Here is a 288358-nt window from a genome sequence, read left to right on the forward strand (position 1 = left end):
ATATAGGAATAATAATGTATAAATCCTGTTATGAAGCACTATTCTGGTGTGATCCTAAGCAAAGTAGAATGGATATTTAGGAATATCACAGGGTAAATATTCACAGGTATTTCAAAAGACATGCTTTTAACAGCTGACACTCATTAAAAATATACATCTGTATATTTCCATTTCGAAAAAGATAAAAGTATCAGATAAGGTATTGATTTAATGTTCACTCAAATTATTTGTTAACAGAATCACAGAATACCAAGTTGGAATGGATCTTCAAGAATCGTCTGGTCCAATCTTTCTTGGTAACAGCATGGTACAATCTTGGTCTAGACAAGATGGCCCAGCACTCTGTCCAGCTAAATCTTCAAGGTGTCCAATATGGAGGAGTCTACCACTTCCCTGGAGAGATTATTACAAGGGCTGATGATTTTCTCTGAGAAAACTTTTCCCCTTGTGTCCAATCAGGATCTCCCCAGAGTTAACTCGTGCCCATCACCCCTAATCTCCTTCATATGACTCCTCCTAAAAAGGAAGCCTCCATCTTCTTTGTAGCCACCTTTTAAATAGTGGAACATGGTGCCAAAGCCTTCTTTAAGTTTTCGTCCTTCAGGGGTGAGCATATCCAGATAGATCTCACAGCCCTTCCTCGTATGTCAGGCTTCCCAGACCTTGGATCATCTCTGGACCCCCTGCATTCTGTTCACATCATTTTTGTATAGAGGAGACCAAAACTGAAGAGAGTGTTCCAGGTGTGGCCTGACAAGCATTGAGTAGAGTGGGATGATGCCTTCCCCTCTGCCAGTGATGTCCCTGTTGATGCATCCTGCTGACTTTCCTTGCTGCAGCAACAAATTGGATTTCTTGCACTTATTTTCCAAAGTTTGTTAGGTACTAAGTTGATGTTTTCAAGACATAAAACTTCCTCTCTGTCATATAATCAGATCTTTATCTCCTCCTCTTCCTCCCAGCTTATAATGGGGAGTCATAGCCTCTTGTTTATAAGACCATCAAGGCAATTACATGACAAAACTTGCAGCCACTAGTAATCATACTCTTGGTAAAATTTAAAACATTCAACCATATGTAGAATTGACTTTAATTAAATCTTGTCAAAGGAATAAATTTTCAAAGCACAAACCCCACAGCATGCAAGGCAATACAATCATGCTTTCCTAAACAAAGGCACTTCATGTCAAATTAATTTCTTTCTAAATAAATTAATAACTGTCTCTTCTGTACCCGATGATACATCTCAAACTATGCATATGGGAAATACAAACAGAAAAACACAAAGAAATAAAAACAAAAACAACAAACAAGCACAAACAAAAGCAAACAAACAAAAACCAACAAAAAGCCCCCCAAGAAAATAAAGAGAGAGGATGAGACTATTTTCGTAAAATTTTTTTATTAGAAAAAACAAACAAAACTCCCATTGTGCCAAGGTGGATATACTATCAAGAGGCTAATGAGACATAAACTCTTTCTCTATGAAATCTGTTTCCCAGCTGGTTGTCATGACACTAGACCATCTGAAAAGCAACTAAAAATCTTTATTAAAAGCATCAGATAACTAATGTGAAGAGAATTGGAGTCTCAGTTCATTCCCTAATGGACTTATTTCTCTCAATATGCAGAAACTATGTGAAAAATCAGGTGGAATTCAAAAGCATTCATCCAAAAGCACATCTCATACTATCCTAAACTTTAAAAAGTTCCTCTTCTACCATCAGTAGCTTACTATGTTTGATTTTATTCATTTGAGACGTATCAAACCCAAAACCAGAGTGTTTATTACATATATAAATATTTATGTCATGATTCACACAAACTCCCCAATTTCTTCTTTATGCTGCTCTTTTATACTGTACATAAGACATTAAAAAAAAATCAAGCCCCAAAGCTGTCCAAGCTAAAGGCAAAGAACTATAAAACACAAGTAGGGTGGAGACCTTCTATGTCCCAGGTGTGTTATGCAGTTCTCTGTTTTAGGAAGAGAGACAAGAAACAGGGAAGGAAAATATGTTTCACTTTGGGAAACACAGGAAGCCCATAGAACTCTACAGCAACTATCAGAAGCAGCCCATAAATCCCTGGAAAATTATTGTCTTCTCTGCACAGATTTCTTCCTGTATACAGTCACTCCTTTCCTTACAACTACTATATGCTTGTTTACATAGCTAAAATTAATGTTAATGAAGACCATTTGTTCATGTTCTCAATGACTAAAAAGAAATGTAAGATTTGTGTTAACCTGCACAACCTCAGTTGTTCTTTCCCTTTACATTTCCCTTCTTTACACTGAGTGAGGCAGGTGTTTTTTTAGGCAAAAAAGACTCGTGAGTGTGTATGTAGAGTTTGTAACACACTGTATACCTACACAGATTCTGAATTGAAATGGAGAAAATAGATAAGTTCTTTTTCTAATTTTTGACTACTTTTCTTTACAATTTACTAGTCTTCCATCTGTGGCCAGGAGGCTCTTAACTTAAAGAGAGATATGGTTCTGGTTCCAGGATAAGTAAGACAACCCAACCCAGTTTCAAGGAGTTTCTGTTGTGATGAAGAACATCATTCCCAGAGAATGACAGAGAATTCCTGTAAGAGAAGCTGGAGCTCTACATGAACTTCAGGAACAAATTCAATCTTGTTTTCCTTGTGTCCATTTAAACCTAAGTCCCATGACAAAGTTCCAGTGCAATAAATTTTGTTACTATAAATGTTGTCTTTCTTCACTATTGTTCCATTTAATTACTAAACCTTTTCTGGAAAATGCAGCTGAGGATGGAAAGGCCAATTTCTAAAGGTGCATAATTGAATGAATGCAAGGCAATGAAAATACATATGAAAGAAACTACAGAATAAAGTTTGAGAGCTTTCTCCTTTACAAATGTTAGAAGTTCAAAAAGCCTCTTAACAGATGTCAGTTTTTAGAAAGGCACCAGTATATATACAAGAAATACTAAAAAATTCACAGAAATCTAATGTAAATTATTAAATTAAAAATAAGTAGATGAAAGTATAAATTTTCCTTGTTTCTGCTCTAAAGCTTCAAAACATTCAATTTCATTGTAAAACTCAAGTTGTCTGATAAAGATGTATTGCATTACATGTGATGAGGGGCTGAGCAGCTGTATCGTTCACAGATAGACAAGAAAACATCTAATCACCATCTAGAAAAGATTTATCAGCATCTTAAAAATACCTAAAGGCATAGAAGACAATCAGGACTGCAAGTCTTCATCCAAGGTGGATCAACATCTTTCTTCATAACAGACCCATAGGAAAAATAAAAACATACTAAAAACATCCCAGTTTTTTCTTTATAACACACACACACACACAAATCAAACACCCCACCACCAACATCCTTTTGTAAACTATATTTAATTCAAATAGGTGTAAAAATAGCTGCTATTCATCACCTCAAATGCAATGGATAAGAGCAGGATCCAATACTGGAAGTGAGGTCTGTGGGCCTGCTGAGCATCAATTTGCAGGGCTAATAAGGATTTATCAGTGAACTTGTAAAATATCTTAAAGAAATGTGCTTTGACTTTTTAACAGATAGATCCTGCTTTTCCCACAAAATATGTACCATATATAATTTATTTTTTCAAAAAATTTAGCTGTATTTCTTTCATCCTATATTCTCCCTACTTAATTTTAGTTACTCCCTGTGCTGGTGAAGCAGCAAAAATATTCTTAGGTCAAAAAAATACTGAGAAAAATATTCACTTTCACTGAAAATAATATTGAACCATAGGTTATTTCCAGCCTACAAGAAGCTGATAAAAAATACTGTATTAGGAAGATAGCAGGATATAAGCAACAATCCTAAAATTGAAAGTGCTAAAAAAGTCTGGTACCAAGTTAACCACCTGCTACCTTGTAAGCAAAAAATGAGCATTTTTAAAACCCAGCTTGTTATTCAACTAATGTAAATTAGTGGCTTGGACGAGGAAATATATTCCAATTAGAAATTGTCACATGGGATTTTACAACCACTCTTTAATTTTTTTTCAATATTACTCATAAACAATAGATTAAAAAAAAAGGATCAAGCATTTTTCAAGAAAGCACATATCCACAGCTATTGCTACCTAATCTTTTCTATGGAAATAAGGAGCAAAGTTGGCCAACGCTGAAAGTTATGTTCAGTCAATAATGAAGCCAAGCAATTCACACATACTCAGCAAATCGTCAAGTTATGCTTCCCACAGAAAACACAATCCACCAAATTTACAGACTTCAGTTAAAATGGGGCAAAAAGGGACCTGAAAACTTATCTAAGCTGACAACTCTCAAATGTTTCTTTTGTTTAAGTTATTCAGTGGCAGGAAATCTCCAAAGTTCCCAGGAGATTTATTCCAGCATTACATTACAGTTCCAGTTCAAATATTTTTTTCTAAATGTATAAACTGATTTTTTTCTTGCTGCAACTCAAACAGATTACTTCTAATCTACCCTGAATCTGTAGAAAAGGTAACCTCCCCTTCTTTGCAACAAAACTGTGTAACTGTGGGCAGTAACTGCATCCCCATTCACAGCCTCAGTCATTCCTGGGCATTTCATATTGCCTTAACCACCTCCTGTTCATCTTTCCTGAAGTCCACTCCTACCCAGAAGAGAACCACTCTTGGGAAAGGCTGTTGAGGAACAGACAGTGCAGTTATATCTCTTTGCAGATCCATACCTGTAGTTTGTTGTTCCCATCAGTTTACAGTACCTTGTGTTTTCTTGAAGAGCTTTGTCTTATTTTGGAATCATGTCTTCAATCTTTTAAGACTTGTTGTATTCTAATCTGTACTTCAAAATAATTTCATTATCCCCCAGCTTCAGGTAGTCTGAAACAACAATAATTGAAGTGATTAATAAATGAACTTAACAGTACAAGATCTAGATGTCTTACATTTCCATTAAAAAAAAGAAAAACAACAAACCTAAACCTACAAAGCAAAACAAAAAGAAATAAACAAAAAAACCACACACACACAAAAAAAGCCCACCATGAAATTTCTCTCTCTGTATATTTGTACAAACCCTTTTTCACCCATACTATAGTACTTTCCTCAAGAACATCTCAACAACTTTTTTTGTAAGTAAAATGGGTGAAACAGTGCCAAAAGCTTTTCTGGAGTTAAGATGTATCATCTCTACAATTTATTTCTGTAGAAAGGCCTCTTACCATCCAGAATTACTGAGGAAATTGAAGATAAGTGCCCGTTTATAATCCCTTTTTCCTTTTCCCTTTCCTACTTCTGCAGACTTGCACACTAAATTTGTCTGATTTGAGTCTTCTGGCATTTCATAAACCTTTCAGACATTATCAATGAGAACACTCCTGAAATTACCTCAGACAGTGATTTACAAATACTCAAATGAAAGAGTTTTCCCAGGGATTAATTATTTTTTAGGGTCAAAATGAGAAATTACACTTAAAGGAAAAAAACACCCAGCCAGCATAAGCTCCCATTCCATATCTCTACATTCCAGGACAGATGGGCTTAGTGTCCACTTTATGATGGTCAGGCACTGGTCATAACAGCATGTCAGGACCATGGTGGCTCATAGAGAGCTCTCCACTTGTAATTTGGATTACACAGGAATGAAATGGAATACAGGAAAAACTCAGGGGAAAAAAATTGTATTAAACAAAATGTCATATTCATAAAATCATTTATTTTTCTATTCCAAAAATGCTGGTAGTACAGAGTAAGCACATTTTTAAACCATGATGTTTAATTTTCAACACTTCATTTTCAGTTCATCTCAGTCACTGACTTTTCTTAACAAAACAAATTATTCCATGATCACAGCTGATGCCAATTTAAACCTGTTTACCTACCGGGATGCATGCCTGTTGTAACTGTATTTTTCTAAAACTCTTGGGTTTGGTTTTCTAAAAGGGTTGCCTTCCTAGTATTCCTGCTGCCTGTTCTGGAGAGCACTCCACAGAAAGGGACCTTAGGTTCTGGTTAAGGTGAACGTGAGCCGCAGTGCCCTGGCACCGAGAGCCATCAGGAACGAGCTGGCCAGCATTGCCATTCCTTTCCTGGGCATCAGGGACCCACTGGCCAGCATGCCCCCTGTCCTGGGACATCAGTGACAGCATGCGCCAAAGGCCATTCCCTTTCCTGGGACATCAGGGACAGCATGGCCAGCTGGGCACGGAGTGGATTGTCCGCTCGGCTCTGCACTGGGTCAGCCTCACCTCCAGTGCTGGGGCAGCTCTGGGTGCCACATATTAACTATTAAGCTACTAACTACTAACTACTGCAGAGTGTCCAAGGTAGGGCCATGAGGATGGGAAAGGCCCTGAAGGGAACTGTGTGAGGTGGCTGGAGGTCACTATGGGCTCTAGGAGACTGAGGGCGGACTCACGCATACAGCTTCCTTGGGAGGAAGGGAGGGCAGGCACTGATCGTCTCCCCCTCTCTGTTGTGACAGAGGACAAAGCACCCCTGAGGGAATGGCTCTAAGCTGTGGTCAGGGAGGATTAGATTAATATCAGAAAATAGTCTTCACCCAAAGGGGGTGGGCATTGGAACCGGCGCCCCAGGGCATGGTTCCAGCCCCAAGCCTACAAGATTTAAAACATTCAGTGAAGGCTTCAGAAGTTAAACTTGCTGATCCTTGTGTGTCCCTCAGTATACTTCTGTTATTTGTATGATCCAGAATGCATGCTGCAGGCCTCTGCAGAAGACAAATCCTTTGCGTTATCTTTCTCCGTCCACAGCTTTCACATTATTTTATACTTTATGATTTTTTTTTTCTGCTGAATTCTAAAATCAGATCATCTTGCCCTCCATAACTAAAAGAAACTCAAGAGGTGATCTTCAATAAAATATCTTTAAGAGCCACCTTTAGAATATTCTTATCTAAAAAAGAATAAAATATCTAAAAAGCCACCTTTAGAATATTCTTATAATGGATATGTGTAGTTTAATAGTTTTCTGAACCATCCTTAGGCTTTTCTACCTAAATCACTAAGTGTCATTTAATAGGAAAGGTCTTCCTGGCACAAAACTTGAAGACAGTGAAAAAGGGAAATACTACATCCTGGCAGTGATTTTTCCTTGCCCAAGATTTCACCTTCAGTATCAGGAAACACAGAGAGAAAGAAAAGGCTTGGACACCTGAGGACTTGTCAGCTCAAAATCTTCAAACTAAATTTAATCTGCTCCTTCTGTGAGTTAATAACATGAGCTGTGGGAAATACCAGGAACAAGGTTTTGCAGACAAGAGGTAACCCTGGGATGACACAGCAGTGAGTTAGCACAGCAAGACAAGACATTCAGCAGCTTCTTTTAGTGAGTACAAGATTCAGCAATGCAAGACAGAGGGTTAGAAAATCAGCCCACAGCTCACAAATGTTTTCAGGATATCATGTGCAGAAGTGTGCCCATCAGATTTGTGTTCACAGGAAATAGCATTTCTACTTCATTATTCCAGAAATGGCAACTCAACAGAAATGTATCTGAATAATCAAAATAGGGACTGACCAAGTTTTCAAGCTTAAAAACAACAACAAAATTGAAAAAAAAAAAAAATCACAATTAAGTAGTGAAACGCAGGACTTGTGCTGCCTACAAAATGAAGTACTTAGAGATTATCACTGCTCATTGGACCTCACTCCTTATCATTGCACCTTCTTATCAAAATATCTCAATTAAAAATTATCTTATGCCTTTTAACTGTATAAGTAAATAGCTTTTTTACACTAAGAAAATTGTTCCTGACTTTTACCTCATAAGGGCTTGTCTTCACCTAACAGTTCTTTAGCAGAAATTTGGAATGTCAGCTTTACAGTGGAGTCACCACACTGCTCTACTGTCTCCTGCAAATACTCCTGATGCCTTTAGGTGCTTTTATGAAATACATTTTTTCTCTAAAAGTGAAGGAAGGTAGACATGATGAGAGAAGGTATGGGCACACAAGGAAATAAAAAAACAAACCTCCATTTTTAAGCCCTGAGGATGAGATGGCAGACATGAATTTGTTCCCACCCAAATGAGGGGGCCACACACAGACTGGCACTAAGAATCACACCTCACCCCTGCAAAACGCTAAATCCTGACAAACCCCCCCCATTATTTGGAATGTTTCTGCTTTAAAACAAAGCCAAAAACATACTAGGGATCATGAAAACAGCTCATCAGTGTGTGATCAGTGTGATCAGACAGCGTGCTCACACTGCTCCCTGGTTGTGCTTGGTTTGCTGCTCTGGAGCCAGGCACAGTCTGATGGAGAGCTGCTGCACACTAACTGGATACTGGGTTCCATGGCTTCCCTTTCTGGAAACTAATTTCTCTTTCAAAGAAGCCTCAGCCAAGGAATGGTACCAAAATCTGCTTTCTGGGTCATAAGTAATACTGCTGAATTTTCTTACAGAGAAGCTGTAAGAAAATTGACTAATGACACAGAACAAAACCTGAGTGTTGCATTCAAAACTGACAAAGCTTCAAATCCAAATCTATCTCTGACATGTCTTTGTTCTGACTAGGTCTGAAGGCTTTAATAATTTACTCATGTAAAATGGCTTTATTAATATTTAAGTTCAAAGATGGGTAGGCATGTAGAAAATAACATTAAAACCACAGGGTATTTTATTTTATTTCCCCTTTAGTCATGTTTTACAGCTGTAAATACCAATGGAGATGTATTTCATTCTGTATTTATATTCTGCCTGGCAAAATGGAGAAAACCTAAGTGACATATTCTACATGCTATATCATGCAAACCTATACATAGCTAGTTACTCTTAAAATGTGTCTGCTCAAATCCATGTGCAGGCAGAGACACAGGATTGACATCTCCTTACCACATCTATAATAACTCTCTCTGTATGCAAAATCAACAGAAATTCTACAAATTCCTTAACATTTGAAATGAGATTTATTTATTCTTCAGTTTAATTATAATCCAGGGAATTTCCTCAAGAGGAAATTTAAAATCAGAAACGTTCATAGGAACTGATTAGTGATTCTTTCACTGCTTTCCATTTCTTTGTTCAGACAGACACACAACTCCCCGTCACAGGCATTCTTTTTGCACCAGCATCTGCAGGACTGGCTTTCAATCACAGAGAGAGCCAGGCAACAGAGTCAGGTATTTGGATTTTTTCCAATGTCTAATTCAGAAACCAGCATAGCTGTCCTCTTCCCTGAGTGATGAAGGCACTGAACTTAAATGCACCTGTTAGCTGAACTCGCTCAGGTGGACTAATTGGCAAAGATAACTGTCATACTATGTTAGCAATTCATTATTTCTGCAGACTGGCTGGTAACAGGTTCAAGCTTTTCTTGGGGGAAGAATTACATTTTTTTCATAAAATACAAGGAAGGAAGACAAATTCTGGAGAATAAAAATCTTTTACTGTATTTAATCCTTAAACCAAGACTGAATCATTATATTTTTTTATTATGCAACATCTTAAAATGAAAAGGAAGTATTTAGGATGAAATGGGAATAACCATCCAAATTAGCCTTAACTTTTGGGGGAAATAAAAAGCTGAGAGTAGAGGCTGAAGCAAAAGCATGCAATTGTCTTTACTTTTTGACATTTAGTGAGCTCTGTGTCACAGTATCAGCACAGGCTTCTCCCCAGTGCCTGCATACAGCTCGGGGATTGGCTGAGCCCAAACAGACAATTTTTGTGCAGTCATCCTGTTCTGGGGGTGTCAGAGAATCCAGCTGGAGGGATATATCTGTGCCATGCCAGTTGGCCTCAGACCAAAAAGCAGCCCCTCTATCATTTCATTTATCAGCCTGGCTGTAGCTGTTAGTTTATAGAGGAAAGCACATGGGAAAATGTGATAAATAATGGGATTCCTCCATGTTTCTTCCTTGGGATGCAGAAAAGGTTTGATGTCCTTAACAGAGGTGAACAAAGTCAGAATCAGACCTAACAGAAGGCTCTTTGGGAAATCAGCATCATCAAATCATGTGCTTTATATGTTGAACCACAGGACACAACTGAATTTTTCCTTTCAGATTGTCACATCCCACCTGCTTTATCTCAAAAGCCCTTTGTCTTTCTGCTTACTTCATCTCAGGAAATAGTTATGAAATTTTACTTAATCTTTAATCAGCTGAGCATTACCTTGAAAGTTTCTTTCCCCAAATAGTCTGACAAATCCAAAGAAATTTAATTGTTTATACCACTGGTGAAGGTATGGAGGGGATGGAGTGTTTCTTCTGGGCCACTGAACTAACAGAGGCACAAAGGCAATTTGCTGTATTCAATAAAGATGGCAAGACATTACCATAGCAGGAATCCTGTAAAGCTACAAAAAACACATATAAATGTAGATGAACTCATCTAGCCATGAGTGAGGTATGAAATTAATGGTCATAACTGCAAAGTAAGGCAGGAGCTGGCATGTGAAGGGGAAGGTTGCCACACCACAGTCCGGCAGGATTGGTCTCTGCTCCGGTAGTCGCTGGGCACATGGAGTTGTCCTGCTGCCACTTGTGGATGTGCAGACTGTGTGACAAAGTCTGCAACTACCGAAAGAAATAAGAGCTCTGCAAAAATGTGTAGGAGCTGTATCACCAGCCCAGGACTTAATGACTTGTGAATGACCCCAGCATTTTCTCAGCACTGTAAAAGAACAGGCAATAAAGAGCAGACTTGTCAAGAGCCAGTTAAACCTGGAGATTCATTTTCAGATATAAAGGCTTTTATGTCAAGGTCATCAGCTCAAATCCAGCTAATAGAGGGTCCTCCATCTACAGCAGTTCTTGTAGGCAGTCATGGGAGGTGAGGGTTCCCCAGTTACTACTGAGGAAATACCCAACACTGACATTCTCAAACTGAAACACACTTTGCCATCCTCTTGCAACTCCCTGAGCTTCAAGGATGACACAACAACACATCCCCTTGCATATAAATGGAGACTGTTTTACACAGCTGGGAGATCTTATATGTATATATATACTCCATTTGTCTTAGAAACAAAATATGTGCAAGCTTATGTAAAGCCCATCCCAGGCATCAGTAACTTGGGAGCTGTTCAACCTGCAAGGGCAGAGCTCCATCACAGAAGCCCACAAGGAAATAGATATTCAAACAAAGCAAATACAGAGGTGTGGGCACTCTTGCAGAAGATGAGAACTACACAGCCTTAAGCTGCACGTGAAATTCATCCTAGACTGCAGAAAGGCCCTTTTATTAACCTGCATATTGAAATGTTTAACAATGTCTGGAATTTTCCTCCAAATGTTTTAGCCTCTATATGCAATGCTCAGTCAAATCTTATGGGTGGATAAAGAGACAACTGCAACTAAACCAATGTACAGTAATCCAGAAGGGTGCAGTAAGTCACAGAAGAAAACTGACCCAAAATGATGGCGATTCTTTTTGTCTATTTTATTATGTACATACACTAATAGAAGGTATATATCTCTACTTAAGAAGCACAACAATATTCTTGGACAACAAACTAAAATATCCCTAAAAGTTATAAATAGAAATTATTGAAAAAAAATTTGGAATGGGAAAAGGGAGTAATTTATAATTATATTTATGTAATATATTTATTATTTAAATTAAGATTTTTAAGTATATATATGTCATTATGTTGAAATTTTAGAAAAGATGGCCAATGGAACCACCACTGCTGATTGTCTGAAGATAGATGCAAAACACAGAGCCACAATAATTTAAGTCTTTGATAGTTCTACTTAATATAATTTTCATTAATTATAAATGAAATAATACCTGACTCTCTAGTCACTGCTGAATCATCTGACAGCAAAACCAAAACAAAGGCTTTTAAAAATACCAGCCAGAAGTGAAGCTGCTTCTCTGTCATCCTTCTCAAAGTGATACAGATGTTTAAGTATGCATGCAGCTGCCACTTTACACATTTTACTATAAGTAACTCTGGGAATCTGCACAAATCTATAAACATAATGTGGTTCTATGTGCTACAGACATTCTTACTTCAGCTCTGTCTCTTCATCATCTCTCCTCTCTAGATATATTGCTCTGGAATGAAAAAAAAAAAACATAACCTAAAGAGAAGGGAAAGCCTAGTGTCTTAAATTTCTCAGTTTATACAGAAGATTTTTTTATCAAAAAAGCTAAAAATTAGTCTAAAAAGATAAAAAGATAATAAAAATACACAAGATAATAAAAATACACAAGGCCTCAGAAGGCCTGTTTTATATATTTATTTATTCATGCTCTTACACTACACAAAAAATATGAATGAAGAAGTGTTCTAATGTCTCGAGCACTGATAAAAACAAGAATAAAAATTCAACTTCTTTAAATCTTGTTTAGTCAGCAGACATTTGGCTAAGAAATCACTTAATGCCCAATGATAAATTTACTAAATGTCTGCTAGAATAAAAAAATGTAAGAATTTAAAAACCAATCCATATTGAAAAACATGAAAGTTCTCAACAGCTCAGACAGTTATTTTAATATTTTCACTTTTTAACTTTCATGTAACAAAACAATTAATGATCAGTAACACATTTTTAAAAATTATTTAGATAGAAAATCAATGTTATGATATCTTGCCTAGAAAATGCTACCACTATTGTTTTCTCATTTCCTACTCTTTCCTTTAAAATTGTAATTTTCCTGTTTTAAAGCCCAGTCATAGAGATCATACTAAATAGAGATACTTCTTTACTTCCCAATTTTCTTACTTACTTTGCTTTTCATTTCCCCTTGCTATGACTGAGAGATATAACAAGAAACTGAGTTTATGAAAAACAGGCCTTTTTAATTCAAAATATGGAAAGTTTTAACTTCTGTATATTTTTACAGGATTATCGTACACCTCATTTTGCAACTCAGTTTTGAATATTTTTCTCTGTCTTGGCATTATTGGCTGACTGTTAAATCCAAATTAGCATGAACAAAGTATGTCTTTAATTTCTACTTTGAGCTGCACAGAAGTGCTTGGCTGTACAAATTTCAAGGATGTTCCATACAGGAGCCTCCAAGTGTAGTGCTACAGATGCAGTGAAAAGCTGTAAACAAACTAGCCAGGAAGAAAGTCAAAGAGCATCATCTTATGGCCTTGGTATCAAATTCTCTTAACACTGGAGCAGAAGGAATGAACAACATAAGCCATTTTAGTCAAATAATTTGGATTATAATATGCCATGCTGCATAAATATTTCTATTTCTCAGATTTGGCAGAATCCCAAAGTCAAAAGTCACATATTTAAAGAGTGTCAATACTACACTCTTTGAATTTATGTTAAAGATTACCTGACTGTATTTGGAAGTACTTCCAATTTGCAGTACAGCATGCTGCAAGAAGTGAAACCATCTGCTTGTGAAAACAAGTATACACCTATCTTGTATTCTATATGACAAGAACAAACCACTCCTATTTTTCTCCATTTAATCTTCTTTCCAGCATTTTCCCCTGGCTCATTTCTTCTTTCTCCTTGTACTCTCACACCTTCAGCTTTTATAAATTCAGTTTTCAAGTCCATCTATTAGATGGCTACTCAGCTGTCCACTTCTTTGCCTTTTACCTCATCATTTGTTTATAAATCTGGGAACTGATCTCCCACACACCAAAACAACAGGCAGCCTGAGCACTTTCTTTAGCAGGGAGTCTCTGTTGCTCACCCCTCTGTTGCATCCTTTCTTTGGAAGAGAAGGTATCAGACTCAGCAAGAAGATTTAATTCAGCAGAGAACACTACAAAAAAAAAAAAAAATGGACCCACGAGAAATTACTGGACTGGAATTGAAGAAATAGCCCTTGACAAAAGCAGCCAAAATGGTTATTAGAATAGGCCATAGTCCAGTTTTTAGGTAAATTTACAGTCCCACAACAATTAAAACTCCCAATCCTAGGCTACAGCATCTCCTAGGCTAAAGTCTGAAATTTTTGGATAACCCTAAATCACAGATCAAAATATATTTTAAGCCACCTCTATCATAGAGCCTAAACTTACAGCAATGTTTCTCACAATGGGTGGCCGAGTGCTGGGATGTGATTCATCTAAAGGTTATGGAATCAATGTTTCTGGAAATATCCATATCTCGGCTGGAACAGGCTCAAAATAACCTGATCCATTTTTGGGGATGGCTCTACTTTGAGCAGTGGGTTGAACAAGATGACCCCAAAGGCATTGTCCAACCTAAATTATAATGCTTTCATAACTGAGAGGTGCTTAAGGAAGTGACCATAAGCATGCCTTTATTCATACCTGCTTCTGCTTGGAGACAGGGCAAGGACCACTGAATATTGCAAAGCTGTGCACTCTAAACATCCATCTCCTAAAATGGATGGAGGACTACATTTACTGCATCTGCCAAGAAGCAGGACAGTGCATAAAGTGGGAGGTTGGAGCGTGGAAGTGTCTTCCTGGAACAGCAACAATCCCAAACCAGAACACTCAAACAACTGTTTTTATCACAGATGGCTTTAGCCCCTGGGGGCTGCAGGGATTTGTAGCCTTTCTGTCTGAGATGGAACACACAAAATCTGAAGAGCTCAAAGCAAGTTAAATAATAGAATAGCATAAATGTTAAGGTTGGAAATGACCTCTAAGATCCTCAGGTCCAACCATCAACACAGCACCACCACCACATCATACATCAGGAAATGGTTCTTCACTGAGAGAGAGATTGGGCACTGGAATTGTCTGCCCAGGGAGGTGGTGGAGGCACCATCTCTGGACATGTTTCAAAAAAGACTGGATGTGTCACTCAGTGCCATGGTTTAGTTGATGAGGAGGTGTTAGGTCATAGGTTGGACTTCATGATCTCAAAGGTCTTTTCTAATCCAGTTCACTCTGTGATACTGTGATCCATGTCTTCCAGTGCCAGATCCATATATTTTTCCAGCACTGCCAGGGATGGTGACTCCACTACTTCTCTGGGCAGAAATATCCACTGCTTTATAACCCTTTCAGTGAAGAAATTTTTGCTAATACCTAATCTAAACCTCCCTTGTCACAACTTGATGCCACTTCCTCTTGTCCTGCCTCTCGCACCCTCTTGGAGAAGAGCCCTACCTCCACCATACTACACCTTCTTTTCAGAGAGTTGTAGAGAGCAATAAGGTCTCCCCTGAGTCTCTTTTCTTCAGGCTAAACACTCCCAGCTCCCTCTGCTGCTCCTCACACAAATCCTCTCATCAAACTATGAAGGTAATTGCATGAAGACTTCATTTCATACAAGATAAAAATCAACTTTATGGTGTCAACAGCTGAAGCTCTCTGAGCTGCAGTAGTCTGAGCATTTAGCTATTGAAACCAATATATTGAGCACTCTAAGAGCACAGTTTGATCTACTCACTTTAAAGTACCTATAGGATGGTCAAATATACATGGGAAAAGTATCTCTTCTAATGAGTTTTGGACTACCATTTGTAAAGTTTCACTTGTAGAAGCCTGTATTCAGTCATTCCTTGAGAAAAAAGATGGTGAAAAAAAGTCTGGTGGCTCTGAAATGCCCCCTTAGGAATTAGATTATCAAAGCCTGTTTATTGAGATATCTTTTGTGATTATGATTTATTCTGACAGTTTTGAATTGGAAGGTGCAGTTGACTGAAATGAGCTAATTCAATTTATAAATGCAGACTGCATCAAAAACATAGCGTTTTTCAGGTCCAGAATGAATTTTATTTTATCTTAATTAGCAGAATATGTAAAGCAAATGTGGGGAAACAGTTTTTAATTTACAGTAAAAAAGTAAAAACAAGTATTTTTTAAGGTCAGTCTTTAGAACAAGAAATAGACAGTTTGGCAATGTTGTTCATTATTCAATACATACGATTCTATATCATGCAAATTCTCTGGAATTAGATTAAAAAGCTCAGTTCATTTTCAACTGCTTAAGCAGCAGGGAAAAAAAAGCTAAACTAAGGTCAGTGCATATGACATGGGCATGAATTATTTTTTTACACTTTAATATTGATATTTAGGGAAATATTAATCCTCATGGCAAGAGCCAGTCTGGGGGATTATTTCTCAGCAAGTGGCAAAAATCTTGCACAGAAAAGAAACATTAAATCCTCTTAAATACTAGTAAATGACATTGTTTATGGGATGATCCCCTGCTTCCCTGACAGAAGAGTCTTTGAAAGGAGAGAACATAAGCATTCAGAGTTAACAAATCAGGCTGTACATGCAGAACATGCAGAAGATTTATATTCTCTGTGATGGGAAGAAGAAGAACATATTTCATATATACTAATTTGTAAATTATACCTAGCCCTTGGCATTACTGCAGTAATAGATTTAACCTCCATCAACAGATCTGTGACCAGAAGGAGACCTACCCACAGTGATAGAAATAATGCAGATCTGTGACCAGAAGGAGACCTACCCACACTGATAGAAATAAAGCAGATACTGGCTAGAAACAGCAGTTTATGTCCTAGAAGCAGCATTGATTTAGAGAATACTGTTCTCATGACACACAGTCTGGAGTTCTGCATCCGCCTCTGGGTTCCCAGCACAGGAAGGACCTGGACCTGTCAGAAGTCAGAAGAGGCCACCAAGATGATTTGAGGGATGGAGCACCTCTGCTATGAGGAAATACTGAGAGAATTAGGATTGTTCAGCCTGGAGAAGAGAAGGCTTCAGAGTGACCTGGGTTCACCTTCCAGCACCTGAAGGGAGCCTACAAGAAAGATGGTAGAGAGACTCTTTACAAGAGCCTGTAGTTACAGGACAGAGGGGAATGGCTTCAAACTGAAATAGAGTAGGTTTAGATTAGATATCAGGAAGGTCTCACCACCCTCACATCTTTACTGTGAGGGTAGTGAGACACTAGAAGAGGTTGCCCAAAAAAGTCATACATGCCCCATCCCTAGAAGTGTTCAAGGCCAGGCTGGATGGGGCTCTGGGAAACCTGGTCTAGTGGAAGCTGTTCCTGTCCAAGGTAGGGGAGCTGGAGCTAGGTCATGTTTATGGTCCCTTCCAAACCAAACCATTCCATGAATCTATGACATCAAACTTTAAACTGCTTTCCTATTTCACTATAACCTATATAGGGGAATAACACTAAAATGGGCTTAATTCCTTAAAGTCATGGGAATTTGAATGGCACTCTGCTTAAGCCAGATTCTTTGACTGTTGAAAGGGTTTCTTTAGTAACATTTTTTTTAAAATTTCAGCTCAAACAGCATCACAAATACAAAAAGTGAAATCAACATGGATATGTTGAGTGTGCCTCCATCCCAGGAAGAAGAGACCTGTTCCCTTCCACCAACCTGGTGTAGGTAGTACACAGTATTAAATAGTAAAAGAGATTTCCCAAAATATATAAAAATACAAATAGAATAACTATGATGAAAAATTAGGTCTTTGAAGAGGATTAAGAAATGGCAGTGAGCCTGAAATTGCCACAGTGCGGCACCATGATTTCAAAACATGCTACATGGAAACTTGGAGCCTTGCCCTTCCTCCACTGAGCTGAAACACATTTATTGGTTTGGTTCACCTTGTCCAGATGCTGCTGGATTTGAGGAGAACTCAAGCTGAGATTCACAAGGAAAATGGAGTAAATACAAAAGTCTGCACTATATAAAAATATTCAGCTATGTCTACAAGAGTTCACACTGAAAACCACACTTTGTTACCAATGGCTTTGTGACCTCCTTTGAAGTTGTCCTTGTGACTTGGTTATGGCAGTTTGGGCCTGGAGGCAAACTGGAAGTCTCTAGCCAAGGACAGGATAAACCACAACTGTTCTCCAGCATTCTGACTTTGACTTCAGCAGATTTTTTTCATTATAAATCTTTTTTTCATTCAAGACAACAGCAAGAATGAATTTCATGCATTTGTGTGCATACAACTCCCTGACAAAGGAAATGGCTTGCCCCTGAAGCTCTTACCTTTCCCAATCACATAGAAACTGAGATAGCAATTTTTTTTTTCTTAAATAAAAAGACAAGCAATGACAATTGCTGCTAAAAATTACTGTAGGAAGATGATAACCACGAGAAGAAGAAAGCATTCCTATTATCATGGCATTTCATAGGAGAAATAACAAACTCAGAAGTAATACAGATCAAAAATCATTCTATTTTGTATGCCATTATTGTCAAGAAATGCAAGTTTCACAGCATTTCCCCACAGTCAGAGGCTATTACAAGGTTGCTAAATTATAAAAACCCTCTAGAATTCCCACCACCTCCCTCTACCCTAATGAAAACACATACCATGACTTCCAGGGCAAGAGGTAAGGTTGCACTACTTCCCTCAGGGACTCTGTGAGGGAAGCTGAAGCAGTGCCAGAGTGAACAGAGCAGAAGAAAGCTAATTTTGCACATTCTGGGACTTTGCAATGCCAATAATATGCTCTTCTAAATATACATTTCAAAAATGCACCTGGGTCCACTTTAAAGCACAATAAAAGCCAGGCAGCAGCCACACCTGAATGAAGCTAGAATGTGACTTACAGAGCCCTGAGAAAAAGCATCCAGAGCTGACACACTTTGCAAAAAGGTGACTCTTGGAAAGAGGAGGCAGAGCAGCTTGTTGGGGCTCTGTAGCATCTCTTTGTAACTATGGGGTTTGTTTGCACTGTTTGGTGCTCACAGTTTTCAGAATTCCTATTTTTTCATGCACAATGCAGTCTGTGGCCATTGCAGGAGTGTGCATGTTTGTCATCATGTCTGCTGAACACAATAATGTGTGTCAGTCTCCTTCAATTGTCATCTTCAGGTAGGTTCAGGTCAAACAACACAAACATTTCACATTTTTTTGTAGGAAGACAAAAAATGTACTCTGAGACCACCAAAAATAAGGAGCTTTCATTATCAAACTCTTTTGGCAGTTGTAAGCCATTAGTTTTGCCCTATTTTTTAGTTTTGACATTATACTAAAAAAAACCCCAAACCAAACTTAAAAACAATCCCACCACCCCTAAAAAAACCCAAACCAACCACATACCTGGGAAGGTGCATGAACTGGCAGTCATAGATTGTTGCCAGCCCCAAGATCACAGCCAGCCTTCTCCTCAGGCAAGGAAACAGTGATGTATAAACAGGTGGCAGAACAGGTTTAACCATCTGGGGACATTCAACAACATTATTCTGGAGCATGCTTTTACAGTAGTTGTGGATTTCTTGTTTAGTAATCATCTTTCCCATTTTGTTTAGTATCCTTCCTTTTAAAATTAAAGTCAGAAATAAATTTATCAAATCTACTTCTGAAACAGGTAAATCTATGGAATAATTCCAGGGTCCAATATTTATTAATTTATTCCCACATTATCAGGGAGTTTAGTTTTATCCATTGAAATTTTTCAAAGAAGAAAGATGGAAAAAAGCCATGCAATGGGCACATGAGACAAGAGGAGAGCCCCTATTCTGCCATTCTAAGGACTCCTTCCGAATTATATCTTTAATGATATGTGTATAAACTATAATAAAGAACTATTTTAATGCCAGGTTACCAAGTACAATGCAGTTTTCAGTTTGCACAAGCTGTCACAGAATGATGCCATGATTCGCAATGTAAATTTTTTACTCACAGAATGTTCAGCATGAAATATTTAAGATTCCTGGAAAGTTAACATTTTGAGAAAACACCTCATGTTTTCTCATTTTTCTGTAATTATTCCTGTATTTTAGAAATTTATTATAATTTTTGAAACTTAAGATTTCTGCTTTTTCTTCTCCAGCTGATTCAGCTCTGAGGATCAACCTTTGCTACAGTTACCAGGTAGGGTGGAACTCATTTCATTCTAGAACAGTACAAAACTTCCCCAGGAGGTTCTGAAAGCAAATGCTCCAAAAATAAAAACACACAACAGCATCAAGGCTTTGTGCTTAACAGAACAAAATTCCATTTGGGCAGCCAGGTAAGGAGAGACCACAATTATAACCCTTTTGTATTTTTTATATCCCTGTACTGTAGTTATCAATGTGATATGCTAAGCTTCCTTATATCTGTAGCACAGGCAAGTTTGTAAGAAGATAGAATTCGAGAATGTTATTTTATTTTTTAAAAAATTGTGAGAAAATCAAATATTTAGCAATATTCTAAATATTATGTCAACTTAAAAATAAAAAAAGCTCACTACTGCCTATAGAGTCCTTAAAACCAGTGTTTTCAGAAATTTGCAGGTTACTTATTAACAGAAATTACTGAATATTCATTTGAAAATAAATTGAAATGAATTGCAAATGGGAACTAACTTGCTACAATATTAAATAAGTATTTTGTCAAGCCTGTCCTAATCAAAAATTTAAAGATGAAATGTAAATTACTACAATAAAAATACTTAGATATTACAGTATTTCTCATCCACAGTTCTAAAACTGTGGATGAAAAATAAGTAAGTAAGTAAGTATTTGAAAACATGTTTTTTAACAGCTTCAATTTATCAGGCAACTTACTAGAACCAAGACCTTGAATTTAATTCACTTGAGTCTAAATAATGCCTATACATATATGCTATCATATATTAGATATATCTATATATATATAGATATATATAGATATATATATAATGTGTGTTTATAATTGATCCACAAAATTGAATGTAGTCATTTTACCAGGGCACCCATATTATTGCTACTAATGATACAAATCAGAACAGCATTAGACAAGCCAAAGGGAGACAAACACCAACTGCTTTTCCCTCCAAGCTCTCATCTCCTCTGATCCTGCATTTTAAACACCAGCTCCTCTGTCACTTTTTGAATACTGCCAAAGAAAATTTCTTTAGCAGTATTTTTTATGAAAATAATTTGCTTGAATCCAAAAAAACTCATAATAATCACACTGACTGGTTTTACTGAAGTGCTTTTCATCAGAAAGGGACATTTTACTTTATTTTCAGGAGGCTGATTCAGATTTGGTTAAGCACATACGAAATGGACAATACAATTTCTTTCTGGCCACAGAATAAACTTCCAAAAGCAGAATCCTCATGCTTTTCTTTTTTATTGCTCTTTAATCCTTCTTAGGTTTTTAAAAGCATAAAGATTATTTTTAAGGTACTATGAAGATGTTCCTAGCCTCAGAAATGAACAAATTGTTCACACAAGTAACAAAGATCCATCACAAAATTAGTTAGAGGTTAAAACACAGACCAAGATCCATTATCTCTTTGCTAGGTCTGTCTTATCAGTGCCAGTGCTCAGTCACCCTCTCTGAGAAAAGTGTCTCCTGATGTTCAGGTGGGCAATCCTGTGTTTCTGTTTGTGTCTCTTGGCTCCTGTTCTGCCAGTGGGCACCACTAAAAAGAATCTGGCTCCATCTTCTTTGGGCTGTTTGTCAGGTAGGTATGGACCCTTCACTGCCCCCTCTCCACCGTGTCCTTACCCCCCTGGCACTGGAGAGCCTGTAGCTGGACACAGAGCTTTGGGTGTTGTTCATCAGTGCTCTGTCCAGGGGATGGTCACATCCCTCATCCCACCAGCAGCACTCCTGAGTGCAGCCAGGGGGACTTTTGTCCCTTTTTTGTTCGCTGCCTTTGGTGCTGGCTCATGTTCAATCTGGGATCCATGAAGCCTCCAAAGTCCTTTGTTTTCCAGATGGTCACCTTTCCTGCTGGCACACAGGACATGCCAACAATTTCCAGCTCTCATTTCTAGGATTTTCTACTTAAAGAGAAAAGTGGGGGCTTCCCTGTACATGGTTGTCACCGACATGTTTTATGAAAAATCCTTTCCTTAGGATTTCTCCCCTCCTGAGAAACTGAGAGGCCTCAGGAACAAACTGTAAACAATTCTTATCTGCTGCTGTGGAATGCAACAGAGGGAATCTGTGATTGGCCTCGTCAGGCTGTTTCCAATTAAGAGCCAATGACAGTTCACCTGTCCGGCCGGTCTCGGTCTAGGAGAAGAACTTTGTTTTCACATTCCTATTCTATTCTTAGCTTAGCATTGTAGTGAAATCCTTTCCTCTATTCTTTTAGTATAGTTTTAATATATTATCTATCATATAATAATAAATCAAGCCTTCTGATACATGGAGTCAACTTTCTCATCTCTTCCCTCATCCTGGGACCCCTGTGAATGAGACAACACATGGTGTCTTTTGAATTTTGCAAACAGGCATTTAAATTCTTAAGAAAGGCAAAGGAGAGAAAATGACAACACAACTCTGCAGCAAACTGTAAATCCTAAATAATTCAACAGGCAAAGACAGTTGATGAAAAAAATTGACCACTTCAGATAAAACCCACCTCTTATTCCTGGTAATGTTTGCTGATATAACATTGGGCATTACCCCAACTCAGTTTTACCCTAAAGAGGATGTCCCTTTGATATTTACCCCAGTGTAAATCATTGTAATGTTGATGCTGACACAAGGGCTGGACCAGGGGATGCGTGGGAGGCTCTGCTGCTGAGGGAGATGGGTCTGATGCTGTGCTGCCAGCCAGCTCACACTGCAGCCAGCTTGGGTTCAGCCTGCTGGACTCCTCTCACAGAAACCCAGCAGCACTTTTAATTCCTTTAGAAGGCATGACATTACCCACAAGATTCACATACTGAATGTCACCGAAAAAAACGTTTTCTAGAAAGATTCCTTCTCTTTTCTTTGAAACAATCTTCATGTGTCTTGCCTGTGTACTCTTCTCTCCAAGGCTCCTGCCTTGCTGGGCAGGCATGCATACACAAACTAGATGAGTTTTAAAAGTTTTACCCAACATGTTTGTAATTATTACAGCTCTCTCCTGTTAACACACAGCTCTCTTAACAGCAATAGACACCAATGTTATAACCAGGTGTGCAAAGCAAAGAGGCCATACCTTCTCTCTCCCAGATGCCAGGATAGTGCTGCTAGCCCCTGCCTCTGCTCCTGTCTCAGGAGCAGGGGAAAGGCAGCATTCCTCCTCTGTCAGGAGTCAGAGCAGGTGAATCATTCCATCTCTCCTTGCAATTACATCTTTCCTCTCCTTTCTCTTGTCTACTTAACCTCTGGAGCAATGATTGCTTTTGTGACTTTGAAGACACGTTACACTGTGTCTGGATCTCAGTATAGGAACTGGAAGGGGCCATGAGGACTTTCAATATTCCTCCCTTTTCAATTTCTTGGGGTTGGCTTACAATGCTTACTGCCACTTTAAGGCCACTTTCCTGTTACAGGTAGGATTTTTTTTTTCCCAGGACATTTCTATTGGGTGACTGCAGAATCACAGCCATGAAGAACAGAATAGGATTCAGCCTTAAGGGACAATAAAACCTTTTCTAAATAGCTCTCCTATATGGGGGCCTCCATGGTCAGCCAAAGTGGCTTTAATGTGATGCTACAGGAATTCTGCAGTATTAAATAAAGGGTTATTTCTACTAAATATGAATTAATGCATTTCTTGAAGTTATGATGGTAATAATATTTTTCAATATCTTAGCTCATGTCTCAAAGTAAACTTTATATTCTTGAACTCTCTCAGTTATAAAACTGCAATAACACATCCCAGTTTTAGTGAGCAGTGAAATCTCTAAATGGAAACAATTATGTAAATAAATCACACAAGCACAGGTAATATAATCTGAAAGCACAATGAGGCTTTTTTCAGCTGATAAAAATAATAGGAAGTGGACAAAATAATTCAAAAAGTAGCCTTGAAAACTGTCCATATAAATTAATATAGGAGAGATACTGAAGAATGAACAGCTTCTAGCTGACATTACATGTGAGTGACAGTACCTGGTAAGGTAGAATGGTATCTGTGTGCCTTAATATACATCTGTGTGCAGAAGGGCACTGAGTCTAAGATGAGGATAAATCAGTTAAGTTCTAAAGGAAAGAATTTGGGAGATCAGCTCACCTGACAAGATGTTACTCCATGCATTTACTGCAGAAATTTTTAAATTAGTTTTACTAAAGATTGGTCATCTGAGAGAAAATACCAATAAAAATAGTAAAAGGTTAAAGAAATCACTTTAAAAAAATATTTATTCAAGGGGTTAATTATATCTATTTTTTAAAAAAAGTCTGAATAAACCAAAGCCTTTGACATGTTGATAGTTCCACACTTACCTCTAAAAATAAAATATTTTCAGTCCTCTGTTTGCTCAATTTTTGCCCAAATATCAAAACACCTCATAGTCTTCTTTTGCAGAACTTTTATCTGCCTAAGCTTCTCACTGTAAGACAGCTATGAATCAGTTCTAAGTTCTCTGTAATTTTTTTTGTATTTGTAAAGACTTAAATTACTAATCCACCAACTCAGCAATGTTAGATGAAAATTACCTTCTTATCCTACTCTACTATCCTTGTCCAGCACCCAAGGATCTAGCTTACCTTTACCACTACAGCAGAAAAAACTAGGAACAATTAATCTAGTGAAAAACTGGACATTTTATGTGAAAAAGCATGTTATTAAAAAACTTGAAAAATTAAAGATTTCTAAATATATTTCATATTTATTATAACCATAGCAAATATATATTCTAACTAGGTAGAAGAAAACACTGCTGCCTTGCTTGACTTCATTGTATGAAACACAGCCCTGGAAACAAGAACTTACAGCCAAATGATTCTTTCTTCAACTTATTCATGGAAGACTGAGTTTGTCTAACACCCACTTTGTCTCCTTTCAAGCTGCTGTTCTAAGACACTTGTGGCTGTCCCAGATATTTGCTGGCTGACAGAATTAGTGCCCTCAAGGGAAGATGAACAATTTCAATTTTACAACCATTTTTGGCTGAAGCACCAGACCAGGGTACTGCCATTTTTCAGAAACAAGACCTTTGGTTTTAAATCATTCACATAACCACTGGCTTAGCTCCAGGATTTTCTTTTCTTCACCTAGTTTGATTTTTGAGAAAGAAGGGATCACCAAGAGGATCCTCTGGATATTCCTTTTGTAAGATTCCTGAAGTTGTGTGATTAGTTCCAGCGTAAGATTCTTTTTCTTACTACAGATGGCAACTTGAGCACTTCATTTGCACTGCACTTAAGACAGATGTTGAATGCAAGAGTAAATCAGGTTCTTTCTGCATACTTTACCATTGGGTTCACTTCAGAGGGAATAGACTTTCACTTCTTACTTCTTCAAGAGAATTATTACTTAGATATGTCTGTGTCTGGTCCTCTTTACAAAAATATCAGGGATAGTTTTGAGGCAGACTCAATAGTAGTTGGGAATGGTGTCAGATGTCTGGGGGATTTTATTATTATGCATGTATTGAGCATTCAAAACATAAACAGTGCAAAATTTGCTATCTCATTCATGGTAAAGTCGTGCTGACCTTTTACTAAACAGCAGTGTGCTTAGTGGCTATTAAATCCATTTTAAGTCCTGAGTCTCAGATAAAGTCACTGTGTCTTATCATTTTAATGGGCCCTTTCCCACCCTGATTGTACTGAGGGTTGTCCCACTCTGCTCCTCCTGACTTTGTGTATCAGCCAAGCACACTTGCTGCTGTCACTAGTAATTACTAATAAGAAGTAAATGGTACATGATTAGTGCACATCTCTGATTGAAACTTTTTCCTCCTGCAAAGAATCCTCAGGACTGACATCCCTTCTCTGTCATCGTGGTACAGACACCAGCAGACAATGTATTTGTGCATAAACCAGTGGAATGGACCTTCAGGCTCTGCTGGGACTTCCTGCCACAGCCACACAAAGGCAGTTAATAAGTCCCTGCAAGCCTGTCTTACATGGTAGGACTGAAAGAAAGTTTGAAGCAGCACAGGCTCATTTACATTTACATGTAGCTTACACTTCATTTTAAAAAAGGTCCAATTCTCTTAAACCTTTTTGAACTGGTAATTCTAAACTGTTGACAACAAAAGTAATTGCTATATGTAGATTAACCCCAACTGTTTGTAGAGTTCAACTCCATTTCCAGCTCTGTTTTCCACAACGTAAGCATTCCAGCAGATCTGCATTTCATTGCACAGATGGTATCTCAAAAAACCACCAACAAAAACTATTCATTGTTAATATGTTTCTGGTGCCAAGACACACAGAAGGTTTATATGCCACTATGGAAAGGTAAGACTGAAGTAAAGCTGTTTCTCAAGTAATAAAATCATCTTTTATTTCATCTTCTCTTTCACAAGGGTAGCTGTTACCCTGGATCTCACTAGGTGTTCCATGGACAATATAAAGGAACTTTCTTTCCAGAAGCATCAGCACTTCTGACTAGTTTGTTAAACCAAACACGTTTCTCATGACCATTCTTGACTTCCCTAACAACCTGTCCAAATTCATGTAAATCACAGCCCCAGCAATCTGATGAGAAATGTAGCTGCTAGCTCTGTATTCAGAGAGCTGAGCCAGCTTATTCCCTGTATGGGGCATAGCCCTGTGCCTGGGGACAGGCAGGCTCTAGTCTCACATATTAAAAGCTCTGGTTTTAAACACAATCCTGTCAAGACAGCACATGCTTTTCTAAATCTAATCCTCATCCAAGTCTGGAATCGAGTGCCACCCGCTCAATGCAGCACTCTTATCTATTGGGACAGGAGACTTGTCCCAGTAAGTCCGAAAAGATTTTGTGAATGCAAATAAACTTTTGTTTCAACCAAGACTGGGGAGAGGTCTAAAAGAGTGCTAAGTCATGGAAATCTCTTGCCAGGACAGCATCCATGAGTACGGATATTCACTACACAGCAATCCTCTTTGTTAACATTGGCAGCCCCACTAGAAGTTTTTGAAGGTGCTTTAGAATCAAAGAAGCACAAAGCCAAACTACCCATTGTGTCGAGGTGTCAGGCAGAAGGAACACAAAGGATGCAGTGTCATTTCAAGATGACAGCTGTGGCCAGCTGGATATTCCTGAAGCCACTTCCTCCTCAGCCCCAGCTGTCCAGGCATTGCTGGCAGCCTCTCAGCATGCAACCCAGCACCTCCTTTCTATTTCACCAAACCAATTAAGCCAATTAACTTGTAATTGCTGTTGTCCTCGCACAGCACGAATATGGCAACTATTCCATAGTGCTCAGCAAGTCCCTGGGGATTTCTTTTTTAGTTTCAGTGTGATTTGCTGTTTCTGTCTTGATCTGCCTGTGACAAGATCCATCAGCACATTGACCACGTGATGTCTCCTTACTGTGTGAGGAGTGCACATCGGATATGTAGCACCATTCTCCCCTTGGCAAGTGAGTGTGATCCTCTGTGCCCACAGCAGAGGGCCACTTACAGCACCATAATAAAATAAAAAAAATACAAAACCAGAAAACTTTTGTAGCCCAGGCAAATTCAGAGTGCAGGGACAAGACATGGTTGCATAGTATCACAGATGTTATAGTCATATCATAGAAGATGCCATTGGCCTTTCTTAGCTGCTCTCATCTCTAACAACAGCTGTTCTCATCTCGTGTCAGAATCCAAATCTTCCTTGCGATATTTTTTTATGCTGTACACATTTAAGAAAAAAAATCAGTAGAAGTAGGTTCCCATACAGCAGCAGTGTGACTATTTCAGAACCTACCTTGTCAGCTTAAAGCTATTATTTCTCTCATTCCCATCAGCTGGTCTGAATTCTGCAAGTGACGTTGATAGGATCATTTTTCATTCAACAAGAAAAATTCAGCAGTAAGAAGCCAAATGCTGAACTGTGACTTTTTTTACACAAAAAATTTATTTGCTACCTGGAAGAGGTAGTTCAGTCCCAAACACCATGCTGAAATTGCAGGGGGCAGCTGGGTCAAAGCAGTGTTTGTGGATGTTTAATCCACACTCATTTTCTCAGTTTGCTGTGACTCTTTCCAACCTGGCAGACAAGGAAAAAAAAAAAAGAGAAAAAAAAATTAAATGGCATTCCCACCCTCTCTACCTCCATAATCTAATCTAATGTTTATGGATTTTGTGGCTGCAGAAAGGGATATTCAATACAGGTACCATTTGTTTTCTTTGCAAGTATTTAACTTTTGAATCCTGTATTTATCACAGTGTGTGGACATGCACAGATAGATAAACCATTGAACTCCACATAGGAATATATACATAAATCACCACTTTCCACAATTAGCAAGTTCATTTTGGCCTGAAAAATGTTCTGAATCATTAACTAAATCTTTTTCAATACATTCCAGCTATACTGTTCTGACTGTACTGGGGCTGAAATAGAGCAATGCATTAAAACCTGCAGAACTTCTCCATTATAAAGCAAGAATTAGAATTAATTTTAGAACACTTCATTAATTACTTATCCAGATTTTGTGCCCACTCTACTGGACAATCCTTTAAAAAAAGGAATAAGATGTGGGAGCAGAGGAAGTTTTAGTGAATGAAAGCAGATATTTTTTAGCCCAAATCATACATTGCACCTTTCTGAAAACAAAATTAATTTCAGTGATTAAATAATGACTCAAAAAGCAGATAGCTCCATTTATTTAGAACAGCACACAGTTCTGATTACTCACTAGAACTGAAGTTCATAGAACAGCAATACAGACCTGGGAAACACAAGATACAGTCCTAAAATTCAGTTTTTTCCTGCTCTAGCCTGTAATCTCTCTTCCTGGGGTCCTGGACACCCATTGTTGGCTGCAGAGCTCTGGGCCTTGCTGTGCTCATGTCCTCAGCCCCAGCTGCAGCAGCCCTTCAGTAAAGAGGGTCTGATAAGAAAGATGGGGACAGACTTTACTTTAATAGAGTCTGTAGTGGCAGGACAAGGGTAATGGTTTTAAACTGAAGGAGGGTAGGTATAGATCAGGAATAAGGAATAAGTTTTTCACAGTGAGGGGGGCGAGACACTGGCACAGGTTGTCCAGAGAGATGGTGGCTGCCCCATCCCTGGAAGTGTTCAAGGTCAGGTTGGACAGGGCTCTGAGTGACCTGCCCCAGTTGAAGATGTCCTTGCTTACTGCAGAAGGCTTGGTCTAGGTGACCTTCTAAAGCTCCTTCCAACCCAAACTATTCAATGATCCTATCAGCCTGACCCATCTGTTCAGGACAAACACTAAACCCACTGAGACACTCAGCTGTGCAGAGGAGCCTCCCCCAGGGGCACTGCAGGCTTCTGGAGGGCAGTGCAGGTCTCTGAGCACTCCTCAGGAACTCTGACTGGTGCTTATTGATCACCCTTTCTATAGTAAATGTGTACATATGTACATGTGCAAAACACAGAATAGAGACTTTCAATCAATTAAATATCTGCTGTATACCCAAGAGCCATAAAACTCCTACATTGCTCATATCCTGTGGACAGTTTTCAGGGTTTTTTTGACCTCCCCTCCACTAAAAGGTTCACAGTATATCTTCATTAACACTTGTTCAGAACATGGACATGCACAAGAATTCCCTTGGAGAGGCATAACTACAGTATAGTCTGTGGGGTGGGAAATACACCCCCAAACTCACAAAACCCCTCAGTTATTCTGTAGGTGCTGAATCTTTTTACAGGTCACCAGGCCACATGAGAGGAGAATCCAGCTCCACCTGCAGATCCCAGGCTGCAGTTAGAAGAGAGCAGTGCCTTTTTTTCTATTTGCTTTGTGAAAACTAAAACAGAGAATGGGAACAATCCTTCATTCAAAATCATATCTTTATTCCAACATGAAGAGAAAAGCAAACTGGAAAATACCAACAATTTTCCTAATTCTTCCCTTCACATTAGGAAAGCAAGTAATTAATCCTTCACATTCCCTCCATTTTTTTGTTTTGAAGAGTACATAGAATATAAATTCTTCATGTAAAATACAAAATAAATTGGTTTATTTAACAATTTAGAAGAAAAAAATTTTAAATCTACAAATTCATAAATATACCCAAAATCAGGACACTGAATTTCTGGTCTATTTCAAATAATTTTGTAGAGCTAAGCATAAGAGAAGTTCGAAAGGGAAAAAAAGCCCTACCAAAATGCAATACTGTTGTTTATATCATTGATGATATCACACTTAAATAATTCTGAAAATTTAATGTAGCTATAAAAGCAGCCAAAATGATTTTTTCAGTGAAGTAGTTTAGAAATAAAGATTATATTCATCTTTAAACTGTGTTGAAATCTTGTTTTAAAGAGTTATCAAAAAACACCTTTCAATGACATTTTTATTTCAATAAATTTGTATTTCCTGAACCAGATACAAGTGTGGTTCATCTAGTTGGCTTTATCCAGCATCTGTCTGGGTTTTAATAAAACTTCTATTTGGCCATCTTAAAATTCCTATTTTCACAGACAGTTCCTCTCTGTTGCTTTCTTTTATAACTTGATTCTTCAAATTCTGACACCAGAGGTTTAATGTATGAGGGGATTTTTCTTTTTTGCTTGACTGTCAAAAGTATTAATCTTCTAACTAAACCATATCTTCCATGTTACTGGTACTTCAAACTGTGAGTGTATCTTTGTTTAACCCGTTATTTTATAAATATAATTGTATTAGGTTCAGTTACAAAAAAGCCCCAGAATAGTTTATTTATATTTTTCAAAGTATTTGTTTTGCATTTTTTTCATGGGAATAATAAAACAAATATGAAGCCAGTCTCCTTAAGAGAGCAACACTTCTATGGGCAATAATACAACAGGTGTTAATTCACTACACTTTTATTAGTTGAAGCTAGGTAAGACCTAAGTAAAAGAAGATTGATTTTCTCCTTGAATCCTCACCGATCATTTCTCTTCATTAGACATTCAAGTTCCCCTGTGATGAGGGGCATAAAACTAAGACAGATTTGCAGATGGAAAGATCATTATATTCTTTCAATATAATCCCTGCTCAAGACCCCATCACAAAGTAATAAGGACTTTTCTTTCAGGGACATGATGGAGGTATTTTTGTGACAGCACTTAGGAGGTTTGACAGCCCAGCTTCTGCTTGTCTACAGTAAGCTTTTAAAGCATTTCATTTAAAGGAATGCAGTTATTTTTCAGGTTTCCTGAAAGACACAGGAAAAATGAGAGCAATCTGAACATGCTTAGATCATAAGAAATAATTGGATTGAGTATGAGCTATCAACTTAAGCACAAGGTAGATATGCAAAGATTACAAGGAAGCACAACTAATGAGATGAGATTGCAAAATAGTCATAGCTGCCTTGTGTTCCCAGCCCAGGTAGAGTGACTGGATTTAAAACCAGACAAGCAGTTTCAAAGTAATTAAATGCTCCTGCTCTCAGCTGCAAGGTTGCCTCTCCAAACCCACAACATTTTTTACCAGCATCCAGCAAACTGCTAATAAGAAAGAGGAGTGAAACAGCTGGGGGCTGCAGAATCGTGTTGCCATGGAAACCACTGCAGGTGCGTGGTCCAAGGAATAGTAAACCTCAGATTTTTAGAGTTTATAAAAAAAAAAATAAGGAAGAAATGAAAAGAAGACAGAGATAAATAAATAAAACAAACCAAGGACATTGCAAACACTTTTGAGAGAAGGACAGACTAGTATTGTTAAATGGGACCTGTCAGAGAGAACAGCGCAGGGGACAAAGGGACTGAGCTGAAAGATATCTCAGTGCATAAGTATGCCAGAAAAAGGAAGAAGAAATCAGAACTAAACAAAAGAAAATACAGACACCAGAGGGCACTGAAACAGAAATAAAATCTATTACAGGTCATTGCATTTAGAAAAACCAACAGAAGAAAAGAACAGTTCAGAAATTGATGTGGGAATCAGGACCCCTTGGATTGCCTGACATAGTTCTGGTTCTCTTATGCCAAAAATCATTTGTACATCAAGTCTCCCACTTTTATAACTCATGCACCAACCTTTCCCAAAATAACAGCTCATTCATTTATATACAGCACATAGCAAATCTGATGGATCTGATTTTCAAAGGTATTTAGAGTCCCAGTACTGTAGCTGGTGGGTATTGCTCAGCTCCTGAGCACTTAATTCACATTCAAGTCACTGGAACTGATGTTCCTCATGTTCACCTTGCCTGTCTGAGGACTACTGGCACCCTAAAGTCCCCCTACAGTGATGTGCAGCTCGAGGATTTACTGAACCAACCAAGATTTTAATTTGTTTCTCTCTCTCAAGTGACTCTGTAGGACACGTTATCAATACCATTTTTATTAAGATTGCATTTATCTATGCAGCTTCCTATTTGTAGAGTTTATGAGCAAAAGGAGGAATGCTGACTGGAGATGCCATCCTGCATTTACCACTTAGGGGACAAGCAGACAGAAGGTGAAATCACAGTGCAAAAATGACAATTTAAGTCATAAGGCCTGTGCTCCCTCAAACACAGGACAGAATAGAGGATGTCAAAACTCAAACAGGAAAATACTTTGGCCAGACTTGAACAAAGACAGTAGGGGGGGAAATAAACAAAAAACAAAAAACCAAACAAACAAAACCAAAAACAAACAACAAAAACAAAACAAAAAACCCCCAAAAAAACCCAAAAACCCGTCCAACAACAACAACAAAAAGAACAACAAAAAACCCCAAACTCACAACTGTAAAACCCCAGAATGAACCAAAACAAAAACAAATAAAACCCAAACAAAACCAATCCACAGATGTATTAGGCAGCATACTTGGTTTTCATACATGAATTCACTTACTCATCAGTTTAAAAACATGCAAAGTCCTCTCCCCCAAAGCTTCAATGAAGTGATTTATCTCAAAAGAGACATCACATTAAAAAAAAATTAGAAAAAAAAGGTTTTTTCAGATAACACATGAAATTCTAAAGATACAAAATTTGGAGCTATGACAGAAATGGTTTAAATATATCATCCTAAGAGCTGAAAATATAACCAGCCATTCCTGAAACACAAACTAAGACCTGATTGTCTGCAGGGATGAAGCATGAAGCATAAGCTGCTAGAAATAAGATGGTCTTTTGAGTCATGTTCAAATAAAGAAGAAACAACTCAAAGAAAAATTAAGGTAAGCAAAGGAAATTGAGGAAAATGTTGCTAAAGGCATAAAAACAAATAGAAACTACTCCTTCATGGAAGCAGAAAGCCTGACAAGAGTGTCTCTTGGGCTACTAGATGATCAAGGTGTAAAAAAAGTGTTTGGAACAGATATAGCCTCAGCAGAAAAATCTAAACAAGGTTTTTATGACTGTGCTTATCAGGAAAGAATCCCAGTATCACAGAACATGCTGAGCTTGGAGGGACCAACAAGGATCACTGAAGTCTAACTCCTGGCTCTGCACAAGTCACACCATGTTCCTGAGAGCATTGTCCAAGAGCTCCTTGAGCTCTGTCAGGCTGGTGCTGAGACCACTTCCCTGAGGAGCCTGTTCCACTCTGGGTGAAGGACCTTTTCCTGATGTCCAGCCTAAACCTCCCTTGACACAGACTCATGCCAAGAAATCAACAGAGACGTAGGTTTTAAGGAGAAATAGACCAATAAGGTCAGTCTTTGTATTGCCCTGACTGCATAACAAACTGCTAAAAATAATGCATTTAAAAGATATACAGATAAATACCAAGTAACTGAATACATGTCAGGAACATGCCAAACAACCTCCAAATCATTAATGGTTTCCTGCAAGAGCTCAAGGAAGGTAAGATACATTCCAGAGGAAAAAAAGTACTTACCTTTACACAAAAAGAAATGAATATACATCAGTCACTAGGGAATTGAAGATCAAACCTTGATATCTAAAAGAGGAAAAAAATTGAAACAATTTTTTTATAGCTAGAGCACTATATTAACGGGAGAATAAATTTAAAAATGGATTTTCTAAAGCACATGATGCCACAATAATGAAATTTATTTCTCTGACAGGGTGAGATGCATTGACTTTGGCTTGACTAGGAGCCCACTAAAGCTGCTCCAGCCAGGAGCTTTCTCCAGCACAGACTTCCCATGAGGTCACAGCCTCTTGCAGACATCTATCTGTTCTCATGTGGGTCCACTATGAGCTGCAGATGGGTCTCTGCTTCCCCTGGACCTCCCTGGACTGCAGGGGCACAGCTGCCTCACCATGGGCTGCACCAGGGGCTGCAGGGGAATCTCTGCTGTCACCTGGAACATCTCCTGCCCCTCCTTCTGCACTGACCTTGGGGTCTGTGTGCTTGCCCTGCTCATGTACTCTCCCTCCTCTCTCCTCTGGCCACAATTTCTTCTGCACAATAACTTCTTTTCTCTTAACTCTGTTATCCCAGAGGTGTTACCACCACTGCTGATGGGCTCAGCCTCAGCAGGGAGGAGTGAATCTTGGAGCTGGGTGACAGTGGCTCTGCTGGACATGGGGCTGCTTCTCAAAGCCACCCCTGTGGTCCCTCCCAGACAGCAGTAACTTGCCACACAAGCCCAATACACAGGACTATCAGGCTAGGGGGAAGAAGTTTAACTTATGTATCTTGTCTTCAGTAAAATTTCTGGAATTCAATATTTACATAGGAAAATTAGGGATGTATGGTTTAGGAAAAGATAATATTAACTGTCTGCACAACCAAGTGACAATAATGAGAGAACAACATGTTCATAGCATAGTTACTAATAGTTACTTTTAGCCTGGAATGGTGGGAGATGAAACAGGAGATCTGTCATATGTTTTGAATTATATTCTGAATTTTCTTAGTGATACGGTTGAAAGCAAAACCAATTTTTGGATGCTGAAAACACCTTAAAGATTCTCAAGGACATGGTTAAAGCCCCTTATCAAAGAAATGCCATGAAATTTAACCAAAAAAGTGGTACACCTGAGAAAGAAGAATCAAAGTAGTAAATATAAAAATGAGATTGTTTACACAGCAGAACCACTGCAGAAACATAGCTGAGGCTACAATAAACCGCAAATAAAATGAGTTGAGAGCATGAGGACAGAGCAAAAGTAATTCTCTAATGAAGGTAGAGAAGTATTTCATGAAGGTCATGAAAAGTAGCTGTTCCATTCTGCAAAGTATTGACAAGACCATAACTATAGTACAGTAATTCAAATAAAATTTGGCAACTCAAGGAGAAACCAAAAAAGATGTTTTAAAAGTAACATGAAGAAAAAATAATCAAAGAATTATATTAATTGAAACTAAAGACAGTGTTTTAAAAAGCCTTTCAAAATTTAAATTTCATAATAATGAAGGAGGCACAATGAGGTATTCCCCAATATGCAAACAGTTAATTTGAGAAAGGGATGTTTTTCCATTACAGTTTAAGGAAAATTAAACAAAACAAAGCTTTTCAACATGATGTCAGTTAAGTACTAGGAGTAATTAAACATGGAAAGTACCTAGCACAGCTTCTAATTTGACCTCTATTATTGTCACTCCACTGCTCAAAACAGAGTGGCAGGGTAAATACCCACAGTGCAGAGCCCAGCTCCTGTCTGTTTAACCTGGGCTGACTTTCTTGGTGATGAAGATGTTTGACCTGGTTTCTCTTGGGGTAATGACTGGGATGAAAAAGGATCTGCAGGGAATTTATTTGTACTATGTATTTGCAATTGCTTGCTTACAAGAGGCTGGGAATGCTATTTTTAAAATGACAAACTTTAAGGGCAAATTAGCTATTTGCTAAATGCCTCAGACTTTGAGTTCTGATGTTAACATTGAAAATAGTACAGCAGCAGAGTGGTAGTAGATAGAGCATGCCACTTCTTCCTGACTTACCAAGGGCATTTTTTTTTCAAGGTTTTTCATTCTAGGTAGCAGATTTCATTACCTTAACTACACATTTTGCACTATTATGTCAAATAAAATACCAGAATATCCATGAAAACATGAATTTGAAGTGAGAGAAAATAATATCTCAAAGTCGAGGTTAAGGAAGAGGCTCAATTAGAAAAGACAGATGCATCTTACTGCTCAGCACAGAGATCATACTCAAGGATAAAGTGATACTTGAAAAAACTTAGGCTGAGATAGAATTTTTTAAAGGTATTAAATTTTGAAAAAAAAAAAAAAACAAAAAAAACAAAACCACAAAAGATATCCCAAACAAACAAACCCCCAAGACTTGGTACTACAAATTGGGCTAGGGTTTCCAGAGATGTGATTAATATGGGGTGGGAAGGTAGGACAGCTTAAAAGGAATGGAAATGCACACACCTGAAACAGTGTAAAATCCCAGGGAACCCCCTGCCCACAGAACAAGGGACTTCACATTCTGTAGTGCAGAAATGTGAGAGGATGACCATGTGGACTTGTATGTTCAATAATGAGGTTTTTTAAGAAGTATATAAATTTATTTCCAGTAAGGGATAAGCTTTTCTATTGGGTACATATAAGACAAGAATTGGGAAGGGGGAAAAAAAAAAGGCTATCTTGGCTTAATAATCTTTTAAAGGACTTTACAATGTTTTACAACGGGGCACAAGATGACACAGGATGTCCTTTCTGTTCGCATCTTGGTAAACCAACCAGGTTAGAAGCTGCCTAATCAAAACATTGTGGGGCAAAACTTGGAAGGACATTAGCCAAGAAGCCACATCAGCAGCCCTAAAGAAGAAACTAAACATAAGGCATGGGCTGATCCTCTGTCCAATAAATCCAAGACTGGTCCAGCTGAAAAAGTTCAGAGGAGAAATCTTTTGTCAGTCAACCTACTCCTGCCTAGGACCATTCAGGCCTGCAGCTTCAAACTCACAGGGATCACCAGGTCTAGGAGGGAAAGAAAACATCACACCAGTGTTTTGTTAAACTCAGCCTAGCCCCAGGAAGAGCTGACACTACATCCACCCTTTTACAAGCAAGAGCTTTCACCAATCTTTTTGCTGGCAGGCTACAGGCAGTAGGTTGGACAAGCCCTGCTCCTTCCAACAGGTTAATAAGAAGCACCATCTGGAGTTAGTTCCAGGCCAGACAAATCATTGCTAAATCAAAGCAGAGACCTAACACATCTGTGTAACATCATCTGGTTATTGGCAGATAGATTATTTCACAGTACCCTCCCGAGCCGAGCCATAAACTACTCACAAACAGGCTTTAGGATACAAGCCATGAATTCAGAGCCCTGGGGTCTGAAAATCCTCTCATTTTATTCTAAACATCTGTAAAAGAGATTTTTGATGTTAGACACAGGGATGTCTATGGAATTTACACAACACAGATTCTAATGCACTTTCAGCAGCAAAAATTAAAAGAGCTTTAGCTAAGTATTCCAGGAGTGAAACAATGGCATATATTGGCCTTTAAAATCCTCTTAGCCAAATGAGCATTAATTAAAAATCCTAGAAGCTCATAAAAAATAACAAGTTGTGGTAAGCAATCTGGAGAATAAAACTGAAATAAAAATAGCTACTTGAATATTTGAAAAATCTTAAAGAAAGGAAAAATCCAAGCTTCTCTGCAAGAAATGCCAACAGGAAAGTAAGGCTACATTCATTCATTTGATTTTCTATCACTAATGTCTGGAATAGCTCTAGAAAGAGGAAATATCTTCATTTGTTCAATAGAAAGATGAGCCAAAGGACCTGTTCTTTCTTCTGGTGAATCTCTGGAAGAAGTATCCCTAACCTGACTGAGCCTACTGGCTGCTCTAAAAGAGAGGAACAGGCTGGCCAAGCCACAAAGTTTCTAGGCACCTCTGGAAAACCACCTTCTTCTCACTCATGAACTCTACAAATAGGAAGCTGAATACATAAGTAGTATCCAATTTATAAAATTACACTGGTAATGTAATTTTAGTAGTCTTAATAAAAATTTCATTTGTAAGGTAGAGAGTCATTGGAAAGAGAGGACAATTGAAATTCAGTTGGCTCAGTCTGTCTTGAAGTTACATATCCTCTTTGCTGGTCTCTATAATTAAATTATGTCACCAACATGTTTTATGAAAAATCCTTTCCTTAGGATTTTTCCTCCTGAGAAGCTGAGAGGCCTCAGGAAAAAAAAAAGTAAACAATGATCATCTGCTGCTGTGGAATGCAACAGGTGGATCTGTGATTGGTCTCATCTGGTTGTTTCTAATTAATGGCCAATCCCAGTCCAGCTGTCCAGACTGTTTCGGTCAGAGACAAACCTTTATTATTCATTCTTTATCTATTCTTAGCTAGCCTTCTGATGAAAGAAGGCTTTCTTCTATTATTTTAGTATAGTTTTAATATAATATATATAATAAAATAATAAATCTAGCCTTCTGAAACATGGAGTCAAGCTTCTCATCTCTTCCCTCATCCTGGGGGACACTGAGATGTTGATTCTCTTCCCTCATCCTGGGACCCCTGTGAACATTGTCACAAATGGTGACCCCAAGGAAAATTACTTATTATCAGAGGGTGTTTCAAAAGGTGACTACCAAAAAGAAATCAATAAAATTACTGTCACAGTTTTGATAAACAGAGTAGTGTCACAGATTTGATACACAGATGTTTCCCTATTTCTGGTTGCTAAATATTTTGGTAATGCTAGAAGCTGTGACTGTACAGCACTGGGGCCACAGCAGTTGTAGCAACTGCTAAAATTCTCCAGGCCAATAAGGAAAAATCTTGACATACTGCAAGAGAAGAAGCAAACACAAATCCCTCCTCATCTGCCCCACAGTTCACTTTTAATAGTTCAGTGCAAACCACGTGCAGAGAATGGAGAATTTCATCCTGCAAGGCCAATGTCTCAAAGTTACAATGTACACAGCAATGCAAAGTGACCCACAGCTCTTTGGAGCTGGAAAAGCTGCCAGCTCCAAGCACTCAAAGCTAACACCCATGACATCAAACACCCCCAAAAAGCTCTTTTCTACAGCAGTACTAAATGCTAGCCCTTAATCGAGGAGAGAGCTCTCAGGCCTAGGGTTAAGCCAAACTCATCAGTAAAGCAGGGCTTTGAGAGGTTGGCTGTCAACCACCCCTTCCCATGCATGGCTGTGTGACACTTCTCAGTAATTCTCAGTGGCAGCTCTGTATACACCAGAGGTTGTGTTGTTCAGGCTTATCCTAGGGATGCCAGGAATTATTCCACTCTTTTCCCCACAGTTACAGTATTCCTCTGGTTAAGTCTTTGTAGGTATGAAATTTGATCTGATGGAGCATACAGCTGTTTTGTGATAACAAAGTCCAGCTTGCTGATTTCTGTTCACCTGCAGATGCAATCCTTAATTTTTGAGCTGTGGTCAAAACCAGAAGCTGAAACTATCAGCTGCAATAAGTAATAGGGTAATGAAAATAGATCTTCCCAGCTAATTTTAGTTGATGGTACCAATTGGTTTTCTCTCAGAACATATTTCATCCATGGGACAATAGATCAGAGCAGAAAGAACATTTTCTCAGTGCTGTCAGTGGAAATTCTCAACAGCATAGAACAAAATTAAAACCATGCTGAAAATCTCAAATGCCACAAAGTGCGTGAAAAAAAATGAAATATGCAGAACATTGCCAGTGCCTTCAGCCACAGCAATACCAGGGAATTTAACACAGAGAGACAATTCTGCTCCAGGTTTTATTCCACTGTAGATAGTCCTGAAGACCTTGAGGCTTTTCCAATAGCTTTAGATACATTGAGATGAGAACCTGAGTGAGCAAGGAAAGACTTTCAAAAGTGCTCCCGCATTTCAGGCTTGAAATTTAAGAGATGGAGCTGCATCTGCTCACACTTTGCTTTGTGTCTAAGGCACTGCTCTTTGATAAAGCTACAACGAAGACACTGGCATAAATATGACTTGTGCTCTCTTCCCTTACTTTTCTGACTTTCCAGAGATGGAAAACCCAGCTTTTAAAGTCAATAATAATTCACTACATTTAAAGCAGAATACAGAGAAGTTATCAAAATGCCAACTATTTTTAGAGGTCTCATGTAGGCAACTGGAAAGTATTTTAGTGATATTTCATGGAATTAGTTATAAATGTGTTCAAATGCTGCTGCAGCTAGTGAAATGCTAAGTGCAAAAGATATTTTCTTTACCCTATATTTTTTCAATGCTGACAGTTTTATACATAAATATGATTATGGAATGGTAAGAAAACCAGTCCTCTGGCTTCAGAAGGTTGATGGCTGGTACTTCAGCAAACTAACCTTATGAGTCAAAACCAAGTCTCTCCTTCTGTTTTTGCTCCTAAAATAATGTTTGCTATATTGTGAAATCTGAAGAAAGATCGTGTTTTTCACATCCTCCTGAAAACCACTGAGAAAAGTTCCAAAATAACTTCCTGCCCTTTTCTAAACAGAGATGTTCTTAAAGCTGTCATTGATAGTCCTTTATTTCCTCTGAAAGAAATAGAGAGCCAGATTGCCCAGATCCAGGGCATAAACAGAGTGCTGACATTTAACCAGAGGCAGCATATCCTTCCTAGTCAGTATATTTTTCCCTGATAATTGGCACATAAGACCAAACCTCAGTCTAAACTAAGAATCCTTGGATAAGGGTGGTGAAAGAAACAAATCCAATTTGGTGAACAAAACCAAAAAGGTATCTTCAATCTGGTAAGGTTCATATTGGCACAGCCAAGAAAATGCTGAGCAGAATCTGTGCAAAGATCATTTTGTTACAATTCCTTCACTGTTTGTTTTCTCTAAGCACATCCTTTGTAACACTTAATGTAAATATTCTGTTGCATGTAGGTGCAGAGCTTTCACAGTCTGGGGTGTCCTGGGAATATTACCATAATTAACACTGCCATCTAAAAGCAAAATAACCTGAAGGAATCAACAAGTAATTAAAAAACCTAGAGCTCTAATTACAAATGGTAGCTTGTAGTCATCTTCATTCATTTTCCTTTGCTCATTGCTCATTTCTATGAGGAAAATGCAATACTGTCATTCCTCTCCAGACCAAGACCCTCAGACTCCTGAATGTTGTAGATGTTTTAGAAAATCCCACAGTTAAACAGAGCTGCTTGGTGTGGTCATTCCAGGTGTTTCTCCATCATTATGCTTAATAAAAGAGCAACCACAGGACCTAAACATTTACCGAGGTGTTTTGCTCCTATGGAGACCTATCAAATAATTGAAGAGATATAGCTTATACAGGGATATAATGCTAACAATAACTCAAAACTTATAACTTTAAATATCCTGAATCATGAACCATCTCAAAGTGGACTTACTTCATATGGAAGCAGTATCTCACAATCACTTGTGTTTTTTCATCCACTTATGTCCAGAAATTTTGAACAGTCTAAGTAAGTGCCAAAGACTGAAAAATATCACATCTTAGGAACATTTTTGTTACAGAAGAGGGGAGTAATGTTATAGCTCCAAAGTCCAAAATCACCAAGGACTGGTTTCACTCTGCTTTTCTCTGCAATGTCTTTATCAGAAATAACAGAATCACAGAATCATTTGGGTTGGAAAAGACCTCCAAAATCATCAAGTCCAACCTTTGACTGATCATAACCAGGGCAGCTAGACCATAGCCCTAAGTGCCACATTCAGTCATTTCTTGAACACTCTCAGGGATGGTAACTCCACCACCTCCCTGGGCAGCCCATTCCAAAGCTTAACCACCCTTTCAGTGAAGAGATTTTTCCTGATGTCAAACCTGAATCTCCCCTGCAGCAGCTGGAGTCCATGCTCTCTTGCCCTGGTGCTTGTTGACTGGGAGAAAAGACCAACCCCCACCTGGCTACAACCTCCTTCCAGGCAGCTGTAGGGAGTTCAAATAGTTTTCTCCCCTGAGCCTCCTTTTGTCCAGGTTGAACACCCCCAGATCCCTCAGCCACTGCTCATAGGACTCGCTCTCTCTAGATGTTGTGGTGTGGGTTCAGTTTCCATTTGTATTGTTTTTCCCATTGATGTTGCTCTCCCCATTTTGCATCCCTAAGCCTATGTTGATGGTTCAGCCCTGGTTTCCCCCTCTCCCTGAGTTGGTTCCCCCCTGTTCTGGGAAAGCTGCCAAGCCCTTGTCTCCACCCCCGTTCCCTTAGCAACCACCCCACTTGTTACATTTTCCCCTCCTCCCGGGCCCTGTCCATCTCCCGGGGCCCTGCCCATTTCTCCAGAAACTTCTCCCTTCCTCAGAAAGTGATTTGGCAGGTGTCTCGAGCCTCTCCCTCGCTTTTATATCATTAGTTCTTGTCCATGTCAGTTATATTCAATTCCCCTCCTCAGTTTCCCCCATTGGTTCTTGTACCTATGTTACACCCCCTTCATATACCGCTGTTGCCCTTTGTTCCTTGCCTTTTCCCGCCTGGATTCCCTGGAAACAATGAGACATTAAAACTCTGGATTGCACCAGGCGTGTTAAGACCCTCTTTTCTCTCTGGCTTCTCCGCTTTTGCCGCTCCCCAAATACTGCTGCTTCTGCCGAAGGCGCTGCCCAGACGTCCCTGACGGCTCCGGGTAGTGCCCTTAGCTGCTAGCTGCTGCTGTGCTCCCACCTAGCCGCGGCCGCCTCCCCCCCCCCGCTCTCGGGAGAGTGAAGTGCACTCGACGCAGCAGCGCGGCATCTAGACCTGTCAACACTTCATTGTCCTTCTGTGGACATGTTCCAGCACCTCAACATCTTTCTGGAGGGTCCAGAACTGGACACAGGACTTGTGGTGTGACCTCACCAGTGCAACACTTAAATCATCACTTTACAAAAGAGTCATTAAGTGGCTAATTAAATGGAAAAGGTCACAAAAGAAACATTCCAGGACTGGACCTTAAATTGTACTTCCATTTCCTTTTCAAGATTATATGGGAAACTGAATGTATTTACATACATATTACTGAAATTTACATTCAGATACACACACACTCTTGAAATTTGCATTTGTGTCCTTGTTCCTCTCTAGCCAGAGCCAGTGCAGATGGTACTATCGGAATAATTAAAATCACCCCTCTGTTTCATTCACAGCTTGTGTGCTTTATTGTTCTCCCATTTAGACTAAACTCCTTCTGCTTATTTGTTTTCAAACATTACTTTTTTATTTTAAACAGCGTATATCTGTTTTGCTCATTAGAATAATTATTTTATATGCACATTAGGCAGATAAGGATTGTCAAGGAACAAGGCTGTGTGAATGTTTGTGTACCTGGATTATAAAGGACGTTTGACTATAAATCAGAGCTCTATGTGGAGCTGGTTTTCCTGTAACTGTGCCCTGAAAGCATGGGAAGCCTAGGAGGGTAGTCTAAAAAGACATTCAGAGACATTCAGTGTGTCAGCACAGCATGGCAGAAGATGCTGATGTCAGAGAGAGAGGAACACATGTTGAGCAGACAATTCCACTTCAGTGGCAATCACATTCTTTATGTTAAATTTTATTTATGATGAATTTTCTCTTTCTTCATTCCCCTGCACCACCAGGGATGAGGAGGGAAAGTAAATCAGGAGTGAAAGTCAGCATGGGAAAACAGGAGAGGTAGGTGGAAGATCTTTTAATATTTGGTTTCTATTTCCCATTACCCTGTTCTGGTCAGATTACCAATAACTTAATCTGATTTCCCTGAGGGCAGTCTGTTTTCCTTGTGATGGTCAATGCAGGGTGATCTCTCTCTGCCCTTATCTTGATCCAAGAGCCGTTTCATATTTTCTTTCCCCTGCACAGCTGAGGAGGGCATTGACAGAACAGCTTTGGTGGCACCTGTCACCCAACCAGGATCAACCCACAGCATACACCAAAAATTTCTACTAACTGTCATGTATCCAGTACTGAGAAGTGGTTCAGGAAGCTGAGATGTGGAAATGGCATGGCTGTGCAACAGGGAAACTGTCAGGTTCTCTTCCATCTGCTCCCAGTCAGCCTCATAGAGCAGAATCTCTATTTTTAGGTAGAAATGCTGACCAGGTTGTCAGATCCAGCTATGATTGAGCTGGATGTAATGTCAGACTTTATCTTCCGTTTGCACAGCTTAGTGTATCCCATGGAGGTTCCATCAACATGATAAAATACCCTGCTTTGTTCAACAGCAGAGTCATTAGTATGAGCACCAAGCCATCCCCTTTGTTAGCCAATCTCAAAGCAAGTGAAGAAAAATGACAGATGAAATTTATCACTATAAGAAGAAATCAAAGTAAGTAAGATTTTAATGTTTCTGAATGTCATGGTAGACAGAAAGGCTTTGAGAGGGATTTATATTTGATGAAGTTTTAGCTGTCATAATTATCTACTGAAAGTTGTAGTTAAACCCCAACTTTGCTAAGCACTATGGGAAGATGAGGCTCTGTCCTTTTATTGCTAATATCTTCCTCAGCTATAATGGTATGCTCATTCTCTCTGCAAACTCAATACTCCATCTCCACCCAGTACAATAGAGCATTGCAAAGGACAAACATGAAAGCTAAGGGCACCGAGCTCTTGTGGAGAACAGAACATGACAGCAGATGTTTTAGCCAAGTTAAAAGAAAGAGCCTATTTCTGACCATCCAGAGGACCTTTATACTGCTTTCATCATGTGCCACGTCTTCAGCAAAATAAGCAGGCTGTTTGGGAGTGCAGGCAATTGCCAAAGAGAATTCAGATTAACTATTTTCTGTGTCTACAAAAGGGGACTGATTATAAAGGCATCAAAGTGCTGTTGCATCAAGGGTATAGGAATTTATCAGAACATTCCAGCAGATCCTCGGATCAGAGGGGTGGTGATGGAGACAAGTTTTTGAGAACTACAGCTTGATGAAAAAACTGTTGAAAGTCTTCATGAAACATATTGTCTGGGTGATCAACTCCCATTGAGTCACAAGGTTCAGAGTGGACACCCTTGCCAAACTTAGCCCCACATGCCACCAATGGTTAGGTCTGAAGTATTTAACCACACTTAAACTTAATAGCACTTAATCAATAGCTTAATTTAAACAATTTAATGAAAGATTCTTGTAGAATATACCATAGCACAATGGCAACTCACTTATAGACCTAATTCACTTATGAATCTAATGTACTTAAGAATTTAAGAAACATTCATAAGACTTTAATGTGTTCATACTGGAACACGCAGACATAAAGGCGTATGTACAAGGCACATGTATCCCTGTGAAAATACCCCATAATTTCAGGGAAGTACTCACATTGGATGCCTTTGGATCTTCTCAGAGGGTGAAGGTTGATCCTTGAGGAGTGGGGATATCAGCCCAGGCTCTGTCAGCTTCTGGCAGCAGTCCTCCAAGAGTTGTCTGACCCACAGTGGTGTCTCACTCAGAGGGAAATGTTGTCACAGCCCACTGCGGTCTGGGACAGCTCAGTGGGTCTCACTTGGGACCACTGTTCATAGGTCACAAGAGGGTGGATTTTAGTCATAGCAATTTCCCATCCTGACCACAATTCAGGTCAGTAACTTCCTTTGAAAGTTCAACTACAAAATTGTTGTTCCAGTGGGGTTGTTATTTAGGCAGGAAAAACAAGTTTCTGTTCATTAAAACCAGGAGCTCATCAGACAGTGTAAGTTCCTGGGAGCAGAAAGTGCTTCTGAGAAGCTCAAGGGAAGCTCAGCCAGCTGCTGCTCATCAAGGCTGAGGCCTGATGAGCATTTCTGAGATCACAGTGTGGCCCAAGGAGGAGAGGGCAGTGTTACCACCACAGATGTATAAGAGAAACATAATCATAAATGAACTGTAACAAACATAGCAATTTCAGATTACTGCTACCACTGTGGAAAGGGAGCTCAGTGTCAAACGAAATAATCCTCTGCAAACACTACCTCAGGTGCTCAGTAGTAGCTAAATAATCAAATTGAGAAACATTTGTATACCCCAGAACTTTTGGTGTGTCTGCAACCTTTGATACAAGGCACAGCTCTGCTCCTGCCTTCCATGTCTCAATAAATACATTAAAAATACAAAAAATTATTGTGTTTTTGCAAGTGTAGGAATTCCTACCCCTATGATGCAGGTACCCATATTCATAGAATAGTTTGGGTTGGATGGGACCTTTGAAGGTCATCAATGAGCAGAGACATTTTCAGCTGGAAATCAGAGCCCCATCCAACCTGACCCTGAATGTTTCCATGGATGGGACAGCTACCACCTCTCTGGGCAACCTGTGCCAGTATTTCTTCATTGTCATTATAAAAATCTTCTTTCCTATATCTAATTTAAATCAACCCTCTTCTACATTATCATCCTCTATCCTATCACAATGGACCCTACTAAAAACTTTATCCACATATTTTTTACAAGCCCCTGTAAGTACTGGAAGGTGCTATGAGGTGTCCCTGGAGCCTTCTCCAGGCTGAACAACCCCAGCTCTCTCAGCCTGTCTTCATGGGAGAGGTGCTCCAGCCTCCTGATCATTTTTGTGGCTTCCTCAGGAATCTCCAACAGGTCCATGTCTTTCCTGTGCTGGGGGTGGCCATACTCTGGTACCAGATGGCCATTCTCAAAGCATCTTCTCACTGTGCAGAACGTCACAGACAGTAAATCACAACTACTATCATTATACAAGGAAAATATCTGAATCATATGTGCCACCCTACTCATTGAATTGCACTTTTATTTTGTTAGCAAATTGCAACATTTGTTTATAAATAGAAGTGTCTACTCTGCCTGTATTACAGTGTCAAACTGGCTATACTTAGTATTTCCAGCAGAAAAAGAAACTCTGAGTTATGATCTTTCTTCCCTAATCTCTGGTTCTAATTATTCAAAAGCAAGGTGATATATTTTGCTGCTTTGCTCTGTCTCCCAAGCAGCTAAAAGCTCCTTAAAGATCCAAACACTATCAGTGTCTTTCAGACAAAAGAGGATTAATTGCCCTAGGAAGCACTGCTCTTGGAGACACAACTCAACTCGTTATTCACTTGCTTTTGGGAGCAGAAATATCTCCAGAACATGGAATTGTTTGAGGTAAAAAAGAAAAAGAAAATCCGCTTATGCTGTATTATGAACAAATCCCAATTGCAAAGCAAATAAACTGACAGAACTGAACTGTTCAGTGCTCAGTATAACAATAACCTGGCTGAAAGTACTACCAAGGCGAGTTTCTTAACCTTTAAAAAGAACTAAAGAAAACAAAAACCAAAATCCAAACCTAACTCAATAGCACCTGCTAAAGTATCCTACTCAATCCCAGAGTATTAAATATTATTCTACAATACAGAAGATACTAAAAGGCTGACACTGGGATACAGGTTCTTGTTATGTGTCTCTTTTTTTTTTTTCCTTAAATTTTCTTTGAAACATAAACTATATAGGTGGATAATTTTAGATATATATACTATAGTAATACTTTTTCTTACAGGTAAAAGTTCTGAATACACGAATAAATCAGAAATAATCCAGGCTGCCAGGAAAGTATTGATCATGGATTTGTAATGCCAGCAAACAAGAAAATGGACAGGAGGATCAGTAACACTCATTAGAGGTTTATCTACAGCTCAGTTTTAGAGTGACACTAAATACGAACTCCTCATGATCCTGAATAAGAATGGTCAGAAAATCTAGCACTGCATTTACCAACCTGAGAACAAAACCTCCAGACCAAAATGCTCCTCTGTAAAGCATTGAAATATCTTCTACAGAATAACTCAAGGTTTTTTCTCTGGAGGTGTACATGTTGCACATCTACTGATTACCACTTATATTACCTTTTTTAATTTTTTCCTTTCTTTCCTCTGCAAGTCCAATATACTGCTTTACTAGTCTGGGGCTCTTGGGACTGCCAACATAAGAGAACAGAATTAAGGCAATATAGCTGAATGATGGAAATTGGAATTTGGAATGTATGCTAATACATGGATGATATAACCTGCAATAAACACTGAAGTACAGCTGGGACTAGCAAACACAAAAGATAAGTTAGCAATCTGAAGAATTAAAGCATTGTTAAAAGTCTCATTACAAATCCTGTGCAATGGGGAAGTTAGGCTGACATCTGAGCCATTTTCACAGTCAGTAAAAGCTGGTAAAACAAAGCAGAGCCCAAGAGGACAAACAAAAAACTTTTCAACATGGGAACAGCCAACACAGTCATCCTTGGGGGTTTTCCAGACCCAGCTGAATGTAGGCTGGAGCAACCTACTCTAGCCATACAGGCATCCTGCTGTAAGCAGGAGGCTACAATAGATCACCCTAGAGATTGCTTCCAATGTTTTATGTCCTATGGATCTTATAACAAACAATGTTTCTGTAAATTGTTACATCAAAATTATAACACAAGATTAGGCAAAAAATTACAGACTAATTTTAAGAGTGTCTGTACACACGAACCCATCAAACCCTTCAGGTAATGCAGTGTAATAGACAGTGCCCTTGTTAAAAAACCTTTGAAAACAAAAAAAAAATTGTTCTTAGTAAGACAGAAAAGCATTTGGAATCAGTGCCTCGTAAAGTTATGGAGCTTATTCTGTGAGATATTTGAGAACACCTAAAAGTCACTGCTCACAGTCAGCATGGCTTCATGAGAGCAAAGTCCTGCTTATCCAACCCAATCTCCTTCTATGACAAAGTAACCCACCTTAAAAGGAGGAGCATTGTCATTTTTTTGGATTTCAGGGAAGTTTTTGATCCTCGTTCTCCTACAGGAGATATCTCTACAGGATCCTTCTGGACAAAATGTCCAGCACACAGCTGAATAAACACATCATGGGATGGGTGAGTAACTGGCTCATGTGTCAGTCACAAAGGGTGACAGTGAATGAAGTGACATGAGACTTGCCACCTATCACTAGTGGAGTTCCACAGGGCTCCATCCTCAGCCCTGAGCTCTTCAACATCTTCATAAATGACCTGGATGAAGGACTGGAAGGGGTACTGAGCAGGTTCACGGATTATACAAAACTGGGAGGAGCTGCTGGCTCCCTTGAAGGCAGAGACTTTGACAAATCAAGAGGGATGGGCAATCAGCAACCATCTGTTCAGCAAGAAAAATTGATGGATTCTTGCACAGGCCAACCCTGGATGGACAGACAGACTGGGGAATGAGAGGCTGGACAGCAGTGCCACAGAAAGGGACCTGGTGGTCCTGGTGGATGACAAGTTCAAACTGAGCCAGCAGTGCCCTGGCAGCCAGGAGGGCCATCCCTGTCCTGGGGACATCAGGGACAGCATGGCCAGCTGGGCAAGGGAGGGGATTGTCCTGCTCTGCTCTGCACTGGGGCAGCCTCACCTCCAGTGCTGGGGGCAGCTCTGGGTGCCACAAGGTAAGAAAGATGTTAAACTACTGCAGAGTGTCCAAGGGAGGCAACAAAGAGGTGAAGGGCCTTGAGGGGAACCTGTGTGAGGAGTGACTGAGGTCACTTGGTCTCTGGAGGAGACTGAGGGCAGACCTCACTGCAGTTACAGCTTCCTTGGGAGGGGAAGGGGAGGGGCAGGCACTGATCTCTGCTCTGTGGGGACAGTGACAGCACCTGAGGGAATGGCCTGAAGCTGTGTCAGGGGAGGATTAGATTGGATATTAGGAAAAGGTTTATCACCCAGGGGGTGGTTGGGCACTGGAATAGGCTCCCCAGGGCAGTGGCCACAGCAACAACCTGATGGAGCTCAAGGAACATTTTGACACTGCTCTCAGGCCCACGGTCCTGTGCAGAGTCAGGAGCTGGACTCAAAGATGCTTCTGGGTCCCTTCCAACTCAGCATATTCTGTGATTCTGCAAATATACACATTTATGCAATTTTTCATAACTCAGGAAAAATGTAACTAAATACTTGAAAGTACATTCACAATGGTATCAACAAATGTTCAGGATTTAAAATGGGGCTTCCCAAATGGTGGAGAAAAATCTCTCTTAGACTTTAGCTTGTCCTCATGAATAAACATCACTAAGAAGAGACAGGAATTTCAGAAAAGGGGCTGAAGAAAGAAAATATTTATCTGCCTAAAAGGCTGAAAGAGATAGTACATTAAATGCAAAATATTTTCTTTATTGCAAACAAAAGCTGTGATAACAACATTGCACAATACTGAATTTTAAGGTTTTGAAATTCTCAAAAATCACTCTTGTGACTTTTTTGCTCTATATATATCTTTATATTTTTACATTAGTTTTACATTATGACAAGAGGAAATTACTTACAGAAATTAAGACAAATTGTGTATAGCCTGCCACCTTACTAAAGTTTCATTTATATGTAACTGAGTGTAAGCATTTAACATTCATCTGAAAGGACAATCAGATTCATTGCTTTGCTAATCATACAACAGAATGATACAGTCTGCACCAATAGTTTTTTAAACAATTAGAAGTATATGGGAATTTACTGTGTGCTGCATGTTTTCTACAAAATGTAGGTAATAACTCACTTTGTTACTTCACTAGAGCAACAATTTCTCCCTTTGTGTAAGATCTCCAGCAAAAATGCAGACAAATGCAAAAATCCAACATTTTCAGATCCAGTGCTGAGCAGCCTGGAGGGCAGTAGTGAAAGTCCTGAGTGCAGGATGGGTCCCTCGATGAGCCATCAGGAGAGAGCCAGCCTCTGCACTGAACCCTGCTTCCTTGAGCTGCTGTGCAATTTCCTCCACATCCCAGCCCCCCTGCCCCTGGTTAGCCAGGAGGTGGTCAATAAGGCGTGGGCAGAAGGCAGTGGACATGCACTTCACCACCAGCTTGGCATTGAGGAGCAAGGAGAGTATTTCAGCATCACAAGAGGAATCATCAACCTACAAAGAAAGAGAAATTCAAAGTAATTAAAAATTAATTACCAGATACAGCCATCAGCCAGAACATGTCACGATGGTTCTGACTGCACAGTGTGACCTTCAAAGTGAGAGGAGTATTCCCCACAGACAACCTACAGGGATACAGGCTTTGCAAATGTCAGAATATGTAAAGGTATGTCTTTAACACTCTACCACATTAATATAAATATCTGACCTGCACAAAGTTAAGGATTAAGAATGCTTAACAGCCTGGGATTACACCACCAGCTTTATAGACTTTTGACAGGTTTTCAGTCCCAGTGCAGCACAGATCACACTATTTAGTTCCATATCAAGAATGACACTCTGAGGAAGGTCAGAGCAGAGTATATTAGATTTTGGTCACTTAATATTAATATACTACATTACATTTCACATGTTAATATGACAGGCAACATTCACAGACTCAATCAGCACTCACAGCAAGGATGAGATTTTCAAAAGAATGTAACATATTGAAAGATGTGAAACAGAGCTGCTACCTCTGAGAGACATCCTGGATGCCACAAAAAATGTGGTTACTTCATAAATGAGAACATAATACTCTCTTGAGAATCTTGTCTGTCTAGATTTACAAATAACACTATATAATACTTTAAATTCTACTTCAGTTTATTTTGATATGTCCTTCCTGGGTTCTTTGAAATACAGCACTCTGTTAATTTACCACTTAATGAAGCACAATTGAAAAACTACATAAACCAAAAGGGACCCTGCCCAGAGGGACCCTGACAAGCTTGAGAGGCGGCCCTGAGCAATCTTCATGAAATTCAACAAGTCCTAGTGCATGGACCTGCATCTGGTTGGTGCAATCCCAAGCACAAATACAGGCTGAGCAGAGGATGGATTGAGTGCTGCCCTGAGAAGCACTTGGGGATGTTGGTGGACAAGAATTCCAACATGACCCATCCATGTGCTCTCACATCCCAGAAAGCCAATCAATCATATCCTAAGCTGCATCCCAAGCAGTGTGGGCAGCAGGGCATGGGAGGGGATTCTGTCCCTTTGCCCTCCCAACCTGAAGTGCTGCATTCAGCTCTGAGATCCCCAACATAAAGACATGGACATTTTGAAAAGAGGGCAGAGGAGGCCACCAGCATGATCAGATGAGCACCTCTCCTATGAGGACAGAGCAAGATGCTAAGTCTGGAAACATTAAAGCCCTGGAGACACCTCATAGCACCTTCTAGTACCTAAAAGGGGCTACCAGAGAGCTGGAGAGGGACTTTTTACAAGGGCAGGGGGTGACTGGACAAGGAGGAATGATGAAACTGTAAAAGGGCATGTTTGGATTAGGTATTAGCAATAAATTTTTTACTGTGAGGGTGGTGAGGCACTAACACAGATTGTGCAGAGAAGCTACAGGTGTCCCATTCCTGAGAGTGTTTCAAGGTCAGGCTGGATGGGGCTTTGAGCTACCTGGTCTAGTGGAAAGTGTCCCTGTTCATGGAAGGGGGACTGGAACAAGATAATCTCTAAGTTCCCTTCCAACCCAAATCACTCTGTGATTCTGTGACAAAAACAGGACCCGAGGAGAGCTAGACAATAGTTTTCAATTAGTGCACCTTATCAGTTACAAATAAACTAATCAAATTGTGATACATTTACAAAACCACCTCCTAATTTAAAAGGAAAAACAAAATTTCCTGATTACTTTGTGCTTAATTTTCCATAAAAATCATGTGCCAACGTACACGATTGGTACCAGGCTACCAGCAAGTAATAAGCACCCTATGATAAGTTATTTAGCACCCTTGAAGAGCAATTCAGCTGCTACACAGGATATGACTACTGCACAAAGGGAGATTGGCAGTGGCACTTTACAGTTGTAATCGAGCCATTTTTAATCTAATTAGCACAGAAGGTCCAGTCTACAAAACAGTTCTAAAAACTGTAGGGATGTCCAGCCTTTAGGCTATTCAATCTTAGCCTTCAATTACTTAGTAACTGCCAAAAATTAACAACAGAAATGTTTTCCTGTTGAAGACAGGCTGATCATTAAATAAAATGGGTCAACAAACAGCTGAACATGAGCCAGAGTGTGCCCAGGTGGCCATGAAGGCCAGTGGCATCCTGGCCTGGATCAGCAATAGAGCAGCCAGAAGGACCAGGGCAGAGATGGTCCCCTGCACTCGGCACTGCTGAGGCTGCACCTCAAATCCTGTGTCCAGTTCTGGGCCTCACACTTGCAAGAAAGACACAGGTGCTGGAGCATGTCCAGAGAAGGACAATGGGCTGGGAAGGTCTGGAGACTGAGTCATATGAGGAGCTGCTGAGGGATCTGGGGGTGCTTATCTTGGAGAAAAGAGGGTTCAGGGGAAATCTGAATTTCCCCTGAATTCAGGGGAATTATTGTTCTCTACAACTTCCCGAAAGGAAGTTACAGTCAGATTGGGGTCAGCCTGTTCTCCTAATGAACATGGCATAGGACAGGAGGAAGCATCCTCAGGACATGCCAGGGGAGGTTTACATTGGATATTAGCAAAACATTTCTGTATGGAAAGAGTTGTCCAGCATTGGAACAGGCTGCCCAGGGAAGTGGTTGAGACTTGGTTTAGAGAGGAGTTTGCAGTGCTGACTTAGCAGCTGGACTTGGTGAGACTTCACAGGTATTCTCTAACCTAAACAATTCTGATGCCAAAATTTCTAGTGTTGGCATCTTGCAGCACACTATGCAGCACACTAAGCTATTACCCACACAGCTGCCATCTCTTCTGAAATGGGACTGAAGGGATATTCTCTCCCACCTTGAAGCTCTGTGTGGTCCGTTCTTGAATTTCTATTTTATGTTCATAAAATCAAACAGTGATTTTGTTCATAAAATCAAACAGTGAAGCCCTGTGTAACTTTACACAGGGCTTCACTGTTTGATTTTATGAACATAAAATACAAATAGGAATTACAGTAGTGAGAGCAGATGCAATGTTTAATTTAATTTTTTTTAGACTACTATTCAGTTAAAGAAAAGTATTATAGATTAGCGTGATTTTATATACCAGAAATGTACAAAATTGAGAGAGCCAAATCTGAAAGAAGACTGTTCCTAGCATAAACCATTAAACACCTGAGCTATACTTCAAGGATGAAGATACCCATGCAACCCACAAGCAGAGAAACCTGTCTGCACTCACAAAGAAGAGATCAGTGTGGTTTCACATGTAACAAAACAGCTCACAAAAAGGCTCTTGGGTTCTGCCCCACAGCTCATCCTTAGGCCCAAACAGATCAGTAGGTTTAAACTGATTAACATTCCCTATTTTCTGACTTGGAAACTGTCTGAAAACCTAGTAAAAAAGGGGAAACTTTTGTAATTTAGTTGTCTTCAGGCAACTGGATGGAGACACATGATGGCAACCAGACCCTGTGAATGCACTTTGTGCAGTTAAGGGCCCTGTCTGTTCCACCATTCTTTGGTAAATCATGTAGAGTCTGGCAGGTGTGGGAAGAACACAGTGACATCAAGGTTTAATGAGAGCTGCATTTAAAAATAGACAGCAAAGAAAGCTTAACTGACTATTTACCAGTTTTGCAGCTCCAGACCATGCCAATTTTTGGGGTATTAATTGCACATATAGAGACATTTCTAGTCATTAGTTTAGTCAATGAATTGATACATGTTTACAAACCTTAACTGAGACACCTAATACACTGAACAGCTCTGTTTAAATAGAACTGTAAGATTTTTTTAAATTAAATCAATGTAAATGTAGCTTAAGACTACATTTATTTAAAATTAATTTTAAACCAGAACAACAAGCATTAAAGTAAAAAAAAAAAACTACTAAAACAATATAAAAGGCAAACACAGAAAGCATATCTTTTTAAAGAAACACACCACCGAGAGTATAAGTTTTTTATGCAGGAAATTGCTCAGCAAAACTATAACTCTTCAATCTAAAAAAGAGACAGCTTCAAGGACATGGGGCAGATAGCAACATCACCAAAATTATAAAGGGATTAATTAAAAACATGATCTTATTAAGTAAAAAATATGAAGCATCAAATTAACCTAGTGGGATCAGATTACGAGAAAATAAAAAAAAGAGTTTTTTTCACTGTTGAATTCTCTGTCAAATGATACTTCAAGATGGAAAACCTCATCCAAGTTTAGGGAGAAATTGAACAAAACCAAGAAAGAAAACCACTGGCAATTACTTAGCAGATACATACAGCTGAAAATAACCAAAAGTTTGGAAAGTATTATTTCAGAGAAAGAGCCTTTACATCTGCCCCATTCTTACTCCTCACTAGACTTGTAATTCTTCTATCTGTTTGAGCCAGGATGCTGTTCCAGATGGCATTTTGATCCTCAAAATGTAACATTTTAAAAAATATTAATGGAAATCAACATCCAGAATTATTTTTGCTTGCCATACATGCCAAGTATTAGCCTACAGTAGATACAGACTTCTAAACACACTACATTTTCATTTTAAAAATCTTTCTTTTTAAGTCTGTAAGACAGTAAAACCCAGCAAGAAAAAACAACCTCCTTGCTATCTCAGTTTTAAAAAGCTCTTTTTTCTGGGCAGACAGCTCAGTCAAGATCTTACTAATGAATCACTTCTGATCTGCCTGCAGATGCACAGCCCTTGCTATCCCAAGGCCCTAACTAGGCCATAAAACTAAGACTACTGCTAATCCCAGAATCACTGTTGCAGTGATATGGAATGCAGCTGACTGCAGTTTAAGGAGGTCTCAGAGGTGCAAGTTATCTTCTGCACAAATTAACACCCAACCACCTTCCATATTGTGCGAATAAACCATGACCCACAATAATGACAGAATCAGAGTGTATATGTAAGAGAAACATCATTATGCCTATCTAGAACTCCATGCTAAGGTTGATAAATTTTTCATTACAGTAAAATCTGTAAGGTTAAAATGGGAATAACTTTCATTTTTCATATCCATCTCTGCTTCTGCAGAATTTGACAGTGTAGATTTAGCATGATACCCACACACAATGTCCATGGTTACAAGTAAAAGATCTAATAGGGATAATTACATTAAGGAGAACTGACTTTTTTCCCTGGGATTTCCTATTTGGATACTGGCTAATATCTGCTTTCAAGCACTGAAGTGTAGGTAATCAAGTGGTACCTCTGCTCTTATGAGAGCACTTAAAAGAACAGCATCCAAGTGTGGGGCCTCCAGCACAAGACATGGACTTGCTGGAAGGGGTCCAGAGAAGTGATGAAGACAATCTTAGGAGCACCTCTCCTATGAAAACTAGCTGACAGAGTTGGGCTTTTCAGCCTGGAGCAGAAAAAGGCTTTGGGCAGACCACACAACAGCCTTTCAGTACAATAGAGCTGGAGAGGGATGTTTCACAAGAGCATGGAGTGATAAGACAAGAGGAAATACCCAATCTAAACCAATTATCTGACTTTAAATGGTTCAGACTGGATACTAGGAAAAAATTCTTCACTGTGAGGGTGGAACAGGTTGCCCAGAAAAGTTGTAGATGTCCCAACCCTGGGAGTGGAAGGCCAGGATAGCTTTGAGCAGCCTGGTCTAGTGGAAGGTGTCCCTGCCCACGCAGGGTTTGGAACTGGATGATCCAATTCCCCATCAGCCCTGTTTGTGCAGGCATCCAGAGGCTCTGGCAATACCAACAGGCAAAAAATTTCACCCATAAATTCTGCATCAGAAAATCCACAAGTTATGAAAGGGAAGGGCTGCTGATGACCTAACAGCAGTAAAAATCTGAAACCACTGTTTCCCAGAGAATTCCCTTCTCCAATACTATTCAAGATGAAAAGGCTTTTCTTTTTATTCCTTCCTGGAGTATAGATCTATAGAACAAATAAGGGGAGAAGAAACCAGTGGCATAAAAAGTCCTGGAAAAATAAACCGGAGAAAGATATTTCATCAGAATCACCATTAGCTTATAATTTAACCATTTTTTTTAGAGATTAAGGCCCATTAAGTGAATAGCCATAAATGGGATCCACTAGAAAACACTAGAAATTCCATTATTCCACAAAAAATGTGTGATTTTTCCTATTAAATTTTTCAGTAAAACATGATATGAAGGTAGATTCAGTACTTCATCATTGAAATTATAACATGCAAATAAAGCTGGAGTATTTTTTCAGAGAACAGCTTTTTTCTTGTTCCATTTTCTATTAAAGTATTGATTGAACAAGTATTTGCATTGCTTATATTAACCCCCACTTGTTAGCTGTTTTAACATTATAGGTACCAACAGAACCTATAATGTATTATAGGTAGTGTATAATGTATTATAGTGTAACTTACCTAAGAATTAACTTCCTCTCTCAGATGTTTAAAAAACAGTTTTCATCTCTGAAAGTGCACAGTGCACAGACAACACTGAAATCCCTCTCAAAAACAATCTGGCTTTTAAGGGCTCTACTGGCAGTAATAAGGTTATTTAGGTAAACTGTTATTTTAAATTACTCACACAGCATACAACATAGGGGAAGAACAGTTATTTTGTTACTCAGAGAAGACCAGTGGCAGTTCATTTAAAGATACACAATAAAAAGAGGGGTCTGCAATTTCAAAAAAGCTTACGCAAAAACATGGTTGGTTTATTACAGGCAAAAGCTGCACAATTTCTAGTATCAGCACTTCAGCATCATCCTTAACTGTAAACATCCATAAAGCTGTCAGCAGCAGACAACAAATGGCGAACTAATACATCCTATCAGCAAGCAAGTGCTGTATTTTTCTCCCAGCCATGTTTGTGAGCTGTGTTAGCACTGGATCAGGGAATCAATAGCCATGATTCCCCTCTGCCAGATGTTATTTGTCTGTTTCCTGTTTAATGTAAGCAGAAATGGCCTTCCTATGAAAAATTAATTTAGAATTTGACAAAAAGCATTAACTGTCTGAATATTTTTTTTTAAAAAGCAGAAAGTATGCCCAGAAAATGATATTGAATAAACAACTTTGGCATAGCTAAGTAATATATGCTCTTTCAGTACAACAGCAAATAATGAAATCACAAGAGATGCATATAAAACAAGGAGTAAGAGGTACTTTTTATACAATATAGGAACAGCTTTTACATTTAGCACAGCACTCTTCTGTACTAGCTGCTTTTCTAACACTGTCACATTCCAGGTACTGGCAAAGCTCTATGCCTGATGTAATAAAGTCAACAGGTAAATCTTCATTGACTTAAAGTAAAACATTAGACCAAAGCTAACTGCTTCAAAAATTCTAGGTTATTCAGCACTCTTATAGAACTATATGCTCTGATTAATACTGGATTTAGAAGGAAAAATTAGAAACAACTTATCAAGCTGCCTCCTGTAAAAGAAAGCCAAAAAAACCCCAACATTATTTTGGACATGCACAGCTATACAAAGTGCTTTATACTAGCAAGAAGCTAATAAGCCAACTTATTACCTCCTGGCCCTAAAACTCCAATATAATGTAATCAGCCTAGAGTAGAGCTGGAGCACACTAGAAAGAAATGGCCAGTTTCAAGAGCAATACAATTAGTAACCATTCAGCAAGTGCTACTGCACAGCATTATGCTTTAAAAATAGTTTAATAAAATGTATTTGGACACTTATTCCTGCTGACAAGCTTCAGAATTAGTCAAAGAAGTCAATTTTAAAAGGCTAACAAAAACACAGAGATGAGAAAGTACATGCATATATCAGACTATCAGATCTGTGCTTGCTTTTCAATGAGATCATCTTGTTTAAAAGTTACCAAAAAGCCTTGCTTTATAGAAATAAAATCTAAAATTGCATGTGGTAAAAGAAAACAATCAATGTATTATTGCTTTGGTGGTTAATATTTATACAACTGTTTTGTAAAAAACTCAGAAAATTTGTGGTTAGGAGACTACATTTCATCTTTTTAGGTGTTCCTTCTTATTTGCCGAAAAGCAAACATACAGGGAAAAGACTGTTATGTTATGTGATATAGCAACTGACAAATATGCACTAATGTCTTCCAGTTCTTGTCCAAAAAAAAGGCAATATTTAGATTTCTTCTTCAGAAACTTTGGCATCAAGTCTGTTTAGAATGGCAGGAAAGTCCCCAAACATACCATCACGACAAAACCAGTGACATAACAGCTCTCCAAGTGTATATAAACAGATGCCACATTTGTCAGAAACCAGCTGAGTCATCTGACATACTATTATCACTTAAAAAACCCCAAAGTGAGGGAATATGAACGCAGAGGTAACAATCTACTTCCTATATCAGAACAGTTTCAGTTCCACCACACTGACATAAAACAGCATACCAAGCATTTAAAGGAAGTGCTATGAGGTTTAATCACCTCAAGTATGTACAGAAGCTCTCACCAGCCCTGTGTTATTGCTCACTGTGGACACAATAGCTGTGCAAAACCTTAACAATGGTAAGTGTCTCAGCAGTCTCTGCTTACTACACCAAGATAAAAGAGCTAACTTATTACCTCAGCCTCTGAAAGGTGGTTCATTAAACTGTTCATACCTTAGCAACAGCTGTTATCTGCTCCAGTGCCACAGCATGAAGGTCTTGGTCTTTGCTTTCTACCAGCAGTTTCAGGGATGGCAGCAGGAGGGACTGGTTAAGCAGCAGCAAACATAATTCTTTTATACACTGAAATAAAAAGTAAATTCTCTCAGCGTGATCTCTGAAGATACTAACATCATCATTCACAATAAAATTTATGAAAATTTTATGTCAAATACAAAATGAAAACCACACTTCCACAACAAATGAACTCCCAGTTGGAAACACATCCTTGGAAACTAGAAAGAACAGATTTTAAAAATGTGGAATGCTGGTTAAAGTGCAACATTTGTTAGATTAAGACAAGGCAGGTACTGAATCACCATTACAACCAGGAGTTTTACTGAAAAACAACAGCAGTCCCACAGCTCTCTGTGGGACTAACATCTTTGTGTTTACTGAAAAACTGCAAAACACAGGAAGAAACACTGACAGACCTGTGACAATTCTGTAACTCAATTATGCAATCAGAAAAGTAGAACAATATAAAGAGGAAATAACAGTGCATACCAGAGTTGAATAATGTTTCTGTTGCAAAAACCTTCAAAAATTTATACAATACTTTATACACAATTAAGACTTAGCAAATTAAGTTTCTGCCATACATCTAGTTTCCTATATTTGATAGTACACCATACATTTAGCATCACACAACTTCAAGACAAAACTGGCCATAAAATACCTTCTAAAATAAGAATAAAAAAATCCCTCAACAAATCTATTGTGCACTTCCAAAACTTTATCTTGTCCCTTAGTTAAACAACCAAACAACATGTCCTACATGTGAGCTGTTTTATTTTCCTCAATGTTGTAGTGATTTGTCCATTTATACAAAAAGTATTCCAACCCACAAATTATATAATAAATCAAATTATAACTTCCCTTTCCCTTTTTCTCATTTCTGAGAATTTAGGTTGCTTGTCACAACCATTTCCCCACAAGGCCCATCAGAGATGTCCCATTTTCCAAGGTACTTTACACTAGGGACTCTGGATATTGTATGGTAGTTACATTGAGAATGGTATTCATCTCTTAAGAGATGCTCTCTGTTTCACTCTAACAATTTGAGAGCAATTGTCAAAGGAGCTCATCAGCTAAATATTAAGCTAAGAGAATGCAAGTAATGTATTTTTTATGTCTTGAACTTTAATGACAACTGTAACAATTTAATGACCAAGATGATCCACACATTTAGTAGCATAGTTTCAGCAGCTGTGAGGCTAAAAGCTTAATTATTATTTGAAGATGAGGAGACATTAAATACCCCAAATGTAATGTACTGCACAGATACATGGCTTTGCTTGGGACAGGGAGCTCTCTGGCTGTACTTGCTCAGTCTTTTCTAAATTTACACCTTCAAGAAAAACAGCCTAGAAGGATATATTCCATCACACTAAGCTCTGAGTCACTAAGGCAAGCCTTGTTCTCTTATTCAGCCTTGTTCCATTTAACTCATATTTAGTACTGCTACTGATTGTTGATGCTTAGAATTACACAATATACAGAACTGGAAGGGACCCACAAGCATCACCAAAGTCCAGCTCCTGGCCCTGCACAGGACCAGCCCCCAGAGTCACAACTCATGCCTGAGAGCATTGTCCAAACGCTTCATAAACTCTGTCACTCTTGGTGCTGTCACCACTTCCCTGGGGAGCCTGTTCCAGTGCCCAACACCCCTGGGAAAGAACATTTTCCTCATATCCAACCTAAGCCTCCCCTGACACAGCTTCAGGCCAGTCCTGTCACAGTCACCACAGAGCAGAGATCAGTGCCTGCCCCTCCCCTCCCAAGGAAGTTGTAACTGCAGTGAGGTCTGTCCTCACTCTCCTCCAGGCTGGACAGACCAAATGACCTCAGTCACTCCTCTTATGGGTTCCCCTCAAGGCCCTTCACCATCCTCATGGCCCTCCCTTGGACTCTCTCTAGTACTTTAATGTCTTGGATTGTGGCACCCAAAACTGCCCCAGTGCAGAGCAGAGCAGGACAATCCCCTCCCTTGCCCAGCTGGCCATGCTGTCCCTGATGTCCCCAGGACAGGGATGGCCCTCCTGGCTGCCAGGGCACTGCTGGCTCAGTTTGAACTTGTCATCCACCAGGACCACCAGGTCCCTTTCTGTGGCACTGCTGTCCAGCCTCTCATTCCCCAGTCTGTCTGTCCATCCAGGGCTGCCCCATCCCAGGTGCAGAATCCAGCACTTTCCCTGGTTAAATTCCACACAGTTGGTGATTGCCCATCCCTGTGATTTTTCCAGGTCTCTCTGCAGGGCCTCTTTATCCTTGAGGAAGTCAACAGCTCCTCCCAGTTTAGTGGAATGGGCATGCTTGTTGTGAATGATAAGATGTGGATCAAGGAATTAGAAGACTAAATAAATACATTAAGCTTTGTCTGAGCATTCAAATGCTTATTAAACTTCGGGTAATTTCATATTCCACTGGGTTTCTTTTAAGCTGCATACCTGCCATTCCAGCAAGCTTACTGAATGAAAAGTCATGGATTCACTATACACTTCCTTTCTTGAAAATGTGTATTTGCAGCCATATTCAGAAAAATAAATTTCGAGAGTCATAAAATACATAATCTGAGCAAAACAGCAATTTTACCATGCTTGGTAACATTTCCCTCTCAAAACCAGCTGGACAAGTGGAATAACTTTCTGCCTGATGGTAGCATGTCTAGCAGACATACTCAGTCTTAACTACCATGCCCAAGTACAGAAGAAGCCATAATCTCTTCTGAAGAAGAAATACACATTCCAATAACTGCATTTCTTTTTCCACAGGAAGGGACTGGACAGCTTGCCAGCCATGGAAGGCTGTCCAAATAGTACAAGTATCAACTTGTATCACTGCCACTAATGACTACAGGGCTGCTCTGGACAGGAATTGAAAACCCAAGCCCAGGAAGGAAGGCATCACCCACAGCACTTCTCAGAGCAACATAAGTGGGTTTCTGTTCTGCAGTGAGCACTTGAAAACATTCAAGTATCTGCTGCTGCCTGTCATGAGAGGCACTGCTTAGAGGGGGTTTGATATTATCTGTGACAAGGTCAAGGGAAGGCCCAGTTCAGAATCTGAATTACCATGATTTAGTTGAAACTTTTGTATGACAACTTTTGTCTTCTCTCTAGTTATGCAGCTATCAGTGGCTCACTGTGAATCAGCAAGGCCAATGACATATGGGATATTTGAGTCGTTTTGGGTCCAGTATTCAGTATTTTCATGGATGGCTTGAAGGGCCAGACAATGAGTACAAACAGCATTATGTCTGGAGAGGCTAAAAACAGACTGAAAAGCAGCATTTAAATTCAAAATTATCTGAAGAAAATTAGCAGACACAACTGTGTATGGACAAAATCACAAATCTAAAATCATATATAAACCCCAGGAAAAACTAGCTACAAAGATTAGAAAAAAAGGAGACCAACTGTCTGCTGTATTATTCTAGGAGTTAAGTATCTCAGCCTCTAGGACTCCAGGGTGATTACAGATAAGGGACTAGATGCATTCTCCCATGTTAACTGACACAGGACCCACAGACTGAGAGAAGAACATGAGATATTCAGAGGAGTCGCGTTTTTAACAATTAGCATTGATGGGAAAAGGATTTATCCCTTTCTAAAGGGATTCATCAGGCAGTGCAGATGTTGGACAGTCCAAGCATGTGTCTTCCAGGCAAATAAAACAATGCTTTTTTCCACTAAAAGGAATGGAGGTATCTATCCATGGAATAATGCAAATTAAAACCCTAAACAAACAAACAACCCCAACAAAATACCACCCTGCAAAGCACAGACACACATACAACGATTAAAGCTATGCAACTAACCAAAAGACATTTAAAAAGTACTGGGCTTGAAAAACTAGATAAACTAGTAGGAATGAAATGAAATGAAATGAGTGGAATGAAAAAAAGAGTTAAATCCTTCATGACTATATCCAAAGATAGTTTTTCTAACTTCTAGACCACATGAATTGAAGTTACATGCATTTTCCATTTCAATCTTTGACCTTGACAAGGTTGTAATGGGGGAGAACTTGAATGACAAATGTTTTTCATGATAATAACTGGTTTCAGTTTTTAGAATTCCATCATTTCAGATTTATCATCTCAATCAGTCTATTTACTGAAATGTCAAATCATCTAAACAGGTTAATTGTCAGTGATCACATTTTCATCTTATTCAGCCACATACCTGCAAACTGGTCATTTGAGCACCTAAGTACTGTAGCCATACATACAAATAAATTACTTAAATTCATACATGCCATTCCCCCCCTTCCCAAGCAGTGACTTACAGGAATACAGCCTGTGTTTGTAGGCAACTGTACAGCTACACATTTTAGTGCAACTCCTTGTCACTGCACAGCATTCCAGCCATAAAAAGGTATTTTACATCAGTAAGGCTGTTTCAACCTTGATGATTGGAAAAACTTCTTATCTGTACCTGTATAGTCATACCTACATGATGAACTCTTTCAACATCCTGTACCATTAAAAAAAACAAAGGAAGGCATCTCCAACCAAAGCTGTCTACCAATATCAAAACTCTGTTTAACAGTGGCTTGCCATGGAGATCATGGACAAGTTTACTCAACTAAGAGAAATGCAAACCATGACCCTGATGAGCAGAACTGACTGCTGTATGACAGTGACATTCACAGGGATTTTTCTCCCTTGGTCACTGAGGTGAGGCAGAACATTCTACTTTGACAAAGTTCAGCTACTCCTATGCACACTAAGATTGTGAGTTTACAAGCTGTAATGCATCATTTCAGCACCTTACAAAGAAAAGCTACATATACCAGTCCCAGGGACCTGCCTTCCACCAAAGAATTTTGGTGGGATTAATAAATTGATAAACGTACTTATCATTTCAGCTTACTGCCACCTTCTGGGATCACATTTTACAAAGATTTCTGAACTTGATTCAGATCAGTGTGTTGGACTAGGAAAAAAAACGAACAACAAACAAAAACCCACACACCCACCTGTCTGTATTTTAAAAAGAATGTGTTGTTTTTATTCTGCTTCTCTTCCTAACATCAGCTGTTTTCTATTACAGACAGTGACTGCATAAAGATAATTATATGAGATTAATCAGCCTACTAAAAATACACATGACTACTCTGAAATTGTGTGAAGTTTATTAAGAACTTCTCCAGTCTGTCTTCATTAATATACAGTGTTTACATACAATACACTTCAATAATTTTCTACTTAGGAGATGTTTCTATTGAAGTATGCATATACAGTTAGGGAAGACAAGTTAGAATATCATAGTTACTACTTAGCAATTACTTGTGTAAGGTTTTTTTCAATCACTGTTTTTCAGGCATTCCTCACTAAATCTTTAAGGATTTATTAGTAAGAGAATTACTGATAATTTAAGTAACAGTTTTTGCAACACTGATTTAAATGATAATAGATTATTAAAGCCTTTCTACAAATACATTACAGTATAATTTATACTGGAACAGACTTAAAAAGATCAGCTAATCCAACCAGCCTCCAACTTGAAGCAAGTCCAACAATATCAAACTGCCTGTGCCAGATCCAGACAAGACCTAAATACCTACAAAGATAAATTTTCCCTGTCTTTTCTAGGAATCCACCCGTTCCATGTTTCACTACTTTAAAGATGAAAAAGGTTGTCCTTGGGTGCAATGAGAGTTTTTGATGGTGTAACACATCTCTATTGCCTCTTGTCCTATAACTGAGCATGTCTGAAAAGAGACTGACTCTAAGACTGCTTAAAAGACATGATCTCCTGTAGTCATCTCTTCCCAAGACACACTGAATCCAGTTCTCAGCCTCGCTGTTAACTCTCCATTGGACTTGATCCACTACAGCAACATCTTACCTGTAGCTGGGACCTTAAAACAGGACTCACAAACATGATACCCAAAGTTAAAACTTACCTTGACAGGGAGCATGTGCTTTGTTTCATACAGGGATCGGCAGATTTTCAAAATTTCATTTCCTGTCTTCTCCTTTTCCTCAGGTGGGCACCTCTGCAGCATAAAAGCCCCCAGTTTCACCCAGGGATTATCATCTGTGCATGATCTGCCCAGTAAAAAAAGAGATGCATATGAAATATAAATATACATATACCATTTTCTGTAGGTTGTTTCTCATGTGTGACTTAAAAGCACAGCTTCATGAAAGAAAGATGAAAGTTTTGAGATGAGTCACTGTCCATAATGCCATCACTCTTTCAATACAAAAAAGAAATTTAAATTACATGGAATTATGACATGCTTATTGCAAACCCTGAGGAATCAGACACCAGATAAAGACTGATCAAATTGGAATGGCACAGGATCTTCTCCTGGCTTTACACCAACTGATTTCCCAAGCAGAGTAGTATCAGGGAGGGGTGACAGGAATCAGCATTCCTAATTTTGTTTGCTTTGATCACACTGTAATAGCTTCTGTTTCTCAAATATCTGTCTCTTGCTTCTGAGGGGAAAATATATAGCCAGATTCACATTCAGGTCCAATGAGTATAAACAAAAGTAACTTTTCTCCACAGCCTATCCAAAAAGGGTAAGGAAGTGAAGTTACATGCATCTGAACTCTGCTAGTAGATATGGACACAGTTTCATTATTTTTACATATTTATAATATTCTTTTAATTTCTCACAGAATTTCATGCTATGTGACCATTACAGAATCAGACATAAACAGATGGCAGACAGTAGATACAAGTATATTTCATCATGCAGGAGAGCAAATGCAGTGTTTAGTGTGAAGTTTTTTTCTGTTGCTGCAACATATTTACATTTTTTCACCTATAGCCACTATTTGGTAGATCATGGAGATAGTTTGGATAATTTTGTTAGGAACAGGTGTACTGGCTAGAAGTGGATGTAGTGACAAAATGGGAAACAGACCACTTTTAACTGATAGCACAAAGAACAACACTGGAACACACCTACACTGCCATTTTTCTAATGTAAATTAAGTTGATGCATTTCAATTCTCACCCACAGTGGGCTAAAAGCATGCACAATTACAGCTTATACAACGATTGTATTAAGCCACAATAACACAAACTCTGTGTTCATCTGTGCATAAACTTAAGAAGGTACAAGAGGCATTTTAAAAATCACCCCATCAATTTCTCTGGTCAGTAATCAGCATCCCAAAGACATGGTAAACTTTCCACTTCAGCTTAAAAAAAACCCAAGAACAAAAAAACCAATTCACAGCAGGACCAAAAGCGGCAGTTTAGCATTATTATTTAGTGAAAATTAAGATACTCATTTAGTACATGTGACAAGAAGCAGTAAAGTGCTGTCAAAGTGCTGCTTTTCAAAGTTATTTTTTGCAGCAATTGTTAAAGCAACACATTAATATAATTGTAAATGGAGTCTGTTAAGAGAGTCTGTTGGATTGGCATACCAAGTGTCTGACAGCTCTGCAGAGGACAACTACCAATATCTACAGCTTCAGAGATAAAAGCTCTCTCCTGCTCATCGTCCACTTCCAAAAGTAAATGCTGTACTCAAGTAAAGGCAGCCCCGCACGCAGCTGCCATTACAGTCCAACACAAAAACCAGACAGACAAGCTAGGAGTGGGAAACTCTGAATGCAAATTAAATAGAAGTCACTGTCTTTCTTCCTTCTGACAACTTAATTGAGCCTTTCCATCAGTCACAGTCACTGAGCACAGAGCTGTCAGAAGTCTGGCTGGGAACAGCAGAGCTCCTCCTCTCCGCTCCTCGCCATGTGATGGGTCAAACCCCAAGATGCCAGATTATTCAACAAACACAACATGAGGCATTGAACCTGTGAGTCTCCAGTCAGGGCAGGAGAAGGAAAAAATCCCTTCAACTCCATTTTTGCCACTAGTTAAAGGGATAGCTCCTGCTCTGTGATCCATTTCTTGCTTAGAGGCACAGAGTCAAAATGAATTTCCATTTCTATAGCTGCTGCTCCCAGAGCACATTAAGAAAATCTCTAGGAATTTTCCATTAGAAGAAGGAAACAAAAATCAAACTACAAAACACAAAACTAAATGGAAAGATACAAGGACATGAAGGCTTGCTATATGCAAATTTATTTAAGTAAAATATCAGATTATGCAGTTTACATATATAAAGCTTTCCTCATCACAATTCCTTATAACTATGTGAAATACTCCTGTGCCCTATTAACAACTATCAGCTATCTCTAATTAAAACTAAAATTAAGTTACCATAATCTGATGATACCTACAGGAAAAATTCAGTTTTCTTCTCTCCTGAATTTTACTTCAGTAACTGTGATTGTAAAAAATTACTTCTCATTATGAAAAAAGCAATTACTTCAAAACCACAGCAGAAACACCAGAAATTTTTTTCCCTAAGCCAAAAGAGGAAAAACCATGATTAAGACTAAAAAAGTGAACTAAAGTACTGAGTCTCTAACACTGGGGTTACTTCAGTTCCAAAACACCTTATCAATATTTATATTAAATATAAAAAATGCCTTTTGAATGTAAGCAGCAAATTCCAAAGGACCGCAGAGCTTCAGGTACTGTCAATAATGTTTTTTAAGAAACACCTTTATGAAATGTTTAAAATGACATCTGACTATGAGCCATCTGGGTGGAGAAGCATGCATGCATAACAAGGGTATGAAAATAAAATTTTAAGAAGTGTACAGCTTTGAATGCTGACTGAAACAACCAAGCTCCCACCTGTTTTCTCACAGTAAACACAGCATATTATGACAAGAAGAGAATCATACTCGTGATAATAAGTATTATTTTAACTGGAGTGTTTCAGAATACAAGAACTCAAAAAAAAACCATTAAGTATGGACTGAATAACATAGAGGTGACAAAAATTAAAATCCTACCAAAAACCCCCTCAAACCTTAGTTCTTTTATTTCTCCTTCCTTTTAAACCTTTACAGAAAGTAAATTGTGTTTTCCAGCTTTATATTCAATTCTAAGTATTAGATATTTACTGCTAGATTGAAAACCAAAATCCTAAGTATTCACACATGACTCACACTAAAATTCCCCAGTTCCTGTAAGGATTGTTACATTGGCTGGAAACAATAAGCAATAATGACCCTCCTTCTGAAGGAGAGAAGGTAAAAAAGAGTAAACAAAAATGTTAATACATATAGTTTTAAATTCTTGATGCTTTTCCTCTTTGCTCAAAAATTTGTTAATACAACTTGCTTTAAAATGAAATTGTTGAAAATACCACTAACAAAACAGTTCCTGTTCTTTACTCCCAATCATCCTAAAGACAGGCTTTTCAGGAACACATATACACATACATAATAAACCCCTAGGCTGCTAAGCATAGCTGAATGCTGTTAATGTGGAATTATGGAACAGGGGAGAAGAGGGAAGAATTGTGACTGAGTAATAGCCCAGCAGCCATAAGAACTACTTTAGACTCTAAAAGAGCTATGATTCAGGTGACCTAAGTATTTCCTGAAATTTTCCCTTCCAAGGTGGATGAAGTTGAAGAGGTATCCCCACTCTGAAATTTGATCCACAGTTAGCTGTGACTACACCTTTTTTTTTTTTTCTTTTCTCCTTTCTAGTCTTTACTTTAGGAAGTCAGACTGAAGGAACATAACACCAAGAGGTAGACACAATTATCTAATTTTTTTATGTCCTCTGTAACAGAACAATAGACAGGAACTGCCCATATACAGGAAGGGCTTTCCTTTCACAAACTCTTTCGTCTTTCTGTTCAACACAAAGAAAAGGGATTTTGCCAACTGCAGCAGTATTTCACTTGAGCTTTTGTTCTTTAAGTCTTGTTTTTTGGTTAAAGGCAGCGTGTAGATTATAAAACAATTGACAGCTCCCACACACTGAGGCATCCAATTTTCAATTACAATCAAAACTGAAACTTAAAATGTAAGTTAAAACATGAATTTGTGACAGATCCCACAGCAGTCTTCGTAATTTTTAATGTACTGAAAACAATTTTTGGCTTGTAAAACTGTCACTAAAGAATTTAGGTTAATGCTTATCCAGAAATTCCAAACAAAGTGCAAGATTGAACGTGAAAAACCTTTACAGATTACCTTGAACCCACCAGTTCTCTACATGTACCTAAGATAGTTACTTTTCAGAAAAAGATGAGCCTTAACTTCTCTGAAAAATCAATGCACATAAACACTGTGGGTGAATGTAGTCCCAAAGTTAAAAAAGGTTGTAAGCAATACCCCTAAGTAATCCAAAATAAATACCACTTAATGATTCTAACCTAACTACTGTCAAACATGGTTAGCCAAAAAATGTATTAATATTACTGCTCTCTGAAAGATATGTGATCCTTGCCTCCACATGAGTTTATTTGACTACTTATATCTCTGAAGTGATTAGTTAAAAAATTAGTTTAAAAATTTAGCTGCTGTATTCTATACTTCCAAATTAATTCAGAAAGTCACAGGAAAATCCCAAAGAACTGATAAAATATTTTACTGCCTATAGTCTGGATGTTCCAAATTACTACTTCCAGTTAATATCCACTTTGACAGGTGCAATTCTGAAGTCTTAGAATTATTTTAATTTTAAATTGGTTTGGATGCTTTATTCAGAGACAGAAGTAACAGGTCTAGACAAGAGAAGTGCTATTTCATGGTACCATTACCCTCCCAGGCCTCCTGCAGACTGTCTGCCACATCCATCTGAACATCATCACTTTTCAGAGGCCTTTCTGCAAAGTTTAACTTTGAATATAAAGAACAGTCAGAACTTTCTGGGGTTTTGTTTATAGACTCTGTTGATACTGCTAAAAACAAGAGCAAAACACGTAGCTTGAAATTATAAGTAGATAAAACACTCTCCTGCGCTACAGTTCAGGCAATAAAATGTTTTTCTGCCTTCCTCCATGACAGAGACCACATATGTATATATACAGGTTTTACAAGAAACTGATTGATTCAACTCTGCTTTAAATAAACCATTTATTCCTCCCAGTATGACCCTTTCCAAAGGACACACTCCTACCAGCCAGGTTGGAATTATTGGACTGAAAACAACATGACATCAAGCAAGACTTTGAACTCTTTTCTTAACCGGCTCTTTGAAGAAACACTCACCCATTGCTCCTGTCCATCGGTGGCCAAGCCTGAAGCAGCAGGACCAAGTGCTGAAACTCAGACAGACTCTGACTGGACTCCAGAAGTCCCAGGAAGAGATGGTATCTTTTTTCTTCATTTTCAGTATCTGTTATCTCTACCTGAAGGAGACAAAAAAAATCCAAACTAACTAACGACACCAGATTATTTTTTTACCCCCAGAAATCAACGATTCAAAAGCAATTGACGAAATATCTGTGAAGAACAACACGGTTCCAAAATAATGCAGGAAACACAGTGAACATAATTTTCCCAGAAACCCATTTTCTTATCTCTCATTTTCAACTACATGCAAATAAAATGGGAGAACACAGAAGATGTGGAATGACTTAGGTGGACATTCCTAGAACAATGTAATCTCACACAAGAACATTCTTTGATTAGTTCTGAGGATCAGATCTCTGTCTTCTTCAAACAAACAAAAATTCCTTAAATTTCTTTTTCACAATGTACAGACGTATACACACACATTTTCAAAGAATGGCTATGCCCAGTGCTTTCCTAATATGCACTACTCCCCCTCACCCATGAAAATTCAATAGTTTGATCTGAATTTACAGCACCTCATCTTTTCTCACCTAGAAAAGAGCCTTGAAAGATGCTTCTCAATTAATCTCCCCAGCAAAGAATGCTTGCTAACAAGTAATACAGTATTTCTCTGCACAGGTGTTTGAACTTAAAAAAACCCAAACCACTGCCCTATCAGCTCCCAGACAATTCTGTCTTGGGATAAGTGCCTATCTCTGTTGCAAACCTGCAGCTTTTGCCTGGACGTGAATTCACTCCAGCTGATGACAGGTTCTTTTAAAGATAATTACTGCCTGCAGTTTCATGGTAAAAATGTGCAAGGTAAAAGGTCTGACTGTGGAGGGAAGTTTGCTGCAAATGAGAACCAACTTGCTACTAAATAAGAAAAAACTGCTGTTTAAAAGTTTGGATATCACACCAGGAGGGCTCTCACAAATGGAATAGCAATTCCCTGCCTACCTGACAGACACAAGTTTTTAGAGTTTAACAATTATTTGTTACAATAACAAAGTAGCTCCCTCTGTATTATTAACACATTCTAACGCTGAACTTTTCTTCCGGAGTCCAGAAACTTTCAGAATATCAAACACTTCAGTTTCATCTCATAATTCTGCTGAAGATACACAGCATTAAATGTTAACTTTTCTGTTTCAGCCCAAGTAGTTCTAAGACATCAAACATGGACAAAGTCTCCCTTAGTTCTACAGCTACTCTGAAAGATTAAAGATTGCATCCCAATCTCTTCAAAGTGGCTCTGATACATCAAGGGCAAATTTTCAAAAAAGGCTGGAAAACAAACATTACTGATGCATTTATTGAGTTGCCTACATAATCTGTGACTTTAAAATATTTAGTGTTGAAAAATTGTTTGCTTCTGTCTCCAGAGTATATCTGAAAGCACCATACATTTCAGACAGTGAAAAATGTTCCCTAGATCTGTCCACCTGAAATATTTTTCTTTACTGCAAATGTCACATAGCAGACATCAGTTACCCACTTGTAATATATATACTTGATAATATATAATATTATAATACTAGGTATTGAAATGACAAGGTTGAAAAGAGAAAGGAGATAAACAAGAAAGGAAAAAGAGGACAGAAGGTGTTAATCTCTAAGGTTCCAAAAAATTTACCATCTTAGCAAGTTAAGTACTAGCTAGACAACAGAAGCTCTCACACTGCTTACCCATCCCCAAATCTCCTTCTCAGAAAACTAGCTCTTTATATACTGAAACCAAGTACAAACCATTCTGGATGGCCCACTGAGTACATTTTACTGTATCTTCACAAACAGCACATTACTTCAAAACACAGACTAAATTTTAAGATCTAATGATAACCATAAAAATGGCAATAAATGGCAAAGGCAATATCAATACATGAGAAAAGCTGTCAGAAAAAGACCCCTACTAGAAGCAGAGAGTAGATCAGACATCCTGCTCAACATGAACTGAATTCCAGTAATTCTGCCTAATAATGCATCTTTACAGACTTTGGTTTACATTTTTTTATGAGCATAATTAATCTAGTGCCATAATTTTGTGTTTTGGACAACTGGATCTTTCCAACATGATTGCTCATGACAGAACACAAGCTAATTCAATAGAAATCAATCAGAAGAATTTCCTTTCTATTCTCAAACAAGAGAGCAATTCTGCAGCATTTCTCTCTACAATGGCCATTTTTTCAAGTCACCTATGTTTCTCAATAAGAGTAATAAAAATTAAGTGAACTTTCTATGGTGTTAATGATTTGAGGTTTTTAAGAAGACTAGAGAAAATTCACTCTTTATAAGACATTTTAGATGCATGTCACTTCTCTTTAACATGAAATAAGATATTTCAGTGATAGTTCCTTGCCAGAAGGAAGCAGTACCTTAAAACAGCACATAGGAATGAGGTTTTTATTTATATTTACTATGTGTGTGTATGTATATACATACATATTTCTAGACAGACAGATGGATCTGTATAAAACACACAGAGAGAACTTAAATTTGGCTCTCTGAATCAGAGGGAGAGCACAGTGAGGAAGCAGACACCTCCCTCAGCAGAAACAGAGCATGCTCTGTGTAAAAAGGTAGAAATTTCAGCTTCACAAAGTGAAAGCTAGCTGAGATGAGTTGCTGTGGTTAGTCAAGCCTCTTGTTTTGTTGTAGTAACAGATTTTTAAAAATCCACTTTTAATTGAACACTCTCTTTTGTAGCAATTTTGGATAATCTATTCAGATGACTCAATGTTGTAACACAGGGTACTGGAACAATACCACTCTGCTTCCCCTTCTTTTTTTAAAAAACAAAACCCCAAAACATCTTTCCAAACCACTCTGAGGTTAATTATGCCAAGATAACCCACCATGAATTGCTCAGAGCCCTCTTAACACAAGTGCCTGTAAAGAACCTGTCAATAAACAGAATAATGAGGCCCATAGCCAGGCATGAACTTCAGATGACCCCAAAGAAATATGAAAACAAGAGGGAAAAAAAAATCAAACAAACCGCAAACCAACAAAAGCAAGGAAAAGGAAAGAAGGGTTTTCAGTTTTAACAACAGATATGCTCAATTCTGACTTGATTGTCCTTAGTTTCAGGCAATCTCATTGGCAGAAGAACACAGCTGGCATCATGTTTCTCATTAAAAGGCTGCACAAATATTTACCACAATGGGAAAGTCAATTAGGGGAATTAATTGTAGAAATTATACTCATGATAGATTATAAAACAAAATACAAATTAAGTAAAGCCAAACCTTATGTTAAACTGTTAAAACACACAATTTCATTACTGAGAGACTACAGATGTTCAGAATCAAGAATATACAAACATCTGCATATGTTAATGGTTCCTTCAAAGAATCATACAGGAAATTCCCAAAGCAAAATATTGGCTACACCAACAGCATGAGCTTGTCATAGCCTACGAGAGATTCAGTGTTGAATCAAAAACTCTGTGCACTTAAAATTTCTCATCAAATAAATCCAACTTTTCTGGCTTATGATCAAATCTTTGGGACTCACCTTAAATCTTATAAGACTCTTTCCTCACAGATTAGATCCTACTAGATGCTCAAAATGTTGAGGGCACTCATTTTATCGACTTTCAATGCACAAAGTTTTGACTCATGTTGTTCTACAGATTTGTTACTGCTTCATACTCATCACCTGTGGTATGGATGAAGGAGTTCAAATATGAAAAGCTGCCTCACAAGTTAGTTATGTAGCTTCTGGAAACCTAAGGTTTTACAAAAACTGTAAGATGATGCATTTGAAGAGTGATAAAGTTTAATAAAACTGTGGAAATCATACGTGACTGAAAAAAAAATCCTTTGGCACAGCAGAGGAGTGAGATAATGCACCAAACTAAAACACTGCAGAATCAGTGGTTTAGTTTGGTACATTATCTCACTCCTGAAATCAAATTAGTTTAAAACCAGTATTTACAGCAACTCTGGAATGCTGCTGCATCTGAACTGTGTCCTTAAGTTACAGATATCCACTAATGTAATGGTCTCCTGATCTAACAAGACAGATGCATCTGATAGACTTGTAAATGCTTTATTGCTAAAGCTATGTAATTTGACAATCTGGTGCTGACTGACTTGGTTGATGAGTGTGCCTTTTGTTTGAAAAAAAAAATGGAAATGCCAATAAAAAGATCCAGTCAGTTCAACTCTCTCCTTCCTCTGAGATAACAGAAAAATGCTATTTTTGTATGAGAATGGTGAGCAGGAAAACTAATGCAGACAGACTCCGACCTTCTTCTGCCCACTGGTATCTATTCTGCAAATTCAATTTTTACTCTGTGTCAGTGTGACAGAGCCACAGCTTTCATCAACAGATTTTGCTGACTACAAAGGAGATAAATTATAAGGATGTTTATAAATGAAATCAGAAAAATATTTTCACTATAATTGCTTGTTTATTGAGAAAAGCTATATCCATGCTTAAAAGCAACTTCCTGTCCTCAAGGCAGAAAAATTTGCTGTTACCAAGGAACGCAACCAAAAACTTACTGTTTTACATGATTATAAAATTAATTTTATTACATCTACCAGATGGTAAATGTAAGTATTTCAAAATGTGTTCATGTTCAACACTGCAGCATAAATTTGAATTAAAATGACATTGAAAATAGAAACACTAAGCAGGCATTTGACTGCTAGTCCCTTATTGCTGCAATAGTCAATTGTTCTGCAATTTCTCAGAACTTCCTTGTGAAACACTGATTTTATGTATCTCCCCACCCCGCTGGACAAGCTGTAGAGAATTTATCTGTGCTGCATCTCAAAATAATAGGCAGATGTGACATCAAAGATTTTATTCAGATTTGAGATAGGGAATACTGATGCTAAAATTTCCTTCCACTCATTAGACAGGTCTTAACGTGGTTTATAAACAGCAACTAAAAGGACTGGTAGCAATTTGACTGCATTTCTGTAACTGCTATCTTGATGTGCTGTTCATGGCTCAAAAATTCAACAGCCTTGCCCCAAAGAGTTCACAATCTAATCAACTAAATCAGCAAAGAAAATACTGTCCTTCCTACACAACAGGCCAGTAGGGTTTGGGCACTGAAGAAAGTAGTCCTTCCACTTTGCACATCAGGCTGTAATCTCTCATTCCCTGCTCTGCTGCTACCTATGGAGCTACTGAAAGTTTGCACAAATATAAGTTACTGAAACCTACCTCCAGTATGAGGCTGCAAAGTTAAATGCTTTTTACAAAGGACATATAAAATTACAAGTTAAATAGACATTTTAAACTCAGTTATTCCCAATATGAACACAAACGTCAAAAATCAGTCAAAAAAACCCCAAAACCAAACACAATCTGCAACACTATACAATTCTTCCTGAAATTGCACAGCTATTGATTCTGCACATGTAAGATTAGGAGCTTTTAAATGCTACTATTTATTTCATTCTCTTCAAACTGTTTCAAGATGTTAAAAATCCTACCAGCTTTGATGTTAGACACATTATATACTTGTAAAACAAAGCAAAACCAAAAGCACGTATTAAACATCTTATTCAAGATCTTCACAAGCCAAAGCCACAGAAAACCCTTTTTAAAGGCAAAACCACAAGTGCTATACTCTGCAACACACACCAGCATCCCATTATTTCTTCATTAGGGTTTCTTTAAAAAAATAATCCAAAATAATCAACTTGTAAATTGTGATTGAGGGGAAAATCCTCCAGGACACAACAGAGTCAGGCAGGGGAGACTAATATCAGGCTTGGAAAAACAAACCACCATATCATTCAGCCACTGGTCCACCAGCATATGGGCAAGGGCAAACAGGATAGAGAAAGTCAAGGGCAAAGGAACCTGTCAGCTTTAAACAGCCTGTTTTCATCTTACTTTTTCCATCTACCCTAGTTCACATTTTGGTAATTCTACTTTCAACACATTTTGGTAAATGGAAGTTTATATGGTAATAAGTCACAGCTAAGAGATGTCAACTTTTAAAAAAACAGTTCCACTGGACTCCTGTATAAGAGCAGGATTTAGCTCCAGCTTAATGAAAAAACACAACAGCTAAAACATGATCCAGTTTGTTGTAGATTAAATTCCCTTGCTTGAAAGCAGCTTTTTTGAAGCTATGCTAATGGAGTTTTTCCCAGTTAAAGCAAAACTAGTTTTATTAAGGAATAGTTACTTAAAAACAACAAAACCAACCAACAAAAAGAAAAAAAAAAAAAAAAACCAAAAACCAAAAAACAAAAAAAACACCCCACAAACAAGCAAAAAACAAACAAACAAAAAAACATGACCCAAAAAACCAAAAATCCCCAACCACATTCCAGCGATTGTGTCAGGGAAGTTTAGGCTGGGTATTAGGAAAAGGTTCTCCACCAAGAGGGTGGCTGGAAGAGGCTCCCCAGAGAAGTGGGCACAGCATGAGCCTGACAGAGCTCAGGAAGTGTTTGGACAGTGCTCTCAGGCACAGGGTGTGACTCCTGGGGTGTCCCAGGCAGGGCCAGGACCTGGACTCATTGATCAGGGGCTGCCCTGACCTAGACTGAAAGCCATAAACACCTTCTGACAGACCAGAAGGAAGTTTCTGCTATCAAAACTACACTCTTAGAGCAATCAATTCAAAATTAAAACTGAAGTCAAGGGTTTTGCATGAACACACTCACTGTTCACAACCTGTGCCTTATATCCCAGAGGAGGAAGAACTTTGAAGTCAGGTGTTCTTGCACTTTCCTGAGAGCTGGGCTTCACATCTTAAAACTATTGCTGAATCCTGAGCATATATGCAAGCCTGCTGCATGCAGAAACTAAAGAGATGCATATAATAGAACGGGTAAAATCCTGCTCAAATTAAAGCCAGTGTACAAGATATGCAAGTTATGAGATTCAAGTCAAAAAAAAACAAATCAACAAGAAGCCTACTGGTGATGAATCAAACTAAGGCTCAGCCACATGTTGAGTTCTTATGTAAAAACCTAAGAATTTTTTCTTCTGAAGTGATTTATATATTGTTTAATTCCTTATCTGCTTCATATGCAGCTCACTAAGAAGTGCATATAGATTCAATAAACACAAATGTGTTGCCTAATGCATAAAAATGAATAACTCGTGCAGAAAATAAAATCCATTCATTTGTATTCTGCAGGAGACTATGTCCTAATCTGCAAGTACATTTCAGCACAGAGAAAACCTCTGAGGACTGTACATAGATATTGGTAGGGAGAATAACGGCAAATAATGAAAAAAAAAAGGATGCATTTGAAAGATTCCAACAGCTAGCTAGATGGAACTGAAAGAGACAGGGCTAGCATACTTTATTTAAATTGTATATTGATAAGGTGTGTGTTAATATGTAAAAATTTGGAGACATGTATAGTTAAAACTAACACCTGTGCAACATGACATGTTAAGTAATCTTCTGTGTATGCACCAACTACTGCTCACTGTTTTGTAATTCAGAATTTATGTATTATAAAAATACTCTAACAGAGCAGACAACAACATTAGAAGATACAGCCCAGAAATGAAAAGATTTTAATATTTACATGTCTTTTAAGCTGTTAACTCAGCATCAGCCATTTTCTTCATACCATACACAAGTGGTTTTTAATTTACCCTTCTAATCATCACTACCATCAAGCAGCAGTGCATCCACAAGCTCACAGTATTCACCCCCATGTATAACTGCTGTCTTGATAACCAAAGTCTGCAATTCTTGCTAATAAAGAAAAATTCTTTTAAAAGCTGTTTACACACAGGTGAAATGTTTTCAAAATCAGTACTTCCAAAGCATCTTCCTGTAAACAGGCAGGACTAGAATAGTCAAAGATATATTTCTAAAAAGAAAGGCTCCAACTAAACTAAGATACTGTCTTACAGGAACAGAAAGTTGTTGATGTCAACTCCAATTATTTCAGTATTACTCTTTCCAGTTAAAAAAAAATGAAAAATTCCTTCATTGTTTATCCATATTTATGATCTAGGCCAGGAGCAATTAAAATACCAGGTGGATGGTTATCATAAAATTATTTAGGCTGTAAAAACTGAAATAAGTGAGTAGCTCTGTTGCAGCCATAAAAATGATCAGAATAGGGCAGGCAGCACCTGTCATACCAAATGGCATTACAGAAGCACTGCAGTTGGTGGTTTTCTTTTTGATTTGGTGTAGCTGATGCAGTCACAGTCTTGATAGCTGGGTTCCTCAGTAACAATAGCAGCAATGTAGAAAAAGAACCCCTCATTCTCTCAATCAACATGAACTATCACAAATTCCTATAAAGAATTATTTTAAGAATATCTGAGCGAGGTCCCTCAGATAACACAGAGTTTGCAGATCTCTAAATAAGAATTGTCAACTAGCACAATGGTTGATGGAGTAAGAAAAGCATTTGTAAAAAAGGACAGCATCTACTGTCACAGTTATTAATAAAACATACTCATTTAAGATACTAACACCAACACTACTAATGCCTAAAGAAAACCATTTTTACAATTTACTTATATTTTCAAAGGGCTTAAAACAACTTTTCTGACTAGAAACACCAAAGAGCATAATTTACTAAGAGGAAAAAACCCCAAAAATGTAAACAAAAAAAACCAGTGTACAACCAAATAGTAAAGGAAAAAAGTAGAATTTCTCATGGGTTTATGGCTGCTTCCTTATTTACATAAACTATGTTTTGGGGAGACTGAAAGCATGGAACAGACAAAAATGTAGACAAATGATTGTCAAGGCTAGTTTATGTCAAAAAAAACCTCCAACAGACTCAAAGAAAAAAAAGTCTACATAAGTAAATGACTCTATGATGGCAAATAAAATGTAACAATGGTAACACTACTGCATTTTAAAATATGCTAAATTAGTCTAATCAAGTCAAAACAGTAACCTGGGCCTCACTGAATCAAATCCAGAGACCTCTGGTTGATGTATAGATGAAGTCAAGAGAGCAATCAAGGTGCTGGGATGCATAACCATGGAGTGTTAATTTCCACAAGGACAGCATATTCACTTCCCCAAGTACCTTTCTCAGGAGGTGACTACATATCACAGTGGGCTCTGAGGTAGAGGAGAAGATACTTACAGAGGGAAAAAGCTGTGGAGGAGGTGGTGTGACTGGAATTAGTTACTGAGAGTAAACAACAGAATAAGGGAAAAAGTGTAGTGAATAGAGAATTTGATTTTCTGAATTTTAATATCCTAAAAAACCACAAAACTTAACAAATCACCTAAAAATGTTAAGTCATAGAATCACAGAATGCTTTGGGTTGGAAGGGTTGACCTTAGAAATCATCCAGTTCCAACACCCCTGCCATGGGCAGGGACACCTTCCACTAGACCAGGTTGCTCAAAGCCCCTTCCAAGCTGGCGTTGAAATACTCCCAGGGATGGGACATCCACAACTTCTACAGACAACCTGTTCCAGCGCCTCACCACCCTCACAGTAAAGATTTTTTTTCTACCACCTAGTTTAAACCTACTCTCTTCCAGTTGGAAGCCATTTCCCCTTGTTCTGTCACTTCAGACTCTTGTAAGAAGTCCTTCTCCATCTATTTTGGTGGCTCCTTCCAGGTGCTGGAAGGCCATATTTAGGTCATCCCAAAGCTTTCTCTTTTCCAGGCTGAGCAATCCCAACTCTCTCAGCCTTTCCTCACAAGAGAGGTGCTCCCTCCCTCAAATTATCTTGGTGGCCTCCTCTGGACTCACTCCAATAGGTTAACAGCCTTCTGCTCAGAGACTCCAGGGCTGGCACTGCAGGTGGGTCTCACCAGGGGGAGAATCCCCTCCCTCCCCTGCTGCCCACACTGCTTCGGATGCAGCCCAGGGCACATTTGGCTTTCTGGGCTGCAAGTGCCCATGGGTCCAACCCCTCACCTACAGCACCCCCAAGTCCTTCTTGGCCAGGCTGCTCTGGATCTGTTCATTCCCCAGCCTGGACTGACACCAGTCAGTGTTTCCCCAGTCCAGGCGCAGCATCAGCACTTGCTCTTGTAAAACCCATGAGATTCCCATGGGCCCACTTTTTGAGCTTGTCCAGGTCCCTCTGGATGGCACCCCTCCTTCAGAAAGTTCCAGCGTGTTTTGTGCCCAATGATGCACGGTGTGTCCTAAATGCTAAAAATTTAGCAAGGGATACCCAAGGCTGAATCAGTTTATCCACTGATTTCTTTGAAACATAGTAACAGAAGTCTGATTATATGGCTAATAAGCTCCTAATTTTTCTGAAACTGGGATCAAAACTGAGTATACACTGTTTGAACCATTCTGCTTTTAAACCTTCGTTGCAAAAGACCTATGAGAGAAAGTGAATGATCCCCCAACAATCCACTCCAGAGCATTCTTATCTTCCTCTGAAGGAACTACTACTGGTCACAGAGCACTGCAGTGCCCAGGGCTCAATTCAAAACTTGCATGCACTCACACTATGCTGCTTTTCTCTCCACTTGTCTTATCTGCTATACTTGTGTAGCTAATGGAAAATATTTCATTTGCATCTAAAAGTATTTAATTAATCATACACGCTACAATTTATGTTCCCTGAAAAAAAAATTCACATGTTTTCATATGGATAAATTGCATCTTCAAGGAATGGAAATTAGTGTTTTAAAATATTAATTAAAACTTAAATTAAATTTCTTAAGCTTAATTTTTATGCATTACCAGCAGAGAAACAATGTCTCTAGAATTATAAACAAAATCATAACAAATTTACTCAAAGTTGATAGGAACATAAATCTTTCTTCTAATTAAGCATTTTTCACAAATAAAAGATGGCTGAGGATAAAAGAGATACAGCTCCTTCACTTGTTTTGCCAGATCAAGCTAAATACAGGTCATTGTTACCTGATAAATGGCTTCAACAAAATTACTTCCCATGTTTAAATCTCTGACATGAGAAGAGGAAATGGGAAAAGGCTGAAAATTACTGGACATTGACATTCCCATTGAAACCGTTCTCAAGGAACTGCTACGAAGAAACACCATTTTTCATTAACACAATTTTCATTAACAGGGAAAAGATGAACAAAGCAGCAATGGAGTCTTGACAGTCACCCCAAGTTCTCAAAGTCAATGCATACATTACTAAGGTTGCTGAGACACAAGTTTGCATATGCCATGCATCAACCGCCATATAGGCAGGAAGGAAGGAAAATGTTTTGTGCACATCCCACACACACAACATCACTTAATCTGTCAATTTTTCAAAGCTAGACTTCAGGGAAAAAAAAAAAAGAGAAGTGCCCAAAGTTACAATTTTAAATCCTTAATAGACATTCCTTCCAATTTTCACAGACATTTAGCCCTCAGCAGCTCTCTATACCCCAAGATCATGAAAAAACCATAATACAACAATAGGAGGGGGAAGGCTAAATGAGATTACCTTTTCTAAATGACAAAGCTATTTGCATTGAAGTGGCATGCAAGCAGTAATTACATTTTGCATTTGCATAATAATGAAACAATCCTTTTAAGAAAAGGTGTGTCTTGCAGAAGCTTCACAATGAATAACTTTGTATATGAAAGTAAGCCTTAGTTTATTTCCAGAAGCTTTTTAGTGCCCCTGTAACTTCCTGGGGCAATCCCCAACTCATTTCTGTAACCTATGCCTTGTAACTGGTCACTGAGCTAACTACACACACACACACAACCTGTTAGCTGACAGCTCAGGCTTGTTAGACACTACTGAGTCATTACAGACTACATTTTTATGTTATTTGAAAAGAAATGGATTTCCCATCTTAGATGAATAAAGATAAATTTTGATACTAACATTCTAAATGATGTCTTTCTTCCCCCTCCAACATTTTTAATATAGAAAACGTCAGTATTTTGACCCATATTTTTCACGCACCAATTAACTAGAAAATTACAGAACCTGAAGAGCTCAGATAAAATTCATCAAGGGGATTAAAACAAGGCATGCCTCCTCCTCTTCCAAAGTGTGGGATGCTACTGGAATGTGAATTAAAGACTCTCAAGCCTTTGAAAAATGAGGACCCCTGAATTTTTAATTTTGTTAACTAATCATTAGAGAACTGGAAATCGCTGTGTTTCTGAATGTTTGATAGGTAGCTGCTTCCATAAAGTACATTTTTAATTTTGTAGGAGCTGGCCTGTTTCCCAGCACATTGATTTGTGGGACCACTACTTACAGCACCTAGAGCATAATTAAATATTAAGTCCCTCCTTGATGTATGCAAACCCTGTCTAAGAGGATTAGTAGACACACTGAGGGTGGCTTTCACACGTTTTCTGGTAATTGAACACTGCAATATCATCAGAATTATCTTTATTAAATAGAAATCCACATTCATACTTTAGAATATCTGCTGTCCCTTTTTGTGCCAAGGACTGGTATAGGAAAAGAGGGATTCTCTAAAAGCATGTAAGAAATGCCATGCAAATAATAATACAACAATCTGGAAGCAAGATAATGAATGCATTTTCGACCTAGTTGCAATCTAAAGTTCATTAAAAAGCCCTGAAAACCAACAACCTTCAAATACATTCCTGTAAAATCTAAAACCAGCATTCAATCCACAGCCCCTTCCCTCCCCACTATTTTAGATGTGATTTTTTTTTTTTTTTAATTATTTTGCTGATGAGAAAGGATGATCAAATTGATAAAGGTGTAGTGATACTAGAGAAAGCAATGCCTACGGACAATGCAGGCAGACTGACATAGTCTGAAAGATGAGATTCCTCCTGTCTGCTTCTTCATCCAGGATTACTCAGCAATCTGATTAAACTTTCAAGTTGTCCTTCAATACTCCCTCCTGTCAAACAGGGTTGCCTTTAAAGGTCTTTGTACCTGAAGTGTAAACTTGCATGACAAAATTGTGTCTTAACCATAACGCTCTGCCAAAGCTCATACAGAAATCTCTCCTCTTTTCAGCAGCCATGCAAGCACTGACTTCTGCAGTGTTCTTGTTCCACTAACACACCTGAAGGACTGGGAAATGTATAGTTTTCAATTTGTTATTTTATGATTATATTTTCCTGGTTTGTTAATTCACAAAATACACAAACTTAGTAAGACCTTAAACAAGGCCATCACTTGCTTTTCTAGTACCAGTTTGTAGACTAGCATTTGACATCAGCTGCCTAAAAGAGGAAAAAAATCCAAAATAAATACATCTAAGACCACTTATTTATTTTCTTGGACATTTGTGAAGAACTTTGAATTTCAGTGACAGGTATCTAAAGAACAAACCAACATGACTTCTGTCTAAATAACATGTTAGTTACCTAGTACAAAATCTTTGAAGAAAATAAATGGTTCTTATCAACCACACTGAGCTTGAGCTGACATGAAAATCAGAATAACTTTTAATATATGCCAATAGAACTCTTATAATTGCACTCTGTAGCAGAAATTGGGGTGCATAAACAATGATTTTTATGTACGTACATTTAAGCACTGCTTTCACTATTGTTAAGGATGAAAGCAATTTCTACAGAGAAATTAGTATTATGGTGCTGTGTACATATTTTCATACAGTTATCTCTGAAAGGTTTGAGCTTATCTAGTGCATTTTTCAAGCTTTATTGCATGTCTTCTTGTACTACTTGCTTACTCATCAGCAAAAGTGTGAAGCACTAAAGTGATCAGCAACTCTGTGATGAGCAGATGAACTGTTGCTCAGCCAGTACAAACTTTTTTCCTGACAAAAAGAAAACCAGGTTTTCCGGCTTGAAATTAGGAGTATTCTAAAAATCCCTTCAGGAAACTGAAAGTAACTGATTATATGGAGAGGCCTGAACAGGCTGGAAAACCGAGCCAGCAAAATTTGCACAAGGTTTAACAGCTGTGCTGCACCTGGAACAGCACAGGTGGGGACTGCACAGCTGTGGCTGTCTCAGCTCTGCTGAGGGAGCCCTGGGGGTTCTGGTGGGCAGTGAGCTGCCCATATGAGCCAGCAGCGTATGAAATGCATTCAATTAAGTCCTATAATTTGGTTTTGTAACCAAATAGATTTGCAAAGTTATACATCCCCACTTACAAGATTATAGGAGAAAATAAAATTCTGATAAATATTTAAAGTAAAATCACAAGTGTAATGAGTCTCATAAGGCTTCTGTCAAATACAGTTTCTTTTCCTGTCTTCTACAAACAAGGCTGAAAGCTATTATCTGCCTGTATCTTTTTTTCTTAAGGCATACTCTAGTTGAATTTTTTATAATTGGAAATGATTCTGAATTGGAAAGCAGGTCACAGGCAACACAAATACTGACAAAGGATTGAAATGAAGATGAAGAATCCAATCACAGACACCTGAATAGTAGCTGAGGAGTTAAATGCTGGTATTACTGTAAATACAAGAGAAAAAGTAATTTCCAAAGAAACCAAGAGATAAGTACTTTCTTTTCCTTTTAAGATTTTTATTAGGATTGTTCCCTTGGATGAATTTAGCACAGCAAGTCAAAACTGAGATATTGCTTTTGTTTTATATGAATATAAAGTGGGTTTGTTCATAGATTTTTTTGGGAACTATTAGAAAAATTCTATTTTTGATCTGTAAGGTCTTGGCATGGGGGGAGGCACTTAGAAAATGAACAAAAAGTAACTCTGCTTCTGAACAATTCTACTTGCAGCAAGAGCTATTCACATGATTTCAAAACTGCTGCACATTCATAGAATAACATTTAAAAGCTCAAGAAAAAAGTCAGTGGCCAGTAATTATCATTATAATTCTGAGTAAAATGTGACACCAAGTGGAAGATAAAGAGGGAAGGTAAAACTGACAGAAAAAAAATGGTGAGAAAAGAAAGAAGGTACAAAAACATCAAAGTCAAAGTCAATGTTTGTCATGGAGGAAGATCACTAGCATTCCATCAAGTTCAGTATTACGTACTCCTGATCCTAAACAAAAATTAGAGAAGTCCTTTACCTTTATGTAACTTCATCTTTCAAAGAATCGGAATGTATCAGAAACTTCATTTAAAAAGGAAAGTAGGATTAGTTTCCAGACAACAGGATGCATCACAACCATACACTGCAGACCAGCGTTTCATTATTTAATCCTCACACACAAAACAGTTTAATGCTGTAATTTGCAGCCATCAGTATTAATACCTTTGTTTCAGGCCAGCAGGCTCTGAGCACAGCCTGTGTCCTGAAGTACACAAGCAGCTGGCTATCCTCATCACTGAGATGGAAGGCTTGCTCTAGAATTTGCAACACCCTGATGCGAGGCTTCACTGGTAGGGAGTCATCACCACAGAAAGGTCTCAACCACTCCAGAAGGTCATCTGAAGAAACTATTTTCTCCCTGTAATTAAATAATACTGTGTTAAACAGTTTCAGGTAATAATCCTAATGAAAATACTACATGCATTTTTAAAACTTAACAAGCACATTCAGGATGTAAGAAATGCCTAACTCCAGGAAATGGAAGATCTGACCTCTGCGAGGCTGCAGGGAAACCAGCCCTTGTAAATCAGAAGCCCAAAGCTGTGTGGTAGAAGAACTTTTTCTGGACTTCAAACAACCATGTAATACCATAGGAATCCATCTGTAGACTTACATATTCTCCTATAAACTACCCTGGTGCCATACAGTGGTGCTGGGTTTCAGCATCTGGAAGTCCAAGCCTTTTCATGGGGTCTGGGCCTGACTGATGCCTGTAGTACCACACCATCTGACTTTATGGAAAACCAGCTTGAATGCTTGCATTTTTACTATGAGACATCTTTTAATGCTTATTCATACTGTCACCCTGCACTCTTTTTCTTCTTTTAAAACCCCTTTCTTTCCATTCCACGCACACAAATTATTTTCTCCCATTCACACCTCTAGCCCTATTTTTTTTTCTGCACCATCTCTAGGCAGCTTGATCATTCTAAGTTCTTAGCATGATAATGACTGCAATATGCCCTAAATCCTTAGAAAGAAAAAAAGAGAGATGTTAAAGCCTTCTTAGTTTCAGGGTCCAACTTGTTAATTATAAAAACTCTTAAGTATGTCATTTGATTCAGAAAGTGAATTCTATCAAATCCATTCTAACTGTGTGGAAGCATTCACAGTTCACAGATCATCATGAACTGACCAAGAAGTTCACAGCTAGAGACAGAATCATCTGTGCTGTCCCTTGGAGGCTATAAACTAACAGGTACTAAATCAGCAAATGCTGTTTTAACTTTCAGTAATGTTTTAAATTCAAGAAAACTTTTTTCTTAAAAAAAAAAAAAAAAAAAAAAAAGAAACCAAGCAAGAGGCTCCTGGTGGAGTGTGATTTGTAACTAATGTTCCCTTATTTGTCTTAATAAGACAATTGAGAAAGTAATATGAGACAGAAAATACCAAGGTAACCCGTCCTGCAGCTATGAAATAATAAACCTTGACATCTGAGGTTTTCATATTACAAGGATTTCAGTTTTACTTAGGCTTCATATTGTCTGAATGATGCTCTTAGCTCAGAACTACAGCTGAATTAGACATGCCTTTGCTGAACAGGTGACATTCAAACTGTAAATTAAAAGTCTGGGAATTAAAGGGACTTACTGGAATATTTCAAGAGTTTGTAGAGCTTGCACTTGAGGCTTACATATGTTTTCCTGAGGAAAACATTTCTGTTTGGAAAATTGAGTAGCTGAGTTTTAAGGTAATAAATAAATAAATATTTAAAGGAATATAAACAATCTCTCGCAATCATAATTACTTCCACTCCAGCTTACTGTTTCAGCAGTTCAATGTTGATGAAGTACACAAAAAAAAGACTCCAGAAAGTGTATCTCAGAATAAAATAGCACTGACTCATTCTTTATACCTTAGAATACTGCAAATTATGTTTACTGCAAATTTTTACATCAACTCAGTCTACTTCAGTATCCAACATTCAACTCATTTAATTTCATTGCAGAAGCCTCAAAAAATAGTGTAACTGTTTTTCTGTGGCTACCAGAAAGTATGGGATCTTATTATCATTATTATACATGAATTCTGCATTTGTACATCTGGGGGAAAAACAGCTGATTTTTTTTTTTTTATTTTGTTTCTTCCTTTTCTTTACAGGAAGTGAAATGGAAAATGTCAGTGAGACATACAGGCCATTGTGTGATGTGAAGTAAGGACATTCCCAAAAGAGGAGAAAAAATGTGGTGAAGCATCATATAGCATTTGGGAAATTATTTCTGCACTATACTTTACAAATATAGACAAACTTAGATATCTAAATTACAATATCTGACAGTGAATCATTATAATTTGCAATTTATCAACTAAATTGAAACAAAAGCAGTGACATGCTCCTGGCAGATATACAATCTGCAGTAGTCACAGCTGAAAAACCATCTTCTCATTTCACTATAACACACAGTTATCTAAATTTTACGTTCAGTGCTTTCTTCCAAATGATCAAGTAAAGGTTTTTATCAGGGTTCAGATTTCTAACACGAAAAATGGTAGCCCGTTCCAGAATAAAGTCTGAGAAAATTAAGTGCAAACCCATTATATATATATCCATGAAGAAAAATCATCCATATTCAGTATTGTACCTTCAAAGATTTCAGGAGAAGCATCTTTCAAAGTCTTACCCAAAGAATCCATACAGGAAGCTCTTACCCTTTCTCAACGCTTGCATGCACTGCAGAAATTATACCTTCAAGGATTCCAAGTGGATCTTTCTCTGTTGTAGATGAGTCATCATTTCCACTGTTAAGGGAAGACAAAGTTACAATTAAAATGGTCCCTAATACTGGATCTTGTTTTCTGCACTTGAGGATTTACATGAATTGTTCAATAATTATAAGAATGTTCCATTTTCGCTTCTTAACTAGTAGCTTTATTTTTATATCAGAGTAATGCAAAAAGCAACAACTAAGAGTGGGGAAAAAATACTAAAACTCTTAAATGAAACTTGAAAGGAAAAGCATAGTTAAAGTTTAGTGCTTCTAACACAGATTAATTAGGTCAGCAGAATATTCACTTGTAATCTCACTACCTCAAAGACCAATATGAACTAAACAGACCTTAAGTTATACATAAATGTCACCATCCTTTCCGTCCAAATCCTCTTGCAGCATCTCTGTTGGCTTAAATTAGCTCAGCTGTAACCTGACTCAGTAGTATCCTATCTGCTGATTTCTCTGGGGTCAAACCACCATGGAACAGCAGCCTCTGTGCATGTGTGGAATAGAAAAATGTCCACCAACCCCATCAGATGTTTCAGTTAAAACACAGTTTTCTTTTGGAGGTTAAAAGGTTGTGAAATTGGGTGAAAACAGAAACAAACAAACATACAACCCAAAGCTACTCTGGTAGGAGAGCAAGCTTTGCTCCTAACTCAATGAAAGTGACATTTTCAGCTAAGATTTTCCATTATTCAGACTCAGTGCTGAGACAGGGAAAGATTTTGCACTGGTACAACACACAGTGTCTCCCCACAGAAACCACCTGAGCAGCAATGATGCCTGGATGAACTGGAAAAACAACAGCTCTGCCTGGCTTAGCTGCATTCAAGAAAGAGAAAAAAAGGCAAATAGTTCCCAGGTTATCTGACTGGAGATGATTTGGAAAACCCAGGGAAAAGGGTGTTTTCTCCATAGTCCATCACCATACCAAAGCTCTTCTGATACTAAAAATGTCAGCCTCTTCCTAGATCTGCTTTTACCAATAACAAACACATGCCCAGACTACTCTGACTATTCTATCTAAAGCCAAAATACTACACAGCTGATAGTAATGTGCAAAAATAACTATGATAATCCAAAATATTTTTTGTCAAGAGTTAGAGAATATTTACCGTTTTGTCATTTATTACATCAGAAAGATGACAGTGATTGTATCATATGGCATAGAGACCTAAATCATTATAACCTTTAATGTCTTCCTGCATTCAGAATTTTCATCTTTCCTATTTTTATCTTATTAAGTGGTCAGCACTCCAGTGAACAACACTGGATTAAAAATCAATATAACTCTATTCAGAACAGATACAAGATGATTTGTTGCATGATGAAAATTCAGCATGCTCATTTTATAATATTATACTGCACTCCTAAAGTCTGAAATAGGAGTAGAAGGCAAATAACACTGGTCTTTTTCTCAAAAGATACTGTACATATGAATGATAAAAATGCTGTTCTTAGTACCAGTATTAGCATATGGTAGCTAAATAACTTTTTTATGAGTGAAGCGTGAATCTCAATATTTTTCTGAACATCTTCAGAATATCTGGAAACAATCAAATCATAATTTATAGTACAGAATATATAGAAATATTCAGGGTTTTAAACTCTCAGAAACATCATATGTCTCCAAAAGATAAAAGAGATTACCAAAACACACAAAAAATTCATTCTCAGAAGGAAAAAAGAAAAAAAGTATTTTCACAGAAAGGAGATGTAACAAAACTGAACACTCAGTTTAGGAAAAAAAAAATACACCCTTAGGGCAGAAGTGTGGAAATGGTAAAAAGCAGACCAGTATTCAAATAATTATTTTATGCAACTGGCTACATGCATTAGGAGATGGTTTCAATTTCCTTTAAAACATAAAAAGCTAAACAAATTTATTATATGTTCCTAGAGTGAAAACAGATATAAGGCACTTAATTAACTCTCTTTTTATAAGCCACTTTCTAGTGATTTGTTTACAGGCCAGATTTAAATTTTCCATTTTTTGTGCCCTTTTTTCAATTAAGTTCACAATAAAAACACATCTACAATGGGCATTAACGTGGCATATGAAAAGGAAACCTGAATACTTGGAAAGCTTGCACACTAAGAAGAGAATGAGTATTGAAACAGGAACAAACAGGACATTTGCAGCCCTTCAATACTTAAAGGGGATTTTAAGAAAAATGGTGACAGATGTGAGAGTGAATTCAGACTACATATAAGGAAGGAATTTTTTACAGTGAGGCTGGTGAGACACTGGCACAGGTTGTCCAGAGAGGTGCTGGATGCCCCTTTGCTGGAAACATTCAAGGCCAGATTGGATGGGCTCTGAGTGACCTGATCTAGGTGAAGATGTTTCTGCTCATTGTAGGGGGTGTTGCACAAGATAACCTTTAAAGATTCCTTCTAACCCAAACTATTATGGGATTGTAGAGTGTACAGAAAGTGAGTTTTTACTGCTCTACTTGCACTTACTTATGTTTAGTGTACATGAACAACTACCATATCACAGGAAACTGACCAGCAAACCTTGTATTTTGGGTATCCTCAATTTATTGATCAGTTCTGGACAGTCCTAACCCTTGCTCTTCAAAAAAACTTCATCTTTTTAATCAGGAATGAAATTTGTTAGCTCCTGTCACAAGCAGGCTCTGAGCTCCTCAAAAATACCCTGAAACAAAACAAAACCCCTCCAAAAAAACCAAACAAACCCAAACCAAACCAAAATGGGTCAAAAGAAATGTATCTGCAAAAGCTAATGGGCATTTCTGAAAACAAAAAAAAAATCACTGTTTCTGACAATACATCTGTGAAGCTGATTTTCCAGAACAGATGTATGAACTTTTACAGGAAGCTTCAGGTTTGTCAGACACAGACAGGCATCTTTTACTAAGCACAAGGAAAGGAGAAAAAATGTTAATCTAAACAGTAAGCTACAGTTATCTAGAATAAGAAAATATTTAAAAAATCTACAAAGACTGAAAGCTAGCCATTTTTTAAGCTTAATACTGCCTTTACTGCCTAATGGTTAGGGAACTAAAAAGAGATGACAGCTCTTGAGACAAATAATCCTGTCAAGTTTCCACAGATTACTGCCTTGTTCTTTTCTTAATAATTAATGATTAAAAATAAGCAGCTACTAACAGAAACAAATATAATTAATGAAGGATTACTCTTCCACATAGATTATATGCTATTTTATGCCTGTTTCAAACAACAGAACATGATTTAATGTTCACCTCACAACTCCTAGGTATGAGCATGCTGTAATTACACTGATAAAGGCTTATTTTGATTTCAGTGTCAGAAAAAGTGATGCATATTTAATCACATTCCTCAAACAGAATAAAGTACAAAGAACACTTGGAAGAATAAATTAACTTAATCTAAATTTTTTAACCTAATTACTGTATTCATTGAAAATACTCCAGCTTTATTTTCCTCCTTCTGATTGTGCTTTGTCATATTTAAATATGAGGAAAATAAGAAAATAACATACTAATGGTGTTATCATTCAAAGCTGGGGATAAATTTCTTAATGGTAAACCATCATTTCCATTTAACATACCACTAAATCATTATACACAAGTTACAAAATTGCTCTGTATTACCCCTGCTCAAATGAGATGAGGCAATAAAAAACCTGATTTTTTTCCCCCCTGTTAATGTAGCAACTCTAACAAAGTTGGATTTACATTCTTCAGAAAACAGTGGACATTTAACAAGGAACTCAAAATTTCAGCAAACCTTTCCTGCTCATTGCTTGGTGAATACTTTCAAAATTTCATGAAACACTATATCCCTGTGTACATCTAAGAGAAGAACTCTAGGAGCAGCAGGTGAAGGAGACCATAGGGTCTTCAAGAGACAAAATGTCTTTCCTGAGTGACCAACCACAGCCATGCCTGCAGTCATGGATCAAGGAACACTTCCTATCCACTGTGCCACTGATCTTAGGCAAGGAATTAAACTGAGTCTTAGGTAAGACTAATCAGGAGACCATAGCTGCTACAATATTTTGTTTTGTTTTCCATAGGTTCATGGATTCTACTGAAGAGGCAACTGATTTTTATTTATAGTAGCTGTTTCTACAGGCAAACAAGGAAGTGTACAATACATAAATCATGTAAACTATGAAAATATGCTCTGCTGGAGAGCTTTTACACATACCAATGCAAGAGTTTCTGTTTTGAATTTTGTGTGCCAAAACTAGAGTTAAGGGAGACAAAAGTAGTTGAAAAAACTGGAGGACAATACTGCTCTTAAAATTGCAATTTAATGATTTACAAATTCACAAATTACAAGATCCCAGGTTAGGCAAAAAACTATATTATATTTAAAAAAAAAATTCTGTTTCTGAGAAGGCATCAAAGTTGTTAAGCCTGTCATATCATATGCTGCTATAAAATGAAGCCAAAAAGTAACTTCAGCTTTCATGAAGACATTACTTTCTAGAAGGTTCTTCTGTAAGAATGACTATATATGCTAATAACAAAAGATATTTTACTGTGTTTGAAGGGCGGTTGTAGTTAATGCAACTGAAAGAAAGGATGTGTATTTTCAGTCCCAGAAGTGGTGAACTGTTGCCTAATTTTCAAGCAAATCACTGACACTACCATAATTTGTCACATCCATCCAGGCCTCCATCACTTGTGTTTGCAATACCTTAATGGCATTCCTTGTCACCAGAGCTATAGAAAAATCCAAGTTCAGTGTCACAGCCTTCCAACTGCTGCTCTGAAGGTTAATTGTCAAAGAAGGAATTTTCCAACAAAATCTATTTCAAAAGTACCGTATAAAATAACCACACTGTGTAACATATCAAAGCTCCAGTAAATAAACCTAAAAAAGGTATTTCCTTGAAATGTTGCATTTATCAAGTAAAAGTTTGCTTTTCCAGCTACACAGGCAAGACTGCTTCTTTAATTGTAGAAATGCAAGTATTTAAAATGTTGTCATTTGTGCTGCATCTTGAAAGTGAACATCTAAACATAAGATAGAGATTAATCCAATTTTATTCATAACAACAGGAATACCAGCAAGCTTAAGAGATGTTAAGTAACAGCCTTTCTTGTCATTCATCCCTATATTTAGATTATATGTAGTACTTTATAATATTAACCCTTTCTGAATTTCATCATAGGGAGGATATTATCTCAACTATTTTCTATTTTAGCTGATGCTAGGTTTTCCCTTCACGCTCTTTATCATTGTAGTAGACAATGTCCCATTGTTCAGAATGATATACAATTTTCTTTCTCGTCTTTTCCCAAAAATGCAGAAGAGTAGGAGTGGAACATTTCTACTGATCACATAAGGACACAACACACACCAAGCCATCTTAATTGAAACTTCCAACTCATTTGCCCACCTTTGCCACTACAGTTTTCTCTGTGAGACAGTCATTCCCCTCTTTCCAGTCAAGTGCTGCATAGGAGTTGCTGGAGACAGTCACTGTCCCAGAACTTTAAATCAACTCGCAGCCATCCCAGCCTTGCAATGCATATAAAGAACAAGAAATTCAGTTCACAGAGAAGTGTTGATAAGAAGCAGAGTAGAAAGGAGAATTTTGATAGGTTTCTCATACTCTGCATGTTAATAAGACTCATTATATCCAAAATAACTAGACTTTGTGAGCTTTGTATCCAGATACATCATACTGCTAGTCAGGAACAGCAGGACAGTTATTATCTAAAGCTAAATTATTCTTCTTCAAAGGGACAAACCCAGACAAGAAAGACTATTACTTATGTTGCTGTGCAAAAGCTCTATCATCACTGAGGATGCCATGAACACCCTTAAACTGAGTGACAGGAGAAATCAATTTTCTGCCAAAGAGGACTGGAAACAATTTGACAGGCTGCCTTCTTTTCATCTGTGGCACTTCAATCTGCTGTAATATATGCATGCATGCTGAAGAAAAAGTAGAGCCATAGCAAACTTTCCACACTAGACTTCTTTTCCAATTCTTGGTGTATGCATTTAGATCATCCTGCCCATATAATTTTTCTGTATTCAGAACAACAGGATAAATTCTCAAAGTTTTATCTCTCTAAACTGGTCTTACAAGGGCTAAACAGTGTTTACCAGACATCTAACAGCAGATTACTCTTTCATACTTGTTGCATCTCTTTGAAACAGAAATACTTCAGGAGAGTTTTGCATGAAGAGTTAAATGAAAAGTATCTGTCCAATTTAAAACGGATGATATAAAATTATCCTCCCTGTTTCCCTGAGCTCCCTTAAAAAATGAGGGGGAATAAAATATTTTCAATGAACCAAACAAACCTGCACAAAAAAAAAAAAAAAACAAAACAGCTCCCAGAAATGGCTCAGCAAGTTTTTCCAAAGATGGAAACTGTATGACTTCTGGTAGGACACACTGTTGTGGCAGAAGCTATTACTAGGCCTCTGCTGCCCAAATGCCTGCATGAGTTACTATTTCCAATAAACATGCCTTTTAAGTCTGTTTAAGAGGAAAGAATTTTGTGCTATTGTAAATGTTACAAAAATTCCCAAGGGCGCACACAGATTATGGAACAATGCTGTAAAGCCAATGCTTTTAACTAAAAAGTGCCTGTAAGCTCTGTCTGTCTTTGTTCAAATTGCTCAGGCTTCCCCAACTCATAAAAATATAATATGAAATTATTGGTAAACAAAAACATAATCAAAAAACTTTCCTGTTACTGCAAAATCCAGACATTAAAAGCAAACAATTATTCACTGAAAATAAACAAAACAAACAACCAGAAACCACAACAAACCAACACACCAACTCAACCATTGGAAAAAAACCTTCCAAAAATCCAGAAGAAAGATTTTTGTGCTTAATTAAGAAAGTGTGCTTACCTTAATATACCTACAATTTTTTTGATAGCACATTGGACAATATCCTGAGGAGAAAGGCCTAGATCTCCAACAGCCACTTGTAACAACTGCTGCACCATGTCCAGGGGCTGACCATCGATACACATGGCTACTGCTTGCTCATGGATTTTTTCTTTTTGTGACCTTGACAGATCATATAAATAGCCATACTTCTGTAGTGTATCCTGTGAACAGACAGTTGTTGGAACACTAATCAGTGTACTCCTTATTTACAGAGCTGTATCAGTCATCCTTTCTGCTAGGAATTAAAATATCCTGAGAAAAAAAAAAGATTGATGGAACGGAATGTTCAAAACCCAGGTCAACAAAAGCAAAGGTAGAAAATATTAATAAAATATGACAGAAGATTGATGCCTATCACTTCTAGTCATGGTAATACTCAAAGCAAGCACTTGATCAGTAATCATTACCTGTTTGCTGCTTTTCAAATAAGTGATAAAACTGTGAGTGAGTGTTTCCAGATGAGCAAGAGATTGTTGCAAATGATTCAGTGTTTCTTCATAAGCAGCAGATGGATTTTCAGAATCTTTCATGTCATTATCTGAAGTTTTTTTTCTTGATTTCTCACAAAGATGTTTGACTGCCTTAACAGCCTTCTTAGTCACTTCTATCCTGGCTTCAACTGGCAACTGAAAAAGATTGCTCAATTATTTATTCATTCATTACCTATACACTACTATTTGTATTACAGCAGTGCCAAGAGGTCAGGTGGCTCCACAACAGAGCATAAAACTAAATGAAGTATTTAATGGGAAACAACTTTGTTTCTGACTTGTCTTTATTAAAATGATCAGTATTCCTTTACTTTATTCCGCTGTCCTTTTTACTGACTCATGTTCATTTTAAACCATATGAACTTCTTTTCCTAATTATTTTAATTATTTTAGTAGACTGCCACCTTATAATCTTCTGAGAGATGTCTGAGAATTGTTTTACAAGACCGATAACTCAACTAAGATTAGTTTTGTCAGGTTGAGACCACTGTTTAAAATATAAGACATAACCATAAGCAAAAACCCCATAAGGACTGAGAATTTTATATCAATCTATTTATAGCCCAAGTTATACAAAATACTTTTAAAGACCTGTACAACCAGCTGTATTTAGGCATTGAACCGAAACAAAGTCTGACTTTCCTGTTTGGGGAAAGACACAGCTTGGGCTCAAAGTCCAAAACAAAGTGTGAAGTATGATTTCAGACATTCATGTATGATTTGCTCATTTGTAACTTCAAGTACAGTTTTAACAATGCCTGCAATATTCTTTCTAATGGGTGGGAGCATCCTCTGCCTGAACTCTAAACCCGAAGCACTGGGTACTTTAAACATCAGGTGTTTTAGTTACTGCAATACTGAACAAAGACATAAACAATTTTAACTTTCAAGTTGAAATACACAAGGAATAGAATAAAAATGCTTAAATCTGTATGACAGTGAATAGGAAATAAGATGAATTATCATAAAAGAGGGCAAATAAACTGCTACAGCATTATTCATACAAAGTCCAAGAGATGTTTACAGCATGAATTTAACTAGCTACTTCTAAAGCCACAAAAAGTTTGATAAGGATTATTGAATGGAAAGTTTTACCGTTTACAGACTTCCCCTTTCCTCCCCTAGATAAAAAGTCACTAGTGAAAGATCTATATTTAGTCCTGGTTTTTTGTGCTATTACTGTGAATCACACTTATGGTCTACTGGATATTTTAAGGATGAAAGCAAAATGAGTGGACATTATTGTTAGAGCTAAGAAAGTTTGCCAGTTTGAACACAATACAAAGGGAATTTCACCATACAGTTTCAAATGCAACAGAGTTCCATTCCCACTCAAATTAACTGAGTTTGTTACTGTGAACAAGGCCTCAATATCAGGTTTTACTTTAAGCAAGGAAAAATTCATAGCCTCCACATCACATTAAGATCTAACAAACACAGCTGGATTTATATATCCATTTTATAAACACGATAAAAGAAGAAAACAGCTACATATTTCATTTTTTTCTCTTCCATTCTAACATTCAAAATGCAATTAAGAGCAATGCAAAAAGCAAACAATTTAAGTATTCCATCTAACTTATATCCTAGAGAACAGTGTCAATATTGAGAAGGGATATGCCAGTTAAGAAGTCATGTTGCCATAAGCACCTGCAGAATAAAGCATTCAGAATAAAAAAAAGAACAAAGTAAGAAAATACAAGGCTTTTTCACAAGCCCTGCTGTAATTTTGCATTCACATCTGCAAAATGCCAAAATGCAGCACTATGAACATATAATTTCCCTGGTTATTTTATTCTGAACTATGAATAGCTCTCCTCCATACTTCTAGTCAGCTTCAGTAATGAGATTTGGTATTAGAACCAGTGATAAAAATGTAGCTTAGGGGTTAGTTCAAGCTTTGTTTGTATGCAAAATGAAGTTTTATATTTAAAAAGCTTTTACAGTTTAAGAAGATTTTAAAATCTATAGACTATAATGCATAATAAAAAAATCCTAAAAATCTCTTTTTAAACCAAAGAACATCACATACTATTTCACCTCAACAGATTTTACTCCTCAGGGTAAAAGCTCATCTCATGAGCCTGTTCTCCTCAGAGTATATAAGTACTTCTTTATAAAGTATAGTATGAGCATCATTTACTAGTATGTGAAGATGTTGACCCTGCTACTCTTGTTGCCAGTGATTAACATGCAAGTGTGAGATTATGGCAACAGCTCCACTTCTTTTAATAGCACAGGAACCTGGGATCCCAGCAACACTGAAACACAGAATGGGTGGAAGGGGCCAGCAAAGGGCATCTGCTTAAACAGAGCCACCTAGAGCCAGTGGCCAAGGACCAGGTTCAGGTGGCTCTTGAATATCTCCAATGTGGAACAACCCCTCTGTGCAACTTGTGCCAGTGTTCACTCACCCTCATAATGAAAAATGGGTTTTGATGTTCAGATGAACAGCTGGGTGCAGTTCCTGTATCTGCTGCCAAATCACAGAATCACAGAATGGCCTGGGTTGGAAGGGACCTTAGAGACCACCTAGTTCCAGCCCCCTTGCCTTGGGCAGGGACACCTTCCACTAGACAAGATTGCTCAAAGCCCCATCCAACCCAGCCTTGAACACTTCCAGGGATGGGGCATCCACAGCTTCTTTGGGGAGCCATTTTTTCTAATGTCTAATCTAAACCTACTCTCCAGTTTGAAGCCATTCCCTCTTGTCCTGCCTCCATCATGCTCTTGTCTGTCTCCATCTTTCCTGTGGGTTCCCTTCAGGTACTGGAAGGCCACAATTAGGTCACCCCAAAGCCTTCTCTTTTCCAGGCTAAACAATCCAAATTCTCTTGGTCTTTCCCCACAGGAGAGGTGCTCCATCCCTCTCATCTCACCCAACTCTCTGCTACCACTGAGCATGACATTAGATGGCACAGAACACACCTTTGGCCAGCCCAAGTCAGCTGACCTGGCTGTGTCCCTTAACCACTCTCTGCAAACCTGCAGCCTACTCAGGGCTGAGATGTTGAGATAAAAATTAAACCTTGACACCGTACAAGCAGTGCTCAGCAAGTCAAAATCCTAGTGTGGTTTCAGTCACAAATCCAAAGCACAGCCCCACTGAGGCTGCTGTGATGAAAGCTAATTTCATTGGTAACAGACCCTGTAAAATTCATCTGGAAAAAGTTTAAATGGAAGTTTAAGGAAACAGTTAAAGAAAAGGTATTAGTGAAGTTTCCTATTAGTGAAGTTTCCTATTCCATTCTCAAAGCAGATTTAATTAAAATAACTATATAAAGGAAAGGCACAAGAAAGTACCTTGCACTGATACTTGAAAAAGAAGTACTGTCAATATCCAAGAACAAAACAAGGTCAGGCAAGGCAAATCAACTGAACTGGAGCACAGTGATAAAATGAAGCCAAGTAATTCAAAAAGTAACATCTGAAGGCAGTCACGCTCTGTAAGAACATTTCTTATACACCTTCAGGCAATGTCATGCCCTGTCTTTTCCTTAGTGTTTTATACAGCATTAAATCAATCAGCCAGACAAAAGATAGTGAACAGTATTCTGGATTTTTTTCTTTTGACTGAGCTTTTTTTGTACAGTTATTTTAAACAGCATTTAGTGTCTTTAAAGTCAAGAAAATGATGCAGGTTAACGTTCAGTTGAAACAGGTTCTCATTCCACACCTCTTTGGCATGTGGTCAAAATGCGGACATTGTATTCCTGCTTGAGGAAGCAAAAAGGAAAAGAAAATGGTCAAAAGAGTACTACTGACTCAGAGAAAATAAGTCAGCCTTTCAACTGAAATCACTAAGTTGCAGGAAAATTTCTTTTAAATCTTTTAAATCAGAATTTGGGCAAGAAGTTATAAAAGATGGAATGTTAAACAAAAAACATCAGCTGTAATCTGATGGAAGTCTGCAAGAGAGTACCCATGTAAGGAAAATTTCAGCTTCTCCTTCTCTATAGAAAACCAGACTGATGATACCACTTCTTTTTATTCTGCTTTTCCCATCTAAAGCTGTAGCCTTCTCTTCTTCTAATCAACATATTGTGCCAAGCTCCATTTGTAGTGTGTGTTCAATAATGAAAACACAGTGATTTAAAAATATTGTTTTCAGCTGTGTTTTTGTTGTGCTAGGCTTTTTTTCCAGAGTACAGTTTATCAAAAAAACCATTAGGGCAATGACCTATGAGCTCTACAACAGATGGTTCTTTGAAGACATAACCAACTCTCTAGCACAATGAACAAAATGCTGGCAATGAAGGAATTAAAAAAAATCCCCAAACTATCTAAAAAGCTTCACAAAAATCACAGAAACATGAACAAATGGGAAATTATCACAGTAAAAAGTTGATATGATCATTGCTATAATTAACAAACTATGACATCAGTATTATTTAAAAGCAAACAGCGTCTGGGGAAAAAGATGATAGATTGAAAATGCATGCAAAAATATAAGCAGTCATTTCAATGAATATTTGGAATGTCTCCTGTTTAGGAAGAAATCAGTTCCATACACACAAATAGTCTATTAAAATTACAGAGACTGAATGATTTATTGTTTAGTCAGAAAGATTTAAATAGCTAAACAGAGTTAAAAGCATATCTGAGTAGAAGTGCCACAAGCAAGAACCTTCTCAACTGCTTGCAGCAGTGAGCTTCTGTGGTCCAGGGACCAGCCCTTCAGTGTGTGAGGAAGGCACTGACAAAGCCTTAAGGTCTTTGCCTGTTTCATTTACCACAAACACAAAAAAATTTGCATCAATTTGTACTTCTTCAACTACATTAACCATGTTAATTTAGGTCTATGGTTTACTGAAGTCCCACTATGATGCATCTCTGCTCACACAGTTCCCACCACACAATGTGACCATTTAATGATCCCTTAAGGCCTGGGAACTGAATATCATCTTCCAGGTGGTAACTCATTTCTACTGATTGCAAGAAACATGAGAGAAAAGAATCTTTGGCCTCTTAGAGCTCGAAGTACCTAAAACTGTGTCACATCCCGAACTACAGTCAGTATAACAATGTTATTTGCCCTTTCATAACTGCAAACTCCTCGTCCATTTCTCCAAATTTAGATATTCTCTCAATCCCTTTGCCCAGTCAAGCACTGCTCATTCAGTCCCTGCTGGCCCAATTCATGAGAAAGCTAAAACATAGTTTGTGGAAAGGGACAGGTGAATAGAAGGGTCCCTGTCAAAGCTCATCACATTCCTGTCTTTGTCAGGAAGAACAAGGAGTTGCAAAAGCCACCACTAAACCCCTGTGTTTTCATTCCCTTTTGCATAATTACACATTCGGCTCCCAGGTTTTCTGCCATATCCAAGTGACACACAAGCAGAAGCAGCTGCCTATTGTTTTACTGGTCCTCCACTGCCTTTCCTTACTTCTACTGAAATACTGGAACAGCAGAGATATTTTGATGTCTGTTTCCAAAGTTCCAGCAAGGTGACAATAGCAATGCTACCTCTGATGTTGAGCTCATGTAGCCTACAGTGCTATGTAACCAATGTCCCATTACCTTTTAGCACTTGAGACATTTCTTGATTGTTTCTGACCAAAAGGGGTTTTTCCATGGAGATACTGTTCCACAAGAATACCAGTGGAGTGCATCTCATCATCTCCCTGGAATATTCTCTCTCTCTTCTTTCCCACCTTCCCCTTCTGACATTTTGAAGGAGTGAGAGAGATCCAACATTTGTTTTTAGGACTTTTTTGCCAGTTCACCTCTCAGCACTCCTAAAAAACTCACTTCACTATCTCACTGTAAGCTTCCTCTCAGGTTTCCTCTATGAGAGAGAGAAAGCTCAATTGCATCAGTGACAATACAGATTATTTCATGATAATTACCATAATTTTTTGCATTTTGACTAAGTATCAGTATTCCATGAAATACTTAAATATGCATCTGTTGTGGGAATAGGAAACTGATATAGTAAAGTATTTGGCCACAAAACTAGACTGGGAAGAAGTGCTGAATTAGAGATTAAAAGAGTGAGCACATGACCAGGGCAGCCACAAAAGACGTAAAATTTAAGTAACAGGTGCAAACCAAAAGGCTGCTTTTATGTATGAAGCATCTTCCAGGTGAAAGGTAGAGGAAAGAGATGTCAGAGATAATTTTCCAGGGTCTACAATGATAAAATTTCTCATTGTACAATTCTACTTGAGAACTGAACAGGATCCTGAGGCAAAACTAGTTGCAAGCTGTCAATCCCACACCCAGTGCATGGCACATTAGATGATTTGACCAACTGTTTCAAGCATTTCCTTGAGCATCTTTCATGGCCAAAAAGCTAACAGGTTTCTACTACAAAATTCTGCCTGACCACAAACCACAATCATCTTGCCTTTTGTGTTTCTTTCATGCTATTCCTTCTCTCTACTCTCAAGAGGGTAGAGAAATGTATTAGAATCATGAACAGAAACAAAGGAAAATAATCAAGGTGTTTCAAAACAGACACACAGTGGAGGATATCCACTCTCCCCCTGCACCATTCATCTGGAATAAAGGCAGAATAACCTCGAAATACTCAAGAAACATTAACAGCAAGAGTTTCAAGTAGTCAGCTGCAATGACCATATGTAAAGACAGCACTTCCTTCTCATTCGACAAGCCATGCCCTTGATACCTCAGGGTCAAGTTCAGGGTCAAATCTTGCAATTAAGAACTCAAGATGAGTCTGAATCATTGCTCATAAGCATGAAAAAGTACCTTTATGAGATAAAAAGGATCAAAACACCTAAGCCAAGACAACAGTTCTGCTACAAAGGCTTCAGAAACAGCCAAGGGACCCAGAGAAAACATGCTGGTCTACTCAGATCACAGCATAAATTCTCTCCTTAAAAAGTTTCTTATTAACCCAGCTAGCAATATTTTTCACCAAATTCTGATACAGACAGAGGTTAGATGGGTTCTAGTAAACCTATACTAATATTGTGGGAACTTTAAAAGTGTTCAAAGACAGAACAAACTGAAATTCACCTCATTACACATGGCGTATAAATACCTCAGAAAAACTGTCACAAACCAAAATAAAGAAGATAGACACAAAAAGAACCCTGGATACTTTACTGGCTTTTCATTTCAGATAACATTAGTAAAGACATGTCTAGATCTTTTAATAAGGTAAAATCTAAGAAATCTCATTTCTCTTTTGTGCTTCACAGTAAAGATATATAAGAAAGCATGGGTAAAACTTCATGCTAGAAATATCCTTGAAAGTAGGTTTCACTGGGCAAAAAGAAACTCCACATCTGGTAATATCTGTTCAACATATGAAAGTGCATTCTTTCAAAACCAGGCTTTCAGCCAGATGAGATTACAACAGTTTAAAATTTACATTATTACAATGCATAGAAACCACATGCTTTGGGCCAGAATACTTTCTCTGTGGAACATCTTATTCTGAATGCAAAAGCCTGGTACTAAGCACAAGCCTGTGGCACAATGAATTTTAGGATGAGCACAAGTAAATAAATACAACCACACCAGTGTCTGGTGGACTGAGAATGTAACAGGGCACAGACAACCCAGGAGGCTCCTGTAATGCACTGATGACAAGGTCCTTCTCCAAGTCATACAGGAACCAAACAGGAGAGGTGCCATGCTGGAACTTGTTTTCACCAACAGAGAAGGACTGGAGGGGAATGTGACAATCAAGATCAGCCTGGGCTGCAGTAGCCATGAAGATCCTTAGTGCAATGAGGAGGGTGCACAGAAAGTTCACTGCTCTAGACTTCATGGATTTGCCATGGGATAAAGCAAAGAGGGACTCAAAAAGGCTGGCTGATATTGAAGGATAACCTCCTTCAAGCGCAGGAACAACGTATCCCAAAGAAGAAATAGTCAGGCTTTTAAAAATGCTATGACGCCTGCAGGGATTCACAAGGAGCTCTTGGAAAAACTTAAAACACCAAAAAGAAAGCCTAGAGAGGGTGGAAACAAGAACAGCAACTGTCCCAGCAGCCAGCAACCAGGTCAGGAAAGCTAAAGCACTGTTCAAACTAAATCTTGCCAGGAACACCAAGGGCTACAAGAAAAGCTTCTGTAGGTATACTGGTGAGAGAAGAAACACTAGGGAAAATGTGGGTCCTCTCTGGAAGGAAATAAAAGTGGGGTTACCTGAGACATGGAGAAAAGAGTCATTCAATAACAATTTTGCATCAGTCTTCACCAGCAAGTGCTTCAGTCATGCTACCCAAGTTGCAAAAAGCAAATGAAGGGACTGGCAGAGTGAAGAATAACTCCCTGCAGAAAAAGCTCATGCTCAAGACCATCTAAGGAACCTGAAGGTGCGCGGGTCCTGGGTCCTTATGAGAAGCTTCTGTGGGTTCTGAGGGAGTTGGTGCATGAATTTGCTAGGCCACTGTCCATTCATCTGAGAAGTTGTGGCAGTCTGGAGAAATTCCCACTGACTGTAGAAGGGGAAATAACAGTCCTCATTTTTAAGAAAGGATGACCTAGGGAATTGCAGGCTGATTAGTTTCATCTTGGTGACTGGCAAGATCATGGTGCAAATCCTCCTGGAAACTATGGTAAGGCACAAAAAAAGCAGAGGTGGCTGGTGACAGCCAACACACCTTCAGTAAGGGCATATCATGTCTGACAAATCTGGTAGTCTTCTCTGACAGGGTTACAGAACTGGTGGATGAAGAAAGAGGAGCTGCAACTGGTGTCCTTTACCTGGACTGGTGCAAAGCATTTGACACTGCTTGGCATGACACACAAACTGGAGAGATGGCTGTGACAGATGGACCACTTGGTGAATAAAGAATTGACTTGGTTGGCTGCATACAAGGAGTTGCATTAAGGATTCAATGTCCAAATGGAGAGCACTGCCAAGTGTCAGTCCTCAAGGGCTGGTATTGGGACTGGAACTGTTTAACATCTATGTCAAAGACAGGGACAGTAGGACTGAGCCCAGAGGAGGCCACAAAGATGTGCAGAGGGATGGAACAACTCTCCTGTGAAGATAGGCTGAGAACTTGGGCTGTTCAGTAAGGAAAGGAAAAGCCTCTGGGAAGACATTAGAACAGCCCTCAACACTTAAAGGAGGCTGCAGGAGAGCTTTCCAAAGGGCCTGTAGTGATGGAATAAGGGGGATGGCTTTACTGAAAGAGGGCAGGCTTTTATTAGATAGATAGACAGACAGACGGACAGAAGAGATGAGAAATCCTCCATGGCAGGGAGGTTGGAACTTGATGATCTTTAAGGTCTCTTTTAACCCAAACCACTCAATGACTCCATGAAATACACAATATCTTATTCTCAGTTGAATGAGCACAAATGGACTTTTGGGTTCCATCAAAACTCTGACATCCACAGATCTAACTCCCCTAAGTGAATAAAAATCCCTTCTTTTAATACTGGCTGTCATAAAAAGATAAGGTAGGCAGAGCAAGGTTTACAAATTTATCTTTAAATACTGCAAAATGAAAATTGTAACATCTCCTGGGACTTTCTTCTTGATACTATATTGAACTCATATACTATGTGCTTCACTTGAGGAATAAAATTCTTTAAAAATATCTCCTTACCTTTGTGACAGCTTTGGGAGAAAAAGTAATTTCATCAATGAAAGTAGCAATATCATCTGGATCAAGTCTATCAAAGTATTTGGAACACATATCATATGCATGTAGCCACTCATCCATGGTTTCTGGTATTTTTTTAATGAGATGGTGATCACCGTTCCAAAAAAGTTTTTGCAACCACACAGCATAAACAGAACTTGGTGACAGCATGCTGCCATCTTTTTTAGGAATTTTGGGAGCCAGTTTGGAAATAGATAAGATATTTTGACTTGTAAGAATGGGTTCCAATGTTTCCAGAGGGTTTTCATTTTCATCTGTTAGCTTTTTGTAATTAAGACCTAGTGACAGAAGGAGAAAGAGGTAAAAGTTATTCATAATTAAATCTACCCACATTCCACAATTACATGTGAAATAATGAATGCACTAGCATGTCCAGAACTAAAGATTCTAGCCCATCCCCTTTACAAACATAAATACTGACAGAAATATTTTTTGATGTCCTGGTGCATGAGAAATTTCTCAATCCATGGAACATATTTTAACATATGTTAACGTGTGTTGGATAATATATTGCTCCAACAAGGGGGAATGGGTTCAAACTGAAAGAGGGTAGATTCAGATTAGATACATGGAAGAGATCCTTCACTGTGAGGGTGGTGAGTCACTGGAACAGGCTGCCCAGAGAAGCTGTGGATGCTCCGCCCTGGAAGTGTCTACGGCCAGGCTGGGTGGGGCACTGAGCAACCTGGTCTAGTGGAAGGTGTCCCTGCCCATGGCAGAGGATTTGGAACTGACTGATCTCTAAGGTCCCTTCCAACCCCAATCATTCTGTAATTCTATGACACAACCCAAAAAAAAAAGCAGATTCTCAAAGCAGAAAGAGCATATATATAGTATATGGAATCACGCTAAAACTTAAATGTAAATCCCAGAAAACCTCATGCAAGTCAAGGCATAAGTCTTCATTAATTTAAAATGCATTCTGATCATGTAAAAGCTGGTACTTACCACTTACGAAAAATTGCAAGGCACTAACTACAAGTAAACTAAATAAGGTCAGCTAGATATAGGACATGTAGATCCATTTACATCAATATTTATATAATCAAGAGTCATGTTACTACTCTGCTTCCCAGAGGAAGAACATTCTTTCAATTAATTTACCAACAAGAGAAGTATTTCTAGAAATGATACTATTTTATTTTCTTTGCATACAATTTCTAAAGTAACTGACTTCTATTGCCATGTTCTTATTCAAATACTTTGGGCCTGCAACCTCTGTAAACACTTAGCTGTTGTCCCTTGACTCCTATCTCTAAACTATGCTGAACACTGAGAATTTTGATTAAGCGTGTAGTACAAAGATTTAAATTTTTACCACAGAAACTGACTAATTTATGTCTGACATATGTTCCAAGGACATTTTTTTTTTAATAAACAGCTTTGAAGGCAAACAATTTCATGGCAGAATTTTCTTTGGCAAGCATCACATAACTCGATTGTTGAATAACATCAAGAAGAACTGAGGGTTATCCCTCCTCTCAAAAAAAATTATGGACTTTTTTCTTCCTGCAATACATGAATTCATATGCAACGTCTCTTCAAACTCTGCAGCACAGTTAGTGTCCAATACACATTAGGTTCCAATATTGATCAATTAATTCATCCTCACAGGGGGTAATGCCATATAGTGTGTATTTTTCATTCTGAAACTGGATTTGGGAGTTGTACAACTAAAATTTAAGACAGCATCCAACTAACAAGCAAATTGAAAGTAGTATTTCAAGTTTCAGAATGCTTAGCAGCAGCATATTTTACAGTAATTCTATGAAAATGTAGGGCTACAAAGTATGCTGTAATTCTGGGAAAGGAAAAGGTAACATCAAGGGTAAAACATAACAAAAAATTATCCGCTTTCAGACAAACACAAACAAAATGCATAAAGTCCCTAATATATTCTGTAATTCAGTCTCTGAAAGGTAAACTTTCTTAAGCCCTTTTAGAATATTCATGTTAAATTTGTAGTGTTAAAAATTATACTCTAGGAACTTGATATTTTTCATTTAAAATTTCACTATGAAATATCAAATAATTTTAAGTTGCATCACTAACAGAAACCTGCTCTTGTTTTTTCTTGCTGTGATCAAATAAATTTCCAGTAAAACAAAGAGAAAGAACTATATTAATTGTATTCATCTCCTTTGCTCACAGAAAAGGAAATTACCAGGAAGACAAACTAGCTGAGCACAATCATGCCAATACTTACATAATAAAGTAATAAATACAGTTATGAAGAAAACAAACAGGTACTCTCTTACCTGGTGCAACTGCCTTGAACTTTTTCAGGAGTCGGATGTGAGTTTCAGGTTTAACAGCATGGTTCACCACTTCTGAGCAGCCGCAGTTTTCCAGGAGTGTAAAATAGTAAAGCAAGCGCTGGTGATCTTGGCCTTCAATACTTGGGTAAACATATTTAGCCATGTGTTCATGAAAGGTTTCAGGACTGGTTTTCAAAGTCTCAAAGAGACCAAGGCTTTGTGCTCTTTGTTCTATTTCCAGTGTCGATAACCTGTGTTTAGAAATAACTTCTGCTTAAAGGCCTGGATGGGCCATGAAAGACTCTTACAGCTGCACACCTGGGAGACAGGACAATCCTTCCCTCTCTTTAGGGTCTCACTCACAAACATTTAGATAACTGTACACTCTATAAACAAAAGCTAAGCAAATCTTGTATTTCCCAATCTTGTTACCTTGGACATGCAGATCAAGGGTTATGAATACTGAAGTGGAATTCAAAGCAGGACATCAGATCTGTGAGTATAGCTATATGTAAAAGGAAAATACACCCAGGATATGTGTAAAGGAAGACATTTATTAACCAAACTAACCAGCCACTTGTAGCTGAATGATGTTCAAAGATTCTATTGCCCAGTTAGAAGCTTTCTCAATCCATTACATTCTGTTCTGTAGCTGATAAGCACCTGTGCAAATCTTGAGAGATATTATCACTGAAAATTGGCTCTTTCCCAGCAATTAATCTATTTGGCACTATTATTTATGCTTAGGACAGTTTACCAAGACTTTGACAGTTTAACAAGTTGCTTCTCAAACTGTCATCCACGAAAGCTTATGAAAATATCAGTAAAGCCTTGGATTGACCTCAGTCAGTCTCACTGCTTCAGGAAATTCTTTCTTGAATCTTTTGAAAAGAATACATTAGCTCTTTCACAGTATGAATTCAGACACCTCCAGCTGACTACATAAAAGATAATCACTCTTTTTTTCCCCTCAGCTGGGAGAAAAATGGGGGCATATCATCTTAAGTTTATCTTTCTCAACTCAGAGTTTTTACTAAATCTGAGGAAAGAAATAACCTGCAGACAATTCCTACCTTGAGTCTCCCCAGAGTCCAATCACATGGCACATTAGATAGTACATTTAATTTCGAAATCTGATGTCTTCTTATACCATTTGATTTTCCTCTACTTTAAAACTGATTAAATTAGAATTTCATTTCCCTCCCCAAATACACATGCTAGTTAAGTTAGTGTTTCTCTTTAATACCCGACTAAAATGTCTCTGTTTTATTCTTATAGATGATTTTGTTACAGCAAACACCACAAACACAACCTTCTCAGTTTAAAAATTAACTGATTTCTTAGGGAGAATAAGATATTTTTTTAGTTATTTTTACATCTGTGACCTACCCCAAGATGGTTAAAATTGCAAGCATTCTTTTAATTCTACAGATTCTTCTTATCTGGTAATTTTTCTATAACATTAATGAAAACAAGGATGAAATTAATAGAAATAAAGTACCATTCACTCTTCATATTGGGGAAAGCACACTTGAACCTGATGTATTTCAAGACTGTGATATGACTATTTTTTTGTGTCCATATCCAAAGTTCAAATTAAAAGCTAGTTCTGCACTAAATTATATGAACAGGATTGGCAGATGTTTGCAGTGTTTTTAGGGCAGGGCTGATTGCAGATAGAAGGAGTTTATAGTGTTGTTCAGATTCTGGAACAAGATGTTCTGTGATAGACAAAAGTTCTTGTGGCTGAAATCATAAATTGCATTTTACAGAGTTTTGATAATCAAATGTGATCAGATTCCTCAAAAGAAATAACTAAATTTCCTCTTAATTTTTACAAAATGTCATTCTGAACATTTTTCAGACTCATATTCCACAAAAAAGTCATAATTCTTTGTCACCAAGTAATCAAAAAAATAGTTAATACAAACTATGTTAAGTCAAACTACGAAGCTCTTTTGAGCTTCTCCTTATGTAAAGTGGCTCACAGAAATACTGCATATTTGGGTAAAGAGATTAAGTCTTAGAATAAACTTAATTTCAGTTCAGAATGTATGCATAATGAAACATCTATTATTAATGCCATAATCCCAAGGCTCAAATATAATGTAATGGTCATTTGATGTCAATCAATTTTAAAATGAGGTTATGATACAAAAATATGCTCAGCAGCATATTATGCCATTATATATCAACTTTCTTTGAATTTCACTAGAGAAAATATGGTTACTTTGTTCTTCTGTGATTTCAGAATTCTATGAATACTAACTCAAGGAGGACAAGAACAAAGAAAACAATAGAAAACTGTTGCAAAACATCTTAGGTAATATTTGAGTCTCAGAGAAGGCAGCTGGCTCTTTCACACTCAGCCCAGTGTTGCCATGTTTACATCCTGACTGTCTGTTTTGTTTAAAGCAGTAAATAATTTAGCAGCATCAAAATTTATAGAATATGACTTCTCTGTTTTCTGGAGGAAGTGAAGAAAATTTCAGAACATTATTTCATGTTCTCCAGACAATTCACTGGTCTTTGTTTTTTATCCCTTATATTTTATAAAATGTTTCAGTGCTTTTTAATTAATAGTTAATGTTAAGAGACATACCAACACTGCTGCAAGCTACAGTGCTTTAATAATGTAACACTTGAAACAAACCAAAATAATTTTATCATATCTGTCAGAACAGTAGGTAAAAGCTGCTGCATTACACAGGCAGTTCTACATCACTGTCATCTGCATGTGTTCCATCAAATGGGTTTATTCCTCTTTCAGGAGGCAAAAACTGCCTGACATGATGTAAGAGGTTAAAATAAATAAACAAATTTAAAAATAAAGGCCCTGAAGCCACTGTGGAATAGAGATTATAAGTGCCCCTTCTCTTATGGCAGTGCCAGGTTTGGTTTGCCATAATCTTTTAGGCTAGAACAGTTTCAGTAAAACATTGTTAAAAGAAAAAGCCTTCTTCTATCAAAAAATGAAACTGATATGAACAGATGCACAATGTGAATAAGGATATTTCCTCTATTATGGAGAACAGAGGTCAATAAAGAGCAAAAAAAAAAAAAGACAAGAGAAACCATCAGGTTTCAGGATACATTACAGGGACTGTAAGAGTAACTACAGGATAAGTTGCTGTAGGAAGAGAGAATGAAATATTCCAAGTTGTGCAAAGCTGAACTCTGAAACAAAGTCCTGGAATACTCTGGAAAACAGTAAGACACACATGGACTTTTAACCTTGCCTGCAACAGCAGTTCTCACAGCTGGCTACAGAAGCATTCACTGGAAAAGACAAAAATTCCCATACTATCCCAACACAAGACAAATGAACACACAACCCAAACTCCATCCCCAATATAATTCAATTCTGTCATGCATTAGCATTTATTTCTGTGTAACAGAATTGTATGTGTATTTGCAGAGGAGACAACTTACCCACTGTCAGTGAACAAAAATTCCAGGTGGGTCACGTAAACTTCCCAAAGTGGAACACTGTATCGCTGAGCCAAAGAAATAGCAATTTTATAGACATTTTCTTCAAGTGTCCTGGTAGAGGATAAAATGACAGAAAATAAGGAAAAGTTATGTTAAGCCCTATGAGATGCAATATGAAAAAAAATACTTATGTTAGAAAACTCACTATGTCTTTTTCATAAAACAAGAACATACAGAATTTTTAAAATAAAAATACATTAAGTGTGTCTTTCTGCATTTACTTATATTTGGTTTCCCATTTGGGGAAAAAAAAATAGAAGAAAAAAAACCTACGATATTTCAAAGACAGGAACCTACTCCACAAACACTAGCTCTCAATGGCAATTTCTAATCAACCCTGTGCTAAAGCAAAAATCTGTTTTCATTCAATTTCAATTACATACAAAGTGATGAAGGATGTAACTTGTCACAGTTAGCATTTATTTGATTTAGTTGCAGCACCTATGGTTTTTAGCACAATTGGTATGTAAATCCTCAAAGCTCTTCCTAGTAGTTCACAGACAAAACCACTGCTAGTATTTGTAGATTAAAAGGTGTGAAGATGTCCAGCTCACTCTGTCCTAAAATATTAAAAACTGCTTTTCTGTTAGTACATAAACTCTTTAATAAAACAATAGATGGAGAATATGGGAAAATATTACAGCCTAAAGTTAACTTCATACTTATCTTTACTAATGCAGTATTAGTATGGTTCAAATAGAGATGAATGGTTCTTGTTTCTAGGCTGGCATAGAAGCAATAGTGTTAAGGGTAATCCTGGGATTTTTGGGTTTTGGTTTCAGTTTGGTTGGGTTGGGTATTTTCTCCTCAGGATAATTCCAAGAAAAACGCAATCTGTGTGAAATGACTTTCTCACAGGACTGTAATGAACAACTTCTTTAAAATGTACTTAATGTGAATCCTTGTAGAGGCTCTGCCTGAGCAGGGAGGTTGAGAAAGAGGCCTCCAGAGGCCCCTTCCAAGCTCAGCCATTCTGTGATTCAGTGGAAGAGGAAGATGGTATGAATGCTTTAGTTGCAAAATAATTCAGTCAATCATACAAATCAGGAGTGGCTCCTGCAACTAGTGGGATCCTTCCCTCCTGGAACTTCATAAGCTATACCGCAATCCTCTCTTCCTAAGAGTGGCATGCAGCAGCAGCCTAAGGCAGTGGTGGTTTAGGGAAATTACACCATATAACTGAAGAACAGTACAAGCAATTTATTCATTGTCAAGGTAATGACAGAAGCAAGCAGCTGCTGCACAATGAAAAGCTGAAAAAAATGTCCATTACCTTGCAAAGAATCTTTTAACTTTCTTTTACACACCCCTTTTCATGCCCAGCCCAGACTGTTGGTCTGAGCCCAAGGACTGCCAAAGGAATCCTCACTGAAGGTGAGCACAGGCACACTTTGGATGCATTTTAGTGTTGCTTCCCCAAGAGTGGTGCAAACTCAATAAACAACAGCCTCCAAATACAGAAGATAAAACAGACAACTACTGGTTACCTAGTTTTAGCAAATTGCTCCTTCTAGTACAAAGCTCTTTTGTAAATAAGATGCAATCTTTTCCAGGTGTTGCTCCTTCAAACAGCACGTCATAAAAGATTAAAAAACATGAGGCACTTAATTAAAAAATAAGAACAAATATGCTACACAATTACATTGAATTTGTGCACCTTTTCCATTAGAAAATGCAGATTAAGACTCCACTGAGAAGATTAAAGCAAGGAAGCTGCAAGCTGAACAAGTAATTAACTGGATCTTTGCAACTGCCCAATCTGGAAGCACCACTCTCATCACTTACTAAGCCTTACTTGTTCTAACTCTTTCATATTGTGTTTTTACCTCTACTTACTGTACGGAAATTTCTCTTCATATTTACTTTATTTTACAAGAGACAGTTTCTATGAACTCTTGGGTGACAATAGAAGTAACCCTGCTGTAATCAAAGTAAGCATCTGTAGTAAGAGTAGACTACTTGTGCTGTAGGTAGCCATCTAGATGTAACCTGCTGACACACTAGACAGATGAGCTTAGTAACAATATATATACAGCAGGCAATTCCAATGGAAACATTAAAAGATGACTAAAAGCTGTTTTTATGAATGCAGTGACAAAGTCTGTGCAGGTACAGATTTCACAGATATAAAGCATCAGCTTAGTGTCCAAAACCAGACCTTATACAACCACTCTTATTTGGTGTATCAATTCCATTTAGTAGCAAATTTATATTGGAATTGTAGCTATGAGCAGCTAGACATGCAGAAAACTGAAAATATTTAAACATGCTCTTCAAAAGCTTTACGCAGATATCAGCAGAAAATCTGAGATTATATTTAAAGCTTCTTATTGCAGAGAACTCTTCCTCTGACAGTCTGTCAACTAGGCAGCTGTCACTGTCCCTAAAATATAAGTCATATTCATTACTTGTTTACAGCTTGAAGTACCTGCATGCAGATATTAATTAAAGGTATTTTTAAAATGTAAAGTACTGTCCTATACCTTTCTTTTTTTCTAGTCTGGATTTTGAAAGGTGAGATAAAAGCATGTTAAATATCAGAACATATGTGGTGAAGTACTTCCAAATTACTACAGGGAGAAATACAGTGATATACAGCAGTTCTAACTAAATCATTAAGAATAAAATACAGTTTAACAACTTTTTTTTTTTTTTTCTCAACTATAGTCCATTCCAAACTTTGATGCATGGACATACCCTAATAGATTGCTAGGGCAGGTTTACAGGAAATGAAAGGAAGAGACCAAACCTTCACCTATGATCTGCTTTCATTAATCCCTGATTAACTTTAATATTAGCAGTTAGTAAATGAAGAGTTATGGATTCAATTACAAATCCATTTATTTGAGCAACATTTCATTTAAGCAGAGCAGTTACACAGAAAAAGCTCCAATTGTAGCAGCATTACAGCATAAATCTTAAAAGAAAGTAAATTATCTCTCTAAAGGTCAGCACTACTTTCAATTTACTCTCCTAATTTAAAGCTTAAAGCTATTCTATTCTGAAACAGAGAAAGCAAACCTAACACACATTTACTTACTCTGCCAGTCCTAGTATTGTTTCTCTCTTGTACTGTGCATCTGCTGTAAATCTCTGCACGTCCACCCCTTTGCCAAGTCCTTGCAGAGTCTGAGCCTGAGTGAAGTCCAGCAGTCGTTCATTGTAGTAATGCAGCTGATTGATCAAACTGGTGATTTCCTCAGGCCAGTCTGCCTGGGCATACTGAGTAACATGCTTTGTGACCATCTGAATCAACTCTTTTGGATCAGCCTGCAAAAATAACAGACAACAAACTAAAAAAAAATCCCTGTTAATTCTGAACAAAAAAATATCAATATATAATTGATCCCTAGTGTTCAGTACTAGGAGATTTGTTTCTATTTCTGAGAAATTTTCAGAATTTAAAATTTTCTGTAAGGCCCATGTACTCTCATATTATAATTTATCCCTTTGGAATGTTTTAGACTACTCCATATGATGCAAGTAGTTTAAAAAACCCCAAACTTACCTCACCAAATGTTTCACTATGACTGAATTTATTTGTTTTTAAATTCCTCATTTTCATTTACATTGAAATTAGGCAACTGATTGATCAAACACTGAAGTAAAAGTTACTGAATTTCAGATACACTTCTTATACAGGATTGAAGAGAGGAATAGCTTTTAAGTGTTGAGAACTAATACTTTCAAAGAAGTATTGCAGGATCCACAAATTACTTGAAGAATTGCCTACACCCTGAATCTTCAAAGACTAAAACACTGATAATCTATGGATTACAGCAACCTCACTTTTCAAAATACCTTAATCACAAATAAAACTTACTTTTCTATGTTAGAAATTACACACCAAGTGCATCTCTTACAAACCATTAACTTCTGTAGTCAAAAATCCTCATAGCAAAGCAACAATTTAGAACACGAAGCATGAAAAATGAATGCATGTACTGTGGAGTGTTCCAATGTATCTCAATCTCTATCTGGACAGTGGCTCTGTCCAGGCACCTCCATTTGAACAGAGCTCTGTGTAACATCTAAACTCTTGGCTTACTCAATACCGTGATTTCTCTCTTCCATGAAAAATGAGGGCAGCAGCTCAAGGCCAAAAAATGCCCTGTGACTTCTGTGTGGCATCCACTGAGGAAGGAGTACCTCCAAAAGAGCCACAAAAAAATACCTTAGGATGCCAGTGTAGATGAAGTATTTCCTAAGAGAAACAACTGATGTAACTGCTGTGATCTCAAAAATGTTGAGTGCACCCAAGCAATATACTTCAGTTCTTTACTACAGAATTATTCTGCTACATTAGAAGACAAACTTCTGAACATTGACTAGAGTGCACAGCTGGGTAAAACATGCACCAAAAGCTTAAACCTTGAGGCGTGCTTTATTTTTTCTGTGACTTGCTGGTCATTCAAAATTGATTTTTTTCCAAGTATCTTAATTGACAGGCTGTTCATCAAGTCACATTAAATGCTACAGGGCATCCTTTTTCCTCTCCACTCTACACTTCTGAAGCCTTCCAAACATTGTAAACTCATTGGTTTTATAAACAACTGCAGCACTTCTCTCAAGGCTGCTTAGGAGATTCGTACCAGAATAATAAAACTTCACAAAAAGAGACAGGCAAGCAGAGCAGTGCCTCTACAACACAATTATATCAGCTGGAAACCCATCCACAGCTTATTATGTACCCTGGTATCTCATTCTATGTGATACACTAGAAAACAGAGCATGGAGACAGGGTAAGTCAGAGCAAGACAGGGAAACATGTTTAACATAACTGCCTAAAACCTCCAGTCCACTGAGAAAGGCAGGTTCCTCTGACAACCTATGGGAATAAATCTGTTATCTTTTGTTAGCTTTCCCCTCTCTCCATTAAGGCCCCATTTGTTATATTTCTGTAAAAGCACCTGTGTGTAATCTTCCATGCTGCCTGTTTATAGTCCCAAGGACCTTATTTGGAAATAATGTCTAGGGGTCTATTGGCCTTATTAATGTCAAATTTAGAATAAAAGAATCTTACACTATGTGAATACCCATGTATATATAAACCCACATTATATACAGCAAAATAAAGTGGAAACTCTTTAATCTAGAAGATACAAATTATACTTTTAGATTAAGATAAATCAATTGAAGTTTTTTTACTGCAACTATTTCCAAAGATTGTCTTATTCTGTTCACAACCAGCAATCTTTCAATCTAGTGTTATCCTCTTATCTCTTTAAAAACCTATGGCTCAAACTATCACAGTATATGAATCCAAAATTAGAGAAATCCCACACTCTTCTGTTTGGTATCAAGATGCATTGAATTTGTATTTCTTAATTTTAAGTATTCATTTTTTAACATCTTCACACTTTTAATAATACATATCTTTTAGAAGAAAAAGAAAACTATTTCTACATCGATTAGATACCTAATTCAATTAGACATGATGCTTGTTATAATGAACAGTAAGAGAAAAATCACTACAGCTGCATCACCAGTTTCCAAAAAATGTTTTAACAAATTTTAATTAAAAAAAAAAAAAAACAAAACAGCTAGCTAGTAACAGTATCTGGCCATGAAGAAAATCAGCAAAATCAGTCAAGAATCTTACTGTAACATTCAGAGTTTTTCAATTCTTGGACATTCTTCAAATTGTAACAGACAGCAATTTACGTAAATACAAATTAATTTTGACAAGTAAGACCAATAAGATGCCATATTCAACTTGTTCCCTTTATACCATCACCTGTCAGAAACCCCAACAACAACCCCCAAAGAGCTACTACACAATGCTGTTGGTTTTTCAGAGTCCTTTGGCCAGCTAGAAATTGTGCTTAGGTGTCCAACTCCCCAATTTGCCAGATAATCTCCAGTACCTCTAGAGAGATGCTTATAAAAAGCTCTCTCTCCCGTGATCATGCAAGAAGGGCATTTTACATGCATACATTGTAAATACAGGGTAAGTTTCCAAAGAAGCCATAAGTACTGGCATAAATGTATTAACACCCTTAACTCAGAAGCCTCCCTAGCATTTCCAGGGGAAATCCCTCAGGAAGCCCCTGCCAATGCATTTCACTCAGCTCTTGGGCTAACACTGTATTTGTGCTGACAGAGGCCTTACTTAGGAATTAAGAAAAAAAAAAAAAAACAAACAGAAAGAAAAGAAAAAGCACACATCACTTCAGCATAAAGCTAATTTAATCTCATGCTCTTAGATGTGATTTACTCAACACAGATCATGTTTCTATCCCTACTGCCCCACTGGTCATTACCAATAAGCCTCAGCAGGGATTCAGGTTCCACCTGAGTAAATGTTTTAAAGGAGTTCTTTTTTGATCACCCTCTGGAAGTGGAATCAGTGAAGCCCCTCAGTATGTGTGCCACTGTGATAGCTTAAAAGCAACACTGGTTTTACAGGGAAATTGGAGATTTTCATCTTGGAACGTCTTGATTCTTTTGCCTGAATTAATCTTCAATTTTTGGGGCTTTTGTCCCTGGCAAGTTGGTATGCCTTTTTCCTCTTCCAATCTACATAAGACTTAATTCAGTCATATGCATCAGAAAAAAATAAACAAACAAACAAAAAAAAAGAATGTATGAGCTATTATGCTGCTCCTTTCCTGCTCAGGAAGTGGCAATAATTTTACAACTATGGTAATACTAATAAGAAAAAGAATAATAAAATAACAAAATAAAAAATGAAATGCTCTACTGTGAACACTTTATCACTGATATAATAATAGATCACTGTAAGGCTATTTGGCTTGCTTACTTCTTTTAAGACCAAGAATCCATCCAATTGTTCTTTAATAATATATTATTCTTTTGAGTCTGTTTTTAATGTAAATAAGCTACAGACTGCAATACAGAAATGATCAGAAAAACTGCTTAGATCAGAGGCCAATCCATTCATAATAACCTAAAAGACAAAACTGACACTGTGGACCTCTGTGGATTGAGGTTGCAAAGCATTTCCATCACCTTTTGAGCTGCAATCTTTTGGCAATGGGCAAAAGCTGCCACTGCAGTCAGCCACAGAAATCCAAAGGGGAAGGCAGAGGACAGGCTCCCTTGTGCCCAGATCCCTGTAACATCAGGTTTGTTTTACACCATTTTAAGTAATCCTAAGAAAGGTATCATGCTCCAGAGGGAGACATACACCAAACAAAATCCTCATGGTTAGCAAAACAGGGACATGACAGCACATGAGCAAGGGCATCCAGGGAGCAGGGTGTAACATTGCTGCTGCAGACACAGTTGCACTTTACCCCTTTCCCTGCCTCTGCAGTTGCTGCCCATCACCAGTGCAGCTGGGTACCAAACCACACCTCTAGAATGTTTTCCTATTTCAGAAAGGAGAGCTCTCCCTAATCCTTGTAGCAATTGCCACAGTCCTTGCAGCAAGAGATTCAATGTGCTACAAGTTTGATGGAGGAGAAGACAAGAAAAAAAAAATGAAGTGAAGCACGTAAGACAATAATTTTCCTCACATACTGAAGAGGAAAAAAGATTTACAGGAACAAAACAGTTCACCCAAGAAGTAAAATCCTGAGTGTGCCTGTTCACTGAAGAAATACACTCCATCTCTCCACAGGACAGCTTTTCATTAATTAAATTAATGACACCTGTCTTCAACTTAGACTTTTGTAATGCTGTGAATCAAAAGTACTTTAACTTAGATACAGCACCACATGAATTTGGGGTAGCCAACCTTCCATATCACAGCTGTCTCACATCTGATCTGCCCAAAGCAAAAGATAAAACATGGCTAAAATGGAAGACCAGAACATCTCAGAAATAAACCTTTACTGTCATATCACTCAACTGTGAGGATACCTCAACCTTATTGTACTTCCACTGCTGCAGCTACATGTATTGTGTGACAACAGTTTTGGTCAGGATCAGCTTTCATGGCCATTTTTTAAAAGGGTACAGGAAGCAGCAGATCTCATCACTCACTAGTGAAATCACACAAAGTCAATATAAAAGAATACCCAGAAGAATACCTTCTGTAAGCTACAAGATGCATCAGGATCAAGTTGTACAAACTTACTTAAAAAATTAAGTAGGGAATCTATTGCTCTTCTCATCTCTATTGTTAAACCTGTAAGTCTTACAAATTCAGACATTAAAACAATATTCCGTTTCAGATTTATAATCTTAAATAATCTATCAGAAGTTTTTGTAACATACTCTAGTGTCTCAGCTGTAATTAAGTTCAAAGCCTGAACATACTCTTAAAAAATGCTTCTGACCACAGTATGGTACATGGTACTGCAAACAAGGTATTTCCTACTGTACTAAAAAATTTATATACCCGGATTATGTAGATACAGGAAGGCAGCTGTGAATTTAAATTCCCTAGCCTCCCTTCCTTCCTTTACCAGAGATTTCATGCAGATGTATCTTTTTTTTTCCTGAATGTTTTAAAGTTTCATTCCAGATGTATGACTATATATATTAAAAAAAAATCAGTTCTGGATCACAGCACTACTGCAGGAATAAAAAAAAGAAAATTAAAAATTTGCAAGAGGCTGCTGCTCCATAATAAAACAAAAGTAACTGGAAATGTTGTCCAGGAAGTTGTTTCTACAGTTATGTTAAGTGACTTGTGTTTGAAGAGTTGAACAAATTTCTGAAGTGCTGTTTTCATAGAACTGCAGAATGGTTTGGATTGGAAGGGATGTTAGAGATCCTCTTGTTCCAAGACCCCTGCCATGGGCAAGGACAGCTGAAACTAAACCAGATTGCTCAGAGCCCTTTGGAAGTCTTCAAAGCCCTCAAACTGGCTTTGAAGACTTCCAAGGATGAGGCATCCACACCTTTTCTAGGCAACCTGTTTCAGTGCCTCACCACCTTCACACTGAAAAATTTCTTCCTCATACCTAACCTAAATCTACCCTCTTTTCAGTTTAAGCCCAATCTAAACCTTCTCTCTTTCAGTTTAAACATGATCTCCTTTGTCTGGTCACTACATGCCCTTGTAACAAGTCCCTCTCCAGATCTCTTGTAGCCTCTTCAGGTACTGGAAGGTGCTATGAGATCTCTCCTACGAGGTCTCTCCTGGTCCTTCTCTTCTCCAGGTTGATCAACCTCAATCCTTTCAGATTTTCCTTTTAAGAGAGGCGCTCCAGCCCTCTGAGCATCTCTGTGACCTCCTCTGGACCTGCTTCAACAGGTCCATGTCCATTTTGAGGTTCTGGCCATAGGGCTGGACACAGCACTGCAGGAAGGGTTCCACAAGAGTGAATGGGCAGAACCCCCTCCTCGCCCTGCTGCCCACACTGCTTTTGGTGCAGCCCAGGACACAACTGGCATTCTCAGCTGCGAGTGCATGTCACTGGCTGATGCCTCCTCAGAGAAACACTTTTTTGCTTTGATTTCTATCAGCTATTCCAACAGGAATGAGGAATAATTTCTCCCAAGAGTAAACGTTTTCATAGGTTTTTTCCTACCTTGTGCTCTCTTACAGATTTTCTGATTGATAAGTCAGGTTGAGGTAGAAAAATCGCATAATTTCATCTGACAGCTCTTTTAGTGAAAATAACACATGATATATAAAAGGTTAAAGTGTCAACTGAAAGAACATTTCCTAAAATAGAAAATTACTACATAGTTTTGAGTGAAGTGCCTGCTGAATTCATAGCATATAATTCATTTCCCATTTGCAGTCAGCATTACTCTCAGTAAATAAGTGCCATGTTTTTGGTAATAATCCTAACCTTCTGTCTATCTCCCTTTTGTCTAAAAAACAAATCACTGTGCTTTCTTTTTGAATAAATGATGTAACTGGCTATTCTTTCAGAATATGTCTTTAATCTTAATCTTTGGGACAAGCATAAACTCTTACTGCAAAACTTAACTGCAGTATTATGCAATTTCAGTTTAAGGACAATATGGTTTCTTTTTAATCTGTACAGTTATTTAACTTAATACATGCAAATATTTATATACCTTATTAATTTAAAGATTTAAAACTAGATACCCCATGAGCTACAAAACCACATCTTCCCTGACAGCTACTAAAATGCCAGAAGTCAAATATTTTTCATCCTGATCCAAGAGCACTGCTAGTACTTCTGAGAAGTGCAGGTTTCTCAGTGACCACATTACATTATTGGGATATACATTTTTATTAGTAGTCTCCTCAGCTAAATACAGAGGCCAATCTAGCATTTAGCCTCAATTCTCCAAGATGTAAAAAACACCAATCCAAACCAACCAACCAACCAACAAATCCCACCACCAAGGAGACAGACAACTAAAAAACAAAGGGATGGAGCAGCCTACTCTCCCTCAAAGGAAATTCACAAGAAGGAAAAGCATTAGCACTCATCCCAGCTATCTCCCTCACATGAAAAATCACTACTATGTCTCCAGAGAAACGTGGGCAAGCTAAAACTCAACCCTTTGCTGAAATGAAAGGCTAGTTTGAAGATCCTCTTTTAGAAAAATAAATTTCTGAAGAGCTGTCTAAAGAACAACACTTACTCTGTTTTCAGAAGTAGAATTTGACAGAATAGCTCATATAACCCTTGAGAAACAGAAATAAGCAAGTCTGTAAACATCTCATTTCATAAGTACACTTTATCTTGAAGAAATGAAACAGGGGAATGGGGGCTCACCTAACAACTATTTAACAATAGGTATTTTCTGAGTCACCCAAATATTATTTGGTCCCAACTAAGAACGGCAATACTTTGTCATGTTGTGTTCTTAACAAAGAAAGATGACGATCTGTGAAACACTGGCTGATCTGTATCAAACACATCGGCAACCAAAAGAATCTGCTTGTCACAATCTGGCTGCAATGTCCCTAATTGCTGGATTAGTTTTTCAGGGATCATACCAGAAGATGTTCAAAACTAACCATATTTGCTGGTAGTTCAGGAGAGCTTACTTGAGCTTTAAGCCTTTGGACACACCAGAGTTTAGTGAGTTCTCCATTTTTGTTAGCTTAGATATTCACTCATTTTGAAAATGTGTGATTATGTCTTGAGACATCACTGAAAAATAAGCAAGTCAATGAGGAAAACTCAAAATATGACAAGCTAGAAAGGAAATTTTAAGTGCTAAAAAAGCGTTAGGAATGTGCTTTATAAAGAATGGTAAAGCTGATAGAAAAAGTTCTGAAAAGTGCTCAAAATCAGGAAACCAGCTGGAGCAGTGGCAGGATCCCATGGAGAAAAGGTGTGGAAGGAGCAGTCATGGGTAAGTCCACAGCAGTAGGAATCATGAGATCTTTGGGTCAGCCCTCACTGCTGAAGGTGGGGGGAGAGGAGCCCCAAGAGTTAAATGAACCTGGAAGTTCAGTTATGTGCTTGCATATCATGACCAGCTGGCATTCATCCCTCAGTTCTGCAGGAACACAAATGTGAAATTATGTTAAATGGCAGGCCAAGGTGCATCAACATTAAAAATAACATGCCAGAGTGCAAGTTCCATCTAAAAAAAAAAAAAAAAAAGGATGTAAAAGGGATCTTCATAGGGATTGTAGCCCAGCAAGAAAAATGTCCATCCCTAGTAAGATGGCAGACTATATAACAAATATTAAGACCAATGGGCATTAAGAGATTGGTGGGAAAAGATCAGCATGGTCTCTGTTCACTGGCTGGAGGGCTATAAGGGTATCAAAGAGCACACAGACAAACAAAATCAAATACACAGAAATCTTGCTAAATACTTTCACAAGTTTTCACACCGAAGTCCAACCAGAAACCTGAAGTTCTTAATGGATTGGAAGAATTGTCCTTTCATTAACTGAAATCTGGTGAAACAAGAGATAGAGGCTTGGAGATCACTTTTCAGAGAGGAAAGAGTCAACAGCAGCCCTGCAGAGGCAGATTTTGAGACCACTTTTATTCAGAATCCATTACTGATGATCTAGAGAAAGATTCTGATGCTACTAGGGTCTTTGAATTCTCCCCAAATCAGTTGTTAGTCTGCCTGGTAGTCCCATTCATGGTGCCTTCTGCCACTGTCCTCCTTTTCCCTGGTTCTCCTCTCCATGAGAGACTCTACATATACAAAGGAAGACCGATGGGAGAGTGAATAGTGCAACACAAATTCAAGGAATTATACACTCATCTCTCCCAGGTTTGCTTTTCTAACTATCAGGTATGCACTGGACTTGGAAACAGAAGCATAAATCAAATTCAATAGATTCACCCGCCAAATGTTAATGAGTGTCAGTACCTGAATATGTACAAACATGTTATTAACACATTATTAACAAGTTATTAACATGTTAGTAGTGTAGGATATAAAACAATAAGAAGTATTAGGCATAACCAGCAGCATGAAAGAGAAGTGGAGCAACCCAAAGAGCAGCAAAGAAACTTGAACTTCATGCAGAGCATACAAGAGAAATTTCCAACAGTGAAACAACAGGGAAAAATCACACTGACAAATGAAACTTGCTCGTTTGCAGCATCACAAGCAAAACAGAAAGAGGGGCGAAGATGAGGGCTTGAATCAGGACTTAAAATACCCCAAGTTTTAAGTCCATCATAGGCCAAAAATAAAGAGCACTACCATTTTACCATTTACAACAGCCCTAGTGCTAGCCACTGCATTTATGAATGGAGAGCTGAATGTCCAGACAAAATGAAACAAGACTGCCTGACACAGTTTGTCAGTTTTGCATGTGAGTTATGCACACGATGTAAAACACTATGTACATAAACCCAAGTTGAGATTAAAAATGTATATATTATCTCTTGTAAACTGAAGTCATAATTTAGGAATGTGACAGAATATGCAAAACAATAGACAACTGTTTCATGAGCATTCCAATAAGAGATTACCTCATGTGTAGAGACTTAACCTTTAGCTGCACCAGAATGCTAGGTTAAAGGCATTAAGACCTCATCCAGTATGGGTAATAGGTCTGTTATCAGCTGCATCAGATCTGCCTCCCTCCCTTTTTCCTGTATGCAACCTTCTTATATAATATCTATTTCCATTTCAAATAAATTCTTTATTTTCAACAGCCTATATTTGGAATATTACACAAAGCCATAGCATACAGACCGTGGCTGGGAGCTTTACTTCTCTGGAATAATAAAATCATATTTATAATTTATACAAACCTTACACAAACAAGCAACAAAACCTTGGGAGCCAGGTGAAGCTGGCAGAATTAAATCCTGGCAGACCAACAGAGATTTTTACATATTCTGTTCCAAGTTCAAAGCACTCCTCTTTTGATCAAATTTTGCCTCATAGAGATGTTGATAGAGGCTTTTCAAAGCAGCAAGCAACAGAAAAGGGAAGCAGATTAAGTGCACAGAGCACAAGTTCACTGCATTAATGTACCCTGTCATATAGTGGCTAAATAGATATCAAGCTAAATATTTATCAGGCTATTTAACTCAGTGGGACTGAACTCCCAGCTTCTTCACCAATTCTAGGCCACAACAAGAGAAGCATCACTAAGGAGAATCTCTGAGCTTACCAGTTCAAAATATTGTCAGTTGCAATGCACAAAAGGACAGGTATCAAACTCACCTTCTTGAATGAAAAGTAACATATAAGGGAAGAAAATAAAAAACTAAGAATTTTCTGCTAACAGCATATCTCCTCATCTGCTATTATGTGCAAATTCCTGTTCCTCTCTTCAACTCAGCAGTATTTGTTGTACCTGCTGTTTGATGATCCAATAAAAATGATGCCCCCTCAGCTGAGGTCAGTAAAATAATACTCTTCAAAACAACAGAAACACCTTAGCAACAGAGTATTAGCATGAGGACAGGAAGGTAGTGTATTAATTAACCTCAGGATAATTAAGCACTTTCACTCCCTTCTAGAGTAAACAATTTATTTTGGTCAAATATCAGATCACCAGGATAGGACAAATGAGGAGGTAAGCTGCTAACAAGAATTACCCAGCAAATTCCTTGGTCAGTTGTACAGCTTTTCTTCTTGTTCATCAAGACTGGGAATTAGTGAGAGGTGAATCAGAGTGGCAGTGGGACAACAGCCTGGATGCTGTGCAAGCAAGGTTCAGCAACAGCTGAAACAGGCACGTCAAAAGTACCTGCTTCTATTTCTTGTTTTACCTCTGTGACATTCCTTCACTGAATTCTCTTGGAATTAGTAACAATGAATTATAAATTAGTATTTGCCTATGTTGGTTTTTTTACTGGCATCCTGGCAAGTTTTGGTGGGGTTTTTTCCTGTTTTTTTGGTGTGCTCTTCACTCAATCTTCTTACACAATTGTTTTCAAAAGCTATTGTTTAGGGGTAGCTTAAACATAGAACCTACTATTTCTAGCATGCAACTTACAATCCAGTATTTATCACAGTCCCATACAGTGTTTTACCAAGATGGAGCAAAAGATTAGCCAAAGATCACATCACAGTTAAGAGATAAATTGCATGGTGTTATCAATAAGACTTTGCTTTTTAAATGGCAATGGGAGTACAAATAGTTCAATCTAACATCTCTGTCCTCATTCTTGTAACTTGCACTTTCCAAAGGCTTCTTAGATTTTCCTGTAAAATAAGACTTTAAAAAAGCTAAAGTAAGAAAAAAAACCACAAAAACCCACAAACTTTCTTTCATTGAAGTTATCTTGCAGCAGGAAGATTTACAGGCTCAAATAAAGCTTTTTAACAAACATGAATTAATTCTTCACAACCAACATATTTTTCAAGCCCCACAGTTGTGGGCTATGTTTTCCTTGAGCATCTAACCAGAAGAGAGTAAAATGAACATCTCAGCAGGAACATGAAAGGATTCCTAATTGCAGAATTGGGCAAGTATCAAAACAGGCTTTCTGCTGTAAATCAGGAGTCATTCTTAACACAGAAAAACCCAATTCTCTCATGCCACAGTGGTGATTACTTCCTTTTCAGAAAACTTGTGACCAGAAGAGTTCTTTTAGCTACGGTTGAGAGACAGGCTGAAAACCAAACAGTCCAGAGAGCTTCTTCACAGGAGGAAATAAATGGTGTAAATTCAGAAAGGCTCTCTTGGGGCAAACAAGGGGTTTTATGGAGGTACCTCAGTAAGAATGGCAACTGGTGCCTTATCAAACTTTTGTACCTTACTTCTTCCATTCAGTACATATTTCACCATGAAACTGCTTTAACCACTGGCAAGAGAAAACGGGCAAAGTAGTGCCATTCCAAAAAAAGATACTTGTCAAAGGAAATAAAAAAATTCCTCAATGAATGAGGATGAATTTTCAAAACACCATATGTAAACTGAAACACAATCCAAAACACTCAAGGTGAGGCTATGGAAACTTTCTGAAAAGCACTGTTTCTGTTGAAATGGATTTCACTTTTCATGGCAAGTACTATATTGCCTTGTACACGGTATTGCAAGGTAACAGCATAAGCTATACTCATTACTGCTCAGTGCTTATAAGCTACTTTGAAGACTGATAGTGCTGTTACCTAAAAATGACACTTGATATTGTGCTTCAAAAACTCCTCCACAAATTGTGAAGTACTTGTTTGTTTACTGCACTGTAGAAGAATAATTATGTGTAACACAACAGGCTGCTCACAGTGTAAGTCAGATCAGCTCCTTAACAGGCTTAACTCATGTACTGGCTTTTTAGAATAGCTTTTATGCTGAACATTAATGAATGTGGCTTTAAAAAGAAAAAAGTACTAACCCTGTAGAGAGGGTGGCATTTGTCCTTGAAACATGGTGCCAAACGAGCATAGATCTGCAGGCTATAGTAATAACTTGCCAGCTGGAGAGATAACGCAGAATGTAATTGCTTTTCAAAGCATTTGTTGGCATCTACCACCTAGAAGAAACAGAGAATTAATTTACATGAAAGAATTAGCAAGCATACAACATTAAGTGTACAAACTTTCTAAAAAGCTACTTGCTGTCATTTAGAAATAGCTCTATGTTTTTCTGGCACAGAAGTAAATCAGTAACCTCCATACATAAAGATAATTCTACATTATGGTGGGGTTTTTCCCCTTGCACAAACAACTAACCAAAACATTTTTCCAACTACACTACTGCTGCTTCTATACCACAAGGTTATTATCCACATTTCTCAGTTACATTAGAATTGTCAGTCTGGTGGCCCAACTCCTATTTTAAGTAAGAAAATGAGTCTTTTCATCAGTGCCATGCTCAGTGGACAGTCCAATGGCATTTGTTCACTTTCCTTTACATGCACCCACCCAGTCCGTAAAACTGGGTATTAAATGAATTTGAATGTTTAAGATTTTAAAATCTTAAGGAAATGAAATTTGCTAATGGAATTCTGCTATGAATAGTCTTTCCTGGCAAAAACACACAAAGTCCCTATCAACATACCTGTGGCAGTGCAAGCAGATAGGCAAGAGATAAGGCTGCATCCTTTGGTAAAGCATCACTTGCCAGTTGTAGCAGAACTGCAACAGAGATGGAGCAGACAAAGTTTGTATTTCTGACCCACCTGGCCTTGAGAGCTAGCAAATGAAATGTTTGCAGGGCAACTATATTTTATTAGACACTAGCTTGAAGCAATCCAGACATACTTAATTAAACACTTATCAGCACAATCCAGGAAGAGATAACATATAATTAAACTGCAGCACAGCTTTACCTTAATGTCCAGGCAAAGTGTTTGATGCATTAACCAAAGAATGAGATTATGCAGCAACAGATGCTAAACAAAACCACCTGTACTGATTCCCAAGAAGTAAATATTTTTCTTGGAAAATGAAGGAAGTAATGTAATGTTCTAAGGGTTTGAAGATACCAAGAAGAGGAATGGTACAAAAAGTCTTCTCTTCAAGCCTGAGCTCAAATTCCCTTATCGCTGAAAATAACAAATCATATTAAGAACTTCTGCCTTAATTAAAAATAAAAACAAAAACCAGAAGTATCATAAGAAACACCACAAAAAGGTTCTGCCACATACTGAAAACAATATCATTACTACAGCAATTGTAATAAATTCATTAAAGGATAAGCATTCTGATTATAAACTCATATACTTCTGGTAAAACTGACACAAATCACCTGCTTTTCTTGCATTATGGATCCCAAACTTGGGGGGAGGGGTTGTTTCCATTACTACAGATTACATTATTACTAATGTTATTAATAACAATATTATTTCAATAGGAAGAAGCTATCTTCCAGCAACTTAGCTCTTTGTTTATTTCAAGGAAGTCTCAAACACCTGTTTGTTAATTCCCACATTACATAAACTCCTCTGCAGGGCATGCTGGTAAAAACTCAATTACTTTGCAAAACCTCCCACAGTTAATTCTTTGTTCCAAAGAATGACTTATAAAAGGCTTGAATGACCAATTACAATTTTAAGATTATCATTAATTTGCCATCAGCCTCAAGTGGATTTACATGCTGGCTGTCAGCCAGATACAAGCACTAAATTTCTATGTGACAAGTCACCACAGAAGCTGCAACATAAGCCTGTCTGACAGCACCTATCCTTTACCCTTGAAATGGCTTTCACTGTGCTTCAGACAGCTTCTTGCTGCTGACAATTGTTTCTGCTACACTCTAAATAACCTGTATGCTGTCCAAGCAAAGACAGTAAGAACTCTAGAAATATCTAATATTAAAATCTTGATGAAAATTGCTGGCTCCTCCTCTGAGAACAAGCAGTTACTTTATGTATTCTTACACCCACCTCTTGTTAAACAGAAAAAAAAAAAGGAAGGAAGAGTTTCAGCTCTGCTCTCTTTTCCCTTTCTTTGGAGAATTAAAGTTAGTAAAACCTCTTGAATACACAATAAATTATTGGGCTCTCTTCCAACTTAACATCCCCAACATAAGACCTGACACATCTGCAAAAACCGATCTTCACCATTGGGAGAGCAATAATTACAAAGAACACAGCACCAATACAGAGCCAGAAAACAATATGATTTTCTGTCACCGACATGTTTTATGAAAAATCCTTTCCTTAGGATTTTTCCTCCTGAGAAGCTGAGAGGCCTCAGGAACAAACTGTAAACAATTCTTATCTGCTGCTGTGGAATGCAACAGGTGGATCTGTGATTGGTCTCATGTGGTTGTTTCTAATTAATGGCCAATCACTGTCCACCTCTCTCAGACTGTTTTGGTCAGTCTGAGCCTTTGTTATTCATTCCTTTTCTATTCTTAGTTAGCCTTCTGATGATGGAGTCAGATGCATCATTCTCTCTCCCCTTTGTCGGAGTCACCTTTGATTTACAATATGATTTTCCTCACACTTTTGCATGACGTGACACAATGGCACCCCAGCTGCCAGAAGGTATGTAAGAAGAAAGAACTGCCTCTACTGTCATACCTTCCAAGAAAAAAAAAATTCTCTGTACTGATGCAATAAATTTTCTACATTCTAGTGTGTTCATGATAGGTTTTCATGCATCCATACTTAGATGTGCACTTTACATACACAAATACCTGTATGCATAAATAGTTTCATGCAGCTTTCTGTCTCCCAGGGAACCATACAAGAACCCCCTGCAGTCTAATAGGGCTGAGTTCAAGTCACAGGCTCCAGACATTAGCAGGATGCCATTCTGTTCTATCATGTAGCTTCATAAAATTTACAGGAACGTAATGTCATTTCAGACCACTACCAAATCTGGAATTTACTAAAAGGATTAGACATTACAGGGTTGGCAAACCAGGGAGGGCAGGCAGTGACAAGCAAAATGCCAATGCTGCTGTCCCACAAGCACAACTTTCTCAGAGAAATACAATATTTTGATTTTATACATATTTTCATTTCCTGTGCAGGTCTTTATGCCACAGCCTGTTTGAGAGGCTAATTATTGAAAAAATGGTTTATCTGTGAAAATTGGAATTTCTCCATACCTAGAAAGTTTCAACTCACATTTGATGGGTTTTCCTCTGAAAAAAATGGAAAAACTGCTTTGAGTCTTCAATTGTTCATTTAGCCCACGATAAAATCACAATAAACTTAAAAGCATATCCTGCAGTTAAACAGCCATATCTACAACCAACCACAAAATTATGGGGAACATGAAGGTATTAATTGCTCTAAAACCCCTGAGGACTAATAGGTATGACTGACTGTCTTGGGTTTACTCTGACTTTAGTGCCTAATCTGGTTAGAAAAATATACAGCCACCTTTTCAAATTTCATCTTCAACCTCCTGATCAATTCCTAAGGCCTATGGAGAAAGAAAATGCCAATCAAACAGAGATACACAACACAGCCTTAGCAACACACATGACCTCAGACACACCAAGTCTGGGTGCCCTATCAGCCCACAGCTGAGGAAGGAGCACTTTACAGGACTCAGGAGATGAGAGTTACCATTTCACTTGGAAATACTCAGTTTACCACCTACATCCAGATAGCAAGGACAAGAAAAGTCAAGGTGCAAGGCTTGTAGCACTATCAAATCCATAAAAGCAGCAAGATATCTTGAGTTTTATCAAAGAGTTTTATCAAGGCCAGACTGGATGGGGCTCTGAGTAACCTGGTCTAGTGGATGGCATCCCTGCCCATAGCAAGGGGTTGAAACAAGATGATTTTTAAGATTCTTTCCAGCCATTCTATGATGATGCACACTGTCAGTGGGAAAGTGTTTAGCCAGTCTCTCACTCTGCACATGGCACTGTTATAGCAAACAAAGTCTGATGCTTACTCCAGCCTCTCCTAAGACAAAGTGTCAAGTACAACAAACTCTTCTGTGCTAAACTGCATCTCCCTCCAGGTTCTTCAGTTCTTTTGATAGAGTTGAAACCTGCTGCTGTAGCTGTCCTAGAAGACAGCTAGAAGCAAACAGCTGGGATTCAAACTTGTCAGCAAAATCAAGTGAAACCTGCTACACTTGCAGTTACTGGAGCAGTGCAGTAGCTGACACCTCATATCAGCATTCAAGTTTTGTATGGCAAAATCCTCCCAAAAAATGTACAGGAAGCCTGCAAATGATAAAAATGCAGAATAATAAGTGGGATTCATATCTGTGTGATTCCTTAAACTTCAGTGTGCTATCAATATGTATATTTTCAATCTGCACAATCCTGAATGTATTAACTCATCATAAAGACTTCCATGAGAATTGACAAAACAAAGCTTTAAGGGGGAAGAGGTGGGATCCAATACCATTAACACAGGGCTAGCACACCACAAATAGTAAATTATTAATCCAGTTAGTCAGAGAAAGCTATGTTACACTTATGCTTAAGAACAGTTTACTGACTACCAAAAGGTGTAATACACAGAAGGACTGTTTATTACAGAACAAACACAGCCATTTTCTGGAGGAAAACACAGAACTCTGTTTCAGAGCACAGCTGGAGGGACGCTTAAGTGAAACTGACTATAGAATAAAAGTGATGGAAGAGAAGTATTAAATGGCAAAAATTTTATTCTGCACACTTAAGAGAAGTGTGACAAATGCTCAAAAACTGAAGCTAGAATCTAAAATTTCTTTTCTTGTTCAAGCAAAATCCCCAACACTGAAATTTCCATCTCAAAAGCAGCTACTGAATTGTAAACAATCAGTTCCAATGACTCAAGTTCGAGCAGGAACTATTACCACAGATCTGCCAAGTAAATCATTTTCCCTAAGGAAGTAATAACTACTTTTTAATCCTTGCCTCCCCTCATTTAAGACACAGGAATCAAAGCTAAAGGCCTATGGGTATTCAGCATGCAACAAATGAGATTTTAAGTACTGACTTTAAAGAATTTTTTTGCATTAAGAGAGCATGTAAAGAACAAAACATACACACACCCAGTTTATAGAAGGTGTTGCTAACCTTTTCTGATTCACAGTGTTGTTATATTAGAACTACACAGGTTATCTGTACAAACACCACATATCTCAAATTACTGAATCATATACTTGTAAGACAAATAGGCTGGTTTTCATGAAACAGTGAGTAAATGTGTGGATTACGAAGAAAGCCTGTCTTGAAACTTCTCATCTAGCAAGTGATTCAATATACTCATTTTTCGTGACAGAATTTACCACAAGCCAAGTAAAATATCTTCCTTCAAAAGACATTAACAGCATGTAATATTTAAACAGTTAATTTCTTAAACCAGCAGGAGACATCCAGAAGGAAAGATATACAACCACAGGTGGCTTTTTGTTATCTTTTTTTTAAAAAGTGAAATTGTTTCAGTTAAAAAATTATTAAACATAACCTATAACACATAGACATTTCAGAAGACAGAAAGTTCTGATGATTCCAGAAGCTGTAGTTAAGCATTTTAGTTGGCAAACAAAATAGTACAGTGAACCTGAAATACTGAAACCTGGCTAAAGAGTGGCACAGAATCTGACCCACTGAATATGCAGGCATACAGAGAAGTAACTCACACTGGCTTGCAAATTCCCATTACCTGTACATGGTAATATTCAGGAAACCTTCAACAATTCCTCCTATCAATAACACTTTCCTCCCAAATAGCACTTTCTGCTTATTTAAAGAGAACTTTCATTTTTCTAGCCTTTGCTGAGCAAATGCTTTTTAAGACAACAATTCTCCTGAAAAATCTGCAGCTACTTCTAACAAGACTTCTTACCAACAAGAGCCACTGAACCAGATCACAATTCAGGCAAAACACCCAGAAAATACTTTAGATTGTTCTGTGCAATTCTCCACACTTAAACCCACCCACAGATACTTCAGTATCTACTATATATGGAGTGAATATATAGAACATATCCATACCTTCTGTGGTTGGAAGCAGGTCTTTTCCTTCGCTCTTTGTCTCTGCAAGCTTCCCTGTTCTCAGCAACACTTCTGCAAAGCTTTCCAAAGAATTGTTCTGGTATGTTCCATAGCTGACTTCAGACTGGAAGTAAAAAGACAACTGACATATGCACTCTACACCTGCATTTTTATTTGGATCACCTGCATCACATGCAGCTGCTTACCTCAGTTCCTCTATTTGCTTTCCTTTGTTTAATTCTAATTATTTTAATTTTAATGATGTTTAATTCTAATGACGTTTAATTTTAATGATTTTTTTTCCTACTATGGTACAGAATTTCAAGTCACACATATAATCAAAAACTGTATTTTCACTTGATTATAAGATCACAAAAAAAACTGTAGACTTCTATAACCATCACTTACTTCTGCAATATATGGATCATCAATTAGAGACTCATAAAATGGATGACAGCCTTGTTTTTCCACAGTAGCATTTTCTCCAGACCCACTTTTTAATACATCTCCAAATTCTTGGCCCTGGGAAAAATGAGTATAGTTGAGCCTAGTTGTAAAAAAGCTTATAAAAATGCTGTAAACACTATGCAGAAGGGAAACAACTGTAAATTAAAAGATCATTGAATTCAGAGGGGAGCAACAAAGGAGTCATCTTACATAAACCAGTTTTGAATGAAGTCCAGTGTTCTTTAAAAAGGAAAGAGAATCATGTTCAAAAGTAAGATCACAGAAAACAGTGGCACAAACATTATAGAAAAGTCACTGAAATAGAGAAAGTAAAAAGGAGAAACTGCAAAGGAACAGCTTTGAATACAAGATGACAGTATTTAAAGACTGGGCTTTACTGTGCTTTTGCTCCCCAAAGTTTTCAAATTCTGCCAAATTTCAATTAGGCCTTCTTACATTATGCTAAGAAAACAGGAGAAAACAGACTAGAAGACAGCTTTAGACCCTTTCCTTTATTGGGATTTCCTTACAAACAGTCCCATGATGTCTGTAGTTTGTTTATTGATTTGAGGGTTCTGCTATCAGGTCCTACAAAGGAACTGAGTTTCTATACTAATCTACCACAAATGTGTAAATATCTGGGGACACATCAGCAATCCCTTACATGTAATGGCCGCAGATAAGTTAAGGATCTCTTCCACCACTGCCCATCACTGACAGCCTGCAGCATGGCTTTGGTAGTCAGAGTTGTGTTGGACAACACCTTCATGGTTTTGGATGTCGTCCAGTACAACAAATCAGCGGACTGGCCAGAGGAGACGCTGGTTTCATCCTGTGACATATCCAACACACAATGCAAGGGTTAGACTCCTGTTATAATTAGGTTAGTGACCTAAAGCCAAACAAATGCATTAGAGTTCAGGCACACTGTATTAATAACACATTTGAATGATCATTAATTCAGACAGCAGCTGCCAAAAAAAAAAAAAAAATACAAAAAACAAAAGACAAACTAAAAGTGATTTAGGAGTTTTACTGTGAAGTAAGAAGTGTGATCAGCACAACATTTGGTCCCTTACTCAGTTATCACCCACTGCTTCCACATACAGCACTGGTTTTAATTCCATAGTTTATAATGACAATGTTCTACATAAATGTTGAATGCTTCCACTAAAATAATCACCTCTCTACAAATGTGAGGATCAAGTATTCCAAAATTAATCTTCGATAATTCAAGAAAGCTGATACTAGAGACAATATTGTATTTTTACAAAGGCAGCATTAATTAAGTTGAATTCCCAATAGGAGAAATGGTAGAGATGTAAATATACATCTCTAGACCAGGTGATTATGTATCATCAAGGTTTGAAATTTTGCAGCTGGCACACAAAATACTGAAAAACCAGCCAGCATAAAAGACTACAAGAAACCCAACCTTTTCTGAATCAAAAACTGCTTCTGCAATACATGCATATATACCTTCACTTAGTAGGAACACATAATTCCATTCTTAAAACCAGATAAATGCTCCACAACTGGGGCTCTCTATACCAGCTCTTCAAGCATTTAAATAATACCCAGAACATCCATGCTGTCTGATCTGTGCTATTCCAGTTCTCAAAGGTTTGTGTTAATTGCATGCTTTACAGTGTGTGCACATTAATCACAAACATATAATTAGCACACTGAGGTAAAAACACTGCTTTCACAACGAAAAATAAATATTTTCCTCCATATAGCAAATTTTACCAGCCATATGTTTATCCCTAACAGCCCTACTATTAATTTCCCCGTGCACTGAAGTATACTGGAAAAATTCTACGTGTATAACAGCATGGGAAGTATTAGTTTACAACTCACTAATTCATGACAAAACCTCAAACATGAGAGCCAAAGGATGCCAAGTTATGCTGAAGAGAAATACATCCCTGTAACCTCAGAGGAAAAATGTATCAGCTTCAATAAGGTAGAATTTCATGCAGAAAACCTTTTTAGTACCTTCTACTATAATGTACAGTAAATTACTGCCTCAAGCTGACCATTGAAGTAGCAGGTTCATCTTAAATCCTTCAGCATTTGTTTTAATATTTTCTGCAATCATATTGTGCATTTCACAGATGAACCACTAATGAATCAACTGGCTAAACTGGGAATTTCAGCTCTTGCTTCACCAAATTAACAAAGTGCAGGCCAAGTACAACCTGTCAGAATTTTTGCTGAAAAATTAAAATTTCTTTCTGAAAAATTAAAACTGACTGAAAATCCTAGGTCTGGTGGCCTGGGGGGAGCATTTCTTCTTCACTTGTCTTTTAAATAAACCATCTTAAGTACTTAGTAAGACAACTTTTTGTAATTTATTTTGAATGTTACGTAGAGAATACTAATTCCTGTCTGCCACCATTTGCAATGCTGCAACACACCTAGTTGATTTTTCATGGAGGAAAAAGAAACCAAAACTAAACCAAACTAAAAGAGAAAGAAACATCCCACCCCAGCTGTCAATTGCATGTGAGCAAAGCACTTTTCTTTAAATCAGCCTCCTTCAGCAGTATGAAAACTAATGAGCCAACCTGTATGCAGGTGTTAACACTTATGGCACTACTGCTATCAGATAAACTCTGCTGACTTTCATTTAAAAATAATTTCACTCTTACAAGTAATTACAGTTTTTTCAGCAAAAATAGAAATTCTGTTTTCTGAGAAGCCATTTTACTCTGTACCTGGAGCAGCAACATTTACAGGTTACAACTTTTTGCTACCTCAAATCAATCTCTCACAAAAGAAGTTCTTCCTTAAATAAGGTTGGAGATCTCAACTTTATTTGCATCATTTAATTGTATCTTTAGGGTTATATTTTGGGGGTTCTGAGAGGTGCTTGGTAAAAATTGTTTTCTTCTATTAATTCTTCCTGATATCCTTTATAAAGTAAGCACTTCTGATTAAATTCAAAGTAATAACAGCAACAACTTACTAAATAGTAAGCAAATTAGCAGATTGAATCAATAATATAAATGGTATAAAAAAAGACAACCAACAAATTCTGAATTATCAAGTTACTCTAAAATAACGGATAAAATATTTATATAAATGTATACAGCGTATGTTTATATTTACATACACCTTTGCTCCCACATACACTTATATAATTCCAAACAGGCTAATGTGAGGACAAATAACAAAGCCAACTCTTTGTGAAACAAGCCACACAAGAAACAGTAATAAATTAAAACAATAGCAGCAAGAATTTTAGGATTGGTTTTTAATGACAATTAGTCAAGGTGCAAGGATTAAAATTGGCACAAACCATACACTGCACACTTTGTATGTTAATAATCATTTTATGTCAAGAATATGAAGGAAATGAAATGAGGTAGAACAGAGTCTGTTGAAAACAGAGCATCACACATTAGGTCATCCTTTTCCCTTTCTGGTAGTTCCATTGCCAAAGAGGAATTTAAAATAGCCTCTTTTACATTAGTATTCATGTAGAACCTACATGTATATTTTTGTACCTTGGAGGGTTTTGTATCAGGGAATTTAATTTTTTTTTCAATGTCTGTTACAGCTATGAACCACTCAGAGTGAGAACTCCAGTCCTGCAATGATAAACCAGACCCTAAATGAGAGACTATGAAAAAGATTCAGCTCAAGATGCCAACACTAATATTCAAGAGTCCCTGAATGTTCAGACTCTTAGTAGGGCCATAACCTCATGGAAAAAAAGAAGTAACCCAGTCTTAAGCAGACACAATGGATTTGATTTGGCTGCTGAAACACTGGCTGTGATGAGTGCCTGAAATACACAGCAGTAATGAAGACAGCTGCTTAACACCTGCAGATCTGACAGAGATATTTTGGAGCAGCAGCTAAAGGACAAGAATATAACTGATCATGACTCTCCAGTAATTTCTAACCAGCTGTGATAACAATGTGTGACCTACCAATTTAATGTAAACAAATGCCCTAAGAGATCCTTTCAGAGAGTCTTCAGAGTCTTCAGTACTATCGAGTCTTCTCAATAGTACTTGGAAAAACTGGAAAAGCAGACACTAATGCTCTGTTAATCAAAACTTTCTTTAAGTAGCCTTTAAGAAAATAGTTCTTATAATCTGAACTATAAGAAATTATAAGAAAATTATTCTTATAATTTGAACACATTAATTTCTCTAGAAAACATCTAGAAAATACAGCTGCTTTTCTATCAAGAGTTCATTTTTAAAAAAACTTTGAACTTAATTTCTCTTGGGTTGATGTGCCATTTAACAGTAATTATGCTTCCATATTCAGATTTGTAAAAAATAATGATTTTTAATAGATGTAAACATAATTTAAATATTATGCAGATTTCATAAATTCAGAGCTCATTTACAAGGCAACTGATTAATATTGTTTTGTGCTTATACACAACACAGCATCTCATGTCTAAGCATTTTGTTTGAATTTAGTAATTTTACCATTAATATTATGAAAGGCTTTTCATTAATCAAAAGCTTAATCTTCTCACCAAGATATTTTGGTTGAGAAGCACAAGATTAGTTTTTTTAGGCATTTGTAGCACACACAAGTAAAAAGGATGACAAAGTAAGAAGGATAAGGATTGGTGAAACTTTATATTTTGCTTAGAAACAATCTGGTACATTGGAATCATCACAGCTGCCACAGCATAACTTCTCAAATGGATTCCATGAGTTCAAACAACAGTGACAGGTTGACACAAAGCTTGTGTAAAAGCATTAGCTCCTACAGAATAATGACATGCAGCTCTATCACAGCAGTCATTAATTTCTTTCAGAGTAGGACCACCAAAAACTTGGAGAAAAGTTATGCTGAAGTCAACATGAGAGGAATATTAAATGATCCATTTTAAGCAGCCTATGTATATATATAGCCAGCTCTTACCAAGATTTCTGCAAATTTTAGGGGGAAAATTTGGAGGGAAAATTGAATAAAAATGAAATTATATCAGGAATTTCTAGGGAAGAGTTCACCAAGAGAAAGCTGATGAAAAAGTATGACCAGCTGGTGATGTTGGTTGTCAGAAAGGAAGAAAAGGTAGTGGAGACTAATAATTCAATGCTAGACAAAAATAAGAGGGATAAAAAAAGGTCACTAAGTCACTAAGAGTTTAAAAAACAAAAGTGATAAACTTACAGATAGGTATTTTGAATGCCATAGAAAAAAGGATGCCCAAACACATGTAGGCCACACCTTAATCAAGTCAAGATAAGAAAACTTACACTTAGAGCACCAATTCGAAAAGGTATCACTAAGTAAGAAAAAACATTTGTCAATTCCCAGAAATAAGGATCCTGTATGTTAATCAGGATGTAAGTGAAAATGAAAGGAGTACAAGAAAAGGGAGAAAAATCTTACAGTTTTTTGTTGTTTTTTTTCTTTTTTTCTTTTTTTTTTTTTTTAAGAAACGAAAATTCTGTGCAAGGCAATGAAGGTGAAGCACAGGGAATTAGATGAAGTGTGACTACAAGGCTTGCAGTTATGGGATTCAGTGAAGTCAGAAAAACACAGTTATTGAATATATTGTTTTTCTAACAATGCAGATGTCTGTAACAAAGGAAAAGTTACACAGTGAGTAAAGTTTTGGCTATGTTTCCCCCTGTGTCATTCCAAGAAATGAAAAAACCATAAATCCCTATTAAGTCAACTGGGAGAGAACAAAAGGAAAAAATTAGCAAATACACAGAACTTCATTTCCTAGTGTAACAGTCTGAAACATGACATGCCAAGGAGCCTTATTAAAGAAAAAGAAAATACACCTCAGTGCAGCAACACACAAACTTGCCAGGTCAATTGTCTACCTACTTCAAATTCTAAAGAGACAATCAAGCACAACTGAAGAGGGTGGGGAAATGAAAGCTGTATTGGAGAAATTTTTGAATGTCAATTCTCCAGCATAATGATAATTGCTTCCAATATGCAAACTAAAATGATAGCGAAGTTAATTAGTGAGTTTACTCAACTCTGATAAACCTTTGAATAAATTTTTGAATCATTTATATGCATGTCTAATTGTTCTTCCACAAGACAGTACTTCAGCAGATGAAAAGTGATGCATGACAAATTTTTATAGACATTAAAATATTGTAGACATATGCATCCACACCCATATCAATTTTATTAACAACTACTTAATAACCTCCCACTCAGAGAAATGCATCTATGGATTTCCAAAAAATAAAATGCATTTTTGCCAGGGAGATAGACCTGTTTTTCATATTGATGATTCTGGCAGACACAAAATGTTTGGCCCTCTTCCTCTGAATACTGTTTGTGGTGCTATTTTAGCTTCCTGCCATTTATTTTATATATATGCAAATACATACATCTACATGTATGTCCACATATGCATGTATATAGACACATATACATGCACATGTGTATTTACACACACATATACACAGGTACATACATAAAAACCATACACAAAATATGGACATATTCTCCAAGGAGGCTGGAACTCTCATAATTTCTCAAAAAGTCACCCTATGCAACCTGAACCTTCTCTTTCTTTCTTTCCTTCCCTCTTTCACCACCCCCTTTCAATCTCTTCTTTCTTGTATTTCTTTAAGGCTTCTGATCCCCTCTCCTCACCCCCAGATTTATTTATCACTCACCTATTTTATTAAACAAAACATAGAGAAAAGAATAAATTAAATATTTAGAAATTTCCACTTCAAAGAGTGTGAAAAATATTCCCGTTTTTACAAATAGATAAATAATTACATCATCTTTAACGAGAGAAATGTACTTGCAATTCTACACACAGAGAATAAAATAAAATAATTGACATAAAAGTAGAAAGTATAACAGACTACTTGTTTCCTGTTGTCCTGTCTGTGGAACAGTCAATGTTCCTTCTGAACCTACACAGAAAAATAATTTCACATGCAATGTATGAACATTATAAAGTAACACGTCATAAACTTAATGATGCACAGAACTAAGGGGAAAAATAAGTTTAATTAAAAACATTTTTTGGTTAAATATGTATTTCAGTTTTAAAATTGCTGTTTTGCAACTGTGACAGATTAAAAAAAGAGACTAAACCAATATAAATGTCTATTTTAATGTAATTTTTTTGCACTTTTCCTGCCTCTGGGTTTATGGTTTTTTTTCAATGGTGCTAAGACTGTAGGAAGAAGCAACTAAAAATCAGAACAAAGTATAAATACAGAAGCAAAACCTTGAAGTTAATCTAACAACAGAAAGTACTGTATGTCTAATGTTGCTTGTTCTATCTAGTAAGCAGACAGCTGTTGTTAAAAACTCAAATTCCATTCTTCACAGTAATCTAAAACAATGTCACTATTACCTTTAAAATTCACATTAAAACTTACCTCTGTATCCTTACTGATCAACAAAGAAGGCCCAGAGATACTTGAATTCTCACCTCCCTCAGAAGGAAGAAACTGGTAATTCACAGTCTGATAAAGAATCTATAAACATGAAATAAATATTAATGTTTGCCAGTCAAATAAGGCAGGTAAAGAATTATGACTGATTTCACAGGAAACCCAAGAAACTGATGTAAAGGCTTCCATGATAGAAAAGGGGGCAGGAGAAGATGCAAAGAAGAAAACACAGCATCCCTGACATCCTCTCACTGTTGGAGTCCCTAGACAAAATGACCTTCCCTTCTCCATGAATTTTGTGCAATATTTTTCCCACAATCTAAGATTTTTTTTTAAACTTTATGTACCATGCTGTACAATGTAGAGGAAAGAAATGTCTTGAAAATATCCATTATCTGAACTGAGACTCTGAGGCATTGGGCAACTCCACAAAGACAAATGTTCTACAGGACAGCGGTTTGGTGAGCAGAAGTTCTGCACAGAACTTCCACCTTCACACACTGCTTGTATTCTCACAGACACTTCTTTTCAGGGGATTTTTAAGGAATAGGCTACATAATTGCAGATGCCTTAATCAGGCTGCACATGTGCTGTAGCTATGACTCCCTTCTTCCCCACTCTTACATTCTGTGTCCAAAGACCTCTACGATGTTTCTATATTAGACAATTATAAATCTAAGAACACTGTGAATTCTTAGACAACTAAGATTATGAACTCAAACAAGTCATAGTATGTAGGCCAAGCCACAATTACAGTGAAAAGAAATTTAACATTTTGACAACCTAAATTACTGCCCTTCAATTTCAAATAAAACTTTTGCTATGTCACCTTGACATTAGTTGTATTTAAGTGCCACAATGACGTGTTCTCACATATATACTGCAATCAGCTCAACACCTAACATGTGATTCCATCAAGTCAGTCACTGCAGAGTTAATAAAGATTGCTCAGACACAAAGCCTCTTGTAGTTGTTAAAACCATTACATCATTAAAATCTGTGAGAAAATAATTTCATTGCATATTGGGTAAAGATCATAAAAATCATCAAGTAAACCCTTAATACACATTTATGTGGGCATTTAATGAAGATGCACTACAAAGTATAAATATCTGGAAAATATTTTGAAATATCATCAACTGCATTTTTAAATAAAATGTTTAAATCAGGCAATCAATAAAGAATTTAAAAATACTAAAGATAGAAAACACAACTGCACTCCCACTTCAGAAACCAATTCATCACACAAAACTGCTTAGAAAGAGACCTCATTTGCTGAAATATAACAGTGAAAGCAGAAGAGCAGAGCAGAACAAATATAAATAAATATACTGGAGGGTAGAACTTAAGGGAACAAGCTTGAAAATGAGCCCAAGTGTCCTTCACTTTGGCAGGCACTGAACTTTCATGAGAGAAGCTCCAGAGGAAGGTACCTGTGTTTGCAGAGAGCTGCTCACGGCCAGCAGCGCCTCTATGGCGCAGGGGGGACAGTGTGTCAGGGCAAAGGCCATGAGCTCCTGGCGCATCCCCAGGTCCTGGTAGCCTTCTGACTGCCCCAGCTGACTGCACACCTCCCAGCTTTTAGAATAACCTACAAGGGAACACAAAACACACTTCCTATCACAACTGAAAGGAGGATGCTGCCCAGTTCTTACTGGATGAGATAAAGGAGGACATGCGGTATTTCTGTCAAGGCTTAACATCCCCTGAAAAAGGAACCATAAAGGCTCCATAAAACAGAGATGTAGCTCAACTTTAGACTGATCAAATACATAAAAGAGTAATTTTTATCATATTGTAGATAACAATGAAATAGGCATCTGTAAGCTTACATCCTGTATTTTTACGTATTACAATAAGAAAATCCTCATTTTTTTCAGTGCATGATACTAACACCTTACTGGAATGTCTGTAAAAAACAAAGTACAAAATACATCACTTGATGTATTAAAAAAATCTCAACACATCTTGAATTCCCCCCCCTCATTCTCAAAGCAGAAAACAAGACCCAAAGAAACAAATCCCATCTTCCTCAGCATTTGGACACATGTATTTCATTTACCTCCACTCACAAATATATAAATATCTTGAGGGTTTTGATAGAAAGGTAGGCTTCTAAAAGACCTGCACTTTCCTGCTAGCTGCAGTCACAAGGTTCTACCTGTCTGAGGAGGCTACAGTGTAGAAAGAAGTAGAAATTTTTGTTCCCAGAGGCATTCAGAAAAACTCCCTGAGATTACACAGTAGTAATCTCAGTAGCTCAGTACATCCTAATTCAATGCAGTATTTGCTGTTTGTGTCTCTATTCAGTGCCAGTGCACTTCCATGAACAAGATGTAACTGCTATTTTAATAAAATGGAACAATCTGAAGTACCACACCTCACAATAAGACAAAAGTCAGAACTCAGATTTCCACCTCCATCACCTCATGCATCCCTTATTTATTCACTTCACCTGTGGCCATGAGCTCCTGGCAATGCATACTAGCTGCTTTGTAGTCCTGGAAACTGAGAGCCTGTTCCACTAAGAGGATTAAAACTTGACCTTTTCTCTCCATCTGATCATCTCCTGTAATAAAAAAAAAAAAAATCAAACTTTTTATTAGTTAATTTGAATTAATGGTCAACTTAAGCTTGCCACTTTATTTCTTAAGAATTAACTATATACCACAACATGAAAGGCCCCTCTTGAAACTGAAACAAAAACAGAATTACCTGTGTTTTCCTGAGGGAAACAATAAAAGGAGCTAGTATTTAAAAAAACCACTGGCACCATAGCTTGCAAAAAAAACCCCAAACCAATTAGCATGTTATGTCAAGGGTAAAAAAAAATAAGGTTTTGAAAATTGTATTTATGTGCTGGCCGAAGGATCAAAACTGATATTTAAGCAAAGTGACATATAAATCAAAATCCTGACAGTGAAAAAAATAGTCTATGTACTGTAATACTAGAAGGGAATTGAAATGTTTGTTTTCTTATACAGAGACCCATTTTAAACTGCCACTTCATGGCTCCAAATAATGCATGAGATGCAGAAAATGTAAGCATTTAAAAATCTGTAACCTCAAAAATTGACTGAGTAGAACTGAAACTGATTTTTCCTTATCACATCCATCTCAGTCACCAGATCTTCTGGACAATGCCTCTTCCACTAGTTATGAATCAAAAGTAACACTTCAGATCCTATTGAAGTCTTCTGACTAAAGTTTCATCAAGAATCTTTGTGGGAAAACGTCCTGACCTCAATTTTAATACATCAGCATTCACAGATGAAAATCTAATGAGACAGCTCATCTCCATCTCAAAGCCACTTATAGTCAATACAAATAACATTTATATCTGTCACCCTTTACTAGTCATCTGTATTTTTTTAAGCTTTTTTCAATTTAGAGTGAACAATCTGCCAGCATTAGTTTGCCCAGTCTTGTGCTCAAAATACTGTGTATGTCCATGCACTCTATGAGAAGGTAACAAAACATACACAGGAAAAATAAACTATTAATTTAGGAAAGAATTTTTAGAATGAAAACAAGTGGATTTTTTAAGTGCAATCTTCTTGTTCATGCTTCTCCTCTATTATTGAAAGCAATTTTATGCAGTCAGTGTTGTTACAGTAATTTGAAAAGGGCACTGGTTTATGAAACTGTATTACTACAACTTGTGAAATGCAAATATTTCAGAAGGTTAAAGAGATCCAGTTTCAAAAACCATTTAAAGAGTACATGTTCTTAAATTGTATAGCTGTTATTTTTAGCTCCACTTTGCAGATCCATCACCACGGACAAATCAAGTTTCTTTCTAAAGCTTTCTCAAAAGGAAAACTGTAGCAGTTGCACTACAATGACATTCAGGCAAGTGAAGTTACCCTAATTACTGAACTCAATCAAGGCTCCCCTAATCCCTGCACATCACAACTAACTCAGCTGGGAGAACAGGTTAGCTTCCCATCATTTCATCTTCCAGCCTCCTGCTCAATACATTGCCAGCCCTCAATGCTGCAAATTAATGACATTCAAGGCTCTCCTGTTGCAAAATTATGCCCTCTGGAACCTGGGAACCTCTCATTCAGGCAAAAGCAATTACAGATGACAAAGAGGTGCTTCTATTCTCATAAGCTAAGTGTGAACTGTCATTTCTCTAACCGAGGGACACTTACTTGCCACTCACCTCCTGATGCCCACTTCACCCTGACAGCTTGACTTCTTACAGAGAGATCTGACTAAGCAGCAGGCACAAAGGAAAGTCAAGAGAAACAATCAAACTATTACCCCTCAGATTTCAGGCAAAATAATCACTGCTATTTATGTCCACTTAAAAATCAGTGGGACTGAGGAAAAGAAAGGAAGAACGTGTGCCAAGGAATAGTTTCTTTAACTGTGCTTGAGCAGCTGTATGGTATGAAGTCCCCAAACCCCAATGTTTCAGCCAAGGACTTCTGGTGCAGGAGAATACAATTCTGCATGTCTTACAAAATCACAAGTGTAAAAATAAAAGGATAGCTCACTAACACTTCCATTACCTTGGCACTCACTGTTATGGCAGAGAAAACCACTGGCTCCAGCATTCCTCATGAATCCCTGAGTGAAGCCCTTTTCCACACACCTTTCATTAACCATGCAGTGACTGATAATGCTCACTGCTGCAGTTTAGTCGTCATCTTCTATTCAGACATAGAAAAACTCACTGCTTCAGCTTTGTCAACACATCATCTGATGGTATTTTAATAATAAAGTCTCATAAAAGGAAAAGTTTTGAAGTCTAAATTGTCTCCTTTGCCATTCTGACAGCTATCCATGACTTAAAGCCAAGAAAACAATGACAAAATTCTTCAAATGGTGACCAGATTATATTACATAGTAATTCTGCTTCAAGCCTTAATGATAACACCTGACATACAGACTCAAATCAAATTCAGAAACTGGAAAGTGGAAGGGGATAATCTAAATGATTCTGGGGTTATAAGAACAGTAATGAGAGAAAAAACATGAAAGCTCAGAAATAATAGAATTTTTTTTCTTGAGAAATAAAGGATATTGAAATACTTTTTAAAAGCTTGGATCCAATCTAGATTATATAAAGGAAAAAGCTTACTGAAATACCTTGGGTAAGATGCATACTATTTGTGAGTGGATAAAATAACATTATCCTGAATAAAATCATGCCATTAAAACCTAGAAGTCAAATGATATCAACACTGTACTTCAGAAATTCCATGACACCTAGATTTAGGTGATTTAGGAGATCAGAAGCCATCTACATTGTTAATTCCAAATGCAAGAAAGTCAATGTTAAGAAAGATAGATTTCAAAAATAAGCTTTAACTAATGAATCTGAGCAAAGTTTAAAGTTAATAGATATGGATATCCATATAACTTATGGATATTAAAATTAAATAAATTTACTATAGAAAGTTGTGAGAAAAGGAAATAATGGAAACATTTCTAGAAAACCTGACAAAGGAAATAATGACCAACACTCAGTACATCTTTTTGACATACAATAAGAGTAGAGAAGATGCTCCTGATTTCTGATACAGAAGCATTTTCCTACTTTTTTTTTGCATACATCTACTCAAGTAATTGCATAAAGTGAATTTGTCACACCCATTCTTAACAAAGAGCACAAATTAAGTGAGGATTGCAAGACACAGAGCAGCTCCAGACCCCTGAGCATGTGCAGATTTTCTGGCTGTCATGCTGAGCACATTCCTCCTCACTCACTTTACCCATCTGTGAAATTAAGATAACAGTTGTGAGCTTACTTTACAGAGGTAGTGACATGAGGCTTAAGTAGAGTTCACTGTAATTAATCAAATACTTTAAAGCAATTAAGAAGCTAGCTGATATATCATTACCTAAGCAAGATTTTAACTTTGATAAGTATGAATATAAATTCTATTACTCACTTTCAGTATTGCTCTCAAAGCAAACTGTATTCAGAATACATAGTTCACAAAGCTCCTTAATAATGACTCTGTGCAATCTACCCTTGCATCCACAAGAAATGCATTCTTTTAGAATTTAAGTTAAAACATATATGTTAGGAATTTATAGGCTCTCTAGCACATATAATAAAACAGAGAATATGCTTTATGCTCTATATGGACACACACATAAAAAATTTATATAGACATGGACAGATGATGCAAGCAGGTCTTCCCAATCAGTAATTATACAGGGTGGAGTGGCAGGGAAGCAAAGAGGGGCAAATACTGAACAAATTTCTGCACTGAGCAGACAAAACACAAGACAACACTCTACAAAGTGGATTTGGAAGAGAAGAAACTGCAACTTCAAACTTGCACAACCAATACCAGTAACTATGTTCCAGAGGACAAAATCAGAACTTCTTAGCAAAATCAGAACTCCTTACCCTCACCGATCAGGGTAATTGTATAAGCAGTGAAAACCAATTAAGAACAAAAATCAAATCTTTCTCCTGACAGCATTTTATCTAATTCTTCATTAAGTCCGTAAAGTTCAATCCTCTTTTACAAAATCCAGACCCATCCCAAAATATCTCAATAAAACCATGTGCTTTCATCAGAAGCTGTTAGAAATCACTATACCCTTTCCCAGTAATTTTACACCTGCAAACAAAAACTATCCATACTAAAACTGCAGTGGAGGTTTACCTTTTCTAATATTAAATTTAAAATAAAATATACTACTTCAAAAATCTTAGAATCTGTATGCAGGATCTACTGTTTTGCCTATAAATAATATGGAATAATACTAGTGTTTGTTATCACACAACAGGGCTACCAAGTCCTAATATAACTTTTCATCATATTAAAAACAGTATTAATAATATTAGTATTAATAATTCATTGTAAGTCAGTAACTTAAATTACAAGTTGACAGATACATAAATACCATTTCTACATGTTTTTAATCTCTACCATCAAATTATACAGCACTCCTCATTACAGACTATGATTAAGGCTATACCAGTATTACACTTAAAAACTGTTTTAAAAGGTATTAATAACCTAGTTATTCAAATTCTAGGACTCTTTAAATTCAGTGTAAGGTCACCTATTCTATCACTCATCAGAGGTACAAAGAGAACCAAAGAGTAATGCTCTACAACCTTTCTTACATAATCTGGGAAAATACTGTATTTATATGCATGCTTTGAAACTATGACAATCGTGTTTCTCTTCTATGCTACTGGCTAATCTTGTGGATACTTGTCAATGGGCTAGAGTCAGGCACAAAAATTTGCAGTAACAGTGGGATGCTGTTTACAGCTTCCAAACCCAGAAAAACAAGCAAAGAACAACATTTTAAAAACACCGAGTTTCTTAAAATAATCTGCTTTCAATAGATTATCCCCTACAACAATTAGGTTTAGATAAAATTCACAACTATGGCATTCTCGTACCAAATCTGGATCTTACTCATAAATGAATGTTCTCTGCAGGTAACAGCCTTCCATTATAAGCAATACACCTAATTATCCTTCAGTGACAGTGAAACGATTTTAAACCACAAAATCTTAAAACTATGTATCTAAAACAAAATTTAAAAAACACTTCATCACATCCCCCACCACAGAAAGTCCCTACTGAAAATGCTTTCTGTATTTTCCTTTCAGATAAATAAATGTTATCCTATTAGCAAAAGATTACTTTGAAAGTGACCAAGTTACTTGTATATTTAGCATAAGAGAAAAATGTCTAAATAGTGTATTCCTTACCAAGATTCACTCTTGAAATATAATTTTGCTACTAGAATTCCCTCCTTACCATAGGAGCAACTACCAGAATTACTCCCAAGGTTAACCACTAAAGTCAGAGAGCCCAACACTCGAAAGATAAATATGTCACCAGTACAGGAAGCAGTAGTTTTTAAATCATTCACCTTTTTAAAAATTAACCATTAAGGTACATACCAGGGCATTGTAAAACCTACAGCTGAGGCACTAGGATAACACTACTGGACAAAGCTTTATGGAATCTCTCTGGATACTGGTTTTCCTTCTCTCACACAAAGATAATCACTTAGACTTAAAAAGAAAGTAAAACAAAAACCAGCAGCATTAGCTCAAAAAAAAACCAGAATATCAAGAAAAATTCACAGATTTTAACTTAATGTGTGTGGTGTAAAGCAGAGAGGAGAAGGAAAGAGCAGTAGAATAACCTTGTCATATGAAACAATAAGGGAGAGTTTGGGGTTTTTTCCCCCCAAAAGCCTTACAAGCAAAGAAAATTAAGTTACAACTGTCCCTCAAAATTTTTTATGGATTACATATTAAATATGTAGATTGGATCCAGCTACTCATCATGGTACCATCCCATCCCCTCTTCCACCTTTCACATAGCAGTGTTGTCCTGACCAGAGTGAGGATGTTTCTTGTGATTCCCTTCCTTAGGACCAAGGTATCTTGGGAGGTCAACAGCCAAAAAATTTCCTTTGTTCTCAACCTCACAAAACTGTCTCTCCCTTCCTATTTATAATACTATGCAAAAAATTGCCAGTACTAAGCCTCTCGAAAACATGAGAAAAAAATTTTAAATGATTTAACAAATAGAGAGGGAGAAAAGAATTAGTTCGGCCTATTTTAGTGATAAAGTTGGAATGTGTTGCTTTTATATGCCATGCTGCATAAAATAGAAAATATTTTATAATTCTATATTCTATTTCTACATCATAAAAATACAGCAGTAAGGTGTTTACAGCTGCATTGATTAAGTATTTTTCAAAAATAAACAAAAAAATCAAAAGGCAGATACTTTAGGTAGGCCATAAAAAAAATTTAAAATCCCCCTAATAACCTCAGGATTCAATCTTTGAAGATGTTCAGCTCCTCAAATGAATACTCAATGCATTATTTTTAGTGCCCAAAGGAGATACATGCAGCATAGAATGAAGTCTAACAGCTAAAATTCATGCTTTACAGATTATTTTCCCCCCTGTATCTTAAATGCAACTATTATTAAATCAGGCTACCTTATCTGACAGAGGTAATAAGTCACAGTAATTTCAGTAAATTCCCTACCAATTAACTGTAAAACAAGATATTCTCAGCCACAACTCCTCCGACCTGAAATCAGCCTTTACTCCAACTCTAGATTGAACAAGGTATATTTTTATTTCAGGTATTAGCAGAGCGTAGCAGCTGACCATTTCAGCTGTTTTACAGATGAAACATTCCACTCATGTGAAATGCTTCATTCCTCCCCAATGACTGCTCTTCCAGGTGACTTTTTAGTGGTATCTTTGAATGCATATTCTAACGATTGCCTCAAATGTCCTAAAGCATAACATGAATGCTCACTGCACTGCAGTTCAGTGCCTTTTTAGCACAGCTTACCTGCAACCCTCAGCAGGTTTGCCAGGCCCAGGAGCTTAGCAGACTGTTTATAGTTTGTTGACATCTGAGCCAGACAGTCCTTGATGAGACTGAGTCGATCGGAGCACAAACGCACTGTTGAAAGGAGAACTGGTTTAGAGACTGCACAAATGAACTTGACTGCTGTGCTCCTGCTCAAACAGCACAGGACAGGAGGAGTGCTGGGGAATATAAGAATTCAAACACAATCCGAAAACCAGCTCAGAGCCGCTTGCATGCAGATCTTCAATTATACCTGTAAACAGAAAGTTAAAATAACACCACAGGATATCCAGCTCCAATCATTAGTAAGTCAGGCTGTGAAGGGAGCCAAAGAGGAAAACTGACCTGAATGGAAACTCTTTTTTTTTCATGTTTTCACATTCACTCTTTTAAAATGTGTACAATTTACTGATATACCTTCATACAATTTCTTTTAATCATAATTTTTGCAACATCCCATAAGACTGCAAACACAAGCATTACCTTTTGTTTAGAATGTTGCAACTAAGCTTTCATTTCTTTAGCATGGACAAGATACATCACACAGACTGAAAGAACTGTCATTAGCAAATGCTTCAGCTCTTTTTAATTTACTTAAAACTGTCCTGAGGAAGTGGAAGGATAGTCTGCAAATCAACAGGTTCTTCCAGCCATATCCTGAGCGTCTCATAATTCGTACCGTGTTTCAAAAAAATGAAATTTACCAAGAATTAAACAACTAATTTAGCTGCATAATTTAATATCATGAACTGATTCAAGTGCTCTATTTAGCTCCTTAGTGGGTGGCTAACTTCAGGCTGCTGCTCTAAAAGGTAATGCTTTCATACTATGCAAGTTCTCAGAGCACAGAGAACAGCATGCAGATATCCCACTTAACACTCAGTAAGAGTGAATGGCTGCAAGGGGATAAACTCTGCATTAGAATATTGGGCTTAAAATAGGATATTAAGCCTCTAAATAAGAGCAAAGACATATTAGTATAATGAAAACTATTAATTCTGGAAATTAGACTAAAATGAATAAGAAAGGAAGAGCAGGAAAAGGTCATATTTTTAGCTTCATTTTTAATATTCTATCACAGGCATATATTAGTATTCAAGAAGAAAATGCTTTCAGTCACTGATTATTTAAGCAGCAATTTTTTAATACATAATATAGCTAAAATTAATCTGATATAATACTGTGGGTCAAACACTTAAAGATGGATTTGTCTTCACATTTTATTTTAATAAGGAGTTTTCAAACCAGATTTTATTACAATATAGCATAATGGAAGTTCATAAACTTAAACTGTTAACTTTGCTAAAATAGAAGTGGGGGAAGATCCACAGAAAACTAAACACAGAACTGCAAATAAAAGTCTATTGCTAAAAGACTATTGCTGCAAGAACAGTTGATCCTTAGTGCTACTTTAATGACATTCTATCAAACTAACAGATCATTTAAAGGTTTTCATTAAAACTTGAAAACATCATTTTAATCTTATTAGATTAATTTGATTTACATGAAAGATACTGAAGCAAGGGTGTCAGGATCATTAATGAAATTTACATGCATGATTTCACATATTCTAATTAATCTAGTTCAGTTGTATTACATATTCTGTTAATGCAGCATTATGTCACTACTTTTTAAAAAGGATATCTCCATGTCCACATCAAAAAAAGTTGAAGAAAATACATGTACTTTTTTACAGGCTGAACAAACGGACTGAAAAATAATTTTACACTAGAAACCAACAGGCCAATATTGCAAGATCTAGAAATCAGACAGTCTCAGTCCAGAAATTTTAACATTTCTGATTATAACATTTGGAGCATCAATTCACGTGAATAAATACTTAGAAAAAAGGAGAACAAAAGGAGAACACCAAAGTAATGGAACAACAGCTGCTAAAAACATGAACTTCATTTTCCATGAAATGGAAAGCATCAGAAATGCTTTCCATAAATCCCAGCATTTCTCTGCACAATGCCAGAAGCAAAACTTTATCATCAGCACATCTCATGGCTTAGTGCTCATCTCTGCCAGTTCCATGAGTGGGGTTCATGTAATTTCATTCTACATAATCATAACTTCTTTCCAACTTTGTCCAACAACTTTCTGTTCCACTGAAGTTGGAGCTACAGAAGATTTCATTTTAAGCACATCATCAGAAGAAATATCTTCTAAAAGTTCACTTCCACTGTCACTGGGTTTTATATACTTCACAATGAAAGAGCCCAATGGAGACATGAAAATTGCCTGACATGAAGTACCTCTCTCCTACCTGTTATTTTAAAGCACACAGTCAAGTGCAGATTATTTGGCAAATAAAAGATGAGCTCAATTGCTGTTCAAGTCACCAGGAGTTTCATATACTTATTATTTTATTTTAAAGTTGTGCTAAAAGTCAAAAAATAAAGACACAATATGCAAATATCATTCTTACCTCACAAGCTAAAAAATTCTATTAAAAATATAGTTTTTTCTATGTGCCTGTAAACTGCTTGGAAGCAGTAAATGGACTCTTTATTTTAATCATGTCACACTTATGTAATAGTAACTATTTCTCATGCATATTTATGCCTGTGATTCAAGTAATCATATAAAGAATAAAATTTTGCAGTACCTTGCAGTGGTAATATTTTCACACCAAACTCTTCCAGGTAACCCAGAGCACGAATGAGGTCCAGCTCCTCCTGAACAGCACTTGGACTGTCTTCAATAAGTTGTAGACAGCACCTAAATAAGAACAAAACACATTTTTCTGAAGTCTGATGAAAACATTTCAAATTAAACTTGTGGGAGAAGTTAACTGGTGAGTAAAACAAAACAACCAGCAGCAGTAATTAACTGTGCTTATGAAATGTCACAATACTCACTCCTTTTGTAATGCACATGGGAAGTGTTTGTCACAGTCTATCTCTTATAGCTGGCTAAACATTTTAACAAATTTCTATTCTGGCATTGCCTTCAACTGGCTGTTATAAGCACATCACCTAAACCCTCCTGAATTTAGATCTGCAATACATTTATAGATGATGTTGAAGGTATATGTACTTAAGTACCTTATTATTTTGGGAAATATTTGTCCAATCACTATCATGTTTTGGTATTGCCATATAGTAGAAGATAAAAGCAAAACACTGCAAAAAGTCGACTGGAAGTGAAACGCTAAGAGTCACTGTCACAAATTCAGTTTCCTCAACTAGGTACAGAAAATAAAACAAAGTTTATTTAAAAAATAACAAAAATCCCAATAAATTCCTCTGAAGATGAATTAATGCATGGAATTATTAAGAACACATTATTCTAAATATATTTTTAATCATATAAATAATATATTCCTGTAATAAGCTTTTAGATAGGTTTTTTTAAAATACAACCTGCATTCAACCTGCATAACAGTGTAGTTATATGTAGTTTTACTAATACACATTGAACAAAGAAAATCAACATGCAAAATCACAGAATCATAGAACAGCCATAGGTTGGAAGGGACCTTAAACATCATCTAGTTCCAACACCCCTGCCATGGGCAGGGACACCTCCCACTACACCAGGTTGCTCAAGAGCCCCATCCAAGCTGGCCTTGAACACGTCCAGGGATGGGGCATCCACAACTTCTGGGGACAGCCTGTTCCAGTGCCTCACCACCCTCACAGTGAAGATTTTTTTTTAAAACATCTAAATTAAACCTACTCTTCTCCAGCTTCAAACCATTACTCCTTGTCTCACTATATGTGGGACCTCTTGTACAAAGTCATTCTCTGTCTTCCTTGCAGGCTTCCTTCAGGTACTGGAAGGACACATTTAGGTTATCCCAGGCCCTTCTCTCTTCCAGGCTGATCAACCTCAAATCTCTCAGATTTTCCTCACAGGAGAGGTGCTTCATCCCTCTGAACTCACTCACATGGACAGGTCCATGTCCATCCTGTGCTGGAGACCCAGGGCTGGGTGCAGCACTGCAGACTGGGTCTCACCAGGGCAGAGCAGAGCAGAGGGGCAGCTCTCCCCTGACCTGCTGCCCACGCTGCTTTGGATGCAGCCCAGGACACATGTGTCTTTCTGGGCTGCAAGTGCACATGGCTGGGTCATGTCCAGCCTCTCACCCACAGTGTCCCCAAGACCTTCTTAGTAAGACTACTCTGGATCTGTTCATCCCTCAGCCTGGATTGACAGAGGGGGTTGCCCAGATCCAGCTGCAGCACCAGCACTTGGTCTGAACTTCATGAGCGTTATCAGCTTCATGTCTTGAGCTTGTCCAGATGGCAACTCATCTCATTTTAAATGGCTAAAATCACCATACACATTAGATGAGGAAAGTATTTGATTTGTCCAGTCTATCATATTTTTTCTCCACTCGTTAATTAAGAATATAAATTTTAAATCAAAACCAAAACTTTATGTTATCTGAACATCCCATCTGAACTCATCTGATTTTTCAGGCATATTAACAAATATTTCAGGGTGAAGATTAAAATAGGAGTGGAAGAAAGGAGCTACAGAGAAGCTGGAAGTGTCTCCCTGGGGAGGTGGTGGAGTCACCATCCCTGCACATGTTTAAAAAAAAATTGAACGTGGCATTCAGTGCCATGGTTTAGCTGAGGTATTAGGGCATGGGTTAGACTCAATGATCTTAAAGGTCTCTTCCACCCTAGTGATTCTGTAAATACATTCTACCTAAACCAACTCATTCATGAAGGCTTCTAGGAGACCTACACACGATAATCACTCACAGAAACTCAAGCTACCATGAAACAACTGATTGAAGGTAAATCAGAGAAGAACCAAAACATGTTACTAAACAGAATAAACACAGGGTCACACATTCATAGCCAGTATTTGAGCTATGAACCATGCATTTTGAAATATCACCATAAAACCCTAAGAGAGAAAAGCTGGTCAGAGAACACTTAGGCATTAAAAGGGTCTTTAAACACCTTGCATTAAAAGCAACACTACTCTGTATTTCCAGAGCCTGTTTATGAAAAAGATTCTCAACAGAAGACTGGGGGGTGGTGGGGTGGTGATAATAGCGAATAAACCCTAATGCCATGACAACATTACATCAGCTGTGTTTATGCATATGATAGTTGTAAATGTACCTGGCCAATTCCATACAGCTATCAGTCAAACTGGTGGAAGAATTGAAATATTCTCTACCAGCAGCCAAAACCAGTTCAATGCTTCTGGCATAGCTGACTCGGTACTGCGGCTTCCCTTTGATGAACTTGGTAGATCCACTGACCAAACACTGCAGTGCATCATTTGCCCAGCCAGGTGGATATTGTCGATACTGCTTGAGCATAAGAGACTTTCGGTGAATATCTAAAAGAAAGAACAGTAATTTAATAACCTGCAGGAGCAGAAGCTTCAAATAAGCTTGTCTGTATTGTATGGCTTTAACACCTTTGAATACAAGGATATCTGAAGTCAAAAGAATACATTCAGTCCAAGTAGAAAATCTAACATCTACCAAGGGAAGTATTTCTACAATTTTAGCTTAAGTAAAGCTAAAATTAACTAGCAGCTAGTTTCTAAGGGCAGCTCATTATTAAGACCTTAAAACCAACAATGTAAGAGAAGAAATTTTGCATTCTTAAAGTAACTAAAATTACTTAGAACTGAGTATCTAAGATATTCTTTAAATTTCAATCAAGACTATCTTCAAAGAATGCAAACTCATATAATGCTGCATCTGCCACAAAACACTCGATTTATTTCCAGGTAGAAATTTTGCCCAATTTAAGACACTCAACCTCAATTCCTTGAAAAAATAATTTATTTTTTTCTTGAGCATAGTCATTACTGTGCTAATGAAAAGGAACATAAAAAATGTAATCATTTCAGAAATATCACAGCTGCAACAATATGGACTTTAGCAAAGGTTTAAAAGTTCGTAACTAATTCATGAGGATAAATGAATCGTAGAGCCAAGGTTGGAAGGGATCTCAAAAGATCATCTGGTCCAACCTTTCATGAGAAAGAGGGCATGAATGAGAATATTTAGCACTCTATCCAATCATACTTTATTTCAAGATACTTCTCTTCTAGGAAGAACCTCTCCAAACCATCTCATGCTCTGGGGAAAGGAAAACAGTTCAGTGCTTCTTAAAGAACATCACACAAATGGATTCTCTTCCATTTCACAACAAATCAACCCTCAAGGAACAGCAAGAGATGCAAAATATCATAGCTGACCCTTCCTTCTCAAAGATCACACACAGAATATTTACCTCCCTTAAAATTTATGAAGTCAAGAGGACAGAATTCACTATGCATGGGAAAAAAAGAGAGTGAGCATCGCGCTAAAAAATACCCAAGCCTCACATAGGATTGCAAATCCTTCCTGTCTCATCAATTTATCAATTTTGAAGTCATCGAAGTATAATTGCATATGACAGCATTACATTTCAAAGCATTTTCAGCACTCCTACATAATTTTTTTTCAAAACCCTTTATTGTTTCTTTTTAATCATATGTTTCAGAGTTTTTTAAAAAAAGTTAATAGAAAACTTACATTGAGATCTGAGTAAAGCAAATGCCTTATTTGCAGAGTGCTCTAATATTACAATTTTTTAATATGCACTTAAAAAAATTTCAAGTACACTAAGTTGTAGCCTGCCACAAAATCATGACTATTAAACATGTTGCAGTTTTTCTAGCTGTACAACTACAGAAAAAGAGTGATTTTTCTCATACAGAAGTTAAATAGCATTGTCTTTTTCCTTCTTTCTTTTTTTCTAATTTGCTTTTACAACTTCTCCTAAGAGCTAATCAGAGGGGTAGACATAAGCAATTAATTCTGTAAACTGCAATAAAACCTGCTTCTGTATAGATATAAACACTAATTATAGGTGACACACTAATTCATTTGTAATAAACTGCAGTACTTTGAAGTGAAAATGTAAATAAACAATATATGCCACAGCAAATTCTACATCTGTCTAACAGCTGTCTTTTGCAAATACTAATGACATGGGTTTGGACTTTATGCACATGCAAGGGGTTTTACCCTCATTCAAATCAGATTTCTCACCTCACATAATTTTACTTCAATTGCAAGCAGCAGAAAGTCCATAATCCTATAATGGTATTAGATAATATCATCAAACCAGAACTCCATGTTTAAGAAATGCTTGAGTGAAGATAACATTTTATTTTCATTAGTCTGGAGTGTTTACTGCTACACACATTTTGTACACAGAATTACAGGCTATGTAAGAAAATCTCAAGAAGTTGACTCAATTTCTCAAAAGTTGAATTTTAATAAAAGATATACACTGTATTTATTAAAGGAGCTTTAGATAAAATGAATAAACACCAGAAATTTTTTACTTAAATAAAATACTGTGAAAAAAAGGCAGTACACAACCAAGTAACAATACAGAAAAATGTATTTACACCTGTGAACAACTACATGAAGTAAGAATGTGTAGCTTACTTGGGACATAAGTCAGTAAAAAGACATAAAACTCACCTCATAGCAAGTATCTGAATGTAAGCACCTATACACTTTCTGCTGCATGTCCAACATATCCTGGAGCAATTCCTTCCACTGAGTCTCACTAACGGACGGTTGCCTACAAACATTTTTTAAAATCAAATACTCACTTCTCCAACAATTTTAAAGAAAAGCAGTAGATTTTCATCAACAAAAATATACGTTTTCTCAAACTTTATTTCAGTATTTAATTAGAGTTTTAGCCAGAAGTGATTCAAAGACAGAAGGCTTTTAATATTAATGACTATTAAAACAGTATCTGTGGGATAAAATGGTTTGAAAACAATGCAGTACCCAAAGTTCTGTTTTCGTTTTTGTGGGATAAGACAGGGATTTAAGCAATCTTTCTCAAGATCCCCCAAGTAGGTTTTGATAATGTTCCACAATACATCAGGAAGTTGGAAGTGCTATCTTCCTGCTGATCTGGGAACTGCAGGGCAAAACCAAGTCTGTAACAGCAACTGAGGATCATTAAACTGCTGTTCATTGCAGGCAATCTCCAAGGACTAATCAATGGCCTGCAATCACAGGAGAACAAAGCTGCAACTTGATTTTGTTTCTTAAAATTGAGTGGTTTTCAGATTCTTGACTCTCTGGATCTATGGATCTCTGCTTATCCACAAAGTTTCAACTTCTTGTGCTTTACCAAAACTTTTACCAGTAAAAACACTATGAATGTTTTTTGACATTATTTTGAGCCTTTCAGATTAAAAAAAGACCTTTTTAAATTGCACGAGCTAGCTCCAGCTAATAGTGATTTTCTCATGTGGCATTAGCACAAAAGGTCTCCAACAGATGTGGAAAAAAAAAATCAACATTTTTCCTACAAAGGCATTGTCTTGATCTTTCTAAAGAGAGATTTCTAAAAGTCTTAAAAAGCTTTCAGATTACTAAAAATATAAACACCATTCTACCATCACAGATAAACTGTTGTGCATATTTGCCTTAAATAAGAAAGAAAAATCACCCATAGTTATGGCTGGTTTTCCATAATTCAAAATTTTTATCTGCTTATACCAAAAGCCATTTAATAATTCATATGCATTTGAAAGATAAGTTAACGAAAGATGAGTTAAAGTAGAAAAAGTGAAAAATTATACTGGGAATTTATTCTACTGGTAGAATCAATGCCTAAAATCAATAAATTACCATATTACAAGGATTCCAAGAAAACATGCTGAAAAAACCAAAGAATTATTTTACAAATCCTACACCCTCAGTAAAATTCAATAGGTCTTAAAGGATCTTTTACAGAACATGTTAACTTTCACAGTTCATCATCCTGCAGTATTTTGCAGCCAGTATGCTTTTTAAGCTTGTTTACTTGCACATGAAGATACTAAAGCAGGTCTGAAGGCAGGCAGAGATTTTTGACCGTGGAGAATGCAGCCAAAACACTAATCACAATAATCATCAGTTCAACAAAACTGTTTAAGTACACTGTCTGCAGGGTGAACACCACAGCTCCCCGCTGCCAGGCTCTGTTACCTCAGTGCCCTTCCCCTGCTCTCTCCCACTCCCCCTGGAATACTAACTTGCGACCTGTGTGCCTGGTCAGCCTGACCATCAGCTTCCGAGCCTCCTCGGCGCTGCCCTTGGTGTCCTTGACAAAGGAAACCGGCTTCTGCAGGCCGTGCTTCTCCAGCAGCTCCGCCACACTGCAAACAGAGGCAGCCTTTCAGAGCCCTGCACAGCTCAGCAGCTGCTGCTGCAGCAGCAGGACTCTGAAAGCTCTCTCAAAATATGCACTGCAAATGCAAACAGTCCCAAAAAAAATCCCTTACAGTATCGACTGGCCAGAGTAACATTACCTACATTTTTTAAAATTTATTAATAATACTGTAGGGTAAACACATACCACCAATACTTGATGACACACCTTCACAGTTTTAGTCTTTAATCACTCAAAGCATTATAGAGTATTAAATTCAAAACAAATTCCTCAGGTTAACCCTCTTCCTCATCACCAAAAAAACCCCACCGAAAATAAAACAAGCAAGACAAAAATCCCCAATCAAACAAATTTTAAAAAATCCCCAACAAAGCTCCCCACAAAAAAAACCAACCTAAATAAAACATACAAACCTAAAAACCCCCAACTGAACAAATAAAATAATCTGCAACAAAGCCCCCCACAAAAAAACCCAAAGAAAATGGAAAAAACAAAACACAACCCCCAAACTTTTGTTCCAAGAAAAGTATCTCTAGAGATCTATAATATTCAAACAGATACAACCAATCAAAATTTCTATGTTCTGAATATAAAAAACATACAGATAATCATGTTGACAGCATTAAAAAAAAGATAAGTATTTTTTCTGGTTTCTTATCATAAAGAGTTCCTGGCTATGCCTAGTGATTTCTGTAAGAATACACTATTTATTTTAGCAAAATTAAATACCTAAGAATTTGTTCCAGTTCGTCTATTTCATCATGAAGAGTTTTAGTTTTATCTGTTTCAGGCCTGCAATGATATCACACAAATTAATATAAACATACACACATACTCCTTAAAATTTCCTCTTGCAATTCATATTACATAGATATGAAGATAGGCAGTCTGACAGACTCCTTGATTAAAATCAAATATACGTTTCCTTGCAAATATTGAAACTGCTGGGCTTCTTGGTGTAAAGACAATTAAAATTTAGAGGGTCCCTCAGTCCCCCAAGAGCTAAGGTCTTCCTTCTTCCTTAGACTTTTCTCAGGCTCTCCTTCCTTCATGTAAAAGATACTGGAAGAATAGTTTGCATCTCACAGATCACAGGATATCTCTTCTTCAAGCTTTCACTTTCTTGGGCATTACTTGTCCCTCAATAGGCTTTTCTATCTCCCCTCTCTCACAGGGATGTATTGCTGCTTTTAAGTTAAGTGCAAGATGCCACTATTGTAACAAAACCAGTAAGAAAAAAAACAGCACTAAAATTTGGTCTCAATTTATCAGACTGTAAAAGTCAAAGAAACAATACAGAAGACTTGGTCTAGGCTGCTACTTTAACCCTTGTTTTGCTGAATTAACTGGTAGAGTATGCACACAGCAGAAGTATATAGATACACACATTACAGTCACAGCAGCTCAGAGGTGAACAGAATATTCCAGTAAATCTTTCCACCCTTTAGAACTTAACAACCCTTTTTAAAGCGTTAAACAACAACTATATTTAATATTTCTAAAATATTTACAAATAACTAGCTGAAAATGTTTACCCATATCCTCTTTGTGGAAGGCACTCCAAAATGTCATAACAGAGAGAGAGCTGGTCATCTCGCTCACAGCTGTAAATACACTCCAACGCCGTAATCATAAGCTGGTCCTGATCAGGAATAATTTTTGGCTGACACTAACAAGAAAAGAATGTAAACTGGTTTTTATTTCTTGCTTCTAATTCAACAGTTAATTTTCTTTTCAATATAAAAATATGTGTACTCCAAGTAAATAAATTGTCTTAGGTGCAATTAGAAAGACTCTTGCTAACCACCTGGTGAAGGGACAACCAGAAATTTATCTTGGCTAGTTTTCTGCAGTGCAGACACTTGAAAGAACAGTGATATGCCATTATACCCTTTCTGAATTTGAGAAGTGGAAAGGGTGCAGGACAGAGGAAGGCAACTGCTACAAACATTTGTAAGACTTATTTAATATGCACAACAGTACATGAAGAGCCAAATAAAAGAGCTGTGGTTGTGCTTTGCTGGTTCATTTCTGTCCATACACTCAGACATTCAATAGCATGCAAATATGTGCATGTGGGCTCCAGAATAATTATTTAAGCCAAACAAGCAGCATTAAACAGTCACACAGAAGGCAACTTCAACCCTTACTCGTTCAACTCTCACCTCAATTCTAATGGCCCCCACTTTATTCTTTACATTTGCTGTGGAAGGCAGTAGAGGGGGAAGTAACTTGAAATCTACTCCTAGTAAAGTTCCTCAAGAAAAAAGTGAGATCATTAAAACTCTTTCATATCCAATTTTATAAAGGAAATATGCCAGGAATTTACTTTAAACAGGTCACCAGGAAATTACTTAGAAGAAGAATCAATTCAATAATTTTATTCTACTAGGCTAGAATCATTACATTAGTTTGACAGTCTCATCAAAGACAGTTCAGATGCATTATAATTTATGGTAAAAAACTTTTTAATTAATGTTTTCTAAAACCCAACAAATCTTGGGTCCAAGAAAACTAGAAAGATTAGAAGGATGATCTGACTTGTATGAACTAACTATTTCTGAATTCATCTCTTCAGGACAAGAATTTCCAAAGAAATCAGTAGAACCAACACAGCTCTTTACTTACATCAGGTTTTGAATTCTGAAATATCTTCAGAGGTAGAGTCAAGTCTTCCTTTGCCAAGGTTACTAAGTATTCTTTAAAAAGGGCATTTGCAAGACCAGGGGACTGGTTTTCACAGCGGTGGAGAAAAGGGATCATCCACTGATAAACATTCTTCACGTATTTTTCATCTGAGGACTAGAAAGCACAAAGAGTTACAGAGAGGAAATATAAGAACAGGTCCAAAACAAGCAGGAAAAGCAAAAAACAAATGGAACCTTTTTTGATCAATATAACTGAAACAGTTATCTTCACCTATCACAAAGAGATTACTACATCCTGAAGCACTGAAGCAATCTTTCTGCTACCCAATGGTTTGGGGAAACTGAGCAGAACAGGAGGAAAGGCCATAAGGTGTGGAAAGCCTTCCTTCCTCCTGCAGCTTCAGAATGAATGAAAGACCATGCAGGCATGTCAGAGTAGCACTGCTTTCTGTAATTCAGCAAGAAAGCAAGATAGAAAAACAAGTGATGAGTGGCTACATAAATCCAAAAACAAAAAACAAACAAAGACCAACCCAACCTCCCCCCCTCAAAAATAAAACCAAACAGTTATATTTAATTTCTGAGTACTTTTTTATTTTCCTCTGGTGTTTACATGTTCTTCAACTGAATTTCAGATCCCTGTTCCATCTCTAGCTATTTTTCAGCCCTTCCAAGAAGTCTTTTTCTATTCTGAAATCCCATGCTTAAGCTCAATACAGAGACAAAACCACACATCTGGTGCAGAGGCAAATATAAAAATTGCTTGCAATATTTAAAGACACCAAAAAACATCCAAGGAACAAATTCAATGTTGTTGTGTCTGCAGCATCATCAAGAGCTACACTGAAGTTCCTTAAAAAAAGGCCAATGGAAAGGCAATTCACAGCTTTCAAAGTAAGATTTATTAACATTGAGTCCTTTGCGAGGGATAAAGTGGGTCTTTGAGAAAACTGAGCATATTTAGCTTTTGTCAGAAAGAAAGAAGAAATAAACCCTACCACAAAAAAAAAAAAAAAAAAAAGAAAAAAAAAGGAATAGTGAAAATGTAAAATTTTAAATTTTTAACTGAATTACAGATGAGGTTCACCAGAAAAATTAGCATCTTTATACACATAGGATCCAGGGTAATCTGAGTTACTGGATTTCAAGATTTATTCAAAATACTTACATTCTTCATCAACAGTCTCAGCTTCTCAATGTCCTTCATCTCTAAAAGTTCCTTCAAAGTCAAGGTTCGATCACCATCAGTCTCATAAACCACTGTCTCAAGAGTGATCAGATTGTCACAAAGCACCTGCAGACCAGGAATGTTCCTCTCCATGCCAAGACGAACAAGGGACAGAGCACAGTCAACCTGAAAAATAATTTAAAAAACACTGCTGCACAAGTGTTTGCCAAACACCAACTTCAATCTGAGTCCTGTACATGCATCTGTTTTATTCCCCTGCTGCTTAATAAGCAATTTAAAGTTCCTAGAATTTTTTGTGGACTGCATATTCCTAAATGGAGTGCCCTTCTCAGCTTTATGAAGACCACACAAAATGCATAATCTTAGGGGGGGATAACATGATATGCTTTTAACCAAGTTTCATCATATAGGCATGTAAACCAGAACATTAGTCCTTCTGGAGATCACACACAGCTCATCTCAGTATATGGAATATGAAGAACTGCTTTAAACTAAGACAATCAGGTAACTGACGTGCAATGTGACTTTTCTAGATGACCCTGATTTAGTCATTTTAATTGTTGCATTTATGTCACAAAAACCAATGACAGTCTTTCTCCAGTGACTGAAACTACCATTAAATGAAAGGTTCTGTTTTGATTTCAAAGAACACATTACTGGCTGTAAATATTCAGCAAGGCAGACATAAGTCTTGAAGAGCAGAATGCAACTTCATTTATATGTTATATAATTTAATTGATCCTTGGAAGTTGCTTTCATTTCCCTACCTACTGATTGGTTGTTAAGATCACACACAACTATAATTAAAAAGAGCCCTGGTGGAGCAAAGTCTGGTGGAATAAAAGAATGGTTCAATAATCAGAACTAACCCATAGTGATACTTCTAGTCACGCTCCTTTTCACGCAGCTAAATTGGCTTGAGAAGCAATAAAATACCAGAACACACAAGTGATGAGCTCTGTTCTTACAGCAACAGAGCTTCAAACACTTTTAACATGTAAAGAAAATCAAGCAGAAATAAGCTGCATAGTAATCCCATAGACACACAATAAAATTGCCAGGAAGAAATCATGACAGTACCATTTCCTGACATGACAGTGCCACGTGTGACAGGCACATATCAATACACCTAACACAGCAGTGTGTGACAGGTCATAGAACACATTCCCATACAAATATAAAATGCAATGCTAAACACTTTTCATGGATTATAAAAGAGCTACTGTCTGCTATGGGAAACCAGAATCTAGTGGCTTCCTTATTTATTTCTATGGATTAATTACTTGGCTGAATAAACTTTAGAGCAAGCCTAAGTACACTGCAGAAGAAAAAACAAGTTCTTCAAAAGCCATAATAAAGTTGAGACAAAGGGTACATTACTGAGGCAAAACTGTCCTATTAATATGCATTAAGACTATTAAGGATTCTGTTGAAGAAGGCTGTTCAGCCACCATCATTTCCTCACTGCTATTCTCACCTGCATTGCATATTCTTCAATTTCCTGTGCTCTGCTCAAATACCAATCTGTGACGAGATCTACAGAAAGGTCAGTAGTCCTGTACTTCAGTAACTCAGGTTGTTTTTCATACAGAAACTGGCCTTCATCTTGCAAAGTTGGTTCTATAACCATCCTTTTAAAAAAATAAGTATATGTTAAAGTGTGTGTGTGTATATATATATATATATATATATATAGTCATCTTTTTTTTTTTAACATCAGTCTTTTTCCTAAAACTTCTGAAAGAAAATTATACGATCAACATACCACAGTGTGTGTTAGTTTTTGTCAGCAAAGGAACTACTAAAAGATTCTGAACAGGAGATAGATCATGAAAGAAAGAATCCTCTCTACTGAACTAGTAAGAGATTTCAAACATGTGACAGATCATGAAAGAGAAAGCTCTGACTGAAGATCTGGGTTAGCACAACCTCTGCTTTCCATTTGGCTCAGTCAGTATCCCTAAGAAAGCTGAAACACAAGTTAGTTAGTGTACAAAAAGAGTAACTGAGTCTTTCTGGGTCAATTCCCACATTTTAAGAATTAGTAAGTAAACTCTTTATATATTTTTTTCTTTTATATGTACTTACCTGCATTCTTGCTTTTCACACCAGTCTTCTTCACGATGTTTCTGCTCATTCCAAGGAAGAATTTTCAATGTCCCCTTCTTGTAGCTGGTATGACAAAAAAGAGAAGCTTTACATAATTTTATTCTGTTATGGCACTCAATTAATGGAATACAAAGCATACAAAATTATTTCAGTGAATTCATAATAGGCATGTCAGTCAATTACAGTATCAATTATTTAAGATTCATTACTTCTTACTGCAGCTTTACAAGTGTGGTTTTCCCTGCATGTTATCCACACAAACCCATATTCTACCTATACCATTAAGGAGCAAATAAAAAAGATTAATAAATTTTCTTACTGACCATGCTTTAAACAAAGGAAAAAACTCATTATATACTTTCAGAGTTTTTACCATTTCACACTAAGTATTCTGACTTCATATGCTGTCACAAAAGACTGAAATGAGTAAAAACCTATGATAGTCACATCTTGAAAAATGAAATAATTCAGATTTTAGCACAAATCTTCATACTGAAACTACATACACCCTGCTGTGCTGATCTTAAATTCAATCTGAGTTTCTGGCTACAATCTTCTACAACAAAACACCTTCTAGATACTAAGCTTGAAGAAAAAAAAAACCTGTTTAAGATGCAGATTAAGAACATAATGGATTATAACTAGAATGATTAGTTATGGCTTGGTGTAGAAGGCTAGATGTTTATGCAGCATAAAATGCTAGAAAACCATGTCAAGCTATGCAGAACGTAAACCAATGAGGAAGAGAAGAACTTTACAGGCTCTGTCATTTGTAGAAATAGGAAACAAACCATTTACAAAGCAGAGACATTAGAGGTGCAGTATACTGAAACAATAAGCTATTTTGAATTTAATTCATTTTCTCCTGACCCGGAAAATAAACAGCAACAGCTATACTACAAAGACAATCTCTATTTATAAACTAACAACTGACACAATCTTCTCATCCCTTGAAGAGCAGCCCTGTAACTCAGTAGCTTAAAATAAACAAAACTCCAACCAACAAATCAATTTCACAAGGTAGGAAGAGTCGAAACACTAAGCTAAAAATCAGTAACTCCACCTCATTAGCAACAGCCATTAAACTCACTGAACAAAGCAAGGCATGCCCATAAACTGCCCTGCCCCATACACATCTCACCCAGAACACTGGTCACTCTTTTCTTTCCCTCCTCTGTGCATTAGCAAACAATACCTTGTCATTCCAACCCTCCAAATTATACATGCTGTAGTAATCCAACAGTAAAATGGCAGAGACAGGTTTGCAGATTATAGAAGTCAAACAAACTAAGGAGTGAGGATGGAAAACTGCTAATTCCTCTGTCAGAGCTATAGCAACACTTGCTTTCAATTCTAGTTCACCTAAATAAGATACTCTGCGGCTGTCTTTATAGTTTTGCACCGTGTAGCAACAACATTAAAAAATAATTATAAAGAAAACTCCAAACTAACATTTGTGGTATAAACAGGAATAAAGCCACTTTCTTATTTTTGAAAGATTCACCATCAGCCCATACCTTTTGGGGATAAGGGGTGCTGTAGCTGTTTAAATCTTAAATAACATAATTTACCAATAATTTAATGTTTAAAACTGACTTCATGAACTAAATTAACACAGTCATAGTTCAAATGTCATACCTGATAATGTTATTACGGAAGGCCCAGTTTGTAGTGAAAAAATTCTCTTTATCAGCTGAAATGTCAAATACCAGAAAAGCCAAAGTGCGATTAATAATGTCTTCCAAAATATAAAATCAAGACAGTCCAAGCAGGACTTGATATTTCAATGATAACACTCTCCTTTTCTGTGTTCTATTTAACAGAAAAGAAAGTAGAATAAAATTTGTCTAAGACAATTTCATATCTTAGCAATTTTTCCCATTCCCAGTAGGCTTAAAAAGACATTTCAAGGGAATATTTGCTGGTTGGATGGTTATTTTATTTGGGGAAGCAGGGGGTGTGAAGGTGGGGAAAAGACTGCAGGTAAAATTAAAGAAAAGTGGAAAGTTATAGACACAGCTGTAACAGCATGGAAATTAAAGGAAAATGCAGTTGCTCCTCCCTGCATGGAATGAGATCAGTGTGTCTGATTTCCCCCACACAATACATGCCAAGGGAGCCTAAATGAAGGGTGGAGCAGAGTGGAGACACCATGGCCAGGCTCTGCTGAACCCCTTGCAGAGGAGAGAATTCAGCAGTACTTTTTAGCTGATAAATCACAGAGCAGCTAAAACCAAAGGAGATAAAGGAAGATGTCTTGCTGTTAAATCATCAAGCACGGCAAAAACACTCTCCTTGGACTGGTGCATATTCCCATCCCAGTGTTGTATCAGACACTACACCAACATTCCCTGCCTCCAAGATGCCTCCAACCCTCACTGAATAGGTATATAAGTATATACTTTTATACTGATTTTAATTTCTTCACTTAAATATAAAAAATAGTAGGAGGAGAAGTCAGGAAAGACTCCATCACAACTTCTGGGATCAGCTGAACCTGTCTTCCCCCCACAGGGATATCCACTGGGTAAAAACCATGTTCTGTGCACAGGGAATGAGAATTTCGAGCTAACTTTTGTTAGGGAGTAGAGCTACATTATGTGCTACATATTGCTTTGAACACATTTTTGCAGTCAGATGCTGCAATCCTTGAACCTTAAGCTGTTCACAATTTTATTAATAAAGAGTAGTATTCCATCAACTGGAAGTCTGAGTCCTCCAAGGAGGCTGGCAGCCACTGGCAGTGGGGAACTCACTTGAATAAAGGTGTGCAGACCTAGGAGGGGTCTCTGTTTGGCACAGAACTGCCCTCCAACCTAGCACTACTCCATGAAGAGTCCCCATAATGGGACACTGACAGACTGGTCTGCCATGAGGGTCTCAGATTAATCAAACATGAAGGGTTTGAGAAGACCTCTTGTTTTCATGTGACAGGGGGCTTGTTAGCTTTTTCAGTTGGCTGGTTGGGTTTGAGGTTTTTTTGTTGACGTTGCTCTTTTGGGAGGAATTAGGATGAGTTTTTTTAATATTAACACACCTTCTTAATGGGAAAAAAAGGTGCTTTTTTACAAGAAACAATAGACAAGGGTTTCATTCAGAAGCTGCTTCAAATGTCTGCAAAATTGTAGCAGAACTACTATGACAGAATAACATTAAGAGAAGATTTTCAGGTAACAATTCCAATTTCACATTACAGATAGCTTTTTCCTCCAATATAAGCTTACATACTAATGTCTTAACCATTATTCTGTCCCCAAAATTTGTAATGCACTTTGTTAAAATTATTTGATGTAGTCAAGTCCTACAGGCCCATTTGAGATTATTTCTTTATTAGTAAAACAATAAAATAGCAATTGCTTTTTTATAAACTACAGGGGCAAGAAGATATTCAGCTGTTGGCAAGGACCAGCTGGCAATGGAAGCTCTAAAAGCAGCCTGAGGGCCTGAACAGTTTCAGAGGCCAAACAATCAGAAAGCAAAGAACGTGCACTATACCCTGCCCTTCCCTTAGTCCCATTCCTACCCACAGCTCCACTAAGAACAGCCCAAAGAGTACCAAGGAACCTGAAAACAAGGTCTGACCCTCTCTGTCAGTTTCTCTCACTCGCCTCTTGGCAGTGTCTCTAGACTCAGAAGGTATTCAGAAGATATGGAGGTGTGCACTTAAGGACATGGTTCAGAGGTGAACTCGGCAGTGTGAGGTCTGAACATGGACTTGATCTTAAGGGTCTTTTCCAACACAAACTATTCCATTTTTCTACTAAAGAGAACACAAACTGTGCCCCTATCCCTCTCTTTCAAAATCTGGCTTTAGCAAGAGTCTCTGATGCCTTGACATGACAGTAGAGCAATTACTTAAAAAGTAAATATGTAATTACAGCAAGACCCCTTAAGAAAATTGTAGCATTGTGTCACTTATTGTATTTACTCTCTAAGCAAAGTCTTGTTCCCAGTAGCCACCTGCACTTTCATTACCCTCTTAAGTAAGAGAGCTTCCCACCTAAATAAATCTTCCCATGTAATCTCAGAAGCCCAGAAGAAAATTTGGGGAAATTTTCTTTAGTTTGGCTCTTCTTCCAGTGGTTGCTTTAGTTGTTATCAAGAGAAAGAAATCATGCAAAATAGTAAGGTAGGAGGTGCACACATTTAATTGATATTTAAAATTCAACATTTTCCTCTTTAGACTAAAAAAATGTTTAAAAAGAAAATTACTACAAATAAACAAAAACAGATGTTTAGAATTCAAATTTAAAACCACCCCTGCATGAATGAGATCTGAATGACAAGGAACCAGGACATCTCAAAATGCACACACACAACCCTAATGCTACAATCCCTCCACATGAGACTGGAAAGGGGGGAAAAAAAAAAAATTAAAAAAATTTAAAGAAAACTCTAGTGACCTAAGCCTGTCCACTGCCAAATACCACACTGAACACATTCTTCATAATTTTGCTGTCACATCCAGCATACTTGCCATGGATGTGATGAAGTTACATCCAGGACATTTAGTTCCAAATAAGAAGTCATTTCTTTACAGATTCAGTAGCACAAAAGGCTTACCATTAAATTTGGCAAAACTTGCATATTTTTAACTGGATTATGTAACAATACAAATTACATGTTTCTAACCTCCAACTATTCATAACATAGCTGAGTTACTTTACTCACTCTGACATACAATTATTAGAGACTAAAAAGTTTAATTTTTATGCAAGCGTTACTCACCCCAGCCTAAAGTCCACAATTCTTAGCAAATGCTGCTTTTTACAGACATGCAATTACCCCATATCCCTAATACTTTCAGAAAATAATTTGCATTTCCCTCTTCCAAGCTAAAAATTTATACTTTCTTCCCTATCACTTTCTTCCCCTTCCCTATAACACAAAAGCCACTTGGGTTTGCCCTTAAATTCCAACTGTTTCAAATATTTTTTTAAATAGACTTTAAAATAGAATCCTTTCCAAATAGCAGAAGTCATGAATTACATACAGACTACATTAAAAATAACTTCCCTAACATCCCAGGTTTACAGTGTCAACTGAAGCTGAAGGTTTACTGCTTAAAAAAAAGTAGAGGTTAAGAAAGATCTCAATTCAAGTTCCCAGGCTCTGCCCACTGTGAAAGTTCCTTTCCTTCCCCCTTTCCCTGCAACTCCAAAATCCATCAAGGAACAAAGCAAGGTGCAGCTCTCTCTGGCTGTTTTCTCAAAAGAGTGCAATAAAAATAAAGGTGAAAAGTACAGAGACAAGCAATATGAATGACTAGAGGCAAGAAGTGTATGATGTCCCTTTTCTAAATGCCAGAGCAGCCTGAAGAATCCTAGAAGAAAGAAACGGTATATGCCAAGACTGAATCCATGTTGTTCATGTTATCATTTCACTTAAACAGGAAATGATATTTCACTGTACTTACTTCCTACAATACTGTAAATACTGATGAGACTGGGCCTCATTTACAGACCTCACCATGAAACACTGAAGAGGAAAAGATTTTTCATTTCACGGGAAAGAATTGTCATGCAGTGCAATCTTGACTGCAAAATGTCTACCTCTTATCTTTTTTCTCTTCTCACAGCAGAAAAAGTTAAATATTTTAAGTCAGGTGTATGGATAAGCCATGGAAAATACTTTTTAAAGTATTTTCTGCTCTGGCTCCATTTGCCTTTTTAAAAGTATTCAGGTTCACCACTGGAATAAGTTGAGAGAGAAATTTTAGACTTTTAAATTCTCACCAAGAGTCAAGCAGCATTCAGAAACCATCTTCTCTAAATGCTTAAAGAAAACACAACCAATAACAAGATACAGCTGCAAGATATTTTGAATTTTCATCCTAGTATAAATCAGCATTTATGCAAAGTCACTCTTAACAGGTAAGTTTCTTGGTGAGCTCAGAACACACACACACAAAAAACCCAGCAGAACCCACAGCACTCAGAGATGACTCCTAACTCCATTCACCTTCTCAACAATACTAATAAAATATGTAACTTCCTCTTGCCCCCTACATTACTGTATCCAAGTGTCCTTACTATCTCTCCTCATTCTGAAGAGTTAATGAAAACTCTTGTATTTGAAATTACATACAAGGACTGGAATAAACCAGTCTTGACACAAACAAAGGATGAGACATTCCTGTACCTAAGCCCTCTATAAAGGCAAAGATTAGAATGCTGTATTTATCTCAACATTTATCACAAGGTTGGTTCTTAACTGACACTTATGCTTTAGCACAGACTATTTTTTTTTGGATTTCTATTCTCAGTAATTTCAGTGAGTCATGCAGAAACAGAGTGCAACAAAACTCTGGAAAAGTAGTTGTTAAAATGGAAGCAAGTCAGTTGAAAAAGTCTTCAGGTGTCAAAATACCATTGCAGTCTGAAAATTCATGCATACAGAAGAGACAAAGAGGTACAGACGTGAACACGTATCTGAAAAGAGGCAAAACTCACATTTTTCTACAGTGCTTTGTTTACAACATCTGTACAGCAAATGCAGCTGAATGGGGGCACATCAGAACCTCCACACACACCCTGCACACCCAAGAGATATCTAGCAGGGCTGAAGTGGTGAATTCAGCATGCACAGACAAGACAGCCTGCTGTATATGCACTGCACACTGATTCCAGAGCTCATTCTCCTTGTGCTGCACAACTCTTCAGGTTTGTTCTTGTAACTGAAACCCCACAGAGGTCAGAGACACATGCAGGTTAAGTCTGCATTCCTGTGCACCTGGAATTCCAGACATGGCTGCTGACAGACCCCTGGAGTCACCAAGGCAGGTGGCTTTCTTTCCCAGCTAACAGAACTATCAGCTGTGCCATACTATAACTGTATGCAAATATTAGCATGGCTGGGAGGTATTTTTTATTTTTCCTGAGCCACTGCTTCTCCCCCACCTTTTAACCTTCTCTCTTTTCAACAGCAGAATAAATATGATTGGAATACAGTAAATTGACTGATTATGGAGGTATTCAACTCTGTTTCTTCAAAAAGAGCTGACTTTTCCTGCATTGCTCTTTTCACTCTATTGTTTATGTTGGCTTGGCAATTCTTCCCATTCTTTTCTTTGACAAAAGAAGTCCATGCTATTGTAGTTTCTGTATCATACCAACTGCATTTATTGAAACCTGCAGATTATTTTCTCTCCAAGGACAGGCTTTCAAAAGAGGAAGGTCTAACTCAGTTTTAAGGTCAGATTCCAATTCACTCAGTTACCAATACCAACTGTGTGGGTTTGCTTTTTTTTTTTTTTCACTTTTAAGCATTTCATACAACAGGCCTGTCTCCAGGACTCTTCAAGTTGAAAATTCAGAATATTTTTTCTTTACATCTTTTCCTTTGTAAACTCATCCACACTGAATGCAAAGTGCAGTTTGCCCAAACACATTTATGAAACAGTATCTTTTTGGTGAAAGAAACTGATGTTTTTAGAGGTAGGTTTGAGGCATTTTGGAAGTAGATTAATCTTTGCTGTCTTTTTTAATCTGTCTGAAAAATAGTTAGAAACACTCATTTATTCCTCATTTGGAAGCCTGTGTGTTACATACATAAAATTACTAAAATATTCTTTATAAATTTAATTTAGAAATTCATTTTTCCAAAGTGTATATCTTAGATAGCAATGGGGAAATCCATGCCACTTTCTGTTGCTCTGCAATTCTTATGTGTCTAAGACAGTTTTGTTATGTCACAATTATTCCATAGCTGAGGATGAAATATAAGAAATGCATCCCAGATATACAGCCTCAAACAGCTGTGATATGTATTGCATTGTTCATATTGCATGAAAACATTCTCCTCTTTCATTATAGTATTTGAACAATGAATTAGTAAATGTAACTACAGAATGGATTATATATATTTTTAGGTTTCCAACTGCTCAATATACTATGGGATACAGAAGTGGTGGGCAGAGAGAGAAGTGCTTCATTTTCCGGAATTATCCATAGGACATGACAAATTTATCAAGACTGAAGTGCAGCTGCTGCCTAAAAATCCTGCATTTTGGGAAAGCTAATCTGCATAAGCCAGTAGAAAAGGTATCCCACAGCTTTTGGCCACCACAGTTAGCTAACCTTCAGAATCCCTGCCGTGCACACCGCAGTGACACCTCTTCTGAAGCAGCTCTGCCACCAGAGAAAGTTATAACTGATTTTATATAAACAAATCAAGTTATGTTTTAATGATGTGGTTAACCTCTAATAAAATCTGGGGAGAGGGAAACTTTCTTCTCTCCTAACAACCTGGAATGAATAATCTAAACATCAGAAAAGTCAGCTAACGCTACACAAGCACAGTTCGGAAGCTCACTGTGGGTTTTTTCTTCATGTATACAATTAAAATTGAGAGGCAAGAGCCCATTTTGATTTTGTGAAGGCTATTTTAAAGACAAAGCTGAACTCCAAGTAAGATCAAAGCCATCTGCCAACCAAATAGTGAAAATACTACTTCAGAAGTGTACATTTCTAAAACATGTTATAATAAATGTTCCTGGGAGAAATTTTATTCTAAACCCCATAAAAGAACAATGAACAGATGAGACAACGGCAGCAGTACACCTCATTAGAAGATTGGACAAGGCAAGCCAAACTCCAGTTCAGGACTGCACAGGCAAAAGACACACATGGTAGATGAAGCCAGGACAAGTCCAGCATTAAGTAGCCAGAAATACAAAGAAAATCCTGTCAATCTTCTGTGGGTAAACAGCACAGCCACAGTTCAACTCACATGCTGCAGGAATGCTCACATGTGAAGGTTGCTACTGGCCTGTCTGAAACCTTCTCCACACTGAACATACTCAGCTCTCTCAGCTAAATGACACCTTAGCTCCAGTGCAGCAGGTTCTGTGAAACCTCCCTCCATCCTCCCTGACAGTTCATGTTCCCCACAGTTCCCTCATGGCTTCAAGTTCTCATTCTCTTCTTCAAAAACTCCTCACAACCAACACCTATGGTACTTGTGCTAGCTCACTACCTGCCACAGCCTCCTGGCTATAAATGAGTTGTCCCTGTTATCAGAGATTCACACAAAAGGAGCTTGCAGAAGAGTCCCTCTTCCTCCAAACCATTGCTTTATTTTTACATGGACAAGAACCTTCCCTGCTCCTACCAGAAGTCAATCCAGACAAGAGCATCATGACAAGTTAATCTTTCTCTCAAAAATTATTTTTTCTACTTCATAGCAGAAGGTAAGATCTGCTGGTTTTTTTCTACCAAATACATCCTTGAAATTAACTACATTTCTTCCTCTGAACTGTTTTTTCTTCCTATTAGTGCAAAGATAAAAGACATGCATATAAAACACAGGCCCTTATTATTTTCACTGTAGCACTATACAAATAAATTCAAGCCAATTCAAGTTCAAGGGAACTGATGATGAGATTAATTCTTTTAACGTGAACACCTCTGAATTACACTAAAAACAAAGGCAGTTTAGCTTCACAAGAAAAAAATAATATGAAAAAGAGGGGACTATATATTAGTTCTGCAGACATTTCACTATCAAACCTATTTACACACACATATAAGGAAGGGAAGAGATGAAGCTCTAAGAGCTTTACTGAAACTGCAGTGCCACAGGCAATAACTAAAAACCTAGTTCAGGAGAAGATATCATTATGGAAAGGCAAAGTTAACTGCTTATGAACTCTTAGTAGTACTTACTCATTCATAGGTGAAAGTCAACTACATGGAAATTTTCAGGTTTTAAAACCTTCACTAAGATTTTAGGAGATACTTCCACATTACCATTCCAGTTCATCAGGTAAATGGAGTTCATCCAGAACTCTCCTAGTAAAAATTCACTTTATGTCACAACTGAACACCAGTATTTGAAAAAGTTAAGAAGCAAAAACACAGAAACATATAAAAAGTTGTTATCTTAGGGGGAAGATTTTTACTATAGCATAATGTGCAGTATAACAGACTTATGACTGCTGAGGGAACCATACATTTGAAGTTCCAGACTTCTGTGAGTTGAAAATGTGAGCAGTAATGTTATAATACAGCAGTTAAGCCTAGTACAAAGGATAAGAAACTTTTAAAAATGGAAAAATACTCTGGTTATGTATTTATAATGCCAGTAAAACAGTGTTTTCCTAGACAACATTTAAAAACCTCAGGGCAACAGTCTTAACTATAGATTAAGAACACTAGCTATAGCTATTAAAACAGAGATTAAAAAGAGCTATCAGCTCCTTTCAATGCCTGAACTTTTACCACCTTCATTCTAGTTGTCCTAACAGATGTAGTCTGTGCATCTGATGGATCCTTGAGAAGGAGTATGAATCCCAATAAGAGACAGCAGAGACACAGGAGCCATCAACATAAAAGAAGAAATAATATGAAAAGAAGTAGGAAAACATTACAATCTGAATTCTGCAAAAACACATTACTTAGAAATGTTCATCTATCACAATAGCAATTTGAAGCCAATACCATTTACAGCCACCAATGTCTTTGTATTTCAGATGCCTTCTCAACTAGGGAGCTGTTGAACTTACTTAAATCACAGACTTTTGCAGAAGTCTCATGAATACATAAATTCCCTGCTTAGACACAACTCCTGAACTGCTCTGAGTAACCCCAAAAGATGCTAAGTTATAAATAATGTGCCAAAAATTATAAACAAAAGGATATCTACCATTTGACTTTTTACAAGCAGATTCAGAAAAAAAAGTATGTATTTCCTAATAACCTGTCACAAAAGGGAAAAAAAAAATCTCTTTTTTCCCATTTGTTATGCCAGCTCTTCCTTGACTGACAAGACCTCAAATTTTTGTGACACTGCCCTTTAAATGCCATCCTAATGTAAATTGCTTGTCCAAGTACAGGAAAAATACCTGCTTTAGGTCTATTGAATGCACTAACCAAAGGAGCCTTTCTCTCAGCAGGTACTTAGAATTTACTATTGGCAGCTGAACTGGAAGAAGCAGATGAACAGTTGTTACACAACCTTTACAAAAACATTTCTTACAGGTTAAGAAGTCCTTCATATATAGCACTTGAATGTGTATTCATGCTGGAGGGGGTGCACAGCAAGCAACTGTTTCAGTGCTCTTAACCTGGCTGTAGATGGAGGTGCCTGTTTACCCATTTACCCATTTCACCTGTTCCATGCACTAACAAGGCAGCACCTCCTACCAATCTCATGTGTTGCTTCTGCCAGATTCCCCTAGAGATGGAGGAACTAAGTGAGCATAGAGCAATGTATTCTCATAGGGATGAGAGTCACCTCACAGAGCTGCAGCTGAGAATTGTTCAAAGTGTGCAGTGCCCACAGACACAATATGGTAAATTCAAAACAGTACTTCATCCTACACACACACACACACAGAGCCACATATGAAGGCACAGAAGACACCTCCACCAAAATCATTTCTGCTCGGCAGGGGGTCTGAGCTGCAGGAAACTGAGCAACAAAGGCATCAATAATGCATGAACAAGGTGCTCTTTGAGCAGGGCCACTGGACCAGGCTGCACTCCTGAACAGGCAATGCCATCCGCTGATCTGTGTCAGTGGTCTCATCACCAAACACCCTACTGAAATCTGCTGGTACAAATATTGCAATCAAAAATTTTCAGAAAGAACAGGATCTAAAAGAAATCACCAGAGAGCAGCCTTTTTTTGTAACAGAAAGGGAAAAAGCTCTCCTCCTGAAGGATACACCCTATTTCCCAACTGCAACAGTGTGAAATTTCAAAAGGAAAACCAGGCAGTCTTTTACTGATTCAGAATCTATTTGTCTAAAGTCAAAGTTCATCAACACAGATTGATTCACTGCTTGTCCTGAGACCCCTGTAGCTACATAAGCTAGAGACTATGTTGTAATGCTGAAACATTTCTTCTACCAATTAAAACAGAGGGTTTATATTTTTGAAGTATTTTTCTTTTCTTCAGAAGCATATTAATTACAGTCACTACTCAAAACTTTTTAATGCTCTGTGGGAATTAATAAATTGTGTCATAACCTTGCTCAGTAAGTTAATTTACAGAAAATTATGTCTACATACTGTCTTCTAACACAAAGAAAGCTAGATAGCACACTTATTTAAATGACATTTTCTAATAATGACAACATATCTACAGAATGTCAGCAATTTTACCATACTAATAAACTCCCTAAAAAACAACAACCAGAGCTACAAGGACAATAAAGTCACCAAAAAATTACTAAGAACTTCAATTCACTTCAATTTACATGAAACAAGAATTGCCAGAAGCCTACTTAAAACAGTAAGAAAACTTTATACAACTTAAATCTATTTCATTGGTATATTAGTCTCATTAATAGATACTGCCATCAGCACATATTTAATTACATTAGTAAAATATTGGTTTAGGGAGTATATTTAACAGTATTATGTGAGCAATCAGTTTTGTAGCAGAGAAACAGTTTTAGAAATAGGTTATATCAAATTTATTTTTGGTTTTATAAGTATATGGGATTTGTGTTAAATCTCAACCTCATTTTGTAGTTGTCCAAAGAAAAAAAACTTCAAAAGACACACAAAAGACACACATTACATATTCTGCAATCTGGGGGATAAAAAGTGTGCATCTGCACATACCTGATCCTAGCACTGGAAAGTTCTGTCTGCTATGACAATAAAGACTGAAAATATATACTTTCATTTTTCAATAGCAGACAAAACTAAGTTCTTACCCCATAACTTCACATCTTTACTACTAGATCACTAGTGAAATGTTTATTTTAGCTGTCATCTTGTCTCTTGGCACATAAGTCAGTTTTGTAAACAAACCAAACAACAAAGTAAAAAAAAAATTAAAAAAAGAAAAATAATAAAACCAAGAACAAATAACCCTGCAGAAACACAAGGACCCTATTTATGACCAACAATGGATCATAACCACATTAAGATGACCATTCTTCCCTATGTCTCACATTCTAAACCTTAAAAAAGAGAAAAATTGGAATATGTTTTACCAATTTTATAAACACTTCAATAATTTCTCTTCATGGTCCTAACTTTTACCTTAAAGAAAAGGATAAAAGAAGTGTTTTCATACCTTAAATAAATCATTAAATGTGTTCCTAATACTACCAACAAATAAAAAGGGAAGCATTAGCTATCCTGAAACAAAGACTGTTCTTTCTTTTCAGGGACAACAAAACTGGTAGTATTTTGAGTTAGGAAAAGTTTCAGGAGAATAACTTGGTGAATTGAAAAACCCTATTGTAAAAGGAGAATTGCCCAAATGTAACTGGCAAAACCTTGAAGTGAAAAGCTTGAATATAATAATGGAAGATGACAAAAAAAATTCTATTAGCTCCTCCAGAAACTTTCCCTCTTAAGTAAGGCTTCAAAGTCCTATTGTAAAATACCAAATAATGAAATCTACCTCTTTATGAGCACTGAACAATATGCTTCAAAACTAATATCATAATTGAGGAGTTGAAAAGAAACACTCTAAAAGCAAAAAATTCCTCTAATTAATAGAAAGAACTTAATTATGATGTTCAAGGAAGACTCTCTTAGAAAAATTTACATGAAATTTACAGTAAAATAACCTTTTATGTTGAAATGAAACAGTGGGATAGTCTATATTTAAAGCTCTTCTTAATTCTACCTTACCAAATTACGTAAGAATCAGCATCAAGCAGATTAATGATTCTGAAGTTACTGACTGTGTAAGTGTTAAATTACTTCACAAAACAAACACAGAAAAATGCATTTGTTTTCAGGGACCTAAACACTTGTATTATTAATTTCCAAACACTGGCTGTTACTACAAACCAATTAAAGACCTGAAAATCTGGGCAATTTCAGGTCAGAAAAGTCTATGCTCCCTCTTAAATATGTAACAGAGCAAAGAACCTCTAAGATCCCTACCTTCCTGCTAATGACCAAAAGGATTCCACAAATGGCACAAAGTAAAGCAGGAAATGATGACAGGCAAAGTCAAGACCCATACAGACAAAACTGTTCTCTTGATTCCAGAATACCACCAATGATAGACTGCCATACATAGAAACTATTTTATGTATTAATCTAACAATCTTCTCTCTTTGAGTTACTATCTGTGGATGCACCCTTACCAAGCTTCAGGTAGCAGCAAAGCATACTCGTGTGGTGAAGTGGTCTCTGGAAAATTGGAGAGAATCGCCTGTCTGTGTGGAAGCAAAGCTGATCCATGGAAAGTGAACAAAATTTCCAGGGCTCTGACATTGCTTTCCTGAAGAACAGAACAGTAAGTTGCAGAGCTTAAAACTGATTTAGACTGAAAATGAGCAGGAAAGTTTAGGTCATACAACAAACAGTTTTTAAATTTTCTTTAGCAACAAAAAAAACAAGGTCAGGGTCACAGCATTTATTTATTTAAAATCAAACAAAGACACCACCTCTTAAATTTCCACTGAGATTCAACCAAGTTCAAAGGGAGAAGGAAAAAGCACTTTAGCGCAAAGAGCAATATCAAAACAACACTGGATTCTAGCAACATAAATATTAATACCCGAGCATAAGTTCTTGCTGAAAGTACAATATTCTGATTTCTGAACTTCTTAAAGAATTCTCCATCATAATGATGCTCAGCTGCATGAGGCCCTCCAAGGATTTCCTTAAAAAAAAAAAAAAAAAAAAAAAAAAAAAGACTGCTTTTTATACAAGATTTACAGAAGCATCAAAAAGTTCACACATCTTTTATCCTAGGATGAGCAAGTATGAGATATATGCTGAAAAGTATATTGGGTTTTTTGTTTCAGTATGAAAAAAACAGATGCATTTTTGGTTGATAAACTAAGACAATTTTCTGCCTTATTTTAATTAAGGTTTAGACATCATTAATTATAGGGATGTGGTAAAAGCCATAATGGGAGTGTGTGCATTATCAACTGCAAACTTTAAATTTAAAAACTTAGGAAAATACAGTTTGACATTCCAAAAACTTTCACCTTCATAAGCTCATGGAAGAAAAAGATTTGTGAGAGAACCCGCACAGAACTTGTCAATTTGACTGACAGGGACATCACAGTAATCCTGCCTAAACTCTACATGCCATGTAGCTGTGTAACTCAATTCCCTGCAGACACAGGATGTTCAAAGCAGGCTTCTGCCCAACTCCACCTCTCGAGACTAGAAGCCATCCTTTTGAAACAGTGAAGCAGGAGAAACACAGTCACTGGAACAGAAAACATCTTACTTTTCTCCAGCCTTTCAACAAGGCTATAAACATTAATACCACAATAAAAAACAAAAAATGGTAAGATGATGTGATGCAAAAGCTGCAGGAATTCCTGTGGTGTGAGAACTCGGAAGAACTCACCTCATAGGTCTCGAGGCGATCGAGGTAAGTTAACAGCTTTAGCCTGCTACGGCACAGCTCTTTCTGTTCCAGGGTCAGCCTGTGGTCAGAACAGGAATTTTCACATTTGCCATTAATATTTTATGTCACATGCATATGAAGACAAAGGTTACACATTTTAATAACTTTGTGCACAGGGATATATAAAGAAATTAAGTAAACCAAGAAGTTTGACACATATAATGCCAATTAAAATTTAAACCACTTAAATTTTAGGTAGGAATAATATATATAACAGTATGTTCTTGCAACTGTGTAGTTATTATAAACCTATAATTCTGAATAAAACATGGCTTAACATTTCATTTACTTTGAGAAGTTTATTGATAATAGCAGTTCTTGACGCTTCTTGGCCTCCTTTTCCTTTCTAGTATCCATTTCTTCATCTGGTGACAGAAGGTCTTCATAGGGAATTTCAATGTCCACTTCCCCTGGTAAGATAAATCTGGAAGACAAAATCAACTATCTAAGCAATGAAGGGGGAAAAAAAGAACTGAAATAATTTTTGAAGAGACATTAAAATGGGTTTTTATCTATGTTTTGACAAAAAATCTGCACATTTATAGAAAAATACTGAATTTTTGTGTTTTAAACAAGCAGGGATTCTTCCCAAGCCAACAGAGACATCAACTCCTGCTTCCACTGCCTCCCAAAAACAAACCAAAACCAAACTTGATAGAAGTTTCCAAATTCTACAGCCAGCAACTGAATTGGCAGCAGCTCTCCAGCACACAATGGTAATAGAAGACTGCATAAGAACAGCCTCTTTCTATTTCTACCACCAGAAACTGAACACTGAGGGGAATTGTCTTGCTTCTGCTTGATCAGTACAACTAAGACATAACCAAACATTTATAGGGTTAGTTGCAGCTTTCAGAAGCAGCAAGAGAAACAGATTCTCATGGTAAAATATTGACATCATAAATTCCTTCTGATGAAGAAATTACAGGGCATGTATTTACAATGAACACTGTATTTTATATACATACAGAGATAAAATGTATAGGTACTTTAGGGACATCTATAGAATAGTCTGAGTAAAAGCATGACCTTCCTTTATGTCCTCCGAAAGCTTCTTAATATTTTCACTAGTGGTTGATAAGAAAAAAAATTTACCGAATTACTATAAAATACTTTATACACCATTCCTTAAAAAGAAAACAAATAAAAAAAAAAAAACTCTTCCCAAACCTGCCACCATCCTCTCCTTTTCCTATGGCCACAAGAGCCTCCAAGTCTGTGCCTTTCAAGCCATACTGAAGCAGCTTCTTAGCAGCATCTGCATTTTCTGGAACTCTTTCCAAGCACTCATGAAGAACCCATGCACGTTTCTTGATTTTGCTCTGTCCCAAGAACAAGGGTACAGACAAAACGTTAGGCGGCCCAATCCAAAGCAATGGAACCAGAGATTAGGTTAAAGTTTTCTCATGTATTTCTTCCACTTAAGAAAATGTCAAGCTCCCTTGGTGACTGACAATGCAAACCAACAAAAGAGATGAGAACACAATAAACACAATTCCCTCAGAGGGGAATATATATGTGGCAGAAAAGGGCATGAAAATACCATATTACTTAGAAGAACTTCCACGACCGAAACAGAAGTTATTATTTGTACTTTCTAATTAACTTTACTCCTTTTTACGCTAAATAAAATGTGATGGTTTGGGGGTAAAATACATGTTTTATAAACCAAGTGTATAAAATTCCACAACAGCACTAGAGTAATTTTCAATACCATCCTCTTCACATGCACTAAGATTCTGCGACAGAAAAGGCACCAGAATTACAAAATATATTTGCCTTATCTGCTGATCTTCAGTTGACATTACAGATCACAAACAGAATGGCTAAATTTTGACATTTAGTCAATATCTGACTTGAAAAAAAATTAAATACACTTCTCTTGATCTCTTGTAATACTTTAGCCTAGACTAACACATCTATCTATACTACTATATATATACTATTATACCTATATTACTAATACTATACTCTATCTGCCATTCTAATACTAAACTACATATTACTATTCTATAGTAATAGTATATGTCTATTACTAATAGTTTACCACAACCATGAGTTTGTACAATTTCAACACAATTTTTCTGCTGAGTTAGCAGTCTTTCTTCCAAGCCAAAAAAACCCCATGTTTAATTCTACTGAAAAGCTCAGTTAGAGTTTGCAGACTTCACTGTAAATTCTGTTATTCAAACTTTGTGATACAGCTACTGTACCAACTTCACCTTCTCAATTTATTTTCTAAACTTGGAAGTATAAACAGTTGATATTTCCTATTATTATTCTTCATCTGCCAGGCAATAATCTACTGGGGCATGTGGGGGAAGAGATTACACACAGGAAGTGTGTTGCTATTAAGAGAAGTTAGAAGATATTCCAAAAGACTTTCATTAACTGCCAAGGTTTCTAGATCAGGCCTTCAGTTAAACTGCTCTCTTACACATGACACGAAATGGAATTTTCAGAGCAATTCTTCAAACTGCCACCAATTCACATTGCATAAATTAGAACACAATTGAGAATTCCATTTCTGTAAAGATAACACAGACAGTCTGATAAGAAAGCCTAAAAAATAAAAAAAATCACAAAACACAAACGCACCAAGTAGTCTTGAATTGAAGCAACATTAACAGCCGACTTCCTCCACTGTCTTTGGTATACAAGATCAGAATCAAGGCCATATGTCTGAGCTAAAGACAAAGCTTCTTCATATTCTTCATTATCAATCTAAAAAGCAAACACATGAAAATCATCTGATTTTCCATACTGAACAATGAATTGTTAATTCTGTGTGTTTAAAGAGGCAAAGGGATAATTACTGTGTGTATGCAGAAGCAGGTAGGAAAGAGACTGATTCAAGATACAGATAAATAAGACTCAGATCTGATGGACACCTCTGAAAAATCAAAGATTTTCCTCTCAAATAAAAGGAAGATATTATTTAGGTAACATCATATTTAGTCTGACACCAGCATTCCCTGGGAACTGTAGCAGTTACAGTGTGGGCTGGTTTACCATCAGAACAACAGGAATGGCCTAGACAAAGCAGTCTGTCCAAGATCCCTAAAAACAGAGCAGTATCTGTTTGGTAAGAATGACTCGGAGGCCTAATCTGTATATCCATCTGAAAAAACATGCAAAACATTCACAGAAGACTGTATGTTAACCCACTCCTGGGCCAACAACAAGTGAAACTGATTTCATTCAATATATTTGCCAAGTCTTGCACTACATGCAAACACATGAGTACATGTCCAAGACGAGCCAAGCAATGATACACAGTGTGGCCCAGTGGAAATATCACATCATTTCAGTTATTATAATGCTAGTTTTAAAAAAGGATCCCTTTGATCAGGTGACACAGCACCTTCAGTTAAGAGACTCTTAGAAATATGTGCCTAAATCCTTTTGTCCACACAGCAGGAATTAAAAGAAAAATAAAAAGCTCTTTCTAAATAAAGCTGATTAAAAGAGATTTGACTTTTCCTTCCATTCCTTCCAGACTTACTTTTCTCTGGTACAGTTCCTCTGGAGTCGTGGATCTTAAGCTGACAAGGCGGAAATTCTTTGTAATAGTACGCGGTCGTTTCCGTGGGGGAGCAAATCGTTCCATTTCTGTTACAAAGTACAGGCCTTGCTTTAGGTAGCTGAAGTATCTGTCCTTAGCAGAAGTTTCCTCATCTGAGTCCGAGTCATCATCTCCCTCATCTTCATCACCTGGCCTGCTCTCCAAGCGCAGTCTTTTTGGAACAAGTTTCATCTCACACTGCAAGAAAACACGAACAAGAAGCATCCACCTAGTACACCTTAATTAGTTTAGTAAGAACTGAGTACATCTTCCACTTCAAATTTCAGAATCAACATCCTTGCTCCCTCTCTCCTTCAAACCCTTTGTTTCTCAGTTTGCTTAACCTGATCCACAATCCCCGAGTGCATCTGTCTCCTGAATGTGAGGTTTCATCCCTCACCTACCAAAGTGAAGGCTTCTTAGTAACCTGTACACTACATCTCCTGCACCAGCCAAGACAGGGCAGAACAGGGGAGACATATCTCAAGATAAGCTTTAGAAAAGAGTAATTTTCTCTGTTTTAAAGAAAATTACCAGTTAACTTCATTATATTCTACTCCCCTCTGGAATCCTACTAAAAATAAACAAAAAATGTATCTCTTATGTGGCTCTGCCTTCACTGTGTTCCTCATGTCTAACTGAAATGTGTTCACTCTTTCTTTATGAGCCATGTATTTCAAAGTGGAAGAGGGATGGTTCCTCTCATTGAGACTCAACGTTCCAGGAGTTTTACTCTCCACAAGTTATTTATTCTTTTATCAAGTTTTTCTTAGAACAGTTAAGCTGCAGCAAGTTCAGAATCCCCCTGCAATACTTCTCTACCGATAAGGAAGAAGAATCACTTTTCCTGTTAGTAGTAACATCTTCTATTTTAACCCCCCTACTCAAGGATCACATATAAAAAGCAAACTGTTATACTGAAATGCAAAAGGACACCTGCTTGTGCACATTCCTCACCTCCAGACTTAGAAATCCTCCATCGTGAGCTGAAGTGACCTGAGGAGAACTCTCAAACCATTCACAAGTCTTTCCCAGCAGGTTTCTTAATGTCTTGACTGATGACACAGTCAATGCACCAGAGCAGCGAGCAAGGATGACAGAATTATCTGCCCACCAATTTACATCTATCAATGGGTAATAGGATTCTTTATCTAAAATAAGAATGCACCATATAAAGAAAGATAATGTTAAACCTCAGGTAAGAAGAGAGAAGACTGCCATTATGAAGAAATATGGTGTAATCTAACAGATATTTATTGTTGTATTTGCAACCTTGGTTCACTAAGTCTGTATTTTATACCAGTTATCTTTTACTAAACCATTTTTGTATTAAATAAAGCTGCTGAGAACAAAAAAAAGTCACAATTACAAATATAACACATATAAATTATTTAGAAAAAATTCACAGGAAACTGATTTACTTGCATGAAAAGTAACAGATTTTCCATCTAGCATGAAAAGTAACAGATTTTTCATCTATGATAAAGATCTACTTCATTACCTATCAGGCCATCCTCAACATGACAACAAACCTAATGATAATAATGAAAATCAGAAAAGGCTACACTGCTTTTGAGGACGAGTAAACATACCAACATATTCCAAGAGGAGGTTGTAAGGAATATTAAACTAAAAAAAAAAACAAATATACAAGAAAGGCTCTAGGACTGAGGATGGAAGCTACAGCATTTCCAGTCAATGTCTTGATTATGGTAACTGGGTGTTGGGATAAAATGTTCACCACAGAGTGGGCTCATATTGCTCCCTACATGTCACTTCCCTCTCCTCTGATGAAAAAAACCTTTCCCCAAACAGCACGAAGAAGCAGGTCAGATAATTCCTTTTTTAATAGTGCTTAACCAGCAGTGCCTACCTATGAAGGTCACATGAATTAACCCGAAGACAGAATCTCCAAGGAAAATATTCCAATGAAGCAGGAGTTTTTTAATAATACAGATGTGTATAAGCAGCAGCAAATGGATCATAGGATATCTATTGATCTCTGCACTCTTGGAACAGCCACGCAATAACCAGGTGCTAAATGGCTGCTCAGATTGGCCTGAGCTTTCAGAAAATAATAGAGTATGATGAGATAAATCCAGTTAGAGGAAATTGCTTTAGAATTGTTTTTAGAATTTTAAACTGGTATCTTTAAATTACAGTAGCTTTCAAGATTTAGTAGACATTTACAGGAAGAAAAACTGAAATCCTGTGCTAACTGAAATATCAACTTTTTTTATAGCTATAAAAGCATTCCTAAAAGAGAATCTGAAAAAAAACCTATTGTGACACTCATTTAGATCTACTATGCTACAAATTCAAATAATGCAATTTTGGCACCCTGACTGAGATTTAATTCAGCTATTTCAGTCCTCATGTATTTGCATTACTATTTTTAACTGCACAGTGATATAAAATAATGATCTAACTGTACTGCATACCTTTTATTTTCTTTCTTTTTTCACTAGAGAGTCTCCAGTCTGGGTTAAGCTCATCATAGCCAGGCTAAAAAAAAAAAAAAAAAAAAAAAAATTACATGCAAGTACATCTCTACAAGTAACACAGAATCCGTTTATTTACTCTGTAGCTGACCCACTCATTTTTCAATTAAAATGCTCTCTATAAATTCAAACTCTTCTCAAGCATAAACATACAACTGCTGCAGTACCATTGTACTTTTCTACAGACAATTAAAAGGAAAAAAAAAACCACAAAACCACAAGTCATGGCCTGACCAGCTTTGAACAGTAATCATACCCTAAAGATTTCTGAAATAAAGGTTCTCCAGCAATCAAAAGCCAAGTGCTTGCTTTTCATGTCTATACACAGGACTGCTGGCACATAAAATAATCTCCAAGAGAGTCTGCGTAGTGGTCCTGTGTGACAGCCTAGCACAGCTCTCTAAGTATTTTCCCCAGCTATTTTCAGAATTATAAAGCCCCTTCAGTGCAAGAAAAGCAGCAGCATTATTAACTGAGGCACTGCAAGGTTTAGAATTATGCTGCAGTGCTGTTATTTTAAACGTGTTTTAGCAGTAACAGAAATCCTGCCCCCAAGTGCAACACAGTGGAAGTACAGGAAGCTAAAATAACTGAAGCACATTTGGATAAAGCACAAGGTGTTTTCCAGACTTGACTTTTCAGTAGAAAGAGGTGAGTCTACTAATTAAAAGTAAACATGAGGCCACTCTAATTTAATTTCACACATATTATGAAAATACACATTATACTTAGACACCAGTTTCACCTAAAAAAAAAATTTGAGAACAGTCAAGCACTAAATATTCCTTTATATCACTCTCACTGAATTATGAAGTTCCAAACGCTACTTCAGAATACATATTCATTATTGCTAAAAACACAGAAAAAATACAACTCACTGAAAGCATCCTAGAGCAAAATTTGTCTGAAGTGTATATTAAAAATAGAGACAAATAGATATGCATATATAGACACAACACTTATCCCAACACTACGAGGGTTTTTTTTGTTTGTTTTGGTTGCTATTTAAAAATGCTTTTCTAAATAAGCCTGAAATTCCATTTCAATCCTATTTCTTTATCCTGTTTGGAATGGATATTGGTTTATTTCTCATAGGTTTAGAGCATAACATACAGTACTCCAAATGAAAAGCCTTTCTTTATCTATTAGTCAAGAAAATAATGGAAGGAAAATCAGAACACTTCACATACTAGTATGCATCATTTCAGATTTTTCACTTTTCAGAATGCATTTCCTCATTAAAATAAAGTTGGGATTTTTTCCTTTGAAAACTAATTAGCCTTAAATTCCCATTGTTTAAATTCACACAAGTCTCTAAAAGTTTGCCAGTGTCTGAGCAGTTCCTAGTCTAAGTTCCTCTACTTAGTTTTGCAAACAATTCCTGCAGAAAACATTGGACTTAACAGCAAATTAAGAAAATATTCTACAGCATCATCTGGAACCTGGTCTGGTAAATTTTGAGGGAGGAACAGAATACACTAAGACATCCAGAATTTAGTTTCAACCAGTGAAACAAATTTAGCCATGAAAGTCTCTACTTCTCTTCTGTAACTGCATTTCAGTCTAATGGCATTCTAGTCTAATTCTAACACTGTTACCTACTTGGTACCAAAATGCCTCATGAAAAATTCATTGCAACATAATTGGTTCTTTCTCTTAATTTTTCAAGTTCACAGTTTATGAGCATAACATAGAAAGATTATAATAAATGTAAGTATAAGGCTCTTGAAAAACATGAAGCTGACTGGGAAGCTAGCGTGTAGCTAACACACAGTTACCCAAACTCCTCTCATCTCCTACAAAAACACAATTCCAGAGGAGTAAGATATATAATTCAAGTTTCTAAACATGTACATTCTTCTTACCTGAGCAGTTTGGTCCCATTCTCCTTGTTGTCTGAGAGATGGAATAGACCAGATTGTCAGTTTTCCTGAGAAATGAATAGCTGCCAAAAGAGTGCCATCAGGAGAAAGATTCATCTTGAAAACTCCATCCTGCCAAACATGATAGCCAAGCAAATAAACAAACAAACATAATAACAATATACACCAAGCAATACCCAAAAAAATTCCTCCAAATACATTTTTTTTCCTATTTTAGGGAAACAAATTGTAAAATCTTCCACTCTGAAAAGTTAACATGCCCTAAAGTAAAATCAAACAAAACCACCCTTATTCTAAAAGAAAAAGGTAAGAGATCAGTTGTGACATGGAAGAATAAAAACAACCTGCATAAAGGAACAACATGATCCTAGCATGAACAAGTCTTTAGGAATGTAAACTTCTGTATCACCTTGTTATATGGCAAATAAAACCTGGAAGTGCAGCATTCCTAAGAGAACACCCTGACAACAATCCAGAGCTGCTTGGAGGGAAAACTGCAGTTTGTTCTCTGCACAGAAAAAACATCCAGTAGCCCCATTTTTCTACTATCCTGAGTCTCTGGTCTTGACTGCTCCTTAATAGTCTTCAAGAAAGACTATTAGCAAACCACAGCTTAGTACAGCTCTTCCGCCCTGGGGGCAAACTTATAGGTGGGCTTTATCACAAATCAAACTCTTAAATTAAAGGAAAACAAAAAAAGGGATACAAGAAATACAGACATTAAGAGATCTTGGGAGGAGCACACTGTTCATTTCAGGACACTAAATCAGAATCCAAGAACCTCTTGAGTGACAACAGACCAAGCAGTAACATAACAAATATCAGATTAAGCCCATACAGATAAAATAATTCAACATTTGTATATTAACTTCTTTAAGACTACAAAAATTCTCCTGGATTAAGTTTTCCATCAGCTCTGACCACCTTAGGAGGCAAAATACACTTCTAACAAAATACCTTCTTAAGGAGTCATAAAATCAAGCACATTTACAACTGGATCTGTATGCTATTTCCACAAGACACTCTAAATACACACTTGAAGACAAATTTGGTGACACTGGCAATGAATGACAATTTCTGAAAACATGTTTTACATTTATTCACCCCTCTCCCCACAAAATTCTACATTTTCAGAAAGATTATTCATTTCCTAAAGTGTCTCATCTTCCCTGAAAGACAGCAGGATACAGATTCCCAAAAATTACATTGTTCATAAAATTCCATTTTGTTAGCTCACTTCAAAAAACCTTTTAATAAAGATTCACAGTTAAATTTTTCCAAGTATGCAGCTGACCAATTTTTTTAGGCCAGCACCACCCCTCAGAAAATACCCCAACATAAATGAAGCACAGAAAGGTTAACTAATATCCATCAAATAAGAAATTTTAATGGCGTTCCTATAGAATGTTACTGGTAGGTATTATTTGAAGATAAAAAATATTCTTTTCACATCAGTGTGTTTGTTTGGACTCAGAAGCTTTTTACTATTATTTTTATTTTATTTCTTAGCCTTTTTAAAGTTCTAGGTATGCCATGGAAGCAATGACAATCAAGAAATGTTTACTGTTGTACAGTGGTTTGCAGCTGTTGAGAGCACTCCTTAAATCCATTCCTAAAATGTGTTTTTAATTGAAAAGGAGAGCATTAAGGTTTTTTTTTAAACCCATTAAGAATTATTTATATTAGAAAAAATTCATATTCTCTGTCTATATTCTTAGGCAGCTGCAGTACTGCACTTTCAACTGTAATTTGCCCAGGAATTGTACATGCCTTCTAATGGCACTTCTCTCTTTACAAGTCAATTTGCCTGCACAACAGACAAAGAACAAAATACTGTTAAAGGACCCAGAAACACAGAGGTAAAATATATAACCTGTTCAGATAACTGATCAGTGGTATACATCACAGATGTTGAAAGGAGATAAATGTTTACTCAGCAGTCAGTAATAATTCTCTGGCTGCAAGATTTAGATATTGGGTGGCCATTAAAACACTCATATTTATCACCCCTGTTATCTATAAAAATTAATCAGTCCTTTACCAAAGCAGGAAATGCTGCCCCCATAAACAGCTCATCAGCTTAAGGGAACAGCAAAAGATGTTGAGAAACTCAGCAGGCTGGCTCTTCACATTCTTTAAGTATCATTTAACAACACTAAGAATCAAATCCCAGTGCAGCCATCTCTAATATACAAGTCCTCTAGCTGCTGTGTCTATTGTATTTTAAACATGATGTTAATTCCACACTAGGAATAAAAACTGTACCTTATATATTTAAGCCATAATTTCTGAAATTGGATCAAAACATTCAAGGATAAATAAGTTTCCATATTTCTTCATTAATTTAGTACTGACAAGTGCAATGTAGTTGAAGTTTAGTACAGCTATATGCAATACAAACTTTCCACCTAAAAAAGCATAAGTCAGCTTTATCTTTAGCATTTTCAGTGAAGGAAATAAAATCTCTCCCTGTTCCACCCTTGAGAAAGATTCAGAAAGATTTGTTTTCCCTTTCCAATTAAGCAGGCAACTTCTTCTTTTAACCAGCCACCTAAAACATCCCAAGAATCTATTAAGGTCATTGCCAACTCAGATCAGCCCTTTTTCCACTCAGGAGGACAGAGTGAAGGTGGTAGACAGATTCTTTACTGTTCTTTCCTTGTAAAGCAAAAGAAGGGAAAACAATTTTTTTTACAAGAAGGGGGATAGAAAAAGGAATCAAACCAAAGCTACACATGACAAGTAGACAAGAGATAAGAAAAGGAAAAGCAGTACTGCATGGGAGGTTCCTAAGGCATGCAGAAGCCATGAATGAGCACCATGGACAACGCCTTAGAAATACAGAAAGCACACACCTACACTTCAGCAGGACATTCAAGGTTTAACACTCATTCATGGCAGAGGAGAACACAAGATCCATACCCAGAGTTTGTTAAGAATAAGTTGATTCTGATCAGCAGTTTCATTAGGTTCACATGTATCCTGAGAAAATCCTGTCTGACACATAATAAACTTTGGAAGCTACTTAGCAAAATGTTTCCATAGTATCTCAGACTGTAAAAATAAAGTCCTTGTGTCTGCCCTATTTAGGACATAAATGATTAGTTTGAATCCACCCATTTTTTCTTTCTCACATGGAGCAAAAATTGTGGGCTGAGGCTTATTTGTTGTTTTCTAGTGAAATACATGCAGTGCAGAGGCTGAGTTTTGTTCTTATTCTTTATCTCTTGGGCATATATTTGAAAAACATCATTACAATCTACTTTCTTCTTGTAGAATATATAACACATCTAACATGGTATGATTATCACACTCATTAACAAATAGTTAGGTGGCTTCTTATACCTTCTTTTACATTTAATATTGAACTCTACATCTCTAGACCTGTTCCTGAAACCCAGTGATTCAAGCTCCAGCAAATGGAACTAACTGGATTTTTAAGAAAGCCAAATAAGTGGCAAGCTACTCCATTTAATGCTAAAGCTTTTTGATTAATTTAATAGAACGTTAATTCCTAAATTGCATAAATTAAAATCTACTTTCAGTCAGTCTCTCAGGTAGCCATTAATGGACAATTATGTTAGCAAAATACATTTCTGAGGTAGACCTAGATCTTAATACCTGTTCTGTTCCTCGCTTGCTGTAAAATCTTAAATTCATAATCCTTAATAATCCTCTTCTCTGTGCCTGTAAGAACAGAAACAAATCATACAGTGGAAAAACCATCTCATACACTGATTTATGCACCAAAAATGAAGTCATATTTAAAATACTAAAATAACTCTGCAAGATTCTTTAGAGGTTCTGCAGAAAGATCTTGACAAATTAGAGATGGGCAATCACCAACCATATGAAGTTTAACAAGGCTAAGTGCCAGATTGTCTATCTGGGGCAACCCTGCCTGTGTGCTCAGACTCGGGAAGGAGATGCTGCAGAGCAGTGCTGCAGAAAGGGACTTGTGGGTCCTGCTTGACAGTGAGTTGAAAGAGTCAGCAGGGCTACAATATATGACATCTCATCACAGAGATGAAGCCATGAGTGTGCCCAAAGAAAACCATGAGGGTGGTGAAAGGCCCTGAGGGGAAGCCATGTGAGGAGTGACTGAGGTCACTTGGTCTGTCCAGCCTGGAGGAGAGACTGAGGGCAGACCTCACTGCAGTTACAGCCTCCTTGGGAGGGGAAGGGGAGGGGCAAGAACTCATCTCTGCTCTGTGGTGACAGGGACAGCACCTGAAGGAATGGCCTGAAGCTGTGTATGGGGAGGTTTAGATTGCATATCAGGAAAAGGTTCTTCACCCAGAGGGTGGCTGGGCACTGGAACAGGCTCCCCAGGGAAGTGGTCGCAGCACCAGCCCGACAGAGCTCAAGTAGTGTTTGGACAGTGCTTTTGGGCACATGGTGTGACTCTGGGTATCCTGTGACAGGAGTTGGACTCAATGATCTTTGTGGGTCTCTTCCAAATCAGCTTATTCTGTGATGTTACTATTTTTAAACTTTCGTAAGACTGCCTACTTTAAAATAATTCAAGCAGAATAAAGTCCACTTTGTATAATTCTGTCAACTTCAGTAGGTATACATGTCACAGAAAAGCCCTCCTCATTTGCAATTAAATTAACAACTCACTTGTAATACTAAGCAATACCTATATAAGAATAAACACTGGAATTTATCCTGGAATATTGCAAATTTATTTCAGTATAACCAAGCTGTTACCAAATCAAACATTTACTTGTGCTAGAAGGAAAAGAAATCAGGAGCCAGAACTAAACTGAAATATTTATTTCAGGCATGCTGCCTTTTGTTCTTGAAGTAATAGAAGAACAAACTGTAACTCTTTTCCAACAGAGACAGGTAACATATTCCAATGTACAACTAAGAGCAAAAAATATTGTAGCTTGGAAATTTACAGACTCCTCTCATCTTGTTTTTTGTTTTAAAACCACAAGTGATAATTAAGAACTTAAAGTTCAAATCATACTACAGAAAAAGCAGAAACAGATGCTGTGGGGAAAAAGATAACTGTTTAGACATATGTACCATAGCTTAGAAAATAGCAAAACATCCCATTAAATTCATCTTTCATAAAGAGATATTTATTGAGCTTCCAGTGACAATATTCATCCAGTAAAATGAGGAGACAAACTTACTGTTCTAACATCATCTTCATAACTAGTGACCTGTTTGTAATGGGGAGAGCCTGACAGAATTCTCCAAGCAGATATTCCACAAGCAGTTGCTTTAGACACTCCATCTTCATCTGTTTCACAGCCTCCTACAAGGAGAAGTCTGTAATATATATAAAGATGCATTATGATTTCATATACTGCTACATTTTTTTCTTTTTTTTTTTTAATTTCTTAAGTCTATAGCAGTTTGCTTAGAGTAACAAAAGGCTAAATATACCAAGACACTTAACAGCCCAATAAACTTTGTGAATAAATACTCTGAAATCTAAAAAATCTTTAATATCATTCAAGTAATATTTGTTATTTGTAGCATGTATACATATTCATCCTCATCCCTAGCATTCCAGGTAAGTCATAATTCTGAACATCTAGAATAAAATAAGTCTGGCCACAAGTCTGAGTTTCCTTCTTACCCTCAAAAATGATAAAAAATTACTGCTTAAGCATATAAAAAGATCTGATCATTCTGTTTAACCATCAGATTCCCATTTTTTCAGATGTGGTACAAAAGCTACTTCTCTTTCACTGAAAAACTGAACACATCAAGGCTTGTCACTTCTGTTTTCTAAAGCCACTGTACCAATTATACATGTGCATGCAATACTTTTGTTGCACACCATAGGTGACATTTTAAAAACTTTTATGTAAGTCTTGTAATTATTACACTAAACTGCAATCATTACACTAATGCCATAGGTGGCATTTTAAAAACTTTTATGTAAGTCTTGTAATTATTACACAAAACTTGAAATTTTGACACTAAACTGTATCACAGTACTTGTCCTTGAAGCCCTTCCACCTTATTAACAAACACTTCTATACTAAACTGATGACTACTTTGATGAATACGTTGAGAAAAGGTCTGTTTGGAAGCATGATTGTAATGAATCACCCATCAAAAGGTAAAGTATCCCCAATAAAAGGCACAACTGCAGGAGCCCAAACTCTGCCCTGGGAATGCTGCATTATCCCTTTCCCAAGGCCACACCATTCCCAAAGTGCTCTGTCCCCAGTAGCGGCTGCCACTCGCACAGCGCAGCTCTGCCAGGGATGCCAAAACTACAACTGCAAAAGCCAAAGAAAGAATAAAGGAAAAAAATATCTTCCACATTTAATCCTTTTTAAGACATCAGTAAAGCTTATTTAGTATTGCCATGTCTCCTACTAGTCACAAATGTACAGCAGGATGATTTTATAGCATGGATGAATGACAGAATAACATCATCAGGCTGGAAAAGAACCTCTGAGATCATCAAGACTAACCTATGACCAAACACTACCATGTCAACTAGACCAGCTCAAGGGATGGTGACTCCACCACTTCCCTGGGCAGTCCATTCCAATGTCTAATCACCCTTAATGTGAAGCAATTCCTCCTGATGTCCAGTCTGAAACTCCCCTGGAACAGCTTAAGCCTCATCTTCTTCTATGTCTTCTTGGCTACTTGGGAGAGGAGGTTGAGCCCCGCCTGGCTACAACCAGTTTTCACATTATTGCAGAAAGTGGTAAGATCTCTCTGAAGAGTGATGCTTAAAGTTCTCAAGAGTTTTGGTTATTCTGTGGTGCTGAGAATAGCCTATAGCAGTAAAAAAGAAGTCACTTTCACCAAAAACTGTAACAGGAGACATGAACTTGAGGAAGCCTAATTTTTTTTCCTTGCACATGTGTTCTACACATAGCACTGCCAACATGAAGCAGTTTTCAGGCTTCATTCCTAGGTTCTTAAACATCTACATAATTCTGAGACCATTAGAGAGTTCCTGGAAAGCCTCTGAGGAACTTCACAATGCCTGTCATTGACAGGAAGAGCTAGCTAGCATGCTTTAGAAGCTTTTAGCAAGTTCTGCCAGCTGTTTCTAATCAAAGGGCAATTTGAGCTTTTGTTCTAGACAGACACCTGATGAGCAGGGGTCAGGAACCCTTTCAACAAAGCCTGGAAAAAGACCTATGGAAATGCCAGGCCTAGAGTGCAGCATTTTGCAGAAAAAGATGGCCAGAACCTGTCTTTTTGTATGATCTAAAAAAATCACAGTGATGTGCTGCTAGGCTCAGTCTCCAGCACCCTCTGGAGCAGCTCCCCAGCACCTCAGAGGCCTTGACACAGACCATGCTCCTAAGGGAGGACACAGACTTGCAGTGACATGGCCCTAAGCAATATCCTCTAGCTGACCCTAAGGTGAAGGGGAATGGATTAGATGATCTCCAAGGGTTCCTCCAGTCTCAAAACCTGCCTACTATTGCAGTATCTCAATTGTACTTCACTCCAAAGGTTTATAAAAAGTTGGGTTGAAGATAACCAGTGTAATACCTGTCTCGAAAACAAGCTCAGTTGAGGTATCCAAGAAAAACCTGATATGCCCTTCTTTACCTAGCAATTTTGGTACAAAAATTTAAATAAATCTGAAACCTTCTAACTCCTTCATCACAAGCCCTTCATTGCAAACTTTATACTTTAGTATCAAGCATATTCTGCAGCAATTGCAGATAAACCCAGAAATGACACATTCAGTTCCAGACTAAGAAAGCAAAACAAGCAGCTGTTGAACCTTGGATTTGAGTTTTGTCAACTAAAATGCACTATAAATTCCATCCTAGATGAAAGAACACCAGCAGTAAATACCTAACTTAAGGTACAAAATACTTTTCCAAAACAGTAAAAGTCATTATTGGATTTTTTTCCAAAAGCTATAGTTTCAAGTTTTCCTATAGATTCAGAAACATTCCCTACAGACATATTTTCTTTGCAATTATCATACATCTAGTTGAAAAAATTAAGTAAATTAAATTCTTAACTGCTATTTTATTGCACTGTAATGGGTCATGAGTAAATACACAGTAATACAGTAATGCAGTAAGTCAAGCCTTACAAACAATGAAGAGAGATCAGTATAATTTCACCACCTGAGATTAAATGAAATGCAAGAAAGCACAAAATGACAAAGTTGAATATGTGTTAAGTGATCAAACACATTACTGAAAATAAAAACTTCAAGGCCTATCAACAATTTGCTTTAATGCGCAACTATCAAGTACCTGTGTTCAAGCACTTCCAGGGTTTTTTGGGATAACAAGAAAATTTCAGCAAGAGACTTTACCCACAAATTTAGAATTCAACAATGTCCAATTTACAAGCTTTCTACCATGGACTAAATTTAAAACCAGAAAAGATTTGCATCCATCAGGGGAAAAAACACTGGTTCTTTTGTTTTCCATCCATTCCATCCAATTGTCCATTCTTTCAAGTGTCAATTTTTCAACTTTACTAAGCCACTCAACAGGCTGCACATAGCAGGAACTACAACAACCATTAACCCTGGTCTGATGAAAGGATACAATGGGTTGGCTCTGCTGTCTGGTCATGTAGTGCTACCAAAGCTCCATAACCCACAACTATTACCTCAAAACTGTAAATTTAGTATACTGAGTATTCATTATGTAAAATCACTAAATATTAATTAGATGGAAAGAAAAAGCCATATACAAAATTAATCTCTCAAAAGAATAAGCTAGAAGAACATTACATCTCATTAATAATAATTTGTTTTCCTAAGATAGATATGACAGCTTACTTAATAGTGAAGAATGAGAAGAAGTTTTTTCAACAGTGAGTTTCTTCTGGTATTTTATAGCCAAGCCTAATTTCCGTTTAAAAAAATTCAGTGATGCAACACTGAACTAAAAGATTCAATCCCAGCAGATCTAATACAAGAAAAATATCTAGAACAAAGTTTAGTTCCCACAATTGAAGAGAAATAGAAATAGAGTTTATCCTGGTACATAACAAATTGCTACTAAAAAAATAGGCCCATTTTTAGCATAAGTAACAGGCTAACCAGGACTTATTTCAGTTACATTGGGTTCAAGAGCATGCAGGCAGTCAGTCCACATTTCAAGTCCAGTTTCTGTATTCAGTAGGTTACTAATAGAGAAAACACATCACAAGACAACTCCCAATACCAGAGCCTGGCAGTTCCACTCAGAGCACTGGGAAAATGGGCTCGCCAGTAAGTCCAGTAAGGAATTCCAGATAAAAAACCAAAACAAAACACAACAAAAAAAAAAATACACTAAAAAAACTCCCCCCCCACAAAAAAAAAGAAGGGAAAAAAAAAACCAGTCTAAATTTATCCTTCAACATTACCCATCCTTCATCACATTCAGAAACCTCTTTTGAAGCTATTCCTGACATTCTAAAAAGTGCACGCTGCTTATGCAAGGTACTCAAACAGAAAAGGACATTACATTACTAATGGAATAATGAAAGTCAAGTGAGATGAACTAAGGTTCTTCTTTCATAGTAGAAAGAGACATGACTTGTTATTACTGATGCACTAAATACCAGTTTTAGCGAGAACAGGTTTTTCTCCCCCTCCCTATCCAAGACATTTCAATGCTTATTTTGCCATTTTTTGTTCATCATTTACATACCAATGTCAGGTAGCAAACAGAACACTTACCTGTGACCAGGATGATAAATGACAGTTGTTATCCCATGGGCGTAGTGGCTGCCAAAGCTGAAACTATGACTTTCTTGAAAGCTTTGATTTGTTCCAACACTAAGTATGCCGGGGAAAAAAATGTATGCATTACTTCAGATTTATTTTCTTTAAAGAGTAGAAAGAATTTCTCTGAAGTTCACTGTGGCATCTCAAAGCAAGTCAAAATTTATGCTTACCTTACAAGGTAACTTCTCAGTTCTCCACGGTAATTAACAACAAGGAGCTCAGCTGACCACTGGGCACTTGCTTTGTATTCTAGAAAGATCAATCCAGCAATAGCGTAACTCAGATCACCTGGAAAACTTGCTGTCTTTACCCAAAAATGAGGGCAGACATTGGGAGAGAAAGGGGATTTTTAAAAAAGTGTCTTTGTTACTGAAAGAACTAGAAAGTTAAATTAACTATATTGAATTTTAAAAAATTAAGTTCCAGTTAAAATAAATACATTTTCTTTTATCTTGACTGTCAAGAAATCATATTATTACAATATTTGCAAAGACAATATACTGAGGAAATATACTTGAGCCACCTTCACAAACTAGTTCAATACACCCTTTGAACATGCAAAATATAAAATATATTGTATGGGACCTGTCAACAGCAATTATCTAATATCGTACCAAGCAAAGTACTCTGGCAGAAATATTTTTTGGGTTTACAATTTGACTCCACATACAAAGTGCAGATTTATTATCTATTACTACAAATTGTGGTGATTTCATACTTCCACTGTCTGATGCACCTACAGATGTACCACAATTTAGGACAGATGCAAAACATACCCTTTTATGCTGCTGGAAGGGCTACACATGCCTTTTGCTGACCCTATGGTGGATGTATTATAGTGGAACTTTTTACAGTCCATTTCCGTGTGGTATTCAGTGTAAGCATTTATAGCAGACTAAACCATTATTCAAAAAAGGTCAAAAAGTAGAAATTATCCATGATCCTTAGAAAAGTTCTACTATATTCGTATTTAACCCAAGAGAGCACATACCGGTGAAATGACCAAAAGCTCACTACCCATCAGGTCAAACACTCTGACTGTTCCACTGCTTTCAGCATAAGCAAGTAATGTACAATCATGACTCCATGCCACTCTCCTCCACTGAGGGTTAGGATCCTTTGGCACTATGAAAAAATAATAAAATTATTAATAAAGACAGAAAATAAATATAATCCCTTAAACGGAACAAAAAGACAATTGCATCAAAAAAATGCAGGGGGCCTAGCAGCATAACAAGCTTATCTCAGAGGAGGGTAAAGAAAGAAAAGCCATGTATTCCAGAGCCATTAATTCTATAATTTCATTTCAAATTCAGGTTTCATATATTCATCCTTTCATAGAAAGAAGTGGCAGAGAGAGGGTAACAGAGCTAGTCACAAAGCAAAACTATTATTGGAGATTCTTTCCAATGATTTTAAGACGTCAAAGTAAACTAACACTGCCATTTAGCAATGTATGAATAACAATGATGACACCAAGTAATAATGAAGAGGTTGCTATACCTTGACATTTTCCAATTATGCATACAAAGTCATCTTTTGCAGACCTGCAGAAAAAAGACTCATATAAATTTAGATATAGAAAAAAACCCACTATTCAATTTTATGAAACAAAACACTATAAAAATATTCCAAATGCACAATTCAAAGGCCTGCATGCCTCTAACTACTTGTTCAAAAAGGCAGATAGTAACTTTCACCCTCTAGGCAGCTACAGTAACTAACAGTAGTATTTTAGAGCCTGTCCAACTGCATGAATACCAACATCCCTTATTTATTTGTAATGCTGCACAAAATAGGACAGCATCATCTCAGTGCTTCATATAACTTTAGGAAAAAAAAAAACCTAGTCAGTACTCTCTAGGTCACAATTTTAGAAACAATGCAAGAATATAGTTACATTAATACAGTTGAAACACAAGATTTATTTTATAGTCTTTAAGCTGACTTTTATGGTGCTCACACCACTTCTGATTGAACAATTTTCATACACTTGCTTCTTTTACATATAAATGGAAGGTCTGACCTTCTAGCAAATGGATTTTTGTGAAGCAAGTAAACACACTCAATCAAGATCTGTTCTACAGCTAAATGTGCTCTTGAACTGGCAAAGGAGAGCTTGTTCTTAAGAGAGCACAAGAAAAGGGAAAGCATCAGTCCTTACAGCAATCCATACCACTTGTAAAATAAGGTGAAGTACTACACATGCCAGCTACTCCACAGAGAGGAACACTAAGTACTAGCTCCTTGTCCCATTTGTTAGGGGAGAATTTCTAGAGGGGGGCAGAAAGACAAAAGTTAGAAAGACAATAATTTGTGCTGAGTGTTTTTGAGGATCTTGATTGTTTTTCTTTCACATTTTGAAAACACAGAGAGAGAGATACAGATATATAGTTATATCAACACATCTATTATAACTGGGGGTGTCAAGGACGTTTTATGCTGGGTTTGGGTTTTGGGCTTTTTTCCACTGGGGGGATGGCTGAGAACTAAAAAGAAACAGAAGGCTCCTGCTTTAATGATCATTCTGTGGATAAATTTCACAATATATAACATTGCAAAACAAAAAAATAAATCTGTGTAAGTATTGCTAGCAAATGACCAGAAACATTTTGTCAGAACTCCAGAGCTGAAGTAACAGATAATGCTAAGTTACCTGATTTCTACACATTGGTCTTGAACAACTGCCAACAATTTACCATTGCTGAAAGAAAAAACAGATGTGAAAGTTCATTTAAAGTCCACTCCTTACAGAATGTGCATCAGAGTCCTAGCTGCTTTTCTCTATGGTTAAATATAAATTGTCTCATTGAAAAATTTTAAAAAAATTAAAATGGGAAATATCACTTTTTATTGAAAATAAAATATCCATGTAATAATATTCCTTTTATTTCAGAGAAATCTATCTGCCACTCCTTTCCAGCAGCACTAAGAAAACAGCACAATGTCTAAAATCCCACTGCATGGGTGGTCAGAGTCAGATGCTTATAGATAATTTTACAACAGCAATGTACACAACTATGTATTGCTTTATCTGGTATAAACAACTATCATAATTCAGTAAGTTATGTGTCTTTGCATACAACATAAAGTAAAACCTTCCCTACTACCTTCATGTAACCATGTCACTGAACCATTTTTCTGTGCTTACTTTTAAAAGCCAGTGATCTCAGTGATGTTACTAAAATTCCTGTAGAACAGTTGGTTCTAGCCTTGGAATTCTCACTTCGCTATGTATGCAATAGCAGACAAGTCTTGAGGGTATGCATTCACTTTCCACAAATATAAATTGCTTATTTTAAAATTATATATCCTGCCAAATTGTAAGTCTTTAACCAACCAAATTCAGGACTTGAATTTGAAAATGACCGCACTGCAAGCCACTTTGCCCCAAAAGCTATACAGACATTCAGCTCTGAGTGAGAGGTGCAGTAACTGAAGGGAAGCAGGTAGGAGCCCCTGGCAGCACACTGAGGCCACCTGTGAGAGCCTCCAGCATTTCTCTGGACCAGAAAGAATAGCACATCTTTAGCACAATACCAACTCAGCATGGCTGAGTGGGGATGGTGGGGGAGCAGAGGAAGCATTAATACATTCACTCCTGTCAGAAATGGCAAAGCATGGGGACTGGTTACCTTGCAAGTATGAGATGCCAGTTGATCTGCTTATTAACCAGGCGAACCAGTCCAGCAGGCAGAGAAAACTTTGCAGGGCTGAAATATCAAAACCATGAGGCTCATCAGAACACACAGAGAACTAATGCAGCACCTGAGATACACACACCACACAACTCAGCTTCAAGGCACCCATCAGTTACCTGAGAGGGTTTGCAACTGAACATGAATCAACACTGCACCCTGCCAACGACAAAGGCTAACAGCAGCCTTGTTTTTACTAACAGAACAAAACTGCATAGTAAGGGAACTGATCATTCATTTATCACTCTTTACACTCTGGTCACCAGCCAGTTTTGGTACAGCCACTGAAAGAAGAACACCAGCAAACAGGAGGGGCAGCAAGATGATGAGAGCACTGGCTACTTGCCCTGCAATAAATCAGATGCTGTGGGAATTGTACTTGCTTAGCCTGAAGGGAAAGCTTCAGGATGACAAAACAGCAGCATTCTCATTGATACCATGAAGATGGGAGTAAGAGGTGCATGGCTGGAACACAACAAACTATGATCAACCCTCTGGAGGATTTGGAAGTGCTGGGGTAATGGTTGGACTCAATGACTGTAAGGGTCCTTTCCAACCCAAATGTCTCTGTAATTTCAAAACCAAGGAGGTTCCATGATGACATTAAGAAGAGATTTTTTTCACCATGAAGACAGTCAGGCACTTGAACAGGGTGACCAGAGACTCTCTGGGCTCTCCATCCTCTAACCTTTCCAAGACCAAGCTGGACCCCAAGGAACCCAGTCAGAATTCAGTGTTCTCCTGCTTTTAGTGGGACTTTAAACTAGAGGCCTCCCAAGCTCCCTCCAAAATTTTTTATCAAATACATGAAAACAGCAACTAAAACAAACTATAAAAGCTTGAAATTAGCTTTTGACTGCTGGAGGGAGGAAAGAAAAGTAAGTGAATTCTGTCTACAACTGAATTTTTACAACTAGACTCACAGGATGGTATGTTGCCCATAAACATCACCTCCTCATGAGAAAAGGGGTGGGGGAGAATAGGTGCACAAAGATAAAGTAGAACACCAGCAGTAGGGAAAACAGCATTCCCTGCCAAATTCAAGGACAGTATTGTTTCACAGGAAGTCACATTTATGTCCCTTTCCACATAACAGATTATCCTTTAAATCGAGAAACTGTTATTTTCAAACCTGCTGAGCCATATAACAACTGAGCTGAAATTTTCCAAAAACATTGTACTTACCCCAATAAATTTCTGGGACCATTTCATAACTTTTGAATCAAAACTTAAACTTATTAATGGCATGAGTGCTGCTCAAATAGTTACCAAGCTTTTCATGAGTTTGAATTGTCAAAGAAAAAAAAAATCAAAATTATTACTCCAAAGGAAGCAAATCCTGTCATGCCATCATATCTGTCACTGAGGCTTAAGAAAAAACCTCACAACAGCTTCCTGTGCAGTATCTCAGCTGAGAGTGGAAAAGACAACTATGTGTTTGGAGAAACCTGTACCAACAGCAATGGTACTTCAGCTTCTGATAAAAGCAGAAAATCAAACTAGTACACACAAGTCATCTTCTATTTAGACTTCAGCTGCAACTCAGTTTATGAAAAGTGGCTATTCTAAGCATTCCTTGGACAATACTCTAAACAAGTGTTCAGTTTTACTCCCATTAGGAATTACTTTCTATCAAATCAAAAAGCTATAAAAATATTACCAAATATTTTTGCAGTATTCTTGTAAAACCTACCTGTACCAGATGTACCGAAGCAAAAATAATGCAGGACCTATAATGGAAAAAGGTAAAAATTACATCTCTAGTAGTCTTAAAACCCATTCCAGGTTACTGCACAGGGAATCTCAAATTCTCATTAAAGAAAAAGGTATTGAGGCAAAAATCATTTATACTTAGACAATTAATTCTTATCTTAGAATAAATGCAAACAGCAAATAAAAAAACAAACTAAACAAACAAAAAAAAATCCACTGCACATTTTTTTCAAATTCTAAGAGAAATTCCTACTGGATGAAAATACAGTTCAGTCACTGCCATTTAACACTTGGTTTATGCAATGTAATATCATCAGAATCTAAAACTTCCTCATAGAACTAGCAGACAACCTGGTGCAAGAGATGTTAAGAGAGCGAAAAAAAAAAAGTCTCAAATACAAACACAAAAAAGCTCTGCAAAACAAGCTCTGCAAGAAATTAACAAGCTCTGCAAAACACAGAGCTTGTTAATTTCTAAGATGTATGGTTTATTAGTTTGTCCCAACAAACTAATGGAGACAAGAATGCTCACAAAATTGACATAAAAAAAAACACAGCGATGTTCACAATCAAAAAACATCTTCCTGAAAACACAGGCTGTACTCTACTTCCATTACTACTTTCATCATTAGGCACTCTAAAGGGCAGAAATTGTAAAATTTACAAGCAATCCACACAGTTTTAGAAGTCATGAATGTAGGAACAAGTAATATTTACCTGCAATTGCTCTAGTGATGATAAATGATGCACCATGTGTTCTGTTGCCTCTTGGCTGCAATTACAATAATAATCATCAGACAGCATGTCACACATTTTAACTTAAATACAATACTCATACATACATTCACTGATTAAGTTTAAGTTGGCTCCTAGCCTTCAAGTCCTTTACGTATTTTCTATTACTCACCACTTCATATAATGTCTACTTTAACTGCATAAGCTAAAACAGGTTATAATGCCAAACAATTTAAATGCCAAGATGCAATAAACAAAATGTGCCACAGATTGTCTATTGATTCAGCTTTCCCTCAATCTTTGGGTAGTAACAAAAGACATTGCCTTCTGATTATGTTCTCCAGTAAGGTATTATAAAGCGTTGTTTTTATGCCAAATAAATGCCACAATGATCTGTAATGCCTAGCAGTCAAAGTATTTTGGTGTGCAACATATTATGCTAATATCTAAGTGCTAAGCTACCTAAAGATTGCTCATGAAGTTTCAGAAACATCAAGAAGAACAAACTGTTTCTGAAAAAAGCCCCCCTTTCACACCAATTTGTGCCATGTAATATGGCCACTCAGATAACCACCTATACTCCATACCATCTCACACAGCCTTTCCACCTGCCCTGCTCTACTTTAGGCAGAGGGAGCAATTGCAGTCACTACACAAATGAAAGCACTCTCCAAACACAAAAAAAAGGAATACAAAACAACACAGGATAATTATTCTTATCTATAAGAGGAGATAAAATTATTTGCCAGTAAGAAGTAGAAAAAAGATATAAAACTGAGAAGAGAACAAGGATAACCAATAAGGAAGGATCCACAAATAAATCCCCAAAATAAGCAATCGTGCTTATACCTTTCTAATGAGAATATTAGAGCTCCACAAACTGAGCATTAGAGTAGGCAATGAATTTTCTCTTCCATTCAAGATAAAATACATATACCAAATTTCTCATTAACTGAAATATTCAGACCTCACCAAGTTACAAAGCAGTAAACACTGAAAGACATACAAATTTATCAACATTTTGCAGTATGTCAATGCTTAAAAAATAATATTTGGGCTCCCAGATTTAAATTATTATAGTGAAGATTAATTTTCCAGGTAAAGTTGGCAATCTATAAACAGTCTTTCAAATAACCAGGCTGTCATCTCACAGCATGTAAGAAGCAAACACAGCTGTACTAATAGATAACATTCCACATTCAGGTTGATCAGCCAGGAAATAACAAGGCATTACAGTAAAATAAGTGAGAGCAAAATTATTTCTTACAGCTACCCTAGTACTTCAGGGAGAGCTGCAATTTCCTAGGGACCTTAAAAGCAGAGCTTGTTAAAAGTTTTTGGATTATGAGGAAGTTCCCAGTAAAAAACATTTCCTAAAACTGCTTACATCTCTTTAGAATTTTTTAATATTTTAAGTGTCTGCTCCTGAGCCTGAACTACAGGCTGCTATTCCACACACCTTCAACACTATGCAAAACAGATTTACTGTTATATCCTGAAGACTTGAATTTTATTTTTCATAATATATTCTTATCATTTCAGCTATAGCAATGGTTACCAGATATGCTGCAGTTCTTTTTTAATTCATTCCTTCTTGGGAAAACAACTTCTCCTGCCCTACAACATTCCAAAAACAAAATCTAAGTAACTTTCTTGCTGACAAGACACCCACTTAGTTTTGGATTTTTTGGCATACGCTGCAAGCTTACTGGGGAGACAGCAGTGGGTGTTGGGGAAAACTCAAAACATCAGACTGTAACGAAAAAAAAAAACCCACAAGACCAGATGTCCTGGGTTGACTAAACAGAACAAGACAACTGGGGATAAAAGCATCATATAGTCAACATAGGACACCAGGTGATATGTTTTGGAAAATAAATTGGAGAAGAGAGTTCAATCTGCCTATATTTCCATAAATAATTTCAAAAATCTTCTCTTGCAACCTTGTCCACAGCCACTGCCTCATTCACTATTTTCATGGATCTACTATTCAGTAATTCCTTTTATTCTCATTATATAGTTCAGTGTTCTCAAACAGAGCACGAAATAGAATGGCATCACTATCCTCAACACAGACTGCTTGATTTCCACAGCACTCTTTTCTCTGCTGTAGTCAATTCCTTGTGTGTTTCCTTCACAAATAACTGCTATAACCTCCCCTGCCCCTCCTCTTCTTCCCCCAAAAAGCTCTTACTGGAGCATTCAGTACAGGTGAATGACAATACTGACAAGAATTTCAATTAAAGCAAATTTGGGCATTCAACCTAAGAGAACCATGCCAGTTTCATCAATAGCTTGAATTTAACATTTTACATGTTCATCACAAGACTCATCTTCCAATAATTAGAGCTGTAAATTCTAGTACTCTGTAATTACAAATTAATCATCCCAAATGAAATAACAGAAAAATAAAGTCAATAAATACCTGTAAAAGATTAAGGTCTGGCTTTATAGCCTAAATTACTTCATAGGAAGACAACTAATTTTATTTCTCAGTGCAGCATTCAACTTTCTTTCCCTTTCTACCATTCCTTACCTCACTTATTTCAAAAGATTCAGTTCTACAAGAAAGTAGGGTGGGGTTTTTTTCCAAAGAGTGTGGAAAAAACAGGATTAAAAGAGACAGATGTTCCAAAGGAAAAGTCACCTAAGGACACTTAGTCACTTAGGACAATCACCTAAGTAATATCACTGTTAGGCCACCTAAAAGCAAAAACTGACTCATACTGACAAAATAATCTGTTTGCCTATGTTGTCAGTGTAAAATCAATTTCCAGCTGAAATGGCAAAAAGACTATCAGAAGTGTCCTTGAGTACTGACAGTTTCCAAGAAGAATGTAAATCCAAGCGAACTATACAGCATAGTATTTTTGAACCTTCCAACTTCGGCAATTGAAAACAGGTATTACCTTTAAAATAAATAAGCAAGAAATACCAAGTTTAAAATAACCAGCACCATCTGCTTAAGGTGACAAGCAGAATTCAACACTGCTTAGAAATTCTGACTACCAGGGCAGATGAGGACCCTCAGACTGTGATACACAGTCACTTCAACTTACATCCCCGCATGCTGCCACTGAAGGGAGGTGTCACCTCACTGACATACTATTCACAGCCCCCTTGATACCTACAGGGGTATTAAAGGGACCACTTAGCAAAAGGAGATGAAACAACCCAACTGTTTCTCAGACTAATCAGTTCTTTAATCAACTTACCATAAAATCTCAAAAACACTTATGGCAGCAGAAAAGGCACTTGTCAGAAATGTGCCCTCTTAACACAGCTGTAGAACCGCAGCCTTGTGTCATTGGACCTAAGTCCTCCTCGTGGCTTGCAACAGGAAAATTGTTTCCATTTGCTACTAAAATCAGAGACTATTTACCACTTCTCAAAACACAGTTGAATTAAACTAGGTGCAACTATGGATTCATCTGTACAAATAACCCATTACGCTAATCAATGGCAACACTGCAATCGTGTTTTCCAAACACCCATACCTGTTGCGGCAACTGAGGATTTACAGATCAAGAGCAACAACAACAAAAAAAATCTTTCTGATAAATGAAAACCTATTTTTTGAGCATGGCTCTCGTAATTTTTAACAGGTACATTCTTCCACTTGTGATGTTTTTACATCTTTTCTGTTCAGTTGTTCTCATTAAGCACAAAACTTTGCTAAAATGCTTCTATTACCAACTTCCAGTGGGAAATTCATTAAAAACTCCAGTGGACTTAAAAGCCACTACAAGAAAGAAATCAAAATACATTGTTTGCATCCTCTATATCCAAGTCAGACAAGAGCAGGCATAGAAGCAGCAAACTTTGCACATTGCACAGGAAGACATGAAAAGGAGACGATTAAAGAGCTTCTCAGCCTTTCTGATGACCTGGGAAGGAGAACAGCTAGAAATAACTAAAAAAACTGCAGTACAAAAACAGTGTTTTCTGATTTCTTAAGGGCTGGCTGAAGAAATCAGAAATGGTTATCTGTGCACAGTGTGGACATAAAGTGTTCTCCCCTTTTACCCCACTCCTGCAAATACAGACACAACTGTACTGATACAGGAGTCCAGACAGAGGATCTAATTTTCCTCATACAAGGTAAACTCAGTGAAGGTCCTATTGTCACCAGCAGACTCCACATCTCTCTGTACAGCAGTTTCTAGAGATGACACCTGGATATCATTCACCGTAGCTTCGCTTGTGCCAGCTCAACAGTAAAACCCGATATATACTGTCCAATAAGCAAGAAACACTTCAAGGCATCCCAGGTGGCACAAGGCACGGTGGGAATTAAGTGACACGAAGGCACAAGGGGACAGTGGTCGCACCACTGTCCCCGCGTGCCCGCCAGGAACAGCGCGGGCATCCCGCTGAGCCTCCCCGCAGGCACCAGCGCATCCCCGCAGCCCCCGGGGCGCCGCCGCGTCCCCGCCCGCGCCAACGTGGCCGGTCCCCTCCCCCGCCCGCGGCCGTGCCGCGGCCACACGCACCTGCACCTCCGTCTCCGGAGGCCACTCGGTGTTGACCAGCAGGTCGTACAGGATGTTCTCCTCCCCGTCCTCCGCCTGCTCGCCGGCGCCGGCCATGCCGCGCTCCCGGGGCGCCCCGCCGCTGTCCCCGCCGGTGGCGGCCATGCCGGGCCGGGCCGTCCCGCCCTCCCCGCGCCGCCACGGTGACGGCGCCCGGCGGGGGCCAAACGGCTCCGCCTTTAACTCGTGCGGCGCCGGGAACGCTGGATGCAGGCGAGACCTCGGCGTGTGGATTGAGCCTGTACCGAATAGAGGCAAAAAATGGGCAAAAAGGCAAAAGATGGATTTCTCGCAAGTGGTTCTTCCGACTTTTATGGTGCTACGTAGGACTTCTAAAGATTTCAGTCCTACGAGATTGAGTTCCTAGCGTTCAGCTCTCTCAAGCAGATAAAATGAGTTTGCTTGTAAGTTCTGGGCCCCTCATCAGGAGGGACATGGAGGGGCTGGAGTGTGTCCAGAGAAGGGCAGGGAGCGGGGGAAGGGTCTGGGGCACAAGTCTGCTGAGGAGCGGCTGAGGGAGCTGGGGGTGTTTGCCCCGGAGAAAAGGAGGCTCAGGGGAGACATTAACACTCAGCAACCACCTGAAAGGCGGCCGGGGCCAGGGGCGGTCAGTCTCCTCCCAGGCAAGAAGCAATAGGATGGGAGGACAGGGTTAAGCTGCGCCAGGGGAGGTTCAGGTTGGACACCAGGAAGGATTTCTTCACAAAAAAAGTTGTTAAACGTTGAATGGGCTGCCCAGAGAGCTGGTGGAGTCACTGTCCATGGAGCTGTTTAAGGGAGGACTGGACGTGGCACTCAGTGCCATGGTCTGGTTCACCAGGTGGTGTTCCATCTCAGGTTGCACTCAGTGATCTCAGATGACTTTCTCAACCTGGTTTTGTGAAATAATTACGAAAGAACTGATGTTTCAGCCTCTTTTCTGTGACTTTATAAAGCATTTGTAAAATAGAAATAAAATACTTCACACTCTGACACTTCTGCTCCTGCAGTCTAATTTTTGCTGGTGTTAGTAAACTCTTGTAGGCAACTGTGTAGCCTGGAAATAGGTTAAACAAAAATTCAAATTCTGAAACTAGGGATTCAGGGCAATATGAAAGCTCTGTTGGATGCTTGGGAAAGACTTCAAGAAGAAACAACTACTGAGAAAAAAATGCCTTTTTACTGTGTCTGTATTTTTTAACTATATTTGACAATGTAGCTTGTAAAGCAATAGTAAATGGTGTAACATCGTGTTTGTAAGTTTCAAAGAATTGTGGGAGATGTATAGTAAATAACACTCCACGTTCCACACCAACAAGCAGCACTGTATATTGATATCAAGGTCTGCTTACAAACAGGTTTTCTTAGAGTCGTGGTTGAATCTGTACATTATTCATATCTGTGCCTTTAAAAAATCTCTATTTTTGTCATTTACCTGAAAACAAGCAAACGAATGATTGACAGATATAGCAAATAATAGTGAAAGAAAAGAGGCACATCAAAGGAAGATACTCCCAAAGGAATTATTAATACATGAGAAACCTTTGCAATGCAAAGCCTGGTATGAAGGGTATAAAATACCCTGCTGTATTTTTCTCTGCATGACACCAGTTTCTACACTGTAAGTTAACAGCTAGGAGGGCTCAGCAAGTTTTTAAAAAATCTTGAAACAAACCACCAGGACAAAACCAGTATTCAAATAGCAACACAGTACTCAAGAGAGCTACGTTGTCAGAGATGCTTGTTTTGGGTTTTTTTGGCCTTTGAACCAGATGTGTCTCTATCTCGTGCTGCCATGAGAAAGATGGATGCTGTGTTTCACAATGGAAAGCAGTAGGCAATGGTTTATGCTGTGCCTTGCACTTAGCAGTCGAAGGCACGATTGCCTCTTGATGTAGCTGTAGAAGCTGCACTTCTACGCTTGCAATCTCGTTTTGTTTCTTACGAAACCCCAAAGGTTCTTGGGTTTAATGTCACTAGAAGTTACCCTAGAACAAGGTGGTGCAGAATTTGAGGAAGCTTCTGTAAAACCTGGAGAATAAAGAATCCTTGTTAGTGTATATGTGACACACAGCGCGGTTTGTTTGACTCTGAGGCGCCCTGGACCCTCAGTACCCGGGGGCGCTCACGGGCCGGGGCGGAACGCGCGGCGCGGCGGCTCCTGCGCCCCCCCGGCCCCTTAAAGCAGCGGCCGGGCCGCGCGCCTGCGCCCTGCGCTGTTCGCTGCGCTCCCGGGGCGAAGATGGCGGCGTTCTCGGGTACGTGGCGCAGGGCCCGCGGCCTCTCGGCCCTGAGGGAGCCTCTCGCCTCTGCCCGCCGGCTCCCGGGCTCCCTGCGGCGCCGGGGGAAGCTCCTCGGCCGCCCTTCCAGCCTGGCCCGCGGTAGTGTGTAGGTGACCATAGGTCAGGCCGGAGGTTGCGAGGCCTGCGGGGGATGTAGGTGCCTCTCCCCGTGTCTTCGGGCTTCTGCAGGCTGTGAGAAGTGGTTATTGGAATGGTTGGTCAGGTTTTATTGCGTATGTGGCTCTAGCAAAGGGGCTGCTTAGAAGTTAGGCTCGTTCCTCATGCTGACTGCTTTTAGTAACAGAAGGTTTATCATAACTGTTCTCTCTATAGCAGTGGGTAATAATTGGCTTTTTGTAAGAGAAGCTCTGCTTGGTGGTAACGGTTTGGCAAACTATATATATCATATAAACTCTGTGTGTGGGTATAATAGTAAACTGTAATCCAAAAGCTTACTATTAAAGGAGAAAGTATCGCTCTTTGTGTCCCCTTCCCCAGGTAGATATTTGTAGAACTAGGCAGCCAGCCAAGATCAAAGTTCTGTAAAGTTTTAATGTACATGGGGTTTTTAATTTGTTCCTTTTAACTGAACTTTCTTTGTCTTATCATGGGAGGAAAATGCTGAAGCTTCTTCCCAAGATCTAGAGACCAGTTTGGATGCTAGGCAGCAGGATTAATTTGGATGTAGTTGAGGAAAATGTCATGGTGTCATTGTTTGATTAAATTATTGTATTTTATATTGATTTAAAATGTGTGAGTTGGAAGTATATGGGAAAAAATATGTATGGATTTGTTTCCAACTTAGAATTGGTAGGAATTGGTTTTGATTGCTATTGATTTTGTTGCTTGTGTGGATTGTCTACTTCTGTAGGATTGGAGTCCAGCACTTGAAGCTTTATTATTTAATAAAGCTTCCCACAATCACATTACAAATAAAACGTGTTTCTTATAGCATTTGTATTGTAGCAAGTGGAAGAATGGTCTTTGGCTGCTCACATGCACCTGCAGCAGCCCAGCTCAGTGTGTGTGCACGTGGTGCTGTGTCTGAAACCCAGCATGTGGCAGTGTAGAGGCCACTGTGTGAAACCTCTCCTTGGAAAGGTGCATGTTTAGAATTGAAGGAATTGATTTAGAGTAACCTTATGTACCCAAAGAGATGGCCAACAGATAAATTGTCATTTTGATGCTGTGCTACCAGCATTTGGGTTGGTTAGGATCCGCTTTCCTGTTGCCCATATTGAATAGCTGCAGGTTTCTTTTGTTTTCCTTTTTAAGTACAGAGGATTTGCATGTTACTCCATATTTAACTTGTGTCTGGGGTACAACCATCAGACCTTGAGATGAGTTTGCCAGAAGGGGTATCCAAGAAAAAAACTTTAAAAGGTGGATGTAATTAGTAACTTTATCAAAATCAAAGCCTTGTCTTCTTATTGTCAGGAAAGATTTGGTGAAGTTGAGTCCTTAGAGTATACAGGTTTTTTCTACTGTTTGCACCTCAGCTGTAGAAGAAGGTGGATATTTGTGATTAACAAAGTCTGTCCTGTTGCCTGCATAGGCAGTTTCCTTAAAGGTGCAAAGATAAGTACCTTGCCCTTGAAATGGTGCTCTGTTCCCAGTCTGTTCAGTTTGCTGCTGTGTCTGTACCTGCCCCTGTGCCATGTGTATGCCTGACTTACTCTGCTCTGTGTGGGCACAACTCTCAAAGCTTCCTCTGAGGAAGGGAGAATGTCTCCATTAGTGGGTGCTGGAGTGAAGGCTGCACATGCTGTTGCCCAAAAGGGTGGTTTTCCATGGTTCTGTGTAGCTGGGAGCATTGACACTTGGCAGTCTTTGGGCGATGTGAGGTTAATAACATTGCTTGATCCTTCTTTGCTTGTCTTACAGAAATGGGTGTTATGCCTGAGATAGCTCAAGCAGTGGAGGAGATGGACTGGCTGTAAGTAGGAGTGTGACAAACTCTAATTTGCCTTTCAGCAGTGTATGACGTGGTTCTTAAAGCACCTCTGCTGTCACATTAAAGCCAAGTGGATGTGTGTTGTCCTTTAACTGTCGTTGCATCTCACGTGCTTCTCTGTAGTGTGAAAGACTGAAGAATACAAGCTGTGACTGCAGCAGTAACATTTAAACTTGGGCAGGCAGAGCATGACTGCTTATGCTTAGCTTCTTCTGTTTCACAAAAGGCTCTGTGCCTCTGGTTTATTTATATGTATCATGGAATTATTGGATTAAATACTGTCACATAATTGATGCTAGTGTAGTATGTGTTTTCCAGACTGTGGTCTATGATCTTTTTTTTCAAACTTAGTGCATGTGTCAGTCTTCTAAAAAAGTTGTTATTCTTGTGTTTGGTCACTTGTTTGGCCAACATGTTTTTACTTCAGGGTTTGTTTTGAATTGTCACTGAGAAAGTTGTCAGTACAGACAAACTTAACGTATGTGGTTCTTCTCATATGAAGACAAGGAATATATAGTTAATATGGCTTTTTTTTATAGTTTAGCATAATGGTGTGAAATGTAGCACTCTTACCAAGGTGCAGCTGAATCCACTGCAAGCCAGGAGGAATAGCAGTTACCTGCTTTATCTTGCAGATGACCGTGGTTTCTGTGAATTTCTATATAAGTAAAAATTTATTTTTCTACCAATGTAGAACATTGTGGTAATGTTCTTGTGTTAATATGTTTTTTCCTGTAGGCTCCCTACAGATATCCAAGCAGAATCCATCCCGTTGATCTTAGGAGGTGGTGATGTGCTTATGGTATGTAGGCAGGATAGCCCTATTCTTAGAAATCCTGTGTCTTTCAGTTGTTGCTTGTGTGGTGAATTTTGTTCTTTCCAGGCGGGTCCATGGTTAGACTAGCTCTCCTGTCCTGCTTCAACAGAAAGTACTCTTTGAGTTACTAGTGTGTTTCTAGCTGTTCTTGCAGATGAAATCTGGGAGTATTGGGCTTATTTTTTGACTTCTTGACAGGCACTGCCCCATAAATAAGGGCTGTCTGATCTCATCCCCTCTCCTTTCGGCTGTAAATTCCTGACACAGCTCTGTATGGAACATGGCTGATACTGCCCAAGCCAGTACTGCAGTATCAATAACCTTGAAAGTATCACATTAGTATGCCTTGTTCATCATGTCTTTTATGGATCTCTGTGTTCTTCATTCCATAAGCCAAAATAATACTTCCAAAAAATAAACTTAGTTTATCAGAACAGAATTCTAGAGCTATCCTTACAGTCCTGGTAAAACTCTTGTATTTTTCTTCCTATAGGCTGCTGAAACTGGGAGTGGAAAAACTGGTGTAAGTAATCAAATTTATATTAGCAGAAAGTAAAAGTCTATAAGTGATCTCATATATGCAGAGAGAATGTTTATATGTGTTAGGCATTATTGGTGATAGTCTTTACCAACATATATGTAGGAATGTATTTCAGTATTTCTGGCTGTGGGTATTGTACCCAAAAACAAGGCTGGAAATAAGTGTATAACTTGTGGAATGAAAGTGACTTTTCATTTTAGGCTTTCAGCATTCCAGTTATCCAGATTGTTTATGAAACACTGAAGGACCAAATGGAAGGCAAGAAAGGAAAAGCCACTATTAAAACTGGAGGGGCAGGTAAGTTTTTATATATCACCCTCCTTAAATTCAAAACTGCTAACTTGTGTTGATTTTGTCCCTTTTAAAAGTAAAGTTACCCTGCCATTAGGTAAGTATTTTTTCCATAATTTGTAAATAGGAATAATGTAAATAGAATATCATCATTCAGTGTTTTATTAAACAGAAAATATAAGTTTACTGGTGGAATCATGGGGAGAACTGGTGTGCCTGTGACTGCAGACTCTTAGTAATAGTCTTGTTTTCAGCTTGAGGCTGGCTGATCCACACCTGGCTTTCCAGTGTTCTTCTGAAAGCCATACTAGGTTAATGCCTTGCAAGATGTGAAGTGGTGGTGGTGTCCACCTCAAAAGAAGGAGTTAAAAAATATCTTTCTGTTGCAGGATTAGGTGAGACCAGCTATGACACCATGAAGTTGGTTTGGGCCTCTTAAGTGAGCTTGAGCAGAAAGCTCTTCTAGGCTCAAACATATTATTGTGTGGCTGGGATAACAGTATAAGATCTTTCAATTCTGTTGTGCTGAGTAGAGCTGTTGTGTTGCTTTTGGCCCCTGCCTAGGTTTGGAATTGAATAATTGATATTTTCTTTCTTCTAGTAAACATTGAATTGAGCAGGAAATGTATAGGGCTGGAACTCAGCTATATAAAGTGGTTTGTAACCGTGATAATATCCTCACAGTATTTGAGAGTCTTTATTTATTTATTTATTTATGCATCCATTTAATTAGGCTTGGAACTGTAAAACCAATAACCATGTCCAGTCTGTGGTACTGATAAGATTGGGATTTATATAAGTGAACAGTATTTGCACAAACAACGCTCCGAAGATGTTATAGAAGTTGTCATCATTGTAACTACTGCTACATTGGTGACAGTAAAATCAGCTTTAAAATAAGTCAAAATTAAATCCTCCTTGAGAGAATGTAGTATGAATACACAAATACACTCAGTAAACCTAATTGAAATGATATCTGTTTTTTTTAATCATGTATAGATTTTGTTACAACATGTTGTTGGGCATATGAAAAACAAAGTCAGAAATTCTGTGTGCATGTATCTTAGCTCCTTAGTAATGACATTTTAACTTACAGCCTGAAAAACACTTTAATGTAAGCTTGGAACAGAAATGGCAGATAATGCATTTCAATTTGTTGTTCTTAATGTAGTTTAGGGTATTTTCTATCTGAATTTGATTGTGATTGTGTGAAACTGCCTTATTTTATAAAAGTCTTCATTGTTTGCCGTTGCATTTTTAAGTAACTTAATTGGTGTTCTTAATGGAATAGAATCCCTTTGCATTAAGCATTTTTGCCCCTCCTTTGGATTGTAGGCCTTCATTTGAGTTTATACGAATTTCATTGAAACAAAGCTATTACCCCAGAAAATTAAGCCAAACACTGTAGAAACAATTTGAATTTCTAATTGGAGTTTTTCAGGCTTGCTTTGTTGATTGCCTTTTTCTGTTATTGTCTTTCAAACTTAGTGCTCAATAAATGGCAAATGAACCCCTATGACAGAGGATCAGCTTTTGGTGAGTTGTCCTGCTGTTCACTTGAGGACTTTTGCTTGGTAAAAAAGTCTAGAGGAAGGAATGCATGAAGTTTTCTTTTAAAAGCAGTTAGGCAATTTCTTTAACTAAAACTGTCTTGTAATTTTCAGCAATTGGATCGGATGGTTTGTGTTGTCAAAGCAGAGAGATAAAAGAATGGCATGGATGCAGAGCAACCAGAGGAGTGACTAAAGGTACATATAAAGTGATGTGTTTTGAATACTCTTCCAGAAAAGTTTCATCTGTAATGCCTGCTTGTCAGCCATTGTTAATGTAGGTGGTTGCATTAAAAATTTTCTATCCATCTGACCAAATTTAGTAGCTTAAGACTCGGAAATGACAAATACCTCTGTTTTGTTCTGCTTGTGTTGTAAATTTTATATGTCACACTCCTTAAATTCAAAACTCTGTTAACTTGTGTTGATTTTGTCACTTTTAAAAGTAAAGTGAACCTGCCATTAGATAAGTATTTTTTCCATAATTTGGGATAATATAAATAGAATATCATAATTCGGTGTTTTATTAAACAGAGAATATAAATTTACTGGTGGAATCATGGGAAGAACTGATAGGCAACTGATAGTGATGCCTGAAAGTCGAACAAGATCTTCCCAAACAACCTTAAAATTATAATAGAAAAGCAAATGTTTAGTTGAAAGCCTTCAGTGCACAATATGGTGAAAACCATACCCTGAATTAGAGTCCTACAATTTTATAAGATTGGGCAGTTAGAATATCCAACCAGTATTGTCCAGTTAGAGGAGCAGTTGGTTAGGTAATCCTCCCCCCGGATTCTGCCCCATTGGAGTTCTTCCCCTGGTCCTCTGACTCTTACCTTTATTATGTCTACAACATGTGATACAAAATAAAATGTCCTTGGTAAACTAACAAGCAAGAATAAACAAAACTTCTAAGAATGTATCAAAGAGTTTGTTCACTGTGATAAGGAGAGTTGAAAAAGTTATAGAAGTTTACTCAAAGTTATACCTAGGAGTTTAACAGTCTACTAAGCTACAAATACATGAAGTATACATAGAAAGCTAAAAATCTTCAGGCATCAATAAGAGACTGAGTTGCAGGAGGCAGAATCATAAATAATATTCATCAGAATGCATTTTTTTAGGAAATGGCTATGCACGCTGTACTTTGTTTCTTCACAGACTTTATGCAGATGTGCAAAAATTTCATGGTTCTCTGGCTGTAGCAGTAGTTGAGAGGCAAACCCTAACACTTGAGTCGGAAGCAGAGTCATCCTGATACTCCAGTGGTTCTGGGACATGTTCAGAAAGACCCTAAACAATATCCTGTAATGGGGTCTGTGTGTGCCTAACAGCCAGCTGGATGTTCTTCAAGTGGCCCAAGGAGTTGTTGATGCTGGGGCATGCTAGTGGTCTCGTACTGATTCAGCAGAGCCTTGTGTCCTGAGTTTATCAGTTCCTATGCATTGAGTAGGACCACTTCTCTCTTGACACTCCTTTGGAGCCTTTCACTCAGTGTGTACTTTGTATCTTTTGCCTGCTCTTTCTTCATTCCACACATAGGTATACACATAACCTTTTCACACAAACGCAGAGCAGGGGATTTCATGACACTTTTAGCAGGCCTGGGATGTTAGGTTGGAAGTAGCAAGACTGAACCACCTTAATGAATTTGGGTATTGCATTAGATCCTTTCTTTTTCTTTTAAAGGGAAATACTACTATGAAGTTTCCTGTCATGATCAAGGCTTGTGCAGAGTCGGTTGGTCGACTATGCAGGCTTCACTAGATCTGGGTGAGTTTCCTTTGGAAGAATCTATAGGTAGTTTTTATATTGACATGTAATGGGTGGAGTGCTGTTCTAGTGTTGCAGAGAATGGAGTCCTTGGGAAGGATCCCAATACTGGAGAGTTGAAAATGTTTTGTATAAGTATTTTACTTCCTGAATGGGGAAGTCTTTGGTGGTGGCAGTGTTTTCTGCCTTGTCTTTTTTTTTTTTTTTTTTTTTAAAGAAGATGACTGGACACTGGTAAAATCGATAAATGTATTGCTGCAAAAGTACTAGTTTGGTGTATATCCAGGTCAGAAATCTGTAGTTAGCACTGTGTATTATTTGTTAATGTGATAGTGTTGGAAATTTTCGTTGCTAATACCAAAAGGAAAAAGCATAACCTGTCAACCAAAAGATAAAAGCCTATTGTCTTGTCTTCAGGCACTGATAAATTTGGCTTTGGATTTGGTGGCACTGGTAAGAAATCTCACAACAAACAATTTGACAGCTATGGTGAGGTAAGCTTGAATTGCATTTGGTAGAAATATTATTAAAAGTTCTGCATGTTAGTTTTGTGCTGTTCCAGTCAATTGTCTTTTGAAATAGTGCTCACTGCTAAGGGAGGCTCACTGGGCAAAAGGCCAACGAAACATTGAAGCATTTTTGCATAAAATCTTATTAAAAGATTAAACAAAAGCATTTGTAAGCTTGAGACATGATAGTAGTTATGCTGCAATTATATTGACTCTTATTTAGAAGTTAAGATTTTGCTGTGTGTTACAGTCTAAAAGTTAACTGATCTCTTGAGATTTGTCTTGACTTACCTCATCTTTAGCTTGAATAAATCAACCCATATGTATACACTGGGAACGTGCAAGTGGGGGCATCGTACTCTGTTTACTAGAAGTTAAAATGAAGTAATTTCACAACTCTGTAATCTGTCAAAATGCATTATTAATTGCTGCCAAGACATAATTGGAGTGCACTACTTCTGGCTATTGAGTTGGGTTTGCCATTACCTTAATGTACACTTCTGAAGTATCTGCTGGGAATATCTATAATGGTTTTTGTATAGTGTAGCAGTAGAATTGAGATGTTTAAACATAAATAAATGAGCACTGAAGCAGAGACACAAGTCTTTTTGTGCTAATAATAACTCAATGTCATAAAACCTGCAACTTTTATGACTACTGTAGCTTGTTTAATAGTGTCTCCTGAGCTGTTGATTAGAAGCACTTAATAATATTTAAATGTTATTGAATACCTCTAAAATTAGCAGATCTCAAGATACTAAAATAAAGCACTTAAGTATACATAACATGCATATAGTGTCATCTTCAAGAGTTAGTCTTTTATTATAGTCAAAATACAGTTTTCTGATGTCATGTTTGGTGTTCTAAGCTTAGATTTACATTGGCGAATAAATATGTGACTAATGTGCTTTTCCATAATGCAGAACACTTCCAGGTAAATGACTTAAATGACTCAAAGTGTATCATTGTCATTGTGTTTGGTTTTTGAAGTAAATTTAAAGCAGTAATAAATGTTTAAATATCTGAGATCAATTGGGCAGTTTACTGAAGACTTGAAATCAAATAAAAATATGTGTTCTATTTACAACGGTCTGACTGAAATAAATTGAACCTGCTTGACTTCTCTCAAAATTCAGCATTTGTTAGGGAGAGGTGAGAAAACTAAAAGCTGACAGAATATAAGCACTAAGTCATCTTAATGCCCTGAAAATGTCTTACCTTCACAAACCTTTTTTTTGTTTTGTTTTGTTTTTTGCAGGAATTCACTATGCATGATACAATTGGCTGTTACCTAGACACAGAAAAAGGACAAATAAAATTTTCTAAAAATGGTAGGTTTTATTCTCTTTCTTTGGAATCTTATTTGGATGCTTTCACTGGTGGGGAGGGAGGGGGAGGAATGCACACGCTTGCAGAGTCTGACTGAACCAACCCTACTTGCAGGGAAGGACCTTGGCCTTGCTTTTGAAATCCCACCACATATAAGGAACCAAGCACTTTTTGCAGCTTGTGTACTGAAGGTAACAGCAATATTGCAGATGTCCAAGATTATTATAATTTTTCTGGGTTTGTTAATGAGCTACTCAAGTATAAAATTTACTTAGCTACTTACAGTTCCTGCAGTTGTGCATGTAAAATCAGTTTTCTTCAGTTTACCAGTATTCACTACTAAAGTAATAATGTTTGTGTTAGCTTTGAGTACCAGTTAAGCTAAATGTTTTAATTCAAATTTTAATCTTGAATTTGTAAGTAGAATAGCATAGATAACTAATTCCTATTAACAGTGCTATGTTGTGTGTATTGAACTGTGGAATACTGCCATTCGACTGATACAAGCAAATAGCTTGGAAGTCAAATAGCCTGTTTCATTCATTCTGAACTCTTAACATTACTGTAAGGTAGTACTATGTCTTTCTGAGTTAGTCTTCTTGAGTCCATCTCTCAAGCAGTAGAGATTTTAGCAAAAACTTTCAATGGTTAGAGAAATGTACAATTTCAGAAAAAAAATCTTTGTTTTTTTTTGTTGGCTTTTTTCTGTGAGTTTTGTTGGGGTTAAGTTCCAGCAAACTTGGGGAAGAGGAATGTATGAAATGGGAAAAGAAAATACCTTGCCTATCTCCTTGTTGATGTGTTTTTTTCATTACTGAATTGTTTCTCATTTTATGTGGTCTCTTGAATCTGTGTGTATGACACAATTTTGTTGAAACCTAGAATGCCGAATTGAAATTCAATTTTGGTGAAGAAGATTTCAAGTTTCCACCAAAAGATGGCTATGTTGGCCTTTGCAAGGCTCCTGAGGGTAGTGTTGTAAAATCACAACACTCAGGTAGGTTAGATTTTTAAAAACTTCTCTTGTTTCTATATTCAGGTCGTGTTACTGAGTATCTTTGGATCCCTTTAACTGTGATCAGAAAGATCTTAAATACTGCAATAATGAACATATACTGATGATTTTTTTGAAACTATACCAGATTTTCTTACTGTTAAACCACCAATAGTCTTTAATATTTTGAATTTAGAAGTACCTCAGATAAAAGAAGTCCAGCTAAGTTTTTCAACAGTGTTATTGTAAAAATGTGTGAGTCTTTATGCCCCACAATAGAATAGGTTATCCTGCATGGGCCAGTACACCCACTTGTAAGTTCTGAACATTATTCTGAAGTTACTCATAATTGAGAGAGCAATTACATCACCTTTCAATGGAGCATTTAGAGTTACTAGATTTTAATTACTAATGGAAGATCCAGATCTGTTTCCAGTAAAAAATTCCAGAATAGGAATGTAGTTTGTCTTAATGGTGATTTTTTTGCCTCTTAGGAAATGCACAAGTGGTTCAAGCACAGAACCTTCCAAATGCTCCAAAAGCATTGATTGTAGAACCATCAAGAGAGCTGGCAGAACAAACTTTGAACAATGTGAAGCAGTTCAAAAAATATGTTGATAATCCCAAATTAAGGTATTAGTGAATTTGTTAGTTACATTTATGCTGTTTTCCATGGTTGTAACTTCATGGGGAGATGGGGGGTAGGTTCCACTTTGTAACTAAGTGAACTGTAATTTGCAGTGCTGCTGATAATATTAATATCAGTAATAACCTGCTACCAACCAAACTTCTGGTTGTGCAACTACAGTTAGACCACTTAGAGGTTTTTGGTATGTTTTATCCCTGGACTGCCTTTTTCTCGTACAACAAATTTGGTGGGTAGGGTTTTTTTTTCAATTATCACTGATAACTAGTCTGATACTTCACATGCTTCTCTTGACTAAAAACATTATCTGCTTACTGCCTTTGTTTCCTAAACATTTTCCTATGCTCCATCTCTCTCTACCCCCTCATTTTCTTTATTTTTCATCTCCATCAAATAGTTATAGACAGGGTCTGCTCTTTTTAATTAATGTGCTTACAGGACAAATTATCATAGAGGTGCAATTCTGAAAAATGAATCATCCATAAGTTGCTTTGGGTTTATGCTGTCTCTGCTTTGACTGTGCTTCTAAAACTTAAACATTTCCCAGTTCTAAACTGCAGTCTGTTTGTAAGAGTTCATTTGCTAGAATTGCTGGGACTAAGCAGTAGGAATGGGCAAGTTACAATGAAAGATTAATTTAGTTTACTGTTTGCATTTCTGACTTTCTGACACAGGAAAATTTATTGAACTAAGTTACATTATTTTGAGATTTTTAAGAAACATTTTTTGTAAGATTAAATTTGTTAAGGTGCTCATTTGCCTAATACAACAGTGATAAAGTAATCACATTCAAATACAATTTGGTAACAAAATTTCCAATTGAAGTACACTACGTGTGAAAGTATGAGTTTCAAAATGAATTTTTTCTATTATTTTGTTCTTGAAATTACTGTTCAGAGCTGTTAATTGTCAGCTATCAAGAAAAACGTGTCTGAAGACTGATTCTAAGTAGACATTCTGAATATAATAAATGGGTAAATGTTGAATATATTGATGTAATTTTAGGGAACTGCTTATTATTGGTGGAGTTGCTGCAAGAGATCAGCTCTCTGTACTGGAACAAGGTGTAAGTTTTATTTTTTTCATATGATTTATTAGTTTGGGTTCCAAGTAATTTATGATGTTGTTAGAGGATATTAATGGTGGCAATTAATGTAATTAGATTAGTAAACGTGTTAAAAAGAAAATGTACAATTGGTCGGAAGCTCATGTTGCACCAGTCTAGCAGTTGTTCCTTTATTTCCATGTCAATACAAGTACCTCTGCTACTTAGTCAAGTTCTGTTGGAGCCTGAGTGCTCCTGAAGATCTTAAAATAAAGGTGTAATTGTTTGCCATTTGTCCTTAACCAACAAGACAGTTTTCCTGCTAACTTCTGTTTTTGTGAAAAAGAATAGTCTGCAGTTATCAAGATGAACCTACACTATAAACCAGTCCTATATAGAAGGAAGTGATCTGGTTTCAGCATCATGGAATGTACAATCTATTCAGTCACACTGTAGGGAGAACAGAGGCACAGGCCATGTTTTTTATTTAAGACTCACTTTTGGAAGTGAAAGCACATCACTATTGATAAATTTTCTAGTGGTTTTAGCTGCCAAAATAAAAATTTTGTGTTAAGCCTACTTGAACTGGAAGATTATGCGACTTCCATGTGAATGCTAAGTTCTTCATTGTGTACCTTTCTGTCTGGCAAAAATTGAAGTTATTTCTATGGTTGATAGAATTTGTATCCTTCCACCATGAGAAAAATTTGAAAAAAAAGTTGAAAAACAAATCTGTTTGTTGGCTTTTCATAACAAGATTACACGGCTTGGGGTTCAGGGAAGGAAAAAAGGGGCATGGCACTTCCCAAATAAGGGAAGGCTTCCTCCCTACAGTAGAGTCTGCTAATGAAATGACTGTAGAACCAAAATGCAGGTTGCCCAGAGAGGAGGTTGTAGGATCCCTTTCCAGAAGGGTACTGAAAATTGTATTAGGCAGCTACCTAAAGTAACTTAGAAATTGATCTTGATTTGCGTGTGAAGGTCGGGAGTGGAGACCAGATAATCTAAAGAGATCCCTCAGACTCAAATTACTCTAGGATTTTATGAAGTTATAATTAATAGAAGATAAAGCATTATGCTGATAATTGTTTCATAATGTTTAGCTTATATAAAACTTTTCATGTCTCTGGTTAGTTACAGGACCAATTCATACTCTTTATGTACTTCACAGGTGGATATTGTTGTTGGAACTCCTGGAAGGCTGGATGACCTGGTCTCAACAGGGAAGATTAATTTATCTCAAGTTAGATTCCTGGTTCTGGATGAAGCTGTATGTAGAGAAATAAGAGTTATTCAAATTCTGTTCTTAAATGCAATATGCTATTTGCAAAAAAGTGAAACATAATTCACTTTTTTGAATTATGTTGATAATTCAAAAAAGTGAATTTGATACTTCAGTGGAAGTATCAAATTCAGTGGATACTGAATTTGATACTTCCACTGAAGTATGAAATTCACTTTTGATAAAGTGAATTTGATAATTCAGTGGAACAGTTAGATACCTATAGACTGTTCCCCCTTAATCCTGTAATTGTTCACAACCAAAGTAACCTACTTCTTTTTTTTCCCCACCCTCCTAGCCTCTCTGTTAAATCTGTTTAGAATTTTTCTGATAGGAAAATGTATTTCAAATTATATTTACAAGGTACTGAAGTCTGTCCCTGCTACTGCAGGGAGCTTGAAGGACAAAGACAAAATATAAGTTTTAGTTAACCCAGCAGGTCTTGAAGCCAGTGGATGTTGTACTCAATATTCTGTGAAAGAAGGGCATCTCTCTTATCTGTTGTAGTACATGTGAATATTCACAAAGATCAAATGCCTTGGGGTGTTAGCTAGGAGTAGCTGCTGAGCTTGTCAGCAACTATAAAGTGCTCCATATTTTTACTGGGTTTTTTTTCTCCTTAGTAATAATATCCCTGCCATGCATTGACCTGTCCAGCTAATTAAAAGCAAGAACTTCTGAGACTAGGAATGTATTGCTTAGCTAACTCAAGTATAAAGACTGAGAAATGAGAGAGAAGATTTGCAGCTTCATCTCTTTTGTTTCATCCCCACACAGGATGGCCTTCTCCTCCAAGGTTATTCAGATTTCATAAACAGGATCCATAGTCAAATTCCTCAGATAACCTCAGATGGAAAGAGACTTCAGGTATAAAATATCTGTGGTTTGGGGTTTTTTTTTGTTGGTTTGTTTTGTTTGCTTAAATGTTTTTGGGGGTGTGTGGTGTGGTCTGCTTTCAGTTGTTGACTGTTATTTGGCATAGAGCATGCTTCTTTGGAGTTCCTAAAAGCTCTTGTCCAAAACTAACATGTGTTCAGTGAGTTCAGTAATTGCCTGTGAAAATATTTTTAGCATTCTAGATGTTGAAGCCTAGTGTTCAGCAGTTTTTAAATTTATTTTGAATTATTTATATATATATCTAGCAAACATGACTGGACACATACTCTATGATTTCTAAAATACTAATAATCTTGATTCATCAGCTTTCAATAGTTTTGCATTCTTCTTACTAATTTTTTGGGTTGCTGTAACAAAATAGTTGAGTGACTTATTTAGTGTCCTGATTCTTGCCAACTGAGTGTTTCCTGTTATGAGGAGATTCAAACACTTTCTGTTTTGCTGCATTATGCTTTTCAACTACATAACCTTCATCCAGTTCTACTCCCACCTTTTTGGACTGGGAGGATCTTATCTTCAGTGGATCTTCTCTTATTTTCAGGTGATTGTGTGCTCTGCAACACTGCATTCTTTTGATGTGAAAAAACTATCTGAAAAAATCATGCATTTTCCTACCTGGGTTGATTTGAAAGGAGAAGATTCTGTCCCTGAAACTGTACACCATGTAGTTGTGCCTGTAAATCCAAAAACGGATAAACTCTGGGAAAGGCTCGGCAAGAATCATATCAGAGTAAGTGAAAATTGAGGTTATTTGTCCATGTTTACTTATTTAACCTTCAGAACATGGCCCTAATATTGAAGGATCTTTGCTGGCTATTGAAACAGCTTAATCTGAAGTGGTTTGTTCCATGGTAGTCAGCATCATATCAGTGGTGTCATAAGACTTTTTCTGGACAGCTCAGTGTTACAAACATGGCTGAGGAGGAGCTTAATAGAGTAACAGTCTGATTTTCACTAGACAGCAATGGCATTGTGCTTTTTCACTCATTTCACAGCTAATGGTCCGTGACCTAACTGTACTTAGTATCTCTTTTCTGACTTGGCAGGAGGGAATAAACCTGCCAAGATGGATCATTCTGTAAGGTAGCTCTGTCTCCAACCCATGTGAGATGAGCAGTTTTTACAGGAATGGATTTCTTATCAGATTGCATTTGAGAGTCCAGATTCTACATTCACCTGACACCTATTCACGTGAGAAGGTGTTGGTTGGTCTTTAGTATTTGAGTTCTGAATAACCTGGAACCATATTTTGTTCTTGGCAACTCTGATGCAATTACAAATCTGTTGTTTTCTTTATCTTTCTTTATCTTTGGAACGTCTGTTTGTCATGTATTAGTACCTTTTCATTAAGTCTTAGTGTGAGTTTATTTCTTTTGGATTTTAAGTTTATATCTGATTCAACCTAGCATAGGGAAAAAGAGAAGGAATTACTATTCATGTGATTTATCCATATTTTACAAAATCTTTTTATTCTGATTTTTTTGGGTGTTTTCAACTCTTCACTTTGTTCAAAGGTGTTTCCAGTGACTACATAAATAGTTTTATTGCCCTTTTTTATGAATAAATTTTGTGTGCTTAAGCACAAGACTTTCCTTTAGCTAAGGGTAGGTAAACTTGGCTGGTGGGAGAACAGAATGTTAAGATTACTTCTAAACTTTTGTTTCTTCCTAGTTACAAGTTAATGGAGTAAAGTATTTCTCTGTGAAGAGTGGACTACTGACTTGGGGGGCTTTTTTGTTTGTGTTTTTCCTAGACTGATGAAGTACATGCAAAAGACAATACACGACCTGGCGCTAACACTCCAGGTAAAGAGAAGCACTAAGAAATCATGACATTTTTGTAAATGTCTTGAATTAAAGGTGAATTGTAGTAGATACTGGCCTTGAGTCATGTTCCTCCAAAATTTTATTTCTATATTTTCATAGTCTTGAAGAGAAATGTGTTTCTGTAACTGGGAATTGGGAAAGAGAGTTGAATATATTATTTTGCAGATTTTTAGACAAGTGTTTGTTGGTGTCTATAAGAAACCTGAAACTTCTGAGTGCTTTTATTCTTCCTGTGTTGTATTACCTTGGAGCCCAGAAACATAGAAGGGAGAGGTAGATACTGAAGGTTTAACTTACTTGCTCTAATAGTAAAAGTTTAACTGTCAACTTGAAGGCTAGAGAACTTTCCAAACATATGCAGTTCAAAGGTTCTCCATGTTTTTAAACAATTTGAGTGAAATAACTCCTTTATTTTTATTTAGAAATGTGGTCTGAAGCTATTAAAATTCTAAAAGGAGAATACACTGTTCGAGCAATCAAAGAGCACAAGATGGATCAAGCCATTATCTTCTGCAGGACTAAAATAGACTGTGATAATATGGAGCAATACTTCATCCAGCAGGGTGGAGGTAATGTTTTCATGTCAGCTTTACTCAGCTCACTTTTCTCACTTCTATGTTTTTTCCACACCAAATTTGTATGATAGAGTTCACCAATACTGAGACACAGCACAAATAAAATCGTGCTTCAGTTTTTAGATTTTAGACATACTGATTGGGCATAAAATTCAGAGTTTTGTAGCAGGCAGCTGCAGGGGTGCCCTTTGTGAAAGAAAACAATGAACTGTCTTGTACCTGTTCCAGATAGTTCTGAAATGGATGGAAACCCATCATGCACCAAAATTTGAACGAGTGAGAAGATACATGGTGCCTCTGCTGAAACATGCTAGTAAAATTGAGAGTTGATAAGGGGAAGAAACATGGGAAGAGATGTTCACACCTAAAAAGACATAGGAGAAATGTGGAAGAAACACAGGAACTGTGAAAGGGATGTGTGAGGAGAAAGGTGAAGATGTGAGCATTTGTAGAAATGAGGAAATTTAAAGCAGGAAGGAGTAAGGAAAAATGCCTGCACAGGTGCCCTCTTGGGAGGAGGGAGAAACTATGTTTTACTGCTTGTCTTGTGTATTTTTTCCCACCCCAATGCCTGTGAAATTTTTTTCCAGTTCTATATGGTTCTGTGTCATAGCTTATATGTGATGTTATTAATGCATATAAATTCTTTCAGGCCCTGATAGGAAGGGACATCAATTCTCATGTGTCTGTCTGCATGGTGATAGAAAACCTCAAGAAAGAAAGCAAAACCTGGAAAGATTTAAGGTGATGCAGCAGATCCTTGAAGGCTTTTTCCTCCAATATCTGAATTCATATGTTGATTTGTCTTCCTAGTTCTCTATTTAAATTAAATTGTATTCAAACGCTCCATGTCCCTCTTCCTGAAATTGTAGGGCACATTTTCTGTCGGTGAAAGTCTGTACTGGTAATCAGTATGACCTTTGTGAGTTTGAATTGATAGTGGGCTTACTTTGAAATAAAAACCTAACTCTAAACTCTATAGTACTTACACTGGTTTTTAAGGTCTTTAGTACTTGGTCACCTAAAAAAAAGTTTAAATTTTACAGTTTAGTTTGATTAAGCTGTCTGTGGTTTTTGCTTGCCTTATGGTGCTGGGGAAAGAAACAAGGATGTAAATTCACCAAAATATTCATGCTTTATTTGAAGTGTTCTTGAATGTACAGAGACACTTCAAGGTGAAGTGCAAAGGACTATGATTTCATTTCTTGGGATTTTGCTTTGCTGTATGTAGCACAACACTTCATTACAGCTCTCTTTTTGCAGAGAGGAGATGTCCGTTTCTTGATCTGCACGGATGTTGCTGCGAGAGGAATTGATATTCATGGTGTTCCATATGGTAAGACATAGTTTTTTAAACTTAATCTGTTGAATTGCACTGGAGCTTCAATATATTTGTGGTCCTGTCCAGTAGTTAAAATAGATATATGACCTATAGCATAATTTTAAGATGTGCAGATGAGAAAGGCTGACACTAGGCAATATTTAATTTGGTTGTTCACCATAAGTTCTCAAATACTTGATGATGTTCTGCATTTTTGGAGATCGTTAATTTGGTTTTCCATTCTTGCCAAAAAGTAATGAGGAAGAAAGCAGTTTGAGAGCGAGAGCCTTTATTGCAGGTATTGCAGGTTACACCTGTAACTGTTGTAATAAAGTGTGTACATAGACTAAGGAGAGGAATTGCAGCAATCAAAATAATATTTTAAGTGATCTCTGACCTTAGCTCATACATTAAAAAAAAAATAAAAATCTTGTGTTCTCTGTGAACTGTGTTACACAGTTATCAACGTGACACTCCCTGATGAAAAACAGAACTATGTTCATCGGATCGGGAGAGTCGGCAGAGCTGAGAGGTATGTGTGTGCTCAGAGCAGCCACCAGGTGTTCTTGATACTTGTTGTTTTGTTTCACAAGTTGGCAATAGTTACTGAAATGCATTTCTCCCTCCCTTGTCTCCTAATATTTCAGGATGGGTTTGGCAATCTCCCTTGTGGCAAAAGAAAAAGAAAAGGTAATTATACTCCAAAGCAAAGATGTACAGACATTATTTCCTGAGGTTCTGTCCCCAGCTGCTATCTGACCTTCTTATCCTGCATTGAAAAACTGCTTTTTTGTCCCTACTTAATTGAAGGAGAACATAAACAGATTCCTGAATTATTTTTCGTGCTATAATTAGTCAAAATGAATGTACTAAACTATTTCACAAAGTTTAGAGGTTGTTTTGCATTATTTCTAGGTTTGGTATCATGTATGCAGTAGTCGTGGAAAAGGGTGTTATAACACTAGGCTGAAGGAAGAAGGAGGTTGTACCATATGGTACAATGAGATGCAGGTAAGCATTTTGCTTTAAATGTTCCCCAGTTCCTCTAAAAGAATCAGGCATGAAGTTCTTGTATCACCTGTGTAGTTGAAGTAAAAATCTAGTCTTAGGGTGTTTATAACCTTTGATTCCATTTAAAGAAGAAATTAAAAGATTTTTCAAGTTACATATTCACTAAGTTGTTTAATTATAAAAACTTCTTTTAATTTTCCCGGCCAATGTTGTTGGAGTCTTCCTAATCAAAGTCTGTGAAGATTTAAAGGATGTTAATTATACACTTGTGTTTAGATGGTTTGTTGCAAAACTGTCACTTAAAACTCTAACCTGGAAATAGTTTGTCACTTAAGTAGGTTTTCATTGGGATTTGTATACCAGGTATGAATGCATGTTGAAAAGCAACATTTTGCTTCTTTCCCTGATAAAGAAGGGCAAATACACCTCATCCATGGTAAAATAAGCTTGGGCTATGAGCTCTGTTATAAAGTAGCTGCTTTCATACAAGTAGGGTAGTGTATGAAATGAAGACTTCTAGGTAGTGTAAAACCATACTGAAAATGGAAATGAATTTATGTAGTCTGAGCTAATAAAAATGTTTTAGTCTTCTGTATCTGTCACCAAATTGTTTTCTGTACCATTTGCTGTTCAAACTACTCAAATGTGACTGTTCAGAATGCTAGTTTGACTAGTCTTGGACCATAACAGTACTTAAAGACTTCTTGGGGTTTTTTTCTCTTAGTTGCTGGGGGAGATTGAAGAACACTTAAACTGCACTATTGCCCAAGTTGAACCAGACATAAAAGTACCAGTGGATGATTTTGATGGGAAAGTTACATATGGGCAGAAGAGAGCTCTGGGAGGTAAGAATGAGCTACTCTCAAGTTCCCTTGCTATGCAGTGCTCAGTTTCCTGGTTGTCTGTGTCACTACAGAATTATAGACTATAAATAAAGAAACAATACATTAGAAATAAATAATGATAAAAAGCTGCTAGCTCTTTGCTGTCTTCTGCATTTGTTACATGGAGCCTCTGGGTTGCATGAGTATGTGTATACCTGTTCTGGTTTTTTGTGCCTTTTTTTTAAATAAAGTGATTAACTCTCTGAATGACTGTGGTTGGGCATTGTTAGTTCTGCTGAAAACTGGCTTTGAACACATAATTTAGATTGTGTCTCTTTTGGCAGGTGGACTGTATAAAGGCCATGTGGATATTCTGGCACCTACAGTACAAGAGTTGGCTGCCCTTGAAAAGGAGGCTCAGACATCTTTCTTGCATCTTGGCTATCTTCCTAACCAGCTGTTCAGAACATTCTGATTGTGCCACACTGGAGAGAAGGCTTGAGTTAATAAATACTCTGCCCTGCAAATACAAAAATCCCACACTGTCTCTGAGTAGAGGTAGTTAGAAAGCTATTAAAGTTAAATATACTTCTTGCATGAGGAACAGAGTGTTCAGCACTGTTAACTTTGAGTAAGCTGTTCTCCTGATAAAATAAAACAAGTCAAAGATGAAATGGTTTTGTTTGTTTGTTTGTTTTTTTGCCGTAAAGGATTAATTTACAGAATCATTCTTTTCATGGTTTGTTAAATTACTGAAAGTACAAGGGTAGTTAGGCAAATTTGGGAGGAGAGTTTTGTATTTCTATTTATTTATATTTAAAATTATTTAATTATTTGTGTACTGTAAATTTTTAATGCTGGGCTGCATAAAGATAGATTCATATTCATTCAGACAGCTGTTTATATTTATACTAAATAAGAAAAAACCCCAGATCTCAAGTAGGTATTTGAAGCTCTTAGTTATCCTAAACCCCTACATCTAGGCTCATAACTGCAATCTGATTCTGTAGTTCCAGACTTTTCACAGTTAATGGTTCTTAAATTTCTGAAATGGGTTGTACAGTATTGCAGCAATATTGTTCCAAAGATTTCTACAATACTTTTGAGTTCATAGGGGAATACAATGCAAGTATCAAAGCATTTCATAAAACTGCAGGAAAAGCTTTTTCATGCAGCAATACAGGCTGAAGTATTTAATGCCTCTTATGCTGCTTTCAGACAGGTTGAATTTGTTCAGTTGAAGTTACTGCAGTCTGGCTTGGAATTTCTTTTTAGCTTTTTTTTTTTTCTAGTTACTCATTTAATGATAATCAGAAATTTCAGTGACTTTGCCTGCAAATTGTCATCCAAATATCTCAGGTCATTGGGAATGCCAGACACTCACAAATGCAAGTTAGCTTTTGCCTTCTTTGTGAAGTCATCTTTTCACAGAATGTTCCATCCCTTTGAAAAAGCAGTGACAATCAATTTAAACTCAGGTTGAGTAAAACATTTTTTGTAGTGTTACCCAGAGAGGGCAGACTGAGAGATCCAGGGATTGTAATAACAAACATAGATTTCTCATTAATTTAAACAAAGTATTGCAATTAGTGATATTACTTGATCCCAAGGAGAAGGAAGGTTATATGGGATGCTTTTCATTAGAACTTGGGAAGAAAAGTTCTATTGTGTTTGCGTTGGTCTTGTCAGAATAAAGTAATGAAATTTGTCAATCCTAAATCAATCAAAATTAATTTATTGCAATGCCTAAAATCATTTAGGTGCAGAAGGAATTAGATCATTCATGTTTCCCAGTTGAAGCTGAGATTAAAATCAGTTTCAGCTAGTTTATACATATATCTTGGGAAATATTTTTAAATCACAGGGAAATTGTGGATAAATGGAATCAGTTTTGGGATCATTGATCTTTTTGTTGCAATGTGACATTCTAAATTTACTACATGTTCCCCAAGTGCTGATATCTTTGAAGATTTGCTGTTGGGTATCCAAATTATAAATAATGATTAATTAGGGCTAAAAAAATGATGCTAAAAATGAAAATTACTTTAAGCATATAATTTAGGCATGCTAATTCTTACCTAAATTTCTATTGGTGCTGGAGCTGAAAGTATTACAGTGGCCTGATATATACTTGCTTTCAGAAGGATTTTGCTGATATACCTTCAAATGCAGTAGCATGGGAGAAGTACGGGGTAGTTTCTGGTTGAGCGACTTCAAAGGTTGTGTGAGATGTCAAGAACTTAACTGTATCTTGTGCTAAATGGCAGAAAATCCCCACTGCAGTAATCAGTAATCTCTAGGAAAAGTATTTAGATCAGATGGTATATAAGCTTGCAATTGTTTGGAGGGATCTGGCCTGGGGTTTTTATATTACTTCTGGTTACTGCTGTCTTAAACCACTAAGATGGACTTACTTGACATTGTTTTCCAGAAAGCAAGTATGGCTATTTAAAAAAAAAAATTAGAACCCAAAATAAAATAAAAGTTGAATGAAATTATACTGAATTAAGTTCAGACAATTTTGATATGATGTTCCCTGCCTCTTGTAATTTTTTTGGGGGAATGAATGTGCCTTTACACCTGGTTACAGGAAGTGATAAGCCATATCTAGATCGACTGGTATGATTCCAGTTAAAAGCTTTAACTGCCTCTCTTGAACCAAGCACTGCCTTATTTTCACACAGTCAAAGCCATGAAGATGTTTTTGTACTGGATGTTAGAAGTCAACAGATAGCCAAGAAAAATATTTTCAGCATTAAGTGATGTTGTACATCTCATGGGAATGCTCCAAGTGATTGGAAAAAAAAAAATTCTCTCGTAGAAATCAAATTCCCTAATTTTTGTCTGCATCTCTAAGCGTAGCTGCCCGGGAGGGCTGCTGGGCTGTGCGCTCCGTGCCCGGCCGCGGTGTCGCTGCCGAGGGTCGCTCGCCCTGCGCTCAGCCCTGCCCGCCTCGTGGTGGTGCTCACGGCTCGCGGATGCCCCTTCCTACGCCAGCCTGCTGCTTCCAACTGGGTCAATTACATTCTCCCCATCTTTTTTTTTTTTCTCTTTAGAAACAAACAAACTCCTAAACTAAAAAGAACTTAAAGCTGTTGGAGCTGTTTGTGTGGAAAGCAAACTCACAATGAAGGGCCCTTGCTTCACTGCCTGACTTCTTGCTGCAGCTTGAATAAACATGCAGCGTGAGCTGCTCGGATTGCTAATCCAGTAACTTCTGCTTTAAAGGGCTTGTTCCTTGTCTGGGTACAAAGCTAATTCTTGCTACTGTACATGTCAAAACTGTGTTTATTTTTCTTCTCAGTGCTGATTTCTAGGGCTTGCGAACTGAAAACAGAAACAAAAAATAGGCTTTCATCAATGCCTCTGGCAAAATTTGTTGCAATTTACTGGCTTTAAAATTGTCTAAGCAATTCCCATCTAGGCATTCTTGCTGTGCTTCAGCTTTTCTGACCAAAAGGAAGGAATGGGAAATTCAAGAGGTGCCTGAGTAAAATGAAAGAAAAATACAAATTCTAGTTTTAACCTTTTTTTTTTTTTTTAACTAGTTATATTTTAACAACACCTATAAAGTTGGCTTAGGGAGATATTTTTGTTTGGTTTCTTGGGTTTATCACTTGCTTACTGGAGCACCCTTGTTCAATAGCTTTGTATTTTTTTACTAATTTGCTTTAGCACAATGTCTTTGAGAGAACTCACATTCTTATTGGATGATTAACTATTCATTTATAACTACTAGTAGTAATCTTTCTTTGTTTTCCTTTACACTCCTATAAAGGTTCCTTTTATGGAAGGGAAAAGGATACAGATGGTGTTTGCCACTCAGTGTCCAAACTGCTGAGCTGGGGCCCCCTTTTAGCAAGCTCCAAAGGCAAGAGGAGTTTGCTGGTCTCTTAGCTTTAAGTATGGTTCTGTTTTGCTACTGTGAAAGCAGACAAAATTGCTGCTGGCAACACAGACTTGTACTTCAGTCTTCTCATGTTTATGGAATCACACACACAAATAAACGTGCCTGGTCTATTTGAAGGGGTAATTGGCCTGTGGTCACTACCATATGTGAATATCCATATAATGCAGTAAGCTGGGCTCCTGCTTCAGCCAGTTAGCAAAATAGCTGCATCTCAAGTAGATTAGGTACATGTAAGAAAGAGGAAAAATGGGTGGAAGATTCAAAGGATGAACTTTGCTAAGAAGTGTGGAGCCTGCTGCCTTGCACCTCTGTAGCTAGGGAAAAGTGTAACAGCAAGGGACACTTTGATAAACCCTTTATCACTGCAATTACACCACCCCTTGCCTGCTGACAAAATGAAGTTATACAAGAGGCAAGGGGGATCAAAACCTGTCTTGTGTAAGGAGTTCTCTAATTATGCTTTTTCTATGCATTGTTTAAAAGCAAAAAGTTGCTACTTCTCAGAGTTGCTACTTGTTGCAGTAACTAATGCATTTAGTCAATGATGAGCAGGGTCTTTATCATTCTCATTAAAATTTGTCTAAAACTCACTGTGCTGCTTGCAGTGATTTTTGTCTGTATCTCTTGATTTCTGAAAAATGAGTCCAGATCCACAGATGGAAAAACTGAGGTAAAGAGATGTAGCAATCTGCTGAATGTCAGCCAAGACTGGCAAGAATTGTCATAATATCTTTGCAGCAGTAATATGTTAAATGCTGTTTCAAGATAGCACATTAATTAATAAGTCTTTTTCATAATGGTTGTTATTATGGGAGAACATAAAGGTATATTCATGAAGCATATCCTGTGACTCCTGAGTACTGCTGCTTATTGCAGCGCCTAGGGTGTGTGGCAGAAAATTTCTCTTGTCTTGAAGGGATTTTCTTGATTTATTATTTAGCAGAAAAATTAAAAATACAAACAGCTAGCTTAATACATGGAGAATAGACTGCTGGAATTCAGATTCTAGCTAACATTGAGCTAACACTGTTGTAGGTGACAGGATAATCTTGCCTCTCCAGAAATTACAGGTCTCCTTTCTGTAGGTGTTATGTTGGACCTGCCAGTGCTAGACAGAAAATTCAGGCACCCTGTCTAAACAGCATGAGGAGCTTGTGCTTAGGCAACTTAAACCTTCCTCTGTGTAAAATAGAGCTGAATTTAAAAACTCTTAACACATATGGAAACGCCATAGTACTTCCATTTCTAAAATGGGTTGCCTCTTCAGTTTGCTGGCTTTGGAGAGCACTAAAATGTTGTGGATTGTCCAGTGGTAACTTTCTTCTGTTTGTTGATTGTTGCAATACACAAAACTCATAGAAGATTTGGATGGTATCAATTAAAACCATCCTTCCACAGATGCCTTGTTGGGAACCAGCATCCTTTTAACCAGAGCTGTAATTGTGTTAGAATTAGTTCAACTTCTTGTATGAGGAATGAAGAATATCATGTAGGATAACAAAATAATAATAGAAATTACATCCAAATTGCTTTCAGTTGCATTTCTGACTTGGTGTAGATCAGTATGGTGAGTAGCCCCTCTGTTATTTAGGTTTTAAGCAATGTGTTCTGTTCTATTCTACTAAAAAACCTTTGTAATTGTTTTTTGATTATTGCAGTTCCACTGAACAATAATGATATTTTTAATTAAGTGATTCAAAATGGGAAGTAGAGAGTTGTTAGTATACAGCACATGCAGTTATGCTTTCACCAGCCCTGTACCAAATGCAGTAATAGGTTTAAGGGGTTTTTATTTATTGAGTCTTAACCCTTTAAAAAAAAAAAAAACAACTTGCATTGCTCTTCCTTATAACAAGAATTTAAGCTGTGTTTGGCTGAAATGGTTAAAAATAAAAATGGCTTTACCAAAAGATAGTCTGTTCACCTCTAAGCACTGATCTTTTGTGGTATTTCTAATGGTCTAAAAAGTGAGAACAGAATTCAAAATTGGTTTAAAAATTGTAAAATAGTCTGAAGTCATCTGTAGTTTTCTGTCAGCAGCCAAAACTTTGGTTAGGAGTTTTGCCAACAGCCATTGTTGCCAGGTGATGCTTTTAACTATGGACTGCATTTAGTCCAAGTTTCTAAAACTATGTAGTGCTTAGTATATGGTAAATATATCTATTTTTTCTGTATTTTCTTGCTAAGATTTAACTTTTCTATGGTATGTTCAAACAGCTTTTCCTGATGGGTTAAAAATAGTCTTTATATCAAAAGGAGGAAAAAGTTTGTTGTTAATCTTTCCATATTAAACTTGGGGTTTTCTCCTGAATAATGCCTATGGTATCAGAGGCTTCCTCCATGTGTTTTACTTATCTCATTTATCGTGTAGGTAACTTATGTAAATGCTGTGCTTCAGGATGCAGTCTCCTTAAAAAAGCAGGAAATCCCTGGGAAACTGTCCAAGTAAACACTACACAGGCTACTGAAACAATCAGAAATATGGGTTTGTTTACAAAATATTTTCATTAAGCCTATATAATACCCCCTTAAAGTTGTCTCTTTTTTTGTAAGGCATCCAATAAAGTGACCTTTCTAGTTGTTAGACCCTGTGTGCATCCAGTTGCCTCTCCTGTTACCCTCCTGATGAAAAGTGAGTTAACTTTTATTCCTGTATCAACAGGATTTGTTTCCATGGTGGCTTTTAGTTTACAGCTCTTGAAAATCAACCGTGGGCTGGAGAGAAAATGTATCAGGGTAAGATAAGGAAGAAATGCAAACTCCATAAATTAAAGAAGGAATGCAAATCAAATCCTGATTGAAACCTAAATTGCAAGCTTGAAAATAATCTTCTACATAACTGTTTCCATAAGTTACATGATTTGGGGTAATTAGGTTTGTGGTGCCCAAACATGCTCTGGTTTTAAGGTTATGATCTTCTGAGATCAGTGTCTTACAATCTTAAATCTTTGTGATAATCTTGACTGTGCAAATCAATATACAACAAATACAAATTCTCTTTACTCTCCTGCATACTGCTATTGTTGAAGGCAAATTAAAATAATGTGGTTTGATATGCCATGATGGAAAATCCTCTCTCTGCAGCATCTGTGTTTCAGCAAGATGTCAATCTCTGCAGCTCATTCACAAATCCCAACCGCGGCTGCGTTCTGGTTCACATTAGGTTTGTGCTGAACAAAATAGAGTGTAACAAAAGTAAGCAGGAAGCAATTCCACCCCCAAATGAGGCTATTCCAGTGTTTTTAAGTGTTTAATAAAAAACTTAACAAATTGCCAACTCAGGTAGAACTTGTGGAGTGCTATTGTTTCTCCTTTTGTGCAGTGATGCTCTGTTGTTCAAAGTATCACATCCAACAGCCATAATTTCTCAGGCAATACTTACCAAACTCAAGCCTCTAACTCATTTATTTGAAGAAGAAATCCCCAACTCCTCTAGACTATTTCCTGCATTAAACTAATTACCCTTCAGACAGAAATTAGGTCTTGCAGAGGTGGTTGTTTCCTAAGAGAGCAGCCACAGCACTCCTGACAAGTGTTTGATGTGGAGAAAGAAAGTTTTAAAGAAGGAGTTGATTTCCAGAGGTGCTGCAGCTATCAGAAGCAATTTCCAGTATTACATGTGTTCTTGGCTTATCTTAGTTATATTGTTAATTTTTCTTTAATATTGTGTCAGCAGCAATACTTTGTTTTGTTTGCCATACAGACTTTATAAGGTTTTATTCTGCAAAGATTTTGTATTAAAAAGTTTTATATATGTATCATTTTATAGGCCCAATGTCAGGAATTTGCCTTGATTTTACTAATTTAATCTGATCTTTTAACAAGAAAAAAACTGGAGGGGGAGGATAACAGTGGGTAAGGGCAGCCTTAGTTTGATACGGTGATGTGGAAAGTTTTTACCTGGAGTTCTGCTTGCACCCGCCTGTGTGTCACGAGGAAGCACTGTCTTTCTTCATGAACTGACCCTATTTCAGACTACCCTTTGCAGGATGCATCACATTCTTGGTTCACCTTCCTGTGCCAGGTGCCTTGGTATTGCTTTCCCTTACCTTTGGGGATGTGTTCAAGGGAAGAGCAAAGCTATCTGCCAGGTAAGGAGGGTACAACAGGACAACATTCCTCCCAGAACACTTGTTTGCCCCTAAGAAGGGGAAAATTAAGAGCAGTAATGGAATGGTACTGTAAATCATTCTACATTTGCCTGGGGGAAAAATGGTGAATTACATGGCACAATCTGCTTTATTTTTCTAAAGCCCTTGTTTTGCCACTGTGGTAGATGGGAGCTTTCCTGAAGTGATGCCTTCTGATACCTGAAAAGAGTGGCTCATTTTCCTCACTGCTCTCCCAGAAGGAAATGATATGAACTCTTGGGCTCAAAAACATTCTTTTGAAGGAACAAACAGGAAGGATGAGGTTGAGAAATAATGAGCGTAATGAAGAAAGGAGCATATTTAAGATGACCCTGGATTTCTTTGAGTATCCACTCTATCCACCACAAAACCCATTTCCTATGCCAGTGGAAATTTTTTCGCAAGTTCTGCTGTGTCAGGAGGAGAAAGGTGCTTTTCTTTCTGTGCCAAAAAAATTGTCCTTTAGTTACACTGGTTTCTTTGAGAAACCACGATGTGGTTCAAGATGCTGTTTCCTGGAGCACAGCCCTTCATGTAAGGAATGGGATCGTTATGGTTGGTTGAACCCATGGAGCTGAGCAAACACGTCAAGGCTGAATGTGTTGGAAGTGAGTGTAAACAGATTCCATGCCCTGAGAGGTAATTCCTGAATGGTGGCAAAGATGTGTAATTATTGCTAAATTTACCAGCATAATTGAAGTCCTCTAGTCAATTATAGGTGATAACCCTACTTGTGCACACTGACAAGAACTTATGGGAATAACTAAATTGCAGGTTAGTTGGCTGGCTCTGTGTGTGGTTCTGCTGTTTGAAAGACTCACTAAATTCCCTCTTGTGCTAAGGAGTGGTCTGTCACACAGCCAAGGACTAGGCTGGGGACTACATTTTGGTTTCTACTTTCTCTTACAGCAAAGATTGGCACAGTTTGTACTTTGTAAAGGTCTAGGAAAATGTTGCAAGGTTGATTTCCTTTTTTATTTGTTTATTTTCTGTTTTGCATACTTTCACAGATTCATAGAAAGATTTGGGTTGGAAGGGACCTTAGACATCATCTAGTTCTAATGTCCTGACTTGGGAAGGGACACCTTCCACAAGAAGGGCACCTTCCACTAGCTTGCTTAGAGCTACATCCAACTATCAGGGATGGGGCAACCACAGCTTCTCTGAGCAACCTGTGCCAGTGTCTTGCCAATCCCACAGTGAAGAATTTCCTCCTGGTGTGCCATCTAAACCTTTCTTCTTTCCATTTAAGGCCATTTTCCTTTGTCCCATCAGTACACGTCCTTGTAAACACTCCCTTTCCAGCTTTTCCTATTCCTTTTTTCCCTGAAAGTGAGCAAGTGTTTTGTGATTATGAAGTGGTTATTGTGTATCCAGACTGACAGATCAGGACAAGAAGTCAGCCTGGGTGGGTCTGACCAGGACCAATCATGCTTCATGGCAAACAAAGTCTCCTGGACAGGTGGGGTGAATATGTGGGAATGCTGATTTTTATTAACAAGGTGTGCATTAATACACCCCTAAAGAAGAGTGGGAGGATGCAGCCTGTTTTATTGCCACTAAGACTCCCAGACAGATCACATGTTGACTGCTCCCATGGTTAGCTGAGGATGACCTTGCAGCCTGTCTGTGAGAGGGACCCTCACAGAGAATTATAGCCCCTGCTCTTCTTTAGGCATAATTTTCTGCTGTTGTACTGGATATGAGTTTTAATTATACCCATATAGATTTGCAAATGTTTTCCAAATGGAAAAATTTAAAAATTGCCTTTGGGTAGTTTAGTTTGCCTCAACTTTGCTGCCATTTTAGTTGATCAAAATCAACTACGGAGTACTTAGCTAAGGATTTGTAGACGAAATAAAACCCTACTCTTGCTGACATGCTGAAAGACAGCAGTGGAGCACCATGACTCTTGGAATCCAGCTGACTTTCTGCATAAGTACTGGAGAAAAATTCAGAAATAACTATTCAAAAATCTGCTTCTAAAAGTGAGAAGCAGTCTGGATGGTCATGTTTTAAGAAGTCTTTGTGTGCCACTGTGCCTTTTAGATGGTGGCATCAGGACCATGCAGGTACCCCAAAAGGCTGTGTGATAATGGTGCTATGTACTGTTGCTTTTTCTACAAATACAAGGGATTTACTGAAGAGTGCCAATGATAATAGATTTTAAATGCTTTAATATGCTTTAATAGCTTTCTGAAGCAAGAGAGAAAATACCAAGCTCTTATGTACTAAATAAAATTGTAGCATTATCTAAAAAATAATCACTCCTGCAAGTATAGTCTCAAATGAGCTCCATCTGGAAATTTAATTTGCAGAGGAGATTCTAAGAGCTCACATCTCTCATGTTTCTATGTTAAGCCTCTATGAACTTCTAACTGGATGAGGATTTTTTCCACCTATAAATTTGGTGTCTTCATGAAATGTGAGTTCATAGACCACGAAAAATTCAATTCATACTCATTAATCCTCTTGTGTGTCAAGAAAGCTATTACTTTCATATGCTTTTGTGCTTTTCACAATGTAAGATAATGATGCTGTATATATTAAACTTCAATATTTTAGAGATGCAATTAAAAAAAATAAAACTATTTAAATAAAGCTAAAGGTCTACCTAAAATGTAAAAGCAAAGAATTGTGAAGCTCAGGTAGGAAATTCTGGTCTATATGATATTCAGGATTTTCAGGACCCCTGCTGAGTGCTACTGGATTGTCTGCTCTGTCTAAACTTGCACTGATGTAGGAAGAACTATATATAAGTTCTGTTTGTGAAGTTTAACTTTTTTAAAAGAGAAAAGTGAAAATACAGATTTAACATTTTCATTTTCAGATTTACGGAAACTTACCTACGTCCCGTAAGGTAAGTAAGGACATGAGTATATTCATGTAGTTATGCAAAATTATATGTTCCCTTTTTTTGAAAACCATGATGATCAGAGAGGACAATGTTAATATCTATATGAAAAGACACATGGGTTTATTCTATTAAGTTTTTTTCTTCCAAGTGCATTTCTTAATTGATTGCAAGGTAAAAATTGCACCCATGATGGAAAATAAGGGATTCTGAAGAAGACCTAGAAAGCAGTGAAGTCCAAGTTGATTTTGGAGTTGAATTCCTGATGTCCCAAAAAGTATTTTTCAGATCCTTAGTCCAACGTTGTCTCAATTCTGCAAATGATTTCCTTACTGAACTGCACAGTTTCAGGAGCCTGAAGTCTTCCTTGAGGAAGTAATCAAAAGTGGATCAATAAGACAGGGGAGAGGTTGGGGTCTGTTCAGTGCATTTTCAAGGACCACAAACTAAATATTTCTGCTTTCTCTGTCTAAATTGCCTGCAAATACTTTTAGAACATGGCTGGTGGGGGTGTTCTCGGAGAGCTGTGCTCCACATCAAATGTAGCAACATTCTTTCCTTTCTCATCAAAAAAGTGGTTTCATCACCATGATGGCTTCTGCCCTGTAGATGGGTGGTTAGAGCATTACCTGAGGTACAGAAGAATGAAAAGCACATTCTCTCTCTGCCTGTGGGCTTTAAAATTCTCTTCTCCCATGTCACTAGAGAGTAAAGCACCCAACCAGCTTTAAACTAGTTTTAGGAGAGAACTTGTTCACCTCCCAGCACAACTGAGCAGAGTAAAGGTTCATTGGTCTAGGGGATGGGCCAGAGAGGAAAGGATCCACTAAGAATAAGTTATTCTAAGTTATTTTTTGATTTTTATCTAATTGCATTTCTTTCTACCTAAGATCATAGAAATGGAAGCTTCATTTTTATCAGGACTGAAAAGCTGTCTGTAATGAAATTTTGTCCTTAAATAAGTACCTAAGGAATATGGTACAGTCATGTCTTTGTTTCTTTGACAAAAGTTATTTTACTGAGTGCTCAAGTACCTCACAAAGAAGTAAATTTTTTAATCCTCACATCATTCCTGTGACTTCTACTCAAACTCTAAGTCTCCAGGGTTGTTCTTTGTCTGGGTACCACACCAGAGATGCTCCAGCAGAATTTCCAAGCACAGAAATTTCCAAGCACAGAGTTAATGCAACCTCCCTTCCTTCTGTGCCCAGTAATGGTATTTGGCCTTTAAAGCAGGGAATCATGCTGAAAACTTGATACTTCTGTCTCTTGTTCTTCCCCTTTCATTTTTCTTCCAGAGTCTGTCTGAGGTTGCAACCTAGAAGCAGTGATTATTGCCACAGGTAATTCTATATATGTGGCCATATTTAGGATCAAAGTTCCTGTTTATGACTGGGTTGTGAGGTGGCTTGTACCCCTCTGGGTTTGGTTTTTTTTTCTGGATTTTGATACAAATAACTTGTGGGGATCCAAAAACTCCCTACATTCTCAATGATGTATTGCAGTGTGTTTGGAGACCTGCCAGTCACAGAATTTTGCTGATATGAGCTGTGCTACATTTTTGTCACCATAGTTTCTTATTTAATAAATTAATAGATTAATAAGGCAATGCCAAATCAATACCATAAAGAGATATAAATATATTATTTCTCTTTGATTCTTTTTTTAACTAAACTTGCAATTTCCTCATAAAACCTACCAGTTTAGCTTGATGTAATCCCATGTTGATTGACATTAATTACATTTTCCTCCTTTAATTTATTAATCAAATCCTGCACCAGCCAGCTCTTTTGCTTAGGATCAATGTCAGTGTGACAGGCCTATAATTATCCAATTGTCTTATTTGCTCTTTTAAAATATCCTCAATTTCTCTATTGTTTCATGATGTATTGAAAATAAGCATGAATGGTCCAAAGGGTTCCTTCACAACCTGTCCCTGAAACCTTTAAAGAAAGTTATTTGGATACTCCAAACTCTACATTTAGGAGCTATTTTTAGTACCTTTCTGAGTTACTATTAAAATGGAAAATATTTTGATGTCATCATCAACTGAACATGCAGGGGAAACCTTATTCATTAATGCATTTTGGAAGTCCTTGGGACATTCTTCTGTATTTTCACTAGTGCTATTGAGACTTTTTGTTTGCAGATCTTAATCTTTTAATAATAATTTTCAGATTCACCACCTTGTTTTCTCACAGGATCAAGCAAAATCCTGTTCCTGTGTTTGATTTGCTATGTCACTCGCTGCAAAATCCAGGGCTAGGGCTGCATTGTCAGAGGGCACAAGTGAAAGAGGGTGATTTTTGAGGTAAGCATTATATTTATGGTGTTACAGGCTCACCTGGGGGCCACACATAAGACTTCTCTCTCTTTATGGTTTCAGCATCAGATATTATGCCATGAAAGTACAAGATAAGGGACCTTTAGCAGGGCTGAAAAGGGGACATGAAGAGCCCAGTGACACAACAGCTTTAGTTAGTGTAATGGGGAGGACAAACATGTTTGACAGCCTGTGCTGAAGCATGGGAGAAGCCTTGCAGCATTGTTTCAAGAGAAATGTAACCCATGAACCCTTAGACCCACTGATGCCTGTCAAACCCGATGTTCATTTGCTGAGCAAGAAAAATAGCAGAAAAGCATATTTATCAGTTAAATTGTGCAGGATAAAAAAGCTTCTTTAAAGCCAAATAAGGAGCAATAAATGTGATAGAGGGGATGCTTGATGGGCTCACAGCCCTGGTGTCATGAACAGCTCCATTGTCAATTGTACCCTTCCTCTGAACACCACTTCTGGTGCTCCAGAGCTGCGGGTCCCCTCACTGGTGGGGTCCTGGCATGCATAAACACCATCAAATTGCTGCTCAGTAGTGGTAAAATCAGGGAAGGCTTCCTGTGCTGCTGCTGCAGCTGATGGCCTGGAAAAGGAATGCTTTTGAAATGGGCTGCTGTGCTTGCAGCTCCCCTTGATTGTTTCCATCTCTGCATCAATCCCTGATTCAACACAGTGTGAGCTGGCTGTGGGTGAAGGTGGGTGTCCATTTGGCAAACAACAAAAGGAAAATCTAATACCATCTTTTATAGAAAATAGATGCTCTGTGTATCTTAATTTCTAAAGCAAAAGTCCATGGTGAGTGTACCTAGCTGCAGACAGAGGATTATGTGCATCCTTTATCTCTTTGTGGCAGCACATTTCTCTCTCTGCTGGGTACATCTGCCCAGCTGGATTAACAGCTTCTTTTCAGTATTTCACCCCAGTCCCTTTTTGTTGAGGCTGGAGGCACAGTCAGTGAAAGGTAAACCTAAGAAGCCAATGCATCCTAATGCTCAACATCTGATGGTAATCCTTGAATAAGCCACTATGAAATGTCAGGATAAAACTGGTTATAAAAGGTTCATGTTTGACCAGAAATGCATGACCAGAAAATGCAGAAATCAGTATCTGGTTTTGGTAACTTCATACTGAAAATAATCTCCAGTATTTCATTACTATGTACTTTCTGTTTCCTGAGGGGCTAGATCTAAAATCTGTTACAGGAGAGATCAGAGGAGACATTCCTTATTCTGGCAATACATCTCTAAAGGCTTCTGTTCATGTTAATCATCATGGAAAGCTTGATTTCTGTACAGCAAACAAACAAATAGACAAATACTGTATTCAGTGATTTTCATGATCTCAAAGAATATTACCAGGGAAAGACCCTGTATGGGAATATATATAGTCTTTTTTAAAAACTGTTAAAGCCACTTTTAAGATTTTAATCCCCCATGGCTTGCATGCTATTCCATCTCCCACAAATATGTAAAAGACATATAAATTAATTCCAGAAGTAATAGAACACAACCTTTTTCTTTCCATGTCTTCTAACAGAGAAATAAAATTATTTTCACCAAAAATGAAATGAACTTGCAGCTTGTCATTCTGGGTGGTACTAACAGATAAAGCTTCTTGTCCCAGGTAGTGGGCTGGTAGACAGCCCTGGCTACATGAGCCTTGATTTAACTATAATACAGGACAACAGATAACATGTGAGACAGATAAAAATCACAGGGACTGTGGTGGAATGTTGTGGTGTTAAAGGTGAAGAGGGGTCCTAAATGTTGCTGCTGGCATTGTAAAATTCTTCATTAAGGAAAACAGAGGAAGACTCAAAATTATATCAAGAAGATAAGGATGTCTAGTGTTATATCTGGGCATGGATATCTGTATATAGATAATAAACATATATTCAAGGATGTGATTGTTAATGCTGACAAAAACATTGTGATGGATACAAAATTTTCTGTTTTCTGTTGGATTAAGAGAATCTTTAGCTTGATAAGTTTCATATATAAGACTCTAGCTGCACTCATACCTTCACCATCATGGGAATGAGACTGCTCATTTTGGGAAACTGACAATGGGACTGCTTCTTGAGAAGGCTTAAAAGGAAAGGTAATGAAAGGTAAAGGAAACACAGGAAACAATGCTACAGGAAAAGCATCAGACTACCAATAAAATTCTTTATACATTTAAGGTTGCTGCTTTTTATCAATGAAGTACTAAATCCAGTCTTTCCCTCCAGTCCCCCTCTCTCTCTCTCTTTCTTGTGTGTTATCACCACATATGCAAATGCCACTGAGGCTTGAATTGTAACCTTAATATGAAAGAGAGTAAATTTCCAAAGCTTTGTACTCAATAGTCTGTTATCATTTAAATATCAGGGCATGTTGCAGGGCACATCTGTTTTTCTGGACATCTGTAGGGGGAGGGATTAGAAAGCATGGGATAGGCAGAATTTAGGATATATTGTTATTCATTGTTATATTGTTATAGATCTGTTATTCATTAATAACAGATAATATTTAAGCATTCAAATATTAGGACAGAATGTAACACTGTCCTTTATATTTTGTTATTTAAATAAATATTAATAATCATTGCCAAATTTTTGTCTTGCTGCCATAGTTGCCACTAATAAATCCTGACAGTTGCTCTGCTGACTTTCTCCACATATTATCAAAAAACTACTAATACTTACCTATTTTCTTCCACGTGCATGAGTTCAACAAGAAATTAGCAATTTTCACATGCTTTCACTAGTTTGTAAACTGTAAAAGTATGGTGACCACTTTTTGGTATAAAACCAGTCATTTGGTTTATAAAGCTATCACAAAGTACTGAACTTAATCCTTCACTCACAGAATCTCCCTTTTCTGTAAGACAGTGCAGAGACACAGTGCACTGTGCTTGCATGGGAACTCCATGCTGCAGCTCTGGATGATGTTTTCCAAACTTGCCTGCTACTAATATCTCAAAATTCCCCAGCAATAACAAGAATAGTAATATTGTTCTATGATTCTGATTTTGTTCTTTAACTTTGTTTTATAATAAACTTTAACTTTGTTTAATAATATCAACTCTTTGACTTGGTCAAATGCCTCCCCCCACCCTGAACAGACAAACAGGTGACAGTAACCAGAGACCCATTAATCTGGAATATTTAAAAAGTGTGACTGCTTGGCCTGCATTTACTATCTCATTAAACTGGATTGTAATGTTCAAGTTTCCAGCTTATGGCTGGATATGTAATCAAATAATGAATTTAATTAAGTTTATGCTCTCTGGTTACTGATATAATTTGTGCTGCCAGAATTCACATATTGTGATCTCCATTTTCAGATGGCTCAAATTGTGAACCTCAGTTCTGTTTTCTACACTGTCTAAAACATAAAATCAAGGAAATGGGAAGCATATTCTCTCTAAAAGCATGATTGGTGTTTCCTGGACTGGTAAATAATGGTCCCCATTAACAATTTTTTCCTCCTATTCTTCCCACTTTAAAGCATCCAAATGCACAAACAGGAGTCATGCCAGGTTAAGCGATTGGTTGTTAATGAAACCTCTGTGTGAAGACCCTCCCTAATCTACTGAACCCTCCAGAGATCAAACAGAGAGTTAACAGAGCAGAGCAGGTTATATGTGATGGATGTGTGTGTATAAATCACTTCCTCAAAGCCAAATTGTTCCAATTCACTCAGTGGCAACAAACTGCAAAGATTCTCACAGAAATGTAACACTCCCTCCTCCTCCTCCTCCTCCTCCTCCTCCTCCTCCTCCTCCTCCTTGGTGAGGATTATTGGATGAGAATTAGAAAACCCCTGGGAATCCAGGTAATGTAGCAGCAATGCAGGAACCAGCAAGCCAAGCAGGGAATAAAAGCAAGCATGTGAGAGAAATAATCATGATTTTTGTCTCCTGATAAGCATTTTATTGGTCCTGACAAAGTCCATACTGTTTCTTTGACTTTTGATATTGTGCAGGTAACTTTGCTTAGATGTTCTTAAAGAAGGTAGCATTAAATGAGTTGTATTGACAGAAGAACAAGGGGTGACTCTTTAAGGAATTATTTATAAAATTATAGAATAAAATTCAACTGTAAATCACAAGCTCCTAAAGGAAATTTCTGATAACTGCTTCTCAATACACAATTTTTTTCTGGTTTGCTTCAGTTTTTCTGATAGAGCAAGTTTTTGGAATCTGACTAAATGAAGAACAGTTGTCTTTTTACTTATTAATGTCTATCCTGTGCCTGCCTTCTCAGAGGTCTTTTTAAGAACGAATCTTAAAGCTCCCAAATGAGAAAAGTTCACTGATTGCAGATTGTGCTGACACTATAACCATCTCATTTAGTTTAAGAGAGAAAATCTGCCCTTCATTATTATCCCACTGGTTTCAGCAGATCCTATTAATATATCCAAGAACTGAATTGCATCTGAGAGAAATTTTAAATGATTGCACAAATAAAATTAATTTAAATGTGTTTCCATCTTCTCTGTTTCCCACATAAAATTATTCTTCGTATGCTTACTTGTGTTTCTCCCTCTGTGTTTTACCCTGCTCTATTTCCAATGTGCATTTTCTCCCTTTTCCTAATAACCCACTCCACTTATTTTTAGCTTTCTCCAGGCTCCAGAAAAAAAACTTCTGAGAGAAAAAAAAAAAAAATCTGCTTATCACTTCTGTTTATTGAACCATTGATATTCGTGGAGAGTTGTTAATTAGGAGTTTCTGCTGAATACACACTATAGAGCAAAGGAAGGTTGAATAGGTCATGACTGTAACTATATGAAGAGTTAGGTTTGGAAAGAAAAATAAAAGAGGAGTGAAAGGCTCAGACTTTTGCCTGCTTTGTATTTTAAATTTATTTTCACTATGACAATGAAGTAGAATATGCACATTTCTTGGCCATGGTCATAGATACAACTATGGTAGGTCACATCTTTGTCCAGAGACAAAATATTTATATGTGAGATTACTCCAAAATATGTTCCTTGACTATGAAAAGTCATTAACAATGGAGGAAAAAAAATCTAAAGAGGTAATCCCTTGGATAAAAGAAGCCCCTTCAAAGCATTAAACTACAGGTCATTCCTGTGAAATTCATTTCACTTCACTTTATATTACTGCAACTCAGTCACCTTTAATTCCCTTCTTACAGGTACTCTTGGGTGTGCCTATGACATCTGACTTTATAGTTGCTGTCTTTGGATTAAAATGAATCACACCTCTCTACTTTGATTATGTAGAGTCTGTGATTAATTGGAATGCTGACGTCTACCTATGGACATCTACAAAAGTCTACAATATAGACTGCTGCATATGTCTGTATTGGTGTATAGACATATATGTTTTGTCAGATAGATCCTGCCCAAAGCAATATATTCAGCAGCCCCAAGTTTTTCCTTAAACCCCTCTACATGTACAATTCTGAAGACATTCAAAGTGTAAGGTTTCCATTTCAGAGCGTCATGAACAGGCAGAGAAGCTTTGAGGCTTCAGTCAAGTATCATTTGTAACAGCTGAGCTTGACAACAAAAAGGCCCCAGCCCCAGTCCTGGCTGGCTTTTTGGGGTTTTTAATAGTGAACATACTGACAAATCCTCTATTATAATAAGAGTATGGATGAATACAATAAATTAACACTGAAAGCCAACTGATGTCAGTCACTTCCTTCCATACATTGTGGAAAACATAAGTGTGCCTTTGTACATGACAAAAATCAGTTTGGTTCAATTTATTGTGTGGGTAACTCCATATCTTTAATCAAATCCCTGCTTAGTCTTCATGCCAACTTTTGCTTCTTTGAAGATTTCATTCCAGAGGTTCAGGCAGGTCAGTGCAGAGAACTATGTTCTTCTCACACTTGATCAGCTGGGTCATCTATCTAGGGGACAGGGTGGCGGTGGTGGTGGTAAGTCAAACAACAGTGCAAAATAATTGCTTTCTCTCTTTTTATATAGAAAAAAGGAATTTTGTTGAAATGGCTAAGTCATCAAAAGGCCATTTTGCAAAACAGAAATACACTTAAAAGCATATAATCTTTAGCTGGAGGCCAGACTGAGTATGTTTCTGATTATACTGGTGACCCTCACCCTAAAATCCCTTTGTAGAAATGCCTTTATTCTAGACAACATACTGACTAGCAAATGATCTAACAGATTTCACAGCACATAAATTAAGACCTAATAAATTATTTCAAAATCAAACTCCCTAATTAGTGAATCAGTGAAGCATTCCATTTACAATTGCAATTACATAAACAATTAATAACAACTGAGTAATCACAGAAAAAAATATTTGATGCTTACAGTGGAAGACAAGCTGAAATTTTAAGCACTAGATAACACTGGTAAGGGCTGGTTAAAGCCTATTAATCATGGTTGGTCTAGATACCAGGACAGGAACATTTAATTTTGTTAGCTTATCTGAGTGTAAATGATATTAAACTCTTTTACTGATTAATTTTTGTATTTATTTAGAAATGTTCTACTCTTCTATTCCTTTGCAGAGTAGCAGTTACTAACTTTAGCAGAAAATGTTTTTGAAGTGTAGACTATGCATTATATATTTATATATAAAATATATAATCCCTATATATTTCTTGGAATTCATAGATATGGAAAGAACAAATGTGCAGTTAGGAAATGTACTTTGTTTATAAGTATGGCTATGGCTGGAAGAAGATGGTTTCTACACAGATTATTTTAAATTAAATGCATTTATATTCTCTTTTCTTCCAATGTAAATCCAATAGTGGGAATGCCTATCACCTATAAAATACAAAGCTGCTCACCCTATACACAAAACGCTGCTTCTAAAATACCCTCCTTTGGCCTAGTGTTATACCCAAGCCCAGAAACAAAGGTCAAAGAAAGATTAAAAAAAATGAAAGTGTAAGTTGTTTATATAAATTAATTTATTTGAGGTTTTGAGATATCCTCAATGAGAAAATCAAGAGAGGCTTTCAATGAAAAGAAGTCAGTATTGTGTGTAGGTATAGGGTGCTTCTGTCCCAGTACTTTGTAATCTCTCAAGTGAACAATAATAGCACTGCTGTCCCAGGACTCCATGTCTCCATGATTTCTCAAGATTACATTGAATCAAGTGCAGTGGGATCTATTTCTGCACTGCCATCTGGACAAAATACATGAAGATGTTGAAATGTAGTAATGAGCTTGTGGCAAAGGTCCTCATTGCTTCTCATGATCCTGAGCCACAGAAAGTTGTTTATTAGAGATGGCACTCGAATGCTGAACATGTCAAAAAACAGGGAAAGTGGAAACAAGAATGTAACTGCTGATGTTTATTGGCTGCCTCATGTATACATGTAGGTGTCTTCCTATGTCAGGTGATGCATTAGAGGACACCTTGGCACCTGGAGAACCCCTTTCAGAGTGTTCAGACAGTTTCAAGAGTGTTTCAGAGTGTTTCGAGGCTTCTGTGACTTCTGTTCAAACAGGGGGTTCAAACTCTGTGAGGGAACCACTGAAATCATCGCCTAAAGGCTCCGAATCACTCTGTAGGAGAAATTTTTTCAGTCAGTTCTTTCCAGAAACTGTCACTTAAGTCTGATATATCACAATGAGATTATGAGTCGATTATGAGCTTGTTAACAGAGTTTGAGGCTATAGTTACAGAACTAGGACTGGCGAGGAAGGTGCTGAGAAAGGTTTCCCTTGCAATTGCTCCATGTGGGTCTAAAGGAGCTCTTGCTCTTTTCCAGATACTTCAGATTTTCTGAGATAATGAACTCCTGTTAGAAGAGTAATAAAATAATCCATTCAGATGACTGAAACACTGAAGATTGATCTCTGTTTTAAATTGTTGGTTGTCCAGTAGTGCAGTCTTTCATATCTCAAATACAGGCTTCTTGTTCATGCACAGTCTGCATGTTTTTGTAGGCACAGATTGCTCCATACAAAGGCTGAAACAACAAATGATCTTAGTAACACAAATAGCTTATTAAACTTTGCACATTCATCCTTGACATGGTCCCTTATTATGTTAAACCTTCTTGCTATCTACCAGTCACATCTGAAATATTGCATAGGAACATAAGAAATCTCATGCTGTTCAGACCTATGACCAACACGACCTCCTACTCTGCTTCTGACAGTGGGAAAAGGATACTGAACATCAGCCCTGTCCACCTGTCTTCTTTTCATCAGTCTCCCCATATTCTCTGTCCCACTTTTCTTTTGTAACAGTAGGTGGTAGGTTTTTCTTACTTGTGAATTTATCACTGCTTGTTACATAGGCAGAAAAGGTTCTATGAAGAGTTTATCAGGAAAGGACTTGGAAATGTCAATTCTACAGCACAACATCTTTCTGATGCAAAAATCCATCCCCTTCATTAACAGCAGTGCAATAGCAAACCCTAATCATATCAGATCTTTCTAGAGTCATCTCCTGTGATCCTTACTGAGTCAAACCTTTATTCTGGAGTGGATGGAAGTCTAGCCTCAGTAATAACAGAGTAGTTCCAAGGTTTTCCCCTTTGTAAAATAATCTGTAGTTATCCACATATTGCTGTAATATATATTAATTTTCCTTCTCACTCCTAATCTACATAGGAAGCTGTTTATGTATTTTCTGGAATGCCAAGAAAACAATTGCAGATCATCTATTAGCAATTGGATTACAGAGTCTCCTAAAGCTGATTAGCTTTTCTTTGCCAAATATATTCTACTTCTTTCAATCCAACTTACTAGGAAAAAAACCCATCAAGCTGCTATACATATTTTCATTTTAATTTCTGGCATTTTGTCAGGAATACACATAGATCCCAATATGCACAAAGAATAGATCCCAATATGCACAAAGAACATTTATTTGCAATATCAAATTCCATGTCTTGGAGTAGATTATATTTGTAATACTGTTTTGTGTCATAAAACTCTGGTATATTATTTATTATATTATACAGTCTTAGTCTTATTACATTCAGTTCTTGGACTCAGTTTTAGCAAACTGAAACAGCAAAAGAAAGATTCGTGCTAAAATTCAAGGAGAATCATGGCTGTGAGGCAGGGGTGATTCACTTCTGTCCAAGTTAGAAGTTGGTCATTCTCCTGACTTGCACCTGAGGAAAGGGAACACAGAAACCACCTCATCTTCAGTTGAATCAAAAAGACTTTATTGAATAAACTAATATCAGAAGGGACAGCAGCTGTTCAGCACCTCTAAGAATGGATTCTTCCAAATTTCTAGTAAGGAAGCACCAAAAACTTGATTGCCAAATCTGGCAGTCTAGGCCTTTGGAAATAATTTGTGCTGTGTGGATATGACCATCAATGAAAAGCTGAAACAGGTAAAATTGCAACACAAACTCCTCTTTTTGGAGTCAGCAGTTTCTCTGGAAGACTGATTGCTGCTATTTTGGTCGATGATCATTTGTAAAAAGGTACTGAAGATGCAATGGCTGTAATTCTTCTTGTCAGAAAACTCTGAGTAGTACATGTTATTACTTTCTCTTTCATACCAGTTAGAAGCTTAAAACCTGTTCCTGCTACATCCCCTATCCAGTTCCTCTTAGGAGCAGGATTTGGTTTTCAGGAAATTCTCAGACAGGCTATAACTCAAAATCAATCTCAAGAGTCCCTTCTGCCTGAATTACAAAGCAGTCTGGGGCAGTGTTTGAGGGATAAAATGAAACAATGAACCTAGAAGTCAAACTCCTGACCTCAGTTCCTCTGTATTTTCCATGTTACAGAATCTGCTTGAATTTTGTCTCTCGGTTCCACTCCAATAGCCTGTGCTGTGAACCAGATAGTGTCCCTGAACCCCAAGCATTTGTAGGATGGGTGGGGGGAGCTATTTATAATGTTTAATCAAGCACAGGAGCAGACTAAGGTGTAAAATGTAGAGCTATATTTGTTTTGAAAAAGTTACAGCTAAATCTGGTTTGCCACTGTTGCATAACAATGTAATTGAGCAGTAAAATCTACCCTTTAGAAACCAAGGCCTCTGCTGGAAAACCTGTGTGTCCTTAGACTGACTGTGCCTCTAACAGCCTGAGACTGACAGAGTGTCTCCTTGTTTTAAACTGGCATGATTGAAATCTTGGCTTTAAGGTTTCCACAATACGTTTCTCACAGCTCTGAAATGCCCAGTGAAAACAGCAAGTTTGTACTTGCAAGAAATGCAGGAACCAACGTTTTGTAGTTGTTGCTCTTTTTTTTTAGTATCCAAAATATGTTCTAATCAGTCAGCTTTGGCATCATTTATGATTTACATATATTCTTTTTCACTGGAAAAAAAATTAAAAAAGGAATGAATGATTACATTCTATGCATTATCTTCACTGTCCCTAACAGAGTTAAACAAGGAGGAAATCTGAGTATAGATTTTCTTTGCAATCAGACTTTAGACTGATGTAACTATAGAAAACAAAAGCAATTTTAAACCCCTAAAATCTACCAGACATGTCTAACAATATAATTGATCTTGTGCTTGTGCTATTTTGCTTAAATTCACAATAAATTAACATTTCTGCTTCATTAGCACCTGCTGTGCACCACTGTAAATGAGTACATATAGCAGCCCAGGTGCCTTGAGAAAATGAGAATATACTGTTCAGAACATACTAACAACTGCATTTGAATTTATGAATATCATAATTCCTTCTGAAAAATGTGGACTGTTTAAACAAATAATCCTTTGGAAAGTGTTTATTCTAGAAAACTGTATTTTCTTTCCCAGAAAATTACATGCAGCAAGGGCTGATGGTTCCAGTGATTTGTCAACCACGGCATTCAAAGAGATGAGAGCTTTGAGTTTTTCCTTAGAAACGAGAAAAAAAAAAGAGACTGTGGTAATCAACTAGAAAGTGCTTATGAAAACAGGCTGAGAAAAAATAAACAAACACCTTCTGCAGTGCACAGTTTAAGGTTAACCTCAGTTGGATGCATGTGATTTTTGCCTTCACCCACTCTTGTGTTGAGACACCAGGAATAGACAGGTTCATATCTGCATTTGGGCACCTGGGTAGCTCAGTTCCTCAGAGTGCTGTGGATAAAATCCTAACAAGAAAGAGGCTTTCCTGCAGCCCCCTGTGCTGCTGGAAGCCCCCAGGGGTGAGCGGTGGCTGGGAACACATTGCAGCCAGGTGGATGCAAAGAAAAAGAATTTGCTCACCCCATTTAAGCTCCTCAAAGTTCTGTCTGTGTGGGCTGTGGGCTTCTTGCTGTTACCCAGTTTGCCTCGCAGAGGTCCTGTGGAACTTTTGCCTTTGAGGAAGAAAAGAGTTAGTGAGTGATCAGCCTAAGAATATCCCTTCAGGCATGCCACTGCCCACTGGTGTCACTCCTGATGCCTGGGTGCTGGCTCCAGGAGCATAATTGACCCCCAGACTCAGACACCATAGCTCAAAGTACAGTGAATAGGAGGAGGCAAATCGGTTTGAACATCCAGCACATTAAACTGGCCAGTGTCCTGTGAAACAGCTGTTCTGCTGGCAGTGGAATTCTGACAAGGCATCCAAGAACTGTAAGAAAGAGGGATGCCTGTGAAGTTTGCTGTTTCATCTTGAGCTTAGATGCCTACCTGCAGCTCTGACTTGGATGTCTCTGAAGGTTGAATTCAAAAAAAACAAACTAAGTCCTACAAGAAGATGTCTCTTAGAAGTTTCATAGATATTTTAAGCACAGCCAGAGCTGCATGCCTTTCACATGAGCTTAGTGGCAGCAGAACTTGCTGAGGCTCTGAGATGACTGGCTTTTACATCTTATGTATGGAAAGGAAGATAGAAGTGGGCTAGCTCTGCAAGCAAAGGATAAGGTTACTTTGCAGAGGGGAGAAAGTTTTGGGGTTCCAGTCCTTCCCTCAGTATTTCTGGTTGTTATAGATGGATAATGAGATGATTTGCTCTCACAATTAAGGGATAACCATTCCAATACTTGCTTATTGTGCAGTTTTAAAACACCTAATGTACACTGCAAGTTCCTGTGCGATCAGGTGGTTGTGGGGGGATTTTGCATATCACTCATCTAAACTGTTTTCAGGTTTCACAGCCTGAAAGAGACCTCTTGTAGTGTGCATCTGGCTCCAACTTACTGTGCATGAGAACAAAAAATCTTCCTAGCACTTCTGTAAGGGATATTTAGCTCAGAGGTACTACCAGTGATTTTAGGCATGCTTGTAACAACCAACAAACGACCTCCATACTAAATGCACGAGTAGGTCCTTTTGTTGCTTGGCTGTTTGTGCCAGCAGGGCTTTCCTGGGCTGTGAGCCCCAGACCTGTGTAACTTCTGCTGCTTGCTTCATTGATTTGAGACAAGCAGGGCATTCTGCTGTATCTGTTTGCTGCGGACAGATCATCTCTTGAGAGAGAGGAGATTCATTTCTCCTAACACTCAGGCTTCCATAGGACTTGAGGAAAACCCAATCTGTTCTCCTGCGCTCCAGGAAAGATTCAGAACACCCTTAAAAGCCGTCGATGTAGGTGGGTACCTCTGAGCTACCCACACTGGCTCTTTTTATAGTCCACCCTGACAGGCATTTCCAGCAGTAATTCATCCCTTCCTAACCTTGGGGTCATTCACACCCCATTTTATCACCTGAGTCACTCAGGTGCAAATGTCTGTGTTTGGCCAAGGGCTCCCATCCTTTTGTGCCTATCAAAGTGACAGCTTTAAATGAGCAAATGGTCCCCATCACCCAGTGCACATTTGTAGGGAGAGGTGATAAAAAGAAGGGGTTGTGTGCCCCTTCCTCTCCATCTACACCCTAAGCTCCCACATGTAAGCTCAGGATCATCTGGAAACAGTAAAGGCTGTGCTGCCATCCCAGACAGATATCAGCAAGATCCACATTTTGCTGATATCTTGTGCCAGCTACTATTGTCATATGAAAACCAAGCATAATACCTTTTTATTTTAGAAGCTTTTATGCCATCTGCATATTTAGAACTCCTGATGTTCACTGATCACCCTTCACAGATCTGCCTTATTCTGTATCCAGTTTCAGAGTTGCTTTTGTGATTTTTTTCATCAAAAATCTGTGATGGCTAAAAATATGGCAAATTTTGCCAAAAAAAAAGGAGAAAATTGGAGAGAAAATCAAATAAAAGCTTTCTGAGGTACCAAATGGCTCCAAAGTTTTATCTAAATATGTTATTCTGTTTTGCAGTATTGAAATAACTTTAAAATGCTGAGGAATATCTTATCCAATACCAGCTGGTATACTCATATGCATAAAATATATAGATGGTTCTGGAATGGCATTAGTTAAGACACTTGATTTCTCTGTTTGCTTGGGCTTTTGTTTTTTTGGGGTTTTTTTGGTTTTTTTTTTTTGTTTTGTTTTGGTTTGTTTTTTTTTTTTTTATTGCAGTGTAATATTGATGCTGTCATTTAATACAGACTGTCACATCAGCAGCTGGATAAGAGTTCATCACAAATAACAGCATTGTTAAAGAATGACCCTTACAATCTACATAGATTTTTTTCTCCTTTTATATATTTTTATTGAAAACCCAAGTAATTTTCCCTCAGCATTTGTTAAACAATAGAATACTCCTAACATAAAATTACCACAAGGGAACTATTTATATGTGGCCACTCTTTAAAATCACATAACTAATGGTTACAACTGCAACTTCATACTAACCTTTTTTTTTTTTCAAATCTAACCAGAAATACAACCACATAATTTGAAGCACTTTATTTAAATTGCAGCTTGTTACCTATCTTGTACAATAAAATGTTTTTAAATGATAATAATTCAGTCCTTATAAATCTGTTACTTTCCACTCTGTTAGCTCTACAGCTCCATGCTAGATGTCAGTGGCATTCCATGCAGGCACAGGCATCTCCATTAATGAACCTGAAGCAGATGAGGGTCATCATTAATGTTTGACTGTGTATTTACAGAGGGAGATTTGATGGGGAGTATGAGCAAAAGTAATAGATCTCCCACCTTGCTTCCTTCTCCATAAACACTGCTTGAGAACAAGTGACTTGTGTTTGACTATACACTTAGATGGATTTCAGCCAAGTTAATGACCAAATATCACAGAACTTCCAAAGGCACGAGAAATTTTCAAACCTTTTTTCCCCCTTTTTCTTCCCTGAATAAAACTTTGTTTAGCCTGGTGCGACACAAATTTCATCCCAAGCACGCCTCTTACCAGCAGCAGGAGTGCCTTTCACAGGCTGGCAAATGAGAGTGCAAATTCACATGAATTCTGTAGAAGGGAGGTGCCCCTGAGCAGCCGCCCCACCTCAGAGACTCCTGCTTGTAAAGCCACCACGGCCACCTCAGCTGTGTGTCCACACTGCCTGCTTTCAAAGGGAGGGGATTGGGCAGGGAATCAGCTCACTGACTTCAGCTGGCTTTGGATTAATGCCACCTCTTTGCTACAAATCCATGAAGCCCCTATGAGAAGCTTTAAAATGTGTTCCTGGCTATCCCATTCCCACATCTTGAAGAAGGGCAATTATTTGGTAAACTAACTGTAAAACACAGTTCTCCTTGGCTTTATTACCCTTTATCACCTATCTAATAACATATTGGTACCAAGGGTGATGCAAAAATGATCTGTGGAGCTGCTGCTAGAACCACTGGCTATGCCACTTCTAAAGACACTGAATTTGAGTTTTTACAGGCTCAATATTATTACTTCTGGACCAGTGTTTTTTTTCTGGATAAAATGAAACATGCCTTGGACTGCACAACAAGGTGGTAAATACATTTGAATCCTACCTACATTTTATTGTTCATCATGAGTGCCAGCAGCCAGCTGGGTGATGAACTGTGTTTGTGCAGGCAGTGGCACAGGAGCTCAGAAATAAATGCTCTTGGTTTCCTGTGGTGGCAGCGAGTGCCGAGCTGGGGCCGAGCGGGCAGAACAGGACTGTGTGTGTTCAAGGGGTTGGAAGGGCCATCATGTTTCACAGATTCCCAACAACAAATTCTGACAAGTGAAAAATGTCTGATTTTAAAATGTCACACAGCTCGCCTTTTTTAAACACTTTCTGTATTTATTTAACCTAGTAAATAGGTTTATTAGCGAGGTTCCATTCTTTGTAGTTTAGGTAATGGATTTACCATATGTTTATGCTTTAAGGACTTGTGTAAGACTGCTAACACCTATTCCTCCACCTCCTGTCTCAGGGGTTAAGACCTTGGTATGTTGCCAGTTTACTGCTGTGGTCCCTTCCCCTTCTATAATTGCAGTCCTTCCCAGAGTGAAGGAAATTCCCTGAGCTCTTGCTCTAACTAGCCTCAAAGTTTTCCTACAAAAAGGCACTTCTTTAAAAGAATAAAAGTAATAAAACTTTCACATTATTAATTTTTTCCCTTTTAAAAGAGGCTGAAAAATACCATTGTACCACATTAAAGACCTTTACATAAGACTCACCATTGGCTAATGAGCCTTGTTGTACAATCTACCACATGCAACTGCCTTCAAGTGCTGCTTTTAACTTAACCTTGATGTAGTGCCAGGAATGTGCAAAGGATATACTTTGATGGCAGGGGCAGTCCCCTCCCTGCCCCCTCCCCCACCATGTTCCATATTGATACTCTTCAAAATGTCTCTAACATTTAAATTTTACTGTTGTTTAACAGGGCAGCTACTTCATATCCTGTAAAGGAGGAATGAGTAATCATCTTCCCTATAGGAATAAGCAAGTAGATCAGTTGTTTATAGTAGAAGGGATAAGAAATTGTTGATGCTTTGTACTTGTGCAGTGACTTTCTTCCTGGAGATACAGAGCACTTCATAAGCATCCTCACAACTCCCCTGTGAAGAAAGTCTCACAATCTCTGCTTTATCATTAAGAAAACCAGTTCAGTGAATTTTCAGAGGGACACAGAATATCAGCACCAGTAACAGGATCTGAAGGATTTTTACTTGCAGTTCCCTCTTTGATTATGACTCATTTCCTCCCATTGCTGTAGTGAATTATTTTGGTAGCAGTACTACTGGAATCTGTTTAAATTCCATGTAATGGTCAGATGTATTCCCCATAGAAACACATAGTTAATTTATATGATAATACTCATAAAATGGGTAATATTCTGTGTAACATTACTCTTTCCTTGAGTAAAATGACTATGATATTGAAAACGAATCTTAAACTTTCCATGGAGACTATTTAAAGAAATGCTAATTTTCTTGAGCTTAATAGAATTAATTGACTTAAATGTTTGTCTTTTATTTTCTAGACTGCCTACTCAAAGCATAAGAGCTGTTATCTAAATGTTTTACATTTCCACAATTTGAGAATTTTGTCAATAGGAAGAGTGGCAGATATCCTTCAAACCAGACATGGGAGGTCATTCACAAAGAGTATATACAGGGGTGAAATAGATGACACAGAACATGGGGAAATGAATAGTCCAGGGATAAAAATAAGTTTTGCTCTATGCAAACATGAACATTTTAGCAGGATCAAGGCCAGGCCAGAGGGGGCTTTAAGCAACCTGGCCAAGTGGAAGCTGCCCCTGCCCAGGGCAGAAGGGAGTGGAATTAGATGATCTTTAATTTCCATTTTAACCCAAAAAACAACCCAAACTGTGAATCCATTATTCTCTAGAAGTAGCCCATGGATTTTCAATTTACCAGGACAGTGGAACTGATAGAATAACTAAAAGTGAATATGAGTTTAAGTTAAGAATTAATTAAATCTTTCAAAAGCAAAGGTTATTTAAAATAAGGCTTCTTTCCATTCCATGCTCTTCAAAGTCAGGAAGGAAAGTATTTTCCACATGTCAGCTTCTGTCATACTCGGAAAAAAATTGGCTCTCAATTACACAATTTACCAGGTGGCATGACTGCAATAACATACTTGAAACAAAGTAAGTGAAAACTAAGAGATTACAAAAGGGCATTTGTATCTCTTTTCCCCACTTTCAGTTACTACATATTAACCACTCACTGTGATTGTCTTGCACTTTTGTCAATTCAGTTGTCTGTGCCCCTTTCTAAAATACTTTTTTCGAACAGTCTTCTAACACAGAAAATTTAATTTTTCTAATGTAATTTTAATTTCTTGTTTAAAATATTGCAAGTAGTTAAGAGGAATTTTGGCCATTTCACCATATGGAGGACTGACTATAATTGGTTGAGATGTATTAAAATTTTATAAATATAAATTTGAGCGCTTTTAGTTTTTTAATTTGAACACAAATCTTTCAAGTTTTGAAGGCCCTTATGAAATATTTTTAAAATAATTTAAGGTATGTCTTTTTCATGTAAATCCTGTGGTTCTGGTTTTACTCTCTAGTCAATCAGATGTTTTGCTTCATTTCAAAACTTTGAAAATACATAAAAAGACACACATTTTTAGAAATTGTAATTTTTCAAAAATAGTCTGGTTTAGTCCATATTTTGAAAAGAAAAAAGAACCATCAACTTTGAAACATGAAAAAGCCCTGCTATGGATATGTTGAGATTTAAAGTGGGTATTGGTATTCTCTGACCAGTGGATAATCACAGTAGTCATGAGGTGAAAGTCAGGATGATGGCAGGGGCAGGAGAGAGCACATATATGTTGGGAGAGCTGGAGGAATAAAGTAAAAGCTTATAAGATTGAGGCTGAGATAGGACAGGACTTAAAAAGTGTAAAATAAAGATTACTTGACTAATCTGTCCTCACTCTCCACTGAACTTCTTATTATAAACACCAGGACAGTTTAGGTGATTACAGAAAAGAGTTATGTTGAAACAAAATAGAAACCCTTAGATGACAAAAATACATAAATATATAAACACAGCACTGTAATTTCCTGAAAAATTACCTGCATGTGTATGGAATGTGATTTTTGATAGGAGTTTGGGTAAGAATCCATATGAGCTGTGCCTGTGTTCCATACAGTCTCCTTACACAGGCAGAATTGTTTTGTTTTCTCTGTTAGTGCCCCTGAGTGGTATTAAATCCCAGTGCCGTTCTTCCTTGCACCATGTTTGTTAATTAACTCTTCAAATACTGGCATGTGTTAGAGATTGGTCAATCACAATTTGCTTTGTTAATAACTTCAAGGAGAAAGCATCAGACATTCCCATTAATCATGTTATCTTTTTGAGACAGAGCTCCATGTCATTCACTCTATAATATACTTAAAGATATTTTCTTACTGGTTGAGAAACTCTGGGGTTTCCCAGAATCCTGTGATATTTGTGGACTTCAGTTAAAAATAAAATTGTTGATCTTGCTTTGCAAGGCCCAACTTGCTTTTCAAGGAAAAAAAAATCACAAACAACATCTGCTGTTCTTCTCTCCACCTAAGGGAACAGAAACCTTCACTGAAGCATGACCAGACAGTTTATTTGAGCTGCAGACACATAGGGATAAGTGTCTGGATCTGCATGAGGAGAATCCTATACAGTGGTCAGCCAGTTACCATTTCTATGAGGAAAAAAACTGGTATTTAGTTACTACCTAAGAGCTTACACAGATCTTATCCTTCAGCCAACCAGGAAAGTAAATTTGTGGGTTGCAGGAACTTCAAGAAAATCTAGATCCTCCATACTGCTAGGGATTGTAGTAGTGTGTCTAAATCCATGGTTTTCTACAGCTCTCAATTCCCTGTTAGGATCTTGAAGCTGTGTTGTTCTGAACTTGCTGAAGTTGTTTCAGTGAATAACTACAATGCAGGAAATAATTTGCTTGGAAAGCATGTGTTTGCTAAAAGAATGGAAACTCTGGAGACTCGTGAATAATAACCAGCCACATTTTTTTTTAAATTTTTTTTAGAGGACACTGACCTTTTATAAGGATTGTCGGGCTGAAAAAATGGGAAAAAGTAAGAAAGAACTTGGACATTAAAGATTTTTCAGAACATCAGCTTCCAAAACTAGTAAGTCATTCTACTAAAACTACTTCTTTTTATCTGTAAATTTCTTACTTATAAAGTCCTTCCTCCACAACCCTATTGAAATAGACATTAAAAGGTGACACCACTTTACGGTCTGCCTCGGTGTTTGAGGGGCTGCTGGCACTGTCATGCATCTCTTTGTGACTGCAGGGCTGGACAGTGCTGTGCTACAGAGTACACTGGTGCTGTGCTCAATGGCAGCTGTGGCTGGGAGGGTGAGGAGGAAAATTGGAAGTTAGCTGGAGCTCCTGGTAGGCAGTACCAGGAGCCTCATGATGGCTGATGTAGGAGGAGACTAAAAAGAATTGAAGTGAGAAGGCACATCTGGAGATCAAGCTCTCTGTTGAAATCAGGGTCAGCTGGAGCAGCTTGCTGAGGGCCATGTCCTCATGGCTTCTTCACACCTCCAAGAACCAAGATTCCAAAACCAATCTGCTCCATTGCCTGACCATCCTCATGATAAAAATGTTTTACTAATGTTTAGGTATAAACTATGCATGCCTGCTGTTTCATGTCCTCCTACTGAGTCCCACTACGAGTCTGCCTCCTTCTTACTCCCCTCATCAGCTATTCATACACCTCAGGGAGATTTCCCCAGAACTCTCTGTCCTCCAGGCTGAGCAGTCCCAGCTCTCCCAGCCTTTACTCACAGGAGAGATTCTGTCATTCCTTCAGCATCCCAGTGGCCTTTCCCTGACTGTCTCTGCTGTGTTCATGCTTCTCTTGTTCTGGGCAGCTCAGAACTGGACAAAGCTCTCCAGGTGTGTCCCATCAGTGTGGACTGGAGAGGAAGGATCTCCCCCCTCAACCTGCTGGCAACACTTCATGCAGTCCAAGATGTTCTAGTGCAAGGGCACATTTCCAGCTTATTGCTCACCAGGACCCACAGGTCCTTCTCTGCAAATCTGCTTTCCATGCAGTCACCCCCACTTTGGTGAACACAATTATTCTTCTCCAGGTGGAGGACTCACACTTCCTTTTCTTGTACTTCATAGCAATCCTCTTTGCCCTTTTCTCCATGCAGAGAAACAGAGGGTGTGTCAGGCATTGGTCCCTGTTCTGCATCATCTGATGCTCTGTCCCACCCTCCAGATCATTAACGAGGATATTAGACATATTGACCCCAATATTTCCCCCTAGAGCACCCCACTGGCCCCCAGCTCAACATTGCACCACAGGTCACAACTTTAAACAGTATTGGAAACATGCCCTGCAAAAAGCAAATTTGAAAGAAAGAATCCTTGTACAAGGGGGACAGACAAAAAAGGGAGAAAGATGAGCTAAAAATGCCAGCCTTCCTATCTGCAATGACAGCCTGATGCTGAAATATTTTGACAGCATCCTGAAAGTGTGTTCATGATCTATAGGCAATCACAGAAATCTTTGGAGTTAATAGTGCTTACCACACTAAGTAGGAATAAATCATAGCAAAATTAAATATGCATTGGACTGTAAGGGAAGTTATGACTGAGAAAAAACCAGGAGAGGACAGAGGAGGCATCCTTGATCACTCCTGGACACACATTGGTGGAGTTGTGCATGGCTGCCTGTGACAGGAGGATGTCACCAGAGCCATGGGTCACAGCAGAAAAGGGCAGCACACCTGGAATTGCAAGGAATCCAAGGAAGATTTTTTTTTTCTCCTTGGCAAAAAAAAGGTAGAGGGAGCATGACTGTCAATAAAGCAAGCGTGGGTTTTGAACATACAAGTGTTACAATGCTAATTGCTTCTGTTATGTTCAAGGATTTAGGAAAGATCTAAAAGATCTATTTATTAACCTTGCATTAAATATTATGATCTCACCTTAGACAAAAATGTGAACTCTGTGCTTCCTGCAGTGGATTATTCACCCTCACTGTGTTGTACAGACAGAATTCTGTCCTTGATAAATGAAGTGTAAACACACACACCCCTCTCACCAAGAAGTGGCTTTGTCTCACTGTGGTTACAACTCCAGGACAGGTTTGGCAGAAAGGCAATATAGGAAAATCAGTGCAGCAATGGATGTCTGGTGTCTTCCAAAGCCAATTTTCACTCCTCTCTCTATATTATACTATAAAGAATTCTGGCAGAGGTGTAGGAAATTCTGTGTTAAGAAAAAAAAGGGCTCATGAGATGGAATTTTACTCAGTGTCCTTGGTAATTTTGCTAATTGCTTGCTGTCAAGGGCCACCCCTGGTGAGAACAGAGGGATGGTGTTCTCTTTCCAGTCTTGCACATATACTGTACATAATCTCATGGGATTTTGCCTCCTCCAGTGGACATTCTTTATATTTTGTCACAAATAAGGATCATCTGCTGACAGAAAATTACAGGGTTCAGAGGAAAATAAAGTCAAGTCTGTGTGCTCCAAACTGGAACAGAGCACAAAGGTGGGCAGGACCTGTCTTTCATGGTGTGTTTTACAGCTAAGCAGAAATTACTGAGAGCCCCCAAACATCCACCAGTCCTTAAAATTCTTGAGATGAGAATTTACATTAAAAACTGTATCAGTGCAGTGTCTGCAATGCCAGGATTACTTCAATAATTCATCTCCTTACATTGTATCCTGTTTTAATATGAAAAGATTTCAATTTAATCCTGTGTTTACTTTTTGCTTTAGTTCTTTCCTTTTGTCACCATCCTATGGATTAGCTCTCACACAGTTGTGTACACAAGCTCCCCAGATTTTCTAGTATACACAGAATAACTTGTTTACAGAGAGTTTTCCAAATCACTTTTACTCCATGTTAGCAGAGTTGTGCTCACTTGGCTCATGCCAGCAGAACAGGAATTTTGTTATCTGACAAAAGGTAAAGGTGCAGTGATTTTCTTCACTTTTGAGGCCACCAAGGAGGATGAAAAGGCCCACTTTTTCAGCTAGTCAGAATGCTCAAATGTGAGTTTTCAGGTAATGACAATAATAGCTCACTCAGAATATTTATATCTATGTTTTAAAGCTGTGTAAAGCAGCTTGAGCTGTTACACAATGCCAACCACCCCCTTAACCCACAGTTTGTCCCATCATAATCTAATCTCTTCGGGTGCTGGCAGTAACAGGGTAAAAAAGGCTGAGGAGAGATCAATGCAGCAGGGATTACTCTCTTATGTGCTGAAGGTAAATTAGGCAGAGAAATTATACCCTTTTGGGTTTTGTTGTTGTCTAAGTGTCAGACTTTGTTGTCAGCCACGTTCCCCTGAGTTGCAATCACTTTGCAATTCACTGGAAAGTGATGCTCAGTCTAGGGCACATCCCTGCCTTTCCCTTATGGTGTCCCTTGCACAGAGCACTTTTTGCCCTGTGGGATGCAGGTATCATTTCTGTCTCAATAGTTTAGCTTATAATATCAGGCAGCAGCAGAGCTTTGGAGACTCATGATGATAAAACAGTTTCTGAGATGCTGAACACTGTGACTCCAGGCAGGTCACTGCAGAGTTGAGTGTAAAGAATGCTTCAGAAATTTTGAAATTCTCTTAAAAAATGTATTTTTGTGGGAAACTGGCTTGCAGCATCTACTCCTGACTTACACAGGAGGTACATGATGGGTCTTGTAGCTGAATCCTCTTTCTTCTTTGTAATCTACAAGACTCAACTCCATTTTTATATGAAAGTGCATTCCCATAAAGCAGATGGTGGGAGACAGAATTAGTGCATAGGAGTTTTGAAAGAGATTGTACTTCAGGGGGTCATACCTCTCTCTCAGCTCTCTGAGGGGTTTGAAATCATCCTGTAGGTATAATATTAATAGTAAGCATTGTTCATACAGATTTTGATGTTCCACTTCATGCTTTCTAGCTATTGTGTTGCTTAAAGCTTTATGGGTGAACAGTAGTTTGAAATACTTTATATAACAGCTATTTCACACCATTTTCAACTGACAAGTAAAGAAAAATGTCTTGCAAAAGTATCCTGGCAACAGGGCTTATATCATCAGTGTAATTCTTGTACATGTATTAGGATGCTGTAGAACATCTCTGTGTTCAGAAAGGAGAGCTGCAAATACATTTTTTATCCTGAGGTGACAGTTTTCCTGAGCTATAATGATAACTAACCACCCAGACAGGGGTATCTGTGTAGAAAAGACAATAAAAGTCAAATAGAGGTTGCATAAGCATTTTGTAAGACTTTACCATTATTTGAATTAAAAAGCTCATCCTGTTTTAGAATCAGCAGTCCTCAATGTCACAGATCTTTAAAATGCTTATGAGTGATTTGGAAGCACTTACAGAAAACACTAAGCCTTGAAACCTGCAGTGAGAAAGGTGGCATTTTTCACAAAGCCTTCCCATTGGGAAAGAATAGTGATTTAAGCCCAACCAACAGGGCTTATTTAGTCACAGGCAAAGTAAGCAGTAGCCTGCAGTGACAGACTGCCTGAGATGGCAGATGAGGACAGGCAGTGAGTGCCTTGCTGGAGTAGCCAGTCTCTGCCTCCTACCTGCACAGCCTTCTGCTCCTTCGCTGCTGTCGCTGAGCAGGGGAAAATGTTGGTGCAGCAACAAGAAAGAGGCAGTGGGAGTAGGAAGCTTAAATTGCTTGGGTTCTTTGCAGCTTTCTGGCCTGGCACTGCTCCTTCACCTCCAAAGTGCCTTGTCCTCATTTCTGTAGCAAAATGTCAGTGTTGTGTACGCTGTCAGGAAGCCTTGAACCAAGGAAAGAAGAGCCCCAAGTAACCCCAAGTATCAAAGGAGCTCCACGTTGCAGAGCACCAGGGAGTGCCATGGGGTCTGCTAAGGACTCTGCTGATTTTAAGTAAAGGAGTTTAAACTGCAGTGGGTAGTGATATGGAGCATAAAAATGTATCAGATATATCCAAATATGTCTTAAATGTTTCTGTAGACTACAAAACCTCTAAGGCCCCAGTATGTGACATAATTCAGAACAGAAGGTGAAAAAAGAAAAGGAAAAGTGAGTATGTGATATGCAACTTCTGTGACAACATGAAACACTTGAAATAAAACCTTTAGAGGTGTTGAACAATTTGTGAGCACGTGTATGTGTGTGTGTGTGTGTGTGTATTCTGTGACAGCAATGCTGTTACAAACATCCCAACTCCAGCCATGGCAGGTATCACCTGTTTTCATGTACCCAACATAAAACCAATAACATTATATCATATATGCCATGTAATTCAGCAGGAGTGTGCTTCTCTGTCCATGTATGATCCAAGCTGAGTCAGGGGAGGCTTAGGTTGGATATCAGGAAAAGGTTTTTCACCCAGGGGTTTTACCCAGAAAATGCAAAAGGTCAGAAACTTTTGTTAACCTTTAGGTTTTGACTGATTTTCTGTTTGGCTTAATCATCTCTGGGGATGTCTTGTCTTTCTCAGTTAAGATGAATAAATATCTTATGAAACATTTGAACATGAAGGTGTCTGTGATTGTATAGGTATGCAGAGAGCATCAGAATTGGATATATTCTTTGTATTTTCACTCAAAGTAAGACTAACAGAATTTACTGAGCAAAAGGTAATTGATATGAGGCTAATTGGCAGCTGTTGGTGCAACCAACAAAATGAAAACTCTGAGCTCATGTCATTAATTAGCCCTGAGCATTTCATTTGTAATAAACTTGTAAAGTTTAAATGGGGTAAATATGTTTTAGATCTTAGAATCCCTCTAAGTGCAGAAAGTTCTTTTTCCTGCTCTGCTCCATAATAACATGTAAATTTGAGTAGCAGCAGGGCAGTGTACTGCAGGTGGTGACAATATTCCAGTGGCAGATAAATGTCTCCCTGCTGAACAGGATTCTCAGGTGAAACAGAGCTTTTGTTGACTTGAGGCTTTTGCTGTTTCAAGACTGCATTTTGTCAAGATTCTTGTATGTGAGGAGTGCTTGAAGAAAAAATAGACAGCAAAGGGTGGGCCATGGTGGCTTTTTGCACTGACTCACCAGGCATTTGCACACTGCAGATGTGAATGAGAAGTGGAAGTAATATTATATAGGCTTGAGGATCAAATGTCAATGATCTTTAAGATGTCTCCTGATGTAGAGCATCAACTTCATATAAAATAGCTTGATTTGGACATATTTTTTTGCTTTAATTTTTAAAAATAACAACCAAAATTGCCTTTTGTGTAAAAAATGAAAATGATTTAAACCAGTTCTGTCTAATTCAATCTAATGTTAAAAGAAGAAATTACAGATACTGGGGTAAAAATATGATAGGTGGTGGGATTTAGGTATACAAGTACATATTTATACTTCTGAAAATGTTTGCTTTTCTGTTTTCTTTACCGTTGAAGAACCAGAGTAGATAAGAGTGCTAATAACATAAGAAAAGCAGTGATTAGCAAGCTGAACAATTCCACTGCCACCATCCATCTGCCTCTGGCATCACATTTTCATGACACAGTGAAAAGAGACCAGAAAAACCTGTCAACCAAGAGAAATATTCCACTAAACACCTCAAACACTTTTTATGGATGACAAAGACAGATGAAAAAGGGAGACAGGTAAAGAGGAAGGCTAGGGAGAGAGCTCTGCTGAGAGTCTGCTCAAAAAGTGTGTGTGAGAGAAGGCTCAGAGGGTAAGGCAGAGCCCAGAGCCGCGATCAGAGGTCGGCTTGCTGCAGGAGGTGCTGGATTCTGAAAGGGACCACAGGAAATTTCCTGAGGGCAGAGGCTGCAAAATATTGAAAGGCAATTATGGCTGCTTTAAGTGGATAGAGCTCTGCCAGGCCTACACAAATTACATCCTTAAGTCTGAAGAGGAAGCAATGAGGGAAGAAATAGGAAAAAGCTTGGCAAGAGTTTTGGAATCTTGCCAAGGATGGCAGTGACCCCAGAGAAGGGGACAGATGGCTAACTCAGCTCCTGATGCTAAGAAATTAGGAGAAGCAACATGACCACAAAGTTGACTTCTGCTATGAGAAAGATTTTGGGATAATCTGCAAGGTTTTTCAATCATTTTAATCTCTTATGCTTAATTTCTTATGCTTCCAAGAAAACAGGAAGGACTACGTGGTCTCTCAGCATCTTCTGAAGTCTTGCATTTTTAATTTCTCTGATTTAAACTAACTTGACAATGTCAGCCTTTTTATTACAAGAAAATTAATTTCAAAATAAAGACAATTTTCTTTCATCCTGCTATAGATACAGACCTAAAACCTAATTTCATTATGGGAAAAGAAAAACAAATATACTATGAAATATAGGAGTTAAACAAATCTGAAAAACAAATATGCTGCGAAATATAGGAGTTATCACGTGGTATATGACAAAATAATAGTGTATTTGAAGTCATTTTATGGACTCTGAAGCATGGTGGGAGGCTGGAGGTAGGTAGGACCAGCAGTGTAATATTTCCTATATATTCTATAAGCTGTTGTTTCCTTTATGTTTCTGTTTTGAAACACATCTACCAAGGTACAGAAATTATTACTGTCTCAGACCCATCAGAAAATACATTCAATTTACACTCTGGTATTTAGCATCCCTGAACAGAACAATATTCTGGGTAGGGTAGGAGAACTTTGTAAAAGCCTCTTCTTGTCACAGGAATTGCTCTCAAGCATCAATTAAGTTTCCTTTCACTTAATGGAACAAAATGTTCCATTCATTGTGCTTGACAAATCATCCTGCAAAAACTGCTTCTGAAGATGGTGTTTGATCACTTTTCCTCATGTTCCATCTCTAATGAAAGAAGACATGGATGTTAAAAAGAAAGAGTAACAGGTAAAGATGTATAAAAATCAGGTTTTATTGACTGGACAAATATAAATGCCACAAGTCACACATTATTTAATTCCCCCAAATACCTTACATGTATAGTCCCTTAATACCATTATGGACAATTAATTTTCAGTAATTCTTTTCACAAATTTAGTGGTAATGACCTAAAAAATATGAGAAAGCAGGAAAACATGTTTAACTTTGTCCCTCTGCATGGATATAGAGGGAGATTTATTACCACTGATAAATAGAATACAATGAAAATTCTTTGCAGAAGAGAAAGTGATAGCTCAAAACTGGGAATTTTTCTACATACTTCCTTTTTTTCTGACCTCTATCATAGCAATGGTGTTTTATCACTTCTTAAGGTGATCCTTTGCAGATTTTTTTTTCCTTTGCAAAGGCAAAAAATATACACAGCTAAACTTTCCTTCTTTGCTGGAAAATGGCCTGTCTTCACCAAGAAAGCTGAAGAATGTTACTCAGGAAAGTGTTAGAAGAACTGTTTCTTTCCAGAAGGAAACTTCCTGGAGAGGTGGAAATTATAATTTTAAAAATTATCAGGCAGAGAAGAAAAAATTCTGGCTCTTGCACTTCCTCTGGTCTGAATACTGCAATCACCTTTTCATTACAGAAAAACTGGGCAGCAGAAGCCATCCTGGTGATGTTTAAAGACCAGCTGTCTCTGTGATTTAGATGGTACTTGGTATTTTTATCTAGGGAATCCTTATCTTTGGATGCAGATACACCAAGAGGTCTCTTGGAGCTGGCCTAAGGATCCCAAAGTAGGCTGCAATTTCAGAAATTGGGGATTCTAAGTGGCTTCTTACTCAGTGCATGGGGTTTCTCACTGCTCTTCTGGGCTCTGTGACTCTTCTCAGTGATCAAATAAAGAAGGCAGAAAATCTAGACCTGTGGCCTTAATTCAGCAAATGAGATGGTGTAATGCCTAGTTTGTATCATTCTGAGTTTCTTTTATTCAAATTTTTGTTCTGTAGGTGTAGAAACCAACACATGAAATATATGAACAAAAACTCTATGCAATTGTTGGATCATGAATGAGATAATCATTATCTCAGGCTTTGTAGCATCCCAGGGTCTGTAATTCTGACAGCAGCCTCCCTGTGTCCATCAGTCTTACTTGTATCTGTTCTCTAAGCATGGAACTAGCAGGGGCTTCTCTTCCTTTGCCTCCTCAGGCTTCCATCTTTGTGAGATTTTTGTTTGCTTCACTGCATATATTTATGCATAGAGTCTGGCTGATAGGCAATAAAATTATTCAGTGGAAATAAAAATTTTTTAAAAAGCTGTTGAAATCATAGTGAAATCACTGGTGCAAACTTGTTACATTAACAACTCTCCCTTGCAAATAAACCAAGGTTGACTGCAACTTATTAATTCTTCAGATTCCTCATCTTGTTCTTGCAGCCTTGAGATTACTTGCCTGTATCCAGCTAGCCAGAAATCAAATCCAGCTTGTAAAAATAAACCATGACTTTGAATGGATCAATCACAACTGGTTCTCTTTATTGCTTTAATTGAACCACCTTGTAATTACTGAAGTATTTCTTCTTAATTATCAGTTCTCATTTGTTCTGAATGATTATATTCTGCTTCATTCCTTCAAGAACAATTTAGAAATATACCATGGAAAGCTCAATAGGTTCCATTGTGAAAAATAATAATGAATGTAAGAAGTGAATAAAGGATAATGATCATCCCAGAGATATAGCAGTTAAAATATCAGGGAACATTATATTTCCAAAGTACAGCATTACTTTTCATCCTTTAATAAAAGTGTCACTATCACATCATGACTATCCCCAATGGTATTAATTCACCAAGGCTCTTCAACTTTATCTGTCCTTCTGAGCTTAGACAGTCAAATGTACTTCTCTGTTCCTAACCTGACATCAAAGCTTTCTTATTCCTCTGAGTATATAGGTCAGCTGCTGTTCCAGAGATGAGTTGGTTACCTCTCTCCTGTGAGTTCCCCTCTAACAGTGTTACTGATAGTTTAATGAAATGGGGAAAGTAGACTGGCTGGGCACTACAGTGCAATTCCAAGATATTATGAGTTTAGCTAAATTTTCAGAGGGGAAAACTTGTCTTGGCTTTTACCACAGCTCAAAGTAAATTCCTGACTAACCACTGCTGAAGCGCAGAAAGAATTCTGTCTAAAAGATACAACCCTTCCCAAAGATGGAGGTAGTGAACACATGCACCTCCTCCACCTCTGCTTTTCTGGGAATGCCTGCCTCCAGATAGATTAGTTCATTGCTCTGAAAGGTGTTCACAATTAATAGACAAATGAATATTTTCAGATGTTCTGTGAGAAGAAGTATCTTTTCCATGGTCACTTGAGAGTCTGTCATCTGGATCAGTGCCCAGATTCCCAATGCTATGTGTTGGTGCCCATTGGCTGCTTGGTTGCACTGATAACATCACTGACACAGTGCTGGGAAGGCAGCAGCAGCTGCAGTGCTCCAGCTGCTCAAGTGTCCTGCCACTGGATTAGATGAGACATCAGGGGTCACCAAATGAAATGAATGTTAGAAGGGCTGGAATGGGAGGGAAAAGCACTGCTGTGCTGTTCTGTCATCTAATTTTCTGTCTGTAGAAGTGATCCAAACATCCTTAAACACCTCAGATTTGATTGTTCTACTGCTTACACCAACACTGAACTTGTTGTGACTCAGTATTCATCATTTCTTTGCTAATTTGGGATTTTTGGAGACAATGAACTTTGCAACATATATTCTTTCACTATGAGATGGAGTTTATTTTTTATCTCCTTTGCAGGGACATAAATTAAACTAAAGCTATGTTTTTGTAATGCTTCAGGGTTCCTCATTGTAGCTGACCTACAAGGAGGTACTTCTCCTTCTGGGAGCATCCTGATGATGCTTATGGGTCCTTTCCTATTTGAGATATTCTATACTCACTTAGAGCTACCTCTTTGTTTTCTCTGTCACAGCTAGCTACACAAATAACAAATATGTATTTTCCAAGCTGAGGAAGCAATTCTCTTTCTAAAGTTGCACATCAGGAAAACATTTCTTGACAGTCATCGTAATTAGTTGCCATTGAAAAGTCTCTGAAAGCATTTGGTTCACTGTCACTGAAGGTCTCCAAGAGTAGATAATGTGCTAAGAGGGAGAGGCAAACAGAGATACAATCCCTTTCCTGCAGAGGGCAGAGGAAAATGATCCAAGCCCATCAGGTCTTTTCCATTTCTATTTCATATAATTAATTCAGTAAAATCATTTCCCCCCTCCCCCCACAGCTAACTGGATTTCTGGGAGGCCTGTGTTTCCCTTTCTCTCACTTAGATCATTAACTGTTTGTTTTCCCTTCCCTGTGTACTCATTTAAATTCCATTGATGTTAATGGAAAATACATGTGCAACGAATAATAAACATATAAATATTTGGATTCTGCTAACACTCTTCCCTAGGGCATAAGAGTAAAAAAGTTATAGGAAAATACACTTCTGCAAAAGAACCAGAAGCACAGAAGAAGTAAATTTGATGTCTCCTTTTCCCCACTGCAGTGAGATAAAGAAGAATTGGAAAGTATTTTTTCATTCTCTTCCCTCTCCACCACCAAATGAAGTTACTGAAAATTTGCAGTATGAGACTAAAAGCTGCAATGACAAAGTGGCACAGAAAGTGGAGATTGAGATGAGACTGACAGTGCCTGAGAAGGTGCTGGGTCTCGTTAAACCCTCTAGATGATCTTAGGGGACCGTGTCCCGTGCCACAAAGAGGTGAAAAATAAGCACAGAAACATCCCTGCCAGTATGGTTCAGGGATTACCATACCCAGACAGATCTGGTGATCTGAGTGTGTGTGTAAGCAAGCTGCACAATTTTCCCTGTACAAATTAATCACTGGAGAGAATGCAATATTCCATGGACATCAGAGCAACTTGACTAGTTCTGGCCAATATTCTTCATTTTGGGAGAAGGTGAGTGTATCCTCACCACTCACCACTCTCTCTGAAGGCAAATCAGGAGACCATCAGAACTCACAAGAACAGAAAGAGAAGATCATTAATAGACAGCAAGACCTGTTTTCAGCCTCCTGTGCATCCAGCAAAAGACCAGAGAGACCAGGTTTCATTCCAGGAGTCAGCCCAAAGGCGGATGCTTTCCTGCTCTGGGGGCTGCTTGGGAAGGTTTTGTGTCTGTGTGCCAGGGGAGTGCGGGGGATTCGGTGGAGCCGGGAGCATGTGGCAGCGTTCTGCAGCACTAATCTCCCACCAGGGCAGTGTCCATCCGGGAGCCTGTGCCGCCCGGCTGCGGCTGCAGCTGCTCCGGGTGCCCCTGGGCTCCTCTCCCCGGCGGGCTCCAGCCCGGGGCAGCTGTGCCGCACCCCCGGCACCTCCGGCCCGCAGGGGCAGAGGGACCCAGCTCTCCCCCGCCACCGCTGCCCTGGGACAGGAATAATGGTTTTATAAGAAATCTTGTAGGACTGCATTTTTTTTCAGGGGAAATTCAAGCTAGCGTGAATGTAAAAATTTGTAGCGGCATGTAGCACGTTTGTTTTGTATCCACTGAAACCTCTGGGATGCCTGGCTGAATGAAGAACAAGCGCTTTTCTTTAAATTCAGAAATCTCTGCCGTGGCAAAGCTCTAACTACCAATATGCCGGTCCCCCCTAGGGCTAGCTACTGGCAGCAAACCCATTTCACTCTCTTTTGCAATTTCCCTAAACCCACCCTCCCAGAAACCAGCCAGCGGGGAGAGGAAGGTCCTGACACTCCTTTTCCTGAAGGGGCAAAACCAGTAGGAAATAGCTGAGCAACTTCGTGGCCCGTAGGCAACTGAAATTCCCCAGAACACACCTGGTTATTATAGTGGTGATTAGCAAGCTATGAATGTTCCTATTTCACATTTTTACTTTGTATTGAGTTTGTAGATGCTTTCCTCCCTTAGGAAAGTCAGAGATGTGTGAAATTGTGGAGAAGCACTGAAAATTGCAGAACACTTTCATCAACAAGGACATTCAGATAACTGCAGAAATAATAAACAGCTTTCTGGACAACATTATTTAAATTACTTTGGCAGTGTCCCATCCCTTTTGAAGAGGGGTCACAGGCTTCCTTGATTGTGCTGAAGTATTACTGCAACTATCACACTTCTTATGAACTTGCATGCTTTCAAAACAATCTCAGAGGCATCCCACATAATCTAAGATGTGGTCAGCCTTAAGAAAATTATGAATAGTACTGACCACAATTCCAGAGAAAGAAAAGAGTCAGGGGAAAAGAGCAGAGTTGAATATTCATGGCCAGGCTCCTAATGATTAAAGGGGTAATTTTCAGTTTTCTTTCCAGTGGTTTCTTCAGTGAGTGTTTTAAAGAACTTTCTACTTAAAAAAAAAAAAAAAAAAAAAAAAAAAAAAAAAAGCAATGCAATAGCCTGACAATGCTATCCTAGAAGCTGTGCCTTGTTCTCTTGAAATAAAAGTTCAGCCTATCTTTAAGATCCATTCCAACCCCTTAACATTTTATGATTCTGTGGTTTTACAGGGTTAGAACTAGAGGCAAACAGGAACTCTGTGTACGAGCTACTTGACCTAGTATATCCATAGAGACTGAGGACATAGCTGGTTATTTATTTCTCCTGAAAAGTTCACTGGCAAAGCAAGCAAATTAGAAACATTTTTTGTCAGTATTTTCTAGCAAAAAGCCCCCACACCACCTGTTCCATGTCCATTCTTGCTCTTTTTTGACAAAGTTGGTTGTGGGAAAGGAATTAAGAGGGCAGAAAAAGATTGGCAAAACTAAATAAAAGTCAGATAAAATGAGTAGTTCTAGCACAGAAAACACAATACAGCCAAAATGTTTCTTTTCTTCCCCAAATCACTTCTCTGACAAGTTTTGAGCCTTCCTAGTTATAACAGTACATAAAGACAAATGCAAATACTTATGCATGTGCATCCCTCTTCCAAGTTGCTCTTGTTTAATTCTTCCTGGCTTTTAGCAACCATAATCTCCTTTAATTGTGAGCCTTCCTTAATGAAGACTATTCTTGAATAAGTCATTAATTGTTTTCTACTCCCCATTAAATATCACAGGGAACTATACCATTAATTCTATCACTGCTAAATCCCCACATTGCCAGATGCTGAAGCAGAATGGGACTATGGATTACAAAACATATGGATTTATTTACACTAGGTAACTTCTTTATTAAATATCTTAACACAGTCATTACTGAGACTTCTTTCCCAAGCCCCTGCTGTCACACTCTGCTCTGCTCAGGAACACACACCACATCTGCTTTTCACATATGCTTTCCAGCCCCAGTCCACCCACATGGGCCCCTCTCCCAGCAGTGTGTGCCCCTCCTCCCCAGGCTCAGATGCAAGCACACGATGGGGCTGCAGCACTCACAGCAGGGCAGGCAGCTCAGATGGGCCCTGGCTGCCTTGGAGGATGCCACCCCTGCTCTGGTGTCCCTGCTCTGCTGTCCCAGAGGCTCTCTGGCTCATGCCAGCTGTGCAGGGTCCTCTCTGACAGCAGTGCTCCCCAGGGGCAATGCAGCTTCTCCAGCATAGCACTGCCAAGGCAGATTTTTCACTGGTGGCCCAGGACCAGGGGTTTCTAACTCCTTAAAAAGAAGTTTAAAAAGCAAGCCCACACCTTCCGCTCTTCTTTTCTTGAAGCCACAGAGCCTGAACTGTAGACCGATGCTAAACACAGTCCCTTGGTGCTCTGCAGTAAGAAAAGAGAAAGTTCATCCTGGGATGAACTGCCTCTTTCTCTTTTCTTGAAAACTGCTCAGACACCTTTCTGAGCAGTGTAAGAAAAGTGCCCTCTGGAACTGATAGATGGATTTTTTCCGAAGTCTTCAGTGCATCCTTAGTTGGCATAGCTCTGATTTTCTGACTGCAGAGCAGGCTTGCCCTTCCCCTCCCCATGAAGTTTGTTCTTCTGCAAATAGATAACCAGTAGAAAGTGAGAACTATTCTTAAAATGTACATTCTTTGTTTCCTACCTGTATCCTCTTTCCATAGTGGCAGACTGTCTTTTCCCTATGGGCAGAATGTTTTTGCCTAACTTTCTGAATCTCCCCCCTTCAGTGATAAATTTTATTTTTTTTAATTTCTGGGTTATTGACTTTGAGCCAAAAATGTATGACCTCTTTTTTCTTTATTAGCAGAAAACACATATTGTAACAAAGGACTTTTGAAACTGCCTCCATAGCAACCAAGGATTCTTTATAAAAGAGGATGCTCAAGATCTTCTCATTGCTTAACAAATGTTTCAAATCACAGCCTCCTTCTGATCAACTAGATTTACAGTGCATATCTCACCACTATCCCCCCACATTTAAAGACACAAAGTAATGCACTCTAAAATTAAGAAAAAATAATTAGGGATTTTTACTAAGAACCTTTTATTCCCCCCCCACACCTTTACCCTCTTTTCAGTGGCACCAGTATGAATTATTTCTCCCTAGTGTACCTCTTTTAAATCCCCTATCCAGCCATTCTCAGGGTCAGAGTACTTTAGGTTCCTGCCTTCTGTTCACAAAGTCTTCGCCTTATCTCTACCCAGTCTGGAAGTCTTCTCTCACCTGGTTCCCCACCTGACCTGGGATTCAAGCCAGGTTCTACTCCTTCCTCCACTCACAGTTTAGTTTCTTGCTTTGCCCCTTGTCTGACTTCTTATATCCACTCTTAATTTTCTCTGGCCTCCACTCCCTGACTCTTGCTGCCATTCTTTGTCTTCACTTGTCCAGCTTCATGAGCTTTTTTGCCTCCCTATCCACTAAAATCCAAATGTCCAGATGGAAAATTGTACTAGTGTAATTACTCTTAACCTGAATTTTTCTTCCCTTGTTGCTCTGTCTAAGGGTTCTGCTTGTTCTAACAGCCTCTTCATGCTGACACCTTTTTTCTCAAGCAGTGCAATTCTTCAGTTTAATCAATTAAGTTCACTATCACTTGAACTGCCAGAACACTCTTGTTAACTTTTATCATTTGTAACATTACCAGCATGGGTTCCAATATAGTTTTACTTACAAATGTCTGGTAGATGGCAGCTCCTTCCTTACTATCAAATAAGTATAAAATGTATTTTGCCATTTTATTAAAAAAGTCTTCCAAATACAGGCATTGTTGGAAAGTATTTAAACTTTGACCGTGTGGATATTTCTTGTCTCCAGTCCCCTTACTCCTATGATGTGGATTACTGAGGCTGAGTTTTATAATGTTATTTTGAATATGGAAAAGTCTTCTTTGCATGTACTTCTATTACCATGTCTTGGCAGATTTGAACAGTGGTAGTGTTCTTCAAATGGGAACATTTAAGAGAGCCAAATGGGGTTTAAACAAGTGTGTAGGTATTAATGACGCGTCTATACAAACCCAACCAACATGACAATATAAACTGAGGTAGCATTAATAAATTATTATGAAATAAATGTTGCTTTACATACATCAAAACAGCTTTGCAGAACACCCAAGTTCTGGGTATCAATAAATTATCAACAATAGCAGTGTCCAAAAATATTGACTGAGAATTAGAATCAGCATCTAACACAGAGCAGATGTTTGCTCACAGGAGCTTTGGCCGTATCAACATCAATGGGCTTCCGTGTGGAGCAGTAACCATTTTTCATTAACAACAAAGTTGTCACTGAGCTGTGCTTTTGGTGCTAACTGATACTTCCACGTTGGGCCTTCTTCATAGGGGGTTAAAGTGAAATGCAGGATACAACAGATTTCCAGAGGAAATTAATTAATTCAAACCATTTACAGCATGTTGATGAGGTTAGGTTTACAATGCTGTCACTTAGCTTAGATAAAAACACATAGATGTTTGGCTGATCCAGGATGTAGTAAGGGAGGGAGGAAAAACAAAAATTTAAAACCTTCTAGTGAAGCTTTTAACCTCCAAGAGTTTTTGGAGCTTTTCCCCCCCTAGCAAATAAATGCATTGTCCTGCATGCACAGATAGTTGAATTTTATTAAGTTTTAGAGTAGTTTTACAAGTTTTCTTGAGAACGCTTGTCTCAAAATGTCCCAAATTGTAATTTATGGAAATAACAGGTACTTATATAATTCCCAAAAGATTTAAGTCTTCAAATTTTAAAGATCATAGTCTTCGAATCCTGCTTCCTACATTCAACTTCTTAAACAGATCTCAGTGAAGACAATCTCATGTCATTTGTAAAGTCATTTCAGCTAATGGAAGGAAGTTGCAAAGAAAAGAAGACAACTGAACCATCACATCACCTTTTCCAGATTAAATTATCTAATGAGACTGCGGGAAGGAGAGAAGTGCTAACATGTTCCCTAAATTCTACAAAGTGCTTGAACAGACTTCAATCCCTCTAGGAAAAACCTACATGTACAAGGAGGCACCCATTCTGCCACTTTGATATACCTTTTGTGCATTTCTGTTAGTCCAGTATCACAGGTATCCCTGACATCACTAAGCAGTGGCTACAAAGCCACACTGGCACAGTTAAAAACTATTGTTTCTTCTCTTAATTTGTCTGTGGAGCTTTGGACTGGATTTACACACAGTAACAAAGCTGTTAATTTTTTTCCTCTCCACCCTTTTTCTTACACTGTTTCTGTTTTTTACCAACTGTGTATCTACACATTCATATAGTTGAGCTGTCTTTCACTACTCTGACACCTAAACAAAGAACAATCTTGAAATGATTACTTCATTTTTAGAGACCATATTCAAACCCAAGAAACGGACTTTGGGGGAAGAGAAAATTCACTAGTTACTTTTTCTGTCAAATAAAAGCTGTTAAATGAAGTCTTGGATGCATTTTCAGCTCTTCATCTCCCAGCAAAACCAGAGATGTCAAAGAAATTGCTTTGTTATTCCCAGAACTCTGCTGCTGGGGCACAGGAGCAAAGAAATGACCCACTTTGAGGACCAAGGCCATCATTTTGGTGTGAAACCTCAGAGCTGGTGAGCTTGCACAAAACTGTAGCAGCTGAGTCATGGAAAAAAAAAAAAAAAAAAAACAGGCTACTGTTTAAAGCTGCACAAGTCCATTCATTATTTCCACAAGGAGAATTAGAGAACAGGAGGTGCTGTACACCAATCTGGAGGCTTTAATTGCAATCACCGACTGTCAGATCTAATTAGAAGAAATATGGTCCCATAGGAAGCTAGGCAGAATGGAAAAGAGGAAAGGAGTTTTTGAAGTTGACTACAGCTGGTTGCTCTTTAGAGTCTGATGTTCTCTATTTAAGGCAGAATCTACCTCCATAATACCAGGGTGGTATTATAGAGAGCATATGGTTTATCATCCCCGTAGTAAAGAGGCAAGAGGCCGTGAGTTGCAGTGCAGAACTGTAAAAACTAAGTGAAAGACAGACTTATTTAACAGTTGAGTCCTAAGAGAGTGGAAGAACTGGCCTTGACGTCCCATGAGCTGTATACCCTGAGAGTACTCTTAATCCAGGATGGTATGAAGAATTTGCTGAGGCTCATCTGCCCCAGTGGCTGCTGCTTCATGCTGATGTTCATCCATGTAAGAACTCGTGATAGTGCTGGGAATAACACTGAAGAGATGAGACACCATACATCTCTGGGAAGGAGGGTGAAAGACCTGGACTTGGGAGTGAGTAAAAGTCTGGGACATCACAGATCCATCCTGAAGAAGAAGCCACTGGTTAATATATGGTGCCATTGGGAGGGTTTCAGACCTCATACACTTATTTGAGCAAGGAAAATCACTACTGTTACCTGGCAGTTACCACATTTCATTACTATTTTAGCTGTGGTTCGTAGTTAATCTGGAAGAACATATCCAATTTTGGAATAAAGGGTGTGTCCTGAAATAAAAACTGTGCCAAGTTTTTTGTAATAATTGAAAGGCAAGGATATCATAATTTTTTTAAAGTTGCAAATGATTCCAGATGGACAACCTTTGAGTACATAGTAGGATAGAATCCAAGTTCAAAATTATCTTGGAAAGTCAGAGAACTGTAGAATTTTTCAAGAGAGGGTTTTAAGGCTGTTACCTATCCAGTCTCTGGCTCATTGCAGATTGTATTATTAGGTAGGATCACAGTCTTTCAAAAGCTCCACAGAGAAAGTAGACACAGTTCTAAAATGACACACAGAGAATTCTTCTCTGTAAGTAAAAACTAAATATGTCTGGCTTAACAAAAAGATCTGAGAGTTACTGTGGCTCACAAGCTGGACAAGAGTCAAGAATGTTACGCCTTTCTGAAAAAAGAAAAAAGTAAACAGGAGTGTTATCTCTAATTCAGCTGAAATATTTGCTGTATTTGGCACTAGTAAGGTGTCAGCTGGAGCACTAATGTCTGATTTTGTGCACAGCTCAGGAGGGTTGTAGGCCTACTGAATAATATATTGTGATTACAACAAGGGTTTCTAATTAGCACAAGGGAGATTTGATCAGATGACAGAAAAAACCTCCTAACAGAAAGGTTAGTGCAGCACTGGAATGCTTTGCCTGGGCAGTGAACTTTCCATCACTGGAGGTTATCAAAAAACAAGCTGGATGAGACCTTGTCAGGAATGACACAGAAATATGGAGATAGAAAGGGATGAGATGCCCTGTTAAGGTCTCTTTCAGGCCTCCTTCTATCTGTAATTTCTAAATTTGTCATTCAGATTTGGTGAAGGATTAAACTCTGTGACAATGTGTTGTTAAGAAATATCACTTGGAAACAACAACCAGGTTATTTCTTTCTGGTCTGGATCCAGTTGTTGTTCATATGTGTCTGGTGCCTGATTTGCTTCAGTACTAATGATGAGATCCATTAGCCAAAATATTTCAGCTCACTTACTTCAGAAGATTCAAAGTGCTCGTGCAACCATCTCTGTAAGCAAATTTTAGTGGGGGTAATAAATTCTGCCAAGGATGCAGTAATGACCAGCTGGATGTGAATAAATGGCAACCTTTTTTATGGGCATACCTGTTTGAGTAGTACACATCTGCACACACTCTTAATGATGGCTTGCAGATTTTATGTACACTTTAGCACACTGGTACAAATGGTACAATTTGGTATCCTGTAATGGAGAAAGTACTCATCCTTTTGCAATAGTGGGCCCTTTTTTATTCACTAAAAATCCAACAGCTCTAAAGTATTATAACATTCACTGCCTAAGAACTAGAATTAGAAATGTAAAAATTGCAGCATACCTCCTCAGATTTAGAAGACAAAGTAAAGCTTTTCTTGCTGGAATTTGGAATCTTGGGTTCTTTTTCTGGGTTATTTTCTTTTAAATCAACTCTGAAGAAATGATGTTTCCCAGTGGCTGGCATGGCTCCTTGAGATCTGGGAATTCAAGGTTCTCTTCTAGGGGCAGTTGTTGACTTAATCTGGGATTTGGGCCAAGTGACCTAATATCTTTTTGCTTTTTTCACAGCTTTTAAATCTTCAGTACCCTTTATTCTTTCAGGGAAAGAATGATAGAAGTTATCTGAGAAAGCAGATGTTGCTTGTGGTGTTTTTCTGCTCAAACACAGAAAAAAAATCCTAATTTTAGTTAATGCTGTACTCCATCTCCAGCCATACTGCTAGCCCAGTCTTCTGGATCATGACAAAAACAATTTTATTATTTGTGTAGAACCTTGTCCTCAACAAGATGAATATAAATGAAATTCATCTTTGTTCCACTGATTTCAGCTTTTTCACCATTTAATTTCTGTGACCCCAAGCCAGATTTGTATAGACTGAATTTGGAATACACTTAGGGAAACAAAAAAAAACTGAAAAGAAAAAGAAAGAGAAAATCAGAGTAGGAGGCAGTGATATAAATAAATATAAATCTGTGCTAATAGATATCACTAATTGCTATTTATACCACTAATTACTATTTTATAGTTATTATTATATTGTTTTTGTTAATATGGAAATAATTAATAATACTTAATGGCTATTACTCTTAGCATATGTAACCAGACCTGGAAAACATATTGTCTGACAGTAGAAATGAAAGGATTTTTACTTATGTCTTTTTGAAAAGACTGTTAAAATGGCTTCTATAGTAATAAATAACTGAGCTTCCTGATTTTATTAATTTTTATAAAAATTAACTTCATTCCTCAATAAACATAAATAAGCAAAACAATTACCTTACAATTACCTACAGAAACAATTACATGACATACTGCAGATGTTTAATACTTACAAATGTAGCTTATTCAACTTTGGAAGGCTTGAATTCTATTTTTTTCAAGAACAAAGGTGGAACATTGTCATGCAATGAATAAAACTGCATTTCAACATACAGCAACATAGGAAAATCCAAAGGGCAAGCAAAAAAAAAAAAAAAATAAACCCAACCTAAGCACATCTCCTTTCTCTTTTGTCTCATTATGAATACATATATGAATAATAAGAAGCACATCTGACACCCAAGCCACTTATAGCCCAACTATAAATGAAAAAAACTAATTTTACTAGTACAATTAAAAATAATGCTAAAGTATAATAAGAGATTTTCAAAATAACAGTCACCAATGAGTGCATTCATTTAATACCGTGAAAGTAAACATATAACCAGTGTTCATACCTATAAAACTTATGTGAAAACTTCCCATTTAAATGAACAAGAAGAATTTCTTTGACCAGTGCCTTCTGCATCTTTTGGCATAAGGCCAGAAGAACTTATTGGGTCATAAAGCCCTGCTCCCTGTTGTTATAGGCAACTGAAACCTGTTTATAAATTCTGCAAGACTCATTATAAAACTGGCTAAGATTTCTCACCCTCCTGCTTCTGGTTGAAAGCTGTTCCTGGTATCAGAAATCTCCTAACTTGCAGTTTAAAAGTGTTCATTATTGCTTCACACCATTTTGCTACTGTGCCAACAGTATCTGTTAACTTAATAGCTCTTTTTTTTTCTCTCTGGTGGTTTGCACCAAGTTTGCTTACAGATATTTATGATATTTCAAATATATTATCTCCACTCTTATTTTATAGATCTTTATAGCGGTTATTCTCCAAGTTTGTTCTAGTTTAAATTCACAGTCTTTGAACATGGACTGGATCCAGTATTTTAGAGGAGAATTTTCTAGCACCTTATATAATGACATCAACACATCTCTATTTCTATCACTTTGCCTGAAGCATACTAGGATTATTTTTGCCTGCTTAGAGTCACATGACACTATTTGACAGAATAAGGATATTCAGGTCTTTCTTGCCTTCTGCTATTTCAAGATGATGAAAACCTATTTTATAGAAAATTCTATTTAGAATGTAACTTTTGATGATAAAATTACGTCCCCTACTTGTTCTCGTCTGGGCCTTTTGAGGTGACTGATAGAATGACAGTGGTGATGGATGGACATTAACTCAGACAATCTGGAGCTGGAGGGGACCCACAAGGTTCATCAAAGTCCAGCTCCTCAGAATGTGATGGAAGTGCCTTAGACAACTGTGTTGGCCAATGTGACACAGATTTCCTCCTTGCTGTGTCATAAAGAACCACCTGCACTACAGTATGATTTTCATGGAGAGGTCCTGTTAGTCTCTTAATCATGCGCACAAATTATTTCACAAAAAAATTAATAAAAGCAGACACAGAATAGGACCTGGAGAAATTTTGTTACAACTCTCCTTTAATCCCAAATTTTTAACCAGTGCTTCTTTCTCTGTCTGTCCAGCTTTGTTCACATTCAATTCCTCTAACTGTTCTCCTATTGTAGTTTCAAGTACTCTGTGTACATATGATTTTCCCCTTAATTTTAAAAATAACCTGAAAATTGGGTTCTTTTTGCTGCTTGAGTACAAAGGTAATTCTTTGAGATCTGTGGTGTGGGAGACATAGCAACTAGTTTTAGTTACCTAGGATATAGACATTTATGTGTTATCTAGTCATCCTTACTCCCTTCATAGTTACTGGAGAAAAAAATTAGCAGTTAATGCATTTAATTTCAGTATAAACTAGACCAGCTGAGTCTTGCCCTTACATCCCTGTAATGACAAGCTCAAAAGTGAATGATTACCTCAGGTGTAGGTGTCTTCAGTTTATATTTTAAGCTAGTGAAGAAAATTCTTACTGTACACTTTTAGGATATCTCAGTTTTCTAAACAGGCTGGGTTTACTCAAATTTGTCTTCTGAAGAATCCCCACAATTTCCTCCAGAGCAATGCCTCAAAGATTGTTTTGGAATACTGGGAAACAGTTCTACTGTTCTATCTTCTTCAATGTTTAACAAAAAATCTTGGATAAATTCAATGTGATCATGGAGTACAAAATTATTTCAGGAATTGACTCTATCCTTCATTTAAGGGTAAAATCAACTGCCTTTGCACACAACTCAGCTGACATATCTGCTGACCTTTTAGTAATGTATAGGTTTATAAGTATATCAAATAAGAGGGTATTAGCTGGTGTCTCCTAATTAATGAAGATGAAAGAGATCAGGCCTCATGCATAAATGAGTCCTGTAACTTTCCTGAAATTTACAGATTTACATTAACATAAAAGGGGTGTAGCAGATCAGAATAGTGCTTTTGTCAATAATAGCATATTCTGTGATGACTATCAGATAATTCATCATCAGTTTGTACTAAGTAGTTACAAGTAAATGAGAGGAAGTTTGGGAATTATGAAGAACAAGTGAGGATATGTACACAAAAAGCTGTGGTATTTCAAAGATTCAAAAATGAATTAAATAAGAACTAATTCTAAATTAAATTTTGCAAATGTACAAAATTAGGCAAAGACTTTCCTATATATAAGGCAAAGACTTAACTAGGCAAGACTTTCCTTGATTTCTAGAACTGGCTGATATTCTGGAGATATATTTTTGTATGTTCTTGTTAGATGATGAGATAATATGGGAATCAGACTGAAAGAGATATACTGAGGACTGCACATGCACCTGTGAGTATGGATCATGGGAATAAGACCTTTTCCATTATGCTTTGTAAGAATTAATTTTAGCTGATCCATTTTTCAACTATTATTGAAATGTCTGACACTGTATTCATGAGAGCTCCATCTGCTCTGGATTTCTGTGTTCCAGGAAAATTGTCTTTTCCACTTCCCGTAACATACTTCAGCTTTGTAATCTAAGCATACTCTATCCTTTGGTGCTGAAACAAGGAAATAATAGTAAAAATAAAAATAATAAAAAAAATCATCTTACCTTGAATTGTACAGAAGTAAAACAGGTAAAGTTCTTAAAGTGTTTTTTGCATGGAAACTTTCTTAAGGCAGAAATATTTTACTCATTTGACATAGTGCATCTGTTATGCAACACAGTATTAATATTCCTGATTCTGCCTGATTTTTTTGTTAAAAAGGAACTGCTTTTTGGAACAGTAAAGCTAATGCTCTGGTTTTTTACCCCAATGTAGAAAAAATGCCATGTACATAGATTAAATCAGTGTCATCCATTCCCAGCCACAGAACAGAGAAATGGTATCTTTTAGGGACTTTAGAAGTTTGCATCTGAGACCTAGCTTTTCTCTAAAGCAGGAAAAAGAAACGAAGAAACAGTTTAAAAAAATGTCAGTTTCCAGCCCTTGCTTGCATGTAAGTTTAGAGTTATAGGAAATAAATAAAACCTCTTCTTCAAACAGACTTTTAAATGTAAATTTTCATTTGTAAATGACCTTAGAATTTGGAAATCAGTGTCATTCTAGCAGGTGGGAAGGATTTAGGCATCACTGGAATGCTGAAGATGAAACTTTCCAGACATGCTCCTGCCGGGTAGATTAATATTTGACCTGAAACCTTCATGGGGCTCCTTTTGCTTCCTGCAAACCCTGTGGTATCAGTGATTATGCTGAGATAGCTTAACCTGAGATGTCAGGGGCTGATCTGTTGATGTGAAAAATCTCTGGAAAGAAAAAGCAACGCCTTTTTCAAAGCAGCTCATATATCTTGCCTGGAAAACAGTTTTATGAAGGGAAAAATAAATAATTTTTCTTGAAAATAGATCTTGATATCTATCTCAGAGTTGGCGCAGAAAATTTAGATGTTGACAGAGAAGTAACAATCTCTGGCATGCTGTAGTGTCTACTGCTTCACAGGATTTTGCTCATGAGGCATACCAGAAACATTAAATTTGTTCAAACTTGATAAAAATTTTATCTTATAAAGGGAAAAGAATAATAGCTAGTATGTACACTGAACATGTTCATAGAAGGAGCAGCAGAACAATTATACTATATTTGCTATTTTTTGTTCTGTATCTTATGCATTTACCACATTCTCAAGGGGTGTTTAATTTTTCATGAGGCCAAAATTCAACACCATATTGGGATATCCCTTATATTTCATTTCACTTATCGGCATGTATAGTTCCACGATCTATAAATAGTGCCACTTTAAGAGACTCATATGGTTGTACTTACCAAAGATACTTCTGGACAGCTTTCTAGGACTGAGGAAATCACATCTTTACATCTTATAAAGGATTCTGTGTAATCACAGTGAGCAAATAATGAATGTAGGAACTAATGTAATAAGCATCCATGTTCTTCCTGCAGTATACTACTGCCATATATTTGACATGGTGGAATGGTCTTTTTCTCCAGGAAAAATGTATTTGACATTGTCTTTCAAAAATGAAATCTAAATTCTACTTTAACAAATATGTTATATTGAAGTCAATTAAGTTTGCCAGCAAAGTGTCAATCCTGGAAAGAATTTTCTTTTGATTTTTTTCAGTTTTTTATTTAGGATATTCAAATAAACAGGACAGGGAGCAGCAATGCAGAACAGTACATGTCAATAACTAAAAGCTAAAGGAAACAAAATATTTAAATCATACCTACAACCTTCTCAGTTATGTTTTAGTACAGGGTACCTCAAATGAAATGAAGTGTTATTATCGTGATATAAAGCACTGTTTGATATCCAAATAAAATTAAAGTTATTTTCATATCGGTCCCTGATTAGCAAAAGTACATGTGATATCTCTTACTCTAGACTTAGATTCCTTGCTTGACAAAGGCTTTTAAATATGGAAGCTGCAATGCAGTTAATCTGTTACATGTGGCTGAGAGAACAAAACTGCTCAGAGGATTATCACGACTGGCACTAGCTTTAAATTCACAGTAAACTCCTGGCATAAGGTAGCTGTTTGTCACCTTTCATGAAAGGCAGGTTGATAAAAACTACTTAAAACGAAACAGGTATATAAAAAATATCTGAGGCCTTATAAAAAAATTTCAATAGCCTCAGCAATCACCCTTCAAATTCTGTAGTAAAATTTTGCTAATTATTCACTTAAATATGTGCCTGGAACATATCCATCTTAGGATTCATATTTCAAATGAAAAAGTAATTAAATTTCTAAGATAAAATATAATAAACATAAAATAACATAGGCAAGTAAAGATGAAACCCCTGGATTTAAAGTTGTACATTAGCCAAAAATGATACTAGAAATTTCCATAACAGTTTATTTTTGTAAACAAAATTATTTTCCGACTTCATTTATTGATTTCCACAGACAAAAGGTGTCAAAAAACTTAGATAGAAAGATACCAGATTGGTGTCTGGGGAGGGGGAAGTATCAGAGCCTTCTGAATTGCTGCCCAAAAAAATTGCTAAAAGATGTCAAATTGGTCTCAAAACCAAAAACACAGGTTTTCAGCTGCTGCTCCACAAGTTTTACATGTGCCATATTGGCCCTGAAACAAAACACGGTTTCTCAGCTGTTGCTCCAATTCTTCATACTGAGCACATACAAATGAAGTGTAAATAATATTTTAATGTTTCCGAATCAGCAGAGTCGAATCTGTGCAAATGATGAAAAAGGCCCTTAGGTCTGAAAGTGCAAAGAAAGTGGGAATGTTGATGGGAGGAGCCTTATGGATGCTTATGTTGCATTTGTACCCTGTATACGGGAACGATTATATAAAAACTTTGATCTATGAATCTCAGACATGAGTTGATGAAACCAGAGAGTTCAGAAAGATTCAGAAGAGGAGAGTGAAGCACTCAAACAGAAAAATGCTCCAGACTGAAATGAGCTGTGAAACTGTGAGAATGAGGTAGACAAGGAGGATGTGCTCTGGTTCCTGCCAGTATCACTTCAGACCTTTTCTCCTGGACATATTCAGAAGAGATGAAAATTTAAAAGAAAACATAAATAAAACATAAAAAAGAGACGCTGGACCTCAGAGAACTGCCTAACAGTCTTTGGGAAGAACCACTTTTCCCTGTGTAATCTCAGGCTGTGTTTTCATGGACACTTGTGTGGTCCTAATTGAATGTACTTTCCAAAAGACCAGGTCTATCATTCCCTTCTTTAGCTCAGAAGTTTTCTTACCTTCTTCCCAGCTCCAGCAATCATATAACCCTCTGTCCCTCTTTGTATTGGCCAAGATACTTTTTGAACTCTTACATAAACAGTTCTATTTTATGGTCCAATAGAAAATTATACATCTTTTCCTGTTAGGGTTTTTGTTTGTTTTTCCTCTTTGTTTGTTTGTTTGGGGTTTGGTGGGGGGTTTTTGTTTGTTTGCTTTTATAGGCTGGCAACTTCTCTCAGCAGAGAATTGGAACCAAATGGGAGCATGTGGCCAGGACCTGGTAGAAG

At 37.6% G+C, this 288358-nt stretch overlaps 2 protein-coding genes across 2 annotated transcripts; one reads left to right on the forward strand and one right to left on the reverse strand.

The window, feature by feature from the left end:
• Positions 1-49375: 49375 nt before the first annotated feature.
• Positions 49376-207797, reverse strand: NBAS (NBAS subunit of NRZ tethering complex). The gene is given in 53 exon segments (XM_030236096.2): positions 49376-50135; positions 58626-58754; positions 64587-64731; positions 69730-69869; positions 84852-85047; positions 87339-87428; positions 94244-94446; positions 94693-94911; positions 104317-104651; positions 106632-106882; positions 110064-110174; positions 113164-113393; positions 125744-125881; positions 126409-126485; positions 131752-131875; positions 132160-132273; positions 132863-133030; positions 139554-139652; positions 141002-141159; positions 142024-142137; positions 148888-149001; positions 151520-151632; positions 153999-154119; positions 154122-154221; positions 156374-156476; positions 157933-158055; positions 158799-158861; positions 159605-159738; positions 160698-160871; positions 161886-162071; positions 163384-163537; positions 163995-164078; positions 178078-178214; positions 178494-178598; positions 179304-179382; positions 179653-179787; positions 180534-180685; positions 181962-182087; positions 182869-183126; positions 183886-184079; positions 185370-185433; positions 187295-187423; positions 190934-190999; positions 192460-192598; positions 196956-197054; positions 197174-197307; positions 197995-198128; positions 198507-198550; positions 199660-199707; positions 200639-200716; positions 202395-202431; positions 203132-203186; positions 207643-207797. Coding segments are annotated over 53 exon segments (7143 nt in total). The 5' UTR covers positions 207787-207797; the 3' UTR covers positions 49376-49859.
• Positions 207798-209825: 2028 nt separating this feature from the next.
• Positions 209826-229804, forward strand: DDX1 (DEAD-box helicase 1). Its single transcript, XM_009095393.4, has 26 exons — positions 209826-209918; positions 211827-211878; positions 212635-212698; positions 213207-213236; positions 213455-213551; positions 215034-215081; positions 215210-215293; positions 216788-216871; positions 217289-217365; positions 218639-218711; positions 218824-218900; positions 219592-219706; positions 220198-220336; positions 221355-221415; positions 222566-222664; positions 223454-223543; positions 224115-224303; positions 225327-225378; positions 225822-225968; positions 226627-226718; positions 227238-227310; positions 227755-227827; positions 227943-227985; positions 228211-228306; positions 229031-229151; positions 229475-229804. The coding sequence occupies exons 1-26, from the start codon at positions 209903-209905 to the stop codon at positions 229603-229605; spliced, it is 2223 nt and encodes a 740-aa protein (XP_009093641.1). The 5' UTR covers positions 209826-209902; the 3' UTR covers positions 229606-229804.
• The last annotated feature ends 58554 nt before the right edge of the window (positions 229805-288358 follow it).

Source organism: Serinus canaria, chromosome 3, assembly GCF_022539315.1.
Source record: "Serinus canaria isolate serCan28SL12 chromosome 3, serCan2020, whole genome shotgun sequence".
Taxonomy (NCBI): Eukaryota; Metazoa; Chordata; class Aves; order Passeriformes; family Fringillidae; genus Serinus; species Serinus canaria.

What these genes read in the sequence shown, in the direction of transcription:
- DDX1 (XM_009095393.4), top strand. An exon ending in TCCTGGTTCTGGATGAAGCT is followed by an intron (nt 222,665 to 223,453) that starts GTATGTAGAGAA and finishes ATCCCCACACAG; the next exon opens with GATGGCCTTCTCCTCCAAGG. An exon ending in AAAACCTGGAAAGATTTAAG is followed by an intron (nt 226,719 to 227,237) that starts GTGATGCAGCAG and finishes CTCTTTTTGCAG; the next exon opens with AGAGGAGATGTCCGTTTCTT.